Source organism: Denticeps clupeoides, chromosome 1 (genome assembly GCF_900700375.1).
Source record: "Denticeps clupeoides chromosome 1, fDenClu1.1, whole genome shotgun sequence".
NCBI classification, from domain to species: domain Eukaryota; kingdom Metazoa; phylum Chordata; class Actinopteri; order Clupeiformes; family Denticipitidae; genus Denticeps; species Denticeps clupeoides.
The window spans coordinates 4,305,402-4,540,090 of NC_041707.1; the positions used below are offsets into that span (position 1 = coordinate 4,305,402).

Below are 234,689 nucleotides of genomic sequence, written 5' to 3' on the forward strand. Positions count from 1 at the left end.
ACAATGACGATCACTTAACTTTACGTTCTACATTTGCAGCATTTATCATCCACTCTTACAATCAGTAGTGACAGGGACAGTCCCCCTGGAGACACTCTCGCTCAGGGACACAATGGCAACAAGTGGGGATTGAACCTGGGTCTTCTGGTTCACAGGCGGGTGTCTTAACCTCTAGGCTACTAGAGTTGTTGTCAAAACAACAGAACTGAATTGTGCTTGTGACCCTGTACATCAGGCCAGACTGTGGCTCTTTTGCTAGTGGCATTCACCATTTTTTTATTGTTGTTTATACATTTTGTTGTAAATAATAAATAATTGTCTTAATTAATAAAAGACCACCACACCCCAAAAAAGTCTCTATTGTGCAACGGTTATATTATTTTATTTCACTGCCTCTTTTACACACACACACACACACACACACACACATCTTACAGGAGGACTTCAAAAGGAGAAGAAATTACACCCTGTGTCCAAAACAGCTTCTGGCGCGCGTTCACACAGAACTACAGAGACACAGCAGTCCTCGGTCACCACCCCCCAGCCCACGCGTTTAATGTGCAGCTCGGACTGCGGCTCAGAGACCCACATGTGTCGATAAGGAGGCACACCTCGGCCCTATCACGCACATCGCATTTCTTTTCATGTCCTCCCGCGGATACCCCGGGACAAGATAACAGCCTGTGCTGCCGGGAGAAAAACGCCGCCTTCATACACCCCGGTCCACCGACTCAACGGGAATCTAATCTTAATTTATGATGGAGGGGAGGGGGGGCAAGATAAGACCCGAACATGGGCATCATATTTCCAACTATCGTCACAATATATTTCCCTCTGAAGGTTAAGTCAAACAAAGCCATTCCACGGATTCCTGAGGTGTGAGGCTTATCTTCTGTTTTGACCAACGCACTATGAAGCGAAAATCAGACAGCGAGAAGAGACATTGCAATTCACCCGAAAGGCTGCAACACACGCCATTTTCCCACAATATTCTTCAATGCGTACTGCATACAGCTCAAACGTTGTCGAAGGTTTTCACACATTCAACGAAACAGTTGTGTGAAGGCATTTTTACTGATTTCATGCAAAACAAGAGGTTCACAGATCAATCAATAATCTGCATTTATAATCTGACACCTTCGGAACGATTAAAAAACACTCAGACCTATATTACTGCAGGATCTTCACCTGAAATCTGGCCCACCATGTGTAGCCTAACACTGCTCCATGTCAGTATGCTCTATAGGTGGCTCGATTGTTGATATATAGCAGCCATTTAATAATGGGTCACAAATGATTCTGTATTATTTCTGAGTGAGAGTTACTATCATGTGATAGTAGGATTTTTGGTACAGAAGACCCAGGTTCAAACCCCACCTAGTACCATTGTGTCCCTGAATAAGACACTTAACCCCCGAGTGTCTTAAAGTATCTACTGATTGTAAGTCGTTCTGGATAAGGGTGTCTGATAAATGCCTTAAATGTAAATGTAAATTTGGGACAGTGGTGGCCTAGCGAGTAAGGAAGCAGACCCATAATTGGAAGGTTGCTGGTTCGAAGTAACGTCCCCACACGCTGCTCCCCGGGTGCCTGTCATGGCTGCCCACTGCTCACCAAGGGTGATGGTTAAATACAGAGGACACATTTCACTATGTGCACCGTGTGCTGCGAGGCAGTGTTTCACAATGACAATTGCTTCACTTTCACTTTCAAATTTAAGATTAAACCATGCGATAATATTTAGAAGTTTTACAGAGTGAGAAAAAGTTTGGATTTTAAGATGGGTCCATCACTTTCCGTTGCATGAGGTACTTGCAGCAGAAATATTTCCATTCATATTCAAATTTCCTGAACGTGGACATAGTGGGTTAATTGCAGGTTAAGCAGCTGTGACTGGCTGCTGCTCCTGTGCTCCCTGCACGCCCACCGTGGCTTAACTACATCCATTTGTTTTTAACACGTTAGATATTTAAAATAAATCACAGCTATTAATGTTAACTTATTATCTATTTGTGAGCTAGTTCAGTAGACCTGATCTTTCTTGGGGGTAAACCTGCATGTACCTGCAGGAGGTGACATTTACATTTACAGCATTTATCAGACGCGCTTATCCAGAGCGACTTACAATCAGTAGTTACAGGGACAGTCCCCCCCTTGCTCAGGGACACGATGGTAGTAAGTGGGATTTGAACCTGGGTCTTCTGGTTCATAGGCGAGTGTGTTACTACCACCCCGCAGTTTCAGGCCCTCCGCCTGTCCTGTCAGCTGGATATACACGGCCCGTAATTCCGCATGGAAATCCAGAATCAGTTCTTTAGGACTGAGCGCGGGGATTCGGGTACATCTGCTGTCGAACCCAAAATAAATCAGCGCCGGGGCCCGCAAAACGCAGGCAGGAGTCAGGACGTCCGTCCGTTTGGGCCGTTTCTGCCATTTTTTTATTTTCTGCACTTCAACCAGCACTTAAGACGACACACACACACACACACACACAGCTGGCAGGCGGAGGCCCACCCTGCAGCCTGATCTTGTTAGCAGTGCAGCTCTGAGCTCGACCACGCCTTAAAAAAAAGAGGCCGACCTCTCGCCGTTCGCACGTTATCCCGAGGCGCGGGGCTCTGGGTTCGCTTAAGCGGCCTGGCGGCGCGGCCGTCCGAGGGTCTCTCGCCGATCGTTGTCACGGCACACAGCTGCTCTGGGGTGTTCGCCTTCGCTTTGTCACGCCAACACGTTGTCCCCACGTCTGGTAGAAAAGGACAGGGCAGTTTGAGTTGTGAATTTGTCGCTTTGTGCTGCTGCTTTCGGGTCGTAATCGGGTGCGAACGTTCCGCTGGGACGACACCGGACGGAACATCTGTGTCCCCACGCGTGCACGCGCTCACACAGGTGTCGTGTTGCCGGGTCTGTCGCGGCGAGGCGCGCTTCTCAGTCATGTGGTGGGGCGGGAGGTGAGCTCACAGCTGGGAAACCAGCGTGTGTGTGTGTGTGTGTGTGTGTGTGTGTGTGTGTGTGTGAACCCTGCCAAATCCCCCCCGCTTGTCAAAATCACCATGTGTGCAACAACGTGATGGCGGCACGGTTACTATTATGATTTGAAACAACATCTCGGCGGCGCGGAGGAGCCGGAGGAGAGGAACAGGGGGTCGGCAGAGCCCCGCCCCGCCGCGCCCTTTGGGCCCTCAGGTGAGACGGGGTTTCTGGGCGACTGTCTGCGGTCTGTCGCGCGAGGAGTTGTCATCGCAGGTGCAGCCGAGGCCCGCCAGTATGAAGGAATGCGTCCAGCTTTTTTCCACTGCTTTCGTTCTTTCTTTCTTTCTTTCTTTCTGTTTTTCATTGCTCTCCCAGCTCCCCCCCTCTCCCTCTCTCTGAGCTGCTTCCAGACGGCCCGGGCCGAATCAGCAGCCTGCCCTCCGGCCCCCTCCAGCTCAAAAGACAGGAGGACTTCATAACACAAATGGCCGGTCCTTTTATAGCACTTATCGGTGCAGAATGCCGGGTCTCTGTTTTATAGCTGGAATCGCACAGGATATCCTGGTAGGACAAGGTAGGACACCAGTCCATCGCAGCCAACACACACGTCACCTAAAGTCCATACGACACAATTTTAATGCTCATGCAAGTCAGCAGTGGATCGGTGATCTGCAATTGCCACGCAAACCACGCAGGGTGGTAGTAGCGTAGTGGGTAAGACACTCCCCTGTGAACCAGAAGACCCAGGTTCAAATCCCACTTACTACCATCGTGTCCCTGAGCCAGACACTTAACCCTGAGTGTCTCCAGGGGGGACTGTCCCTGTAACTACTGATTGTAAGTCGCTCTGGATAAAGGCGTCTGGTAAATGATGTAAATGTAAATGTAATGTAAACGTGTGATCAGACGTTTATGGATATATCTGGTCAAGCCATAGGCTTAATTTGCAAGGTCAGATACAGCCAATCTTCCCCCTCGCCCAAATCTGATCATTCTGATTAATAAATATATAAATTATTTTGTATTAACAACATGTAGGCTTTCTTTATTCATTTAATTTGCCAGCAAGGTACAAAAGTACCCCTTTTGAATTTTGAATTCTTGGAATTCTTATTATTGGAATTTTTAGGTGATTAAACATCACATCATGGGCTTCCTACACGACCCATGCCACTTGTGGAATATTTACACACAAAAACGGCACTCTGGCATTTACATTGTTTTATTGAAAAAAAACTAAATTATGCCAATGGACCCTGCACAGTCCAATCTTTGCCATAATGCATTGATTTCGGGTTATTTTCAGTTCCTTTCATGTTTTGCTTTGTCCCTTTTGGCCCTCATGCTGGTTTATGTTCAATAAATCCCCTTTTTGTGCCACAATGTCCTTCGCCTGCACTTCCTTGCCCTGTTCAGCCCGCGGTCGTGACACTGTCCTCGAAACACCAGCCAACGAGCAAAATGTTACTGTAAAATGCAGTCACTTCTGTATAGGTCCGAAAGATCGATATTGAGACACTCCCATAGTTAGTACGTGGGAGTAGGACACGCTAATGCTTACAACATGTTGGTGGCTTGTATGTTAAAGTGTTTCCCTGAAAGAGCTTGTGCTTGTCAGCGACCGAGGGCAAGGTGGAGATGGTGGAATGGTGGCACAGTTAGAAAGGTGGAGCCTTTAGTAGTTATGCCGAGCTCCTCCGAGGGGTGCACAGCCTGAATTCGACTGGAATGCCACCCGTTTGGAAAATTACTAAGTGTTGTGGTTATGGAGAGGAGATATCCGGCTGTAGTCATCTAATACTGGCCCGGAATCCTGGAATCTGTGCCGGGATAGCCGGAGCTGTGCTAATCTGCTCCAGGGCCCAGTAATTCAGCTGGAAGTTCCACCTTTCCGCATTACAATCCGTCATCTTAGTAGCAGCCCTCCACTTTCCCCCTGCCCACGAAGAAAATAAAAGTGGAATTTTGTCCTCAGGTCTGAAGGGTGGTAGTAGCCTAGTGGGTAACACACTCGCCTATGAACCAGAAGACCCAGGTTCAAATCCCACTTACTACCATTGTGTCCCTGAGCAAGACACTTAACCCTGAGTGTCTCCAGGGGGGGACTGTCCCTGTAACTACTGATTGTCAGTTGCTCTGGATAACGGCGTCTGGTAAATGCAGAGATCATGTAAACGAGTATAAAAAAGCCGAAATGTGACTGCTCCTTCCATGATCTTGAAGTGAGAACAAGTGGGGTTTAGGTGGGACACTTGGCACTGGTGCTCACTGATGGTGGTGTGAGATGGGAGGTTCACCGGGTTGGGATGGTGTCTTGGTGTATTCAGTGCATGTCACATTTTTCAAGACAGTGTTTAGACAGTGTTTACAAAAAAATATGCCTGCCATATAAAATGCAAATATCGAATAAAAAATAAGATTTTGTTTTGATGCTGCTATGCCAACTGTAGCATATTAGCTGGGATGTTGCCTTAATTATTCATGTGTTAGGAGGTAATGTGAAAGCTTATGAGTACATGTTTATGCCTCACACATGTGGACGTGACAGAGGATGACAATCAATATGAAAGTATTGCAAAGGACAAATAAACAGTTTATACTAATTTACACATGCATTCAATCTGTATTCTAAAAGTATTCAGAATACATAACGTTTTAGGTACTGTAACGGAATACAATTAAATTAAATAATTAAAGTGAAGTGATCGTCACTTGTGACACACAGCAGCGCAGCACACGGTGCACACAGTGAAATTTTTCCTCTGTATTTAATCATCACCCTTGGTGAGCAGTGGGCACCATGACAGGCACCCGGGGAGCAGCATGTGGGGACGGCGCTTTGCTCAGTGGCACCTTGGCGGATCGTACATTTATTTATGATTTCATCTGGTCTTGGAGGTTTGTGGGGTGGAGGTCACCAGTGGTCACCTCAAACTGGAGCTGCGTTGGGACTGCAAATGTTACGAATCCAGACGTACCGCGTCACCGGACCAAGTCTGGACAGCGGACTCTTTATTGCCTCTCGGTGGAGCAGCTGTGCTGAGTGACACTCCGGCGTGATGTGACCCCCCCCACTCCAGCGGCGTGATGTGACCCCCCCCACTCCAGCGGCGCACGGACGTCGGCGCAAGCCAGGGTCACGGCGCGCCGCGGCCTAATGGGGTTTTAATCGTCTGTCTCAGCGTGATGAATAGCGAGCACCTGTGCTACTCACGAGAGGCGAGTGGCGGGCCAGGGGGCGATTGCTCGTATTCGGCACGGAATACGCGACACGAGATCTCGCCTCCCTTAGCAGACGGCTGTAAAATCACCTTCCAAACGCCGCTAACTCTGCCGCAGGGAGCATCTGCCTCAGTCCAAGAAGACCAGCCGATCCGACAAACCTTAACAACAGACGGAAGACAGTCGGGAAGAAAGGGAGGAGGACGGAGAAAGGGGGGGCCTGGGATTGTTTTACCAACAGAATTCCATTAATTAATCACCCTGTTTGAACAGCTGGCCCGCCCGAGACAAGTCGTAATGGGATCCCGCCGTGGAAGTGCGGATTACGGACGCGGATTTAGCAGAAAAAATATTGTCTGTCAAGAGCCATAGTAGTGCGGGCGCTTCCCGGAGCCGATGGAGCCGAGGGTCTTTTCAGCTCCCCCAGGCCTGTCAGTGCTGGTGCTGGGGGGGAGACCCCGGGGGCTGGCAGTTTATCTGTGCATGAGTCTCAAATGGAAATACAAGAATAGAATTAGCCTGTACAACAAAACAGTTATAAATGAGGCATCATGACATTCCATCCTACAGATCGAACCTACCGACTTGTCTGTTATGATATTTTACTTTCTATACTATTGGATATAGACCACAATGGTCCTGAAATTATTGCACTGAGCCATGTCCATTCATTCAAATCCTATTAAACTATTCTGATAAAATTACATGAATTTTTTTTTTATTCGTGAAACTGCTTCAAAGGCAGTAAAATTTATGGACATAGGGCTGTAAAATCTCACTGTTGAATTGCTGTGAAAATTGCATAAATGGATTTGATTGGCTGGCTTTTGCACTTTGCTTGAACACACAAAGACCCACAATTCAGTTTCAAAGTGAATTGGAAGCGCCAGTGGAATAGAGCCTACGATCCCAGCCTAAGCCTCTTTCCTACTCTTATAGCATGCTTTAATTATAAATATTACATTTACATTTACGGCATTTATGAGACATTTACATTTACATTTACGGCATTTGGCAGACGCCCTTATCCAGAGCGACTTACAACGTGCTTTCAAGTTACCATCGATGATGCCCTTATCCAGAGCGACTTACAATCAGTAGTTACAGGGACAGTCTCCCTGTAACTTAGGGTTAAGTGTCTTGCTCAGGGACACAATGGTAGTAAGTGGGATTTGAACCTGGGTCTTCTGGTTCATAGGCAAGTGTGTTACCCACTAGGCTACTACCACATTAATCATGAATGATCAGGATTAATCACAATTACTTCTTTGTTGAATGTCAGGTTAATTCTTTTTTTTTCTTTAATGACATCCAAACTATTTTGAATCCACACATAATTTCAAGTCTACAATATAAGTCTTCAATAACCAACTGACATTTTAAAAAATGTATATGTCATCCATGGTGTCAATAATGGATTAAAGGGGATGCACAAAAGCATCAACTGGCGCAATAACAACCGTGTGTATATTTTGTCCAATATACATTACAGGCCAAAAGTTTGGACACGCCTTCTCATTCAATGTGTTTTCTTTATTTTCATGACCATTTACATTGGTAGATTCTCACTGAAGGCATCAAATGACAAACTATCACAAACTATAACACATGTGGACTTATGTAAAAAGGTGAAATAACTGAAAACTTTTAACGTTTTATATTCTAGTTTCTTTGCTCTGATTACTGCTTTGCACACTCTTGGCATTCTCTCGATGAGCTTCAAGAGGCCGTCACCTGAAATGCTTCTCCAACAGTCTTGAAGGAGTTCCCAGAGGTGCTGAGCACTTGTTGGTCCAGCTCACCCCAAACCATCTCGACTGGGTTCAGGTCCGCTAACTGTGGAGTCCAGGTCTCCACTTTTTGTTAAGTACATAACTCCACATGTGTTCATTAATAGTTTTGATGCCTTCAGTGGGTTGGTAGTAGCCTAGTGGGTAACACACTCGCCTATAAACCAGAAGACCCAGGTTCAAGTCCCGCTTACTACCATTGTGTCCCTGAACAAGACACTTAACCCTAAGTTGCTCCAGGGGCGGACTGTGCCTGTAACTACTGATTTTAAGTCGCTCTGGATAAGGGCGTCTGGTAAATGCTGTAAATGTAAATGTAAATTTCAGTGAGAATCTACCAATGTAAATGGTCATGAAAATAAAGAAACACATTGAATGAGAAGGTGTGTCCAAACCTTTGGCCTGTACTGTATATCGAAGGAAGTAAGATGTGGGACATTTCTGTATTCTGTATTAATAATTTTTTGATTGATTGAAAGGAATTTTCCAGTAATTTGAGATACTGGATTTGTTGATAAAAAAAATATTTCACTATGATGCACTATGTCTGTTAGTCAGTAATTCATTATTGTGAAATCATATAATGTATAAGAAAAAGGAAAGTTCTGGTACGATAAAATGAAAAGTGCAGAGGTCTACACCCAAGATGCTGTTGTTCTACTTTACGTTATATTTTCTTTCCGATAAGTGGAGAAAGTCTTACTTTAAAAGTCTGGAATGTTCTTTTGCCCGAGGGGATCTTCCCCTCGCTTAAACAATCCGCCCTCCTTCCTCACACCTCATGCATCCTCTGCACCACACGCACGATGGCCCTGCCCCGGAGCTGCAGCGGTTTTTCGGGGCTCAGCTTGAGGAGGATGTCTCTAAGCTCCATTAGAGCTGTGATCAGAAGGGCCTTGTGTTTAGACTGTTGGCCCTGCCGCGGTGCAGGCCAGGGGGCCGTGTTTATATATACTTTTCCCTTCTCTGGCTTCCCTGCACACCCAGCTTGTCACTGTTAATGAGTTTTGGGCAAAAGGAGAGGAATCAGATCCGCCCTGGGGCTCTGCGGCTTGTCGATTTGCTCTGCCACTCAATTAACCCTAGGAAAAAAGAGAGTGTGTGTGTGTGTGTGTGTATTTCTGGGTTCGCCGTACCAGAGCCTCCCATTGGCTGGCGCAGGCCACCAAGGAGGGGCACTGGTGCGCGCACGATGATTTAGTGATCTGATATTGTGCAGTAAAAAGTGGAGCCTGAAATATACTACTTCACAGAGTGAAAACCCACAAAGCATCTTATGGGGGGGGACACAAAAAGAAAAAAAAGAAAAAAGGAAAAGCGCGCCCTTTAACATCTGCTGAGTTTTCCACTGAGGGCTCCATAAAAGTTCACCGCATAGTTCCTGGCCATATTCAGGGTTTCTGAATATATCCCTACAGGGCTGCAGTAGTTTCTTCACTGAACTGTGTTCGCTTCAAAGCCGGGTGTGTGGTGATCACAGCGCTGAGCATTATGATATATGGCCGTTTAGCTCTTAACAGACCTCTGGGGTCACAGAACATGGCTTTGGTGTGTCTCGCGTCTGTCAGTGATGGAGCTGAGTAAGATCGCTCTTATCAGCTCTTTGCCTCAACATGTTCACACACACACACACACACACACACAAAATTTAAAAAAAATAAAAAAACACTTTCCATGCCTCTACGCAGGGTAATTACAAATGGCTTTGTCTTTGTGCTGAGCGAAGCCCCTTTAACGCAGGCGGGAATTTTCTCTCATTTTCTTCTTCTCAAACAAAATGTTTATTTGCATTTGTAAATGTTTAAGAGTGATTTCAGTGCACTGACTCGCCATCTTCAAAGCAATGAATGCGTTTCCTTAGAATATTATATTTTAATGGACCTATTTGTGCATTAACGCTTTAAAAATCTGACATTTTGAACCATTTGCTCCATACCCACCGGACAGAGCTGCACCGCGTAATCATTCTGGCCTGAGAAAATGCCTGAAGGGTAAGTACCATCAAGCTCATAATTCTAATCGGAATGGGTGGGGGGTCAAACGCTTTGTCATCAGATTGTTGAATGGCGATTTTCTTGCCACAGTCAGTTCTCATTGACTTATCTTTGGGCAAACTTCTGCACAGTGACAAGAGAATAAGTATGCGGGAGTACACCCCTTTGACTGTTTTTAAAATGAACAAATAAATAGTCCATTTAATAACACTTTACTGAGACAAAAAGGCTCAGCCTGTTAGTTGTTGAGCATGCACGCTTGAAAAGGAGCATGATGGGTTTGTAAGCATTAATAAAGACAAAGGGGCGGCCATTTTGATGAAACATTTGCATGTACCAGTGAGTGTGAATGTGGCATTTGTACTGTATTTATGTGTGTGTGTGTGTGTGTGTGTGTGTATATATATATATACACACACACACATACACACACACACACACACACACACACATAAATACAGTACACATATATATATATATATATATGTGTACTGTATGTATATATATATATATATATATATATGTGTGTGTGTGTGTGTGTGTGTGTGTGTGTGTACTGTATGTGTGTGTGTGTGTGTGTGTGTGTGTGTGTGTATGTGTATATATATATATATATATATGCGCTTGGAGAGCGGCCGGTCCTGCACAGGTCGCTCCCCTGGGTCGCGCCGGGCTCCGTCGGTGGTGGGAGAGAGGAAGCGGACGGCGGACGGCGGATTTATTGTTGGGTCCTGACTTGTACACATTCCTGGTGTTGTTTTTCTCCCTCTGCCCCCTGGCCATTCCAAAGGCCTCTAAAACAACAGCCTGTCAGGTTGTGACAGCTGACTTCAAACAGCTCCTGCTGCAGCCATACAGTGTGGTTCCCAGCCACACGGGGGACTTACGAGTGTGTGTGTGTGTGTATGTGAGAGACCAAGGGTGGTTTGTTATCATTTGATAAAGGTGTATCCAGAAATAGGTCTACTATTTATTATAATGAAAAAAACAATATAGACAGTATTTTCATACCTATTTATACATATGTATATACATATATATATCTATATATTTCAGACAAATCTAACACTTACACACGCACATGTGTACACACTGCACAAAATAATACAAAAAATATATATTATAATTTTTTCTTCATCTAGCACTTAACAATCTCTGAGCATGCTCTCTGCTGACAAGTTAGGCCTTATCAAAAAAAAAAAAAAAAAAGTGAAGTGATTGTCACATGTGATACACAGCAGCACAGCGCACACAGTGAATTTTTTTCCTCTGCATTTAACCCATCACCCTGAGTGAGCAGTGGGCAGCCATGACAGGCACCCGGGGAGCAGTGTGTGGGGACGGTGCTTTGCTCAGTGGCACCTCATTGGTACCTTGGCGGATCGGGATTCGAACCGGCAACCTTCTGATTACGGACCCTCTTCCTTAACCACTAGGCCCACTAGGCCACCACTGCCACCATCGGGGCTCTTAGATTTTGTAAACTCAAAATGTATAGAAATTGAATGAGAATTGCTGGTGTCCTGTAAGTCGCTTTGGATAAAAGCGTCTGCAAAATAAAATAAAGTAAAGTAAAAGTAAAGTATGTTTGTTGATCCCATGTTGAAATGGAAACTGTTACTGACTGGTGGGCGGAGCCACCATTTCTGTGGCATCCAACTCTTGTTGTCTTCAGTCTGTATTGAGTCACAATTCAGAGCTTCTAATTGAACGATACCATGTGATATGAAGTGTTTTACCAGCATTTTGCAAGTTACTGTTAAGTTACTTTAAGCTATTAGCACACTCACACACTAATATAAAAGAATGGTTGTCCTGAGATAAAACCAAGTTTATTTAACCCATTTGCTGTGTAATGGTGAGCATTGACACTATAACATAAACTGTAACAAGGTTTAAGGTTCAAGTGAAGTGATTGTCACACAAACCCAGTACAGCACGCAGTGACACAACGAAACGTGTCCTCTGCTTTTAACCATCACCCTTGTTGAGCAGTGGGCAGCCTGTGTGTGTGTGTGTGTGTGTCTGTGTGCTGGGAGTGCAGGTGGTTTGGCCGCTTTGAAGCGCTGAACGCCCCCTGTGATTCTCCGCGCTGGCCAGGTGTGTGAAGGGCCGTTTTTGTCTGGGCCCCGTCAACCGAGCTCCATTGATCTCGGCCGATCGGCCCGCTACCGCTGGCTGCGAGCTTCAGATGTGGGACTCGTGGGGAGGGGGAGGGACTGCGGAGGTGTGGCGCGGTTGAATTGGATTGGGTTAACCTGGGGGAAGGCGGGGGTTTGCCTCCCCGCGCTTAATGGGAAAATTGTTTGCCCTCCACAGGTGCTCACCTCACAAATGAGGTCACAGCTCAAGTGTGACTCTCCAGGGGCGGGACAGGATTGGAATTCCTGGCGCTTCGTGGTAAAGGCTCACCTGCCGGTGGGTCAGGAGTGAGCGTGCATCCGTGTCCGAGCTCAGGTGTGTGGATTAAAGCCGAAGCTCTTTATACGGCCTACATCTGGCACGCCCTCCTTCACCGGCTGAGGACGTTTCAGGTGTGGAATCCGTATGCTTTCACTTGCTGGTGAACAAAGTCATTTTACAGTGTAGTCTGAGCCAACCAAACGTGTAGCGCTCTCCGGAAACCGGAGGACACGGAGGAAACCCATGCCAACACTGGGATAGCCCTACGATTTCCGCGACGTGGAAAACGTAGACGGAATTGCTTTTTGCAACAATTAAAATGGAATCCGTTGTAAAACACAAAATTATTCAAATTAATTTTCAAATGTGAAGCATTTTTATTTTACAAAAGAAAGAATGTGTAATATTGTGAAATACCTCTTTACATGTAAATGGTTTACAAATGCAAACAGTAAATGCCCAAGCGCTTTGTTGAACAGTGATTAAATATGATTTGTCTTATTGCCATTATTTCACATCCACTTCATAATCTGACAGTTTTTAGGCAAATAAATATATTTATTACGAAAAACGTGCAATTCAAAAGTATTACAACCAGTATTAAAAGTGTCCCACCCTGCAAAGATTTCAAAGATTTCTATATGGCCATATTGACGTATTACCAGACATTATGGGGAAAAGGGAAGTGAGCCAGGCAGAGGGAGTGGAACTGGGGCAGTGGTGGCTTGGCAAGTAAGGAAGTGGACCCATACTCAGAAAGAGTCCAGTTCGAATCCTGAGCTGCCAAGGTGCCACTGAGAAGAGCACCATCCCCACACACTGCTCCCGGGCTCCTTTCATGGCTTCTTACTGCTCACCAAGGGTGATGGTTAAAAGCAGGGGACACATTTCATTGTGCCACCGTGTGCTGTGCTTTCACTAAAATCACTTTCACTAAAATAAAGGCACAGATGATACTTATGTACAGGACCCAGAGTTTTGGGCTTCACCCATGTCAGCAGCTTTACATGAAAAACATCAAACTTGTAGGGCAGGGAAGGGAGGACACAATCGCTCGACTCATGAACCAGAGGATTTTAATAACAACATGGCACATGGACATCTACAGACAGCACGCGATAAAATACAACGGCCGGACTAGACACAATGAGGATACATTTATACACATGACAACAGGTGAACGCAATCAAGAAAACAAGGAACACGCACACTGAAAATGAAACTCCGGCCCTGGACCGCGGAACCGGATCGTAACACAAACATGAAATATTAGATATGAATTGTAAATATCTGAACAGTTAAATGTTTTCTATTTCAGCTTTTGCCATTGGTCTGTTGCCAATGACAACTGCTAAAAGCTGATCAAATTTGATCTGTCAAACTCTAACCATGAGATTTAATGGTTCGTAACCATTAATAAATCAGCTCCCCTGAGCAGCGAACCCTTACAGCATCCACAACATTAGCATTGTTAATCTGTCTATTGCAAAAAGCAGGTCACTTTGAAATTAGGAGGACGTTTGTTCCTCGCCCCTGTATAAATACGAGAACACACACACAGGCCACCTGCATGACTCCCATGTGCTTTTATGGACGATTCATGCAGGTATTTACAGTGACATTTCCTCCATTTCTCTGAGCTTCATTGTACTCGACCAGAAGAACTCAAAGGAAACCGCTCACACACAGGTACGCTGTTTATGTTCGAAATTCAATGAGCAGGAGGTCGTCAAGACAAAAATGCCATTGGATCACCAGAATGCACCTGTGGGTGGGGTAAACAGGGGGGTTTTCCGGTACTGCTTTGAAGTGCCTATCTCCTGTGTGGTAATCAGGTGACGTGTTGAGGAAACGCGCTCTTATGGGGTCCGGTGCGTTATAGCCGCTGGAGGGGCGAACAGCCTCCTGTTTTCATGACTTCCATCGCCAATAAGCAGCTGTGTGAATGAGCGCCATCGAGCGATGGGAATGTTGGACTTGAGGAGGTCCTTTCCATCTGCATGTTCCTTAAGAAAATTATACGATTCATGCTTAATGTTTTAAAGATCCCCATATTATGGGTTTTTTTTTTTGCTTTTACGTTGCCCTCAGTGGTCCTGTAATACTGTATCTGAAGTCTCTTTCCGAAATCCAGCCATGGTTAAGAATTACAGCCGCTTTGATCCAGTCCCATGATGGCATGCCATCATGGAGGGGTGGGAAATTTTGGGGGCGGACAAAACATGACGACATAAGGGGACAAAAAAAACGGTCATTTACAATTTTACTACTTTTACAATTAGCTTTGAGTTCATTGTCCCAAATAGGTTTGAGCCACAGATTTGAATCTATGGATTATGAAATAACACAAGTGAGGTCAATAAACAAAAAGTTGGACATTTGCATGTCTCCAAAGCAGTATTTTACACTCTTGTCTTCTCTCCACCGCCTTAAGTTGGACTACAAGGACGGATTCCAGTAGTCCTGAAGGTTTATGCCGAGCACTTGCTCCTCATTCACTCATGTTAATGAGCATAGTGAACAAAGCAGCCATGAAGGTAAAAAGAGGCGACTCTGAAAAAACAGATTCATCAAACATGCTTCACTTTCTCCTGCTACAACAAATAATATAAATATGTGTCTTGTGTTGGATTCTTCAAAAAGGCTCCACAAAATGTGGAAGAAAGGATCCTGTGTTCATCACAACTCGGAATAAACCACTTGGGCACAATTTCACTCTCAAATATGGGAAATTCCGTACTTGAAGGGCTGTGTGGCAACCCTAGATGCAGAAAATGCATTATCTAGCATGCTATACTGATGTGAACCATGTTTGTACTGGGACAGGAGAAGTGCATCCGGTCATAACTGTTTGCTTTAGTTCATTTTAAGTCAACAGTTTACTCGTTACTAATTGGAACATGTTTCAGGGAAGAAAAAGAGGGGGGAAATGGAAGGAGAAGAACAACATCTGGAGGAATCCTTGAAATGCGAGAGACAAACGTTTCCTGGAGTGTGTCAGAGGGGCCGGCGAAGGGCTTTCAGGACGCCTCGGGAACGGCCGAGGCCGAGTGCTGCTAAAGGTCAACTCCCCAGTGCTGACCCCTCCCCCTTCCCTTCAACCCGGGCCCAGTCGGGTTCAGCGAGCTGGGGTCAGCCGTCTGAAGGAGGGTCCAAGCTGCACGAATCAAATGATCACAGAAAAAGGCTAGGACAATTCAGCGTGTTCTCTGCAGTAACTGCAGGAGCCAATGGAAGCCGCTGGCGGAGCTTCTGAAACCAAATAGCCACCTTTGCCGCCACCTGAGACCAGCTCTCTGCCTTCTCTCATTCCCCATATCCTCCTCGCCCCGTCACCTCTGTCACCCCCCCACCCCCCCCACCCCTGCCAGTGACCATCCCTTCTCACATTCCTCCAGAGCTGGGTGCCCCCTGCTCCTCAAGAGGAGAGCCATTTCCCCCAGCACCGCCCCAAAGAGCCAAAAAAGCTTTTACTCATTAGTGGATGAACTTTGACCCCTGGGCCACTTTTTAAGAGGTTCTACTTGACTCCTGACATGCACGTCAGCAATCAAAACATGTGCATTGGGTGCCGGCATGTGGTGGATGCTGATGGGGTTGGATGTGTGTGTGACAGCGCCTGACGTGAGACGGACAGGTTCATTGCTCCATGGCAGCAGGCCTGCTCTCCCCCCTCCTCTCTCTCTCTCTCTCTCTCTCTCTCTCTTAGACACACACACATTCTGAGTTACCCCTCTTTGTATTTGTTGAGGCAGCAACATTATTATTTTTTTTTACCGTACTGAAATGTTAACCCCAATCACCCATTATAATGACTACATGACTACATTTTTCATTTCTTTCATGCTCCTCATACCCGGCATGATCCATATGCCATAAACATCCCGAACATGAGCGTATGTTCAGTCTCCAGCCTCACTGTTGCCAGATTGGGCAGTTTTGAACGCGACAGGCTTGCCATGAATAGGTTTTGAGGAATCTAACCCTCATTTTTACGACAGTTAAGGTATCTGGCCACACTGTAGAGTTGACCAGCGTCGATTCAGTCCTTCCTGTTGCATCTGTTACATTTAACACACAAAATTACTTAGCAGGGAATGTTATTTGACTGGCAAAACAACCACCACATCACATACCTCAAGTAAAAAAGGACAAATGGTGATTTATCAGCAGGGTTGGTAGTAGCCTAGCTCGTAACAAACTTGTCTATGAACCGGAAGACCATAAAGTCACAGGTTCAAACCTTATTGTGTCCCTGAGCAAGACACTAAACCCTGTCCATGTCACTACTGATTATGAGTCACTTTTGGGGCAGTGGTGGCCTAGCGGTTAAGGAAGGGGCCCCGTGATCAGAAGGTTGCCGGTTCGAATCCTGATCCACTGAGGTGCCACTGAGTGAAGCACCCTCCCCACACACTGCTCCCCGGGTGCCTGTCATGGCTGCCCACTGCTCACCAAGGGTGATGGTTAAAAGCAGAGGACACATTTCACCGTCTGCACCGCGCGCTGTGCTGCTGTGTATCGTTTTCAGGATGAATGTGGATCCTCGACAAGTTCATTACAACATATGAAATTTTGAAGCCCACACACTACATTTACATTTATGGCATTTATCAGACGCTGTCACGGGTGGGCTGGACATGGCGATGAAGGAGGACGCATTCGCACGATCACAGGACAGGGGTTTAATACATACTTCACGAGACAAGGGAACATCAACACGCACAATGACTCGACGGTGAACAGACACGAACAGGATAGCTTTATACAATTATATAAATATACACCAGGTGAACACGATCAGGGAACATTACACGAGACGAACATGAAACTCCGGTCCGAACTCCGGATCCGGAGTCACCCCTGCCGGTCCGGATCATGACAGACGCCCTTATCCAGAGCGACTTACAATCAGTAGTTACAGGGACAGTCCCCCCCTGGAGCAACTTAGGGTTAAGTGTCTTGCTCAGGGACACAATGGTAGTGAGTGGGATTTGAACCTGGGTCTTCTGGTCCATAGGCGAGTGTGTTACCCACACACACTACACATTAGATTCCATTCCATCCACAGGCTGGTTCGGCGTGTGCTTAGTTCCCTTGTGTGAGTCTGAACTGAATCTGTCCGCTTGTGACGACGGCGTCGTAATTGTGAACAGCGGTCCGCTGCGCCGTAATGCACTCCCCACGCACACACACACACACACACACACACACGCAACACACCAGTCGGGTGCAGCAGAGCGTCTGTGTTTCTGTGTAAAAAGGTGGGAAGGCGGTTGGAGATCTTCCTGTGCATGAAAGAGGTTTTTTTTTTATGAGAAAAACTGACAGAATCCCCTCAGGCCCAGTGCTGCTACTGCAGTAATAGCTGCTCTCCGCTGACAGATTAATACGCGGGCCGCTTGATGCGGTTCCCTCCGTCGGCTTCGCCGATCGGTCGCGTCTCGGGCTGGCGAGAAAAAGCAATCGAAAGTCCAGAAGCATCCGAGACATACATGGAATGCGCGTGCCAGTAGGTACCGAGAGTGACTGTTTAATGATTTATTTGCTTTGTCCGTCCCGTTCCAGCATTTGTGGATGCTGTTTCCATCCTGTGCCAGAATGGACAGGGGGGTGGAGTGGAGTGGAGAAGAGCTGGGGCTCCAGCCCTTTCCCCCATGTTTGGAAAGGGTTTATTTTCAGCCCCTCAGTGGATGTTTAGTATGAAACCTTACCCGGCAATAACCACGCACAAAGCAAAAAAACAGGGACATGTGGTCGCCAGACTTGGCCCCCTCGTCCCCCTGTCGGCCTCCGCCGTCCCTGCTCAGCCCTCCGAAAGCACAGCTTCCCACTGCACGGACAAACATTTCTCCGTGTCCGTCTCCGGCCCCGTCTCCCGGCATGGTCGCTCGGAGACGCCGCTCGCTCTGACATTCCTGCGGCTTTCGCCTCGGGGTCACACCTCAGCACGGGACGATGGCACGCGCTTGTGAACTCGGACCTTCTGCGATCTCAAATGAGCGTGTTGCCCTCTAGTGGAACGGGGCGCCCACTCGGGGCTCCGGCAGGATTAGGCCTGGACCCTCCGCAGAGAGGGATCCTCCTAATTGGCCGAACAGGACGTCGCTCTCGCAAGACAAACAGAGCGGCTCAACATGCCGAGAAGCTGAAATGCCTCCCAGGCAGGCGGCTCAGAACCCGCCCCGGCAAAGGCCTTTTGAAAGTCTGTGTGGGAAAGGCAGCAGGGCCCCGGTAATATGGCCATTAACTCTGGGGGTCAGGGGTCAAGCGGATCATCAGCTTCTAACGCAAGGTTCTCATAACTAAGTGGCTCATGCATCCTCTGTGGCCTGCGGTTAGCGACAAAAAGAAAAAAAAAAGAATATAAAAGGAACGGTGAAAGACAAAGAAAAGGTGCAACAATGAGCATGGGAGGGAGTGGCGGATAACGTTCCGGTGGCTTCTCTAATTATAAAAGCACACGGACGGCGGGATCCCTGGCGGGAGGAAGACGGAGCCGCGGGATCGGCAAACACCTGCTTGTTTTGGCCCCGGCGGAGAGCGTAAGTTGAGCGAGAACTTGCACAACCTCCCAGCACGCGGCCGCGAAGGGGCCCGGGCCCGGTGCAGCAGGGCGGCTGTTGGGGGGGGGGGGGGCTTCAGACGGACCTTAACCGTGTCAGCGCTGGAGCCCCTTCATCATCTGGGGGTGTGGGGGGGGTCACTCAACAAGACTGACACGGGAAAACACTCCTCGGTCCTACAGCAACAGCGCGGGTGTTTGCCCAGAGAAGTCTCCCATGAAAGGGGAATTATTTTGTCGTGTAGCATCCTGCTCAGCGCTTTAGATACGGGGACGGCAGCGGGGCCTTGACCTTGGAGGGTCATTCGCAGGGCGCAGTACAATTTTTTCTTTTTTCTATGGCGGTTTTATTGACAAAAATGAAAAAAAAAAAATGTATGTGTATGTTATTTAATATTTTTAAAATGAGCTAGTACTCTACGTAAAGTGAGTGCATCTACACGTATGATAAAATGTAAAGACTTTAGGAGTGAATCTTCACTTTATCAACATTAAACGTTACTAACATCATATCAACTTAAAAACACACGAAAATAAGAAATTGCCCATAGCTAGGGTGGCAGTAGCCAAGTGGTAACACACTCGGCTATGAACCAGAAGACCCAGGTTCAAATCCCACTTACTACAATTTTGTCCCTGAGCAAGACACCTAAATTGCTCCAGGGGGGACTGTCCCTGTCACTACTGATTGTAAGTCGCTCTGATAAATGCTCTAAATGTAATGTAAGCTACATGGCTGTAGCAACCACTAGCTGCACTTGACACGACATTAGCCGGCATGCTAATAACACACCAATTTGCATTATTCGCTGCGGTATTAGTGCCCTTGGAATCGAAATAAAGGCCTTGTGTGGTTTTTCTGGCTGATAACCAACTGCCGCCCGCCCATGCCGTTATCCCTTCAATCTCCAACATGGAGCAGTTACATCGAGCACTGAGGGGAGGGATGAAAAGACGCTCGGTTAAACCGGGAGTTGCAACAGAAATTGACATGTGCAATTAGGGAGATGTACACAGTCCCCCTGGTCTGTTTGAGGCCTGGAATAGTTCCCTAACGGCTTCAAGATGCCCTGTGCAGCGTGGGGTTCCGTCTCCAGGCCGAAACGGGCCTGGACTGCGTTGGATAATGGTGCCGCTTCTTGTAGTTCTCGCCCAGGACGCCTGCCAGTTCAGCGCATGTTGAAATCAGCAAAGGATCGAGCTTGTTGCACTCGAGACGTATATCAGCCGGATACAAGAGACGTGCCAGATGTGGATACGCATTAGGAACAGGGTGCGTGTTTCAATTGTGTCATAAACTTGTTTGGCTTATTCCGCTTCCTGTTTATATGGCAATGCAGACTCTCCAATAAGAGTGCTTAGGATTTATTTTAAAGAATAATTCTGCCTTGATTTTCCCTGTTTGACAAGTAATGTTCAATTAGCCCAGCTTGAACTTGCACTTGCATCTAAATATACCACGACCGCAAATCCTGCTCTAGAAGCATCATTTCCTTTAAAGCAAGCAATGACGAGGTTGTGCCACTGGACTGAAGAAGTTAAAAGCGGTCATCGAAGTGAGCGGTTGCCTGTAATTGCGAGTGGCCCGTCTGGGCGCTGGCAGGCGGCATATTTTAGCCAAGGTGCTTTCCGTCCTGCCATGTGGACTCAATGATGACATCCAGGGCGCGCGGGGCTCCTATGAAATATTAAATCTGCAGCCGGCCCCTGAGCGTGGACGGACCACCTGCATGCGAGGGTGGCATGCTGCGAGCGAGAGATCAGATGTCCCGGCACACACGCACACGAGCTGTCACGGAAACGCACACACACACACACACACACACACACACACACACATGCGCACAGTTTACATGCGTATGCTCTAAGGGACTTATATGGTCTCTGCCCCTTGTTTCAATTCATGCACGAGACGAATTCTTTTGCGTTTGAACAAGCAACATCTTACACACTGATGCGGAAACACAGGCATAAAAACGCTCATAAAGATTGTACCAACAATCCCCCATAAGTATTGTATCAAAAAAAAAAACTGTCTCTACAAACATTCGTGGACAGAACTCTGGCCTCGTTGGAAATGCGTCCAAGAGGACAACGGCTGCTTGACGATGGCCTTCTGGGGCCTGGTTCGTTTACGCGTCGAGCGCCGCCCCGCTGCTCCCTTCCCAGATGTGAAGCTGTTTATGTAGGAGCCGCGCTCATGACAGGCTGCCTGTTGGGGCTTCGCTCTTCTGGCCCACAGAGGGGCTGCCTCGCCATCTGTCCCCCCAGAACCCATCATTATTTTATTTTGATGTATTTCCATGGTAATAGTTTTTTTTCTGGGGGGTTACACTTGCCGGGTGAAACTTGGGCCTGCTTTATACACATAGCAAGGCTAAGAGCGCCACCATGTGGTCCAGTTTTCTCCAGTTGGTGACCAATTACAGTTGCATCTATTACACACTCAGTAATAGGTATCAGTATACTAATAACAATCACATTTGAATAACCAGAGAATGAGGGAAATTAGAAAAGAAACAAAAACATGCCTCTTAATAAGAGAAACAATAAAGGCTTGTTTGCAGGATTTGTATAGTGTTCATTTGCAAACCTGATTCCAAAAAAGTTGGGACACTGTTGAAATTGGGAAAAAAAACTGAGGAAATTGAAAAAGTTTTCAAAATTCATGCCATCAACACATCTTGTAGGGACAAGTCCATGCTTACCACTGTGTGGCATCCCCTCATCTTTTTATAACAGTCTGGGGACTGAGGAGACAAGTTGCTCAAGTTTAGGAATAGGAATGTTGGCCCATTCTTGTCTAGACCTAACTGTCTTGAGTCTTCTTTGTCGCATCTTCCTCATTATGATGCACCAATTTTTTTCTATGGGTGAAACATCTGTCCTGCAGGCTGGCCTTTTCAGTACCCGGATCCTTCTTCTATGCAGCCATGATGATGCTGCGTAATTGATGCAGTATGTGGTCTGGCATTGTCATGTTCGAACATGCAAGGTCTTCCCTGATCTAGACGGGAGCATATGTTGTTCTAAAACTTGGATGTACCTTTCAGCATTGATGCTCCACCTGCCACATGCACTCATGCAACCTCATACCATCAGGGCTAACCTTGGGTTGTCCTTGTCCTCTTTAGTCCGGATGACATAGCATCCCAGTTTTCCAAAAAGAACGTCAAATTGGGATTCGTCTGCCCACAGAACAGTTTTCCACTTTGCCACAGTCCATTTTAAATGAGCCTTGGCCCATCTGGAACATGTTTAGATATGGCTTCTTTTTGACCTATAGAGTTTTGGCCGGCAACAGCTAACAGCACTATGGATTGTGCTTACCGACAGTGTTTTCGGGAAGTAGTCTAAGGCCGGGAAACCACTGTATGGTTTTCCTTGTGTGCGAGGCCGGAACTGCTCTGCACCGCACCTCGCATAAAGTGCATGACATTCATCACACAACTACCTCACTGGATTGCAAATAAAATAAAACTTCCACTTCACCTTGTGGGTGAGAGTGGCTGACAAAACCATATGCTCACATATAATAATAAGCATCCCTTGGCATTCGCATGAACATAATAAATGAAAATACCAAACAGGAAAACATATAACTCAGGTGAAATACAGAACAAGAAACTTTAAAGCCCACTACACAGAATTTTAACATTCACTCGCAATTTACACAAGTCGCATTAAAATCACCAGGGTTACATTAACGCTCATGGTTTATGAAGGCAACGCGCCGTTTAAGTGTGTTAAGTAGTTTGTAGACGCCCCCTGCCTGGTCCCAAGGACTATTCCTGGCCTGTAGTTTTTCGACTCTCCCTCAAAAGTCACGTGACTTCCGCGGCCAGAAGCAGCATGGCGGCCGTGCGTGTGGGGCTTCAAAACAAACTCCCGGAATCTTCTTGCTAGCTGTCGCTTCGAACGGCATCGGGCGGTCGCGACGTCGTCTCGGGGGGGGGGGGCTCCAGCGTCTGCCCGCCGCACCACAGCGCGACATGGACGAGGAGAACAAGCTGCAGTTCCCGTCGCTGCCCGCGTCCAGAGAGGAGCAGCTGGTCAGTGTGCAGTTAGCGGGCAGCTAGCCCGCTTCTTTCCACGCCAGTCCGGATGGGGCGTTCTCGTGTGAAACGGAGATCAGATGCGAGACGATGGTGCTAATTTACACGCGGAATACGGGGGTCGTGTGAACCTCTCTCGCCCCCACGGGGCTTGCGTCCAGACCTCCGTCCGAACGGCTTGTCATTTACGCGCAGATTGGTGCGAACGTTTCTCGTTTCACCAAAACCATATTTATTTATAAAGCACTTTTAACACGTTAAATGAAACGACCCGGGACAGGGCCGACGTGGGCCCTAAAAATATAGAATAATATAAGAGAAACGTTCAGCAACTTGAATTAAACAAGGGGTCGAATACAATAGAAAAGATTTAAGACAACACGGTAAAAGAGTCATGAAAGGACCGTACAAGAAACACGTCACACTGGGTTAAAAGCCAGGGTGTAAAAGTGAGTTTTTAAACGAGATTTAAAGACACTGATTGAGCTTGTAATGTACCATCCGGCCTCTATAACTAATACAGAGTGCAGCAGCATGACTGATCTTCAACCTTCCCGTATTCTCCACACCGCCCCTCTGCTACGTTCCCTCCACCGGCTCCCAGTAGCTGCACGCATCAGGTTCAAAATACTGATGCTGGCCTACAAAGCCAAACATGGAGTAGCACCATCCTACCTCACAGCCCTTATTACACCTCACACTGCACCTCGTATACTCCGAGCCTCCAGTACTGCTCGCCTGGTCCCTCCAACTTCCCCTTGAGGTCATCACTTTCAAACGGCACCTCAAGACCTTCCTCTTTAGAGAATATTTAGATGAACTTGTAACCTTCTTATTGTCTTACTTATGTATAGAAACTACAACAAAGTGAATAAAAAGATTGTATTTATAGTTGGGGGTCCTAGTGAACCAGAACTGATAATTTCATCGATGGTAACATGGAAGCACGTTGTAAGTCGCTCTGGATAAGGACGTCTCCCAAATGCCTTAAATGTGAATGTGACCCAGGGACAGACAACAGGCCCTGGTCTGAAGACCTGCGAGAACGGGGTGGAGTGTAGGAACCGAGTGGGTCTGACAAATAGGATGGAGCTGAGCAGTCCAGCGATTTAAAGCCAAATGAAAGGATTTTAAAACAAACAGGGAGCCAGTGTAGTGACTGTAGCTGTGTATTGATATTTTTCTAATATGACTATCTGTTTTGTGTATGTGTGATTTAATGCTCTAGGACTGGGCGTATCCAATGAGACGAGAAATGCAGGTACTATGTTTTTTTTTTTTTTTAATGTACGAAATATTACACTTTTCAACTAAATTTTAATCTTTCCCCAGTACACAAAGTACAATAAACAACTTAAACAACATATGTTTAATAAAGTTTTTTTTGTAATTGGCATACTTTGTTATCTTGGAATCCTTCACAGGAAATTCTTCCTGGACTGTTTTTAGGTCCCTATTCAGCTGCCATGAAGAGCAAGGTACATTCGGTTTTGTTCACGTTTAATATGCGTTCCTCTGGTTATTAATGGATCTTTTTTTTTTTTTTCCTCTCTCAGCTGCCCATGCTTGAAAAGCAGGGGATAACACACATTGTGTGTGTGAGACAAGATATAGAGGCCAACTTCATAAAGCCAAACTTCCCACTGAAATTTAGGTAACGTATAAGAACGTCTAAGTAATGCTTATCGATTACTTCCATTTTGTAATGCATGTTTGGTTCCCCTGCTTTAACAGTATTATGACCAGCTTTATAGAGTTTATCTAAAAGTGTAAAACACATAAATAATGATAAATGGTCCCCTATTATGAAAATGTCATGCTGTGAGATTATTTAACATCAATACGAGTTCCCCGAGCCTGTCTATGGTCCTGCAGTGACTAGAAATGGCAATAGGTGCAAAGAGGGCTTTGGTCATTCTGCTTCACCGCTCAGAGAGTGACAGCTGGATGTGGAATTTGTCCCCTTATGACATCATAAGGGGAAAGTTTGCCTCCCATTTCTCATGCTTTTTCCGTCCAAAGAATTTCCCGCCCCTCTCCTAAAACATTATCTCCACCGACCTTCATGGCTTCCAAGCATGCAAAGCATTGCGGTTGCTTGGTAATTGGATGTAAAAATGAGCACAGATGTATTTTTTTATTGTTCCGTCAGGTGAGACTCTGAAGAACTGTGGGTTAATATATTTTTTTCCTGGAAAAAACGTCGACATGACTTCCTGTCTTCCAACAAGACCGATATAAAAGTAAAAAAAAAAATCATAATAGGGGATCTTTTTAAAAAGTGAACGTGATAATAATGTTAATGTTAATATGTCAAGATGTCCTAGAAGAACTGGGGGTGGGTCTCTTCAACTCTGTAAACTAATGACTGGTCTACAGACGGAGAACAATATTGTATTGCTGTTCTCATTCTCACGCACACACATAATTAGTCATTTTGTTCATTTGTGATCCCCCCCCCCCCCCAGATACCTCGTTTTAGATATTGCCGATAATCCTGTGGAAAATATAATCAAGTATTTCCCAGTGGTAAGTTTGCATGTTTGCACTTACAAGAGAAGGACAACTTGTGCAGGTGTACGAGTTTTCGTTGAGCCGCTTTGTCTTCTCCACAGACTAAAGATTTTATTGACGGATGTTTAGAGAATGGAGGTGAGTTGTCTAAGGGAACTGATATTATTAATTGTCACATGATTTCCTTTTGAACGCTCAGTAGTGTAGCCTTTTTTATCAGAACAGCTTTGTTTCCTGCAGGAAAGGTACTTGTCCATGGAAACGCAGGGATTTCAAGAAGGTTTGTTTTACTGATCTGAATTTTTATTCCTGATACACTGTAAGAACAGAAAAAAAACAGTTTGAAAAATGACAGCTCATTAGTTTGTCTCTTTTCAGTGCTGCCTTAGTTATTGCTTACCTTATGGAAACATTTGGTGTAAAATACAGGTAAGGGTAGTAGTGGCAAAGATATATGTGTGTGATGTCACCTGATAGAAATTGAGTTTTTCCAAATGCTATTTAAAAAAAAAAAAAAGAAAAACGTTCTCTGTTCTTGCAGAGATGCATTCAGCCACGTACAAGAGAGGAGATTCTGCATCAATCCCAATGTCGGCTTCGTGCATCAACTACAGGTATGTCTTAGCCATGAAATGGTCAGAGAGGGTGGGCTAATTCCAACCGCTTGATGGCGGGTCAAAAGGTTACAGGCTCAAATCCTGTACCACCGAGGTGCCTCTGAGGTCAGTACAACAGTACCCACACTATACAGTTTATATAAATACTGTTTCACACAGACCTCCCATAGTGCAATCGTAAAAAGAAAGAAAGAATATATATACACACACACACAAGTATTGTAACATTACACATTAAAAAAAAAAAAAAAAACTGACTAAAAAGAAAATTGTAAAACCTTCTGTACACTGAACAAGGACAAGCAGGACATCATGTAAGATGCTTGATCAAGTTACAAAACTATGAGCCCTGATAAGGCCTAACTTGTCAGGAAAGGAACATTCTAGGGAACATCACTTTCACTTTTGATTCGGAATACGTTTTGCTGCTCAGGGATGCCCAACCACTACTAGGGTGCCTTAGAGAGAAGAAAAATAAGATTTTGCTTTATTTCCTTTACACTGACTGTCCAAATCTGTAGGGCTTGTCATCTGAGCCTTTATCCTACACCAGTCTCTGTCAAAGTTTTAATAGCCATTAAATTAAACCTTCTTGCTAACCCGAGATGGAATAAGTTAAAAAAAGAGAGAGAAGGCTCTGTGTAGCTTCTATTGGTTAGAGCCACCACGGAGTCTGTGTTATGGCGAGCTGAATTTAATTTGTGCCGTTCTATTGGGAAAAAGTTTGGTATGTGAAGCCAGTACATGGTATAAAAGGAAAACCCTCCAATCCTTAGTGAGGCACTACCGGCCCTGGGGTTAGTCCGTGTCGCCCCAGTATCATCCACCCGTCCTGGTGTGGTCATTGTGGGTGTGGTTATGCACGGGGTGGGACCTCCACGTCCATTCTTGTCAAATTGAGTCACGAACCTTTTGGTTTTTATTTCAGGAATATGAAGCAATCTACCTTGCCAAGCTCACCATCAAGATGATGTCGCCTGTTCCTCTGGGGCGGTCTTTTCACATTCAGGCTGGTATGCCAGGTCGGTGGCTCTTTCAATAAAGGTCACTCTTTTTAGTTTAGAGCGTCCAGCCCGCCTCACCACCTCTTCCCCGGTTTCTTTTAAGGGAGCAGAAAAAGGACGCTCGAGGAAGACGAAGATTTTGGGAGTATGCAAGTTACAGCAGCCCAGAATGGATAAGCTTTTCTTAGTGTGCTTTTTTTACTTTTTTCTTTCTGGGAAATGGAAATGTAAATATTTAAACTTTTGTAAGGGACTGGGATCGAGCGAGACTGCTCCGGGTTTTTTGAGACTCACGGAGCTAGGGATAATTTTGAAATTATTATTATTGTTTGTTTTTGGGTTTTTTTTTTTCCTCAAGCCGTATGCACTGAGGCATAGGAAGTTGTATTTAAAGCATATTGCATTTGCAGCGGGACAGTATTGCAATGATGCACTTTTGATACTTGAACTACAGTTACGTTGGGGAAAACGGAGGGACGGATGTAGTAACTCACTGCCACGAGGGGTTAACTGACAAAAACGGCTTTGAGAACAAGAGCGATAAGTGATATACGTGGGAAAGACCTTAACAAAAGAAAAGTGAAACGCTTGCCTGTAATTAACCCTCTGCTCAATAAAAGATGGCTAACGTCCACGTGGTCTGCCGTGCTGCTTTTTCCTCCTCTGATTACTTTATTGTTAAACCAGTGTCCGTGGTTCCAGCCTAGCAAGGTTTGTTCAATAACTGTCTCATGCGTGGCTTTTTATTCGAGGTTTTTTTTTTTCCTTCTTGAGGCCGCCTTTATTCAGTGATTGGGTTCACGTGAGGTTTTGAAAATGCAAAACATTTCATGTACCTTTTTATTATGTCAAATATAAGAATATGAAAGACACTGATGGAATTTACAGTAGGTGGCATAATCACCTCTGACTAGAGCCAACCAATCCCAGCTGACTGGGTGAAACACCTAAACCAGGTTTATACTTTGGTAGGACAGGTTTTTCAGGTACTGTGCAAGCATTTGGAACAGATTCCTTCTTTACAATATCAGACAGACGCGCCCTTATCTGTCATCCCCACTGCTACGCTCCCTCCGCTGGTTCCCAGTAGCTGCCCCGCATCAGGTTCAAAACACTGATGCTGGCCTACAAGGCCAAACATGGGGTAAAACCATCTTACCTCACTTACCTCTGTCCTAGAAGGACTGTATTCGTAGTTGGGGTGAACCAGAGCTGATTGCTTTCACTGTTGTAGTACGTTCCTATGTACCATAAGTTTATTCTGGTTGAACATATTGAGCCCGGTGTAAAGATCTGTCTAGTAATACTTCATTCACTGATGGGAGCCTGAAAGCACGTCGTAAGTCACTCTGGACAAGGGCATCTGCCTAATGCCATAAATGTAAATGAGAACGCACAACAGGTTGGGCTTGATTTGCTCATGTGGAATCCTTGAAAATGAAACTTGACAAGCACTTAATTGTCAAGTTAGCGACCGTGTGTACTGGAGGGTGCATTCAAATACAACAAACCACTCAATATTACAATTACAATTTATTCAATCTTCCTGATCGTACCCCGCATATGAAAATAGATCAACTTAGAATATACTCCATAAGACCATTATAACTTTGTATTTCACATCTGCGTCTTCAAGATGGCCAACTAATCACAGCTCCAACTACACAACTGGAAGGAAAAAACTAGAAAAGAAAGAAGATTATACTTTTTAATTGCCAAATAATAATAGTAATAAACTCAGTGTTCGAGCAAAATACAAAACGAATATTTTAGAAGTACACTTAATATCTCCCAAATGTGACCCTTGATCAACATTACAATGCAGAATGGAAACAAGCCACCAACTTGCATTTGTTTGTTAAAATAAAATATATATATATAAAACTTTGCCCTCAAGTCTTTGGATCAACAATAGTTAGTTTCTTTTTTCAAACATAATTTACATTCAACATAATGTACAGTAGGGTGATGCCAGTTCTTCATTCAAGTACTTCAGGGTTTCTGAACAGTCCTGAACTGCTCTAAGAATGTTTTAATGTATCGCATCATCAGACTCACCAGCCTTCATCGCCACCGCGGTATATTACTGCTTTAAGGTACCGTCACATGTGCAAAGGATCAGTCGTACATATAAATACGACAGACTTGGCTACACTAACATGATATTAAATGTTGCCAGGTTTCTTCAATGAGTTTTCATTATTGTCAAATGCAGCATTTAACCAGAAAAGAAAATATATCACATATCATTCATGGCAACTGCAAACCCACGTAAAATAAAGATAAAGAAAACATACAGTGTACCGTTTTTAAAAAGATTTGATTCAGGTTGTGTTGCTTTAAGTTCCAATGCGAAACTAGTGTGCATAACAATAATTTAAGAATTGCTGGTAAATAAATACTCTAGAAATTGAGTGTATTGTGGGCACAAGTCTTGTCCTCGGGCGTTGAGGACTGTAAATGCTCTAGAAAAGGGACAGAATTGCAAAAGTCCGTTACAACAAGATGCCTCCTGTGTCCTGAAGGCATTTGGCCCGGGTGTCTGAGGACCTGGATGTCCAGATGACAGCTCCACACGTCCTCGGACAAGAACGTCTCAGTCCATCAGTCAAAAAAGCGGCACTGCATATACTTCTCCTCTGACGTGGAGTAGCCAAATTTCTTATAGAAGTCCACGTTGCTGGGTGAGCATTCGAGGGTTATCTTGTAGCACTGCAGCTTTTTGCTGAGGAGAGTCAGAGTGGACACCAACCTACAGACATAAGAGGCCCGTTACAAAGAATCCATACAGAACATTCCAGACTGAAAGCATTAAGAGCGTTCGAGATATGATATCAGGCGTCCATGGTAGAAATTCACAACGTCATCGTGACCGCACACTGAAACTCACAGTTTCCCCAGCTGTTTTCCTCGGCACGTGTTACTCACGACCACTTCTTCTACTCTGCCTCTCTGCGGGAGCACAGCGGGTCTCGTGATTAGATAGGACGCTTCATACACACACACACACAAAGGGTACAGAACAAACGTCGAAACGTAGAACAAATCGCCACCTTTGCGCACGCATGGATGAATTTATGCTCGATAATCAGCGTTGCTGTCGCCACAATCTGCCCGAGTTGCGTGTCCTCCACCACGATGACGTAATAGTCCCCGGACTCCTTCATGTGCTCAAAGTTCTCTGAGGGGCAGAAAGACAGAAGCTTAAAACGCGTGGCCAGTTCTCCAAGTACACACTTTTCGAATACGAGTATTTACACCAATGTGAACTTACTGATGAACTGTTCAGGTGTAACGTCCCCTGCCAAAGTCAGCTGCGATAAAACTTTATAAAATCCTGTGTTTGAAGAGGATGCAAGATGGGCACCTTAATGCAATGTAGAAAAAGTACACAATCCAACAGATAAGGGGACAGAAGAGTGGAAAGCCGACCTCTGTTCAGGTCGGCCGTGCAGAGGGGTCGCAGGACGAGACCCTCGCCCGGCTGCGAGGGCGAGATGGGGGGAGAGAAGGGCACGGCGTTGCTGGCCCAGTCCAGCTGCTGGAGCAGGGACGGTTCGAACAGCGGCGTGTCGTCAAGCAACATTACGGAAGCTCTGCAAACGACACACAAAAACACAATTTAATTCATACCACTGCGCCAACTGCATTTTGATCAGGTAAATATTTGCAGCGTCTCAGCTCTCTTTTTCCTCGCAAAGTTAATTATTAACTAAATAAGGGGTTCTTCTTTTTTCTTAATTTGTGGACTTTTCAGGCCATAAATGATGAAGAACCCCCAGGAGGTTCCTTTAGAAAGGCGTCTAGGGGTGACCAGAATGTGGAACTGGCCAATCCTCCATATGAAACACATAACTCATTCAGAAATGGACATGGTTCGTTCTAAAAGTGTGTTGAAACCATTTCTTAACTAAAATTAAGACATTTACATTTAATGAATTTATCAGGTGCCCTTATCCAGAGCGACTTAAAATCAGTAGTGACAGGGACAGTCCCCGCCACTCAGGGTTACGTGTCTTGCTCTGGGACACGATGGGAGTAAGTGGGGCTCGAACCTGGGACTTTGTGCTCTTCTGCTTCATAGGCAGATGCTTTACCAGCTAGGTAAGACCACTAAAAGCGCTTTAATATCTGAATGATAACAAACATAAAATTGAAATGTATCACAATACAGACAAACGATTTTTTATGAAAATATGCGTTTTCTTTGCAATTCAGTAGACAGCTCAGGATTTAACAAGAGCATGTGTACTAAAAAAGCTCAGTAGTTACAGGGACTGTCTCCCAAGACACACTCAGGGTTACATGTCTTGCTCGGGGACATGATGGGAGTAAGTGGGGTTCGAACCTGGGACCACCTAAGTAAAAAAGCGCTTTAATATCTGAACGATAACAAACATAAAATTTAAATGAATTTCAATACAGACAAACGGTAATCGACATCGGCCTGTGAACCAGAAGACCCACTTACTACCATCGTGTCCCTGAACAAGACACTTAACCCTGAGTGTCTCCAGGGGGACACTGTCCCTGTCAATTCTGATTGTAAGTCGCTCGGGATAAGGGCGTCTGGTAAATGTTGTAAATGTTACACAACTTTACAGGCCAATCTCCAAGGCAACCCGTTTATTTATCTATCAACACGTCCAGCCCTTTAGCCCCCTGCCCGGCTAGTCGAGCAAAAATCGTTTCTTTTAATGTAATAAACGAAGTACAAGCGAATGCAAACATACTCACGGCGATACCAGGATGGACGCGCCCTCGAAAACGCCCGGTTTGACGAACAAGTGCGTTAGTCGAAGTGGGAAAAACGAACCCGAGCGGCCAGTATTACGTCGGGCACTTTTCCTACTCCGCCTCCCACGCTGACAGCGCGCTGATGACGTGGCACACGTGGCAGAGGCGCGGCGCAGTGACGTCACACCAGGACCCCGGGGGTCACGTGGTCTCGTTCAAAGCCATTCACAATAAGAAAATGAACGCAGACTTGTACACTGCGGACGTGGCCAAAAGTTTTGAGAATGACACAAATACCGCGTTTCACAAAGTTCGCTGCTTCCGTTTTTTATAATTTTTTCATATTTTGCTTGATTTGCATATACTCCAGAATGTTATGAAGTGATCACATGAATCGGAAAGTGAAGTTATTGTCATCGTGAAACACTGCAGCGCAGCACAGGTGACACAACGAAATGTGTCCTCTGCTTTTGACCATCACCCTTGGTGAGCAGTGGGCAGCCATGAAAAGGCGCCCGGGGAGCAGTGTGTGGGGACGGTACTTTGCTCAGTGGCACCTCAGTGGCACATTGGCTGACTGGTCCCTCTTTGCCTTGAAAATGAACTTAATACCCCCCAAAAACCCTGCCACAAAAGCACCTGCTGAGATAATTTCAGTGATCCTCTTGTTAACACATGAGAGAGTGTTGATGAGCACAAGGCTGGAGATCATTGTCATGCTCACACAGCAGGTAGGTGTGAGAGCATCTACACCCACAGTGAGGCAAAGAAGACACCACGGCCTGTTGTCAAGAAGCCACTTCTACTCCAAGAAAAACATCAAGGACAGACTGATATTCTGTAAAAAAAAAAAAAAGTACAGGGGTTGGACTGCTGAGGACTGGGGTAAAGTCATTTTCTCTGATGAAGCCCCTTTCTGATTGTTTGGGGCATCTGGAAAATCGATTGTCTGGAGAAGATAAGGTGAGCGCCACCATCAGTCCTGTCTCATGCCAACAGTAAAGCATCCTGAGACATTTACATTACATTTATATTTAAGGCATTTGGCAGACGGCCTTATCCAGAGCGACTTACAACATGCTTTCATGTTACCATCGATGACGTGATCCAGTTCTGGTCCACTGGGACCCCCAACTATGAATACAATCTTTTTATTCACTCTGTTGTAGTTTCTATTAATAAGTTAGACAATGAGGTTATAAGTTTATCTACATATTCTCTAAAGAGGAAGGTTTTGAGCTGCTGTTTGAAAGTGCTCAGTGACTGAGCTGTTCTGACCTCGAGGGGAAGTTCATTCCACCACCGAGGGGGCAAGACGGAGAAGAGTCTAAACAGCCATGAATAAAGAATGGTACCAAAACATCCTCCAACCTCAAGAACAGTTTGGTGAAGAACGATGCATGATGGAGCACCGTGCCATTGAGTACGGCTGTAACTAGGAAGGATCAAGACTTAACATTTCATTTAGTTTAATTCAATTTTACTTTGTCATCTTGTATGTTACGAAATTTTGTGTTCGACAAATAACGTTATTCATGTTACAGACCAGAGCATCTGTCTTCCCACCCCGACCCACAGGAAAGGCACAGCTTCTGTTCTGACACCTCTATATATTGACAAATCTATAAAAATTGCCTCTGTGTATGGACCTGCCCTGACTATAGTTTTTTTTCTCCAAATAAGCAGATAAATGGATGTTTTCCTTTGATATTAAATATTTAGTAAAGTATCGTCTTGTCTGAAAAAAAATATTGTTTACAGTTCATTGTGTATAGTTCTATACGGATCCATACAAATGCCTGTTGCTTTGGATAAACGTGTAAATGTAAATGTATGAGTGGCAACGTTACAGGGCTTATCGCCACGGCTGCCTGGGTCTTTTCAGCTAACATTGCTGGCCTTTTTGTGTGGTGTTTGTATTTGCATTGTTCTTTGCATTGTTCTGCACGTAGTATGAGTTTAGTTTACGTTTATCAATTAGGTTAAAAAAGTCTGTTATGTGTTCAAAAAAACGCTCCCCTATCAATGTATTTGCGGCTCACTCGTGAATACGAACCAAGACAATTAAAAAAAATCACTTTTATCAAATTTTCCGGTGTATGGTCCTTTAATTCTGTGTAAGAATGGACATCGCGGGAGCCTGCTTTGTCTTGCATAACAGATGTCTGCAGGGGGAAGTGTAACATTCCTGTGTCGACGGTTGTGGGTGAAGATTCGACACCCCGGTTTTTACATGTCTTTTGTCCGACGTCAACGTGCGAAGTATCAGCCGTCAGGACCGCCCACCCTCTTTGTCTTCACCAAATGGGAGGCACTGGGGGCGTGACATCAGAAACAACAGGTTCTGATTGGTCAGTGACAACTTCCTGTAGGCCAGTGACAACTTCCTGTAGGCCAGTGACAACTTCCTGTAGGCCAGTGACAACTTCCTGTAGGCCAGGGGTATAAATGTCTGCACACATGTGGAAAAGGGACCTCTGAGCTATCTTGCTCAGGGGGGTTTCCCTCTCTTTCCCTTCTCTTTCTCTTCTCCCTCTTTACTCTTTCTTCTCATGTTTACTTTCTCTGTAACCTTGGTACCTTTTTACATTCAATATTCACATGTAACTACAATAATTATTTACCGGTGTTAATAAATTAGAAACTGTTCATTTCTAACCTCTGTTGTGCCATGCCTCTTTCTGCCAGGTAACATCAAATTGGAGTGGTTGAATACAGTGCTTTGTGTGGAGGGAGAAAGAGTTTTTTCTACACACTCTATTCTCTTCTCCCACGCCACATGGTCTTCATGTGTGCTGTTTTACAAATGGTGATCCCGACGTGATTGAATGTCTGCCAGCCATCGTGCCATCCTCTGTGAGGATACGCCTTTAATTCGACCTTGTAGCAGCATCTGTACAGGTGTGTGCAATGTGTGAAAGACAATCGGTTGGAATCCTACAATAGGTTCTGTGATTGCTAGCATCCAATGCATTGCCAAAACATGCTGTGTACACGAATCAAATCCTTGTTCGACTGGGGACTTTTTCCTACTGTAGTATGCTACTGGCAGTAATGAACCTCCGTGCTCCTGAGCTAAAACACCACAAACAACATTGTCATGTATATCGGCCTGTATGTGGAATGACTTTGACGGGTCGGGCAGCTTTAACGCTGGGGCTGAGCATAAACGTTGTTTTAAATCGGTAAAGGCTTGTTCGTGTTCCTCTGTCCAGTTTAAAACATCATTTGGTTTTTTGTTTCCTTTGAGTAAGGTGTATAGAGACCTGGCTGTTCCTGCAAAATTAGGGATGAATTCTCGTAAATAGTTGGCGGTGCCCAGAACTTTCTGAAGTGCATTCAATGTGTGTGGACGAGGCAGTTCAGCAATGCATTTTCGCCTATTCTCAGTTAATGAGCGGTGATTTTGTGTTAAAGTGTATCCGAGATATTGAACCTTTTTTTGTGCGATTTGTGCCTTATCTTTGTTTAGTTTAAATCCAGCATATCCTAATGTCTGAATTACGCAGTCGAGTTGTTGCAGATGCTCATCAATGGACCCCCCTGTGGCAATTAAAATGTCATCCACGTAGTGGATCACATTGCCTGTATCCAAGAAGGGTTTGAGGACATCGGCCACAGCTCGGTGAAAGATCGCAGGGCTGTTGTGGAGACCCTGGGGCATGCGCGTCCAAGTGTATTGGATATGTTTTACCGTGAAGGCCAATTTCCACTGGTCCTCCGGTTTAACCCGGAGTGACCAAAATCCATTTTTAATGTCTAGTACCGTGAACCAACATGCTTCAGCAGGTATTTGGGAAAGGAGTGTGGATGGGTTCGCTACGATTGGTGTCACCTTGGGTAATACTTTATTTAGCCGTTGGTAGTCAATGCATAGTCGCCACTTCCCATTTGGTTTCGGTACGGGTAGACACGGAGAATTAGTGGTAGAACTGCATCGACGAATGATTCCTCTCACCTCAAGTTCTTGTACAATTTCGTGCACTGCAGCTTCCGCTTCTGGTTTAATGCGGTACTGTTTCTGGGGTGGAGGTGGGTTGCCCTTAATGGCTACCTCAAAATTCACATTTCCGCAATCATGTTCATGAGTGGCCCATATGTTGTTGTGTTTCTCATATATACCTTGGCAAGGATCTGTGATGGACATGGACATGACGCACCCAATGGTTTGTGCTAGCCGAGGTTTCGTAGTTTTATTCAACTTTATTTCAATCTGTTTTTCTAAACATCGAATCACAAAACCATGTTTTTGCATAATGTCCATACCCAACACAGTTCCCTCACTGTTGTCTGGTAAATACCAAAACCGTGTGTTTACCACAGCTATGCCAAGGTCGAGTGTTACCAGCTCTGTTTGGGTTGCAGTCATGAGTGTGTCTCCTATTCCCTTAATTTGGATTGTTTGATCAGTGAGGGGTAACTTAATGTTAGTGCAGGAGCATGCAGCACCAGTATCAACGAGTACATCGACTAGTCGGCCTCCAAGACTTGCTCGTATTTTGATACGGTTTCCGCTGGATATAATGTTCCCGATCACATGGCAACAAGCGGGACTTTTTTATTTATTTATTTGTGTTTATTTTTCCGGCCACTGTTGTTGATTGAACTTCGTTAGCCGGTGCAAATCCGCAGAGTTATGAATTCCCTAATAAAGGTGTAATTCTCCAATCACATGGCAACAAGCGGGACTTTTTTATTTATTTATTTGTATTTATTTTTCCGGCCACTGTTGTTGATTAGACTTGATAAGCCAGTGCAAATCTGCGGAGTTATGAATTCCCTGATATCATTTTAAGCCTCCCACTATATTTACATGTTTTTTGCATTACAGTATCTGATCATTGTTGTCATTTGTTTTTCTGGTTTGGTTTTAATGTACGATGAACACTGTTTTTCTACATGCACAATCTGTATGCAAACCTCATCACACTCCAGACAAAGAACCCAACCAAGTGTGAAAAGCCCTGGATCCAGTTGAATATTCTATGTATGCTGCTGTGTTTGATCTATGCCAAGAAGACAGGTTTCCCTACAAGGGTGACCTCAGACGCCTGAGGATCACAAAGGACACAGAACCACAACTATCGGCTACATTTGAATTCCCGACTGACCAGGAAGCAAGCAGATACACAATCATGACCCAATTGTGATCCCCATGGACCCTGAATGCTCGAGTGCCCCAGGGGATCAACCGGCCGTCTGTAAGAATGGACATCACGGGAGCCTGCTTTGTCTTGCATAACAGATGTCTGCAGGGGGAAGTGTAACATTCCTGTGTCGACGGTTGTGGGTGAAGATTCGACACCCCGGTTTTTACATGTCTTTTGTCCGACGTCAACGTGCGAAGTATCAGCCGTCAGGACCGCCCACCCTCTTTGTCTTCACCAAATGGGAGGCACTGGGGGCGTGACATCAGAAACAACAGGTTCTGATTGGTCAGTGACAACTTCCTGTAGGCCAGTGACAACTTCCTGTAGGCCAGTGACAACTTCCTGTAGGCCAGTGACAACTTCCTGTAGGCCAGGGGTATAAATGTCTGCACACATGTGGAAAAGGGACCTCTGAGCTATCTTGCTCAGGGGGGTTTCCCTCTCTTTCCCTTCTCTTTCTCTTCTCCCTCTTTACTCTTTCTTCTCATGTTTACTTTCTCTGTAACCTTGGTACCTTTTTACATTCAATATTCACATGTAACTACAATAATTATTTACCGGTGTTAATAAATTAGAAACTGTTCATTTCTAACCTCTGTTGTGCCATGCCTCTTTCTGCCAGGTAACATCAAATTGGAGTGGTTGAATACAGTGCTTTGTGTGGAGGGAGAAAGAGTTTTTTCTACACACTCTATTCTCTTCTCCCACGCCACATGGTCTTCATGTGTGCTGTTTTACATCTGTAATTCTGAATTACACCTTGGCCCTGATTGGCTGCTCATTCATTTTAAAGGAGCTCTACCCTGTCTCAAGATGGCGACACAATTGATTAATTTGCTCCCATAGGTGAAACACTGCATCTGCTTTTAACCATCAACCTTGGTGAGCAGTGGGCAGCCATGACAGGATTCCTTACTCGCTAAGCCACCACCGGGGCAGTGGTGGCCTAGCGGTTAAGGAAGCGGCCCCGTAATCAGACGGTTGCCGGTTCGAATCCCGAGCCTCCAAGGTGCCACTGAGGTGCCACTGAGCAAAGCACCGTCCCCACACACTGCTCCCCGGGCGCCTGTCATGGCTGCCCACTGCTCACTCAGGGTGATGGGTTAAATGCAGAGGACAAATTTCACTGTGTGCACCGTGTGCTGTGCTGCTGTGTATCACATGTGACAATCACTTCACTTTATTTATATTTATTACTTTACCGTGTATGTATGTGTCTATATCTATGTTGAATGAATTGTGCCATTTAATGGAGACTATATATTTTTAAAAATATTTACAGTACAGGCCAAAAGCTTGGACACCTTCTCATTCAACGTGTTTTCTTTATTTTCATGACCATTTACGTTGGTAGATTCTCACTGAAGGCATCAAAACTATGAATGAACACATGTGGAGTTATGTACTGGCCTCCACAGTCACCGGACCTGAACCCAATCCAGATGGTTTGTGGTGAGCTGGACTTAGAGTGAAGGCAAAGGGGCTAAACACCTCTGGGAACTCCAAAACCATTTTAGGTGACAACCTCTTGAAGCTCATCGAGAGAATGCCAAGAGTGTGCAAAGCAGTAATCAGAGCAAAGAAACTAGAATATAAAACATGTTTTCAGTTATTTCACCTTTTTTTGTTGAGTACATAACTCCACATGTGTTCATTCATAGTTTTGATGCCTTCAGTGAGAATCTACCAACGTAAATGGTCATTGAATGAGAAGGTGTGTCCAAATTTTGACCTGTACTGTATATTACTAACAATTCTATTATTATCGCTAACTTTATATTACTATCTGTAGACTGTGATGTATTTATTTTTGCACATAATTTTTGACACACACGTGGCTTGAAGGGGGCAGCATTACCGATTTCCCAATTCTGGATAAAATAGTGTCTGAATAATCCATCTCCTCTCCTACAGCTGTCTGCTCATCATTCCATTCAGTCCATCCTTCTGCTGCTGCGAATGCCCTTTATGGAAAACCCCACCATGTTGGCTGGACACAATCAGTTACTGGAATTTTCCTCTGATATTGATCTCTTTTGTACATCCCAGCACTATGTTAAATACATGAGACACATCAGGTCTTTCTGATGATTTCTGGGTGCGGGAGAAAGCATCAGCAGGCCAGCAACTCAGAAAAAACTTCCCCTTCTGGAATTATTCTATTTGGTTTCATGCTCACATAAATTGTCACAATAAAGGTAATAAAGGTTTGTATCTGGCTTTTTGTTTTAATCTCACATGCAAGACGCTTCGGTAACACTGCTGTGGATGCAGAGCATGCAATATTGATGGCAAAAGTCAAATGTGTAATGAGTTAGACACCGACACAGACGAGCCGCGGCAGGTATTGAATGAACCTTTCGGGAAACGGGGTGGCTCTGTGCGTTAAAAAAAAGAGGAAGGAATGGCCGGCAGAAAGCTGATCCGCCCGTTCCCATGACTCCTGCATGGATCATTGTATTGAGTGTAAGACACTGTACTCATGTACAGTAAGCAGCACAGTATAAATAAATCAGCCGAAGTAAAAATGCTCATGTGACCATGAAAGCGGCTGATGCCTGACATATGCATAGTACTTGTGTGCAAGATATGTTTTGCACGTGTGTGCATGCAGACATGCAAATTTGGGTAATGAGGCAGAAGAATACTGGTTCGATTTATCGGTAGCCTGTGCACATCAGGACCTTTTTTTTTTAACTCCGATATCAACTATTGCTGTTCTTCATACTGTGAACTATTATACAATTAAGGTTATACTATGATTTCTCTTTTCTTTGGAGGATAATTGCATTGGCCATTGAACATGCAGCGATTTCAGTGCCTTGCCCTGCGTCATAGTACGTCCTGTTGGTTTGAATGAGCTAACTTTACCATGAACGCACTTGAGATCAATTTCCATATATCAAATGGAGTAACAGTAGACAGAGCGCTGGTTTCCACAGCTGTTGCCTCTCCATAGAAAAAAGGAAGGGGCGAGGAGACATGGAGCCAGAGACGTCCCACTGATCTAATCAGCCGTTCCCAATGGGTCCGAGGGCTACCTTATTCTTCCCAGCAGCTCTGCTGCAACGCTGCATTAATGACATCGGCGTGGTGGTCAGACACGGGCCCGTCTCAGACGCACAGACGAACTTCTGCGGACCTCAGGCTCGTTGGGTCTGATTAACAAGTCCGCGGGGATGCGTTAAAAACTCCAGCAATGACATCCTGCAGAGAGGGCCCGGCCGAGTCCGAGAAATTTATGGGGCCATTCGCCTCCCAAATTGCCCAGGCGGCCAAATGAAATATTCATAACGCTGCTTTTGTGCTGGTGTTCATCCGATCGATGTTACAGTAATATCTGGCGTATCCGAGACCTCCTTCACCGGTCCCTGCGCTGCCTTGATGAACTGTGCCATGTTAATGGACAGGCTGAGTTTCACTTCGTTTCCTGTGTCTTGTTGGGCTGTTACACAGAGGCGCACCCCACATATGCCTCCAAAAAAGCCATAAATGTAACAAAAACAGTTAACATTGCTGGAGAAATAGAAATATTAAAAAAGAAACATAATAGAACAGATACTGGGATGCATTTGTCTATGGATGTGTCTTCATTTATGTAGTTAAGGAATAGGAATTGAATTATGACGAGTTATATGAACAGCAAAGAAATATAACTTTATGGCAGAAAACCTTGCATTGCCACAAAATGAAGCCATGTGCTCCCATGAAATCATAATTGAACTCACCTGTTAATGTCATGGTGATCAAATATTGATTTATCGGAAGGTTTCATTGCAGAATTTCCTTTATTTTCATGAAACAGTGACATGACGTGTGTAGAGATAGAGACTCTCTGAGCATCTGTAGACTTTTGCTTGTAGGAGATCAGTCGGTAGTTTGCAGAGAACCCAGTTCTTCTAGGTACATATCTTCTACATATCGATATGAACATTATTAGCACTTTTTAAGTATTATTTGTGCGTCCCTTCCTGAACAGCTTCAGAGTTTCTGCTGGAAAGGTGGAAAAGTTTCACTGCTGCCTTGCAGGAGGCGGGATAATGCAGTCGGCTGGCCTGCGGTGGAGGGTGCTTCTGTGCTCGACCACAGTCCCGAGCATGAAGTGCTGGTCGTAACGCTGAGTCACTGCCACCATATTCATACGCATTCATAAACCATATGCAGTCCCTCAGAATCCTGGGTGCTGGTCCTCTGCCGGAACACAAGTTCGCAGCAACAAGAGGGCACTCATCAATTATTTAATACGTCTTTCATATAATTTCATTTCGTGTCATCTGTGCAGGTCTCTCTCTCTCTCTCATCCCCTCCATTTATTCTTCAGCAGTAAAGTTCATGTCCTCTAAATAAATAATGCGTTACAACTCGGTTGTTTGACAAGGAAGAGCGCCAGAGGGCTTATAAAAAAAATCGATGACGTCACTAATGAGCCGCCGGACATCCGAGCCCCAGTTTTAGGCGAAGCCCCCCTTCTTTCTGGCCGGATGCAGACGAGCTGGAGGAGAGGAGGAGGAGATCGATCAAGGAATCGATCGATCGGGCGCTCGATGCGACCTAAAAGCCCGGGCCGCTTCCTCCCTAGCGGGGGCTCTGTCATTATCGACTAATTACGACGGATCGCAATTAAACGAAGACGAAGTTTTTTTTTTTTTATTCCTTTTTGCTGGTCCCGATCCCGCTCCTGGTGGGCTGGACGAGGCGGGAGCGACGCGGGGGGATCCGGCTTCTATAAAAGGGCGGGGACGCGCGCGCGCGCGACGGGAGCATCATCATCATCACCATCATCACCATCACCAGCATCACCAGCAGAAGAGGCAGCTGCGTCCGTCACAGGAGGTGAGTTGCGCGTTACGGATATTAATAAGGATCGGACACTCGGGCTTTGCGTTCAGCAATTTAATAAAAAGCCGACCAATAAAAAATAAGTATTAAAAAAAAAAGCAGAGGGATTTCTACGGTGGATATTTTAATGCAGAATAATTTACACGCGACGATCTCTGGTTCCCACGACTGTACTTTTCACTAATTCAATATATATTTAGTAATGAGAAAATGCCCATTTACAAAAATCAAACTGGACTTACAGACATTAGCGACAAGTTCATGTGACATTGCATTTGATTACAATTTGGGCAATGAGTTCAAATTTATATTTTGTAATATTTGCACACGTGTGTATTTTTTATAATATTTTTATTATCAAAAAAGCTGGAAAAATACATTTTAAAACGAAAAATACACACATGTGCAAACACTACCAAGTATACATTTACAAAACGGTGTGTATTAGTACCCACTGCACTCATTTACATTTACGGCATTTACCAGACGCCCTTATCCAGAGCGACTTACAGTCAGTAGTTACAGGGACAGTACCTGTAATGTTTCTACACGATGGTAGTAGGTGGGGTCTGGTTCGTACCCACTAGGCCACTACCACCCTACTCATGTGTGCATCTTGATTTTTCTTTAAATGCCTCTTTTCTCATTTGCCAGGGCACCATGTCTGAAAAGAAGTACCGGAACTCTGACACTCGGCCAAAAAACCTGCGGAGCTGGAGCGCCGACAGCTACATCTGGAGCGGGAAAAAGCGGTGTCGTGGGTCGCGGGGCGAGGCCGGGTTCCAGGGCGAGGAGGGCGAGGGCCTGGAGGACCAGGGGGCGCGTTCCGCATCCTGCTCCCGCAGGCGGAGGGAGAGGAAGTGCAGCTGCTCCGTCCTCGGCGAGGTCGAGCCAGACGTCCCCTGCCGAAAGGGCCTGTCGAGGCGCTCGCTCAGACAGAAATTCCAGGATGCGGTCGGCCAGTGTCTTCCCCTTCGTACGCACCATCATCACCATCACCAGACCGGCCCCACGCGGGGGTTCTCTGTCCTCCTGTGGTCTAAACGGAAGGTCCATGTGTCTGAGCTCATGCAGGATAAATGTCCCTTCTCGCCGAAATCCGAACTTGCCCAGTGCTGGCACCTCATAAAGAGCCACGGCTCTCATGGCAACGCTGCCCTGCGCCTAGAGCCGGACTGCAAAGGGCCCCTCACCTCCACGTCACCCCCAACGTTGATATCCTGGGAGGGGATCACTTCCCAGGAGAAGCAGAGTCTGGATGACTGGGATCCTTCCCGCCGCCGCGAATCAGAGGACTGTTGCTCGCACACCAACTATATTTTGGTGCCCGATCTTCTGCAGATCAACAACAGTCCCTGTTACTGGGGCGTCCTTGACCGTTTCCAGGCCGAGGATCTGTTGGACGGTCAACCCGAGGGCACTTTTCTGCTCCGGGACTCTGCCCAGGACGAGTTCCTGTTCTCCGTCAGCTTCCGGCGCTACAGCCGCTCCCTGCACGCGAGGATCGAGCAGAACGGGAAGCGCTTCAGCTTCGACGGCCGCGACCCCTGCATGTACGGGGACTCCAGTGTCACGGGGCTGCTGAAGCACTACAGCGACCCCGCCACGTGCCTTTTCTTCGAGCCGCTGCTGTCCCGGCCGCTGCCGAGGAACTTTCCCTTCTCGCTGCAGCACCTCTGCAGGGCGGTCGTCTGCAGCTGCACGACCTACCAGGGGATCGAGGCCTTGCCGCTGCCACATGCGCTCAGAGATTATCTCAGACGCTACCACTACAAATGCAACGGGGCCTGTGCTGTTTGAAATCGCACGGACCTCCATCAATCTGACAATGAGAACAATCTAACAACCTCTTTTGACGAACATTGGCAATAATTTCGTTTACGTTGAGTGCTGAAAGCGTAATTAAGACGGAAACTCGGACTTTAATATTTCCAAGCATGGTGCTTGTCAAAAATAATGCAAAGTCCAGCGTGTCATTAGACTTTTTTTTAAATATATATATATATATAAAAATGTGGCCTAAAATGCAAAACGGATGCCTTGAAAACAGGGTGGAACCCCTGTCCAGCTGTAATGTCGCTCTAATATCCGCCAGATGGCGCTGTTAACCAGTTCAGCCACATAGGAGGCCGAACACAGCGGTAAATAATCCAATATTCTGTATAGAGATGAAAAGCCTTCGCGTTCTTTAGATCCTGTACCTTTTACGTGTTAATTACAGTGATCACGGTGAACAGAAGGTCGTACATGTACTTACACACATATTCACACATATTCATCATGTACAACGTGTTTTTTTTATGACTGGTTTCAGTCGTGTATTTGAGTCTAAACCCAGCAATATTGCAATTAATTTCCAATAACCCGTGTATATGTAATTATTTTCCCGTCATCGTGAATGTTTATTGGTTATTGTGCTCACTAAAACCACCAATAAACTTTTATCTGCATAACCATGAATGGTTCGGTTAACCCACTGTGTAATGTTCATTCTTTTTCCACCTATGGCTTGTTGTAATGAAATAGCAATCGGGAAAGCTGTAAATAAATATGATTTTTCGATTTTTTAAAATCATGTTGTTGTCTATTCAGTACATGCACGTGTGCACAATGATTTCAGTCCAGCGGGCGTGCGCGATGACGTCGCTTGTTGGGCGGGGCTAGCTGCGGCGCTTCGGCCAATCGGCTCCCGCGCTCACGCCATCCGGGCACGTCATCGCCTCAGCGCGGGAGATTTACCGGAGCGTGGAAAGGCACAGCGCGGCCGCCGACGTCGTAAGTAAAGTCGTTCACGGAACGACGGAAATTGCGGGTCAACGCCGAGCCACGTTTCGTTCGGCGTCACGTTGCATTGCGGCTTGGCCGTTATCTGACTAAGCCCCCGTAGCCGCCTGTTGCTCGACCGAACCGCACCGTGCTAATGCTAGCTGTACAAATAAAACGTCACTTGGCGTTTATGCGATAATGTATAATCTTTTTACTCGGATGCATGCCAGATGACTGGTTATTCGTCAGCCGAGTATGTTTAGCCCGTGCTGGTTTTGTCGTGTGCAGGTTTCGCCTCGCCGTCCCACCGTCACCGAGCCAAAATGCCCTGCGAGAGAAGGCCGATGCGCTACGGACACTCGGAGGGCCACACCGACGTCTGTTTCGACGAGGAGGGAAAGTGAGTGTCAGAAGTGCAGCTAAACTATTTTAAGATTGTCCACAGTGAAGTTGAGACTATCCGAAACGTGGATTCCAGATATCTTTTAACTAGGTTGTGACTAGTCAAAAGTCTTGATTGTTTGTATCTATAATGGAATTTGGACTAATCATAATTCCAGTTAAAGATATCTCTAATTAAATGCATGTGAACATCTCATTTAGCTTTTTGGATGTCTCAAAGTAAGATGTAAAGTAAGATCAAATATTTTATTATCTCTTCTGATAGCCAGAAAACATAGCTGGCGACAGTGGTGGCCTAGCGGTTAATGAAGCGGCCCCGTAATCAGAAGGTTGCCAGTTCGCATCCCGATCCGCCGAGGAGCCACTGAGCAAAGCACAGTCCCCACACGCTGCTCCCCGGGCAGCCTGTCATGGCTGCCCACTGCTCACCAATTGAGATGGTTAAATGCAGAGGACAAATTTCACTGTGTGCACTGCTGTGTATCACAAGTGACATTCACTTCACTTCATAATGGAAGGCTATTTATGGGTGCATTTTTAACCTAAATTGCTGAAATCCATTATCCGTTTCAATTATCTTAATAAATCCTAAAACAGCGCTATGAAATCGGAGAAGTCATTTCGGATCTCCGGAATGGAACTGTCATTCTTACTGGTCAAAATTCAGATATCTTGAATTGTGTTTTGAATAGTCACATTGTAATTTCTGGATATCTCTTAATACAGCTGTGGATATTCAAGCTTGCCATAGGAGTCCACGTTATTTGCCATGTCGATGGGCGTATTTGTCTTTGGCTTGTAGGTGGATTGTCACCTGTGGAAGCGACGGAGACGTGCGTATATGGGACGGGCTGGACGACGATGACCCCAAATCGATCAACGTCGGGGAGAAGGCCTATGCCTTGGCTCTGCACGTAAGCGTGCCGTCCTGTTGCTTCGCACGTGTGTGCAAATGGTATTTAAAATACAGAATATATATATATATTTTATTTTGCAGCGCGGCCGACTGGTGACTGCGGCGTCCAACAACACTGTGCAAATCCACACCTTTCCAGACGGCGACCCAGATGGAATACTTACACGTTTTACCACCAACGCAACTCATGTCGCTATTAACTCCAGTGGTTCTAGGGTTGCAGCCGGATCAGGGTACATTTTTAAAAAAAATAATTCAACAATCTATATGCTCACATACACCAGTGTAGAGGTGCATGAAAGATGTGCCACTTTTGTAATTTTCCAATGTGAAGCCCCTGTATGGCCGCTTTAGTCTGACCACGGCGGGTAAATGAACCCTTGCTGTAGCCATGGATTTTTTGTTTGAACAGCAGCATTACTGTAATGAAGGTTCTGGCCATGTCACTGCTCTGATCACGTACAAAGTCTGTTTGAATATTGATTTGAAAAACACTGGCAGCTGAGGCCTCCAAACAGGTTATTTGATTTCCTTGCCAAAGATTTAGGAAATGAGTTTTCTCGCCGAGATCCGCATCTTCAATATGAATTTTGCCCGGTATGAAATGAAAGGAATCTGAAATCAATGACTTGCTTTCTTGCTTTTTCCGTTGTCTGCAGTGACTTCCTGGTAAAGGTCGTGGAGGTGTCCGATAGCAGCAAGCAGAAGACCCTCAGAGGCCATGAGGCCCCTGTCTTAAGTGTGGCCTTAGACCCCAAGGACGAGTTTCTGGTTTGAATTTTTTTTTAAAGACTTATCTGTGTATATCCCTGTTATATCTATGTTATAAACCCTGGATAAAAGGTTTTTGTAATGCACATCACTGGCACTGAATAAGCATTTATAGAACATAATGAAAATAGACCGTTCTTTATTAAACGTTTATTTTTATTTTATTTAAGGCAATAATACAATAATGTGATGACTAATTAAGAAAAAAAAATACAGATGTAATACAGATGTTCAAATTCGGATAAGTACTTTCATTTATCATGTATAATATTCTAATCATTTAACATTGGATTTATAATTTTCAACCGCTGACCACCATAATCACCTATGTAAAATATAAAATTGCACTTTACAAGTAAAGAAAGTGGCATATGTTAAATTAAATAAAATATATATATATTTTTTTATCTAGTAGTAGTTTAAATTGAAGGAGTGGTATATGAAAATACATTTTAGATATATACACCTGTCCTATGTATCTATATATAATACATGCGCACACACACACACACACACTCACACATATATAACAGCGTGAGTGTTATAATATTAACCGGAGATAGGATATAGCACTTCTATATAATTATTTTCTGTACTTTTTAACATCGTTTTAAATAGTAGGAGTTTAGGAATGTCTTTGAGGGTAAGAAAATATCTTTATTTATTAGGCCTCCTCCAGTTGTGATGGATCTGTAGCTGTGTGGAGAATTGATGAGCAGGTAACGTGACTGATCAGATTAATCTCTATTGACATCTGTTGCTCATTTGCCCTGTTTTATTTATTTATCTGTCTATCTATCCTGTGTAATTTCTGACCGTTAAAGGCTCGGGTGACTAGCTGGAATGTGCTCCAGAAGTCCAGCGACGTAATCAACTCCAAGTCCCTCTGTCGTCTTGCCTGGCAGCCATCTGGAAAGGTATTACACCTTGTTCTGAGATTAAAAAATACCAGTAATCGCCTTAGGTTGTGTGTAGTAAAAAAAAATATATATATATTTTTTTTTACATTTTGTTTATGCTTTAGGGCAGACTACCTGCAAATATGAGACATGACCACCTCCTTATCCTCTAGTTTGACCACAGTATGATTATTCACAACCTTGAGATTTTTGGGTTGTAGAGGAGAGGAGGCAGTGAGATGTCGGCGTAGATCAGTGTCAGGCTGATGCCTGTCGGATGCTCTTCTTCCCAGCTCCTGGCCGTGCCGGTGGGTTTGGCCGTACAGCTTTATGAGAGAGACTCCTGGAGCCATGTCAGTTCCCTGTCTGATGACTTTATCACAAAGGTGGGTGGGAAAGAGACGCGTACGCCAGCGTGTGCGGTTTTGTGCTTTAAGTAGATGGAAAGTCCACGGTTCTCAACTCGCTAAATGGGAATTGTTCTTTCTCTGGGTCAGGCAGTAAATGTGGTGATCTGGTCTCCCTGTGGGAAGTTGTTGGCTGCTGGAAGTGTTGGTGGAAACCTGGCAGTTTGGGATGTGGAGGCCAAACTCTGCGTTGAGAGGTGTGTAAAGCTTCCTGCAGTCCACTGTAATACCTGAGTGTGAAAGCGAGGAGAAAGAACCCAGTCAATTTGGAAATGTAGTAATTAGTGTTTAGTAAAGAGGAAATGTGTGGAGCATGACCTTCCAGATAAAACACGGGTTTGTTTATTTATTTATTAAAACCTTCCAGGCAGAAACACGAGAAGGGTTATACGGTGTGTGGAATGGCTTGGCATCCCTCTGGAGTGCAGATCGCTTACACGGACACCGAGGGCTGCCTCGGCCTCCTGGACGGAGTGTGTGTCTCCTCTGCGTCTGCACAGAAAAGCCTCAAGGTTTGTTGGTTTGTGTTCAACTAATTCAGTACGGGTCTAATTTTGTCTGATTTTCTCCCTCCCAGCCAAATGAACATTTGCTTTTATAAATAATAAAAGGCAAGAGTAGGGCTGGGAGAAATAATATTGTATTATTCAGAATTACTGTATAAATGCTAAATTCGGCCCTTTATTGCAGAAGGTGACATTAATATAAAAATGTAATCCAAGTTAAACATTGTAAATTCTTTTATTTTAAAGCAAAATATATACACTTATATTGTTATTTACATGAGGGCTATTCTTATTTGCTCTGAATTTTAATGAAATAAGTAAAAGTTCCCTTTGATATTACTAATAATGTATGAGGGGAAAAAAATCATTAGTTTAATATTAATTACCCCCAAAATTTGGACTGTAACAGGGATAGCCCCAAATAACAAAAATTGACAATGTCAGCAGCATGTTTTTCCTCAATGACCACTTGACTGCGACGTCTCATGCTCCTCACTAGCCTCGTGATGTTATTTTGAGACAAAGCCTTCCACTATTTCAGAAGTTCTACACACAGTTCTGCCGGTTCACGTGGGGGTGGGGTACTACGATCATTCAGCTTCAGCTGCAACTGGTCCCAGATGTGCTCTATGGGGTTCAAGTACCATATGAGGCACTCCAACTTCCTGAATTTGAGCTGTGACAATTCTGCCACTATGTGGTGGAGCATTCTCATCCATGAACAGGACGTTATGGGCTGTGAATGATATGAGAATAATTGACCTTTTAATTTTACTAAATACTATGGGAATGTTCAGCACATAGATATGGGTAATATTTATTCGCATTAATGCCACTGTTTCAATGAAAAGTAGTTGTGGTGGTCTAACTATAGTGTGTGTGTGTTGAAGTATGTGCTAGAAATCAGTTCTTCTGTATGCATGGCACAGTTCACCATGCTAATTGTTGGAGGTTTCGAAAGAAAAGATACAGGATTCTTGGGAGATTTTTAAAAATGTTTTTTTTAATGTGTTTATTCTGAATAGGCCCCAGACACCAAAGCAGCAAAGGACTACGATGCCCTCTTTGACGAGGAAGATGACGGACTCCTCGATGAAGAAGCAAGCGAGTCTCATTCACCTGTGAAGAAGAATGCTGATGCAGAGGGAGATGACGAGGATTATGACATGATACCCACGACGGCGAGACCTCGAAACAGAGGGTCGTTCCTGGATGATGACGAGAACTCTCTAGGTGAGGGGAGCTAATCAGGGGCTAAAGACGCAACTGGTGAAGACTGGTACTGCTTTTTTCCTCAGAGAAAGTCGGTCATTGTCGTGTTTTTTTTTTTTTTTTTTTTAACACTTTCAAATCCCCTCCGCTTCCAGACACAGGCTCTGTGAACGTGGACCGGTTCAGTGAAAATAATTTTGGCGGCAGCGCGGAGCCGGCCACTGCTCCGGTCAAATCCCGACCCGCGTATGATGGGCCGGTGCCCACCCCACGTCAGAAGGCCTTTCAGCCCAGCTCCACCCCGGCACATCTCATGCATCGCTTTATGGTGAGGGGCGAATTTTACATTTGCGTTAATAATTTCTTGCGTTATTCGTGGTTCACGTTGCCAATATAATTTCTGTAAACGAATCTCAGGTATGGAACTCCGTTGGGATTGTGCGCGGCTACAACGACGAGCACGACAACGCAATCGACGTCGAGTTCCACGACACGGCCATCCACCACGCCATGCACCTCAGCAACTCTCTCAACCACACTATGGTGGATCTCTCCCAGGAGGCCTTGCTGCTGGCCTGCGAAGGAACAGAGGAGCTCTCCAGGTGAGCAACTACCCCTGCTGCGTTGTTGGGTGTGCGGTCTTAATTAAAGCTCTGGGGATCAAATGTCACCCGTTCCCCTCCTCAGTAAGCTCCAGTGTTCGCATTTCTCCACCTGGGACACCTGTAAGGAGTGGACGGTGGACCTGCCGAAGGGGGAGGATGTGTGTGCCGTGTGTTTGGGCCAGGGCTGGGCTGCAGCGGCCACCAGCGCGCTGCTGGTTCGTCTCTTCTCAATAGGTGGCGTTCAGAGGGAGATGTTCAGCCTCCCTGGGCCTGTGGTCTGCATGGTGGGACACGGAGAGCAGCTACTCATCGCCTACCACAGAGGTACCATAGCTTGACATAAATTGCACATTCCACCACGGGTTTTGAAATTAACCTCTTAATCGATGGAGCATGATGCAGCACAGAGCATAATTGATTAAATCAGAATGATTTTGCAAATGTTATTTTAAAACTAGTGCCGGTAGTGACCGTGGCTTCTTGATCTGACTACAGCACCACTCCGGGTAGTAGTTTGGCCTTGTCCACACGGACTCATTTTTACTGCGCTTTGTAGCAGTGTTCCACTGGCGTTTGCTTAAAATCGTTTAGCATTCATTGGGATTTTTGGCAGAAATTTATGCTAAGAAAACGAGGCCTTAACTCTAATCTCACATATTTGAAAACGTAACGTAGGAACATTTTCGGAATTCACTGATTATTTAATTTGAATCGAATCGTGAGACCAGTCAAAGTTCACCTCTACATTTCACTCGGCGTTAGAACAGCTGAGTCACAAAATATTTTTAAACGAAAGCTATAAAACCTTTTTCTCCAGGAAATACTTAGATTAAACATTATGTATATTTATTTTTAAAAATTATATTAATGAAGTTTGGTTCAGAGTTATTAAACATAGGATATTTGCAGATCAAGTCCTAATGAACCAAATGAGAAATTAAAAAATATATATTTTAAAGTACTTAAAAATTATTTGAGAATTTAAAGTTTGTAGGAGGAAAAATTACAAAAAGTATACAGTGTGTACGAAATGTATTCAGACCCCTTTTCCACTGTTATATTGCAGCTATTTGCCAAAATGTTTTTTTTAATGTACACACAGCACCCCATATTGACAGAAAAACACAATTGTTGACATTTTTGCAGATTTATTAACGAAGAACTGAAACTGAAAAAGTATTCTGACTTTTTGCTTTGACACTCATATATTTAACTCGGGTGGTGTCCATTTCTTCTGATAGATGTTTCTACACCTTCGCTTGAGTCCAGCTGTGTTTTGATTAAACTGATTGGACTTGATTAGAAAGCCACACCCCTGTCTATATAAGACCTTACAGCTCACTATGAATGTCAGAGCAAATGAGGATCATGAGGTCAAAGGAACTGCCTGAAGAGCTCAGAGACAGAATTGTGGCAAGGCACAGATCTGGCAACGGTTGCCAAAAAAGATTCTGCTGCACTTCAGGTTCCTAAGAGCACAGTGACCTCCAGAACCCTTCCTACAGCTGGCCGTCCGGCCAAACTTAGCTGTCGAGGGGGAAGAGTGGTGAGAGAGGTAAAGAACAACCCAAAGATCACTGTGGCTGAGCTCCAGATATGCAATGGGTAGACTTGCTACAACTTTCTACCATCCCTGCAGTCCTCCACCAGTTGGGGCTTTATGCCAGAGTTGCACGAAGGAAGCAAGACAAGATGGTGAGAAATAAGATTCTCTGGTCTGATGATACCAAGATAGAACTTAGTTGGCCTTAATTATAAGTGGTATGTATGGGGGGGACAGGCACTGCTAATTACCTGTCCAATACAGTCCCAACAGTGAAGCATGGCGGTGGCAACATCATGCTGTGGGGGTTTTGCAGCTGGGGAAGATGAATGCGGCAAAGTACAGGGACATCCTGGACAAAAACCTTGTCCAGAGTGTCAGGACCTCCGACTGGGTCCTGGGTTTTACCTTCCAGCAAGACAACGACCCTAAGCACACATCTAAAATAACGAAGTCGCGGCTTCACAACAACTCTGACTGTTCTTGATTGGCCCGGCCAGAGCCCTGAATTAAATCCAATTGAGCATCTCTGGAGAGACCCTAAAAATGGCTGTCCATCAATGGTTACCATCCAACCTGCCAGAACTGGAGAGGATATATTGAGCAAATTGGTCTGATACTTGGGACCATGTGATATTTCAGTTTTTCTTTATTAATAAATCTGCAGAAATGACAAGAGTCCTGTGCTGTGTGTACATTAATGAGGAAAAAATGTAACTTTATTTTAGCAAATGGCTGCAATATAACAGTGAACAATTTAAGGGGGTCTGCCGTGAAAAGTTTAGCAGACTTCTGCCTTTTGCTTTTCTGTGTTGCACCCTTGTCAGGTGTAAGTGAGGTGTTTCTGCTCCCAGGTACAGGGTTCGATGGAGAACAGTGTTTAGGAGTGCAGCTGCTGCAGTTTGGCCGCCGCAGACGGCAGGTCATCCACGGGGAGCCCCTCCCACTCTCAGTCAAGTCTTATTTGGCCTGGATGGGTTTCACGGCTGAGGGTAGGCCATGCTTTCTTTTTTTTTTTTTTTTTATTATTATTATTTTTTACTTGTGTGTTTTGAGCCGTGATTAATTCAGAGAGGAATGTCACTTTTTTTTTTTTTTTTTTTTGTAGGCACCCCTTGCTTTGTTGATTCTGAAGGGGTGGTACGACTCCTCAACCGGTCCCTAGGAAATGCATGGACCCCAGTGTGCCACACCAGAGAGAACTGCAAGAGCAAATCGGACCATTACTGGGTAGTTGGTGTTCATGAGAGTCCACAGCAGCTTAGGTGTATCCCATGTAAAGGGTCTCGGTTTCCTCCGACGCTGCCCCGCCCCGCCGTGGCCATCCTGCCTTTCAAGCTGCCGTATTGTCACACCGCAACAGAGAAAGGCCAGCTGGAGGTAGGAGTCTCTCCAGATCCCTTCGGGCAGGTCTGGGCGTGTGCCCATGCCGTAACTGTTGTTGAAATGCCTGCTCTGTCTGTCTGTCTGGTTTCCAGGAACAGTACTGGCGCTCGGTGCTCTTCCACAATCACTACAGCTTCCTGTCCTCCAGTGGCTATGAGATTGATGAGGAGGCCCAAAACCAGGCTTCCAAGGAGCAGCAGGAGCTCCTAATGAAGATGTTTGCTGTAGGTTGTGCATGGGAAATAGGGGCTTATTTGGTTAAGGAAATTGATTTTGTAACATGACTGATTTAGATTTTTATGAGTTCCCTTATCTTATGTGGACACTGAAACCTTCTGCAATATTTACACACATGGCCTGGTTACTTTACATGAAATGTGTTAATTCTGAGGGAATTTCAAGCCACAACAGCACTATTACAGCATCTTTTTTTTTTTTTTTTTTTTTTTTTTTTTTTTAAGCTCAATTTATAAATGCAATGTGTAGGGCCTCCTAGAGTAAAGTCAAGTACATCCTCTGGATTTACACACACAGGTTACAAAACCAGAAACACACTTCATTTCTCCCCTTGTCTATTCATAACTAAACCACCCTTTTTCTTTTTTTGTGTAATTATTTCAGTAACCCAGAACACACATCGTGTTTTAATGCTATAAACAGTCCCTTCTATACTTTGCATGCACAAAATAGAGCAAGAAGTGTTGCCAGGTATCAAATTATTTTAGCAACAATTCGTCTAAACATAAACTGCTGGAATTGAGCACTTAACTGCCATGACTTAACAGTCTGGCACCGTTGAGCACGCGGCCCCTTCCGTTTTAATGTAAAGTTGTCCGCAACAAAAATTTGAAGATCAAGGGTAGGACAAATGTAGTCCTTTTTTTTTTTTTAGCTAATATAAGTTTGACTTCATTTTTCTATTATCTCCCAGTGACGTGGTGGGGTTTGTCCATGATCGTTTTAAAAAAAATCACTTTACGCAGCTGGCCTGTAAGATGGAGCGGGAGTTTCGCTGCATGGAGCTGGCGGAGATGATGACGCAGAGCGTGGTGACGCTGGCTATCCGCTACGCCACCAGCTCCAGGCGCATGGCGCTGGCACAGCGCCTTGGTCAGCTCGCACTGGAGAAGGCCAATCAGTTGCAGGGGGAGGTGCAAGAGCAGGAGGACGACGACGACGAGGAGAACTATGGCAGTGCAAAGCAAAATTCTCGGTAAACATCACCATGATCTACTCTGGTTTTGTATGGCAGGATATGGATGTCACCTGGGTTTCATTGCGTTAAGCTTTGGTGTGACATGACAGGTTCAGAGAGAGCTGTGGGGGGAGTAGAAGTCGACCGAGCAATGCCAGAGCAGAGGAAGAGTATGAGGAGGAGGTCGAGCATGAGGAGCAGATGGAAACCGAGGAACCAGCTGAGAACAGGAGATCTCGTAAGTTCTTGTAATGTCCAGGTCACCACCAGAAATTTGACATATTAACAATGTCCTATCATGGTGCTGCATTTGGTATTGTCATATTAGCACTCGTACAGTTGATATACTGTGTCTGCCCCTGCCACATAATTATTACCCATAAAATTTGAATTGTCACAATTCCATGGCAACTTACCGATTTCACCAGAAGAGGTAGACTGTAACGATGTAAATACGCTACTGTACTTTAGAATTTTGTAGTGACATAACTATCTTTTAACCTCTGGTCTGCTTAACGTGTTATTTTTGTTGGGAATCTGCAACTTTTTAAGTAAAACCCGGATTTATTTACCAAAAAGAGCTCATTTTAAACAAGTGTGCAGCGTCCATTTTCGCACGATGAAACGGCCGCGTTTTCTTTCTACAACTTCGAAGCACACGCATGAAGCGGGAATGGAGGAAAAGCTGACCTTTCTCTGAGTGTCTGAGATCTACAACATGACATTTTCTAAACTCCCAGTAAGACTATAAAACGCGTATTTTCTTTCACTCCCATCACCGCGGCGAGCACAGCGCATTCCGTCTGAAACGGCCTGTGTTCAGTCCGCACTCACCTGATGCCACGGACGTCTGAACCAGGCGTCTTTCTGCCATTTGCATTCTTTACCTTCTGTTACTGCAGTGAAATTAGACATTTTGTTTTGAAAAGTTAGTACTGGTTACAGGCCACCATCTTGGAAGAGAACAATTCATTGTAGCAGATCAAAGCGTCCACACTGGTGTTCGAGTGTGGGCTGTTGTATTTGAAAACATCATGTGACGATGTAGAGAATTTATGGGCTGCATCAATATCGAGGCACTGATAATCATAATCGAATCTAATCGTGAGGCCAGTGGAGGTTCACACCTGCCGTGTACAGATCAGTCTGAGAAGATTCTCAGTCGTCCAGGTGAAGTTGTCTGAAAGTTGACAACTGGCAACTGGACTTTTTCTTTAAGGTAGATACGTTTCGTTCTGCGTTCACAGAACTTCATCCAATTTCTTTTAGCTTGATGGTGACCAGAAATTTACTCTCCAGTTTGGTTTCACCGCACTCCTGCCTTGAATAGGCTCGTTGAGTGAAACAAAGGCAGATGTAACAGCCCCACCCCTGGCAGCGACTCCTGCCCCCATTAAGATGGTCATAACGTGTGGCCAGCCTGTGTACGGATAAGCATATATAGCTCACAGCAAGTATATTTTTGGCTTTACAAGTCATATGAGTGAGGTCACAACGACAGCTTGCTTGGAAATGATATGGAGTCAGGCGACGGAGAACTCGCCAACACAACTAATTTGTGACTAGTTTCAGCTACATAAATGCTACAGTACGTTACATCCTAGATTTTGCTTCCTTAAACATGCTTCCTTAAACATCTTCTCCAAGATAATCGTTTTTCCAGATGCCCCAAACAGTCAGAAAGGGGCTTCATCAGAGAAAATGACTACCCCAGTCCTCAGCAGTCCAACCCCTGTACTTTTTACGGAATATAATTTACATTTACAGCATTCATCAGACGCCCTTAACCAGAGCGACTTGCAATCAGTAGTTATAGGGACAGTCCCCCCCCCCTGGAGCTCAATGCTCAGGGACACAATGGTAGTAAGTGGGATTTGAACCTGGGTCTTCTGGTTCATAGGCGAGTGTGTTACCCACTAGGCTACTACCACCCCTATCAGAATATCAGTCCGTTCTTTATTTTATTATTTTTTTGCATTGCCTAATTTATAATTTTTTTTTTCTATATTAATGGCCTTTTTCTACAGTTTAGCGCACATTTGTCAATCAAGTCTGTTTGAAATTGATTCCACAAGCTTGGTACATCTATCCTTGGCCAGTTTTGCCCATTCCTCTTTGCAGCACCTCTCAACCTCCATCAGGTTTGATTCGAAGCGTCGTGTGCACAGACATTTTAACATCGCTCTCCGTGTTCAATTGGATTTAAATCTGGAATCTGGCCGGGCCACTCAAGGACATTCACAGAGTTGTCCTGAAGCCACTCCTTTATGTTTGCCGTGTGCTTAGGGTCGTTGTCCTGCTGAAAGATGAACCCGTTGCCCCAGTTCAAGAGTGCTCTGGAGCAGGATGTCTGTGTACGTTGCTGCAGTCATCTTTTTCTCCATCCTGACTGGTCTCCCAGTTCCTGCAGCTGAAAACCATCCCCACAGCATGATGCTGCCACCACCATGCTTCACTGTAGGGATCTACTGTATTGGCCTGGTGATGAGTGGTGCCTGGTTTCCTCCAAACGTGGCACCTGGCATTCACACCAAAGAGTTCAGTCTCATCACACCAGAGAATTAAGTTTCTCCTGGTCTGAGAGTCCTTCAGGTGGCTTTTGGCAAACACGGCGGGTGGCTCAGGAGTGGCTTCCATCTGGCCATTCTACCATACAGGCCTGATTGGTGGATTGGTTTCTTGGTCACCCCCCTGACTGAGGCCCTTCTCCCTCGGTCACTCAGTTTAGGTGACTGGACTGCTCTAGGAAGAGTCCGGGTGCCTTTGAACTTCTCCCACTTGATTGAGGCCACTGTGCTAATTGGGACCTTCAAAGCAGCAGATATTGAGTTGAAGTTGAGCTTTGTCATTTCAGATATATACGTGTTAGACAGTACATAGTGAAATGAACATTTAAATAAAGTTCCCAAACCAGACAGTGATGCGGCTGATCAGAATGCTTTCAATAGTGCCTCTACAAAAGGTGGTGAGGATGGGTGGTGGGAGATGGACTTTCCTCAGCCTCCGCAGGAAGTCAAGACGAGTACAGATGGCTCATATAGATTCTAACAGAGGTTCTCTATTGTGAAGTGAACACAGAGCTATTTTTGTGTAACCAGATTCTGGTTTATTTTTTTATTTTTTTTTGTATATGTATTTAAAAGTTCCTGTATTTTTGTTCTTTTCTCCCATTGTAGCATCAAAAATAGCATTGCATACCATCTTTAGTATCAGAGTAGAGTTTGAAGTTTCAGAAGTCTGTGCTGATGTCATCCCTACATATAAACCATATTAACAGTGTATTTTTTTTATTAATTTACTTATTTTGTCGTAGAAATGAATCTGTGGTTTCACACCCTTGCTGAAATCCCCTAATGTGCATACGCTACTCCATGCATGCATTGTTTTCAAGATGTTCCCGGAATTCATCTTCCTCTTCCTGTCTTCCTGAACTGATTTAAAAATCTCTGGAATGTTGACAGTGCTGTATGCCTTTCTTAGCGACTTGCATAATAAGATGCTTTTGTTTTGACCTTCTCTTTATTTCTATTTTTGTAACTTTTTTTCTTTCGTAAACTCTGAACGTGTTTCAGTGCGTTGTCAGACATTTTGACCTTTAACGAGGTGTGGAAAACCGTAATATTCAAGGGAAAGGTCAAGTTCTGCTGTAATTAATGCAGTTATGGACGTGTAGTAAATTTGGTGATTATGGTCTGAGTCAGGCTCCCCCCCATGTGTTGCCCGGCTGTAAATTAATCGTCCAAGTCCGTTATTCCAGAATCACACGCTTTTCCAACATCTTCTATACCAATGCGGTGTAATTTTATTTATTTTTCTTGTTCAGTATTGAATCCTTTTAATAAAGGCTCAAGATCTCCTGAGAGACCGTCGCCCAAACCTGGTAAGTTTAGCTTATTATGCTGCTTTTAAGGCCCAGTCTCTGCATTGTGCTTAACTTTTTTTTTTTTTTTTTACAGTAAATAAAGAGGACAGAGTGAACCCCTTCAAGGTAAAAAAAAAAAAAAAAAGTCAGGACATATAATTTATGAATGTTTCCAAATGAAAAGCGATGGGTCCTGAACAGTTTTCTCACTGTGAACCAGGTGTCTGGACCCGGGAAGTCCTCAGCCGCCCCGTCAGGTCAGCCCAGAGTGGCCAACGTACTCGACACCATGACTCCGAGCAGCCGAAAGCCCGGGGCGTTACCCAACCCGCTGTCAAAGCAAAACAAATCACCCGTCCTGAAGCCCCTGGTGCCCAGGCCTAAGTCCAAGGTAGGAAATGGTTATACAACCCTTACTCTTTACATTTTAGTTTGGATATTTGGGTCTAAGGTTGTGGCAATAAAGGAATTGTGTTATTGACAAATGGGCATTAAGCCCAGAGCAGGTCTTGCTGAGAAATATGTACGTTTTCAAGATAAAGCTGTAAGGTAATAAAATTGATGGTGATCGGCACAGCTGAACGTGCCAATTTATTTTTGCAAGTGGTTATGCTACAGTTTTTAACATGCTCTTTTACCAATCACCAAAACAAATTTACAAGCAGGGAATCATACAGAAAGTATAGGCTGAAAAAAATGATACCGGACCCGACCCAGGCCAAGATTTACGGGATTTATACAGCGTTTGGGTGTGTTATTGGGATTTTATAAAGTTAATGTTTAATAATAGAATTTTGCGAACCTCAGCGTAGAGCGTAGATGCCCAGAGTCCTGAGCTCTGAGCTCTCTTTACAGGTTTACATAAAGTAAAAGTCCAAATGCCGTAAGGCAGCAGTAGAGTCCACATATGAGCTGCTTTGAAGATCCTTCATTAGTGGCCCCTTTGCTCCAGGGTAGACTTAAAATTGCTCAATAAACGTATCAGACGTGATCATCTAGACCTGTGGTTCCCGACCTAGGGTCCACGTCGCCTCTTAGAAACATGTCTAAAGGTGCCGTCTTATCCAGACACAGGCAACGCTGCTGCAGATGAACGCCCCTAAACTATCCAGCAAGAAATCCGAGAAGGAGGCCACCGTGGAGAAGCTGAGGCCGGTAGAGGTGCCTCCGATGCCCCCTGCACAGGACAACTGTGAGAACAGGAAGTAAGAGACCTGTAGTGCTTCCTGGAGATGCAGGATAAACATGCGAGATAATTTTTTCCCCATTCATAATTAAGGGCATTATTACATGAAAATTAAACCATTAGCAGTTTTTCAGCATTGTTTTGTATTTATTGAGAATATATATTAGTTTTGGTCTCAAAAATACAAAACACACTAATCCAATTTTTATTTATTTATTTATTTATGCTTCAGGCCAAAGACTGGATTCCAGTTGTGGCTGGAGGAAAATCGGAAGAACATTCTCGCCAACAGTCCGGACCTGGAAGAGACTGATGTCATTAAAGAAGCGATGGGGTGCTTTCGCCAACTGTCTGCTGAGGATAGACTGGTGAGGAGCTCTGTCTGTGTTGGGTTTACGTCCCCTGTGACCCTCTTTATTCCACCACCACAGCACATAGTCATATTCACCAAATATATATATATATACTGTATAAACATTCATTTATTCTACCAGACTGAAACCGGTTACAGTGGAACAGAAGCAAGGCCCTTTATGGTTGTGTTGTCATCAGTGAGGCGGTGCTACATCCGTACTGGGCACCATTGAGATCTTTTTACTGGTCTGAGGACCAAACGAAAATACTGTAGCGAATGGGATTCGTTTTTGTCATTGTGATTCGTTGCAGCACAGCTCACGGTGACACAACGAAACGTGTCCTCTGCCTTTAACCATCACTCTTGGTGAGCAGTGTGTGGCCTTTTGGGATTTGAGCCCGCATCCCTTTGGTTAAAGAGTTTTGTTTGTAGATTCAGTTGAGGTGGCACCAGTTGAAGACCTCCAATCTGTGTATAAATCACCATGAGGGGGCGTCTTTCTCCCCACAGATTCATTCCCGTTGTGTTTCGGTTGCGTTAAGGACGTGTTCGGGACCCGGCACTGGCAGGTCCACTCAGCACGTCCCTGGGGAGGAAGGGTCTGGGTTGCTTGGGAACCTTTCTCTATGGCTTTGGGCACTTTCCATTGATCTTATGTTAATGATCGGGGGTGGCATCAGGCGGCGGATGTGCTCGAGGCGGGCGAGGAGCGTGGAAAGTGGGCTCCTGCGCTCGCGTGGCCCCGAGCGCCGATGATTCATCTGCAGCTCTGCTGTGGCAAGTGCCTCCGTTCTCGGGCGGGAGGGGGGAAATGGGCGGGGCAAATGCGTTCCTTTTCGTTTGTTGTTTGGATGATGGAAGTACAGTCATACGTGTGTAACCAGGCTTGTTTTATTGAACAGCGCTGGACTGAGAGAGCGAAGGGAGATGCTGCCGAGCCGAAAAAGAGAAAACGCGAAGAGGAGGAGGAGACTAAGGAGGAAGACAAAAGTGAAGAGCATGAAAATGAGGAGGCGAGTGCCAAAAAAAAGAAGCCTTTAGACACGTCTGCCAAGCTCTCAGCGTTTGCATTCAACAAAAGTTAAAGCACCTCCCTGAATTGTAATAAACTTATTTGTAAACATTTTTTTTTTTTTTTTTAACCGAATTTTAATAACTGTTATTGTCATTAAAGACATGCTCAGTATGTTTGTACTTGTCTTGCTGTTTGTGGAAATAAAAAATAAAAAAACTGCTGCATGCTGAAATGTTAAGCCGTGCGTTTTACTTTTATTTGTCCTGAACCCCTGTCGCCAAATGCCTGTCCTATAATTTTTTTTTTTTTTTTTTAACCGTGAAAAGTAAATGATCTGCCCTCTCTGATAAGAAATCGGTCGCCACCGGGTCAGTGTCCTGTGTGGTCTGTATTTTTATTTCTCTAAATCTCTAACCGGGTCGTTATGTCGAGCTTGCTTTTGACTTTTTGGATTTTAGTTAATTTTTTTTTTTTTTTTTTTTGAGTGTTTGTGCCAGCGGTCTTTGTTTTTGGCACCTGTCCGGACTGGATTGCTATTACTATTTAATTTTTTTTTTTTTTTTTTTTTTAGGCTGTAAATGTCAAAACGTATCTCCGTGCATCTCTGTGAACATCAATCACGGGCTAATTGGTGGTTCCGCCCACCCCTCCGTCCCTTCTCGCCCCGCCCCCCGCCGCTGACGTCACGCGCGGATTAAAGCCCGCCTCTATAAGACACGCGCCGCCGCCGGTCGGACGCGAACGCGGCGGGCGGCTGCGCGCGACACGAGGTCCGACGTGAACGGCGCGCGCGCGCGTCCACGCACGCACGCACGCACCATGGAGCGACCCACGCAGCAGCAGGCGAGTCCCGCCGGCGACGCGCCGAGTCCCGCCGGCGACGCGACCCGGGCCCTCAACGGCCACCGCGACGGCGCGGCGAGGAAGCCCGAGGTCGGCGCCCCGTCCTCCGCCGTGGTGGACGGCTGGCGGGAGGAGCGCACCCGGAGCGTGGAGGACAACGAGATGAGCCTCCCCAGCATCGCGGCCGCCTACACCACCATCCTCAGGGGCCTGGGCGAGGACCCCCAGAGGCAGGGGCTCCTGAAGACCCCGTGGAGAGCCGCCACCGCCATGCAGTTCTTCACCAAGGGCTACCAGGAGAAGATCATTGGTGAGTCGCGTTTTGCAGGTGAACCACCACCACCACCAAAAAAAAAAAAAAAAAAAGTTCTCCCCTCCAGAACGGGTTTTAGTGTCAATTAGAACATCATATCCACACGAACAAGTGACACCCCCAGTGACACTCACCTCCACTCCCTCTTACTGTCAACTTGATTTCTTTCGGTTCTAAACGGTTCTTCCCTTTTACGACTTTTGCCAGATTAGACGCGTCACCGCTTCTGAAGTTTGCCGAGGTCGAGTTTATCGGTCACATAGACGGTCCTCCGTGCGTAACACGAGCTGTGAGTTTTCCGTTCGCTGTGCACCGTGTGCTGCGCTGCGGTGCATCGCAATGACGGTCACGTCCCTCTAAAGAGCGCGGGACCTGCGGGGAAGAAGAAGAAGTGCGCCAGGTCATCAGCTCAGCGGGCCCTTGGCTCCGTGGGATTACGCCCTCGGCGCGTACAGCCTGTTCTGAGCTGCTTTGCGAGTGGTTGACGCGGGGAGCCGCCCCCTCTTCGCCCCCACATCTGGACCTGGTTGCCGAGGCGTCGCACGGCCGTTAAAACCCGGAGCCGGGATCTTTTAGGGTCCCCCCCCCCCTGCCCCCCCAAAGAATTATATTGACGGTAAGCCAGTGAGCAAGCATGCTTTTGAACCCGTATACGCCTTTCTGGACCCCGTGCCCTTTGACCCCGCTCAGGTCACCACTCGCCGAACAGCATCAAATCACACACGCTAAGCGTTCCGATTGCAACAAAAATTCCGGGATATGTGGGGTGTGTGAACGCAGTCCTTCTGTCCGGTGACTCATGGAACCCCGATGGGGGGGAAATGGGTGCCGGGGGCGAACAGGAAGTGAGCGTCTGGTGCCGCATCCCGCATCAGAGAGCGAGCGGCGGGTGGTTCTTTTTTTTATTTTATTAGGGCCCCGGGGCTCAGGCCCCTTCACTGTATTAAAAAATAAATGTCCATTAGTAGTACAAAGTCCAGGTCTCCAGTGAAGGGACGCGGGGTCGTTGGGGTCAGCTGGCGGGACTCGTCCCCGGCATCGCTCTTTTTGTCCGTTAGAACCCGTCTGGTCGCCATTCCAGACCCTCCTGTTTTGTGACGCCTCCTGGGGATGTTGTTTACCCCCCCCATTGTTTATCTGGTAAGGAACCGCCCGACCTCGCCCGCGCACGCACGGTCCCACTCGTTGACATCAGGACCGTTTCCATGGTGACTCGTTGTCTTTCGTGCGTGTGTGTGTGTGTAATTGAGGCTGAAAGACGATTTGGGGAGATGCTGATTTGATTTCCTGTTCTTTTTGTTGGTGGCCTTGCCGTGTGACTGGTGAGGTGTGTGTGTGTGTGTGTGTGTGTGTGTGTGTGTGGTGTGTGTGTGTGTGTGTGTGTGTGTGTGACTACTGTTGAGCAGCTGTTGCCCCCAGGTTGAGTTCTGCTGGCTGCTTCTCAGTTGAACTGCGGCATTTCAGCATCTTTACCTACAGAGTAGAGGTCGTGTGTGCAGAATAAATATCTAAAACAATAAAACTACATTCAAGTGCAATAAAATACCTTATTATTAATAGTAGTAGTATCATCATTACATACCATTTGTCGTCATGTTTCTTTTATTTAATAATATGGTACGGACATGTAATGCATTATTTAAGTAGTCGCTTGTTGGTAAATGAATATTATCAGCCATGATCGTCACCGCCGTACGGCAGAAGACCCCCCCCGGCGCGCCATGTTTCCACGGAAACTTTCTTTCAGCGGCGAGATAGACAGCCAGGAAATTAAAAAGCCGGAGACGGAAGGCGGCGCGCATTTCCACAACTAGATAAAAAACAGGATTCATTTGAAGAGCGATATGAGCGTCTAGAGCAGGGACAACAGGGCGGCTGGGAGGTACGAAGTAATGACTTTTCGGAATGATTCCCGCGCTCGGGGCGGGAAGGTGCGGGTAAGAACGATGCCGGTGTGATTAGGCCGGTCTGGTGCCCGTGTCGCTGCTGTCTAATCTCCGCCACCCTCCCGCGCAGATGTCCTGAACGATGCCATTTTTGACGAAGACCATGACGAGATGGTGATTGTGAAGGACATCGATATGTTCTCGATGTGCGAGCACCACCTGGTACCCATCTTCGGCCGGGTAAGACTGCACCTGCACCCACCACACCATTTTATCTCATTTCAACTTCAGATAAATCCCTTAAACGTTTTACATTTACGCCGTTTACCCGACGCCCTTTTCCAGAGCGACTTACAATCAGTAGTTACAGGGACAGTCCCCCCCCTGGTGTCTTGCTCAGGGACACAATGGTAGTAAGTGGGATTTGAACCTGGGACTTCCACTACCCACTACTACCACCCTTTTTACATTATGTGGCAATCGGTGCCTAATGATGTGGCGGCGCCGGGTCTCAGCAGCTCTCAGATGGTTGAAGTCCACATGTTCACCACCGAGTGCAGGCGGGTCCAGGCCTGCATAGCTACTGCGCGAATAACGCGGAGATTCCGACTAAATAAATAGAAGAAGTCCCGAACGAGGAAGTAGGGTGTGTCTACAAGCACCCGCCCCTCGACGCTCGGTTCATAAAAAACATCACTTCAGTTCGTCTTCTGGGCGTCCAGTTCTTCTGTAAATTCAGAAAACGTGTTAGGGGGTCGTTGGCCTCAGATGGTGTAAGTTTTTTTTTTTTTTTTTTTTTTTTTTTTTACTCGTTCCTGTGCTGTGATTGGCCGGATTTTTGGGAGTGTCTTTAATTAAACGACAATTAGACAGAAGGTGGCTGTTCCCGAAATCTTGTTGCGGTGAGTCATGCTTAAAAAAAAAAAAAAAAAAAAACATCCTGGTCCTAATTCTCAGGTTTGACATTTAGTCCCCTCCCCCTCCCAGCATCCCCCGCAGGTGTTTGGCATTTGAGACAAAAGACGCCGTCGACTCCTTTCATGGGCGCAAACGGCTCGTGATGAGAGAACGAGCCATTGATCACAATTTCGCTTGTCATCCGCCGTCACGGGGCCGCCGCTTCCCCCGCTGATGGCTCCCTGTCGTCACAGACGCGTCCCTTATCCCCGCTCATCTATTTACCTCGCCAATTTCATTCAAAAGGCCCGAGCATTTCTCTTTTTACCATCACAATCCAGTCTGTGGCTACATGAATAATATAATATATGAATAAATAAATAAATAAATAAGTGTGTGTGTGTGTGTGTGTGTGTATATATATATATATATATATTATTATTATTTTATTTTTTTTCTCGTACGCTTGGGTCAGAAGACCAGCCTCTCCCCTCCGTTATTGGGGAGCATTTTTCTGAAGGTCGTGGGAGTTCGGCGGCGGCCCCCTTTGTGTGGCATTATCGCAGGGGAGCAGCGCTCTTGCTCGCGTGCCGTCCCTGATGCCCTTTCTCTCGGTTCGTTGTTTGACATTTCAGCGGAGCGGCGGCGTGGAGGTAAAGGGCCTGGTTGTGCCAGGAGGCAGGCGGGGTTCTCGAAAAGAACGCTCGCTGGTTCCTGACGTCCATCTTACGCCAATCTACGCCAGTCTTACCCGGCAGGACATTTTTGGCTCCAACCCTCTAGTGATCTTGCCTGAATTTTGGTGGTAGTAGCCTAGTGGGTAACACACTCGCCTATGAACCAGAAGACCCAGGTTCAAACCCCACTTACTACCATCGTGTCCCTGAGCGAGACACTTAACCCTGAGTGTCTCCAGGGGGGGACTGTCCCTGTAACTACTGATTGTAAGTCGCTCTGGGTAAGGGCGTCTGGTAAATGCTGTAAATGTAAAATGTAAATTTTGCAACTCTGAAACCCTATTAACTCTTTATGACAGTTCGGTTTTAAGTGAACGCGTGAGAATCAGAGGGATCCAACTTTATAGCACAATGTATGGATTAGAATTGCTCGACTGACACTAGAAGACACTAAACCTCCATATCACAATGCCTCCCTCTGCTTTTGACCTAAAAAGGTTCTGTATGTTGGTCTGCTGTGTTCTGGCTTGATGCATGAAAAAGGAAAGCCGATCCCTTCTCGTTCCCATGATCGCTTCTTTTAAACATTATTCATGAGTGAAATATCAACACAACTGGTCATCGTGAACCGGAAGAACTCTGATCTTGGTCTTGATGCTTCTTCTTGAACCTGTCTTGAGCTTGAATGGTTTTGCTCAGGACTGACTTCCTCCTGTCATTCACTGGAATTCATTGGACGAGTAAGTGTTATTAAACCTTGGACAATCAATCCTTGGATCTCTACTGTTTTTTGCACATCAAGGTCTCGAATTGAACTCTATGTGGGTGACTGCATACAGTCATGAATCTGCAGTGCACATCAAACAGCCAAACAAACCCCAACCCGTCTCAGCATGGGCAATAACGCATGGTACACTCTGAGGGTGGTAGTAGCCTAGCGGGTAACACACTCACCTATGAACCAGAAGACCCGGGTTCAAATCCCACTTCCTACCATCGTGTCCCTGAGCAAGACACTTAACCCTGAGTTTCTCCAGGGGGGGACTGTCCCAGTAACTACTGATTGTAATGGATATGGGCGTCTGGTAAATGCGGTAAATGTAAACGTAAACATGACAAAAAGTTTGTTATTATATAATAATCACATAAAATTCAGACTGATATTGGATGAATAGAAAACATTCAGAATGTATTAATGCACCATTAACTTATCATTGCAGGTCCATATAGGCTACCTCCCCAATAAGAGGGTCCTTGGACTTAGCAAATTGGCCAGGTAAGTCGGGGGGGGGGGGTTCTCAGTCACAAGTTCTGTTTTTAACCCCTTTAATTCCTTCATTAGTGCTTTCAGTGCTTTTTACTATGCTGTTATTACACATGACAACATAAACCAGAGCTAATACGAGAGCTCTAATCCTCAGAAAGCCTCATGATATGATTAAAGCCTCTGTAATCAGAACAAGCCCCGGGCTGCGGAGCGGCCGGAGTGCCGCGGACGCCGCGCCGAGTGGCTCCGCTGCCCCAGACCCCCGACTCCGACGCAAGCCGCTCGTTTTTTTCCCGCCCAGACTTGTTTCATTACTTAAGTGTGTCTTCGATGGAGCTGCATCGTTGAGTACATGAGTAATATAAGCAGATTACTCGCAGTGTCCAAGTGACTGAAATGTGCCTGATCCCTGCTGACCCCAATACCTGCAGATTACCCCAATACCTGCTTTCACTTACACTACGAGCCAGACTAATAATAACATTAACACACGCACGAGCCATCGATAAAGATGAAACGAAGAAGTCGCGGCAGTTCACCATCACAAAGAAAGCCGAACCGAGTTCTAACAGCGCCGCGGTGAGCAGAGTCTCCGGTGAAGGAGGAGATGGAACCGAGTCGTTCAGACCGTAGCAGTTCACCATCACAAAGAAAGCCGAACCGAGTTCTAACAGCGCCGCGGTGAGCAGAGTCTCCGGTGAAGGAGATGGAACCGAGTTCTAACAGCGCCGCGGTGAGCAGAGTCTCTGGTGAAGGAGGAGATGGAACCGAGTCGTTCAGACCGTGGCAGTTCACCATCACAAAGAAAGCCGAACCGAGTTCTAACAGCGCCCCGGTGAGCAGAGTCTCCGGTGAAGGAGATGGAACCGAGTTCTAACAGCGCCGCGGTGAGCAGAGTCTCCAGTGAAGGAGATGGAACCGAGTTCTAACAGCGCCGCGGTGAGCAGAGTCTCCGGTGAAGGAGATGGAACCGAGTTCTAACAGCGCCCCGGTGAGCAGAGTCTCCGGTGAAGGAGATGGAACCGAGTTCTAACAGCGCCCCGGTGAGCAGAGTCTCTGGTGAAGGAGGAGATGGAACCGAGTCGTTCAGACCGTGGCAGTTCACCATCACAAAGAAAGCCGAACCGAGTTCTAACAGCGCCCCGGTGAGCAGAGTCTCCGGTGAAGGAGGAGATGGAACCAAGTTCTAACAGCGCCCCGGTGAGCAGAGTCTCCGGTGAAGGAGATGGAACCGAGTTCTAACAGCGCCCCGGTGAGCAGAGTCTCCGGTGAAGGAGATGGAACCGAGTTCTAACAGCGCCCCGGTGAGCAGAGTCTCCGGTGAAGGAGATGGAACCGAGTTCTAACAGCGCCCCGGTGAGCAGAGTCTCTGGTGAAGGAGGAGATGGAACCGAGTCGTTCAGACCGTGGCAGTTCACCATCACAAAGAAAGCCGAACCGAGTTCTAACAGCGCCCCGGTGAGCAGAGTCTCCGGTGAAGGAGATGGAACCGAGTTCTAACAGCGCCCCGGTGAGCAGAGTCTCCGGTGAAGGAGGAGATGGAACCAAGTTCTAACAGCGCCCCGGTGAGCAGAGTCTCCGGTGAAGGAGATGGAACCGAGTTCTAACAGCGCCCCGGTGAGCAGAGTCTCCGGTGAAGGAGATGGAACCGAGTTCTAACCGTGAGCCTGCAGTTGGTGACCAGTGCAGGGTTGGTGATGATTTGTCCAAGAAAAGAAAAAGTCCTACAGTTGTAGAGGTGGAGAAGTCCACAGTGTAGTAAAGAGCATCTGTCCATGTTTGGAGGTCCTGGACAGTGCCGAGTAGGTTTTAATCCAGAGTCATGGTGTACATTACGTGTCCATTATGATGCTACTGGTCCATTTGAAGATCCCTGAAGCTGTAGTTGGTATGGTGGTGGCTGTGGTGACCCTCTGGTTCGTTTCATGCTTAGTCCTCATTTAGCAGCGGCCAGGAACCAGGATTTATCTCCTGGTCTCTTCACTGGTCTCCCGGTGGTGCGCTTGATTCAGCTGTTGTAAGACTGGTACTGAAATTTGTGGTTATAGTGGTATATTGGTGCTACAGTGGCCCGGTACCCTAACCAGGACAGCCTAACTAAGGTGACTGTGTAATAAAGTGGACTTAATGGGGTCCAGCGTCTCTGGTGAAGAAGATGGAACCGAGTTCCAACAGTATTCTGGTGAACAGAGTCTCTGGTGAAGAAGATGGAACCGAGTTCTAACAGTATTTTGGAGTCCAGCGTCTCTGGTGAAGAAGATGGAACTGAGTTCCAACAGTATTCTGGTGAACAGAGTCTCTGGTGAAGAAGATGGAACCGAGTTCTAACAGTATTCTGGAGTCCAGCGTCTCTGGTGAAGAAGATGGAACTGAGTTCCAACAGTATTCTGGTGAACAGAGTCTCTGGTGAAGAAGATGGAACCGAGTTCTAACAGTATTCTGGAGTCCAGCGTCTCTGGTGAAGAAGATGGAACCGAGTTCCAACAGTATTCTGGTGAACAGAGTCTCTGGTGAAGAAGATGGAACCGAGTTCTAACTGTATTCTGGTGAACAGAGTCTCTGGTGAAGAAGATGGAACCGAGTTCTAACAGTATTCTGGTGTCCAGCATCTCTGGTGAAGAAGATGGAACCGAGTTCTAACAGTATTCTGGTGTCCAGCGTCTCTGGTGAAGAAGATGGAACCGAGTTCTAACAGTATTCTGGAGTCCAGCGTCTCTGGTGAAGAAGATGGAACCGAGTTCTAACAGTATTCTGGTGAACAGAGTCTCTGGTGAAGAAGATGGAACCGAGTTCTAACAGTATTCTGGTGAACAGAGTCTCTGGTGAAGAAGATGGAACCGAGTTCTAACAGTATTCTGGTGAACAGAGTCTCTGGTGAAGAAGATGGAACCGAGTTCTAACAGTATTCTGGAGTCCAGCGTCTCTGGTGAAGAAGATGGAACCGAGTTCTAACAGTATTCTGGAGTCCAGCGTCTCTGGTGAAGAAGATGGAACCGAGTTCTAACAGTATTCTGGTGAACAGAGTCTCTGGTGAAGAAGATGGAACCGAGTTCTAACAGTATTCTGGAGTCCAGCGTCTCTGGTGAAGAAGATGGAACCGAGTTCTAACAGTATTCTGGAGTCCAGCGTCTCTGGTGAAGAAGATGGAACCGAGTTCTAACAGTATTCTGGTGAACAGAGTCTCTGGTGAAGAAGATGGAACCGAGTTCCAACAGTATTCTGGTGAACAGAGTCTCTGGTGAAGAAGATGGAACCGAGTTCTAACTGTATTCTGGTGAACAGAGTCTCTGGTGAAGAAGATGGAACCGAGTTCTAACAGTATTCTGGTGTCCAGCATCTCTGGTGAAGAAGATGGAACCGAGTTCTAACAGTATTCTGGTGTCCAGCATCTCTGGTGAAGAAGATGGAACCGAGTTCTAACAGTATTCTGGAGTCCAGCGTCTCTGGTGAAGAAGATGGAACCGAGTTCTAACAGTATTCTGGTGAACAGAGTCTCTGGTGAAGAAGATGGAACCGAGTTCTAACAGTATTCTGGTGAACAGAGTCTCTGGTGAAGAAGATGGAACCGAGTTCTAACAGTATTCTGGTGAACAGAGTCTCTGGTGAAGAAGATGGAACCGAGTTCTAACAGTATTCTGGAGTCCAGCGTCTCTGGTGAAGAAGATGGAACCGAGTTCTAACAGTATTCTGGTGAACAGAGTCTCTGGTGAAGAAGATGGAACCGAGTTCTAACAGTATTCTGGTGAACAGAGTCTCTGGTGAAGAAGATGGAACCGAGTTCTAACAGTATTCTGGTGAACAGAGTCTCTGGTGAAGAAGATGGAACCGAGTTCTAACAGTATTCTGGTGAACAGAGTCTCTGGTGAAGAAGATGGAACCGAGTTCTAACAGTATTCTGGAGTCCAGCGTCTCTGGTGAAGAAGATGGAACCGAGTTCTAACAGTATTCTGGAGTCCAGCGTCTCTGGTGAAGAAGATGGAACTGAGTTCCAACAGTATTCTGGTGAACAGAGTCTCTGGTGAAGAAGATGGAACCGAGTTCTAACAGTATTCTGGTGTCCAGCATCTCTGGTGAAGAAGATGGAACCGAGTTCTAACAGTATTCTGGAGTCCAGCGTCTCTGGTGAAGAAGATGGAACCGAGTTCTAACAGTATTCTGGTGAACAGAGTCTCTGGTGAAGAACACAAAATACTTTAGTCAAGAACACTAAACCACTAAACACTAAATGGACAAGGAACCACGGCAATGAGGGGGTGTTGGAAACTCGCAGATGACCCGGTTGACCCCCGCAGTGACGTTTGACGTAAATGGGAATTAGACTAAGATGCTAAAAGTACGTAACTACAACGTTACCGTACGGTTCCATAATCGGCTGCGAATTTGCAAGATGGCGTCGGAATCAGTAAAAGGGCGCAGACCATCAGCCCAAAGTTGGTGCCGGAGACTGATTTTCACAAAACAGAACTTTGTTAGTGCGCGGCATGGCTCCCGCGCCCACCGCCCGCGGTTCTCTCTGGCATTTGCTGCTGCAGGTCGTCGTGCACGAGATCTGATTTCCTCTGAAAAGAGTAGAGAGGGGGTCACATGCGGCGGGTGACACTTCGTGAGAGGCTTTACAGCAGAGGGTCGACTGTACTGATTATATATATATATATATATGAATTTTAATGCAAGAAATGTAAAGATTTAAACATCAATTAATAAAGAGAGTAATGAAACTCCCAGAGAATGCGTCTAATCCCTGTTTAGGTTAAAGCCCCTCATTAGAGGGATTACATGCCGCCACTTGAATTCTTTGAAAACTCAGTGCTCTCTTTATTATCCTTCCTACAGGATCGTGGAGATTTACAGCAGGAGATTACAAGGTATTTTCTGTGCACATCTTATATATACATATATATATATGTATATGTGTGTGTGTCTGTCTACTTTACTTTGTTGTTGGCAAATATTTGATATCTGTCTGGTTCCTGCTCCTTGCATGATTGTAATTGGGGCAGCCTAGCGGTCAAGGAAACGGACACGTCATCAGAAGGTTGCCGGTTCGAATCCCGACCCGCCAAGGTGCCACTGAGTAAAGCACCGTCCCCACACGCTGCTCCCCGGGCGCCTGTCATGGCTGCCCGCTGCTCACCAAGGGTGACGGTTAAAAGCCACCGTGTGCACTAGGTGCTGCGCTGTGGTGTAACGTGACAACTAATCACTTTCACTATAATTACCAGCATTTTTTTTGCAAAAGCTAAAAATATCGAGTTGCAAGACGGCAGGAATTTCAAATTGATGATTAAAGAGTGTTTGGCAGCAATATAAAGCAAATTTTAGTGGCTGTCCATGTTTCTGAACAATAATGTTGTGGCAGCGTTGGCCACCACCAACCTCAGGCTGTACGAGTCCTTCATCAGTCTGCCAGGTTTACCGGTCAGCTTAGTTTGAGCTATAAAACTGTGTCGCGTGACTTGGGAACGTTAGAAATGAGGGAATTGCAGATGTCTGGAAAAGATCCGGCGGTCGCGGTAACGTGCGTTGGTCTGTTTTCAGTCCAGGAACGACTGACCAAGCAAATCGCTGTGGCCATCACCGAAGCCTTGCAGCCAGCTGGAGTGGGCGTGGTCATTGAGGCAACGTATGGAGGCTTATGCACATCAATAAAATATTATAATATAATATACAATACAGTTTATTAGGAAACCCTGATAAGTTTTTAAATCGAATCAAACAAAATCAATATTTAAATCAATGCTCGTTCTCTGCCCCCCAGTCACATGTGCATGGTCATGAGGGGCGTGCAGAAGATGAACAGTAAGACAGTGACCAGCACCATGCTGGGCGTGTTTCGGGAGGACCCCAAAACCCGCGACGAGTTCCTGACCCTGATCCGGAGCTGAGGGGCCGGCGCACCGACGCACCCCGGCATAAAAAAAAAAAAAATTAAAAAAGAAAGAAAAGAAGAAGAAGAAACGCCCACGTCAGACCAGCCCATCCACCCACCACTGCCTGCAGTTCCTGCGCCCCACGAGTCGACCCCTCCGCCCAGCGGGCTCCATACTCCACCCGAAATCTACCTCCACCTGATTCACCACTGTCTGTCTGTGTGTGTCTGTCTGTGTGTGTGTGTGTTGACTGGAGAGCTCGACTCATCCATTTACCCGTCTGTCACATGACTCTCAGAAACACTTGATCCTCACGTACTGTACTTAGGTTCTGACTTGAGATCATTTAAAAAAAAAAATCTATATATTCATTTAATTTTTGTATGTGTTTAACAAACTACAAGTATATATAAATATATATATATATATATATATATATATATATATATATATGATTCATATTGTCACCGTCTGTAACGGCGTAGATGTAGTTTTTATTGTTATGAAGCGTAATTGTATAATCCCTCAACAGAGAATATTTTTAAGTCCCCGGTAGCTTTGGTGACACCACCCCCACCCGCAGTGTGTGTTTGTCCATGGTCAAACCAGTTCAGTGTCTAAGTGTGTGTGTGTGTTTGCACAGCAGTGTTTTCTCCTGGAACTAAAGGCCAAAGGTCAGCGGTGCGATCGATCCCGGTCTAGTCTCCTCTGTGCCGTAGGCCCGTGTTTGCGATGCTCGTCCGGCGTCCCTTCTGGAGCCGCCCTGAGGTGCAGCCGCAACGCGCGTCCCCCTCCGCCCTGCACACCGTACTGAGGCGCGCCACTGTGTTATTTTTTAAAAAATAGATATTTTCATATCATTTCTAAACGGCCTTATCGTTTTTGTAATTCGAGAGCCTGGGCATCTGTGCAGGAGGACGGTCAGGTGCCCTTTCAAGATGGAGTGTTCACGTCTGTTGATTAATGTATGAAACATGTCGTCCTTTCAAAATCCGAGCGTTAAAATGATGACGACGACGACGATGATGATGATGATGATGCAGGACCAACGTTGGATGACTGAGTGTGAGCACTTCTGCTCAGGAGCTCCACGTGGCCTTGTGACTTCTCAGCCCGCTTTTGGGGAGTGTTTGTTCAAAAAAAAAAAAAAGGGTTTGTTTTGGAACCATAACTTCTACGTTTCAAGCGAATAAATCTATGTGTGTAAAACGCAGACGTGCTTTTGTCATTTTTTGGATCGGGTGGTGCACAGAATCATGGCCCCGTTCTGCTGGTTCCGTCTGTGGGAGTCCGGATAAAGTTAATCAGTCCTCAATGGAACGTTCAACGAAGCCTCTCCACCCCTTGATCTAACGATGAGTCAATAATGAGGTAAAATTGGGCCAGAACCGGTCCTGGTCTGTAACATGCAGCACAGTGTGGGGGTGGAGACATCGCAGAACCTCCGAGCGGACCAGTGAGCGCGCCGTATGTCGGGTGGGTGAAGTGCTCTGGCTCTAAGAATGACTCGGCGTTTCTCTCGCTGCCTTCTGATTGGCTGGAACAGAGAGGAGGTGGTGGACAGGAAAGAAAAAAAAAAAAAAACATTTTTCAAAAGTTATTCTTTAATACTTTTTTTTTTTTTTTTTTTGTCTGTGGTTATTACAAAGACATCAAGCATTTTAACACAGACTCCGTAAAACGAAAAACACATTCAGGATCTCACTGGCGCTCCCCTACCAGCACACGTTGCTCTCCCACTATCTGTGCATATGGAACGCCGCATTCGCAGTCTCTCGTCGACACACGCGCGCGTACAAAGAGTCTCCAGCAAAATGCAGGAAGCTTTAAGTGAGTGCATACCATTTCCTCCCACCATGCGGACTTAATCAAGTAGGCGAGTGACAACAAAGACGTCAAATCTCCTCCCACAAGCCCCCACGTTAGAGGTTTGTTTGCAATATTCATGACTTTGTGTCTTGACTTGAGCACTTCTTTCCCAAGACAGCGATGGTTGATGGTTTAAGTTCATAGGTCATGCCAGGTTGCAGCATTAACTTACTGGTAATCTTTGAGGACATATGTACAAAAATGACAAAAAAAAAAAAAAAAAAAAAAAAAAACACATTCATTCTCCAAAAAACAAACATACAGAAATATATATCTGTTTTGTGGTACAGACAGGTATAATTATTACTTCATATCAGCATTGAAAGTACCGACAGAGAACAGAAACGCGAGAGGAAGTTGACGACGCCAAAGGGAGAGCAGACCCGCCCTTCTCACCAGTCCAGCAAACATGCTTGAAGATGCTCGGCTCTGTGATATCATACTTTAAAAAAAAATCCATTTACATTTCGGGTAAATGTCTGAGTACAAAATAAAGGCACTGCCATTTGTTATTCTAAATATGCTGTCCCAGTCTCTTGCATGCATTTTCTAAAATATAAATTACATTTGAATATTTTTTTTTTTGTTTTGTTTTTTGGTATTTTTAAGGATGTACAATATTCTTTTTTTAATATATATATATATATATTTATATGTAGCCTGCAGTCAATACAGGACATCGGCTCTTAATAATTAACAAAATAAAAAAAAGCACAGTAAAGATCGTAGTTTCAGTATGTGTTCATGAGTTTACAAGGGGGGGAAAAAAACAAAAAAAACAACCTCAGAAGATAAAGATGTAATAGAACTAATATGCAGAGTCTGGGTATTTGTGGAATATCGAATGTTAAAAATTAATACTGTGGTTGTACAGCTTCTACAGTCGTATGCACCTGGGAGGAAAAAAAAAACAAAAAACGCTTTATAGCCCATTGGTTTTGCAGACAATGTTATCAAGATTTTTTTTTTAAATGTGAAAACCAGACACATCACATAATCTGTTTCCAGAAAGTCCAAATCACAGCATTTGGAAAATGACCAAAAAATTTGCCTCTTCCCAGACATTTCATTATTTTAAAAAAGATCTGATATGTCTCTTTAACTAGGCAAACTGGATATAAATGAAAATGAGAAGGAAAAAAAAAAATGATGATATTTGAGATGTACTTATGGTTACCAGCCATAGCAAATTAATACATTTGGTATCTTAAATAATACATCTAATGAATACAATAATCACCTCTGCAAAAATAATAGAAAACATGAATAAATATCTTTTAAAATCCGCTAATAATTGCTATTCAAATGGCAGTGATGAGCGGCTTTCAATTCAGTAAATTTTACTTAAAAGTCACAGTAAAATTACAGAAAAGGCCAGTTTACGATTTCACTCATATGCCAAAACGTCTGCTAACATGCTTAATGCCATTTTCTTCCAGCTCCATCATCCTCATCCTCCTGTTTCAGGCCGTGCATGAACGAGAAAGCAGTAGCCAGGGTCACACTACACGACAACCTGCATGCCAAAACCTGCGCCACCGTGATGCGCTTTCACTCAACACGGCAAAAAACAAAAAGAATTAGCTCATGCGCGAGAGAAAGACTCCACCCACCCACACCTGCCCCGCCCAGGGACACGGGCACCGTCTCCAGCAACAGCCCCACCCCACCCGGCACCCCGGCTCACACCAAGCCGCTGCCGATGAGACTCCATTGAGCGCGTTAGCATTGCTTTGACATTTTCAGTTTCAACAAGTGCAGGAAAACGATACGCCCATAACATCAAAATCAAGAACGAACCCCCACAAAAGAAGAAAAAAAATTAAATCCAATAACAGTGAAAACAAAACAGTGGCAGATCGCAATCTTACGTTGCTAGAAAACTAAATGCACTAAATTAACAAATTCAAATTAAGACTAAATGAGCAACTACAAAGTAGAGCAGCACAATGTGTGTGTGTGTGTGTGTGTGTGTGTGTGTGTGTTTTGTGTGTGAGTCAGTGTGAACATGTGCTGGACAGCATTTGGCCACCAGGTGGAGATAACAGCCAACAGATGCAATTTCCTGAACTGGAATAGTCCAAAGACACCCTGTGACTGGGCTGCACCAGCAAAGACCCAGGCCGGATATATCTACTTAGGCTTTAATGCATTTCGCGGCACACACTTAATCCTGGTTTTTAAACTCATACACTGACTGAGCCACAATAAACCAACCCGGTCGTCCTTCCCTCTAAAATGACTTCTGACATGCAACCGTCTCCCACTTCAGTTAACGGCGAAACGCTGATCATCTGGAAACTTGGACCCAACTCGACGTGCAAGCAAACTATAGAGAGTGGAGTGGACCATCTTACAGCGACCGACAAAGATGAAGCATAAAGGAACCAGAAACGTTTCAGCTGAAGAATAAAAATGTGCTTGCAAGCTTGAGGTCACATTTCACCCCTTTCCTAATATTCCTCAAAACCAGTCACTTCCCTCAACTCTCCGCCAAAAACACAGAACCTTCCAAACAGCCTTCCTGCCGATTCAGAAATCGGTCCACAACGTCCTCGTCCCATTCCGCTTCCACCTGGCACGGACCATCTACTCTGCCCCCGTCCTCGTTCATTAGAAAAAACCTGCCAAAACACTTCACGCTAAACAGCAATTGTGGGAAACAAGCGATCACATTCATACCTGATTTAAAATAATAATAATAATAATAATAATTCCGGTACCCTTTATAGTAGCATTATATGTAAACAATACATATTTTAGAATTCAGAATTCTCCCCCAAAAATCCACTTCGGGCCCTTTGTTGGGTTGGGTGGGTTTGGCTTTGCCCCCTCTCCTGCAGGGGGACTGGCACAGTGCTGCGATGTGGGCGGGGCGGGGTGGAGATGACTTCCTGCCCCCCTTGATCCAGCGGCGGCCTTTAAAAGGCTCTCTTCACAGCAGGCGAGTGTTTTTCCCAATTCTAGGGTAATACATTTATATAAAAAAAAAAAAAAAAAAAAGAAGAAACTTCTCCCAATAACCCCAGAGATGTAAACATGCTGAAGGTGTGGAGGCGATTGAACCAGCCAGCGTGGAGCCTTTTAGAAACGGGTGTGGCACCTGACCCCACGTTCTGCCACTTTCCAGACGGGGTGCTGGATGAACAGGTGGGTGTGGAGGGTTGGAGGTGTGGGGGAGGTGGGGTTGGCCAGGGGGTCTCGTGACCTCAAGGTGACCTCTCCCTCAGCCTCTGGGCAAGCCCTGCCTCCCTGGGTCTGTTTTCGATCAGATTGTTGACGTCCGGTCAACTCCATCTATTTAAAAGAAGAGGGAAAAAAAATTAACTTTTGCTGCGTTTTGATTGGCTGAGAGAGAGAGACCACATCTGTCTAAATATCTTTCCACCAACTGGCTAATAATGCTGTCCAACCAGCCCGGGTTTAGAGTTAAGAGGTGGTAGTAGCCTAGTGGCTAACACTTTGAACCAGAAGACCCGGGTTCAAACCCCACTTACTACCAATGTGTCCCTGAGCAAGACACTTAACCCTGAGTGTCTCCAGGGGGGGACTGTCCCTGTAACTACTGACTGTAAGTCGCTCTGGATAAGGGCGTCTGGTACATGCTGTAAATGCAAATGTAGATGTTATTAGTAAGGTTCTTCTTTTTGGGGACACCAGGCAGGTTGGGTACTGACAGTCGCCTTGTACTCCTCATTCTTGATAGCTGGTGGAGCTTTGTGCACCAGTTGAAATGCGAGGTTCGGTTTGGTTACCATGGCGAATGGTTTATCGGGACCGTGCAGACCTCTACAATAGAGGCGAGCAGCTTTCTGGTGGTGCACAGCATGTCAATTTTGTTTGTCCTTGTAATCACCTCGAAGCGCCGCCCTGAGTGAAATGACCTACAAAAACAAACCGGCTTCGCCTAACTTCGCTACGGTTTCTCCCAACCATTAAAGTTAAAGTGAAGTGATTGTCTCTTGTGATACACAGCAGCACAGCACACGGTGCACACAGTGAAATGTGTCCTCTGCATTTAACCCATCACCCTGAGTGAGCAGTGGGCAGCCATGACAGGCGCCCGGGGAGCAGTGTGTGGGGACGGTGCTTTGCTCAGTGGCACCTCAGTGGCACCTTGCCGGATCGGGATTCGAACCGGCAACCTTCTGATTACGGGGCCGCTTCCTTAAGCGCTAGGCCACCACTGCCCATTATTGCTAAGCCGCGGTGTAACGGGAAATCACGGCCATACTGAGTGCCGCCATTTCCCCGCCGCAGCATGCGGAGCGGGCAGCCGGACCTGCTCCCTCCTGCCCTCGTTTCCTCCCGTCCCGGTACAGGTGATGCCAGAGGGGCGGCGTGGCACAGGAACACTGCCGGCTCTGTTGGGCGCGGGGCAGTGGCGTCTGGCATTCATGAGTTCGCCGCAGACCTGCGCACTCAACGCCCCGCTCGCTGCTCTCTCCGCCGGGCCCCCGAGCGCCGCTCGCACAAAGCCGCGCTTGTCCGGCGCTCGGCGCGCCGCACTGAGGGCCACTGTCTCTACCACCCGCTCCCAGTGAAATGGAGGAAAGAAAAACTGCACTTCACATGGCAATGGTTACTGGGTAGATCCTTCTTGCCCCTCCGACCAGTCCTCTCTTCCTTCACACCTAGCGGGTGACACACGCCTATGAACCAGAAGACCCAGGTTCAAATCCCACTTACTACCATTGTGTCCCTGAGCAAGACACTTAACCCTGAGTGTCTCCAGGGGGGGACTGTCCCTGTAACTACTGATTGTAAGGCGCTCTGGATAAGGGCGTCTGGTAAATGCTGTAAATGTTCACAAAACAAGATGAGGGTAGCCTTTCCCACTGTAAAACGTTACCAGAACCTTCAGTTTAATAAACAGATGCAAGCATAATCATTGAAGAGATGATTTAACATTAATACGAGTTCCCCAGCCTGTCTATGGTCCTGCAGTGGCTAAAAATGGTGATAGGTGTAAAGAGTGTTTTGGTCGTTCTGCTTCGCCAGCTCAGTCTGATCTGGAATTTGTCCCCCTTATGACATCATAAGGGGAAAAGTTACCTCCCCTTTCTCATGCTTTTTCCGCCCAATGAATTTCTCTCCACCAACCGTCATGGCTTCCATTGCCAAAGCATTGCACGGTGATGGGATGTAAAAATGAGCACAACTGTATTTTGTTTTTCTGTCACACAAGACATTGAAGAACCAGTGGGGTAATTTTATTTTTTCTGGAAAAACGTTGACATGACTTCCTGTCTGCACCAAACATTTTCTCAAATGCCTGGTCACTTCTACAGGTCGCTCTCCTGCTCGTCCCACCTCTCTCCTCCTCATTAGCATTTAAAGCTACAGACACAGAAACTACTGTGTCCTGGGGCAGTGGTGGCCTAGCGGGTGAGGCAATACAGCCGCTCTTTCTTGTTTGTTCAGTTTGGCTGGTGTTTAATGCCTGGAACAATAGCTTTTGGAGTCCACAAGGTGGCAACGTGAAATCATCAGACCTGCTCTGTTGGCCTGGTATGCAAATGTACCTTAATGCCTCATTTGCACATTTCCAGAAATTACACCAAATATTTATCAGCTTTGGCAACTTAATGGTCCAAATAGGTTGATTTATTTATGCCTATAATTTACTTAGGCCTTTAAAAAGAAAAAAACAAAGGTCTGATTGACACATAAATCTACGGCGCTAATATCGCTTTGCATTTTAATTTTGTCCTTTTTTATGGTGACGTGAGTGGCAGGGCGGGGCCAACGTACCTTCGAGCGCATGCTCAGTCATGCTCAGGCATAGGGACTCCAGGCGATTGTTGATGTCTGGCTCGGTCGCTGGGATCGGCAAGTCTGGACAAACGAAAAGAGGGGAAAGCTCACAAAACTAATGGGGATCGGCTTCCGGGGTCTGTGAGGAACGCGCAACGGTGACCCCCGTTTACACACGCGTTGTTCTTAATGAAATTACGCCACAGTAGTGATTAACCAACAGAGGACGTTCCAGAGCCTCTTCCGAGGGACCACGCAGACGTTATTATTCTTTCTTGTTTTTTTTTTGTTTTTTTAAAGTTCCTTGCGGAGAGGTGCAGTCGCCGGCTCTGTCCTCTGCCTGCTATTTATAGGCACCCAGGAGCGAGTGCCATGACTTCCTGTTTCATATTCCGCCTGTGTGTACAGTGCATGTGTGCGTGTGGCCCTGCGCTCTCGTCAGAAATGGGACGGGAGGAAGGGAGAGTGTGCCAGGGCGCCCCAGTCACCAAGCACAAGGAGGGTCGTTGTACACAGCGGCCCTTCTTCCCACCCCTCCCTGCTATCTCACGCGGTGCCGAACTCTGAACTCTACGCTCTACACTCCAGAGAGAGAGAATAGTCATCTGTCAAGAGTCTCCAGGGTCATCGTCAGGCCTGAAACCCAAACATACCGAAAGGAAGAATTGACCGATTAAGATCCGTGAGCAAAACGAACCCACAATGCAGTGGTTTTGCAGGTCATGAAAGGTGGGGCGCAAGTGACCTCAGGGACAATCTTCCATATTATTAGTCATTATCGTGTCGAAAACCAAAAATTCTGAGCAACCTGCTTGTTCCCTGCTGTCAGAGCCTGATACTTGGAAACAGAGGAGCTTCCCATCGTCGCGCTGCATTAAAGCCCAAAAGTGGGTGTGTCTCCTGCGCAGGTCACACAAGCAGGGTACCCCAGGATGTTTAATCTTAAATTTAAGACTTAAGACCTTTTTAAGAGCACTTTAAATGAAATTTAAGACCAAAGTTGCACCTTAACTGGCATATGAAGGGCCCGAGCCCTACAAAATGGCCAATAAAAATATTGGCAGCTTTGTATAGCGCCACCAACTGGCCGCAGAAGCGAAACCTTCAAAATATGACCAAATATGGCCAGCGAGACCCGGCGCTTTCAGCCCCACACCTGACATGGCAGTTTAATGTAGTCTTTATTAACATGGTTTAATGAGTGAGATTTAAGACCTGTGTACAAATTCCAATAACTTTTCAAGGCCTCAATTTACAGATTCAAAATGTATGACTTTTTCAAGGTTTTAGGACCCTGACAGGAGTGACAACCAATCTTTGCATCTCAATCATGACGACGCGGCAGGATAATCCCAACGAATAGGCTTCAGCTCAGTCCGATGGCACATTATGTCACCCCATTCAAAGTGAATGGAAAGAGTCAAGAGGGTGGGTGCGTAACACACTTGCCTCTGAACCACAAAACCCAGGTTCAACCCACACTTACAAACATTGCGTCCCTGAGCAAGACCGTGTCTCTAGGGGGACTGTCCCTGTAATAACTGGTTGTAAGTAATAATAGAAAAATGTCTGAGAGCCACTGGCAGAACTGTGCGGTTAAGGACCATACGAGTGACATGTCAGTCCGCACAGGTGAGGGGTCCTTACCGGACTGCTGGAACATGACCATGGTGTGGGGGTTGGTGTGGACGGGCAGGGAACGTGTTCGCTGCACGGAGCTGTGGCTGCGGCTGGGCATGCTGTTGCTGCCTCCTGGGTTGGCAAACCAGAGACCCTGTGAATGGGAAATTGGGGATGATGAACACATTCATGGAACACATTCATGGACATTCGGAATGTTCTTTTTCAGTAATAATTACATCTTTTGCAAATACAAATACAATTACCTTCACACAAAATGCTTTGTGAATTGCTGTGTTATGGTGCCTGTCTTTGCTCTTTTCATAATAGTACTAACAATAGTGCTATTATGTGGGGTGATGGAGTAAAGTTAGAGGAAGGGGAAAAAATTATACATTTTATTCAGCCACATTTTTTTCTGGTACAAATAAAATAAATAAATAAAATGAAATAAAATAAAATCAATAATGAGGGTAAACAAGGGTGGTAGTAGCCTAGAGGGTAACACACTCACCTATGAACCAGAAGACCCAGGTTCAAATCCCACTCACTACCATTGTGTCCCTAAGCAGGACACTTAACCCTGAGTGTCTCCAGGAGGGGACTGTCCCTGTAACTACTGATTGTAAGTCGCTCTGGATAAGGACGTCTGATGAATGCCGTAAATGTAAATGTAAACAAGGTTTCACGAGAGCAGCACCACTACAATCATCAAAAATATATACATCATTCCATCATGTTTTGTAGTTCTTTCATCTTTCTTGTAGCCATTTAGCAGCCAATGGTAAAACTTCTCCGAACTCCTCACCTCCCCAACCCTGCACACTCTTCCTTTTTCTCTCTCCTTCCCCCCTTCATCCGTCTCGCTCTCCCCCTTTCCCGGCCCTCCCGTACAGCAGGCCGAGGAAAAACAGGAAATGCCTGTGCACTGTTCTCACTGGTTCTGACTAGCTCTATCACTCACTCTCTCTCTCTCTCTCTCCTTTCCACTCCCCCCTCTCTCTTGCCCATATCTATCCACCTCTCCATGCCGCGCCACTTTTATTTGTGTACCTATCCCCACAGTCCATAGCTACGTTGCCAAGGAAGCGGTTGGGACTTCCTCAAATAGAACGACTGCTTAAAAAAAAATGACGTCAGGTTAGCGCCACATCCCCAGTGAAATCTTCAATTGTTCCTTTTGTGCCGTGACGCAGGACCACTGGAATGCTGTAACGTGCGGCCTGGTTGGTCCAAGAACTCGGGGACACACTGAGCTACCTAGTCAGCCAAAAAGCATCTGGCCTGTGCGCCGACAGGCCAGACTGTGGTCACATGACCGGGATGACGGGAGACACCGACCTGTCTGCCCTGCTTTAGGCCGGTGGGGGTGCTGTTGGTGCTGCGCGGCGTTGGTCCCAGGATGCCAGTGGTGCCCAGCAGGCCGAACCGGGTGCTGGGCAAACTCCGCGACGGCATCTGGAACTGGCGAAGGTTCCGGCGGGCCGACACGCTGCCCATCACGCAGCCGGCCGTGGCCGCAGTCGGAAGGGAGCTGGACTGGCCAAAATTACGGCTGAGGACAGAGAGCGCAGGGATGACATTCGTCACATACTCGGCACGGTCACCCCCGCAGCAAAGGCAATTTCGGGGCAAAATTACAGCTTAGCGATTAGCACGTTAGCACTGTTTACCTTCTCTGTTGCCGATATCCCGCCATGTCCAGAAGGGTCTTCCGCGGCAAGAACGAACGGTACAGCTTCTGTACCTGCTGTTTCCACGACAACAACCGCTTCTTCTGTGTCTCCGTAAAGGCCTGGGGAAGGAGGGAGGGGGAACGTGACTCGACGAGCAACGCGACCATGAAACCGCCCGGGCACAGTAGCACGGCACATTTACCTCGTGCATCAGGCACTTGTCGATAAGCTGCAGGTAGGAATTGATGTTGTCTTCATCTGGCCTTGAGACGAGGAGTTGTGTGCAAACTGGGAAAAGGGACAGAAACACGAACGACCCTGAAGTAGCATGCCACGCAAAGACAGCATTACGACCCAAGGGGGAGTACGCCCTCCTTTTACTGACCCATACAAACATGGGCTCCCGCTAGACCTCTGAAGGTTTACTGTAAAATGGGGGGAATTCCACTTTCCCTCCGAGCATTACACGGGCTCCACCTTCCCATAACGCATCCTGCTGCCATGTATTCTCGAGGAGGGGGCACGCATGCATAATTTAAAAGAAATCCGGATTTATCAGATGGCCAAACCTCCTTTTCTGACACTCATTTCCATTACAGGTGCTAGTCAGCATGGGTGCCACACAACACCTTTTTATCAGGACCATTTTAAAGTGAAAGTGAAGCGATTGTCATTGTGAAATGCTGCAGCACAGCACACGGTGACATGGTGAAATGTGTCCTCTGTATTTAACCATCACCCTTAGTGAGCAGTGGGCAGCCATGACAGCCATGGCTGTCCCAGGGAGCAGTTTGTGTGGACGGTGCTTTGCTCAGAGGCCCCTCAGTTAATATTCAGAATTAATATTCAGTGACATCAATGACTTTCACAATACTGATGCTTAAAATGATAAAAAAAAAACATCTTCAATACTATAAAATTACAATATTATGAAATATAAAAGTACTATGAAACTACAGGTGATACGAAATATTAATATAGCTGTGAATATATATAGCGTGGCGCACCTTTGCCCATAACGCGTGTGAACTGGGCGGGGATGTCTCCTTCTGCAATAACCATGGAGCCGGACTCGGCCTCTCCGCCTCCTATGGGGGAGCCAGGCATGCCCCCCTTCCCATCGGGGCTGTGCAGGGGTCTCTGCAAGCATTCCTCTGAACTGCAGGTCTTCATGGGCGTCTGGACCATCTGGTGAAGCTCTTGTAGAGGCGCCCGCAGGTTGCCCCCTTCCAGAACATCCTGAGATAAAGGGGGAAAGGTAAAGGGTCAAGTGTTATTTAAAGGCCGGGCAAATAAGAGCCCTATTCAGGACTGACGGTTGTGTTGTGTCCATAAATTGCGCGATGAGTGTGGATATTTGAGACATGGAGGAGGAAGGAAACACGTGACATAATCGGACAAGGTAACGCCAGGAACACATGCACGTTTGTTTTTGTCTCCTGATGCCAAACCATAACCGTATCCTTACATGAAGACATTATATTTAAAATGGACCCTCATATCAAGCAACAGGTGTCCCGCTGCTAATATTACAAAATGCACCGGTAACAAATTTAAGCATCAAGACACAGCAGAAAGGTTAGTCTGAAATTAGCAGGACGACTCCGCTCTGTCTGCACTAAAATTGTTGAAAGTGACAGAGCCAGAAATATAAATCACTTATAATCATCTAATTTATCATCTAGTTACCAACTAGACAACGAATAAAAAATATATATATATATATAATTCAGTACATGCAATGTGTGTAAACTCTTCAGAGAGCGGGAATGGTCACGCTTATTAGGGCTGCACGATTTGGGGAAAAAGACATGTTGCGATTATTGAGATCAATGTTTGCGATATGATAAAGGATAAAGATATATTTTGGATAATATATCAATGAAAAGTCACACGCTAATAGTGAAATGTTTAATTTCAAAGTGAAACATACAAACTACTTATAACAACCTGAAATGCCCAGTGCTTTCAAAATACAATATTCTACAAAATTAAATAAATCACAAAAAACTCTTTTACATTACTGTCGAACGACAAACCCTGGTAAGGCTAAACAACTGTTTTGATTATATTTGGCCATTATAAAATCCCGTATTATAGTTCTTACGTTTAACAAAACGTTGTTTGGAGGCTGACTTGAACAGGGATGCATAGCTTTGCTAGCTTAGCTAAGGCTAAGATTTGTAAACTGAGGTGAATTTCTTTAGGAAACCTTCAAAGTTTGAGAAAAGTTAACTAAACAGCTAAGAACAGTCTAAATAGTTAATGCCTACGTTTAGCCAAAACGTTGTTTGGAGGCTGACTTGAACACAGGAATGCGTAGCTTCGCTAGCTTAGCCTAGCTTAGTTAAGGTTAAGACTAATAAAACGGGATTTTATAATGGCCAAATATATTCAAAACAATTGTCCAGCCTTACCTATGAAATGTAATCCCCCGGGATCTGGTTTGGAGCGTACAGCGGTTTGTACAGCCCCAAGCAGCACAAGAGGGAGGCCTTTTTTGCACTTCTCTCCATAGATGTATATGCTTCACGCCACTGCAGCGCCTCGTAATATGGCGGCGACGTTGACGTACGATGCAGCTCGTCATGCGGCGTCTACCCATATGTCTCCGAATCGAAAGTCATGTGAACAAACACGTCACATCCGACTGAAGACTTCAGTCAGCTCGCAAACTTTGAGAGAATGGATCGGATATGTTGGCGATCCAATCCACGTACTAATCATTTAAATCGCAGCTTTTTGCGTTCATGTAATCGCGATAACGATTGCGATTAGATTAATCGTGCAGCACTAACGCTTATGTATGCATTTTATTTTGCCCACTCTTATCGGTTATTAGCAAGTGAGAAATGAACTCGAACATAATAATGAACAACGTGGGGACGATTGGGCGCGCCCACCTTCTCCAGGCAGCGCAGCATGTTCTGCCGTTCCTTCAGCTTCTGGATACTGATGATGATTTTGTGCCGCGCCCCTTTGGTTACATTCTGTTAGAGGGAGAGAGAAATCTTTGGATCGAGACAACATGGCAACGTGCACACATCACACGACGCATTCGCTTTCGTGCGCTCTGGCGTACACACGATTCCATGCGGCACCAACACGCGTGACGGGTGGTAGCAGCCCAGTGGGTAACACACTCGCCTATGAACCAGAAGACCCAGGTTCAAATCCCACTTACTACCATCGTGTCTCTGAGCAAGACACTTAACCCTGAGTGTCTCCAGGGGGGGACTGTCCCTGTCACTACTGATAAGGGCGTCTGGTAAATGCTGAAAACGTATTTGTGCCCGCGCCCAGGAACGAGGTGCTGCCACAAACCTGAGACTCCAGCTGATGCTCCGTCAGCGACATCATCTCGTCGTACGTCATGGTGGAGAACAGGGCTGCGTATTTGTGGAGGCGCAGGCTCTTGAGCCAAGAGGGAACATCTGTAGGAACGTATAAAAAAAATAAATAAATTTTTTCAAAACCCCCAACTATACGTAATTGGCACAAGGCTAGCTCGCCGTGTGCTTGATCTGCTAACCTTAACGGTTAAGGCCCGGACAAAACCCGCGCCCGAAGCTTTTTAAAAGCCCGAACCCGATTACAGCCCCACATTCTTCAGATGTACGCGTACACACAGCTAAACGTCATTTATTCAAAACTTTTCCACAACGCTTGCGTTTTTTTACGCTTTGGACTCTACATTCTCTTTTTTGGTGGCCAAATGCAGATAATAACTGAATAAAAGAATAAAAATGAAACGCTGCACTAGAAGGATAGTTATTAAACCTACAGCAGCAGGCGGCAGCCATGCATCATGGGAGTTGTATTACATCACCTCCCATCATCCCTCGGACTCACCCCTCATCCCACTGCCCTCTTCGTGGAATGTGCTACGGAGCGCCGCCCCACCCAGCCCGGGCCCCTCCTCCAGGTGCTCGCTGCCCCCGCTGCCCGACGACGCTATGCTGCTCTGCGGGGACAGGGGGGCGTGGTCAGCGGCCGGGCCGCGACCCCGCAGGTCCTCCTGAGACAGCCAGCCGTGCCCCAGGGGCTGGCTGGAGCTTCCGCTCATCGGAGGGGTCAGGGAGACGGAGCGCTTCAGGGGACCGTGCTGACCACCGGACAGGACTGCAGGAGACAGAAAGACGGGTCAGAAAGTCAACACGCACATACCCTCCTGCAGACAGACAAAACCACACGTACTGGTTTGTGTCGTATGTTCTCTGCTCTCGATGTGAGACAGACTTGGTGATTGGTGACTCCGCCCACAGGATGTACATAAGGGCGCCTCCTACACACAGATAAGGCCTGGTGCTCGCGGAGGAACGAGGAGAACATTGCAGGGGCTTTTGGGGGAGATTTGGAGTTGTGGTCTGTGTGGTAGAAGTTCTTGTTGTTCACATGTCTTGTATGTGTAGTGCCCCTGTTGGGGCAGAGGTGGCCTAGCGGGTAAGGAAGCGGACCCGTAATCGGAAGGTCGCCGGTTCAAGTCCTGAACCTCCGAGGTGCCACTGAGCAAAGCACCGTCCCCACACACTGCTCCCCGGGCACCTGTCATGGCTGCCCACTGCTCACCAAGGGTGATGGTTAAATACAGAGGACACATTTCGTGGTGTCACCATGTGCTGACAATCATTGATGGTCGTGTTTGTGTGTTTTCCAGCCACCTTTTCCACTCCCTTCGTTGTTCTCTCCCCCTAAACGGGAATGTAACACGAAAGTGTACATCTTTATTATTTCTTTCCAAATAATGTGAGATTTTCTGGTATTTAAAATGTAGTGGGAAAAGATTTGAATAAAATATTGTTCACTGAGTCTCACAGTCATCCAAAAATAACAATGAAAATAATAATAAAAAAACTAGAAAATTTAGATCAAAACATGGCCATTTCTTTTGAAGGTGGCAAAATGTCACTTTCGCCCACGCAATTCTCAGCCCTCAATGCCTTAACGAAAGGCCGCTTCAAGCACACGGCCCCTGCTGCACAGGGTTAATAATGGCCATTCTGTGACCTAATCATGGGCGGTAGTAGCCTAGTGGGTGACACACTCGCCTGACCCAGGTTCAAATCCCACTTACTTCCATTGGACTCTACATTCTCTTTTTTGGTGGCCAAATGAGCAGGACACTTAACCCTGAGAGTCTCCAGGGGGACACTGTCCCCTGTCCCTGTAACTACTGATTATATGTCGCTCTGGGGCAGTGGTGGCCTAGCGGTTAAGGAAGCGGCCACACACTGCTCCCCGGGCGCCTGTCATGGCTGCCCACTGCTCACTCAGGGTGATGGGTTAAATGCAGAGGACAAATTTCACTGTGTGCATCGTGTGCTGTGCATCACATGTGACAATCACTTCACTTTGACTTTGGATAAGAGTGTCTGGTAAATGCTCTAAATGTAAATCATGGGTCACCCTGGGAGAACTTGCAGAACGTTGTCCTCCACCCTGGAACAGAGGGAACCCAGCAGGGCAGGCAGACAGAATAAGATGCCCGAGAGAATGCTTTATGCGCCCACGCCCCACCGGCCGCCGCCTCCTCCTCCTATAAGCAGCAGGAGCTGTTTGGGCTATCTATAGGCCTTCATGGCTGGTTTAAAATAGGTGCCCAGCTAACATTACAAGTTCCAGTCCCTAAATATTAGCCATTTTCCCTAAATACAAACGCCACAAAGGATACCTTACAAGGGAAGATATGGGATGGTATGTGGTGCTCATTTAGGGACCGATTTGTATGGAGGGGAGAGGCCGGATGCTCGGCGGAAGACACAAATTCAAAGGCGCTGCACCGCGCTTTCGTTAAAAAAAGACGCCGAAAAGTATTTCCCAGGCTGTATTCATTTTATTACCTCTAATTAATAAGGGAAAAGGTTTTTCCATGCGCACAAAAGAACACGACAGTGACTAGTGTAAGCTTTGACCTGTGGCCTCGTTGAGGAGAATTCAGTGTCAGCCCGCGACTGTCGTCTGCTGAACGGGCCACGGGCTGCCTGAGAGATTGTGAAACCGGGCCTTTGTGCTGCCCGAAAGTCACGGCTGTCAAAAATAAAAGAGGATCTTGAGCCGCGGAGCTTTAAATGCGCCCGTATTTTTATCCTCAGCTGTCACCTTCATCAGGAAAGGAGAGAAAAAAAAAAATAAAGAAATTCTTCGCTGGAAATATCCCGCTCTGACCGCAGATATGTTCAATTCGAGAGTCTCCAAGCGGACCGCCCCGTCCTGTCCTGTCCTGCCATGCAGCGTGCATCTACCATGCGTCTGCATACCACAGAGTTTGCGTTAGGATCCTGGGATGTGCTTCAACGCACGCTGACAATTACACGAAAAATTCGGATTTCGCAATACGCATGCACTCAGAACAAGAGGCTGGGAAATCTGGCCACGCCCCCATGAACTTTTGACCCTGACCGGGTTGACCTGTATTTGTCGGTATGCATTTGCCCACTTTCTAGAAACACCTGAATGTGAGAAAACGCAGCCACTCACTGGCATTGGTCCCGCCGCCTGTGCCCACAGTGTTGATGGTGGCGGGCACCGAGGACGACGGGTAGAGGCTGAGGTGGCCGTTCTCGCAGCCCTGCTGCTGCCAGCCGCCCAGGCCGGAGTCGCGGGAGCTCTGCCAGCCGTTGAGCCGGTCGTCGGAGCCGTAGCGCTGGTGGTGGGGGTACAGGTGGCCGGCCTGCTGCTGGTGGTGGGCGGACGGGCGCTCCAGGGAGTCGCCGGCGCCCCGCGCCGCCGCCCTCTCCTCCAGGTGGTTGAGCCAGAGGGCCAGGGCGGAGCGGTCCTCCAGGGAGGTGGCAGGGTGGATGAGGGCGTAGGACAGCAGCTGTCGGCTCTCCTCCAGATGCCGGCCGTGCTCGATCGTGTGGGCCAGGATCTTGGGGATCAGGCACATGTACTCCCCTTTGGCCTCCACATTGCCGGGCTTGAGCAGAGGCAGGTGGGTGAGGACCAGCGAGATGACGCGCTCTTTAGGCTCCGCCAGCCAGTGACTGATGACCTCTGTAGAGCAGGAAAGAGGAAGGAAGGTTAACCTCAAACAACAAACAGTCCAAACAATGGCCAAAAAAAGATCCAGCGGAGCCTGTAATCACTTTAAATGTTGCTAGGGAGCTCTGGCTGGAGCTATGGTCAGGGCTGGCCAGCAAATATTACATAATGATGCGTTATAATGCACTACGAGGAGCTCTGCACAGAGAAAAACATCACGACTCCCAAACTGGAGTCGGAATTCACTTCATTTCATCATCGGAGTCCTTATGATGAGACGGAAGAGTGAAAGATGTTTAAGATGTCAGGTTGGGAGATCTGGCCAATTGTGCCTACAGGGTCGTCCCATTTTAAAGTCCCGAAACTCAGTACATGACCAGTACATGAGGAGCATAGTTCATCATGAAGGGGTTTCGTTATAACCTCTAGTTCAAATATAAAGGTGACGACGGCTATACATAAACCCGGGTCACATTGGCTACTGTTCACGTCTCAGAAATGCTCATTCCGAGTCACCTTCAACAAAGGCTATAGATACTACAGGTCACAGAAGAGGCTCCGGACGGCACCGCAAATAGCGGAACTATTACGGTCGTAACGCGCCCCTCCGCACATCTGTCTATGGCTGATCAACACGGCCCGAGGAAGATGGAAACTGCTCTTGGTGACACGGGATAGCCATAACTTTCATTACCACCACTTTTGTCCAGACACTGAGGATGGTATCAGTTTCAACTTGCATGAATGGGAAAAGGACCCATAACGTATGGATCTCTGCATTGAACTTGCTCTTCGATCAGTCTTCAGAAGATTTTGGGAAAACCATCTGCGAGAAAACACCCACAAAGATCTAGATCTTTAGGGGGACAGTATTGAATATCTGAGTGGTGTTGTACAGTTGGAAGCAGTGTGATTGGACCACAGCATCTTTAATATTACACGCTGCAGAAAGTGAGAACTTAATAAATCCAACCATTTCGCATGAAATCTGCAAAGAGTGGGATCTTCATGGCACACCGCGAACGAGACAGCGCTGAGGCTGCTGTCAACGCTGAGGGCGGGGGGTCACCGAATGTGGGTCGTCCAGAACCGAGGCCTGTGCTCCGCGATTAAGTGTCCCTCTGGGAAACCTTTTTCTGGCACTTCCATTTTTACAAGGTGGCCCGGAGGGGCTCCGGCGTGGCTGGTCGGGAGGGACGGAAGCTGGCTTCACACCCTCTAGCGGTGATGTGATCCTTTATTTGTGAAAAGTGAACTGTTCATGGCGGAGCGAAGCTATTTTGTACTTCTGAACCCCCCCCCCGGCCACTTCCTATTTAAAAACGCCGCTTGCGTTTCCCAAGGCGGACCGTGAAAGTGAACGTATCTGTAAAAACTATTGAATATTTCTCTTCTAAAAGGGTTCATTACCACGGCTGACATCGGACCCAGAGCCCCCAACAACCCTTCGCCAGCCGGGCCGAAACAAAATCCTTGAGGGAAATGAAGATGTGAGCAGGCTGTTGACTGTACGTGTAACTTGAAACGCTCAGATACCACAAGGAAGTGACAACAAGTGGCATGTCTGCGTCCGTAATCACATGTCCTGCCCGATCGGGCCGCCACCCCGTGGCCTCTGCAGGGGCGCTGCTCGGCCCCGGGGAGTCAGGTCCTTGTGACCTCCAGTAACACTCCTCCATTAAATTTAGAGCTTCGACTTGGCCAGGGTCCTGCCCCTACGCCCGGGTTTGGCAGCGGCACGCGCCTCAGCCCTCAAGAGTCTCCGCATCTCTCCCGACCAGTCACAGCCACTCGTCACCCCATGTCCTCCTGACACGGTAATTGTGGACAATGTTCAATGTGCAACATGGAGGTACCGATACCACAGACCGATGATCTATGGCCATTGATTTATCACAAATTTCAGTTTCCATGAGTGTCTGGAAATACCGTGTGGTTATTTGCCAAATTTGTGGAACATAATCATTTATGGCATTTACCAGACGCCCTTATTCAGAGGGCCTTACAATCAGTAGTGACAGGGACAGCGTCTTGCTCAGGGACACCATGGAAGTAAGTGGGGTTTGAAGCCAGTACCACCCTGAGACCCAGTTTCTTTTTTTGCAGTTATTGTTTTATGGAGACCAATCAGCCCAAGACCTGAATTTGTCTTGTGCACATGACTCTGGTGAAAGCTCCGTCCCGCAAGTACAAAACACAACACCAAATGTATTCAGCAGCCATTTATTTCATAAACAAATAATTAAACTGGGCGTGTAAAGCCCTGATCAGCACGTTCACATCAGTGCCGCTCCAGGGCGAAGGCGATTACGAATAATAAAATTCAGGACATAAATAATACACACATATTAACATAGGAGTGTTAGTGGCCCCGTGGGTAACACACTCAACTCTGAGTGTCCCCAGGGGGACTGTCCCTCGTCTGGGTAACATTTTCACAGCATTCCTTCACTTTAAGATGACAAGAACAATAGTGAAACTTTTTTTTTTTTTTTGTGAAATTCTTATATGTGTACGAGGGTTAAAACGTGGTCTGTTGTTGAAGTACAGAGAGTAAGGTGGGTTTCAGGACGGCTTTCAGCTGCGCGTGGAAGGTGAAGCGAGGCAAAACGCTCCAGCAGCAGGAGGACCGAAGTTCAGGTCCGTCATATTCCGTCTCCACCCAGCACTATTCTTACACAAAAATTGAAAAGAGGGGACCAGACAACAGAGGGGAATGGAAAGAGTGAGCAGAATTTCCCCCATTACGCCCCCTTCCTTGACTCTCTCGCTCTCTCTCTCTCTCTCTGTAATTCGGTGCTATGAGTCACGGCGATGACCGCACAGTGTGCAGACCCGCCCCCCCTTTTAGTGCCGAAGCGAGAGAACGCGAGGAACCTGCGAGATCACGGAGAAGGAAAGCCCTCGCTTGCACCGGGACTGAACAGCGCTGAACTCTACGTGGCACCCGAACCGCCGACGAGAGGCGTGGCTTTCTAAAGATTCCAGCGTTCTGCCGTAATTTGCTCTCCGCTCGGCCTTCCTATCTGCCTAAAATAGAAGCGTTTTCTTTCTTCTCGCTCCTCCTGGACACGGCACCACCTCGCGTCTGACGCTCCGGGGGTCCTTTCCCACAATCCATCAGTGCCCTCAAGGCCCAGCGCCTGACCAAGATCGTCACACGGCGTGACGTGTCGGCATCTAATTACGCCGGTTCTGCTACAACGATGTGTGTTCAACCTTCGCTGAAGTGTTTCTGCATTTCCTGCGAAATTTTTTAAAAATAAAGTAAAAAGAAAAAGCATCGCTTTAGCCCCACACCTCCGCCGCCCTGCGGGCGTGGCCCTAAGAGTTGCAGTTGATTATACCAGACGACCCATTTAATTACATCAGCTCGGAGACGCATGAAATGAGGGGTCGTACATCAACATGCCAGACAAGCCGCAGACAAGCTTGTCTGAAGCTTGCTTGGTGAGACGCAATCACACAAGGGTGACCCTCCTGGTCCCTGTTCCATAAAAGCCACAGGAATCGAAACCTTTTCCACCCCTTTTCCCCCCTGGGAGGGTCAGTTTATCCAGGATTTGAAAGCATCTGTACCACCTGCTAAACAGAGCACCTTCGCCCTTTGGCAACCCATTGAGGGACTGACTCCACTAGACCTCTGAAGGTACGCTGTGGCACCAAGACATCAGAAGTGGTAGTAGTGGTAGTGTGGGTTGGTAACACACTCGCCTATGAACCAGAAGACCCAGGTTCAAAGCCCACTTACTACCATTGTGTCCCTGAGCAAGACACTTAACCTTGAGTGTCTCCAGGGGGACTGTCCCTGTAACTACTGATTGGAAGTCGCTCTGGATTTGGGTGTCTAATAAATGCTGTAAATGTAAAAGGAAGTGGATACTTTAAGTCCAGTAAGTTGATGGTGACTCCATGGGTCAGACACACAACAAATGCTTGATTGGACTTCCAAACCAACATTCCTGCTGCGTTAGGCCGCTGCCATCAGGTAATGCGGTTTGCATGAAGGGGTGTAATCCACGCAAATGCAGGACCCAAGGTTTCCCAGCAGAACACCACCCACACCTTCAAACCACCAGCTTGCCGTCTTCCCTAGGAGAGCAACGATGAAATCTGAATTATTTTTTTTTAATTATCTTTCCTTTCCCACTAGCTGCTGCAGTGAAAGTGATTAGTTGTCACATGTGGTGCACACAAGTGAAATGTGACCCCTGCATTTAACCCATCCCAGAGGGAGCAACAGTCCGATTACAGGTCCACTTCTTTACCGCTAGGTCACCGCTGCCCCCAAATGAGTGTTGCAGCACAACCACATGCCTGTTATCAGCCATTGTTGTATGTAGGGTGCGTTTGGGGTTATAGGTCAGACACACACTGCCCTTCTATCACAGAGTCCTACATGCAAAGCAATCTTTCCTCGGACAGTCAGTCAGATTCTAGTGGGCTGACCAGTCCAGCTCAGCCAGAGGAGGTTTCAGAATGACTGGGTTGTAGTAGCCTAGTGTGTAACACACTCGCCTCTGAACCAGAAGACCCAGGTTCAAACCCCACTTACTACCATTGTGTCCCTGAGCAAGACACTTGACCCTAAGTTGCTCCAGGGGGGGGGACTGTCCCTGTAACTACTAATTGTAAGTCGCTCTGGATAAGATGATCCACTCCAGATGATCCAAAATATGGCAGCTCGTCTCAATCAGCCAAAATACACCCATGTTACACCTCTTCTTACCTCCCTCCACTGGCTCCCGGTAGCTGCTCGCATTGAGTTTAAATCCTTGATGCTTGCCTACAGGGCTGTAAATGGAACTGCGCCCTCCTACATCAACACACTACTACCTAGCTACACTCCTGCACACTCTCTCAGATCTGCAAATGAAAGGAGACTAAAAATTCCTTCTTCACGGGGTCTCCGATTCCAATCATCTCTGTTCTCCGTTGTTGTCCCTGGCTGGTGGAACAACCTGCCTTCCTCCACACGACTAGCCGAGACTACCACCACTTTTAATAAGCAGGTGAAAACCCTCTTGTTCAAAAAATATTACAGACAAATCTAACTCTTACACAAGCACATTGAATAAACAAATACAAAATGTATAAATACATTATAATTTTTATTCGTCTAGCACCTAACAATCTCCGAGCATGCTTCACTGACAAGTCTGAGCCTTATCAGGGCTCTTAGTTTGTAAACTCAATATTCTATAGAAATCGAACGAGAATTGCTGGTGTCTTCCTCTTGTAAGTCGCTTTGGATAAAAGCGTCTGCTAAATAAAGTAAAGTAAATAAGACTGTCTGGTAAATGCTGTAAATGTAAAAGGTCAGGTTGGAGGTTGCATTTTCACGCAAAACAAAAAAAAAAGGCCACACGGAAAAACGGGGCCACGTCGGAGGCGGGCCTGGTCACGACGGCCACACCGCGCTCCTGCATTTATCCTGTTAGCAAAACAAACACAAGGAGCCGTGCTACAGCATGCAACCAGGGTTTTTTTTTTTTTTTTTTTATAGTTGTCGAGTCAACAGTGCTTGTTCCTGACGGAACAGAGTCCCCCTGCCCCCGGCAAAAACACGACAGCCACAACATGGGTCTGGACCGAGACGCTCATTAAACGTTCCCCGGCACCACCCAAGAGAGGACAGGGAATCCTGGTCGAGACGTCAGCGTTTCGGGGAAGACGTAAAACGTCTGAACAGTCTGTCTGTACTTTTACCCTCCCGAAATGGAGAAGTTTTTCCAGGAGGAAAAAAAAAAAAAAAAATGCCGAAGCAGGGGAAGGAAAGGAGGGAGGAAAAGGGAGAGTGTGGCAGAGGGAAAGGGAGAAGAAAGGTCCACCCATCCCTCCGACCCGGCGCTCCAGCTCAGCTGTATGGAATGTGCTGGCATACCTCAGGCCCGGCAGAAGAATGTGCAGTTTCCGACTCGGGCGGGCTGCATCCGAAACGACGGCGCTGGTTAGACATTTTTTCTCTTTGAGATCAGCCGCCCCCCTGGCCAGAACGATAACACTTCCTTAAACGGACTCCCCGAATTTAACACGCACAGCGGAATCAGGGTTGGAGTAGCTCATCGCGGGCGTGGTAGTAGCCTAGTGGGTAACACACTCGCCTATAAACCAGAAGACCCGGGTTCGAATCCCACGTACTACCATTGTGTCCCTGAGCAAGACACTTAACCCTAAATTGCTCCAGGGGGGGACTGTCCCTGTAACTACTCTCTGGATAAGGGCGTCTGATAAATGCTGTAAATGTAAATAAACATGATATAGAAAAAAAATCTCATAATTCTTCCTAAGGCAAAGCATTATGGATAGACGACTACCCAGTACTGATGAACACTTAAAACTCTCTATTGAACACTATATTTTAATTTCTGCCAGGCGGCATTGATGTTAAAAGCCCATCAAATGAGAAATTTGCAGGACATTTGAGGACAGCACTGCATCCCCGTTATTGTCTACAACATGTCCATCTCTGAGAAAGCCCACTGATACCGTGGAAGAAGTCACAGCTGGTGGGCATCGTACCCTCTTACCACCCGGATCTGCACTTCGCCACCATTGGTGGGCAGTAATGGCCTAGCGGATAAGGAAGCGCCCTCGTAATCAGAAGGTTGCCGGTTCAAATCCCGAGCCGTCCCAGGCCACTGAGCAAAGCCCCCCCCCCCCACTCCTCCCCCTAGGTGAGCGTTAAAAGCAGAGGACACATTTCGCTGTGTGCTGTGCTGCAGTGCATCACAATGACAATCACTTCACGTTCACATATTTATGTGAGCATATTTCATTAAAACATCCAAATCCACCTTCAGCCATTTTCACACATCATACTGAACTAGATGCCACACCGAGGAGCTGTACGGTGCAGCGTGAAATGTGCGAAAGCTGCAAGTAACCTCGCCACCCGCCACCTTCTGCCGTGAACTTCCAGCATCGTGTCCTGCCTCCAGCGCCATAGAGAATACCAACATTCATCTGCCAGTAAAACTCGGTTTACTTTTAGATGCACCCGTGTCCGCTTCTCGCGTTGAAGCAGGAAACTCTCTCCTAATTTCGAACGCTTTGGAGATCTTACTCGAGGGGGCATTGCACGTACACGCGTATAAACTACAAAACACGCGTGCGTGTCCGTGTGTGCGCCTGCTCTTCCTTGAGTTCCATTTATATATTCGTGACCTCTAATCCCGCCCCGGGTCGGAAATAGTGGCGTAGGCTGACTGTCTATTCAGCTCGGCTGGTGGGACAACAGGCTGGGAAACACCTGCCTCTGTCAGTAGCGGCCGCCGTCAGGCCGGCACCATTGTTCGCCGCAGATGATGGCCTGGCGCGTTTCTCTCTCTCTCTCGGCTCTCGGGATCTTCCGCAGGAAGTGCATCGCAGGGGCGCATCTGTTCGCTTAAACAAAAAAAAAAAAAAAAAAAAACGTAGCAGAACCGAGACACGCAGGGGCGTCGCTGTCTCAGAGATTCATCGGAAACGAACAACGGCGGTCGGTATAAGGCTGTAGGCCACGACACAAGGCATTCGCTTACTAAGTGTGTTCAGAGGTTGGCGCTTTCGGGCCACCGTCCATACGAGAAGGCTACTAGCTTACTACCATTGTGTCCCTGAGCAAGACACTTAACCCTAAGTCGCCCCAGGGGGGACTGTCCCTGTAAATATTGATTGTAAGTCGCTCTGGATAAGGGCGTCTGATAAATGCTGTAAATGTAAATGTAGAAAAAAATAAGTGTGTTTTGGCCGAACGCTGTTTTAACCCCCTCCACGCCTGTAGGTGGCGCTGTAACTGCCCGCTCTCCTTGTTTGGCGTCTAGTTCGTTGTTCTCCAGCCTTGCCTTCTCATTTGAAATGTTCACCGTAGAAAGAGGATTTCACGTAGTTGATGCAGCTGTTGCATGCTAGACCCTCTCCTACGAACCAGAAGTCCCAGGTTCAAACCCTACTTACTACCATCGTGTCCCTGAGCAAGACGCTTAACCCTGAGCGACCCTGTACCTACTGGTTGAAAAATCGCTCTGGACAAGGGTGTCTGATAAATGCCGTAAATGTAAATATGTATGATGCATGTGGGGTTATAGGTCAGGTTGGAGGAAAATAGCCACTTCGCAGTCCACACGGAAAAGAGAAATTCACTCTAAAACAAGTTTTAGAAAATAACCGTTCTGGGTCGCATGAAACACCGCTTTGGACGTTGATGCAATCCCAGATTGGAAATAAATTTCCCCATCGTACGTAAAACCGTTCTCATGTGGACAGGCTCTTGAATACTAAAAAGCAGACTCCAACCCACTGCAAGCTTCTCTCAACAAGTGTGTAATAGAACCATTGGTGGGAATCAAGTATGTTGCACCGGTTTCACCATGATCTTAATCTTTCATATAAAATAAAAAAAATGTTAAAAGTATTTTTATTATAAGAGATGACCGAAGGCAGGTTAAACCAGAAAATGTTGACAGGCTGGTTTTCATTGTCAAAAATCTGATAGCCTTGCGTGCTTAACGTTTGTAGAAAGTGCAATAAAAATGTGTTTTTACCTAAAACAACAAATAATCGTGATTAGAATACTGATAACAATAACCGTGATTAGCATTTTGGCCATTATCGTTCAGCCCTACTAAAATATATTATTTCTGAATAAACAAATAATTTACAATGATTTAAAAAACCTTTGCTCTCTGTTAACATGTAAGAAACTTCCACAATGAAAACTATCTGACAGTCACCAGGCCAAAATGCTCCTATGCTGTTATTGCAACATGCGCATTCATAGTTGGATCATTTCCGCCAGTCATCTGCATCATAATTAAAATGTATTTTACGCACATCTTCCATTATTTGCTCATATGTTGAAATAAAGGTCTGTCTGTTTTCCAACGGTCTACGGATCGACATATTTGGAGATAATCACCAGGTCCTAATCCAGCCCAGCGAGCAATAAAATCTAATCGATGGTAATTGCAATATTAACTCAAAATAAACCATGTGCATCTACTCCTGGCAAGGCCTGCTGTCCTGCACCGGGGCTTTTTTAGTTCTTTTGTTCAGTCCCATCCATGTGTCAGTTTAAGGGTGGTAGTAGCCTAGTGGGTAACACACTTGCATATGAACCAGAAGACCCGGGTTCGAATCCCACTAACCACCACTGTGTCCCTGAGCAAGACACTTAACCCTAAATTGCTCCAGGGAGACTGTCCCTGTAAAATACTGATTGTAAGTCGCTCTGGATAAGGGCGTCTGATAAATGCTGTAAATGTAAGGGGAGACAAATGGCCCCGGCGCTGGCAGGAAGTGGCGCGGTGACTGGGCGAGCGGCGTCCGGGTTTGGAGGCTACCTGCGGAGGCTCCAGGGGTCGTGTGTGAGCGCGGCTCAGAATGTCGCAGTCGGAACCATCCTCGGAATGCGAGCTCCGGGTCGGAGGATTTCAGAGTCTGCAGGTCTATTTAAGGAAGTGGCCAGGGCCCGGCATTGCTGCGGCCCCTCTCCTCGTCTGCAGGAGAATGAGAATCGTGTTCCTCTGTGGAAGAAGTCTTCATTTCTCTACCTGCTGCGGTTCTTCCACGAAAAACATATGTTTTTTTTTTTTTTTTTTTATAAAAAGGTCAAGAAGAAATAAACCAAAAAAAAAAAAAAAATGGTACATTGCATGAATCTGTGACAAACGTTCAAAATGCTTCATGCACTCGTCTCCTGAATGAAAAAAGGAACGTGTAAGGTAAAGAATCGTGACCGTCTGCAGCAGCCAAGGTGCGTGCGACTGTAACCGAACCGGTCGGACTGAAAAAAACGAGAAGGCGAACAGAAGGCGAAGCGCATCTGCGCCTGCATTTCCCCTTCGTTCCGAGGTGTCCGTTTATGTAAACCACAGAACAATGGGACCGCGGGGTGGCCGTTGCTATTTGCAGAGGGGAGGAGGAGAAGGAGCTGGTTTGGGCAGGAAGTTCTCCCAGAAAGAAACCATCCCCCATTCCCAGATGTGGCGAGCAGGTCGAGACGTGACGGTACAGGAAATATCCGGCTGGAAGCTCATTACGCCGTGTAAAAGAAAAGTAAAGTAAAGCTGCTGCTAAGTCACTCGAGGTCTACACCAGGTCCATGCAAGATCAATCCATGGTCCAGCTGAAGGCATGTGCCACATATAACCGCAGCTGGGCCGACGACTGCATTCACAAGATGGGAATTCATATAAAACATTTTCATTCCAGCGTCCCACTTCTCAGGGATCAGACAGAGGAAGAGACCACGGTGTGATAAAGAAACCCGTCAACGTGCACTTCAGGCAAAGAAAGCGGCGGTCGCCAGACCTTCTAACACCATGCAAATGAAGGGACTAACCTGATCAAGTGCATTTTTAACCATAAAACGTATGAAACAGTCTTTACATAAGGCTAAACTAATTCATATGGATCCATTATTATTTACATTTACTGCACAAACAATATTTTTCCGTCTTTTTTCCCCCCAAAGAGGCGATTATTTGTCCATTTTCCAGTCTGACCTGTTCTACGGACTGTTGTGAAAGTGCTCGGGTGGGCGTGTGATTTGCTACATCTACACACGATAGGTCATCTTCCTGTTTCATCCCAGTGCAAACCAGGCTTAATCCATGATTGGCCCTACTGCAACTAAACTTTTTTTTTTTTAAATTTATACAGTCCAGGCCAAAGGTTTGGACACACCTTCTCATTCAATGTGTTTTCTTTATTTTCATGACCATTTACGTTGGTAGATTCTCACTGAAGGCATCAGAACTATGAATGAACACATGTGGAGTTATGTACTCAACAAAAAGTGGAGACCTGGCCTCCACAGTCACCGGACCTGAACCCAGTCGAGATGGTTTGGGGTGAGCTGGACCAAGTGCTAAACGCCTCTGGGAACTCCTTCAAGACTGTTGGAAAAGCATTTCAGGTGACGACCTCTTGAAGCTCATCGAGAGAATGCCAAGAGTGTGCAAAGCAGTAATCAGAGCAAAGAAACTAGAATATAAAACATGTTTTCACTTATTTCACCTTTTTTTGTTAAGTACAGAACTCCACACGTGTTCATTCATAGTTTTGATGCCTTCAGTGAGAATCTACCAACGTAAATGGTCATGAAAAGAAAGAAAACACATTGAATGAGGTGTCCAAACTTCTGGCCTGTGCTGTGTATATATATATGGAAGGCACCAGGACAGACGCCCAGGGAATAGCGGGCAAGGGATGTCACCTTGCTCAAGGGATCTGAGTGACACTTTTGAAACTGCTTCCTTGCCCGCCAGGCCACTGCTGGCCCGACTCCGAGTGTCCGCGACAGACAAACCGGGCTACGTAAAGTGTATGTGAAGGGAAATGTGAAAACAAGGGACACAGACAGCGTAAGAATTAAGGACTCACAGCGGACATTCACACCAGCCTTCTCGACATTATTATCTCACCACAATCCAGATAAATCGGTGTTTCAGAGCCAGGGAAGCACACAAAAAAAATAAATCTAATTTGATCTACCATTTAGAGGGAACCCCTAGGGCAAAACAGAAGTTCATGAGGTCAAACCTTCTGACCTTCTAGAAACCAGAAGGTCAAAGTATCAAAGCAGCCGAGTCAAAGCCACCTCTTCACCTGCTCGGTCACTGTAAAAGCAAGCCCTACATCTCAGAATCATTAAATGGACAAAATGTCCAACGCGTCCAACCCGAATCACCGAGCAGCAGAGCCGGGCGCGCCCCTCATCTCTGTCTTTAGCCGTGAAAGCTGCGGAATCGCGCTGGACCGCGTTCGGCGTGCCGGCCCCATAATTCCCGAGCTACAGGTTTCCGCTGTTGTCCTCGGGACACGCCTGATGGAACGAGTCCCGCATCTCGCTGACGGGCCTTGACTCATCTGCTGATGTCAGGCCAGATCAGCACAAAAGCATTCAGGATGAAGATGCACACGCTGTGTGTGAGTGTGTGTGTGTGTGTGGTGACACAAAACACCTTCATTTACAGAAAGTGCACGAGTGAAACTGTCCAACAATGTGTGTGTTTATTTTAATGAGCGCGGTCCCAGCCCCACCCATCCCGGGTTTTACGGCACCTGCAAATTTGCATCTGGATTCGTCCCAAATTTGCCCGCGACTCCCGACTGCGTGCAGCGTGAGACTCGGCGTCTCACGACCGTCCGCGCCCTGCCGCCCCGGGGAACTGTGGTCCAAACGATTCATAATTAAAGAGCCATTATTCACTCCTCCGTACGAATGGCCGGAATACGGCGGCGTTTTGCGGGTCCACGCGTCGAGAAGCCGTACTTAACGTGGCCGAGCAAGCGGCTGGAACCGCGGTCCGAGACCCACACGTCACCGAACGTTTCTTAACGCCTGGAACCGGTCCGCAGCGTCCGGCTACGACGCCCTTCCCCGCCAATCCAGAGCACCCTTCGTAGCTTCCAGTCTCGTAGGCGCACGGCGGTACCAAACTGGGACCAAACAAAGCGACACGTTCAAACGGCAAAGCAAGAATAGTTAGTGCTCGATTCAAAACTTTGTCAGATTCCCTTTCCCGAGGCTCCAGGCGATGTCCCGGGAACACGGGAGCCGAGGGCCAGCTTCCCGGCTTTCTTTCCGGCCGAAGCCAGAACGTGGGGGGGGGGGCGTGTCCGCGGAATTCTCCAACCGATCAGGATAAACCGAGCTTCCATTTCCTGAGAACCTGACTGAAATGAAAATAAGCGCAGCGTGCCCAATGATATCTGTACGTCGGGCATTTTTATCAGGATTGGACAATTTAACGGCCAAAAATGACTCTACTGTGGTATAATATGGTGGCCTATCCCGGTTCGAATCCCGATCCGCCAAGGTGCCACTGAGGTGCCACTGAGCAAAGCACCGTCCCCACACACTGCTCCCCGGGCGCCTGTCATGGCTGCCCACTGCTCACTCAGGGTGATGGGTTAAATACAAGGACACATTTCACTGTGTGCACCGTGTGCTGTGCATCGCAATGACAATCACTTCACTTCTCTATTTCCTTAGTCCGAATTAGAAATTCCTACTAATTGGGTAAAAATCAAGTTCCAGATGCATTTTTTTTTTTTTTTTTTTTTTTTAAATGTGCGGGTTCATAATTTACGGTGATTTATTTAAGAAGAAGAAGAAGAAGAAGAAGAAGGAGGAGGAGGAGGAGGAGGAGGAGGGGGGGGGAAGCAGCAGAATGAAGTCAGTCATTCATAACAACAGTGGCCCTCCTGTCTGTGCCCGGCCCCGCCCCGCCCCACCCCTCACACTCTGCCTATGGAGTCGGGGTGGGGGTGGAGGGCCGGCGTTCCGACAGGACGATCCGTCTCCTTCACAATGCTCAGAGGGAAACTTTTTTTTTTTTATGATGCCGAGAAGAGCAACAAAACAAGTTGCATGACTTGGGGCCGCGGAACAAGGCGGCTTCTTTCCAGAAGGAAATAAGTGGGTCATCGTGAATTCCTTTCATTTGTACGGTTCTTTTCCAAACAGTCGCGTCTTCGGCGACGGCCGCTTCGCTTTCACAAACGTGCGGGGTACGTCTAGATCACGAAACAGAGGTCACGTGAAGCAGAGGTCGTGGCCTAGCGGGTAACACACTCGCCTACGAACCAGGAGGCCCAGGTCCGAACCCCACTTACTACCATCGTGTCCCTGAGCAGGACACTTAACCCTGACTGTCCCCTGTCACTACTGGTTGTAAGACGCTCTGGACAAGGGCGTCTGATTGATGCAATAATTATTCGGCAAGTACTGAAAAGTTCTCTCGAGGAGATGAACGCTGCCAGGGAAAAGCTTGACCGCCTGCTGCCCTCCGGTTCGGGACCCGTCGCCGCGGGGCCCAAGTTCCGGTGTCATCGGGCGTGGTCCGCTTAACAAACTTTGTAGTAAAAAGTTTGTCCGTCTAGCACAAAACGTGGTGCTCTGGCACCATCACCATCACCGTCTAGAGCACCTGTGGTGATGATGATGATGATGATGATGCAGCATGTACAGAGAGGCACAGCGGCAAAACGAGCATCTAATTAACGACACGAAAACACGGATCGATGAAACGCACCGGACCACAGGTCCGTCTCGAAGGGGCCGGTGCCAGAAACCCCGACCCGACCGGGCTCATCACCAGCGACAGGATCCAGTACACGGCGCGTGGTACTAACGGGCGGGACCGACCTGGGTTGTTGGCTTCCCGCTCCAGAACGTGCAGCTCGGCGCAGTCCGCCAGCGAGTGCTCCAGGCAGAGCTGCAGGAACCGGGCCTGGGTCCGGCTGACCCGCTTCAGCAGCGACAGCAGCGCCACGGTCTGCTCGCACTCGTTCCAGCCCTTGAACCAGCTCGCCAGGACGCCCACCTGGTCGCGAAACATCATGGTCCGGGGGGACGGGACGGTGGGATCGGGATCAGAACGTCCTGGTCGCGGTTTCCCGAACGTTCCCCTCGTTACGCCGCGCCGAGGGGTCGCGTCACTCCACCATCGCCGGCGTGGGGGCGAGGCCCCGGGCGTCGGGCTGAGCGAGGCGTGGTCGGAGTGGGGTGGCTCTGCAGGGTGTCACACCAGGGTTCCGCCGGGTGGCATTTTCCACAGGGGAGTCCTTGGACCTGCAGGACACAAACACGATTAGGAACGAGCATCAACACACACACACACACACACACACAACACACACACACACACACATAGCTCCTCACAATATCCTCCCGAAATTTAATGCGACATTGGCCTGTTGATCCCCCCCCCCCCCCCCCCCCCCCCACCGATCCGCAGTGGCGCATCAACGCTCCGGACCAAAAATAAAACTGGAATTCCGGGAATCTGCCGCATTGGCCGCCTTTCCAGAGCCGCCGCCGCCGCCGCCAACTTACCGGGAAGGCGCGGGCGCAGCGCGGTCGTCGCCGAGCGGGATCGAGGGGAGCGGAGCGCCGTTGCCGAATAAAAGCCCACCCCGCTCCGCACGTTCCCAAAGCGGCGGAGAGACGCGAAGAAAAAAAGAGAGGGGGGAGAAAACGCCGCGCGAAGGAGGAGGAGGAGGAGAAGAAGAAGAAGAAGAAGAAGAAGAAACCGCCGCCGCTTACGTTACACGTACACGCGTCTCCAGTCGTCGACGAGCTGAGAGAAAAAAAAAATTTAAATAAAATAAAATAATAAGAATAAAAACCGGGTGCGGCGCGTCGCTGTCGCCCTTCTGCTCGTTTGAGAAGAAGAAAAAAAAAAAAAAAAAAAAAAAGTGTGGGTTCCGGCGGGATCGGGAGCCCCGTTACTCCGGGTCAGCCCGCTCTGCCATCTTGGCCGAGTTCTCTCCGCCCCGCGGCCGCCCGCCGCGCCGCTTCCCACATGCTAGTGATTAACGCGGGGGCCATTACGTCAGGGGGGCACGGAAATAGGAGGGACGGGCCCGAGGGTTGGGGGGGTCCGGGGCCGGATCACGTTGACCCCCCCCCCCCGGGCCCCAGTCCGTGGACGGGAGGGGCGGCCAAGTTCGGGAGAAAGTTCCACGGGCGGCCGCGTAAAAATAAATAAATAAATAAATAAATAAATAAAAAAAACTCCGCGTTTCCCCGCGACGGTAACCGCGTCCCGCACGTTTTTTTTTTTTTTTTTTTTTGGGGGGGGGGGTCGGTCCACTCACGCCGCATTCCGTCCTGTCGCGGGCGAACCACCCCGGGCCGCCTCGTCGTCCGCGGCTTTTTTTTTTTTTTTTTTTTTTTTTTTTTTGTGAAGGAAATTCCTGACGTCGCGTTGGACGGGAGGAAAGTCGGCGACGGAAAGACGGTTGATTTTTTTTTTTTTAAGAAAGTAAGTTCATTAAGAGCCACTCGATGCGACCGGCTCGTGCCGATATGGCGACCGTTTCATACATTTTTTTTTTTTTTTTTTTTTTTAACACAACCGCACGGTCACGGCGGGCGAATTTGCACGCCGTCGAGCCGCTGGCGACACCTCGCGGGCGGGGACGCGGCGACATGGACGTTTAGACCCGAGCGTGTGGCAGGTCATGTGCGCCAAATGCGCTGAATACGGACGCTTCTACCTCGGCACGCTGCTGAACCAGCTGATTAGGGCACTAAAGCCATTAGTTTTGGCCTGTTAACATTTTATGACAATTCAGTAGATTAGATTCAACTTTATTGTCATTACACATGTACAAGTACACGGCAACGAAATGTAGTTTAGGTCTAACCAGAAGTGCAATAAGCAGCAAGTGCAGGTTACAGTTCAAATAAGTTATGTATATACATAAAGTGATGTGCAGGAGATGGAAAATAAGTATGAACATATTTACAAAAGTAAAAGTCAGTGCAATGATTATGTGCAAAAATGGGTACAGTGAACAAAGGGGTACAATGGAGTTATGTACTTAACAAAAAAGCTGAAATAACATGTTTTATGTTCTAGTTTCTTTGCTCTGATTACTGCTTTGCACACTCTTGGCATTTTCTCGATGAGCTTCAAGAGGTCGTCACCTGAAATGCTTCTCCAACAGTCTTGGAAGGTCTTGTTGGTCCAGCTCACCCCAAACCATCTGGATTGGGTTCAGGTCCGGTGACTGTGGAGGCCAGGTCTCCACTTTTTGTTAAGTACATAACTCCACATGTGTTCATTCATAGTTTTGATGCCTTCAGTGAGAATCTACCAAAGTAAATGGTCATGAAAATAAAGAAAACACATTGAATGGGAAGGTGTGTCCAAACTTTTGGCCTGTACTGTATATGCAATGTTCAGTATAAACATAACAAGGCAGGGTATCAGAGACAACAGCTCCGAGCCTGAGTATTCGTTCAATCAACGCGTATACCAGGATACATAAGGCCCTGAGTAGTGGGGCACAGATTACGCAAGAAATCATGGAGACAGACAGAAAGAAGCTGCGTCCAGTGTATTTCATAACGTCTATAATAAAAATGATAATGGCAGCAAATATCGATTACAAAACATTTTGCACAAAAATAGCTGACAGTCAATGCGTGAATGTCAATTTAAGAATTGATCTAGAGTTTTCCACCAATATAACACGTTAATACATAATATAATATAATCATGCGTTGTCCTGATCCTGATGCAGATGTGGAATTCCTCTTTGATGAATCTTGTGGGTCTATGACCTGGGAACAGCACAAATGAGTACAGTAGACTGTAACATTCCTGATTGCCTGACAGATGGCAGCCTTGGACGTGTGTTCAGTATCACCAATATTATATAGAAAGCACCCATTTGCAAAAAAAAACAAAGTGTAACGCAAATAATGTGTACCGTACTGAGAGCCTGTTCGCAACTTGTCTTTCCTACTGTCAGGCTTCCGACAAAGATCTGTAGAAAGTCAGGGTTAGCTAAAGCAAATCTGCTGGGGGGGCCGGTTAGCTTCATGTCATACACCACGATCTGAGCAGTGGTGGCCTAGCAGGTATGGAAACGGACCAGGAGTTGAGAGGTTGCCGGTTCGAATCCCGATCCGCCAAGGTGCCACTGAGCAAAGCACCGTCCCCACACACTGCTCCCCGGGCGCCTGTCATGGTGCCCACTGCTCACTCAGGGTGATGGGTTAAATGCAGACGACAAATTTCACTTTGTGCACCGTGTGCTGTGCTGCTGTGTATCACAAGTGACAATCACTTCACTTATTACTTATGTGTTTCGACACCTTGGTGTAGCCGCACGGGTCAGATGAACCAATAGCCACGCTTCATACTGATGTTTTGTAGAGATTTATTTCTTTATTTTTATAAACAATGAAAACTAAATACAAGAAAACATTGTCCATACTAAACTATTAACATTTTTCACACGGAAGTGTACATCAGTTTTGAAAAGTCTCTGCAATCACACTTTGTTCATATAAGCATGTAAACAACATTACATCAGACAAAATAAACATTGATACAGTGTGCGTCCTTTGGACCACATGTTGGGGCTGATTTTCCCCTCTTCCTCTCTCTGAAGACCCACAATGCAGCACACGCTCTCGACCAAACGCTGAGCATGTGACCAATTACAATTCTGTACAATAAACGCTGCTGTAGAGCGCCGCGGTTTTTGTCCCACCCGGCCCTCCATATAATAAACGCGTACAGCGCCGCTGTTTTTGACACAACCGACCTTCCATATATTAAACATGCTTAGTGACGCGGTTTTTGACACACCCGGCCCTCCATATAATATACATGTACAGCGCCGCGGTTTTTGACGCACCCGGCCCTCCATATAATAAACATGTATATAGCCGTGGATTGTTAACACACCCGGCCCTCCATATAATAAACATGTACAGAGCCGCTGTTTTTGACACACTCGGCCCTCCATATAATAAACGCGTACAGCGCCGCTGTTTTTGACACACTCGGCCCTCCATATAATAAACGCGTACAGCGCCGCTGTTTTTGACACACTCGGCCCTCCATATAATAAACACGTGCAGCGGCTCGTCGGAATGAAACGGCCCGATCGGTCACGTAATTCACGTCGCGCTTCAGCCGCTGGATGATGAATCATGCGGCGATCCCGATATTAGTCCCTTTAGTCGGCGGATGCAGGCGCACCGAAAAGCACAACTGGTCTGTGAGCCCTTCTTGATAATAATAATGGTAATAATGGTAATTAGAGTTATTAGTGAAAGGCGCTTGAGGAACTACGGAATGGCTGGCGGGACAGTCCCCGGTTTGCTGATCCTCTTGCTGATTAACGCGCGAAGGACCCTCGGCAGCTCCGCCGCGAACAGGTGCTTCTGCCAGGTTGGTCACGGCGACGTTCGTGTCGTGCGGCGCCACCCCCGCTCGCGTTCCTCACGCGTTCTGTCCCCGAAGGTCGCCGGGAGCCTGGACGACTGTGCGTGCGACGTGGAGACCATCGACGCGTTCAACAGCGACAAGCTGTTCCCGGGACTCCAGGAGCTGCTGTCGTCAGACTACTTCAGGTTCTACAAGGTGGGTGGGTGGCTGGGTGCCTGGCTTTAAAAGTCCAGCGTCCTTTTTTAACCGGTCCTGTCCCGACGTGGACACCTCACAGCACCTTCTCCCGGCCCGCAGGCGAACCTCAACAAGCCATGTCCCTTCTGGAGGGGGGGACAGCCACTGCGGCCTGCGAGACTGCGCGGTGAAGCCGTGCCCGCCGGTGAGCCCACGTCTCCTTCCGAGCTACCTTTCCTTCTGAATGACGGGTTTTGACGCTGGCCGTCACTTGTGTCCACATGTGTCGTTTGGACCGCTTTGAAGAACGAGGTTCCGGATGGGATCAAGGCCAACAGCCATAAGGTAGTTATAGGACTCCGATCAACCTGTCCCCTGCGGTATTACTGTCTGGACAAACACTCGTGTGTCACATGTCCCTGTCGTGCGAAATTCCAGTAAGAGTACCCACGTTCAAGACTTCGAGACTTTTATTGTCATTGTACAGTTACCTGGACAATGAAACTAGCTGCAAGAAAACAAGATAACATTATAAAAACACTACATACAATATACAATGTATGGGTACAAGAGACATGGGGGGGGGGGGTATATGCAAGGGCATCAAAAATATAATAAATAGGGTGGAAGGGCTTTGGTCAGTAAAAATAAAAAAACATCCATTTGATCACTTGTATTGCTTTGTATATCTTTTCATTACGCTTTATAGGACAGTCTTACACTTTAATCCAGTGACCCTGCTGACGCTTGATGTAGGACAACGATACACGGCTAGCCGATCTATATCGACGTCGGCATGGAAATGCCCACTTTATTTGCTGAAGGTTGCATTTTTGCCTGTGAACGGTGTACTGTGTGTGTGTGTGTGTGTGTGTGTGTGTGTGTGTGTGTGTGTGTGTGTAATTCAGTACTCGTCAGTGGCCAACGAGGACGCGGAGGAATGTGAAAAGGCCGAGAAGCTTGGAGCTGTGAACAGTACTCTCAGGTGATTAAAAAAAAAATTATTAAATATTGGGAGCGGTTCGTTTCAAGTTGTCCGTTGTGCTCTGTTAGTTACATCTCCTCTGGTGAATAAACCTGGGTGGGAGCGTGTAGTGTATGTGCAAACAAGACTGTGTGATTAAGCATTAGTCTCGGGTAAGCCCCGCCCTGATTGACTCTTTTGATTCTGACTCTTTTGATTCTGATCTCACCGTGTTGTGCAGTAAGGAGACCCAGCAGGCCTTGCTCGAGTGGAACCGGCACGACGACGAGGCCGACCGTTTCTGCACGGCTGACGGTAATTCAGCAGAAAGACTTGATTTTCACGTCAGACAAACCGTCGTGTGCGACAAAACGGCCGCGTGTTTTTGTCAGACGAGGATTCTCCCGATTCGGAGTACGTCGACCTGCTGCTGAATCCCGAACGCTTCACCGGATACAAAGGTCCAGAAGCCTGGCAGATTTGGAACAGTATCTATGAAGAAAACTGTTTTAAGTACGACCTGTTCCCCCCTGGTGTTCTAATTAATTTAATTGAATAAATGAATAACAATTAAATGTATTAAATTAGTACTGCTGCCTGCCCACGTTGTCCTTTGCTTTGCCGTTAGACCGCACGCCGTTAAGCGGCCGCTGAATCCCGCGGCAGCGTACAGCGGTGAGTGTGCCTCGGTAATCATAGCTAATAACAGTTACTTCTTTGTAAAATGTGCTTACTGCTTTATTTAACCACTTAAATTCAGGTGCACAGCACTGTATAAAAAAAAAAAAAAAAAATCTCTTTAGGATTAAATTGACGGAGCCTCTTTCATTTCTCCCCCACCTTTGTCAGAAAACGAAGGTAGGTGCTCTTTCAAAGCCATGGCTTGCCTGCTCTGAGAAGGAGATGCTGACGGAAGCTGTGGTTTCAGGGCGAGGCTTCCACAGCTGGCTGCAGGGTGAGTACAGGGACGGGAGGGACACGTCGCCGGCCTTCTCCTCTCCATCAAATTCAAACTTTATTTGTCACATGCACAGTCGTACACGGTATGATATGCGGTGAAATGCTTTTTGCGACTGCTACAGACCACAGTATTGCAAATGTTGCAAGTAAACAATGAACCAATATGCAAATATTGCAAACATAACCAAGTATTACACTTTTACGTCTTTAACATAAAATATGTGTAACTGGTAGGGTGAAGGTGTGCAAATCGATACATTTTTTTTTAAAAAAAGCAGAGATTGTGCAAAGAGAAAAAAGCGCAAAGATTTTGTGCAACGAGTCCAGAGTGATAGAAAGTGAAGCTCCTCCTCATTCTCTCTGTGTTGGACTTCAGGGAGCGAAAGCGCTTCCCTGATCGCAGCAGGGAGAAGAGTCCATTGTTGGGGTGGGTGAGGTCCTTCACTATCTTCCTGGCCCTGGTCCTGCACCGTTTGCTGTAGATGGATTGAAGTTCAGGGAGCTTGGTACGGCTGATGGAACCACCCTCTGTAGGGCTCGCCTGTCCTGCATGGTGCTTTTCCCGAACCAGGTTGAGATGTTTCCCGTCAGGATGCTCTCCATGGTGCAGGAGTAGAAGTTCCTGAGCACCTTGGAGGGCAGTCTGAAGTCTCTCAGGCGTCTGAGGTGGTAGAGAAATGCCGCCGGGCCCTTTTCACCACGGTGCTGATGTGTTGATGTCTCCTCTCTCAGGCCTGTGTGTGGAGAAGCGGGCCTTCTACCGCCTCGTCTCTGGCCTTCACACCAGCATCAACGTGCATCTGAGTGCCAGGTACCTCCTCAGCGGTACGTTTTCTGGATTTCTACAGAAATATGACCCAGAAGAGAAAAGTAGAAAACGCAAGAATAATTTTATCTCCTCGGTTTAACCAGCTTCTCTTCATCTGCTTTGCGTGTCGTATTTTTCAGTCACTTATACATTTATTATTATTATAATTTTTTTTTTTTTTTTTACAGATAGCTGGTATGAGAGGAAGTGGGGCCACAACATTACCGAGTTCCAGCAGCGCTTTGATGAAGAGTTGACCGAAGGCGAGGGCCCGAAGCGGCTGCGCAACCTCTACTTCCTGTACCTGATCGAGCTGCGGGCCCTCGCCAAGGCCCTTCCCTTCTTCCAGCGTCCCTCCTTCCAGCTGTTCACCGGCCGGCCGGAAGAGGACGGCAAAAACAGGCGGCTGCTCGTCGAGCTCCTCCGTGTGGCCAAGTTCGTGAATGACAGTATTTAGCACACATCCGATATGTCTTTCTTTTTTTTAAATTATTATTATTATTATTAAGTAGTGACGTCAGTCACATGTTTTTTGTTGTGGTTATTGCTTCAGATCTTTCCCTCTGCATTTCGATGAAACGTCCCTGTTTGCTGGCAACAGGAAAGAGGCGATGAAACTGAAGGTAAAAAAAAAAACATCGAAGCCATTTCCAGGGCACCGAAGGAGTCGCGTCAGCGTGCTCATAAATGTTCCCTCGTCAACCAACAGGAGGATTTTAAGCTGATGTTCAAGAACATTTCCAGAATCATGGATTGTGTTGGATGCTTCAAGTGCAGACTTTGGGGCAAGCTGCAGGTACTGGGACATTTAGAGCTATTTCCAGCATTTTCTCAAACATTAGCACACAACTGATGTTTTTTTTTTTCCCCCCAATTTATTATTATTGTGTATCACAAGTGACCATCACTTCACTTTCATTTTCATTCAGCAGTGAAATTATATTCATTTACATTTACAGCATTTATCAGACACCCTTATCCAGAGCGACTTACAGTCAGTATTTACAGGGACAGTCCCCCCCTGGAGACACTTAAGGTTAAGTGTCTTGCTCAGGGACACAATGGTAGTAAGTGGGATTTGAACCTGGGTCTTCTGGTTCACAGGCGAGTGTCTTACCCACTAGGCTACTACCACCCTCTATATTCATAATTGGGGTGGTAATAGCCTAGTGGGACAGGGGGGATAAGGCCGTCTGGTAAATTCTGTAAATGTAATCTAAATAATTTCTCTGTTCATTGGGGTGTGCACGTTTCCAGTTGTTCAAATTTGATCATTTTACATATCGTCGTCTGAATCAGCAGCTCTTGCTTCGTTTCAGACGCAGGGTCTTGGCACGGCCCTGAAGATCCTGTTCTCGGAGCAGCAGATCGAGAACCTTCCCCGGTCACAGGGAACCCGCGGAACGTTCCAGCTGAGCCGCCAAGAGATCGTGGCTCTTTTCAATGCCTTTGGGAGGTGAGAGCAGACCCATCGACCTCTGATAATTAGAATAAAAAAAATAAAAAATTGTCTTTGTTTTACGCCCTTTCAGAATCTCGACGAGCGTGAGGGAGCTGCAGAACTTCCGGAGGCTGCTAGCAGAGGTCCATTAATTACAGAGAAGACCAAGATTTTCCTGGAAAATGTGGCTGTAAATGGCACCGTAACCAGTGTCACCTATTTGTCTTGGTGAGTTGTGGAAAGGCAAACGTTTTACCCGGGATTAGAGAGTGCAGATTGTAATACATATTTTTTATGCAGATGAATAAATAAAGTTTGTCACAACTATGATGTCTGTTACTCAGAACGTCCTAAAGGTAAAAACAACAATCGTGTGAGTTCAACACAGCTCTGGATCAGTCTCCGCTGCTTGCGGGCATCAGATTCCACCACAGCAAATTCACTTAAAGCTCAGGGTTCAGCCAAGGAACAGAAAACAGAAGTGGGTCACGTCAAACAGAACCTTTTTTGTGAAGAGGGAGCCGTGGCATTTGAAACGTTAAATGCTTTAACAGTGACTACTCCGCCTGGAAGAGTCTGCTGTGTTAACTTTTTCCTTTCCCCCCTAGTGATTATCCTAATAGTATTATGATTTAATGCACTTTTGGTCATTAGTACTACATACAATTGAAACAATAGAAAACTTTTGGTGAACATTTTCAAAAATTGCCACCCAAAACATTTACAAAATCCACTTGGGGAATATTTCATACATATATATATGTATATTATTTGTACTTTATGCAGTTGCTTACATGATGCATCTAATGAGAAAGTAGTCGTTGTTGAAAGTAGTGCAGTAAAACTTTATTTTCCATGGTAGTGCTTGCGTACAGCTGTAATGAACTTTGAAAATGGGTAAACATTTTACATTCATTGGCCATTAAACAGAACATAAAAAATTATGAAGGCTTTACTCGCTCTTTGTAAAAAGCAGACAAAACAGGCTTCACAGGAAAAAAAAAAAAAATATATATATATATATATTTATTTATTTAAAAAAAAAAAAAAAAAAAAAAAGAAAGACATTTACAAACTTCCATTCAGGAAACACATTCAAGCAGAATAAAATGTAGAACAGAAACAGCTGCGCACCAAACTCACAAGCTTCTGGCTAGTAACAGCTGCCTAGGTGCATTTGGAGATATTAAAGTTTTTGTGCATGTCATCGTAAATATGCTACACATTAGCCGACAGTGACAGCAGAGGACAGTCTAGGCCAAAAACTGTCAACTCATTTCCTCATAACTCCACAGTCCTCCTCGTCAAATAAAATAAAATTAAAATTAAAAGCAAGCAACTACCAGGCTGCCTATAATAGGTCTTTGGATGTAATGTTTCAGATGCCCGGCCCCCAGGTCAGAGGTGAGCAAATGAAACTGCCCACCCAATCCCAGCCATCCCCTTAACCATGGGACAGCAAGCAAAATGGAAGAGGGGAGGAAGAAAAAAAAAAAAAAAAAGAAACGATTGCACATGAACTACAGTCAAAGATTTTAACGGGGCAGGAAAAATTATTAGTAAAATATTTTAAAAATACATGATTTTTTTCAGGGACACAAAGTCCAATATTAAAAGTAATTTTCTTAAAAAAAAAAAAAAAAACACTGCTCACATGTAACAGAAAAAATGGAAATAGTCCATCTTTCACTTCTTCTCATCTTCCCAATCACAGTTTAAATCCTCACAGCCTTAAAAGCTGACGCATAATTTAGATGGAAAACAAATCATTAAAACAAAGCTTACTGACATTTTGATATATACATTATTTCTGTGCAACTTTTTTTTTTTTCCATTAATGGCACGCTTGTAGATGTTCCCACAAAATAATGTGCTCAATGCCAAAAACTACAACATTTGATTGCTACCATACAGATTTGGAAAGATATATATATATATAGAGAGAGAGATATTTAGAATGTGCCAATTGTGTGTGTATGTACAAGTTTATATTTGCACACACACAGTGTGAAACGGGACCACCAGCAATCTCCTTCAAAGCAAAAAATCTGCTAAAAAAAAAAAAAAAAAAGGAATAAAAATTACCAGGCAATCCTTGGTCCACACACACACATTCATACCAGGCACAACTTCTCTCCTGGTGTTTCCGAAGCCACCAGGCCGGTCCCAGATGCTGAACTCTGCCTTGGCACGGTCACTGGGTCCAGAGTCCAGGATGCAAAACCTGAGCCTCAAACATCGAGGGCTGTTCTTGAAGTGCAAATACTGCTCCCCATCGTTACGGGGACGAGTCTGGGTTCCTGTTACACTGGGAAATGGGGGTCGGGGAGGATACAAGTTCCCTTTCCTGGGAGCTAAGGGGAACAGTTTGGTCCATAACAATTTTGCTCTACAAAAAAAAAAAAAAAAAAAAAAAAGTCAACTTGAATCCCGAGGTACACGTGGAAATCTAAATCTGCTGAAAACGGAGTACCTACACCCAACCATGGCCGACCCACGTCTGGTCCACCTCTTGAGCCTCTTTCTGATGCTTCCATGGTTACAGCCAGCCAACTGAGTATGTGAATGTGACAGTTCATCTGGAATGAGGGTGTTAGGAAAAGAAGAAGGGGGGGAGGAAAAAAAAAAAAAAAAACCCACCCAGACAAAAGTTTGGTGATAAATGGAACATGAGCAGCCCCCCCCTCAGTTTTGGGGGGTGGAATAGTACGTCTGAGAGGTAGAATAATAGTTTTGGGGGGTGGAATAGTAGTTGTGATGCTGGTTGGTCTGGACGTTGCCGTAGGCCAGGAGCAGGGGGGGCGTGGCGGCCGGGGGTCCGCTGACCAGATGGGGAACTCCGGTCAGGCTGTCATTCCGCTGTATAGAACCGTACCAGCTGGGGCCCGGCTGAGGCGTGGAGGACAGGATGCTGCTGAAGACACACAGATTTTTACATTTTTTTGGGGGGGGATTACAGTCACGCTTCCGCACCCCCTGTGTAATTACCGCCAATTAAATGCGGAGTAGAACACCAGCTGTTCACACTGCACTCACTACAAAGAGGCGCACAGCAGACACAAATATTAGCAGCAGATGTAATGAAAAAAAATGAAATAAAAGTGAAATCCAAACCGTAGAAAATGTGAGGTGATCATATTGATCGATATGGTGGATCTAGATATTAGGTGATGCAATTTTACCCCCCCCAGCACATTGATAGTTATGTGGTAGTAGAGTAACACACTCGCATACGAACCAGACAATCACAAAGTCACAGATTCGAACCCCACTGTCAACCACTGTGTCCCGGAGGAAGTGATTTAACCCTGAGTGTCTCCAGGGGGACTGTCCCAGTCACTACTGGATAAGGCCGTCTGATAAATGCAGTTATTGTAAATGCATTAATACTAACAACATATGAACTTAGAATCACTGAATTTTAACATTAACAACACCTACACTGGAAGTCCAGACTTCATCAAAAAATAAAGTTAATGAAGTGCACTCAAGCCATGAATTAACATTTTTTAAATGACTAATTTGTACATTTGTATTGTAGACATCAGCCAAAATCAGTTATATCACTGACTGGTCCAATTAACCAATTAACCGACCAACCACTGGTATTTACCGTGTTCCGGGTGCAAACAACGGTCATGTTATTATCTTTAATAATAACTTTATGACCACCCGCCTGATACTAAGCTGGTCCTCCCTGACCTGTCGCAGCCTGGGTTCCACTGGACCTCTGAAAGTCGACTTCAGGAGAACTCACCCCACCCACACCCCACTCAGCATCCACGGTTGAGACTGTAAAAGACACCAAGTTCCTGGGAGTCCACATCTCAGACGATCTCACTTGGACCACCAACATCACCTCCATTACCAAAAAGGCCCAGCAGTGTCTTCACTTTCTGAGACGGCTGAAGCGAGCCAACCTGCCCCCTCCCACCCTCATCGCATTTTACAGGGGCACCATAGAGAGTGTCCTGACCAGCTGCAGCTCCGCCTGGTTCGGTTACAGTGCTGTTGCCGCCATCAGGCAGCTACAAAGGATCATCAAAGCAGCTGGTAACATCATCGGAGCGTCTCTTCCGCCGCTGCAGGACATCTTCTATAAACGCTGCATCAGAATATCAGAATAAAGTTTATTTTGACTTTGACTTTGTATGATGCGGTACACCAAGCAAAGCAGATCCTGAATGCAGAAGTTTTAGAAGTTTTGAACTGGTGTGTCCATTGATTAGATTAGATTCCCAGCACATCCTATGGACACTTGGTCAGCAGATGAGATCTGGAAGTCAACATCTCACACACTGAGTTGCTTATGCCTGGACCATAAGGGTGGTAGTAGCCTAGTGGGTAACACACTCGCCTATGAACCAGAAGACCAAGTTTGAAATCCCACTTACTACCATCGTGTCCCTGAGCAAGACACTTAACCCCAAGTTGCTCCAGGGGGGGGACTGTCCCTGTAAGTCGCTCTGTAAATGAACCAGTGTACACCATGAAGGGGTGTACTTGGTCAACAACAAATGCCAAGGAGCTGCAGTTATGGAGTCGTCAAGCCACCACAATTTGACCAAATTTGATTCAAATCCTTATGCTTTCCCATTTTTTTTCCTGCCTCAATCACATCTACGGCCAAGATAATCAATGTTATATCAGTAATCTGTAATCTTTGTATGTTTTTGTGCATATAAGACTTGATAATAGTGTATATTTGTACTGTCGTGCTTGAGCGTCACCATCGACCGGAATCAAATTCCTTGTGTGTGATCACTCACATACTTGGTCAATAAATGCGATTCCGAATCTTCACTTCACCTCTCAGGGGTCATAATGACATGGCTTGTCCATTTGATATGGAACTGCCGGTGCTGGAAGGTGAGGACGTGAAATTTCACCCACCTGCCCCTTTCTCCTCTTGAACTGATGCTTCTGGTCAGGTCGTCATCGCTGTCATAGCGCCGCGGGTTGTCAAAGAAATACGCCCGCGAACTAAAGCTGTGACTGTTGAGCATCCCACCCGGGACCTGCAGGAAACAAACACACACACACACACACACACACACACACACACACACACACACACACACAGCGGCTCATTAAAAGCCCCCAGAGGGCCGTTTGTCAGCTTCCCGCCTGAAAAGCAGGAGCGTGTAGCGCTACGGAAGAACCGGAACCGGAAAAAGGGAAGGCGAGCTTCTCACCAGATTCTGGTTGGGCCGCTGCACCCTGAAGAAGGCCACCACAAGGCTGGTGGGCAGCAGCTCCCAGAAGAACAAGATCACCCCGAAAATGATGTACGCCTCGTCGCTGACCTTGCCCTCGTCGGCCTGTTTGGACGGCACACACACGCGTGGAGAGACGATGACGATCGAGGCCAAGAAGCCACACAGAGGACAGCAGAGAATCCCTGCCGATGAATGCCAACTACGGGTGTGTTTGGCAGCCAGTCTTCATTTTAGTTTTAGTTTAGCCTTAGTGTCAAGGGGTCATAAGCCTTAGTCACGTTAATTTTAGTCATTTTAGTCAAGTTTCAGTCGACTAAAAGTATGAGCATCTAGTCTTATTTTGGTCAGAATTGTCCATGACTATATTTTAGTCTAGTAATGCAATTCTATTTAACCCAGTCAATACCTAGTAGAACAGACAAAAACAAAATTCTTTTAGTCAAAACCATTTCAGGTTCCCTTATTGTTATATTGTTGTTACCTCTCAGGCTCAAGAACACTCTACATCCATTGTAGTTGCCGCATTTCTACCCATATTTTTGACCGCACATTCGGTTTTCTCGTCCACTTCGTTGCAAAGAAAGGGCGTCTTTTTCACTCCCAGCCATCTGATAACCCGCCACCGTATATCTATGCGACAAGCATTCTGAATAATGTGCGAATGGGAATTGATGAAGTGGCGACACAAGAAAGGAATTTTGCATAATAATGTCGCATTTAAACTGAAGGAAATAACGTCTCGTCTTCATTAGCAATCAATACTACATGATACATCTCGTTGTTGTCACATCGTAAAAGTTGGTTCACAAAGATATTTAGTCAAAAATGTCATTGAAGAAAACAACGCTAACGGCAAACAGTCGAGAGGGCAGAACACAAGCGCGCAGACGCTTCAGACGGACAAAAGCGTGCACTGTGATGAACAGAGTGCTCCGACAAGGCGCCCAAACAGGGCGCGAGGCGGCCGATGAGTCAGAGGCAGGCCGGGGGACCTCCGCGGCAGGCGGCCCGGCGCAGACACCGACCCAATCTAGGTCACCAAGCGCCGGCGTATTTTTAGCCAAACAAAGACCTTTCCCCCCCACAGAGACCACATCCTCCCAAATCCCCTGAAATGGATTGTCTCTGTCGGACAGTCGCTCACCGGGTACCCGTCCTTATTTGGTGACCCGTAATCAGGTGACGCCGGACTTCGCTTCCCCCTCGATCTAACTGACTCGGCATTATTTTATACGTGTGTGTGTGTGTGTGTGTGTGTGTGTGTGTGTGTGTATATATATATATATATATATATATATATAAAAATGTGTGTGTGTGTATGTATGTGTGTGTGTGTGTGTGTGTGTGTATATATATATATATATATAAAATGTGTATGTATGTGTGTGTGTGTGTGTGTGTGTGTGTGTGTGTATATATATATATATAAAAATGTGTGTGTGTATGTATGTATGTATGTATGTGTGCGTGTGTTTTTTTTTTTTTTTTTAAAAAGGAACCAGGCACGGATTACGCCCTGGAATATACATCTCGGATGGAAGGAAAAAGTGTGGCCGCGGAGCAGAGAGATCTGCAGCACTGGATTATTCATGCTCGACAGGCGGCCTTTTCTCTCCCCGCCTTGTGTATGTGGGGCAGGGAGGTTTCACCGGGGCTTTAGCAGCTCAAGGCGCGGAGATGCGTCAACACCTCCACCGCCCATTATCAGCCTCGGCTCACACGCCGCAAATATCTTCCTTAAACCTCGTCGGGTCCATTGTCATCGATTAGTCACCATCAGGGGAGGAAGATATGTGTGCGCTCGGATTTATTTATGGCTCGGTTCCTGGAACTACCTCGGTGTGTTGTGGACAAACCATCGACGGTTCTGCAGAAAGGAAGCCAAATGACCTACAGATTCAGCAAAATCATTCAATCAGCCAATACAATAAAATAACCGGCCAAACAAAGTCCGCCTCCATCAAGACACCATAAATAAACCGCTGAGAATCGTGGGTGAAAAAGCGTTTCATTTTTGTAGGTGTCACCACACCATCATCCGTGGGTTTGGACCAGATGCTCCCGCATTTGCTCCCCATCCACATCAGTGGGCTTCGGGTGCCCATAACCCAGTTGGTCACTCGTTTGCTGCATCATGGGAATGTCCCACTGGAGATGCTCATGACTCAGTTGTTCCCATAGAAACCAAATTATCAAATTATCATTGGCTTTTGGACCGAGGTGTACCTGATCAGAGACGTTGTACCAGCTGTAGTTGAAGGGGCTTGGCCGGGTCTCTGGGGAAAGCACCACCACCACCAAATTGTAGCAGGCCCTGGATGTGTAGAGCAGGATGACAGCAGAACCCAGGCCTGTGGCTTGGCACACGGAGGTCCCCTACAGGAAGTGCAAATTATTTTTAACCCCTGATCTTCATGACCTTGTCCCCTTAAGGGAAATAAATAAATAAATAAATAAATAAAAAGCGAATGGTTACCCTCTAGGTAGTACCATTGTGTCCCTGAGCAAAACACCTAACCCTGAGTGTCTCCAGGGGGGGACTGTCCCTGTAAATACTGATTGTAAGTCGCTCTGGATAAGGGCGTCTGATAAATGCTGTAAATGTAATTCCTTGGCTTTAGGGAACTTGAAAGGTCGTCCATGCCTACATCTCCTCTCGACTGGACTATTAGAACAGTAGTGGGTGGATCTTTGATTTAACAGGCTGCAGTATGGTATAGAACGCCGCAGCCCGACGTAAACAGGACCACATATCACCCCACACTGCAGTCTTTGCACTGGTTCCCTGTACGTTTTAGAATAGATTTTAAGATTTAACTGCTTGTCTGTAAATGGCTAAGTCACCTTTTTTTTTTTTTAACCCTTTATTTTTGCATTTATTTAATGCATTTAATAATTATATGTGTAATAACATTACACATAACAAATAATAATAATAATAATAATAAAAATCTGCCATAAAATCGTTTTAAAAAAGAAAAACAGGGGGCTACCAGACAGCTTAGTGATGCAGTCTCGAGATCACTGAACAATTGCTCATCACTGTCCCTCGGTCCAAGTTAAAACGTGACCGTGGAAAAAAAATGGCTTTGCACATCAGGTCTTCACCCTCTTATTTTATACATTGGCTTTTAACTCTGATCATGCATATGAGTGTATGCATATGTTCTCAACTTTGACTGACTGAGCAGAGCACTTAACAACCTTTGACTCCAAGTAGACGCTAGCAGAGGACATCTTGGCGACCTTGAAGATGATGACGGCGAGCGAGATGGCACAGAGCACGAAGAGGCTGTCGTTGACGAGGACGCGGGCCAGCACGGTGCGCCTCAGCTCCACGCTCCCAACGCCCTGCTGCTGGCCCAGCACGGCACACGTCACGTTCACCACCAGGAAGGCCAGGCCGGCCAAAAGGAAGGCCAGCCGCAGCGGAACCCTGTGCAGGAGAAAAGGAGGAATCGCCCATCACTGACCTTCTTTGGCCTAAATCTCCAGCTGTGCGCGCATCGCACGAACTTTGGGAATGGAGTCCCAAAGACATGATTACAGATGCGGGCCGACACTAAGCGCCGAACCAGACATGCATTAGCCGCCCCCGTTCTTAACTCCATCTGACCAAGGCCGCACCCCTCCCTCGGCTCCATCCGTCGCTTCTCATCTTCCCGCAGGCGGTGGGGATTTCAGACGCCCGGGGGGATTTGTGCATCAGACGGTAATCACTTGATCAAAGCCCTCGTTTGTACAGATTGCTGCAAGCTCCCGCCGATGCATGGAGCCTAACAAGTTCAGGTGGTCCCTTCAAAAGCGGACCGTGGTCCAGAAGCATGGCACATAGTCTAATTAAAAAATGAAAATGTAATAGCTCCTGGCCACCCTCGGTGTCAAACATTTTGCTAAAAAGCTCCTTGCAGTGGATAATAAGGTTGTGCTGAATTTCTAATAAGGATAATAATACAAACTGGAATTGTAACATATGAAAACGCTTACAAAAGGGTGCCAATAAAACAATATAAGAATAAGAAAAACCTTATTTAATTCTTTTGTTCTAACAGCAAGCTCAAATGAACAACAGAGAATAAGAACAGAACAGTAGAAATAGTGCAGAAAAAATAAATCAATAATAAATAACTGTGCCAGGCATTATAAAGTCACATTAATTAGATAAGTGGTTTGAAAAAGAGACATAGTGTTGTGCCATAGAGAGAGAGAGAGAGAGAGAGAGAGAGAGAGCAGCATGTTGTGATGGATGAAAAACAGAGATCTGAAAATACAGATGCTTGGAAGAAAGTCCACTTATAAAAAGTGTGATAAAGTGAAGTGATTGTCACATGTGATATACAGCAGCAAAGCACACGGTGCACACAGTAAAATTTGTCCTCTGCATTTAACCATCATCCTGAGTGAGCAGTAGGCAGCCATGACAGGCGCCTGGGGAGCAGTGTGTGGGGACGGTGCTTTGCGCAGTGGCACCTCTCCTCAGCGGCACCTTGGCGGATCGGGATTTGAACCTGATTACGGGGCCGCTTCCTTACCCGCTAGGCCACCACTGCCCACCACTGTCCATGCTTCTCTCTAGGACACTATCATCCAGCACAACAATCTCTGACATTCACCCAGGACAACAATACAACTGGAAATGGGAAATTCATTAAAAAAAAACGAAACTTACTGGTATTTGTTGAGCTCGGGGGAATATTTGGCTTTGGCTTTGAACATGACCTAGGAAGGTAAGAGGAGGAGGTTTAGTACATGGGGTGGAGTGGAGCAGACACATGAGCCAGATGATCTTTACAACCTTTATCGGTGCGGTCAAGCACCCAGGTGCCCTGGGTCTGACCCTCTCAGGCCTGATTTACCGTCGAAGGTGCGGCGGCTCAGAGCACAAATTAATAATAAATAAAAAAACAAAAAAACAATAGAAATCATACTGAGGACACCGGGAGAGTAAAGACGTTCCCACGCGGCTCAGCGGAGGGAGAGCGCACTATTCCCCGGCCTTTGATCCACGGCAACATACGCGTGGGCAGCCTGGAGGGGCAGAATTCTGCCGTTGCAGGGTGACCTGGGCTAATTGCAGGCTTTCCAGTGGCCTCGCTGTGATCACCGAGACGTGACGCGAACGAGGCGGACGTCTGTGGGGCTCCGACACGCCCGAGACCGTCTAAACAAAAACAGTCCCGCTCCCTTTTATTACCAGCGTACGCGGCGACCACTTCAAGAAAAAGGAAAACGGCGGACATTTGCATCCGGCTGACAGGGAGAGCAACGGATCGCTGCAGTGAGTGCTGCCGACCTCCACACGCCGGCAAAAAGACAAAGGGAATACGTTTCATCCGCAGGGCCTCTCATCTCGCATTCCGCGCGCAGGACCAGAAGCTCACGCGCTCTTCCTGTGTGTGTGTGTGTGTGTGTGTGTGAGAGAGAGAGAGTGTGGGACGGCTGCAGCGCACCACTGGCCATTCGCGGACTGTGGTGCCCTATTTAAGACGCAACTGTGAAATTCACACAGTGAGTGGCGAGGTTCCGAAATGCTTCGTCCGTGCCGGAAAACAAGGAAAGCGGCTAGGATGAGTTTTACGGCACGGCCTACGAGAAGGGAAAGGAACCTTTGCCCTGATATATGGCAGCAAAAAATAAATAAATCCTAATCCCTTACAAACACTGAGCGTACGGAGCTGCCTGATTATGAAGATGCAAATGAGTTGTCGGGTGATCAATGAAACTCATTATACAAGGCCTATAGATTTTATATCACCTCTCTGTGGTCTCAAAAAGCAATAATTCCAAAATACACTAAACCAAGCGTACTTAAAACGGTTTAAATATTCGCTATTACTAATAGTGCACTGAACAATACCACGCGTGAATAATTCCAGTTACCCAGGATCGGTAACGTGGGTTATTATGCAATAATTAGTTATGCAGATGTATAATCAATCAGATGAGTGACAAATCATCAAGCCCACACAGCCAATTACAGCATTTAGAGTATCAGAGGACAGAAGCATCTCTGCCGTAGCCTTTATGACCTTTATTTCTCGTATTTATTTCCTTAGAATTTAGTGCAGTATTATATTCCCACTGTTTTTTTTATTAACTATAGTTCAGTTAGCTAGCTACATACATACCACTTTTTTAATTTCAGCCATGCAAAAATATACGCCATCAGCGTTTGAGCATAAACGAGTGGGCTGTTTACAGCATGTCCATATCACGTATCCTATTTCCTCTGACAGCCTGCCCACAGCTACCTCCCCATGGGCATGAAGTATTAATGCGTGGCAAAATAGAGGAACGACGCCCCAAATAAACACTTACACAGCGCCTGGGTGTCGGTCATTCCAAGAGAGGGCAGTAGGGCAGAGTCTGTGTGTGAGTGTGTGTGAGTGTGTGTGAGTGTGTGTGTGAGTGTGTGTGTGGTTCTAACGTGCAGAATATTACACTGAAAGCCTCCCTCTCTCTCTCTCTCACACACACACACACACACACACACACACACACACACACTGCCCTTCTATCACCGAGTCCCACATGCAAAACAACCTTTCCTCGGACAGTCAGTCAGATTCTAGTGGGCTGACCCGTCCATCTCAGCCATTTGGCTTCAGATGAAGTGTGCTTTGGGAGCAGAATGACAGGGTGGAAGTAGCCTAGTGGGTAACGCACTCGCCTATGAACCAGAAGACCCAGGTTCAAACCCCACTTACTACCATTGTGTCCCTGAGCAAGACACTTAACCCTGAGTGTCTCCAGGGGGGGACTGTCCCTGTAACTACTGGTTGTAAGTCGCCCTGGATAAGGGCTTCTGGTAAATGCTGTAAATGTAAAATGTTTGAAACATCTTTTTGAGTCCTGCAAGTTCCTATATCATCTGAAAACCAAAGCATTCAAGGTCCCCTGACATGAAAATTTCCCTTTGTGAGATGATTTAACATTAATGCAAGGTCCCCTAGTCTGTCTATGGTCCAGAAATGGCTAGAAATAACTATAGAGTGATTTGGCCGTTATTCACCGTTCAGAGAGCTCAGCTCAGATGGTCGGATCTGGAATTTGTCCCCTTATGACGTCATAGGGGGAAAAACTTACCTCCCATTTCTCATACTTTTTTCTCCCATGGCTTCCAAACATGCGAACCATTGCAGTTGCTCAGCGATTGAATAAAAAAAAAAAAAAAAAAATGTTTACTTCTGTCACAATAGACTCTGTGGGTTCATTATATTTTTTTGAAAAAATTCCGACACGACTTCCTGTCTGCCCCAAACATTGTGGTTGGTGAATGGTGTTGATGACGCTCAACTTCTATAGGCCGCTCTCCTCCTCGTCCCGCCTCTCTCCTCCTCATTAGCATTTAAAGCTACAGACACCGAAAACGGCGCGTCCTGGGAAATCTCACTGTGGCGCAGGATCAAAGGGTATGAATTTCGGAACGAGACGTCAGATACAGTATTACAGGACCACTAAGACTGAAGGGGTAAAAAAAAAAAAATGACAAATTCGTGTCAGGGGATAAGCGCGTGACTGCAAGCGCTGTGAACTGGCCAGAGAGCCACAGAAGAAGTGAAACGGGAGTCAGATCCTCCATGAAAATGGCCAAGTAGAACTTGCACTGCTTCTTACTTCCACAAATTCAAATTTATCACAAGGCCGACACATCGCGAGTCACCCGAACGCCCAGATTCCAGTTTCTTATTGCGCCTGCCGCTTGACCTTTTGCCCACTTCACCCTGCAACATTTTGGACGAAACAGACGTCAGAACCCACAGAAATCCCTTCTGCTAATGCGACTGAACAAGGGGCGACGGGTCCTGCTCCAACGCAACCAGCGGCCTGATGACCCCCGTGGACCTGAAGACTCCCGATTAGACCGGGCGAGAGAGAGGGGAGGGAACCGGAGGCGGCAGACAGGCCTCCTCGCTCCCAGTCACATGACGCCCGTCCCGCTCGGCACGAGGACTGCAGCGCTCCCGCTCGCTCTGGGGTGCCCGTAAGGGCGGCACGCCGGGCTATAATGAAGCAGAGCGGCGCGTGCTTATTAAAAACAACAACAACAACAACAACTCCGGTCAATGCAGATTCACGGGCCTTCACTCAGGTCCCCACCCGTGACTCAACGCATGTGACAAACGCTGCGGACCGCCAAAATACAACTTCTACATTCAAACACGGATTTAAACACTGAAATCTTCTGTCATCTATACCGTTGCCCCCGTTATCTAGCCGAAGTACGCACAGACGCGAGAGAACACATGGCGATGATGCAGCGCATTTAAAAACACTCGCCTACATTTACATTTACAGCTTTTACCAGACGCCCTTATCCAGAGCGACTTACAGTCAGTAGTTACAGGGACAGTCCCCCCCTGGAGACACTCAGGGTTAAGTGTCTTGCTCAGGGACACAATGGTAGTAAGTGGGGTTTGAACCTGGGTCTTCTGGTTCATGGGCGAGTGTGTTACCCACTTAACCCTGAGTGTCTCCAGTGGGGGACTGTCCCTGTCACTACTGACTGTAAGTCGCTCTGGATAAGGGCGTCTGGTAAATGCCGTAAATGTAAATGTATTTTTATTGATATGTTTCTGTTCTCGTGGTGGGTCTGTAGCCGCTCAGGTCCAAACCGCGGCGTTTGTTATGCGAGCGGCCTTTCCTGAAACCAATCAAGAGGCTCCCGAAGCCAGGCTCCTGGTATTACGGTGGATCGACATCTTGCTCGATTGCTCCGTGCGGCCCGGTTACACATTAACGCCCGGCGGGCCTGCATCACGACAAGAGTGGCACACTGGGTGAAAGGTCGGCGCTAACAGAGCGGCGAGCCGTCTCGGCATTCCGCCCGCTCGGATCTGCTTCGCGGCCCCGCCGGGATAAAGGCCCCCGGCCTCTTTGGGTTCGTGGGCGCAGCACGATGAGTCACAAAGCAACGGATGCACCCGTTCACCTCCTCGCGTTCCTTGAAGCTCCCAGCAGGTATTATAAGCGCTCCAAAAAAACCCCACAGGCGACAGAGGAGACCCGTTCCTGGGCGGGGGAGCGATCGCCTCGACGTACCATCGGCTCGTGCTCGGGCGAATAGTGCGAACCCCTTTTCTGAGACATGGTACGATCCGTGTTGTTGACATGAAAGCCTGCGAAACCGATGAATTTGGGCCGTCCCGGGGGGGGGGCAACACCGTGCCAGAAAGTAAAACCAGATAACGGTCAGGTTAATAAAGGAGGTCTTGGCAAGGCCAGCAGAGTAAATATTGTCACGGAAAAGGGGATACAGCGCAAAGATTTAAAAAAAAAAAAAAAAAATGTATTTCCTATGATGAACAATTTCATTGTTCATTGTGAAAGCACCCCTGCTAATATAAGACAGTGACAATTTTACTTACACGGCAAAGAGGGATCCCGGGAGTGACAACATCTCCAGACCCAAAGTGTAAAGTAAAGTGAAGTGACTGTCACTTGTGACACTCAGCAGCACAGCACACGGTGCACACAGTGAAATTTGTCCTCTGCATTTAACCATCACCCTTGGCGAGCAGTGCGTGGGTACGGTGGCACCTTGGCGGATCAGGATTCGAACCGGAAACCTTCTGATTACGGGGCCGCCTCCTTAACCGCTAGGCCACAGCTGCCCCACATAAATGACCCCGATGCCGCATGGTCACAAACATTATTTAAGACACGCGAGGTCACGCGATGCTTAGAGATGAACTATGCGTTTTAATGTGTAGATAAAAGCTTTACGTTGTGACGTTTGTACTGGCGCAGGCTTACCGCCCGGTCCAGCCTCCACGCCAGCTCCCATTAAAAGCTCCTGCTGGACTCGAGCAACTGAAGCTGCATTTCCTTTGGGATTTAGTGCATGGGATTAAGAAATAAACAACGTATTTTTTTTTGGGGTGGGGGTGGGGGGGGGGTGGGGGGGGGGGGGGTGCTTAATCACATTTCCCTGGAAATTCGATTTAAAGAATTAGACGAATCAAGGGAGAAGTTTTGGCCACACTGCTCCATTCTCTGTTGCTTTTCTGAGCCGTGCGACGCAGCTCTGGCGCAGTTAATGCATGCATTATCCCCCGCAGGCTGCACAAATCTCCGCGATGAAGTTACTTCGCACAAATCGCTCCCATTCAAGGCACGTAAATCCTTCGCGGAAATTAAATGGGAAATTTTTAACCGGTCACTTGACCCGTCCCCTGGGACGCGCAGGACTAAGAGAGGCCGAGGCTGGATGCATCATTAGTGCCTCTCGACCCTCATTGGCACCCTTGTATTGACCCATCACTGAACCACGCCACATATTATAATTCAATCATTACGACTAAGACACGGGAAAGGACCGCTGACGTACGGCGTGTTTACGACGAGCCCTGTGAATAACTGGGGCACGTTCGGTGCCGCATCAGGAAATTTTTTTATGCAGCTGGTCAATATTTAACTGCATTACGGCTGCAGCGGCATTAAAAGCCCCCCCTCAGAGGTCATTGCTGACCGGAGATCTGGTCTCTGCGTGTATGAAATAACCTTTGCTTGAAGCCGAGGCCGGCACGCGCCTCGCTTCAGGTGCAGGTGTGCCCCCCCCCCCAGAAAAAGAAAGAAACCGGATGAAAGTGATGCCCGCCTTTGTGCTCGGCGTGGCTGCGGAATGCCGCACACCCCCCCTTCGCCGTGCTCGGAATAGTGCCGGGCCGGGCAGGGTGATGTAATGCTCCTGCAGGTGCCTGTGATTGGCCTGCTCCCGTAGACGCCGGCATCCCCCCCACCAACCGGCCGGATTAAAATCCGGGGTGAAACGCCGAACCCGGGGTACCGGCCAGCCGACGCCCCCTTCCAGGGGCATTGTACCACAGATGGAACAAAAAAAATCGGCTTAGTCCTCACCAGAGCGCCATATAACGACTTATGCAAAGCAGGGTCGAGATGTATAGAGTTGTGCATGGATAATAAGTCATATTTACACACCCAGACGTGGTTCAAGGGGCAAGTAAACATCCGGACCGACAGAGGAAGGGGTCAGGGGTCAACTGCAGGCTCCTTTAAACCCAGAACTCGGTAAATAAGACGTCCTGCTATTTAATAAGGGGAATGACCTGTCCCAGCCCGGCGCCGGCTTACCTGGCCGAGGTGCAGGTTGAGCAGACACAGCGTGAAGAACTGCAGGCAGACCGGGCAGCAGTACAGCAGCCAGAAGGGCAGCGGCCGCAGCCGCTCCGCCGGCGGCGCGCCGCCGAAGTAGAAGGAGAGGAGCGTGGTGCGCAGCGCCGACCACAGCAGGCACAGGAAGAGCGCGGCGCTGCGGTGGCTCAGGCGCCGGTGGCCGTAGCGCAGGGCGAGCCAGAGCTGCAGGTAGACGAGCGCGAAGAGCAGCGCGTACAGCGCGGCGTAGACCGCGGCGAGCCAGAGCTCCGCGGAGGACGCCGCAGCCCGGATCGGCTCGTCGTCGTCGGCGGCGGCGCCGGGGCTGCCCCGGTCCTCCTGCAACAGCATAGCGGGACCGCTAATGTACAGACCTCTGTTGTAAAGGCTCAGAGAAAAAGAAAGCCCAAACTTTTAATGCATAGCCGAAAGATTCAACGTCAAACTTGATGATAACAGGGAGGATTTGATATTTTAACAAAAAAAAAAAAAAACCTAAAAACGCATAATGTGTGTAGTGGGCTGCTGGTGTGTGAAGCTAAATGCTCTAAAAACAGACTAACAATTTGAACAAAAAAAAAAAAGCTGTACAGAGAAACCCCCCATTTCTCTGCAAAGCAGCCCCTTCAGTGCAAAAAAACAACTCAAGGAAAAAAATAAAAAAACGAGATGCGAGGAGCGATCAACTGCGTCTAACGTCCCGCCCACTGACCAATCACAAGCGGCTGTAAACTGGCGCTCGCCGGCCGCCATGTTGGCTCCAGTCCCGAGAGCGACCCTCGCCGCCGCGTTCCCCTTCGCCGGAGCCAAAATGTCGGACAACTCTGTCGATCGACATCGCCCAATGCGCGCGTCTCCGCCCACCATTCGACGATGGTTTTTAATTGGTCTTCGGGGTGCCTTACCTCCAATTGTTTCTTCTCTGATAGGTTGAGGCCGACGTCAGCTCCACGCGTCTCCCGTATCCTACGCATGCGATTGGTAGGTGGCGTGACGTCACGTTTCTTTGAAAGTTCCACGAAGGCGATTGGATTGAAAAATACATATAGCCGATGTTAAACAGGAAGAGGGTCGAGCTATCATTATTTACCACTTGTTTATCCTGAGTAATTAATTTAGTTGCACTGCTTTCGTCTTAAACAAATTATTTACTTGCCCGACATGGCGGAACGTGCGACTTGGCAGAAACAAGGCAGTTTAAGGCAAAATGACAACATGGTTTAATGTATGTGTTTAATTCCCCGAGTGTAAGGCTGGTCACGGTCGGAACGATCATTTAAATCGCGATAAAGACGAACGATGTTCGGCTTTATACTTGGCATCGTGCTGTATCTTCTGCCCCAGCGGTTCACTGCTGCAAACGTCCCGAAACTGCAAGAGTGCACGCAAGAAAGTTTCAGTGCAAAACTGCAGGCTGGAAGGATGTCCTTTATATACTTTGGCCGCCAAGGTAAGATAAAAGTCTGCATCGGTAATCGGACGGAACGAGTTGGTTGCATGCATGCATGCATGCAGCGGTGCAAATTTGTTCATTTTCAGTTTCCCAAGTGCAGTCAGCCCCGCCATTGCACTGTTCCTGGAAGAGCTGGAGAGGTCTGCGGAAGCCCTGGAAGATTACGGCATCTCGGTGGCAAAGGTATGCAGAGACGGGGCCCATGTCTGATCGTGCAGCCTGCTTTATTAGCCCATAAATGCATTTGTCTTGCCTCTTCGCTCCGTCCTTCCTCGCAACATCCAGGCCAATGGATATTTCCCCCAATACACTGCGCAATATATGCAGGGCTGGTTTATACAGACCGTAATGCCAGTACAATGTGCATGATGCATAGTGATCTACTGGGTAGTAGAGCACAATGGAGAGAGAGGTGAGTGGAGGCATTGGTGGAACTGCTGAAAATTAGGGATGTGCCAAACGTAATTATTGACACTATCAATATCGGATCAATATTAGCACAGCGAAGTGATTGTCATTGTGATACACAGCAGTACAGCACAAGTGCAGACAGTGAAATGTGTACTCTGGCACCTCAGTGCACCTTGGTGGTTCAGGATTTGAACCAGCAACCTTCTGATTACGGGGCCGCTTCCTTAACCACAAGGCCTCCACCATAACCAATGGTATCGATATTTTCAATTTCTGAACCAAGTTCCAACTGTGGTGTCCTAGTGGGTAAGGAAGTGGACCCGTAATCAGAAGGTTGTGGGTTCGAGTATCAAACCACCCCCAAACACTGCTCTCCAGGCCATTTATGTCTGCCCTCTGCTCACTAAGGTGAGGGGCTAAATGTGCTGTGCTGCACCCATCTGATTATGGGTCCGTTTCCTTACCCCGCTAGGCCACCACTGCCCCTAACCTTAATGAATTTTCCTGAAAATCTGTTCCATCCTAGTAGTTTTGCAACATCCACTTATCAAAGCTCGGGCCACGTAATGTTTTTATATCATGATAATTATTTTATATTGAACAAATGCTTGCTATTGCGCAGGCCTGAAATTCATGAAAACGTCTTTTCACCTTAACTCTCTAAGGTGAACTGCAGCAAAGCAGATGTTGAAAAGTACTGTGCCAGCGAGAAGGTCCTGAAGAAGTCATATTTGTTTCGGTGTGTATATTTTCCAGAATGACTACGATTTCAGTTTAACTGACGAACAGTGTTCTCTGTTTATTATTATTAATATTGTCATTCTGTTAATGAATCCTCCAGCGGTTCTGAGGTGCTAAGGAGTTTCGACATCGATACGGTGTTTGATGTCAACGCCATTGTGTCGCACGTCCTTTTGTAAGTTGACTACTGGCCATTCAAATGTAAAGATTCTGTTTGTTGAAGGCCAGTTGTTCGTTATTGTTGAAATATTGGGTGTGTTTCTCCCACGCAGTACTGTCCTTTTCAACGAGGTGCGCTCCGTTCAGATTCCCGCCGAGCTTTTGAGCATAGAGAGGTTGGCTAAAGGCAAGGTGGATGTTGTGTTTGGTCACGTCCAGGCTCTTGGCCTTCCAGGTAAAGTTTTCACCAAAGATTTTCAAACTTACGTATATTTAATGATAAAAAAAGCATTTAATAAACATAGCGAACAAAATGAGGGATTAGAATGATAGACATTTTAAAGCACTTAAGTGAGGTGTGGTTCAATAAAAACAGATGAATCTATAAAACCACTTGCAGCATCTGCACGCTCTTATTTCTTATTCCCTCTCCATTCATTGCCAGAGCACCGGGCCTTAATGGAGGCTGCTTTTGTATATGGAACCAAATACCAGTTTGTCCTGACCACGGGTGGTCCTGTACTCAAGCATTTGGGGTGAGTTTTTTTTTTTTCCCCTGATAACCTTTTGACCTTTTTGACCTTTTGACCCCCCCCCCACATGTAGTGTTGAGGACCCGTCCTCCCTTCAGGCTGGTCTGTGGTTCCTACACTGTAAAGATGTGTCCCGTGTGTCCGACCGCTGCACACACACAGTTATGAGGAAGCCCCTCACTACCCTCAACCTTCACACGTTCCTTCAGATGATGGACGTTCCTCTGCTGGTAAGAGAGCGCTGTGACAAACTTATCCATCTAAGAAGCTCACGGCATTTCTGTGTAGAGGGTTTATGGCACCGATGGTGACGTTTTCGTGTTGTGTTGATGCCAGACGGAGGATGCAGCCGACCCCGCTGAGGTGGACGTGGTCTACAGCCATCTCCACGTTCCTGTTCTCTTCCTGTTCGCCCAGCCCCACACTCTGGCATTGGACAGAACCACTGCTGAAAGCCTGGCCTGGAGGCTGAGGGGGGAGGTTGGCGTAGTGCTTATCCACAGGTTGGCATTAGCTGGACGTTAGCTGTAAAATCTGCAGAAAAGTCATGAGTTTTTTTTGGGGGGGGGTACTCTTCTTTGATTAAGTTCGGCAGTAATGCACAGTAAATGGCGAGTCTCGTCTCACAGGGGCGGCACTGACGCCACGGCTACACAAAAATACAACGCTGCTTATAAACTGCCGGAAGAGGTCAGACCGTCTCCACCCATTTCATTTTCATATGGATTCATGTTTTTGTGTGGATAACGTTTAATAACACTTGTACTTTACAGGGTGCAACATTAAAATACATCACATTCAATAGCGTAGAGGACGCTGTTAAGCTTTTCAGGGAAAAGACTCTTCCTGAAGGGAACAGGGATGATGACGAAGACGAAGATGAGTGGGCAGTTCTAGGTAAAATGGAGTCGCGGCGAAAATGTTTGAGAATCGTACATGTGTACATGTGAAAATGAATCTTCACTGTCGCCAGACGTACTGGATGATGAGGTGGCGGAGTCGGTTTACAGGGACAGGGGCCTGACGCTCGACCTGGAGCCAGTCGCAGAGTTAACGGGCGACACCTTTAACGGCGCGGTGGCGCGGCGTGGCCTCACAGCGGTGCTGTTTTACGTGAAGTGTAAGCAAGAGAATAACTTGGCTTCATAGATTTATTTCTAAATTTCCTGATAAAGTAAAGTACCGTTATTTTTCTGCATTTGCTTTACTTCTATATATTCATCCATATACCCCTCAGGTCATATAAAGCTGAGATTTTGGCTATTTAGATCATGATAATGAAGTTTGGTTGTTTTCCACTAGGGGATGCTGTATCCATGGCAGTTTTGCAGTCTTTCATAGAAGTTGCTGAAGCTCTGAAAGGTGATTCTAAATGCTGAACTCTGACCCTTCTCATACATGGCACACATGCTGGCATGGCAGCTCTATTGTATTGTATTATCACACAATATATAGATCTCTGTAGGGTCAGGCTTTTTTTAACAGTTGTTAACCTGTGTGCATTGCCTGTCCGCATGCCCTGTCCAGACGTCCTGGACGTGGTGCTGGCCTCTGTCGACTGTGGAGAATGGACAGATGTATGCAGCTCGCAGCAAATCTCCTCCTACCCCAAAGTGCTGATGTATCGGCCGGGCGAGCTCGCCCAACCCTACAGGGGCATGCTGGGAACTGACAGCCTGCATAGGTTTATCCTGCTGTGAGTGACACTTCCCTTGTCCTCTTCCCAAGGTCTTTAATCCACCGGATAAGCGTCCTTGAGCTCAAGGGTTTATGCGAAACAGTTGTGGTAAACATCTAGTTTAGCCGTGAAGGAAATCCATGCTATGTAAACATTTTTTAACGTGGGAATGTGGAAGGAAAGACCATGACTCTACACATCGCAATCAGGGCTATAGCTCAATGTCATTACAAAAAACTCAATCCATCCATTTCATGGGCTCCTTTTAGTGTGTATATTATACCATCAGATTAATATTAATAGACGTCCTTCTGGAACATCCTGAAATTCAGTACCTTCCACAGGGAGTGTTATAGATGAGAACGGGACGATGACGCTAATCCGATCGCACGACTGATTGCAATGTTGAGAAAGGGGCCATTTGCACCAAACATTGTTTAGAAAGCCATTACATCAACCTTTGGCCTTATGAAGGTGGACATGCCAGATGCTGGTGGCTTTGGCTGCCTGCCGTGCTGTCCGATGTGGGGTCTGCCGTCTGCACCGGGGTGGAGGTCGTGACCCCGCTTCCTGTGTTTGTGCAGGAGTCACACTGGCAACCCCGTCCTGCTGTCATGCCCCTCCGAGGCCCACACTTTCCTGCAGGGGGGCGTCGGCGAGAGATGCCCAGAGCTCCGCCCAGTCCGTGTCCTGGGGCTCTTCGGCGCCGGGCAGGACCCAGGTGAGGGTCAGACTCAAAATGTATACCATGTGCTGGCACAGCATCCATTCATTCTTTTTCATTCATCTTCCTCTTTGACAATCACTGCAGGAAAATATTTGGTTGTGAATTTGGTTTTTGATGTCTACAAATGGATTCAAAATGTGAGATGAGACAATATTATTAGCTTTAATTTTTAGTTAGTTTATTTTAGTGTGTATATATATATTTTTTATTTTATGATTGCACTATGTGTGAAACATTATTTCAATACACGGTATACTGTGTATACTGTTGTACTGACAATAAACCAATCTTGAATCTCGAAATAAAATGCACACACATTTTTTCTTAATACTGAAGCAGAAACCTGTAAGAATATTAATGGAACAAACTATTATTAATTCAATCATTAAGAAACAATACATTAAAAGATTAATTATAAAATTATCTGACTATGCCATAATATAGGATTAGTGTTTCGCTAATATTTTTGGCCCCCTTGTTGAGTTAATTTCTTTCTGTTTGTTCTTTCTTTCTTTTTCTTTGTTCTTCTCTACAGGGATAAGTGTGTTTAAAGATGCAGTGAGAGCCCTGCGGGGGGAGGCACATTTTGGCCTCTTTGCTGGCGGCCAGGCAGAGAAATGGTAAGAACTTTTCTCTCTTTACCCCCAAAACAACTCAGCAGCCCTCCGGTCAATGAAAGCCGGCGGTGCACTAAAGCCTGAAGTGTCCTTCCCGACAGTACCGAGATCTGTTATGACTGTGCGGCAGGACCTGTTCACTGTTCGGAGCCGATGGCTGTCAGGGGGACCGACAGCAGTAATCATTCTGAGTGTGTGTGTGTGTGTGTGTTGTCGCCAGGGCCGAGGAGCTCTCCGTGCAGCTGCCTGCTCTGCTCGTGTCCCGGTGGCCCGGGGTCCGCAGTCAAGCCCACGCCATACGCCTCTCCTCTGTCCAAGAGCTACTTACACTGATACGCCGCTTATTGCTGGAGCCATTTGTGAGTAAAAGCATTGTGAAGGCGCCCAAATGCATTTTCAGGTGATTAATGAGGGTCCTTTGCCTGGGTGGTTATTTTGGACCAGGCCGGGCTAAATCAACATTCCAGAAACCAGGATAAAGGAGGAATGCTAACCTGCCTCTCCTCTCCCTGGGAGGCGTAGCTCAGATTGGGAGTTTATTTCCACGGGTCTGCGTTCACAAACCATGGGCTGTCAAGTTCTTCCTTTTTAGATTCACTTTTGTGCCTTCTCCTGGGCCTCCTCAGCCCGAGCTGACCGTGGACAACCTGCCCTGGTACCTGGAGCAGAAGAAGCCACTCTTGCTGCTATTCGCCCATGACGGTGGAGCAGAGAAGGCAGACGCTCTGCTAGAGATCAGAGGCCTGCTAGAAAAAGGCCAGTTGGACGCCTACCTGCCCTGCTGGATACACATGTACGTTTTCACCGTTAACTATGGACTAAAGGAGGAAAAACAAGATTCCCAACAAGATGTAGTTTCTAAAAATGTGATCATAAGGGGCGGGGCCAAAATATCAATACACGTGTGGTGATACAAGCTGGTGATATGCGTGTGCCTTGATCATCTAAAGTTCCTAAATACTTAAGATCATCTAAAGACTTAAGTCAGGATTTGTTTTAGTGATTTTAGTGAAATGTTCCTCTCGCCTTTTAAAATTCTTCTTGTCTCTATTATGTGCAACTTTATCTGCATAAAGTAGTTTAGCTGCAGCCGACCATTTGCATATTTTTCACACTCCACAAAAAGTAGCCATTTAGATCGTATCATAATAAATTGCAAAATGATTGCAACGTATTTATGTCTCCTCCTTAAGAGAATTTTACAAAGCATCTCTAATAACAAAGGAATTTATTGGGTTCTAAACCAAATTGATCTCCGGTTTTGTCCCTTCCATAAACTTTCTCCTGACTAGATGATAAAAGTTGTTTCCTCTTTGAGGGGCTATAATGTCACCATGTCCTCTTTAAAGCAGATTTACGGATTAAGTTACAACCAAGTCTGGTTTGGTTTATAGGGGTCGGACGCCTGCTGGGCGGTCTGTGCTGGAGACGTACCTCGGGTTCCTCCCCCAGCTGCCCGCCCTGGTGCTGTCTCAGCTGTCCACCGGGGGAGAGGTCTTCCACTTTCCCACAGAGCGTCCTCTGCTGGAAGGGACAGTTCTTCAGTGGCTTCACAGCGTGGAGAGTGGGATGGAAAAGTCCACTGGTGAGTTGATTTGATACGGTTTACTCCATGAAGGACATCTACATTCTGTAAACTCCATTAAGATCTAATGTGTCAGGCCAGAAAAAAAAACGACAAAAACTATACTATACTCTGGCTGCAAAATAATGAATGGTATACCATTTTATCCAGTATGATTTATTAGGAGTTGCAAAATGAGTGCGGAACAGCCATAAAAGAACAATTGTAATTAAACAACATAAATTCCCCTCCATTGAGCAGCCATTTCAGTTCCACTGTTAACTTCTGTATGTAGGTGCTGGAGGTTTCAGAACAAGATAATTTTTTTTTTTTAAAGTAGCTATAAAACTCTCTTTTCTTTTTGCACCTCTTAAAAGCAGAATTGTCGTAAAATTTGGATAGTTTCATCTGCAATGGAGTGAAAATATGTCATGTAGTCATATGCCAACATGTGACAGGAAAGGTGTCTGGCGTGAAACGTTTGCCATGTCAATTGTGTGGACATCGCTAACGGGAGAAGTGAAGTGATTGTCATTGTGATACACTGCAGCACAGCACACGGTGACACAGTGAAAGGTGTCCTCTGTGTTTGAGCATTGGGCAGCCATGACAGGCGCCCGGGGAGCAGTGTGTGGGGACTTTGCTCAGTGGCACCTTGACTGCTCGGGATTCGAACCGGCAACCTTCTGATTATGGAGGCAGGCCACCACTGCCAAAGAAGTCAAAGGAAGAAGAAGAGACACCTCCCTTTTAGCTGGTCTACCACTATGTACCATCCGACCTCTACAACTAATACAAAATGCAGCAGCACGACTAATCTTCAACCTTCCCGTATTCTCCACACCGCCCCTCTGCTACGTTCGTTCCACTGGCTCCCAGTAGCTGCACGCATCAGGTTCAAAATACTGATGCTGGCCTACAAAGCCAAACATGGAGTAGCACCATCCTACCTCACAGCCCTTATTACACCTCGCACTGCACCTCGTATACTCCGAGCCTCCAGTACTGCTCGCCTGGTCCCTCCATCTCTGAAGGTAAAAGGAAAACATTCATCTAGACTAGTGCTGCACGATTAATCTAATCGCAATCGTAATCTCGATGTCAGTCTGTGCGATTACGTGAACGCAAAAAGATGTGATTTAAATGATTAGTACATGGATTAGATTGGATATGTTGCCGATCCATTCTCATTCTCTCAAAGTTGGCGAGCTGACTGAAGTCTCACATCTCACGTCTCACATCTCAGTCGAATGTGACGTGTTTGGTCACATGACTTTCGATTCGGAGACATATGGGTAGACGCCGCATGACGAGCTGCATCGTACGTCAACGTCGCCGCCATATTACGAGAGGCGCTGCAGTGGCGTGAAGCATATACATCTATGGAGAGAAGTGCATAAAAATGCCTCACTCTTGTGCTGCTTGTGGCTGTACAAACCGCTGTATGCTCCAAACAGATCCCGGGGGATTACATTTCATAGGTAACGCTGGACAATAGTTCTGAATATATTTGGCCATTATAAAATCCCGTTTTATAAGTCTTAACCTTAGCTAAGCTAGGCTAAGCTAGCGAAGCTATGCATTCCTGTGTTCAAGTCAGCCTCCAAACAACGTTTTGGCTAAACGTAGGCATTAACTATTTAGACTGTTCTTAGCTAGTTAGTTAACTTTTTTCAAACTTTGAAGGTTTCCTAAAGAAATTCACCTCAGTTTACAAATCTTAGCCTTAGCTAAGCTAGCAAAGCTATGCATCCCTGAGTTCAAGTCAGCCTCCAAACAACGTTTTGGTTAAACGTAAGAACTATAATATGGGATTTTATAATGGCCAAATATAATCAAAACAGTTGTTTAGCCTTACCAGGGTTTGTCGTTCGACAGTAATGTAAAAGAGTTTTTTGTGATTTATTTTCACTTTTCATTGATATACAAGCAAGTGGCCTTTATCATATCGCAATCGCATATCGCAATATTGATCTCAATAATCGCAATATGTCTTTTTCCCCAAATCGTGCAGCCCTAATCTAGACTCTTCTCCGTCTTGGCCCCTCGGTGGTGGAATGAACTTCCCCTCGAGGTCAGAACAGCTCAGTCACTGAGCACCTTCAAACGGCAGCTCAAGACCTTCCTCTTTAAAGAATATTTAGATTAAATAGAATTTTCTTATTGTCGAACTTGTGTACAGAATCTACAACAGAGTGAATAAAAAGATTGCATTCATAGTTGGGGGTCCTAGTGAACCGGAATTGATCTCTTCATCGATGGTAACTTGAAAGCACGTTGTAAGTCGCTCTGGATAAGGGCGTCTGCCAAATGCCGTAAATGTAAATACGCCAACAAACTTGCTTTTGAATTTTACTCTCAGTTTATTTGGCCACAGTTTTTCTGTCTGTCTCTAAAATATTGTAAGAGTGACAGCAATGCAGACAAACATTCTGAACACTTTTTCTGGCATCACGCATTAAATCTTCATTAAAAACCACTTCGTTGTTTTACGCCGAGACACATGAGGTTCCACTGAGGAGGTTGGTCATATGCTGTCGTTCTGTCTACATCTAATACAGCCACTAATGTGCCCAGATGCGGAGATGATGCTCTGCTGGTTTCCCGCCAGGTTCTCCCAAGGCAGCTCTTCCATTCTCCACATGTTCATGGAGATTTCGTTTTGTACGTGGGCTCGATTCCGTGCCCACTTCTCAGCGGCGGCAACAGCAGCGTCATTCACAGTTTTTTTTTTTTCCCCTGTGAAGTGCAGGGGTAACCGTACCCCTTAATTGTGTCTGTCTGTGGCCACTTGTTTTTCCTCAGCAGTTCAGAGAAACTCTAGGGACCTTCTTCTTCTGCACAGGTCTGTCCAGCTCTGTGTTTCATTAGAGATGCCCAGTCATCCATTCCCTTTATGAATTTGCGTTATCTGTTATGGCTTGCAAAGATCAGATATAAATCTTTCTTGTTAAAGCTGCTTTTGGCTGAACTTGACAGTTGCTTACGGACGCTTCCTGGCTTCCTTTGTGGAATTGTTTCCCAGCCACGTTTCCCCTTCTAACCCTTAACGTCTTTGGCACCTGGGGCCCTCTGATGTGCTTTAGATTATTTTTGGAGAGGATCTTTTTTTGGGCCAGTTGAGGTTTTGCAACCGGACTATTCTGAGAACGTCCAAATGACCTTTTCCCTGCTCACTTGGCATTTTTTTCCCCTGATTTATATCAACAACAGAGTTTAGATGTCCAGTCTTCTTCATCAAAATAATGTATCTCACACAGGCGCTAGGTTCGTAAAAGGGTCGTGATGCTGCTCATTATTGAGTTTGAGATTCTTGTATCGCAACAACCCCAACAGGAGGAGCAGGAGTAAAGTCTCCTCCTTTATAATGTACTGGTCCATACACATACACAAAAGCACCCGAAGACCTCTGAAGGTGTTGAATCCAAGATCGGTTCAACGCCCGGGTTGAACAGGAATGTCTTCAGTTTGTGCAGTGGACCTGGCCAGAACTAAGAGACCCACAGCCTGAATAGCAGTCCGGGAGGCTTGACCGTGCAGAGCTCTTTAGGTCGGCACCGGAATTCAAAAACAAAGTCTTAGTAGTGGGGCAGCCATGACAGGCGCTTGCTCAGTGGCACCTCAGTGGTACCTTGGCGGATCGGGATTCGAACCGGCAACGTTCTGATTAAGGGGCCGCTTCCTTAACCCCTTGCTTCAAGTTAACCATATTTAACAGTTGTCAATAAAACTGCTCTACAATAATCACTTTCATTTCATTGGATAAATTGCACGGTTTAACTGACAGCTGGTGGCAGTGGTGGCCTAGTGGGTAAGGACAAGAGAACATTGCAATACTTTTTAGTGTTTTTAAACCGGTTTATTCAGTTCTATAAAACCAATTCCATACCAGAACCATTTTAATTTGAATTTTCTCGTGCAAATTCAGGTACGGTGTACTCAGTTAACTGACAAATCCTGGTTTGTGGAACCCCCCCCTTCCCCACGACATGATCACCTCACTGCTCAATGATGTCACTTGTTTAGTTTTTGGCCAGTGATTGATGCATCTGTTGGTTCCTGTTTTTCTGTTTTTCTCTCTTCCGCCCAGGTGTGGTCACAGATGGAACATGGACTCCCGCTGTGCCCTTTTATGACTTCCTGTCAATCATGGACGAGGAGATGCCAGGCTACGCAAGCCAGAGGGACCCCAAAACGAAGACCACCAGCACGAAAGGACCAGAGGAACAGGATCCAGGTTCTCCGGTGAACTCGCCTTCACCCCATCGGCACTCCGAGCTCTGAGAACCCAGATCAGATGAGCTGTGGGAACATGGAGAGAACCTACCAGCCTTACTGTTCAAGTTTTACCAAACCATATCACAACCAAAATGTTTCTTTTCTCTGACAACATACATAACAATTTCAAGTAAATCTATTTATTTTTTATGATTAAGGCGGTCCTTCCTCCTGGATATGGCTTCTTATTGATTATGGTTTTGAATTTGTAAGTGCCTGACGAGTGCTGAAATCCCGTAAACCGGAGTGCTGCTGCCTTCTGCGGCTGGAGCTCTTCAGCGTGTGTTTTCATGGCCCTGTACCTCAGGGAGAGTCTTAATGAGTGCTGCAGTTTCCCTGATAGATCCCAACTGTTTTCCCACAATCCCACCATTCCATAGGGCCTTTGGCTGTGGAAAAGCTACATCACAATGCTCACAATTACAAGATATAGCAATGAAGCGTGTTTGAGTTCTTGTCTATGGTAACTAAACTGTGTCTTTTCACACATTTAAATTTCACCGCAATCATTCTTAATGGCCTCGTTTCGTCCGTGTTTGAAAAGAGCCCACATACAGAAGAACAATTCTCACGCATGTGCCGAGCCCCTTGATCTAGACCGGGTCAGGTCACACTCTTGATTGCTGTGTCGATCGCAACGGGGCGGGAGTTCCTTCCACACGCTGGAGAGATGTTTACCTAGTCTTACCCTCGGTCAAGATTCAAGAGGCAGACTTGGAGCATATCTGAGGGCCTGATATGCAAATTTACATTTACATTTACATTTGCAGCATTTATCAGACGCCCTTATCCAGAGCGACTTACAATCAGTAGTTACAGGGACAGTCCCCCCCTGGAGCAACTCGGGGTTAAGTGTCTTGCTGGTACTACAATGGTAGTAAGTGGGATTTGAACCCGGGTCTTCTGGTTCATAGGCAAGTGTGTTACTCACTAGGCTACTACCACCCTCTAGGACCCTGCAACGGGTCCTGAAAGTTTCAGGATTTTCTTTTGACTAATTGCTGAAAACTCATCATAATTGAAGTCATCGGCTGAAAATCACTTTGTTCTCTGGAAGATTTGTTTTTTAAGTAAGCGAGTCTGCATTTGATTTTATTCCAATAAATGTTCAGGCCCAAGACCTAGAGTGTGGGGCCAAGGACACATCCATGTGGCCAGTATTCATCAAAGATTGCGGCCTGTTTATAAATCAAAGTCTGAACATTGTCTTTGTTTAAGGTGTGACTGCAGTTGCATTTGGCTGGAATCTATTTTGTGGACACTTTTTATATACCTGGCAACTTTACATCATTGCCATGTTGCCAGATGTTATTCCACTTTATTCTGTGGTCTTTTGGTGGTCTCCAGCCCCTCTAGGCACTGATTTTTTTTTCATCTGGCATAGAACAAGGTCCTTAAGCAAAGTGGGTTTTTTTGTGATTCTTTAGAGTCTGGAAATCATTCATGTGATTATTTTAAGTTGTTCTCCATCACTGAACTGCAGCAATGCTAATCAGGTCTGGGGTTGGTCGTTGATTTTCCACTTCGTACCATGGCTCTAATGCAAACCTTCTGAAGAAGGAGGAGTCGTTTCATTTATGAGATGACGAGGCGTGCATGTTAAAGTTATACAGTAAATGTGAGGCATCTGATGTGAATATGTGTCCTATATAAGCAAAACTGACGAGCTGAACATGAGATAATGCCAGCAGCAGTGACTAAGCAGGATGGAGGCAAATTGCAAATGGTTTTGTTGCATTAGTTAATGACTAACTTTTCCAATGACTCTTTGCGGACAGGGTGAGGTTTAGGGGCGGTTGACGTTAGAAGAAAAGTCCAATCATCTGTCAAACGTGTAGCATCATGCATATTGCTCCACTCGGAACGGCCAAGATTGTTACATAACAGCCATGGTCATATCTAGCAGGGAATTAAATTACATAATGAAATCAGGAAACTTCTCTAATGAGCGTAACAATGAACACGCATATCAGAAATTGATTATCTATTGATTTATATGGCGCTGCCTCGTCCATGAACAGCCGCATGAGTTAGTTAGGGTTACTCATTAGGCTGCTGGGAAAAGGAAACGTAATGCCCCAGAACATCTAGGTAAGTGTTTGGAAATGAGATCTGTAAAGTGATGCGTCTTTTCTTTTTAATTCTCTGCTTGTAAGCCAGAGCTTTATTTTCTTATTTTAACCCTCTTCTTCTTCCATGGAGAGGCCGGATGTTCTGATGGTCGGCCTGTTGAGTAAATCTGAAATGGACCTAATGAACCACATCGGAACGCGTGTTCCCTGTTCGGTTCTTTGGTTGCTATGCAGCAAACGCATTGGGCACACCAGAAAAAAGACTCCAAAGTTCAGGGGCCGAACCAAAACACATGTGCACAGCGAGTGCAAGCACACACGCTGACAGGGGAGATGTTTATTCACGCCTCTTTTCAGTCTTTCAATTCACAGAAGCGTTTATTTTTGTTCTCCATCAAGAGTCGTCTTGCCAGGGAAAGCGGCGTTCCCAGCAGCTGTCTTGAATGAGATCTTATCTGATGCCCTCGGGCATACGTGCAGAATTGGGATGGAGGGATAATGGATCAAGGGGAACATGCTACATCCCTACCTTTCCATGTATCCTCCTGTGCTGAAATATATGTAATGAAGCCTGTGTGAGTCAACTCCAAGGAAACAAGGTCTCTAAGAAGACAGATTCCCTTTATATGCCATGAGTGAAAGTGAAGTGATTGTCATTGTGAAACACTGGAGAACAGCACACGGTGACACAAAAAAATGTGTCCTCTGTATTTAACCATCACCCTTGGTGAGCAGTGGGCAGCCATGACAGGCGCCCGGGGAGCAGTGTGTGGAGACGGTGCTTTGCTCAGTGGCACCTTGGCGACCTTGGCGACCTTCTGATTATGGGACCGCTTCTTTAACCGCTAGGCCCCCACTGCCCCATTGAGGATAAATCGAAATAAAATTTCCACAAGTTTGACAGAAAGAGTGACAACGCAATGTACGAGTAATGCTGTTTTATCAGGAAAGTTGGTGCTAAGTGCAGCACTAGATCTTGCTCGCGTCCTCGTGATTTACAAGAATATTATAGATAAAATTAGAAATCTTTTATAATATGTGAGCATGCGTTTTAAAATATGGGCGCAGTGCTTGGTGTCATCTTGAAAATAGTGCCCTAGGGCACAAATAAATAAAACACTGGACAATCTAACCTACAATGACCAAACAACAGAATTCTCTGAATAGCGTTTCTTTTGTATAGACAATTTCTATACATGAACACTGAGGCTTTTGAAGCAATGCAAAGAAGCAATGTGAAGAAATAAAGTTTCGCCTTTATGCCACTGTTTGCATTTGTTTCAGGCAGCATGGCTGGCTCACCTACTGGCCATATTCCTAATCCTGTTTCTGGAGAGTTTTCATTCCAACCATTGTATAATAATAAAAGATCTCTGGGACCCGTGTCTGGGCAGCATTTCCTAGGGAACCCGTGCATTTCCACATGAGAACAAGAGAGCCATTACAGCAACGTAATCCTAATGATCCTCAAACTGTTTCTCATCCGAGGCCAAACAATATTAAATACTCAAAGTCGCATATCCCCTACAGCCTAATTTCCGCATTTCACAAAATTGATTTTTGAAACATAATCACGTGGTTCTAAAAAAAATACTTTAAGCAACTAGTCATATGCTCTGGTGAAAAGCCTGAATGTGTTACACAAGTCAGCAAACGTGGGCCCGGTTTCGGTCCATCAATAGTGTTTCTGCAATAAATGCCCGGAAGAACGTGCATCTGTAGCACAACCAGTAGAATTTGGTCCATTTCATGCTGAGACTTGTTTTTCGTGCAAAGATCCTTGTTACGATATTATTGTGAAATTTGTGCTAAAGTTGCCTGATGTGAAACCATCCGTGAAGATCAGGGAAGATCCTACTCTCCCGAGACCATATTCCCCCGTGAATAAGTTATTTTCTTGTTTGTTCTCGGCTGTGTAAATGAACCTTTTCCTGAAAAAAGAAAAGGCTTGTTAACGGGGAAAAATAGCCAAAATGCTGTTTCAGGCCTCTGTACTCGGATTAGTGAACTCTGTTTTGAGCATATTTAAATACTGAATAGTTTTATAGGGAAAAGCTATCCGGCTGCATGCTGCAAGTGGGACGAGACACCCAGGCAACGTAAGAGACCCAGGCCCCATGCTGGGTGATTTTTTTTTCTATAGAGGGTCAGGCTTCTTTCTACGGGCCAAAGGGTGTCTGCAGTGGACACCACAACAAAGTGACATCCCAGTCCAGGAATTGTTTGTGCCCGAAGGTTGGTGGGATAGGGTCCAGCTCCGATGTGACCCTGACCTGAGCAGACAGGCTTACAAAATGGACTCTCTGGACTGCTTGTGCAAACAGCGTTCTGTACCCGTGTTCAGCCCAGGACGCCTAAACACCTGCAGTGGTGAGAGGGCACGCGTCTTACCCCCTGGGGGAATTGCACACACACCTCTTCTTTTCGTACGTTCTTCAGAAGTAGTGCAACGTTCGTTTACTTTACCGAGCAATCAAGTGCATTTGTTCTCCACGTTCGTCCTGGTGAAAGAATGAAGCGCGAATGCAGCGTTTATTAATGCTTTAACCAGCTTTCCCCCCCAGGGAAAGGCAGTGTCTCCCAGACTGAGGGTGAAAGGGCTTTAACGTGGCCCAGACAGGCCGTGTTGGGGCACTGGGCGAGAGGCTGCGGTCACAAAAGCAGGCTGGTTTGGTAACGGGCAAAACTTCCGCCTTCAGGATGCGGTTCCCAGGACCCCAGGGACCTCTCGAACATTGAGAACGTTCTATATTTGTGAGGAACTCTGAACTCTCCGGTGACTTTGAGGTCTGCACTTTTCATCGATAGATAGGAACACAAGCGGTAGTCTACGACAGGGGCGAACCAGAATGTGGTCATCGGTGTCAAGTCCCAGTGCCAATGATAAACGCATCCTGAACTTGGAAAACTCTAGGTCTTCCTGTTGTTGACCTCTGTTTTATTTTTTCCGAGTGAAACGTGCCATGTTCCAAAGGCAACATGCTCCAGAGCACGCTTTTGAAGTTATGAACAACAAACAAAAAATCCGATTACCAGTGTACGATGAATTATAGTAGCATGATGATGTCAGCAGACTGTGCTGAACTATGAACAGGAAATGGCAGGCTGGATGCACAAGCAGGGTTGGTGAGCATGGAGATGACGGTGTAACAGTGTTACATAATTCTATTACAACTTTTAAAAAGTTGTAACCCGTTACAGAAACCGGAGGAAATCGTGTAATCAAAGTACAGTTACTTTTTGCAAGATTCATTACTACATCTTTTTAGTTACATTTTAAAAATGCATACCAATCCTTGCCGATATGTTCGGATGTTGCAGTTGAACGGTCCATGCGGCAACAAATATTTTCTGAAAAAAAAAAATAGATAAGATTTAAAAAAAAAAAAAAACCTAAACAAATAAAAAAATGTATTTCATTTAGCCACATTCACATTCAGCGCTTCAAGGATTCTTCTAATGCTGACGTTTGGTTTGGCAGAGACATTGCAGGATTACCAGACCTCATCTCGACACTTTCTGGTCAATATCTTGAATGATGGCGTCAGGGAATGGTAGTTCCATGTTGGAAACATAATGTGTGCATTATGGTGGGTTGGCGCCCCGCCCCCTTGCCCAGTGTCCTGGGATGGGCTCTGGCCGGATTGACCCTGAGTATCTGGACTAAGCAGTTAGGAATAGTGAGTGGTTTGAACCATCGAGTACCGTTGAAGGAATCTTTCTTATGCTCAAACGTCACACCCCATATAACAGAATTATGCATGTCCCAGCTAACACACTAAAGCTGGCAGCTGGCATTTAATCATGATATTATTCATTTATTTCTTCAGTTGAACTGTACAGATAATAGGTCACATTAAAGGAGTGCAAATGATTTATTGTGGTATGTTTTTTTGCATAAAAAAAATGCTATTTTAACGGGGATGTCTTCATATATTCTGTTCTCCCCCAGCCCTGTATGGTATGCAGTGCTCGGATAACAATGTCTGTCTTCGAGCACCTTTCACTGCTTTCCCCTATTCTGGCGTCCCTTTGACTAAGCCTGGCCAAGGACCAAGTCGGTGTGGGAGAGACATGGCCTGATATTTATCCCTCTTCCTCTCGGGTGAAAGGCATGGTCCCTCTCTCCCCACTTTCACGTCGCAGACAGTATTGCCTAAGCCAGAGCGCCTCCATTGTCTAGTGTTTGTCACCCTCTGTCCAGGCTAAAGGCTCCTTCAAGAGCTGCATCAGTTCACATCCGCTGTCTGTTTTCTTTGGAAAGCTGATATGAGCCAAGAGCTAATCTCTCTGCTTTGTTGGACATGTCCCATTTTTGGTCGTTCTTTCCCATTTTATTTATTTAAAATTATTTTTAGAACCTCTGATAATGTTGCAGATCGTACCCCAGGCTAACTGGCCCGTGACATTAGATAAAATACTCTCCAGCGTATTCCGTGACCCTCTAGTTAATGAGTAGCTGATCACATGATGCTTTTGCATGAGCAGCTCCTCTCGCTTGTAAAAAAAAAAAAAAAAAAAAAAAAAACGGTGCCGTTCACATTGTGGGCATGGCTTTTGGTAAATTATTCTTCACCGGAACCTTTTCTGTCTCGTAATCCGTGTTTCGCCGGCTGCTGTTTACTTCACGGTAGCCTTGGTGGCCACCAGGTCAGCCTGCCTTGGTTTATTTTTTTTGAGTCCTCACTCGTACGTATCGTCTCTGCTGCCAGCGGCTGCCCACGCCGGACTCGGAGCCAATGGTTGGATGAGCAGAGCAGCCAGCATCCAGGCATCCTGGCAATGATTGAATGTTCTGAGCTGCACTTACCCATAATCCCCCTTGAGTCAGCACATTGGTTCTGATGTTCCTTCAGAGTTGACCGACGTGTATCTTACTTTCAGAGTCGGCATAGAAATCCATTACCTTATTTCTGCTGCTACTTACCTTGCAATAGTTACGTTAAAGTGTGTGTCAAATGAAGGAATTTTTCCACTGTGGTTTACGGTTTCATTCTCCCTGTGGTCGCACCTTTCTTTAAGTGTCCCATTACACAGGCACTGAATTATGTATCACACAAGGTGAAAATGAGCTAAATTATTCATCTGATCATGCAAGCTTACTTTACAGACTGTATTGTATACTGTAAGTGTTTTTTAGTTATATATTTAAACAAAGTATTACTAAAATAAGAGAAATAAGTTTCACAACGGTATACAAAGCAAAAGTGAGCAGTGGGCAGCCACGACAGGTGCCCGGGGAGCAGCGTGTGGGGACGGTGTCAGTGGCACTCGGCGGTTCGGGATTCGACCTTCTGATTACGGGTCCGCTTCCTTAACCGCTAGGCCTCCGCTGCCCCACTTCTGAAACAGTCGAATTGATCATTATTAAATACCAAATAAATAATGGCTGTTGACCACACAGTTGACCACACACACACACTTCAAATAAATCACAGCAATTTCCAACTGTACAGGTGTACCCTTTGCATTTTACCCATTACTTTCCCCATTGCACATGTGTAGATCTCAATTGTACATTTGTAGAAATATACATATACATATTTTTTTTTTTTTGCTGCTATTTACCTCTGTTTTTGATGCTATTACTTCTGTTTCTATCCACTTTCTGCCGTAACAAATGCAATTTCCCACTTGTGGGACTAATAAAGTCACTAATAAACACAGCAGCACAGCGCAGTGAAATTTGTCCTCTGCATTTAACCATCACCCTGAGTGAGCAGTGGGCAGCCATCACAGGCGCCCAGGTAGCAGTGTGTGGGGACGGTGCTTTGCTCAGTGGCACCTCAGTGGCACCTTGGCGGATCAGGATTTGAACCGGCAACCTTCTGATTACGGGGCCACTTCCTTAGCCGCTGCGCCACCACTGCCCCTTATCTTCCCTTTCCTGAAATTCATATTTATTTTTTATCTATGCCTTATTTTGCATGCAGAATCCATCTTGATTAATAATAGCAGTTTGGAATGTTTGAGATGGGATGATGACTACAGAGCCAGCACAGGCGACCGGTTCTCAGACATTTTTTGAGGCTTCGCTACTGTCCTCCGTCACCCTCGCCTCTCCTGAGACTCGCATGGTCGGTCTAACTAGTCCTTCCAGAAGGTCACGGTTGTAATATTGGCCATTCCTGAACTGCGTAGAGCCTATTTTTGGGTTGGGAACACACGATCCGTATAGATATGACACACATGGAGCAGAGGAGAATACAAATCTTTTGTTATCTTTCCTATGATAAACCAGAAAATTAAACCATGCTTTGTCTTTCAAAATAAGATACAGCAAAATAAAAAAACAGGCAGCCCCTTTTCTAAGAATAATTTCTATGAACCCAAAGATAAAAGAATATGTTCCTGAATGCTTCAGATCGGATATTCTAGCTGTTGTTTAGAAGAAAAAAATATGTTTCAACACATTATTGATATCTTGTAATTGTCAATGTGGAGTAATAAAAGTAATAATTAGATATCCTTCATAAACGCCCTGTATATTGAGCGAACACGTGAGTCTCCTACGCAGGTGAAGGACTTGCCATGATGCTGCAGAACGCCTGGCCACAGTGGGCTGACGGTAATGATGGTAATTCTGCCGGTGTGCAGTCAGGGTGCATTTGTCTCTGGGCGGCACGATGCAGCCCCAATGCTCTCTGCTATCTCCCCCCCGGCACATGGCAGCTGCTTCCTGCGCCGCGGAGGCTGCCATCCGCCCGGGCCCAGGCCTGGGCGTGAAGATAATTCGCAGGTCAACGGAATAAATGCATGGGCAACAGAGACATGCTTCCTCCCGTTGGTGCAAATTAGCCATGCAAATACCGAGCTAACTGCATTATTTTAAAAGAGGCAGCTCTAATGAACCACGGTAAATTGGATTTCTGCGTAATGCGCGCAGCCACATACGTATTCGATTAGTCGCGATTATTAGCTCAGGAAATCATTTGTTCATGAAAAAAGGACCAGCTTCCATGTAAAAAAAAAAATAATGTACCAGTTTTTATTTCAACATGATGCATAACAGGACATATGTTTTGACCAAACAGCTGGGGCTTGATGAAGGCACAGGAGGAAAGAAAGTACAAAAGTACAAAAACGCACTTATATATTGCAGAATATGCTGCACTGAATCAAACGGACAACAGCGATCAGTTTATGACAGCCACTGCTGTCCAAATAACATCATGTCAAGGTTAATGGAGCCGCAGGGCACTATGTGTATTGCATAAAAAAAAAAAAAACTTGTTGCAGCATTTGAAATATGAACATATGAATGGATCTTTTACTTCCTTAAAAAAAAACACACACACCAGACCCTCCACCTGTGACTCTTATGAAATCTGAATCTGGGAAGGGATGCTTACTTATTTAAAAAATAATTTATGTCCGTTGTTGGACCACGACTGACCCCGTTGCCATGGCGTTATTCTCTGAGGAGATATAAGGGCAGGACTCGGGGCAGACTGTGCTTCTGCATCCCATACTCCCCACTGGGGTGCGGTTTATGTGTAACTGAAGCTCCTCCCCTGCAACACTGGGGGTCTTATCACAGCAGTGGTGGCAATCTGAGTCGAGGCCGTTTCAGATGGCCGCAGCACATCTCTGAGACGCCTGTAATAACACACTTTTGCTTTAATGACATCACCGGAGTTGCAGGGGCATTCGGGGCAAAATGCCACAATCCATGTGACCCCTGTCTGATGATGTGATGACATCTTGGATGCTGACCTTTGAATGAATGATCATGGTTAGTGTCACGTGTGGCTGTTGACCTGACCTAGAAATAGTACTTTTCAGAACAATCGTCATTCTCTGGTCCCTGTTTTATAACACTCGCGTAGAGAGCGGCTAGATGCGGCAAGGCACTCAGCCACGTGTCGTGACCCAGGCCCAGGGTAATAAAACAAACTCGAGACGTAGTTCACAGCCACGGCATGCAGCTCACCGTGACCATTCTTCATGCTGCAACAAGCCCGGTACAGTCGCCGATTACCGTAAATTCCGGCATACAGGCCGCTACTTTATTTTTTTCACACGCTCTGAGAACTGCTTTTTACAACGATTGTTTTTACTTTTACAACGATTACATTTTTACAACGATTTACAACGATTGATTTTACTTTTACAACAATTGTTTTTTACTTTATGAAATTACCAGACAGGTCGCAATGGACCAAACTCCCTCACACTTCAATTCTTCAGATTAGACCCTCATCGTGGAAAAAAACCACACGTGCAGATGCACATCATGTTAAAAGCAATCAGTCTGGCTGTCGAAGAAGGAAACAGAGCTGCCGCACGTCAGATGGTGGCGGTGGCGATGAATAACTTTTGCTCTCCTGTATTTTCGCCAAGAAAGCGTGTGACAAAGTGATTGCATACCTTCAGTCTGTTCAATCCCGATACTGAAGAAGACAACTAATAGCACTCTTTGGGGAAAAAAATGATTGTATGTATGTAGTTGTCTAAAAAAATCTTGCCCCGTTCGCATCTCACGTTTCGACACCTGCGGCTTAATGCGTAGACAAGGGCGGCTTATTTATGTACAATCAGTAGGTGCGGCCTATAGTCTGGAGTTTACGGTAATTGCACTGCAGCAAATGCGGCTTCTAGTTTAAATAATGATTCTTTTTTTTTTTCGTTCTGCATGAGAGTTAAAGTCAGTTTTCAAGTGACATTCCACAAATTCAACTTCTGGACCACAGGATGTGGCCTACCGACACATTTAATAGTCAGTCGGGAAGTGGGAACCAGAAGACCCGGGTTCAAATCCCACTTACTACCATTGTGTCCCTGAGCAAGACACTTAACCTTAAGTTGCTCCAGGGAGACTGTCCCTGTAAATACTGATTGTAAGTCGCTCTGGATAAGGGCGTCTGGTAAATGCTGTAAATGTAAAGGTAAATGTAAGTGGGTGACTAAGTGATAGACGTGAGTGTCAGTTTACTGGTGGGGCTTTGATGGTCCCAGACCGCTAACTCTGCCTTTTTCATAGACCCTCATAAGAAGATTAACTCTGTTCTTTCCGTGCAAGGGTCACCATTTTTATTATATTTTTTTTACCATACCGCGCCGTGCTGTAAGCTGCGTGCGGAATATCATGCAGCTTACAGCCACTCAAGCGTCTGGCGCATTTTCAAGTAAAACAGTTCATAAGGCGTCCCTCTGCGCCGGGAAACCGTCACGTCATCGAGGACCGCGCAGCCGCATGCTGCACATGATCTGCCAGTTCGTGGCCCGAGGTCACAGCAGGTCATGAGCAGCCATCTCATGAGAGTTTCCACCCGTTCCCTTTCCCAAACCGGGCAGACGTGAGACGCTGCGAGCTTTCCGTGGGCGGACCCGGCAGCCATGGCAACGGCAGTGCCTCCCCTGCTCCGGATCTTCCTTCCTTTCACAGGAGGTCACACGATGGAGTCACACCATCTGCGGGGACACCTTGGAGCTGGTGCACTGTGACAGCTCCAGCTGAGTAGGGACGCCGTTCCTCAGGGACAACTTCTGGAGGGAGTCCCGGGAGCGCAGGCTGGGGACCTTACAGATGGCCCCCCAGAGCAGGCGCAGCACCGACGGGCTGAGGATGATGAAGATCCAGGGGTCGATGATGGAGTTGACGGACAGGTAGCGCAGGGCGTCCAGGTCGGCCTCGTGGCTCTCCAGCTTCTGGCTGAACGAGTTGATGTACACACGGATCTGCGGGGACAGGAGGAGCACACAGATGATGGCACTTTTAATTGCACCGCGCCTCAAACATCCTGGTCGCTCCGCCCTGCCGGCTTGCGCCGTGCAAACACGGCCCTGAATTACTTCGGTTCAAACATCCATGCATCCACGCTGCAGTTCCGCGCTAAAAAAAAAAAAAAAAAAACACGCAACAAAATACAATTCCACGTCATTCTCATTCTCGCTCTATCACTATAAGTACACAGAGAGACGAGATTGCGAAGCGTTGGAGGTTCACGGTGTGCAAAAAGACACAGGGCAAGTGGCCAGAGGAAAAGTGGCTTCGATGGTTTATGGCTTTCCGCGAGAGTGACACATTTCACGGACGGCGGAACGTCACCTCCTGTTGCACTTCTGGAGTTCCCACTCTGACTCAAGCTTTGTCCCACGCCAAAGCGGCCGTCGCACCCCCGCACACGTGACATCATCATAAAGCCACAGCTGTCCTCCCTGAGACAGGTGGCATGGACAGCATGAGACATTTGGGCAAAGACCAAACCAAAAAAAAAAAAAAAATGAACTGCTGGGTCTCGGGAGGACAGGTCCGACAGCGCATATTCATGGGTTGAATTTCGCAGGAGCCGCTCACCACCTCCTCGTTAGTATAGTGGTAAGTATCCCCGCCTGTCACGCGGGAGACCGGGGTTCGATTCCCCGACGGGGAGATTCTTTTTTTTTTTTTTTGTTCTCCTCTCACACTATTACGTTTCTGGAAGTGTAAAATTGCCACGATGCAATGTTTTTACGCATTTCTTCCTTTACAGGTTTGTGCATTTCGTCACTGCATTCTCATTTTCACATTTAAAACTGCAAAAGGACGCGGATAGTCTCAACAAACAACCATCCAATAGGATGCAAAAGACAAAGGACAGCTTTTTGCTTGAGTAGTTTCTCAGAGGGCAAGGATGACCGTGACCGTAACCTTGGCCGTCTCACCTCCTGAGTCTCCTGGAGGCTCTCCTCACTTGTGTTCAGACAAGAGATGGTGTTCTTCTTCTTAGCCAGGTGCTTAATATACCTTGCTGAGCTGTCCATTCCATTCGATCAGAGCAGAGTTGATACCTCCTAAATTGACTGTTAGTCCTGACAAAGGTAAATTCTTTGTACTGAAGACAGTAGCGAAAGAAAAAAAAAGTCGAAACAGCGCCAACCCCGGCAGTGGCCGGAAATATATTACATTCGTACTGTTAAGCACTACCGTTGAAAATGAATGGGAAGAGTTAAGAACACGGGGAGATTTTTTATTTTTTTTCTTCACTATAAACTTTCTAGAAATGTAAATTGCCACGATGCAAAGTTTTTATGCATTTCTTCCATTACATTTTCGTGCTTTTTAATGTTACCATCAATTAGTTTTCAGTTGTAATTTATATAATTATACTAATATACAAAGTAAATATTTATCTGAAATAAAAGAATGAATTGTGCACATAGTATTTATTTATTTTATTATAGTTTCTAAATGTTTGAATCATATTTTGCTCTGTTTATGACAAGTACAGAAATATATTAGATATTTTTACATATAAATAAAGAGTTATTATTATTTTGTTTGTAGCAAATTTTAGTTACATTTTATAACATTTGCACAACAGTACACACGAATAAATTAGTGAACATAATAAATCGAAGTTCCGAAAACTTTCTTATTAGACGTTCATTTAGGGAAATTAATCCATATATATATATATATATAAACACTTTGAATATAATTATCGTACTTACCTTTCTTTTTCCATGAAACGTGCTTATGCTGATTTTCAAAAGACAGATTTTCATCATAAAGACAACATTTCGCAACAGCTGCTCACCACCTCCTCGTTAGTATAGTGGTAAGTATCCCCGCCTGTCACGCGGGAGACCGGGGTTCGATTCCCCGACGGGGAGATTCCGTTTTTTTCCCCTCCACTATTAAGCTTATGTAAATTGTCACGATGCAAAGTTTTTATGTGTTTTTTGAACAGATTCTCTTTTTCACATTTAAAACTGCAAAAGGACTTTGCCCTAGAGTCTAGGCCAAAAGTTTGGACACACCTTCTCATGACCATTACATTGGAAGATTCTCACTGCAGGCATCAAAACTATGAATTAACACATGTGGCGTTATGTACTTAAAAAAAAGATGAAATAACTGAAAACATGTTTTATATTCTAGTTTCTTTGCTCTGATTACTGCTTTACACACTCTTGGCATTCTCTCGATGAGCTTCAAGAGGTCGTCACCTGAAATGGTTCTCCAACAGTCTTGAAGGAGTTCCCAGAGGTGTTTAGCACTTGTTGGTCCAGCTCACCCCAAACCATCTGGATTGGGTTCAGGTCCGGTGACTGTGGAGGTCAGGTCTCCATTTTTTGTTAAGTACATAACTCCACGTGTGTTCAGGTGTGTCCAAACTTTTGGCCTGAACTTTATATATATCAAGCTGAGCTGATCCTGATCTGTTTTCACTGACTGAGACCAACAGGAGGAAGATCACATCTGAACAAGTTAATTCCCTGGCCTAGTATACATATCTATCTATTTATACACGTACAGGACTGTGCAAAAGTCTTAGGCGCCAAAAACAGACCAATGAAAACAAAACCACTGATTATCTGAGCTACAAGAAAAATTCCCCCGTATGTCAAATATCGATTTACCTACAGCGCTCATTGCAGAATTGACCAATTTTTATGAAAAAGGGACATGATGGTTCTTCCAGAAAAAGGGACACCCAGTTCTTCCAGCACCATATCCACATATGCACTTTTTAATCATGTGACGTGTCTTCCGTCCTCCCAAATTCCCCCTCACCACTCCACGTCTACGTTCAAAATACCGACGGTTGCCTACAAAGCCTCGGATCCCTCACCACCCCTCCAGCACTGCTCCACTTGTACCAGAAAAGCATGCATCTAGACTCTCCTCCGTCTTGGAGACTAGGTGTCCAAAAACCTTCCTCTTTTAATCTAATGCTCGGATTCAAAAAGGCTCTTATCTATGAGGTAGCCTGGTGGGTGACACACTCGCCTATGAACCAGAAGACCCAGGTTCAAATCCCGCTTACTACCATTGTGTCCCTGAGCAAGACACTTGACAGGGGGGGGGGGACTGTCCCTGTCCCTACTGACTGTAAGTCTGGTAAATGCTGTAAATGCGACAATGAGAATAAGACGCGTACCGTCAGCGGCACGGAGCAGACGACGAAGATGACGGTCATGACGACGAGGATGATGAGGTGCTCGAACTCCTCCGCCATGGAGAAGTGGCCGCGCTCCCTGCGTCCCCGCACGCCGGCGCGCCGCCGGTACATCAGCAGCAGCTGGTAGGCGACGAAGGCGTTGCAGGCGACCACGGACGCGACGATCAGCAGCATGACGGTGGCGTACACGTTGGCGTACACGCGGTCGCGCGTCCTCGCCGGGTTCATGTCCACGAAGCACCAGGTGCCCGGGCAGTGCTGCTCGAACTTGCCGAAGCCGGCGAAGGGCATGAGGCAGAAGGCGAGGCAGGCGCCGTAGACGACGGGCACGGTGACGTAGCCGCAGCGCGGCGTGATGTGGCGCCCGTACAGGTACGGGCAGCCGATGGACAGGCTCTTCTCCAGCGCCATGGCGAAGAGCACGGACAGCGTGGCCAGGCTGAAGAACGTCATGCTGAAGCCGAAGTAGTCGCACACCTCGCGTCGCCGGCTCATGCCCACCATCGTGGCGTTGCGGGAGTAGCTGGCCAGCACCACCGGGCTGACGAGGCAGGTGCCCGCCAGGTCGGTGAGCACCAGCGTGGTGACCAGAAAGCGGAAGAGCGAGCGGCGGCCGCGGTCGCGCCGCCGCCGGACCTCCAGGAGGACCAGGGCGAGCACGTTGCCCACCACGCCGATGGAGAACATCAGGGCGCTGATCAGCGGCGTCCCGTACGCCACCGTCGCGCTGTCGTCGCACGAGTGGTTCCGCCTGTCGCCCGGCGCGTCCATCGGGTCCCCGCGTCTGGAGAGCCGGGGCCGCCGCCGGCAGCCTGTGCGTCCTCGGGCGCCGGTGACGTCACGCCGGGCCACGCCCCCAACTCCCGACGCGCCGCGATTATCCCAATTATCACTGTAATTACTGTACATGTAATGTAAAAAGCGTTTATTCAACTTTATTGTCCTCTGAAAATATACAAGTACGCAGAGCGACGAGATTCGCAAAAAGACAAACGACCCCATGATATGGTGAAATAGCAGAATTTCCCCATTTTCAGTAAAAAACAGGAACAAACAAAAACATGGACTCCTGTTCTCCTGTTGTTCTCCGAGCAGCGGTACAATATTCAGACTATTGCTTGTAGGAGCCCGATCATCAGTTTACAGGGTTGGGAGAGACCGACACCGACGTCATCGACGCATTATCAGTATTGAAAAGTGAATTTATTTCAGTCCCTCTTGGGAGGATGGCACGAAAAAGAAAAAACTTTTAGGGGCAGTTGGTGGCCCCAGCGGTTAAAGAGCAAAGCACCGTCCCCACACGCTGGTCACCAAGGGTGATGGTTAAATGCAGAGGACACATTTCGCCGTGTGCACCGTCTCACGATGACGATCACTTCACTTGTTTCAGCAGTATACTCTATTATAATGGATTATTTACTGAAGATGCGACTGCCACACGGTTTCCTCTGGGTGTAGGAGCCAGACTGCAACAGATTCTATCTACAACATGGCAAACGTGGCAAATACTGGCACCACTAAGTGTAGGCTTACGTGTATGTGTCTTGCACTTTGAAAATTATGCTTAACAAATGCAAAAAAAACCCCATCTCTCTAAACTCTTGATGTCTTTATGTGAGACGCCATTACTCTAGTCCCCAGACTTCTTGTGCCAAGAAAGGCATGATTCATGATCTTGGCTGCTTGTTGCCGTTTGGGGGTCACATCCAGGTGTTGGATGGGAATATGGGGGGGATGCCATCGCTGCTGGTGTTTGGAGGGTTGGTGCATGCTTGTAAATATTGATTTCTTTGCTTAAGAAGGTCGGAGGTTCAGTTTGTATGTTGTGGTAGTAGCCTAGTGGGTAACACACTCGCCTATGAACCAGAAGACCCGGGTTCGAATCCCACTAACCACCACTGTGTCCCTGAGCAAGACACTTAACCCTAAATTGCTCCAGGGAGACTGTCCCTGTAAATACTAATTGTAAGTCACTCTGGATAAGGGCGTCTGATAAATGCTGTAAATGTAAATGTTTTGAGGGTTGTTTTGAGGGGGGAGGGGCTACAGGTGAGGTAGCCCTGTATTAGATGGATCACTGAGCCTGAGGGAGACAGAGCTGCCCTGGAGAGAGAGAGAGAGAGAGAAACTTTTGATACTTAGTTTTTGGTGCAGGTCTTGTGTTTTCTGTGATTTTCATTATTTTCGAGTTTGATTTATTTTTGTAGCACACTTCTGTTTTTTTACCTGCATATATTTGCATGTTTTTTTTTTTTCACTTTTGGGGAAAATAGGGGAAAATAATAAAAAAAAAGGAAGAGCACTTTTTGATAAATTTTGAGCCTCTCTTTTTGACTCCGCCGCCGGACATCCTGCCACACACTGCTCCCCGGGCGCCTGTCATGGCTGCCCACTGCTCACCTAGGGTGATAGGTTAAATGCAGAGGACAAATTTCACTGTGTGCACCGTGTGCTGTGCTGCTGTGTATCACATGTGACAATCACTTTATTTTCTTCTTTCTTAGGTTTTCCCAGTACCGTCCCTCAGTCCGTTCTGGGAAAACTAACGTTTGTTCAGGGCGTCACGTTGGACCCTCCATTCGTGACTGGTGGGTCCCACAACTGACCACAACCACCCTTATCCAGAGCAACTTACAATCAATAGCGACAGGGACAGTCCCCCGCTGGACACACTCAGGCTACCCACTAGGTACTACCAACCATAATCATGTTCTTACGTTTAGGACTATTCAGGCCTTTCTTACAAAGTCATATGCCACATAGCAGTGACTTGAACATTCTGATATCCTTAACGCTAACGTGACCATTTCAGGTGGAAAGACCACGCCGCTGCCACGTCCTCATGAGCATCTGCTGTAGGATGTTTCATTTCACTAATGTCCTCCACTTCCGCCCCATTAATTCAGGTGAGTGGAACAGCGAAACGGGCAGCGGAAACTAATGAGATGTTCTGTGGAAAAGAGGACACTGTCTGGAAAACATGACCACGTTGCATTTCTACAAACAATCAAAGTGTCACCATACCGGTATCAATAACATTAAAGCTCCACAGCTCAGAAGCAGGAGAGCCACACTTCTGCACAGTGCATAATAATTAGAATGACATAATTATGTAATTAAATACCACTTTCTTAAGCAATTTGCTAAATTACTGTTCATTCTGCGCCATCTTCTGACCGAACCTGTGTACTGCAGAGTATTAATATTTGTTTCATCACTTTGACAATTATGTTATTATTATTGAAATCCAATACTGTGCATCTTTTTCACTATATTTTAAATTTGTCAAACATATTATATGATATCGAAGCGTTTGATTAGTACAAAGACGTGCTTGAAAAAGCCACGAGGTGGCGGTAAAAAGGAGGCGATGAAATAAACTAAATGCAGAAATTACACACGTGTTATGTCAATTACGTACATTTCGTATGTTCTGGATGACAAAAACTTCAGCAAAAATAAGAGACCGCGGCAACATTTTCCAAATACTTTTATAAGCGGTAAAATTGGTCAAACATGAGACGTGAAACATGAAAACGTGAAAACGTTCACAACAACGTAACAACAACGTCACAGTAACAAATAACCTGTTTGGTGAGACCGGGTCGATCTGATCATCTAATCAGCATCTCAGCACGATTCGAAGTCCAGCGAATAATGGCACGCGAACGATGCAGAACTCACAGCTTGTTTATAGATTAAGGACATTAACTGTTATTCGGTTATAACAGAGCAGCAGAGCAGGGGTGGTAGTAGCCTAGTGGGGTAACACACTCGCCTATGAACCAGAAGACCCAGGTTCAAATCCCGCTTACTACCATTGTGTCCCTGAGCAGGACACTTAACCCTGAGTGTCCCCAGGGGGGGGACTGTCCCTGTAACTACTGATTGTAAGTCGCTCTGGATAAGGGCGTCTGGTAAATGCTGTAAATGTTAATGTAATGTAACCCCAAAAAAACGCGACATAACCCATCAGCTAATCGCCAGTGTTCGTAATTCAAACCAGATGTCCGTCGGGGGGGGGGGGGGGCGGCCGCAGCCAATCGGCGGCGCGCGTCGGGCGGCGGGGCCCCGCCCACCGGCGCGAGCCTCGCGGGACGCGGCGGACGCGCCGCGCGCAGACTCGAGCGGACGCGCCGCGGCGACGGACATGGGCAGCGCGCGCGCACTCGCCTGGCTGCTGCTGCTGCTGCGACTCTGCTCGGTGGCGGCCGTCCGCAGGGGCGACGTCTTCCCGTACGGGACGCTCCACGGCGACGCCGCGCTGCAGGAGGGCGACGACGAGACGTCGAAGGTCCTGGTCCTGACGAAGCCCATGTACTTCTACGAAGCCTCTTTCAGGAATCTATACGTAGGTCACGTTTTTTTTTTTTGTATTAAATAGCAGTGGGGCAGCTTTTATAATTTACATTTATGGCATTTATCAGACACCCTTATCCAGAGCGACTTACAATCAGTAGTTATAGGGGACAGTCCCCCTGGAGACACTCATTTACATTTACATTTACCGCATTTACCAGACGCCCCCTTATCCAGAGCAACTTACAATCAGTAGTTACAGGGACAGTCCCCCCCTGGAGCAACTTAAGGTTAAGTGTCTTGCTCAGGGACACAATGGTAGTAAGTGGGATTTGAACCTGGGTCTTCTGGTTCATAGGCGAGTGTGTTACCCACTAGGCTACTACCACCCAGATAATAAGTTTATAATAATACATTCAAATGAATTCAAATATGACTGGAATGTTTTAAGAATATTTGGCTTTGTTGTCCTCCTCCGCTTTCATCGCACAGGTTGCCACCAACGGAATCATCTCCACCCAAGACCTGCCGATGGAGAAGCAGTACGTGGACGACGGCTTCCCGACGGACTTCCCCGTCATCGCGCCGTTCCTCGCTGACCTGGACACCAGCGGGGGCCAGGGCGAGATCTACTACCGGCAGACGGAGTCGCCCGGCATTCTCAACCGCGTGGCCTCGGAGGTGAACCAGGGCTTCCCAGACGCCCGCTTCAACCCCACCCACGCGTTCATAGCTACGTGGGACAACGTGGGCGCGTACGAGGAAGCGTCCCGCCACGCCGGGCCGTCCGGCAAGGTAGGACTCTAAAGCCTCTCCCTGGGTCTCACTCCGACTCCCTCTTGACCTCTGCCCCCGGGCGGCGATTATCAGGGGGGTCATGCCCCCCCCCCCTCCCCTAATGTCTACCCCTGGAGGGCGAATGTCCAACCTGGGCTAATCCTCAGAAATGCCATGTTGTTCCAAAACTTCTCCAGAGAGTCGTTCCCTGCAGGCGGGAATATTGTCGCGGCGCACATGCTGGCGATAAAGAAAATTAACGCCGGGGCTTTCCGGCAACCGCTCTTTGTGACGGACTGGCTCTCGCCAGACCACTAAATATAAGTACGTGGTATTTATGTTTCTCGCACGAAATGGGATGCAAGTGTCGGTAAAAAAAAAAAAAAAAACGAATATCCGGTGGGACTGAAAAAACGGCGGCAGGGTTTCAGGACTGATTTCCAGATTTCTGGTTAGATGAAGAAGAAGAAGAATGCTGGCCGTTGCCAGCTTGTTCAGTCGAGCCGGACGTTAGAAGAATGCGGTGTGCGTTTCCGTTTTGGTTCCAAAAAAAAATGTGAATAACGAAAAGTTATCGCGTAATTCAAATAGACGGGCTTAATTAATGCCTTAATTGGCATTAATTAATGAGCCGTTGTTCCCCCAAAACGAAAGTTCCTTGATCACGTGAACGCCACACGGTCTGGCCCCCCTTGTTTTCCTCCGGGATCTCATCAGCTTTATCTCTAGTCCGAGGTGAGCGGGGGGGGGGGGGGGGGACGCATTGTGGCTTTGAAGCCCAAACCGCTAATCTACGTCCACCTTCCCCGGCCCACGTCCAAACCCGCACACAACCGGGAGACTGATTATTCGCAACGACATGGGTGTCAGGGCGGTAGTGGCCTAGCGGGTGACACACTCGCCTGTGATCCAGAAGACCCAGGTTCAAATCCCACTTACTACCATCGTGTCCCTGAGCAAGACATTTAACCCTGAGTGTCTCCAGGGGGGGACTGTCCCTGTAACTACTGATTGTAAGTCGCTCTGGATAAGGGCGTCTGGTAAATGTAACATCTTCGAGCAGTCTTGTCCGAGTCTCGCATGGAGAGGTCTTGTAATTAAGACATTGAGACTGGTGGCGAGGGGGGGCGCTTTGGAACCAGGAGGCCTGGGGGTCTCTCAACACCCGGCGCGGTGCTGTTGTCCCGGGTGCCGGCTGCTTTGTGGCGCCGTTGATGGAGGTGATAGCTCTGCGCCGCGGAGGAATTTCACGCGACGGTGGGGGGGTGGTTCCTGTCTACACGTTTGCGGGCGGGTAGTCCCGAGGCCGCGGCAGCTCGGTTCTTTGTTAAATTGCCGGGGGACGGCCTTAGAAGAAGGTGTGAAAATAGCAGGACCGTTAGAAAGAGACCCGAGGTGAGGACGTTGGCTGTCCAGCTGTCCATTCAGCCTTCCGAGGTCAGAAATGTCCGTCATTACGAGAAGTCAGTGAGGCGCAGATGAGCGAGGAAGCTGGGAGGAAGAACTCATTCGTTCGTAATTTGTTGGAACGTTGGACCTGTGTCCCCTCTGCAGCGGAACACATTTCAAGCGGTGCTGGCCTATGACGAGACCGACACCTACGCCCTCTTCCTCTACCCCGAGGACGGCCTGAACTTTTTCGGCACGCGCCCCAAGGAGTCCTACAACGTGGAAATCGAGCTGCCGGCCCGCGTGGGCTTCAGCCGAGGGGAGGTCTCCTTCTTCATCTTCTCCCGGCAGGAGGGCCCTCACTACAGCGTCACCAGCAACGAGCAGTCCGTCAAAAACCTGTACCAGTAAGTGGCCGGCAACCATCCGCGATCCTTTCCGCAAACTCCACACGGGGTTAGGAACAAAGCGCTCATAACAGAGCTGGTCTTGTATCGTTGTATACTCACAATACCGTGGTCTGTAGCAGTCGCCAAAGCATTTCACCGCATATCATACCGTGTGTGACTGTGTATGTGACAAATAAAATTTGAATTTGAATTGTTAATAGGGCCAAAAAACTGGTTGGTAGTAGCCTAGTGGGTAACACACTCGCCTATGAACCAGAAGACCCGGGTTCAAATCCCACTTACTACCATTGTGTCCCTGAGCAAGACACTGTCCCTGTAAATACTGATTGTAAGTCGCTCTGGATAAGGGCGTCTGATAAATGCCATAAATGTAAAAATGTAAATGGACTCTCCCTGTAACTACTGATTGTAATGCGGTCTGATAAATGCTGTATATGTAAATGAGCGGGTTTACATTTACATTTACAGCATTTAAATGTAAGCGACTTAAATGTCCAGAGCGACTTGCAATCAGTAGTTACAGGGACAGTCCCCCCCCTGGTTAAGTGTCTTGGTCAGGGACACAATGGTAGTAAGCGGGATTTGAACCTGGGTCTTCTGGTTCATAGGCGAGTGTGTTACCCACTAGGCTTCTACCACCCTTTTAAACGTTTTAAAGTTTAAAACGTAATCGCCAGAATCTACCCTCCGTTTCACCTCAGCATCCATTTTCACGATAATTAAAAACGCACAGCCTGACGACAGTGGCCGAGAACTGCGAATCAAACGAGCAATTCATTAAAAGTCACCAATCATTGAATCAAGCAGCAAATCATACGGAAAGGATGGGTGGTGCACGCGGAGGTTCGTGTTTTCTGACCTCTCCGTGACCCGACCCGCCCCAAACTTAAACGGTAGAAGTTGAGGCCAAGATTTACGGCTTTAACTCGTAATCCCACGTTGCACTGCAGATGTTAACCAGGGCGTGTAACCGTTTCTTCACTCCTCCTTAAGGAAAGGCAACGCGGGCGTTCCAGGAGTCTGGCTCTTCCACATTGGCAACAGCTTCTCTTTCGATAACGTGATCCCGGCAGCCGCAGGAAGCCTTCTGCCCACGGTCCACCTGTTCGGCCACGAAGCACCGAACACCACGACCCCCGACTACCCCGACTACCCGGACCCAGACTACCCTGAATTTCCCACCGCCGCTTCGCCGGAGACTCATGGCCAACATCCTGGCCTGCCACAGGTCCAGTCCTACGAAGACGTCCCTCGCACTCCCGGACCCCCTCACCATCCTCCGGAGGGCGTGGCGGGTCCAGGCGAGCACTCGCTTTCCGAGACCAGGAGGCTCCGGCCGGACGGCGATGTGCGCGGGCAGAGCCCCGAACCAGAGCCTGCGATCCTGGAAGCGTACCCCCACAGGGTGGAGAGCAGCCCACCGCACGCTCCAGATGGCCATGTGGTCAGTGTGGAGGAGGAGGTGGACTTCGACTCGGGAGGTAAGGAGGACATCAGCTGGCCCAAGTTCCTCGGCTCTCCGGTTCTCCCTCGGGCTCGGTTAGTTGGAGGAACGTCGGGGGAGAAGCCTTCAGCTGTTCATCTGCAGGGTCACAGCAGTGAATAATTGGAACAAGGCTTCCCCCTTCCTGCATCTGCGAGTGGCCGGCTGTGCTGGCCCAGGAGCTTTTCCAGATCAGATTAGGACACACAAACGTCCAGATGTTCGACGTTGGACATACTCTGTGTCTCTGCTCGACTCTGTTTACTCTACTTTACTCTATTTGCCCAAGTTTACAAAAAAGGGAACACCCCTGTACCCCTACTTCTCAGAGATGCACTAAATGAAAGTATACTTGCATTATACTGACGAGTATGCAGAAAAGTCAAGGCAATCGTGGTTCAATTGTTCTATATTGTCTTAATATAATTAACAAGCAAGGAAAGTGTAATTAAATATTCTTTGCTTATACATAAGGTATAATGATATTGAAAGTGAAGTGATTGTGAAACACTGCAGCACAGCACACGGCGACACAACGAAACGTGTCCTCTGCATTTAACCCATCACCCTTGGTGAGCAGTGGGCAGCCATGACAGGAGCAGTGTGTGGGGACGGCGCTTTTGCTCAGTGGCACCACGGGATTCGAACCGGCAACCTTCTGGCAGGGCCGCTTCCTGAACCGCTAGGTCCCGCCCACCACTGCCCCAACTGAGCTTTGAGGAAGTGTTTTGCTCCTATTCTTAAAGAAAATTTCGAGATGACTAAATTTCTGAATAGTACACATGTAAGTTTACATTAAATTAAGGGACAGCTCATAGATTCTGCATAGAATAAATTTATATATTTATTTATATGTGCCTTTGAAATATTTTTCTCCACTCTGTAGTCATCCAGTACAGCACAGACAACAGGGAGACGTGCCAACGCTTCCGGCAGCAGTGCTCACACAACGCCGACTGCGCCGACTACTCCACCGGATTCTGCTGCCACTGCCGCGCCGGCTTCTTTGGCAACGGACGCCACTGCCTGCCAAACGGTGGGTGGAGAGCAGCCACATGTTAACGACCTCGCTGCGAATCCAGTTGCTCTTGTCTGTTTGCTCTGAGGAAAAAGATTTGTATTTTCTTCATGTACTTTAGCCGCATCTCAAGCTTATGAGAAAAAATAAACGTACCACTTAATCCGGACCTTGGCCGGGCCCTCCGGAGCCCGTCTTGGGTCATTGAACCCACGCGCCCCACAATAACGATGCTAACTTGATTTGTTCGAAATGAAAGCGAAGTGATTGTCGTTGTGAAACACCGCAGCACAGCACGCGGTGACACAACGAAATGTGTCCTCTGCTTTTAACCCTTAGCGAGCAGTGGGCAGCCATGACAGGCGCCCGGGGAGCAGTGTGTGGGGACGGTGCCTTGATCAGTGGCACTTTGGGTCCATTTCCTGACCTGCTAGGCCAACCACTGCCCCACTTTGCAACATTTTGTGTCTGTTTCGATATATTTAATTTAGCAGAATGGCATAAAACCACTAGTTAGAGGGATAGTTATACTAGTTATAAGCTGTAATTCAAGCTGAATTCCTTTACTTTTGAAAAAGTAGCTATTTTTGTTGCCATTTCAGTGTTAGCAGACCGATTTTGGTGGTTGGTAACAATACCTGTTTTAATACTGGTCTGGCTTCTTTGGACTGGGGCTGCGGAACATTCTGGCCGTGCTTCGCGCATCACTGTCAAAAATCCACAGTCAGGGCCTCAGTTCTCAGACAACATCGTCTGCTCATTTCCTGTCAGATCGGAGGATCTGACAGAGGTCTGCCTTTCTTTATATCCACGGCGGCGAGATTTGGTTTTGTGGTTTATTAGGATTAGTTCTGTAAACACAGTGAGTTCCCAGCTGTGGTACAGCATACGGCGTAAGAAGTGTTTGATGTAGGCGCAAGGAAAGCCCGCCTATCAAGCTGGGTCGTAACAGTTTCCTGAGAGGCTCGAGCCAGGGGTCTTTAAAAGAGCGACTTAACTCAACCTCTTCATTGAAATGGCCACTTCTCAGAGGTTAATCCTGAGTGGCAGAGAGGAATCTGGCTGGGTGCACAGTGGGGCCTTTGTTAAACGGTGCATAGACCAGGTAGAGTGTGTCCGACTTCTGTAATATCTGCATTTTTTTTTTTACCATCCAGGTGCCCCTCAACGCGTCAATGGGAAAGTGAGTGGGACCATGATGGTGGGCGGGACCCCCGTGGAGCTCAACGCCGTGGATCTGCACGCCTACATCGTGGTCGGAGATGGTAGGGCCTACACGGCGATCAGCGAGGTCCCGGAGCCGGTGGGCTGGGCCCTCATGCCCGTGGCGCCCATCGGTGGCCTGTTCGGCTGGCTCTTTGCCCTCCAGCTCCCCAACAGCCACAACGGCTTCGCCGTCGCCGGTAAGACTTACAGGACGCCGCCTGCCGCTTTTATTATGGCGTCTGTTTGCCTAACATCAGCCCACCCTCCGGGCGACTTACGGTACAGACATATTTTTGGCCGGTGTGAGCGCATAGATGCAGCTGTGTTCATCACTCGGTGCACGGAACAACCGGCACTCCACCTCCAAGCTTAATTCAAGTCAGGCGCTCTGAAATTACTCTGCCCGTAGCCCTCAACCGTGTTCGATCTGTGGCGAGTTTTAAAATTTGCAGGAAAAGAGCTCCAGCGCTTCAGCGCCAGCCTCCTTTCACGACTCGCAGTTGTGCCGATGAGTTGCCGAAGCGTGAACGCGGCAATTTTTTATTTTTTATTTTTTCCCCTCTCAGGTGCGGACTTCACCCGACACGCTGACATCATCTTCCACCCCGGCAACCAGCGCCTGAGCATCGTCCAGACGGCCAAGGGCATGAGTCCTGAGAACTACCTCAGCGTGGACACTCACATCCAGGGCAGCGTTCCCTTCGTGCCCCCGGACGCCACGGTGGAGATGGAGCCTTTCAAAGAGGTCTACCAGTACTACCCTTCAGGTACCGTATACATATATACGCCGTCCTTTTTCACGCGGTGTTCTTCTGTGAGTTTAACGCCGGAGTTTAACCCCGGTTGGCTGTGCAATAATCTAATGATCCCCTGATTTCTGATCTTTCATTTCTGCAAGATAGAGATCTTTCGGGGGGGGGTCAGTTAGCGGCTACGCTATAAAAAGCCCAGCGTTGCTCTTTCTGCTTCCTTTTAAAGGAAGCAGACTTTGATTCTTCTGGAGTCCTGTGTCCAGACTTAAAAAATAACAACATAAGACCAAAGAGATCACATCCTGTCTGTGTTAACCCCCAAAGGTCTGGATTTGCTCGATTTGGGGTATTTTGGCCATCTAAACAGTGTAAATTCCGAGTGAAATACAATACCAGTCAGAAGCTGGCCGCGGTTACTCTGTAAAGGTGACGAGGCTGGTTGTGAAAGAGGCTGGTTTCTAATAGAGTTAACAGAAGAGAAGAAAGTACGTTTGACTGAGCACATGATCGTCAACATGAGTGAAGGGAAAGCAGGCAACAAGTGGTCAGCATAGGAACCCCATCCCCACTGTCCACCTGAGAGAAGCCGGGGGTGTGAAAGCTTCGAAGAGCTTCAGATGTTTCAGAAGCTATTATGCTTTGTTTACAACACAGTGTTTTACTTTATTTAAGTCGGCAAAGTAAAAATGAGCCGTGAGCAGGCGTGGCAAATGACGCAGAACGGCACGATCCTCTTTTGTCCGCAGTGGTCACCTCCACCTCGGTGCACGAGTTCAGGGTGGTCTCTGCCGAGAGCGGAGCGCAGTCCATCTCCTACCAGCTCCGGCAGAACATCACGTACCGCGACTGCAGACACGCGCCCAGGGCGGCGCCGGAGACGCAGCAGCTGACCGTGGAGCGGGTGCTGGCCATGTACGTGAGAGAGGAGCGCATTCTCAGATACGCCATCACCAACAGGATCGGGCCCGTTGGAGGTAGGCTACCGCGAACCCCGCCGATGTTGGGCGCGCCCTCGACTCTCATTTACATTTACAGCATTTACCAGACGCCCTTATCCAGAGCGACTTACAGTCAGTTGTTGCAGGGACAGTCCCCCCTGGGGACACTAAGGGTTAAGTGTCCTGCTCAGGGACATGATGGTAGTAAGTGGGATTTGAACCTGGGTCTTCTGGTTCATAGCGAGTGTGTTACCCACTAGGCTACTACCACCTTCTCGTTTTCCTATTTGGCTCTGTGGGGTTTTTTGTACGCATGGAGCCCTGGCCCCTTCCCCGCAGCTGTATCCCCAGCAGTCACGGCTTCCTGCCTCCTGTCCTTCGGCCCAGTCCTCATTTTTGGGATGTTTTCGTTATTAACGCGCTGAGAGACGGAGCGCCAAGGAATTTGTCTCAATCTCATGCATGTCAAGAGCGCTGACGTGCCTCCCGCCGGGCCCTCCCGCAGTCGGCAGCTAAAAAGGGCGGGGGGGATCATGGCCCCAGACCACCTGTTACTCCCTATATGCTTCTGCGGAGCAGTAAAGCAGATGTAGGATCTGCCCTCGGCCTCACCGAGGATGACAGATGACAATGCGCCGCTGTATTTCTGCTGCATTCTGAGCTAACGGCAGACATCTCAGGCTCTTTATTGGGGGCCTTTGTAGCAAATCGCTGGCTCCCGCTGCCATAAATCATGGAGCACGGGAGACAATCTAAGAGAGTGTTTCTGCGGCTACGACCGCACCACAGTGGTTCTCCATGATGTTTGGTTCTGGCGAAACAGGATGAAAAGCCTGACGTTTACAGGGTTCTTGTTTAAATTAAACTTATCAACCCTGAAATATACACTTTTTGGCCTGACCAGAAGCACACAGGAAGAGTCTATGAGCAACGTATTTACCCATGAGGACCATACCTCCAATCCAACAAGATGTTCCTCTGTTGTTTCCCTAGGCAAGAGTTAGTGACATAATGAACAACTTTGTACGTGGATATTTATCTACCATGCCGGAATGTTGCAAGAGAAGGAACCGTGACTGTACGGCAGATGCTGGTCGGGCATTTTCTCTACCCACAGCCCACACGATTGAAACAGCGAATACCGGTTTGAAGGTTTGTGAGTTCCAGCCAGGAATAATTGATGTGGAAGGGTGGTGTGAAGATTCCTCACAGATCAGAGCCACCGCGGCGGTTCCCTGGACCGAGCGCTCCTCACAGCCCATCGTCAGAGCGAGAGATGGCGTCCGAGCGGCAGGGCGGCTACGTTGTTGCTCAATTTGAAACAAAATACGTCCATGACAGAATTACGGGGGGATGGGGGGGAGAATAGCTGCGGCCTGAGGTCATGAGAGAGCTGGGATACCAGGGAGCTGCGTTTTTGCTCGCTTTGCGCAGGAGATGCTCTGATCCAGGTTTAGACCTCAGCTTGCTTCATGGTCCAGTACTGGGAGATACTAGAGAACCTAGATGAATGAATTGTCTCATCAACTCACAGACAGATGATTTACAATGAAAGATAATGAACGTTGGGACAGCATGTCCATGTGACGTCACTTGTTAATTTGTTGTAGCAACAGCAAATATTGCATTATGTGGCATAGGGTAGTAGCCTGGTGGGTAATACACTCAACAAATGAACAAGAAGACCACAAAGTCATATGTTCAAACACCAGGTACTACCATGCTGTCCCTGAGCAAGACACTGAACCCTGAGTGTCTCCAGGGGGGGACTGTCCCTGTAACTACTGATTGTAAGTCGCTCTGGATAAGGGGGGTCTGATAAACACTAGAAATGAAATAAATGAAATGGAAACACAGCTATATGACACTCCAGAGTAACCAGTTAAAAGGCATGACTCCTGGAACATCTCAAACACAAGTGTCTTCTTCAGAGATACAATGGATCCAAGTCACATCTGTTACCCTCCATGCTACCCACAGACTGTCCCTGATTTAAAGCTTCTGAAAGTATTTTTTGACCAACGGCCACCACAATTTTGGAATTCAAAGTGATTGACATCCCTTGTCTAGTCTAGAGCTACATTTTCTGGACCACACTCAATATGTTTACACATAGGACACTGGATAGTATACTATAATATATTATTTTTAAATCAAAAATATTTAAAAAATGTTTTTGAATGGTGTCATACTAATTTTACAGTGATTTTTTTTTAACACAATAAGCCACTCAAGACACATGGTCTCTGGTGGCTTATTGCTTTATCAAGCCCCCTTGGAGTGTTTCACAATTTTCTGTCTTGCAACATTCTTACAGCTGGAGTCGGATTAGGAAATGTTGTAGTGTGTGTGATACACACACACACACACACACACACAGTACAGGCCAAAAGTTTGTCATTCAATGTGTTTTTTTTTCTTCATCACCATTTACATAGATTCTCACTGAAGGCATCAAAACTACGAATGAACACATGTGGAGTTGGCCTGTACTGTGTGTGTATGTGTGTGTGTGTATACATATGTATTTATATATTCTTAACATTAGCTAACCATAAGGTGAAGTATGAGTTCAGGATGAATTCTGTTACACTGAAGGGAACTTTGCGTGAAATTAATTGCTAACATTGGACTCCTTATGTGTTTCATCCCTGGGGATAAAATGAGGTTAATATTTGGCAGGAACTGTTTTGGCAACAATTACTAGTGGACAAGTCAGTGGTATAATCTTAAATTGGTCAAAGGCAGCTTTCAGAAATGACCAGAAAAGTCCAAAACTGACCATACTGCCTTATGAGTCAATCTGAGACCCGTGAGTCAGTCCTAGTCTGCCAGGCCAGTTATCGTCTGGATGCACTTCCTGCCAGAGAAGACGCCGCAAACTATAACACCCAGATGTTGGAGAGTCTGGAGCACGAGTGGTGCCACTGAGCGCCCTCTTCCTTGTTAAGAGGCCCATTTCCTCATCCATCTTCGTCCTTCACACCTTTAATGTTCCAGCATTTCTTGGAAGACTCTTCGCTCTTTAAAGAAAAAACGGCCGCTCACTTGCTGTGCAAACCGAGGGCTGAACCATTTCCCCCCCAGAACATTAACCCCCCCCTCCATCCTTACCAGGTGTCCACCCCACGGGCTGTCCCTCTGTCCCTTTAATTATAGTTAAAAAGAACCAGTCCCACCCCCTTCTGCATGGTAACGCTCGTCCCGTAGGTTTTCCACCTCTCCCCCACCCCTACCGAGTGTCTTTAACAGGGACCGTCTTTCTCTCCCTCGCTCACTTCAAACAAAAGGCTTCCTGTCTGCCTTTGATAATTGGCCAAATTGGTTGGTGGCCTGGGGTGAGGAAATCAAGCTGTTTTTAAATGCGTGGCGTGGAGGCGTTTGGCGGAGAGGGGACAGCGAGACAGGGGAACAAAAGCAGCCACTTCCCGGGGAGGCTGCATCTCTGGAGTTCGTCCCAAGCGTCTCTGGTACACAAGGTTTACCCTACGGCAAACAGAAAGACAAAACTCTTTTGCAAAGTGTGTGTGTGTGTGTGGTGTCTCGTTTTATAGCACCTTAAACATGACTTACATGTCAGGTCAAGTCATTTGACCCCCAAGGTCACACGGTGATGGACACTTTGAGCCCAACTGTCACATCCTGTAGTACTGTAGTACGCTGTTTCTACATTTTGCCAGGGTTGTAACTCATCACTGTCAGCAAGAGTCCGATGTGACTGGTTTTCGTTACGCTTATAAACCCATTCTCCACGCATCAGGGAAGAACCCGGGACCTGGTGTTTTTACATATAAACGTCAAATAGGTTTAAATAAACATTTTGGAACTCTCGGCCCAAAAATCTTTAGAAAGGACGGCCGTAAAGGTCTAGTTAATCTCATCTGCCGAGAATTACGCTGAAAGAAGACAGATGGAAACGCCCATCCCTCCCCCTAAACCCGCTGGTTCGAGTCGGGCTCACAGGGAAGCCGGAGCCGATCCCAGCCGCCTCACCAGCCCGAACACCGAGCGCTAATGAACCTACCCTGCAGGAGACCATACTGCCCATGTGGACACAGCAAGAACCTGCAAACTCCACGACCGCCATGCCACCGTAGTGACAAATATACATATTCATGCCCTGAATTCTGCTTGGCTGACAGCTGTATTGTAATCTCAGATGGATGCATCATATGAACAGTGCGTATGGTTGCTACTCCTACTTGTTGCAATTATTTTGCAGCCAAATTATTGGAAACACCTACTAGCCAGCCAATCAGAATGTGTGTGTGTGTGTTTTCTTTATTTTCATGACCATTTTACATTTACATTACATTCTCACTGAAGGCATCAAAACTATGAATGAACACATGTGGAGTTCTGTACTTAACATAAAAAAGGTGAAATAACTGAAAACATGTTTTATATTCTAGTTTCTAGCTTTGCACACTCTTGGCATTCTCTCGATGAGCTTCAAGAGGTCGTCACCTGAAATGGTTCTCCAACAGTCTTGAAGGAGAGGTGTTTAGCACTTGTTGACCCCTTTGCCTTCACTCTGCGGTCCAGCTCACCCCAAACCATCTCGATTAGGTTCAGGTCCGGTGACTGTGGAGGCCAGGTCTCCACTTTTTGTTAAGTACAGAACTCCACATGTGTTGATTCATAGTTTTGATGCCTTCAGTGAGAATCTACCAACGCAAATGGTCATGAAAATAAAGAAAACACATTGAATGAGAAGGTGTCTTAACTTTTGGCCTGTACTGTATATATATTATTAATATATCCGAATTATATTTGCCCATGTAATTGTATGAATAACCATAAATGATGTTTGAAACATTTAACAATATTTGTTAAGTCTGTGGCCTCTGCCAGCAGGATTAGATCGTTTTCAATTCTTTGAGACCTCGCTACGGCACCCGAAACGCTGTATTATTTCCTGTGCCAACAGCGGAGCTCCCAGGCCCCGAGCTGGTGAACCCCTGCTACTCTGGCAGCCATGAGTGTGACACCACGGCACAGTGTCTTCCAGGAGAGGGCCAGGCCTACCAGTGCCAGTGCGCCACCGGCTATGGCGGAGACGGGCGTAACTGCTATGGTAAGAGAAGATGTCAGTTTCATATCCGCGTATCCCAACGCTGACTTGTGAGCTCCGCCGAGCGCTCGGACGTTTGTTTAAACTCCGGGGTGGTTTCGGATGCACACCCCCGCCTGCCCCCTAGACCACAACCGCCACAAGTGTGCGCGCTTGCTCGGCCTTTATTTATGGAACACAGATCACTCACTCTGTGCTAAGTGCACTTCGGAGTCAGACGGGGAGATCTTCCATGTACGAACTCTAAACAGAGAGAGTGGCGACTGGGACAGACATAACCACAGGCGTGCTCTGTGGGAACGGGATATGGACGGATGAGGTGGGGGGGGCGGAGTCAGTCCCCGACATGCATCTGTTAGCCTGGAGGCCGGCCCACCTGGACCACCTCGTTTTAACAGGCATGAGAGCCTAGATTTAACACCTTTGCTTCAAGGTGCCCCCTGTCCCCCCGCAGCTGTTTCACACACAGCTCTCGCCGTCACTCTCTCACTGCCACTCTAATGGAACTGATATCCGGCCGATATGTGGGGTGGGGGGGGGCTGAGGAATGTGGCTTTTCATTAACAGCTACAGCAGGTAGGGGGGAGAGGACCACCCTCCCCTTCATTATCCCTGATTAAACCTCTCAGACCTCCCTGGCCTCAGGCCCGTTCCCACGGACTCAGAGTTGGGCGTCGCCCCCACCCAACAGCCAGCCTCTGTCGTCGAGTCGTGATTGCGCAGCGCGGCTAATGTCTCCATCAGCACCATCCAGAACCTCCCGTGGCACAGCGGGCCACCCTGGATTAATGATTACACGCTTTGCTGGCTTTGCTGCTTTAAGACGTTCCCTCTCCCCTTACAGACGTGGACGAGTGTGCCGAGGGCCTCAGCTCCTGTGGCTCTCATTCGGAGTGTGAGAACCTGCAGGGCAGCTATCGCTGCCGGTGCGAGGCGGGCTACGAGCTCGGCTCCGATGGACACTCTTGCGTGGGTGAGTCGACTTGACATACGACATATTTTCAAATGGTTCTGCAACACAGAATTAGGGAACCATTGCAATTTAGCCAATAGTAGAACACCCATGATGCCAGTGGGTATGCAACCAGTCAAAAGTTCAACACGCTGGTGGATCGAGGATTTATAAGCTATAAAGGGGCCACAATATTCATAGTGGGGCCAAGTATTTGTCCAACATCTTTGCACTCAATCCCTGGTTTTGGGAAGGTTTATGCATTTCACCCATCAATCCATTTAGAAACACATTTTCAATTTATTAAAAAAAGGCGTACACCTCCATAGCTAATTTCTCTCGGACAATGGACATATGAGTGACAGGACAGGGACACTACAGAGTGCCTTATTATTGTAGAAGAAGAGTTACGACTCAATGACATGTGAGATTATGTAGTTGCTCAAAGGAATCATAATTTATGAATGTCAAATGGGCTCCCCCCATGTTGGCGTGGGTTTTCTCCGCTGGTCTCTAAGTCAGATGCACCAAATTTCAGACAGCATCGCATTTAACAACGCAGTTTTACAGGTTCACTTTTTCCTTCTTTTTAAATCGCTGTCTATATAGGCAAATTTGACATGTAAACGATTAACCCTCAATCTGGTTAAAATTCTACGAGAAAGCTAACTTACTGAAAATGTGTTGGTGCTTAAAGTGCTTCACTGAGCTGAAACGGAAGATTCTAATGAAATATAGAGAAAATCGAAATTAAAAGTGCAAGTGCTTGAACATGATTATCATCTCGGCCTGAAGATCTGTTTGCTGCTGTCTGTTGGCACCGGGCCAGTACATTTATGTTAAGGATCATCTCATGAAGCTGCTTTTGACTGTCAGTGAATCCCACAATATTTCCAAAGAGCTGCGGTGGCCCGCTCTTGGCCCCGGGTTTTGTAAAAGTGAGTCAGAACTCCTCGTAGGTGACCAGGCCGGAGGGAAACTACGGGGGCGACGGGCTTGAAACAATGGCTCAATTTTCAGGCAAGGCCTTGTGTGCGTAGGAGACGCACAGCTGAAGATCACACAGAGGTCAAATAACGGGTAACTCTTCCCATGTCCTGTTGACATCCCGAAGGCTCAAAGAAACGGCCTCCCGATTGACCACCCCTCCCCCACTACACACACACACACACACACAAGTCTCATCCCTGCAGGCCATTAGTGGACGCGCATCTCTGCGTCTGCTGTGGGTTCAAGAGTAGCAGAATGAGCTCACGCGTGCCCGATGTGTCTCTTTACTCTCGAACCAGATGTGGACGAGTGCCTCTCCCATCCTTGCCACGGCCATGCAACCTGCGCCAACACAAGGGGATCATTTGAGTGCCACTGCCAGCCAGGTTACTATGGCAACGGCTTCCAGTGCCACCCTCGCAATGGTAAGCTGTTTGTACCTGTTTGAAAAACTCAGGGACAGATTACATTTTTTTTTAACCAAATGTTGTTTAAGTGTAATATAATAGCATACACTGTAAATGCAATTTAATGGATTCAAATGCTTATGTAGAGTCACCCAGTGGCATGGCGGTTAAGATAAGATATAAGATAAGATAAACCTTTATTAGTACCACAAGTGAGAAATTGGCATTGTCACAGCAGAGAGTGGAGAGAACAAAGGTAAGATCATCAAAAATTAAAAAACAATAGAACATAATAAAAAACTTTACAACAATAAATTATAAAATGTACAGTATACAATCTAGAAACACAAAATATGGATGTATGGATTGGAAAATATATATGTATATGTAAACTTAAATAGGTATATGTATTTATCTACACATGTACAATGGGTATATGTATGATTATATGTACAGAGTGGAGCTACCGTGGTCTCAAGAGAGGCTTAGAAATCATACATAATAAAAAGTACTTTTTATCGAGATACATACAAATAATCTGAATAAAAAATAAACTATTTCAGAAAGTTGGTAGTGATATTAGCAAAACGTGCGTTACTGAAGCTGCTTCTGATTGGCTCGCATGCCTTACCCCAGTCATCAGCACCTTAGGCCCCAACAATTCAATCCATCTGCATTTTCATTTTTGTGAAAAACAAAATGCATGGCAAACTGCATGAGTTCTGAATCCACGTTGTGGCTTTGGTGTTGTGCGTACTTTCCTGTGTTGGCACGGGTTTCCTCTGGGTTCTCCAGTTTCCTCCCGCCGTCCAAAGACATTAAACCTTCTGTGCTTGGATTGACTCTGTATTTCTTGCGCTCAGGAAACCATGAGCGACCCAAGACCCAATGCGAGCATCACAGGGACAACCTCCAGGGCTCTCATGGTGGCCACACCCCTGTCGGAGCCTTCATTCCCCAGTGTGATGAAGAGGGTCAGTACAGGCCTCTACAATGTCATGGCTCCAGCGGACACTGCTGGTGCGTTGACAGCCGGGGCCAGGAGAGGCCGGGGACCAGAACGCCACCTGGAACGCCACCTAAAAATTGCGACGAGCCAGGTAAATCTTATTTTATGTTGTCTCATTTTGTTCGGGGTTAAAACCATGCGATATATGAAATGTTGAGACTCAGAGAACGGCCCCTGTACACCTGTAAGTGGCGTTGTAACTCGCCGCTCTCCTTGTTTGCCGTCTGGTTCTTCTCCGCGGGGAGTTAAACACGTCATTGTTCTCCAGCCTTGTCTTTTCATTAGAAATGTGCACTGTTGATAGCATTTCTTGTAGTTGGATTTATGAGATTCTGCAGCTGCTGCCGCACAACCATGACCATGTGTTATCCGCCATTCAAGAGTCAAGATTGGTTTATTGTCAGTACAACAGTATACACAGTATACTGTGTATTGAAATAATGTTTCACACAGACCCCCCCCATAGTGCAATCATAAATATATATACACACACACACACACACACACACACACACATACAGTACAGGCCAAAAGTTTGGACACACCTTCTCATTCAATTTGTTTTCTTTATCTTCATGGCCATTTACGTTGCTAGATTCTCACTGAAGGCATCAAAACTATGAATGAACACATGTGGAGTTATGTACTTAGCAAAAAAAAGGTGAAATAAGTGAAAACATGTTTTATATTCTAGTTTCTTTGCTCTGATTACTGCTTTGCACACTCTTGGCATTCTCTCGATGAGCTTCAAGAGGTCGTCACCTGAAATGCTTTTCCAACAGTCTTGAAGGAGTTCCCAGAGGTGTTTAGCACTTGTTGGCCCCTTTGCCTTTACTCTGCGGTCCAGCTCCACCTAAACCATCTCAGTTGGGTTCAGGTCCAGTGACTGTGGAGGTCAGGTCTCCACTTTTTGTTAAGTACATAACTCCACATGTGTTCATTCATAGTTTTGATGCCTTCAGTGAGAATCTAGCAACCTAAATGGTCATGAAAATGAAGAAAACACATTGAATGAGAAGGTGTGTCCAAACTTTTGGCCTGTACTGTATATATATATGTATATACACTCTAAACTAAACTATACTAAATAAAACTTAATAACTGTACAGATCTCTATAAGAGAAAGGTAAAACCTTTCTGTACAATGAACAGGACATAACTGAACAACATCATGTAGGATGCTTGTAAGTGGATATGTTGGATTGTTTTACGTATGGTGCGTTTGGGGTTATAGGTCAGGTTGGAGATACAGGTTGGCTACACAGAGATCCACACGGATTTGCAGAAAAGAGAAATTCTCTCTGGAACCCATTTTAGAAAATACACGTTCTGGGTCGCCTGTTTCCGTGTGGATGCAAGGCCAGATCAGAGAGAAAGTTTCCTGCTATGTGGACAAGGCCTAAGTCTGGCAAAGGGCAGACATGTATCTTTATCATCATAGACTGACATAACCCATTGTCTGGAAATGTTTACCTGTCTGCGAGAGGCCCTGATTGGCCCATTAAACAAACTTTTCAGTTTGTAGAACTTCCAGATGCCACCAGGGCATCTACCTGACCAAATGCTTTCAAGAAAAGCCAAAGTGAAAGAAACGAAGAGAAAAACACATTTTGACCTCAAGAGTGAACTGTGAGTGGGAACGCTCCTCGAGCCCAACATCACGCATAAAGCCGTCAAACAGACACGAGGCTGGCCTCAAAGTCAAGGAGACGCCGGCACCGCAGCCCGTCCTCCCCCAGAAACAGCCTGGTCTGTCTGACTGATGAGAACCTGATGTCTTTTCTTCTTACTCCCCACCCAGACCGCCATAAGACCCTCTGCCTCTCTGTGTTCACTGATTGTTTCCCACCTTTTTTCCCACCTTCTCTTTCGTCCACAGATCACCCGGTGAGGCCCAAGACCCAGTGTGAGCACCATAGAGACAGCCTCCAGGGCTCTCATGGCGGTCCCCACCCTGTCGGAGCCTTCGTCCCCCAGTGTGATGAGGAGGGTCAATACAGACCCCTGCAGTGCCATGGCTCCACGGGACACTGCTGGTGTGTGGACAGCCGGGGCCAGGAGAGGGCGGGCACAAGGACGCCACCTGGAACTCCGCCCAGGAACTGCAATGAGCCAGGTGAGTGTACCTTTCCATTTCAGACACGGGCCTTGTGATGTTATGATATTTATTCCACAAGGTCTGTCATTTCAAATGATTTTTGGATCATTTTGGTATACTAAAATGGGCATAAAACATAATAAAACTACATGGGTGAAATGTGTTTTTACACGTCAGGGCAGTACATGCTGCTTGTATTCCATTCGAACGCATTTTCATTTGCACTACAGTTGTTTTTAAAAATGCACACAAGTGCATTTTTACATTCTTCACCAAACAATTGCACAGATGCGCTCCGTCTTGGCCCCTCGGTGGTGGAATGAACTTCCCCTCGAGGTCAGAACAGCTCAGTCACTGAACACCTTCAAACCACAGCTCAAGACCTTCCTCTTTAAACAATATTTAGATTAAATTGTAATTTTCTTGTTGTCGCACTTTGTATACAGAATCTACAACAGAGTGAATAAAATTGATGTATTCATAGTTGGGGTCCTAGTGAACCGGAATTGATCTCTTCATCGATGGTAACTTGAAAGCACGTTGTAAGTCGCTCTGGATAAGGGCGTCTGCCAAATGCCGTAAATGTAAATGTAAGTAAGAAAAAACAATCACGTGTGAATGAGTGCCATTCATTTTTTGGGTATATAATAGATAGAAAAAAAACAGCCCTTTCCATGTGGTCACTATATCATGATAGGCGCTGTTCCATCTGGATGCAAAGTTACTAATGGTTCACTAATAGAGTGTTTAAAATGGCTGCTAGGATTTTATTTAACCCATGGGCAGATGCTGCGGCTCAGCCACCATGTTGCAATTTGCTCATTGGTTTCTTGTACGGCATCATTTTAACGCTTTAATTTGCACCAGACAAGCTGCACAGAGAGACAGCTCTGTAGTTTACAAGATTATACAGCAGGAAGGGGCAGAGCAGTAATGTGGTGAACCTCAACGCGTCCACGGTTTGGGGAGGGTGCAGGTTTCTCACCAGCGTTAGAGATGCCTTCTTTTCATCTGGCCGGAAAGTCCAGGGAGTGAGGGGGTTGGAAGGCGTGGCTCTGGCTGCAGCATTTCCGAAATGGAAATATCTGAGATGCTCTGAGAATGAAAAAGTGGTGAAGTTTCAAATCACCCCCCTCCTGTTGCATTTAGCTGTAGTCACACCCACCAGACGCCCTGAATCGGTGTGTGAGCGCTGGAGAGCCAGTCTGATAGAGCACTACGGAGGCCAGCCTGACCCACGCCAGTACCTGCCCCAGTGTGACACCACGGGCCATTTCAATCCAGTCCAGTGCTACGGGGACAGCAGCTACTGCTGGTGCGTGGACAAGGATGGACGGGAGATCCCCGGGACGCGGTCACACGATGCTGTCAAACCAGCCTGTGAGTGGTTATTAATGAACAGTTTCCACAAAATTACCATTTAGTTGTAATGTCGTGTCCATTGACAACTGGACATTTGACTTTTATGCAGGTCTCCCAACAGCAGCTCCACACACAGTGCGTCCACTTCCCCGGCCAGATGTGACTCCGCCCCCATCCGGAACCGTCCTGCTGTATGCCCAGGGTCAGCAAATTGGGGCACTGCCACTCAATGGCACTCGAATGGACAAGGAAAGATCGTCAGTGCTGCTGGCGCTGCATGTAAGAACAGAAACCAGGACCCTGTTTTATCACGTCCTTTTCGGGGGTTGAAATGAATCGGACACAGATTGCATTGGTGCAATGGAGAAAATAATTGATTATATCATAATGACGTGGGTGATTGGTGATTTTCAGGCGGCGGTGTAAAAAGTCTTGTTGAAAAGTAACGGCCTCTGAAAGCCACTCGCGTTTTTGTTCTGTGCTTGATTGGCATTTCACTGTTTAAACCTCGTCAGGATTTCGACAGAAACTGCCGCCAAGAAAAAACGTGGTATGCAGCGTTTATTTGACACCATCCGAACGCTGGTCCGCGCTCACCTGACCCGACAAACGCCTGGTTCACACGTTAACTCTCATCTCACTGACATATTTTTAAACGTAATGTGAAGTAATGTAGAAAAAATGATGGGACGCATCGTGATTGTCGAGGTTACCCTTGTGTAATGCAGATATTGTTTTTGTAATCTTGCAACAGGGCTCAGTAGTGGTCGGGATTGACTACGACTGCAGAGAAAACAGAGTTTACTGGACCGACCTGTCGGGAAGAACCATCAGCAGAGCCAGTCTGGAGAAAGGCGCAGAGGCCGAGGTTCTCATTAATACTGGTTAGGACCCCACTCATCGACACACAGCGGCCTCTCAGCACGCTTACATGATCTTCACATGTAGTGGGACAACTTGCAGAGCTGGCTGTACATTTCGCACTTGCCCTTAAAGCTCCATTCTTGTACATTCTTGTTGTCTAACAGACCTGAACAGTGTGGAAGGCATTGCCGTGGACGAGGCACGCAGGAGAATGTTCTGGGTGGACAGCACTCTGGATAAGATTGAAACGGCCAACCTGGATGGAAGCAACCGGCAGGTTTTATTTAACACAGATCTGGTGAACCCTCGACCCATTGTTGTAGATTCATCATCGGGGTAAGTCCAACATTTATAATTATCATTTTTTTATATGTGTAGTAGGATGTATTCCCAATGTGTTAAACGTGTTAAATTGAACAAAAATATGAAATACCACCATGTTTGTACTCTCCAAAAACTATTACTTCTCACATTTTACATTTATCAGACATCCTTATCCAGAGCGTCTTACGACTTAGGGACAACAATGGTAGCAAGTGGGGTTTGAGCGAGTGTGTCACCCAGTAGGCTACCACCACCCTCTTCCTGTGATCCCTAGCTGGCCCATGTACTAATTTCTAAAAAGCATGTGAATTTGTCTGTCTTAGAGCTCCTAAAATAAAGCTCACGGTCTCTTAATTACAACCAGAAGGCTAGGGGCTCCATAAATCACGTCGTCTGGGATGAATTTGACATAACCGTATGCTTTCCTCCTTTAATTTATCCCTTAATTATCCACGTTCATCACCCCAGATTTCTTCCTATGAACCAGCTTCCTGGTCCTGATTACACTGTCTGTAGATAGGGCTTCATCAATAAGGATCTGCTTTCTCAGAGAGATGATGAAGATGGGGACAAAATGCAAAAGGGGAGCGAGTAAATCCTCAGATTGGCACAGATGCTGGTGTTGCCTCACAAGCAGGCGGGGCCTGGCCCCGAGCTCCCCGGGGACGTGCAGGCAGCATGTGGGCCAGGAACCACACATGCAGGCAGCCCTGCACATCTGGAGGGACTGCAGGGCGGGGGCGGGACAGGAGATGTAATACAAACCTCACGGGGGAAGCCGAAGAGTTGTGTCTGTGTCTGAGAGTTGTTGTGATGTGCTTTAGATTAAACGGCCATCTGGACTCGAGCCTTGTTCACAAACGTCTCCTCGGCCGCAAGAGTCGCGGAACAAATGCTTAGTCATGCCTGCATTCGCGTAATTACTCAGTTCCTTTTTCTGTTCTTTCTTTAAACAGTTCAAACGCAGGGTTTGTACATGCACTAAAGTCTCAACAAGCATGTCGTCTGGGGTTTTGGAGATTTTGGAATTCAAACACAAACGGCAATTTGTTCACATTGTTCAGCTGCGGCATTCTCAAGACGTGGCTAAATGAACGGACAAAGCCTAACTAAGTTGCCAAGGCTTATCGATATGAGGAATCACCACTAGATGCCTGATTGAGAACGTGCTAAGCAGTTGTCGGGCAATCAAGATGACTTAGTTTACAAAACCCAATACATTTTATATTTCCCCCCATATGGTCTCCTATTGTCCCTGTGGCAACCTGATTTAAACAGTCTTTTCGTGTTTACCAAAATGGTTCAGTTCTGAAATGAGTTGGAATGGCCAGACTATTCAAAATCTGTGCATAACATAACTCTGTTGTGATATTGTGAATAATAGAGCCAATTTAGCTTTGGTGGGTCGGATCATGCTGGTTCTTTTACACGGTTACTGAGAAAATGTTGCAAATAAAATATGATTTTTGCTCTGCACACCGAAGAATGTTGTTCTGGACTGACTGGAACCGCGAGTCCCCGAAAATTGAGAGGTCCACTGTGGAGGGCCACAACAGGAGAGTGCTGGTCCGTGAAGGAATAGGGCTGCCCAATGCCTTGACCTATGACCCCACTACACACCAGCTGTGCTGGGCCGATGCAGGTGTGTGGCCTTTCTTCCCCAAGCTTCAGGTTATGCATCTTATTGAATACACGTGGTTGACAAAACCCATGGTCCAGGGAAGCTCCAGTGCTGTTCTCGACTGTGTCCTACAGGTACAAAACGTCTGGAATGTATATCACCGGACGGGACGGGCAGACGCGTAATCCACAGCAACCTGAACTACCCCTTCAGCATGGTGTTCTACGCCAACCACTTTTACTACACTGACTGGAGAAGGTGAGGCACTTCTCCACGAGCACCTTCGTAATATTAAAGACGGCTTTAATGCGAAGCTTCCCGCGTTGTTTGCCGCAGGGACGGCATAATCAGCCTGAGCCGGAGCACCAGCCAGTTCACAGATGAATACCTTCCTGACCAGAGGTCCCACTTATACGGCATCACTGTTGCCTCACCGGTCTGTTGATAAGGTGAGCGTCACTTCTTACCGGCTTCTCCCAAACGTCCGGCCCTCGCTCAGTTTCTCTTTACCGCTTTAGCATTGGGCTCGATCGCCTGAGGCACTTTACGAAGCAATATTCATTGATTTATTGGTAGGGCGGTAATTTGCAGAAGTGAGGCACGCTGATTTGAGACCAGCGACTACCACATGCATTACCTTCAGTCACCTGAAGTAGTCAAAAAATGCTTTTCCCCAGTAAATCACGTTAAGAAAAACAAGAACGAAGGGAAACTGCAGAACGTTCAAAGACGTCAGAGCAGATGTCAGCAGAAAATGACAGGCTCAGACGCCTCACGCACATGCTGTCAACTACAAGGACCACGGGGAAAAGTAGAAGGCACCCGCTGCCAAAATCACTGTACTTCAGAGCGAGGTGACGAAACGCCACTCGTCCTTCAGACTCTTCAAAGGCAGACCCAGCAGAGCAGTGGAGAGGTGGATCCGGAAAGATCACAGAAGATCAGTGTCGTGTATAAACAAAACTCCTTCTTAAAGGCCTTAAAGGCACAGACCTGATTTTTCAAATGTATTTTCTTGTCAGCTTTAAAAGGATTTCCCGCAACGGCGCCATTATCTGTTACAGGGAGACGCTAATGACAGAGCCATTGCTGCACGGTGCTATTTTGGGCGAGCTCCGAAGGGCTCGCTCGCGCTCTCTCTCTCTCTTTCCGGGAACCATGGGAAACCTCCGAGGAACAGCCGGGAGACGGACTGTTGCTGAGCTCAGCACCGGCAGAGATCTTGGTCCACGTTCCACAAATACGTTGTGTAAATTTTTATACCTCATTTCTACCTACTGTATTGTGTATGTTTTTTTTGTTTTTAATTACTATTTTTTTGATTCAAGCCAAAGAAGCCAAAGAGTTAATCTGTGCATAAAGTCATGCCATTTAAAGTGTATTACCACAACCCTGCAGTATTTAAATACTCTGTGCACTAATAAGAATTTGTACTCCACTCATGAAAGTTTTTTTTTTTTTTTGTGGTTTAGTTTTTAACCCCCTTTTTTTTTTTTAAATCCCTTTTATCTATTGTAAAATGTGATATTTATAACAATAAAAAGTGATTGGGGACTTGTGTGCAGATACTTGGCGTTCGCGCTCTTTCTCCGAGGCTGTTGGTTTAGTGCAGCTGCTGATGTTTAAGCGCTGTTTATTCTCAGCCTATTAAAACGCTCCACCCTCGACGGCCCAGCGGGGCTGGCTTGGCGCTAGCTGCTGATAAGCAGCCAGAGTAAAATCATCTAAAAACATTACAATCTTCACTGTGCAGATCAAGAAACACGAATGCCTAGCTCATGTCAACAAATCAAGGATTTTTGTATTTTTTTTTTTTTAAACACATGACTTCATATTTTAAGAAAGTAAGAGGAGAAAAAACATTTTTAATGGAAAATAAATCCCCTTCAGCCAGTTTGTCATTAATAAAGGAAACAAAAGAAAGTGCATGGCCTTATTAATGGTTCCCAATTTGGGGAGGGACATTTTTTTTCATGCAGACAGATGAGGAGGCAGGTTGGTCATCTGCCCACCTTCCCCAGACGGTGGTCAGTCTTCGGGTCAGCAATAATGGCCTGGACTGCTACGATGGCTTCGTTGATCCTGGTCTGCAGCTCACGGAGTTCCTCAATGTGCAGCAAACGCAAGATCTTTGCAGCTTCGTTGAGCGTCGCATCTGCAAGGAAAAACACGGCACACCGAAGGGGACTATAGATTTTACTTTTTTAACAAGGAGCAGCAGGCATGTTAAATGTTAATTCAATAGAAGTTATTAATGATTTATGAAAAAAGAAAACAAAATTGACTAAACAATATTGCATGTATATCTGGACAGACGTAAGGCTTCAGTGAGAGAAGGTCACAACTCCGTATGGTGCTCTGTAATCTGTAGTGTGTACTCCTTACCACCAGGAGTCAGTATCGAGGCCACAAACCAAATGAACGATCTTAAACCCCCGAAAAGGACGTGATCTGTTGAATGCAGATCTCGTAACACTGCCCCTATACAATTACGCAGGTATTATATCCATTCTGTTCCATTTTTGAGCACGTGCACAAAAATCTACGGCTGGAACGGAGGATACGGACCGCGGCTGTACGTACGTAGTTAACAGCAAGTGTATTTCTGCCTCAAAAAACCAAGAGTGGCTTCCCTCATCACGTCCCATTCTATATTATATTCTATATTAACGTCCTGTTTGTGGCACATTAGTATATGTGAGGGGGCAAACTTTTCAAGATGGGTGGTGACCATAGTGGCCATTTTGAAGTCGGCCGTCTTGGATCCAACTTTTGTTTTTTCAATAGGAAGAGGGTCATATGACATCAAGTTTATTGGTAATTTAAATATATATATACATACACACACACACATACACACACACACAATTATTGTATTGCAATTCATTTTTATCACAAACTCTTAATCCTCACAGCATGTTTTATACGATGTTTCATTGTTACAATACATATTCACAAAAGTCCTGTGATCCTACTCACCTCCGGTGTCAAAGCCTAAAACATGCTTGTCCAAGGACACTGGTAAACCCTACAAAACATCAAACACAAAATGGACGGTGTTAAAATTCTAAACGCACATGCAGATGAGCTGAACTATGAATCCCATGACTGGAAACGTGTAGTAGCTGGACAGACCTCTTTAGATTGATGCGCTTTTGCTATCGCCTCCGGTGTTAAGCGCTCCTGAATGAGAATTCGTATAGCCTGCAGGCAACGTAGCAGTAAGAATCCGGCCACAATAAACTGGTTTTCCATTAACAGTCAGACGCCGACTTCTCACCTTAAGCATCACCAGGTAGTCATCATGTCGCTGGATTTTAAGCAGATTGGCCAGCGCCATGACACCGGCCTTAAAGTCTGGATTATTGCCTGGGGAAAAGGGACAAAAAGAAATATATCAAGGTTCAAACTTTTGATAATGATCTTGTTTTCATACGTCCTATGGGACACAGGACGCTCTCACGAGCAGAAAGGTCAAGGCCCAAGCAGTGGGTCAGTAAACTAATTTCCCCACTGTCCCCCGCGTCCGCCGGCCGAGTTCCTCTTCCAGCGGAAAAGCCCAGGAACCAGGGAGGGGAGGAAGGTGGGAAGCCGGAGGGGGAGGACAGGAGAGTAAACACTCACTGTCCAAATTAACCAGCGGGTCGGCGGCCTTCTGAGGGTCGCTGGTGGCCACGGATGGAGAGCAGTTCCTGTATTTCTCCACTGCATCAGGGGAGGGAGAAGAACAAGAAAAGGTGTCAGCACCACATCGTATGTAAATTTCTCACTAAAATGCAACAAATAAACACGAATCATACAAATGTAGTGTTTTAATTTAAGAGAAAAGTTAAAACGGAAATTGAGCTTTACTGCCATTTCAGCTACATACGCGTTAAGACAGTACGTAGTGAAACGAAACGTTTCGCTGGAACCTGGTGCTACAAAGTTATGTACTGATAAAGTGCACGTGTGTGACAAACCATACCACATTTAATTATGAAGCACTTTAACACAACAAAGGAGCTGACCACAGTGATGTACATTCAAATAAAAAAGTGGAAACATGGGAGACGGCAAGACAAGCAGTGCAAGAATAACAAGAGTGACGATACAGTACCGACACAGACAGCGCTGAAACGAGTCATGAAGGTCATGAACGATGTGCGAACGCTGCTGTAGTAGAAATGTAACAGAGACGTGTTCTCAGCGCAACGGTGTGCGTAAAAGGCAAAAATGTCTAAAGTGTGGGACCATTTTACGCTGCGTAAGGTGGACAACGTAGTGCGGTGTATACACTGTGAAACGGACCTGTCCTACCATAAAAGTACGCGGTCAATGCTACAGCACCTGAACCGAAAACATCCCTCACGTGAACTGCAGTTCTCCAAGCGGACTCGGCGCTTATACAAGGTATCGGATTTTTATGATTAACTGATATGAACATTAGCGCTTCTAATTATTACATTACATTATTTGTAATTATTGTAGCCTGTGTTATGAGTCGATAGTGACGAGGCATGATAAGTAGCAAGAGAGCAAATACAAAGATCCGCGAGCACACACACACACACACACACACATTGATAAGTTACATCTCAAAACATGCCTTCCCTATACATAAGGTAGTTATAAAGCAACAGATGGACAAATCTAGATTAATTAGCATGTAGATTTATCCAAGATGGCGCCAGTGAGGTCTATTGCCGTCGTGACTGCTCCGCCCTGTTTACTTTGTTTTTGTCCGATTAATCGATGAGGGAAAAAAGAGAAAAGAAAATGACAGAATAATCGACTACAAAAATATTCGATAGTTGCAGCCCTAGTCCAAACGCTTTGGTACATTTTTCCGGATGGCAGGAGGGTGAAGAGTGCACGCGAGGGCTGTGTAGAGTCCTTCACGATGCCGATGGTTTCCCGGATGCAGCGCGTGTTGTAAATATCCGTTATGGAGGGAAGAGAGACGGCGACGATCTTCTCAGCTGCCCCATCTGCTGTAGGGTCTTCATACGGCGCAGTTCCCAAAACCAGACGGTGATGCAGCTGGTTCGAATGCTCTCAACTGTCCCTCTATAGAAGGTGGGTGGTCTTGGTGGTTGCCGGTTTCAAACCCGATCCGCCAAGGTGCCACCGAGCAAAGCACCGTCCCAACACGCTGCTCCCCGGGCACCTGTCATGGCTGCCCACTGCTCACCAAGGGTGATGGTTAAAAGCAGAGCACACATTTCCTCGTGCGTACTGTGCTGCAGTGTTTCACAATGACAATCGCTTCGCTTTCAGCAGGAAGTAGAGATGCTGCTGGGCAGAGCCCGGGACCAGGAGAGGTTCCTCTCTAGATGAACACGGAGGAACTCTTGACAACCTCTCGCAGAGCGATCAGCATTTGACATCTGCAGGGCCGTCTCTGCACATACACCAAAGTCCAAGGCAACAAACACAACCCGTCGAAACCAAAATTTATATTGATTCACTCAAAGCGTTTATCATAATTATTACATTTCCATGTGACACAATGACACGTTTTTTTCAGTGCTGTCTGTCTTCCTCGTTGTACACATGGTTTATTTGATCCTGCACGTGTTATTCTTGCACCGCCTGTGTTTGCACTTTATGTAGTCGGTTTTTCATTCTTCACATGAAACACCCTCTTAAATCAATATTACTTGTTCCCTTCCTGAACTGTTTCAGAGTTATTGTTGGGAAGATTTAATTAGCTTCACTGCTTTTGCTTGTAACTTTTCTCAGTCTGACTTATGCAAGAAAAAAATTAAACGAATAAAATGATTGTATTTCATGGTTTGAGTCCTAGTGAACTAGAACCGATTACTTCGCTGATGGTAACGTGAAAGCGACTGTTGTAAGTCGCTCTGGACGAGGGCGTCTGACAAATACCACAAACTTCCTGCGGAGGCCGAGGAAAGCCCATCTCCCACCCCCTTCTACAGAGGGACCATTGAGAGCTTTCTGACCAGCTGCATCAGCGTCTGGTTTGGGAACTGCGCCATATCAGGCCGCAGGACCCTACAGCGGATAGTGAGGGCAGCTGAAAAGATCATCGGAGTCCCTCTTCCTTCCATAAGGAAATCCACCAGTATCGTGAAGGATTCTACACGTCCCTCACGTGCACTCCTCACCCTCTTATCATCCGGAAAAAGGTACCGAAGCATCAGGACCCTCGCTGCCAGACTGTGCAACAGCTTCTTTCCACAGGTCATCAGAAACCTGAACTTTCCACTCTGGTCTGACACACACACAACCTCTGTTATATTGAGTAATATTATCCAGCTGTAATATCTATTAATGCACCGTTCCATTCTGAACAGCAATATTTGCACAAGTTTACTTTGCACATTTATCATTAATTTCACCTGTTCAGCGATCTCGGTCTCATTGTTGTCTACGTGTTTTTGTTAAATGTAACCCTTGTACTGCCTGTGTCCGCTGTTTGCACTTTATGTAGCCCAGTTTGTCTGGGTCGCACACGTGCACTTTATGTCAGTGTGTAACCTCGTTTAACTGTTTAAATGTTACGTGCAGCACCAGGTTCGGGTGAAACGTTATTTCATTTCACGATGCACACGTACAGTCCAGGCCAAAAGTCTGGACACACCTTCTCAGTCAATGTGTTTTCTTCATTTTCATGACCATTTCCATTGGTAGATTCTCACTGAAGGCATCAAAACTATGAATGAACACATGTGGAGTTATGTACTTAACAAAAAGTGGAGACCTGACCTCCACAGTCACCGGACCTGAACCCAATCCAGATGGTTTGGGGTGAGCTGGACCAACAAGACCTTCCAAGACTGTTGGAGAAGCATTTCAGGTGACGACCTCTTGAAGCTCATTGAGAGAATGCCAAGAGTGTGCAAAGCAGTAATCAGAGCAAAGAAACTAGAATATAAAACATGTTTTCACTTATTTCACTTTTTTTTGTTAAGTACATAACCCAGTAAGAATCTACCAATGTAAACGTCCAAACAAATGTCCAAACATTTGGCCTGTGCTGTGCAGTGGTGGAAGCGGCCCCGTAATCAGAAGGTTGCCGTGACGAAGGTTGCCGGTTCGAATCCCGATCCGCCAAGGTGCCACTGAGGTGCCATTGAGCAAAGCGCCTGTCATGGCTTCCCACTGCTCACTCAGGGTGATGGGTTAAATTCAGAGGACACATTTCACTGTGTGCACCGTGTGCTGTGCTGCTGTGTATCACATGTGACAATCACTTCACTTTGACTTTGTATATAGCTGAAATGACAAGTCAACTTTACAAGTCAACGAGCGGCCCCTAGTGGTTCCGGCTGAGACTGCAGGTTTTTAAAAGCCAAATCTCACCATTATCCCCGTACTCGAAACGCACCGCGAGTCCGAGCAGCCAGTCGACAGCTTCCGGCCTCTCCTGGGCGCCGAAGGGGCAGCCGACGTCCCGCAGGTACTGGAAACGGAGAGAGGACGGCCAGCGTTCGGCCCCGACAGGCGCAGGGCTATTAGAATGCGCGGCCAACGCCGGCCGCTCACGTAACACTTACGTTCTCGAAACACCGCGGCCAGTCGGAGCTCGGGATGTTCCTGAGGTCGCCCCGATCTTCGATTTTGTAGTGTCTGATCTTCTGGTCCTCGAGCCACACGATGAAGTTCCTGAATTCCGTCTCGTCTGCCGAGAGACAGAACGCCACGTTTATAAAGCTACGCGGCAGGTGTTTTTTTTTTTTTAACGTCAACACCGAACGGGAAGGTTTTGTCACGGAGAACCTCGCACCTTTGCAGTCGAAGCTCGACGCGTTGTGGTATTCCAGCGCCGTCAGCTTCCTCTTGAACATCGTCGCGGAACAGTTCGACTGGATATAAGCCGGCCGACTCCGACCTGCCCGCTCGGAAATGAGAGCGTCGCGCCGACGTGACGTCATCAGACGGCGCCACACGCCGGGAGTCGTCGTCCATGGCTGGATTAAAAGGTCATTTTCTTCAGTCTTACTAGACAAATTAATACATTTTTTTTTATTTTGAATTCCAAGAACCTTAATAAAGTGAATTAAATAGAACCCAGGACACGAGATGACTTTTTTTTGTTTAAACTTCATAATTTATACTTAATTTATACATAATATACAAACAAGGGGCATCATTTTTAGAGGGATCTGAAAACTAGTCAGACTTTGCTGTGGGCTTTCATTCAGGACTCTGCTGTCCGTCCAGGCTCTCCTTCGAGTGAACTTCACCGTTAAACATCAGGTAGTTGAGCCCTTCTGCACTGAGCATGTGTGTCAGGCCGAGCCCTGGGCCCTCATCCTCGTCCACGGCACAACACGTCACGTCGTCTGGAAGACACAGAAAGGCACGTGGAAGCTCATTTTAATGCATATGACCCTACAAGCCCACTAGAGCCGCTTGGCACACACCATCTGCTTGAAAGCCGTAATTGACTTGGCCTTTTGCTCCATCATCTTCTCCTTGGAGCCGGCTGACAGACTCTCTCAGCTCTGTTAGTTTCTCCTGGAGGCAGCGGAAACTTGGCCTTTCATATGGAACCCTTGCCCAGCAATCCAACATCAACTTGTATCTGTTGGATCAGACATCGGCAATAATTACAACAAGCCAAGCCATCATCAGGACGTAGAACTAAAGTAATAAAAGCAGACTAAAGAGCTTACACGCTTTGAGGACAGTCTGCTGGCGGAAGAAGTCGTCTCCCAGAGTTTAAAACGTGTAGAATTTCCAGGTTGGAGTAGGCAGGATATGGCTGTTTTCCCAGAGTGAACACTTCCCACAGGAAAACTCCAAATGCCCTGTTGCCATATTTCCCTCCGCTCAGTGCTGCCGGTTTTGGTGAAACACGCTAAATAGCCGTGAGCAGAAGTGACAGACTCACCAGACATCAGACTGTTTGTTGAAAACCCCGTCGGTGAGGCTCTCGGGCGACATCCAGCGGACGGGAAGCAGGCCCTCGCCCCTTTTTCTGTAGTAGTCATTCTTGTAGATGTCCCGAGCCAGGCCAAAGTCTCCAATTTTGACGGCACGGTCCGGGTCAGCGTAGCCGCGGACAGAAACTAAACAGTTTCTGGCTGCAAGATCCCTGGGTATCAAAACACTCAAATGACACGCAAATCCTTAAGGCAGCTCCATATTTTTTGGGGGGGGAGTGGTGGCCACTGAGCAAAGCACCGTCCCCACATGCTGCTCCCCGGGTGCCTGTCATGGCTGCCCACTGGCCACCAAGGGTGATGTTTAAAAGCAGAGGACACTTTTCGCTATGTCACCGTCTGCTGTGCTACACTTTCACTCTACTCGGTTTCACGTACGCCTGTGTACTTCGGTCTGTCTACAGCGACAGCCTACTTTACTCTGCTAAAGGCAAGTTTTTAATATCTAGACACATTTTGGGTTTATGCAATGGTGCATGTCCAAAAGTTAATATTATTTAATTCTATTTTATTATATTTATTTGACACTCTTAAGCATCAGCAATTAATCTCTGGGTACAGGTTCTGTCACCCTGCAGTCTCTCAGAATTAGGTCTCTTCATCAGGGACAGAGTAGTAGTGGGGTTCAAACCTGTGACAAAAGAAAGTGAAATGGAAGTGATTGTCATTGTGAAACACTGCAACACAACCGTCACCCTTGGTGAGCAGTGGGCATGACAGGCGCCCAGCGTGTGGGGACGGTGCTTTGCTTAATGGAGCCTCAGTGGCACCTTTGCGGATCGCCCCAGTTATTGTAGTTATTTGGTTCAGAGGGTTTTTTTTTTTATTCCCTGGGATACATTACCGTACGTTTCTGTTCATTTTGTGGATGCCTTTATTTTAGACTTTTATAATTACACTTTTAAAGAGAAATATTTCCTCTTCTGTTTTTCTTACCTGTGTACAAAATGCATCTTTTCTAAGCAGGCACAACCTCTTGCAACGTCCAAACTAATGTTGAGGAGGTCAGCCAGATCAAGTAGAGCGCCATGGGTCTAAGAATGATTATGCCAATGAGAAAATTTGCAAAAGAAGCCTCGTGTGAACATGACGTGTAGCATTTTTTTTAAAAAGGACACTCAACTGCAGATGGGCGGGCTCCCCTGAGGTAGGAGCGAAGGTCTCCTCCCTCCATCAGTTCCAGGATGAGATACTGAGGTTCGTTCTCCAAGCACACGCCGAGCAGGCGAAGAATGTTGGGGTGATCGAACTGACTGAACATGCACACACCTGAGCACACACTGCATTCTGAACACCAACACGAGGTCCACGTGAGACGTACCTCATCAGGTGAGCTTCTTTCAGAAAGTCCATCTTCTCGTTATCTGTTGCGCCCTTCTTCAGGGTCTGACAATATACACATGAATATAACAGATCTACTTGTTTTAGCACAGATTTGTATTTATTACAAATTTTTTTGCCTTTTTTAAATACCTTTTTTATTGTTGTACTACCTTTTACTTTTCTATTCTTGATTACGACATTTACATTTCATTACATTTACATTTACGGCATTTGGCAGACGCCCTTATCCAGAGCGACTTACAACGTGCTTTCATGTTACCATCGATGAAGAGATCAATTCCGGTTCACTAGGACCCCAACTATGAATACATCTATTTTATTCACTCTGTTGTAGATTCTGTACACAAGTTTGACAATAAGAACGTTAATCTAAATATTCTCTAAAGAGGAAGGTCTTGAGCTGTCGTTTGAAGGTGCTCAGTGACTGAGTTGTTCTGACCTCGAGGGGGAGTTCATTCCACCACCAAGGGGCCAAGACGGAGAAGAGTCGCAAAAAAAAAAAAAAAGTCGCAAAAAATTTTCTTTTGCGACATTTTCCACTGAGGGGTAGTGGGCAGGACCACAACATTGATGTATGATCATTGCAATGACATTAAAGTCTTCAAACATAAAATTCAAATTGCTTCATGTTTTGCCTTTCTTTGCGTAAAAAAGACGTACCTTGACAGCAACCCTTTTCTCCGTCATCACTTCCACAGACGTTACTCCAACAGCGATGCCCTCATAGACCTCCCCGAAGGCACCACTGCCCAGCAGTTTGTGCAGTTTTAGACAATGTCGTGGGAAAACTGGGAGTTTCTCACTTCGGACAGGGAAAGTACTGAAGAACACAAAATAACTGATCATTAATATGTCATTTCATTTGATAACAGTATTCGCACTGTGATTACTTGTACCTGATGGCGTAGCAAGCATTGGCCAGTCCCACCAGTCCCCGTATCTCCTCCAGCTCTTCATCCGGGCCGGGCAGGCACGTCTGGGAACCGCCGTGGGACTCGGCTTCTTTCTTTTTCTGTCTGTACCAAACTTTGAACACAGAATCAAATTGGCTCGATCGGCCGTGCACCACGTTATGTGCTGTAGACGTTCAGACTTACCAAATATAGCGAGCATGACAGTGAAAAACGCAACACTCAGCACACCAGCGACAATCCCTATAATAGTGCTGGTACCTCAAGGATAGAAGAAGCGAAGGAAATCGTTTCTTTCTTTGCACAGAATCGCTCCATTCCATTCTTAGGCTGTGCAAACTTGCTGTTTTAGCTGTGGAGGCCTTACTTGTATCAGGTGACTGGAGAACTTTAACAGTTGTGGCACCTTTTCCCCAGTAGGTGTATGGAGTGATGGAGAAAGTGAACTTGGTATTTGGAGGAAATCCCCTCACCTCCAGAAATGGCTCGTTTAACGTATGAAGCGGTGGACAGGGACTGGCGGAATGCCCCTGTAGATTAAACCAGAGCGTAATTTTCCCACAATGCAGTTCACAAGATACTGTAGGAAGGCAGAGATCTTACCTTTTTTTTTGGCTCTCCTTTTCGAAAGTCCAGAACTTTGGACACTACGCAGTAGAACACAGAGCCAAAATCAACGTTGGTGACGGGCTTCCATGTCACTTGGAAAATAGCAACATCCCCCTCCAGATGGATGGACGTCATTGCCACTGCCTCAGGGATCACAGCAGGTGGAGAATCGAACCCCTCTAGGTCCATAAAAACCAAACACCATTACTAAGACACAAACTAATACATACATTTAATTTACTTTACACTACCCCTGTGTAAGCTCTGACTGAGGAAAAACATAAAAAATTTAATGAAACGTGAATACTATAGATATATATAGATAAAATATCAATGAGAACCTTTGTGATGCTCTTTAGTATATACAGTATTTATGATGGGCAACAAGTGCAAATCAAATTAACATTTCATAAACAATTTTTAAAAATTTTGATACTAATCCTTAACTAATCACCAAAATAAATTTAGAAGCAGCACATCAAAGTCGTCCGTGTCACTGTATTACTGTTTGATTGACACAACATGCACTTCCGGTCAATTCTCTTTGGATTCGCTGCTTGTTAATGGGTTTTGGTGATTGGAAAAATTGGTGTTTCGCAATTTGTAAATTTGTTATATGAAATATTAATATGCTTTACACTTCTTGGCCACCGTAATATATACTGATGGGTGAAAACCATATAAATGGGGGGGGTGAGACTGAGATATACAGTACATATTAAATGATAGTTCTAGATCAGCTCCTGCTGCTGGACATAGAACACACTGAATACTGAAACATGCTCCTGACTATTTATGAAACTTAAATGTCATTCTACAAGATATGGTTTAAAACACACAAAGTTAGATCAAAATGTGATGATTTTCTCACTTCTGTAAAGCTGGCAAAATGTCACTTACGCTTATGATTTATAGATTTGAAAGATCTGACCTGGCAGCGGTTTTATTGCACCCTGCAGAAGAGCGAAGGCTCTCAGTGTTCTGTCATGAGACACGAGAACGCTCTTAGTCTGGCTCAGTTCTTGGACTCTGAGCTTCTGTCCACCATCCAGCCAGACGAGGCGTCCACCGTAGTACGCCGTCTGGTGATATGATACTTCTGAAGAACTCCATCTGGTCGTCTTATTGATCTGCCAACTAAAAAAAAAGACCCACTTTAAGTGTTTTAAATTACAAATGGGTGGCAGCGACAGTCAGGACTGACCTCTTATTGAGAACATTTGCCCTGTATAAATGTAAAGCGGAGCCATCTTGTACGAGCCAGTAGAGGAAATGTTTGTTAAGGTCAATGGCCATTCCAGCCACCTGAAAAGTGAGAAATACATCACAATGAAAGGCGCAGAATGTTTTAACATGTGTACCACATTTGTAGGTGGTCGTGTTGGTACCTTTTTCCCAGAAAAGATGCTTAATTCTTGCAAGGCAACGTGATTCTCTCCATTGAGCCTGGAACTTTCCACGGAGTGCTTTGTGCTCCAGTAGATAACGGCACGTAAGGAGTCAATGACCAGACTCGTGATGACCTTCTCACTCTGGATGACCACTTCCAACTCCGTGGAAGATGGGAATCCTCTGCACACCTGTGGAGATTTTCTTTAGAAGCTTTGCTCACAGATGTTCTAAATGACTCCTAAAATGTGAGTTTCCTCTATTTTCTACACACCAGAAATGTCTATATTCCTTGATTTTAAATAAATTCACATTACCTGAGTGTAATTACATGTCCAGTACAACTGTCCTCCCAGCCAGTCGAAGGCCACAGATTCAGCATTTGTAGCTACTGGTACTGAAATTGGATCCAGGTTTTCCAGTTTCATCAGGTTAACATGTCCAGTATGGTTGGTCCAGTACAATGTGCTGTCATACCAGTCCATATCTGCCAGACAAAACGTTTAAAGGAATTATAATGCATCTGCTATTGCAGTTACATAACTAAATATATTCAGATTAAAGCACCTAAATTACCTCGGACTGCTGTGACGTTGTGAAATAACAGCTGAAAATCAAAACTATCCAGTTCTTGTTTCCAGAGGTTATTGTTGCTGGCACCAACTATATATGGAGTGTCACTGACTGGAATGATCAGGATAATTGTACAATTAAGACTAAACAAAATGTTCAACAACACAATTATGAAGAAAACATTTTTTAAATTATATAAAACAATATATACACACACACACACGGAGTACAGTAAAAGTTTGGACACACTTTTTCATTCAATGTGTTTTCTTTATTGTCATGACCATTTACGTTGGTAGATTCTCACTAAATGTATCAAAACTATGAAGGAACACATGTGCAGTTATGTACTTAACAAAAAGTGGAGACCTGGCCTCCACAGTCACCGGACCTGAACCCAGTCAAGATGGTTTGGGGTGAGCTGGAGCGCAGAGTGAAGGCAAAGGGGTCAACAAGTGCTAAACACCTCTGGGAACTCCTTCAAGACTGTTGGAAATGCATTTCAGGTGACGACCTCTTGAAGCTCATCGAGGGAATGGCAAGAGTGTGCAAAGCAGTAATCAGAGCAAAGAAACTAGAATATAAAACATGTTTTCACTTATTTCACCTTTTTTTGGGTTAAGTACATAACTCCACATGTGTTCATTCATAGTTTTGATGCCTTCAGTGAGAATCTGAAGGCATGGAAATTTCTATGGAAATGGTCATGAAAATAAAGAAAACACATTGAATGTCCAAACTTTTGGCCTGTACTGTATGTGTGTGTGTGTGTGTATATATATAATTTTTTGCCACTGACCAGTCGGGAGTGTTGATCCTTTTAAAACAACGGCAGCAGATCGCCCCCCAGGTGACTCCGCCCACACAGTCAGTGTGTAGAAACTTGAACTCTGTAGACCAGTCACCATGGCCTCTGTGGCTGGAATTTTACTCTTGGTCTGAGCCACAGTGCTGTGCGCAAACACTACCACTGTGTAAGTCCAGTTCTGCCATGCAGACGGACCTGACATACAGAAAGTCAAACTGTTCATACACTGGCACAGAAATAAGCATTTGAGCAAATGTTTAATAGTGCTATCAATACTTTTAATCCAAAATTTCAGTTAATCAATTTTACTTCAGTTATAGCTAGTTTGCAGTGTGGCCCTGTTAATTTCAGTAAAATCTTACGTGCAAATGCATTTTATTTTTCTCTTCAGGGCACACTATTAAATTACTTTAGGGTCTAGTAAGTATTAGTTTTAGTTCTCTTAACAACAAAAAGGCTGAATTTAAAACTCCTGCCAGAATTTACATGGTAAACATGTAGGGAAACACAGGCACAGTCAAATTATTAGAAACTGGTTGCTTCATTCTTTTTTCCTGCTTTCCGGTGAAATACTGTCCCTATGGAGTCCCCTGACTTATAAATTCCACTTTGTGAGATTATTTAAAAGTAATACTTCTAGTGGCTAGAAATGAAGTGAAGTGAAGTGATTGTCATTGTGAAACACTGCAGCACAGCACATGGTGACACAACGAAAAGTGTCCTCTGTATTTGACCATCACCCTTGGTGAACAGTGGGCAGCCATGACAGGCGCCTGGGGAGCAGTGTGTGGGGACGGCGCTTTGCTCAGTCGAACCACTGCAGTTCAGAGATTCAAACCAGCAACCTTCTGACTATGGGGCCGCTTCCTTACCTGCTAGGCCACCACTGCCCCTAACGATAGGTGTAAAGAGTGCTTTGGCGGGTTCTGCTTCATCGTTCAGAGAGCGTTGAATCTGGAATTTGTCCCCTTATGACGTCATAAAGGAAAAGTTACCTCCCGTTTTTCATGCTTTTTCTTCCCGGAATTTCCCACCCCTTCCCTAAGACATGATCTCCACCGACAGTCATTGCTTCTAAACGTGTGAAGCATTGCAGTTGCTCGGTGATTGGATGTAAAAATGACTTTTTTTTTTTTTTTCATGGAAAAATGCTGACGTCATTTCCCTCACTGCTCTCCTCCTCATCCTGCCTCTCTCCTCCTGAGTAGAATTTAAAGCTACAGACGGTGAAACGGCGTGTCCTGAGGAAATCTCACTGTGGGACTGGATCAAAGTGGCTGTAATTCTGCACCACGGCTGAATTTTGGAAAGAGACTCCAGATACAGTATCAGGGGACTAAGGCAGATCAAAAATGTCCTGGTACCTTTAAATTCTCCAGGTGGCCTTTGAAGAATCATTGGTACTCACTCATTGCTGTCCTCAGATCAGGCTCCTTCCACCTGAGACGTGCACTTTCTGAACCAAAGAGCACCGAGAGCTCTCTGGGTATCCGGGGCACTGGGTATGTCTGAGATGAACGGCTGGAGAAGTGCAGGTTGTCAAAACCCCACTGTGTGTGAGTGGACAAGTCACATTCCACCGGGTACTCGTTGAAGCTGACGATGTCACCCTGTCGGACCTGGTGGAAGACCGCTTTCCCATTGGTCAGCACGACGTCCCCATCCTCGTATGCCAAACCCCGGACCGGCTTCACAGTTACGTCCGAGCGCAGACTGTCGACAGATGAACCGTCCAGAGAAACGGCCGCAAGAGTCCCGCTCTCCTCCAGGAAGAGGACCAGCTTCTTGTTGGGAAAGCTGACCTCAAAGTCACGCACCGAGTTGCTCCTCAACACAAGGCTCACATTGCGAGGTTGTTCCGAGCGCTCTGGCAGAATGGTGCGGTATACTCCATCAGGCAAACACAAGAAAAGCCACCTGATATAAAAAAAAAAAAAAAAGGCAGATAAATTTTGCATACACAAACAGTCACTGTCTACGCAAGTTCTTACCCGTTGTACGGATCTGCTAAAATCCTTAAAGGGCTGCTGGTGAGGGAGACCCCAATATCCACTGGATCTGAACAGTTGTCCCACATGCAGTTGTACACCTGCACCCATGTGATTTAAAGACACATTCAACAACCGAAATTTATGATCATGTCATGAATGTAATTGATTGCGTCACCATGCTAAGCTACGCTACATATTTGCTGTCCAGCAGCACTGAAAGCACGTACATTCTGACTATCAGTCCAATTGTGGCTTTTGAAATAGGGGTGTGTGTGTGTGTGTGTGGTGGGGGAGGGGCATGAACCTGTGATCTTCCGGTTTAAAGGTGAGTGTGTCACCCACTCTAGTCTACCACCTCCATACCTACCACACACATCTTCAACACGCTGACACGCACCGCATGGCATATTCTTAACCCTTAGACATCGATAGTACCTTCCCAGCGGAGACAAAGTACAACTTCCTGTACAGCCAGTCCACAGACAGTGCTGAGACCTCCTCTGCTGAGGAGCGAAAAAGCCTGAGGTCCGACTGGTCAGACAGATTCCCTGCCCCTTTTATCCAGACATTCTTCCCCTCGGAAAAGTACACCTGGTTGGCGCTTTGGAATAGAGCAACGCCTGCAGCAACACACAAACAGTCACGTTAGCGTAGAAACAGAATGCAGAACGCAGTGCTGTGTTAGAAGGTTCCGGGTGAATGGGTAAGGGACAGACCGGTGATGTTCGAGTCGATGAGGCCACCGGGGAGGCAGTCAGCTTCCGAGAGAAATTCGGCTTCATCAACCTTCTTCCTTCTCAGCGAATTCATCGTGGATAAAAAGAGCCACCGGGCGCCACCATGGTCTATGACAGAACGTTGTGGCCTTGTGTTGGTTAGCGCTTGGTCAGAGGTGGTTTGTGAAGTGTCAATTATTAATCTCTACGGACCATGCCTTCCTGCTGTTGTGATGGTGGTCAGTGCAGCTGGACCCTGGCCCACCTTGTTCACGGCCGCTATGGACAGGCTTTAAAAATAGACACGCAAGAGTGACAGAGTTGTAAGAAAGTGCTTTTTATTATGTCTTTTAAGGTGCTTCATGTTCCCTATGGGTGTCCTTCCACAATAGGAAGCAATGCGGGTTTGTATATACAGTGCACTTTTTTACTAAATGGATTCATTTAATTTTTTTCCTAAGAATTCTACAACACCCCATAATGACAAAGCGAAACTAGTTTACTTGAGGTTTTAGCAAATTTAGTAAAAAAAAAAAAAAAAAATGAGAGGAAAACACATGTACATTTGCCACGAAGCTCAAAATTGAGCTCTGATCATCCTTAAATTGTGGAGTCCAACTGTGGAAAAAAACAGCTGGTTGGACGTGATTTGGAAGGACACACACCTGTCTATATACGGTAAGGTCAGTTCATGTCAGAGCACAAACCAAGCATGAAGTCAAAGGAATTGTCTGTAGACCCCCGAGACAGGATTGTCTCCAGACACAAATCTGGGGAACGCTACAGAATAGTTTCTGCTGCTTTGAAGGTCCCAATGAGTGCGCTGGCCTCCATCATCCGGAAGTATACAAAGTTCAAAACCACCAGGACTCTTCCTTGAGCTGGCCAGGGGGCCGGTTCTAGACAGGCATATATGAGAGGGCAGACATAAATGTGAAGGGGCCCCATGGTGGCAACGGAGGTGGGAAATGAGATTTACTTAGTGATTTACTCTATGGGACATGGGAACATGTACAATTAGCACATTTTAAAATGTTTTTGTGTTTTGCTTGTGTCTTGTCCCCTTTCATCAGTGCCACAGCGAAACGCAATTGCAACCCTCCTGCGTCCTTCAACCCGCTGACAATCCATGGAGGCAGTGGTGGCCTAGCAGGTAAGGAAGTGGACTCTTAACTGAAGGGTTGTGGGTTCAAATTCCGAACCGCCAAGGTTCCACTGAGGTCCCCTCGATCAAGGTAATGTCTACACACACTGCACAGCACACTAAGGCTAATGGGTTAAATGCTGAGGACACATTTTGTCACCGTGTATCACAATGACAAAAAAAAAAAAAAAAACACTTTCACATAGAAACGTTGCCATTTCGGCTGTGTCGCGTGTAGCCTGGTCGGTACCTGTACGTTGTGTTCGGGATGGTGGGGAAAAAGGTGGCGGAGACATCGCTCTGCCCCACTGTCATGCTCATGCTGTGACTCTGGCTGGTAAGATTGAGGTTGTAGCCCACAACGGGTCCTCCTGGGCGTTCTGGAGGTGACCAGGTAACCTCCACGCTCTCACTAGACATGCTGCCGACACTTTGTATTACAGGAGGGCTGGACGGAACTAGGACAGAGGTGAACAGGGGGGGTTCCATTGGATGAGAAACGAAGGCAAATAAGGACAACTGTTGTTGTAGGGGAAAGAAAATACCTCCAAATGGCTCTGTTTGATACATGGGGCTCTCAGGAGAGAGAACATACTGTTGTGACACCACAGCCCAGACTCGGAACTTGTACCAAGAATATGGATACAGGTTCCTCACTGTAACTGGAGGTCCTGAGACATTCTAAACATGAGATGAAACAAAGAAGAAGACAAAAAAAAAATCTGAAAATATGATGTACACATGATTACAACAGATACCCGATGATTTAAGATCTGCGTTCATTAATGGGCGTGGTTTCATCCAGGATGACAATGACCTCATGCATAGAACAAACACCAATACTGTATCAAATGAAGGAATATCTACCCGAGACTGGAGATGTTCGGGTGCTCACGGAGTCTAAGGCCTTTTCATAATCTTTCATAATCGCATGTCTGCACGTATAAAACACTTAAAACGTGACATTTCAGTACCTCACCATAAGTCCAGTCTTCTGAGAGACTGGGACCGGTCCATTGAGGGATATAGGTGGCATCAGACTGGTTTAAGGGCCCCCATGAGAGGATGATACTGTGACTGCCAATTTCTGTAGCATAAGGAGCTGTTAACTGAAGTTCTGCAATCAAATCGAATTACCGATGAGGAAGGATGGATGTTATGAAGTTAGTCTGGCTGTCTTGCACAATGTCCACTAACCTGAGTATTTTGTCCCACTGCCATTACTGTTGCTATTTCCATTCATCTAAAAATGGTAGAATTAATATGTTGTGTCTTAAAACTGTACAGAGAAAACGTAGAGAAAATCACTGTTTATATCATAAAGTTATATGAGACTGTTCTACTCACCGAATAGATTTTATCAAGCTGATGTGCCTGATAAACCAATGAAAGAGATGCACTTTGGGAGAAAAACAGTATAGCCAGAGACATGACATTAATCCAAGCCACCCGGAACCTTCTTTTCCAAGCTCCATCCATTTCCCGCCCCGTATTTAGATCCTCCACAGCCAGAAAAGCAAGCTTTCACATGACAATGACACTGCTCACTGTCTCTCGATAGCACCGGTCGGCTGCTCTGTTACTGGAGAGAAATAAATAAAATACGGAGCAAACATGAATCAATTAATCTCTCAGGCTTACTTGGAAATGTGTATTGTCATAACTGTGGACAAAATGAACTGTGGACTCTGTAACTGAGACACCAAGGAAGTTCTTATCTTTACGGTGGTGTGTGTGTGAATGAGCATGAATGTGCCTGTGTTTGTCTACAGGTTAAATTTTAATTTTTAAAAAATTATTTTTTTTAAAATAAGATGTAATTTATACCAACAAATTTTGGTCCAATACAAATAGTCTAAACTGCACAACTCTTTAATTCCTTTCTTCAAGTCACTGACTGTAAAAAACAAAACAAAACATGGATGCCATGGTTCCATTGTCTATCTGTAGAAATGAGGTACAACTACCATACTATACCATACCATATTTATTTATAAAGCACTTTAACACAAAAAGGAGCTGACCAAAGAGCTATACATCAAAATAGTTAAAAGTTAAATTACCAGGAAGTGGACAGACATGGACAAAAAGTTATTAAGAATAAAATAAAATAAGAGAAACGTGCAGCAATTTGAATTAAACAAGGGGTTTAATAAAACAGAAAATATTTAAGACAACATATTAAAAGAGTTAAGAAAGGACTGCATAAGAAGCCACATAAAACACTGCATAAGAAGACAGTACAAGAACCACGTCACACTGGGTTAAAAGCCAGGGTGTAAAAGTTAGTTTTTAAAAGAGATTTATACACAGTGATTGACGGCGCCTGTCTGACCCTGATTGGCAGGTCGTTCCATAGATGTGGGGCGGCCACTGCAAAGGCCCTGTCGCTTTGGTGCTTGGAATGTGACTGAGGAACAGACAGCAAGCCCTGGTCTGAAGACCTGAGAGAACGTGGTGGAGTGTAAGAACGGAGAAGGTCTGACAAATAGGCTGGAGCCGTGACGTTCAGCGATTTAAAACCAAATAAAAGAACTTTAAAATGGACTCTAAAACAGACAGGGAGCCAGTGAGCTCAGGGAGAAAACGTGCAGTTGCATTCTGTGCTAACTTTAGGCAAACTAGAGATGTCTGGCTGACATCTAGCTGACTATCAGCATGATATCCGGCACTCTTCCTTCGTTTGCATATCTGGCCTGCAATGCCCAATCACTTAATTCCCAAGTGTGACCACACCTTCTCTATTATAAAATAGTAGAAAAAAATAATTTTATATTAGACAACGGAAAGACAATTCAGACATTTAACCGACACTGAAATATGCTACGTTTTCGCTGAAACACAATTGGGTGGGCGGAGCTAAAAGTGTACTGAAGTCAGCCAGCAGGGGCACTACACCAGTGGTGGCTTCTTTTGGACCATGGACACTATGACAGACCATTTTTACCTAATACAGAAATTTCGGAAACACTTTTGCTTCCTTAATTACAGTCACCATCTCCAAGGTGGCTGAGAGAAGCCAAAATTATAACATTTGGCTTGTTTTTTCCAGCAGTCCTTTCATTAAACATCTGTTTCTGCTTTCTGTTGCCATTTCTTCTAGGTTCTGAAACCTTCGACTGGTAACTGGTACTTTGCATGGCCACAAGGTGGAGACAAACCATGTCATCGACATTTGCAGGATGTAAAAACAGGAGCATTGTGGGAGTGGGCAGGTGTAAAATGCATTTATATGTAATTGGTGTACAGTAAATGCAGCTGCCCTGCGGTGCTGGTATTAACACGCCGCACTGTTCACTGCACCTGACCATGTTCTCTGACCACGATAAATGCCTCACATCATCCGTCCACTTGTTTATGGGGGCAGTGGTGGCCTAGTGGATAAGGAAGCGGCCCCGTAATCAGAAGGTTGCTGGTTCGAATCCCGATCTGCCAAGGTACCACTGAGGTGCCACACACTGCTCCCTGGGCGCTTGTCATGGCTGCCCACTGCTCGCTCAGGGTGATGGGTTAAATGCAGAGGACAAATTTCACTGTGTGCACTGTGTGTTGTGCTGCTGTGAATCACGTGTGACAAACACTTCACTTTCTTTCTTCTTTCTTATGAATTAATGTTGTGTGGGCCCGTCACTTGAAATGAATGCAACACCCTCCACAAATTTTAATCAGCGACCATACATATCTTCAACCACACCTTCAGTTCAGTTACAGACCTACTTCACAATGGAGGCGCTACAGCTGGTTTGCTTCTTCTGTAGGTTGTGACCGCTCCTTCTTTCTAGTAAGATAACATGTTTAAAAAGTGTTTTTAAAAAATGTAGGATTTCACAGTGGGCTGACAGCAGAAAATGTGTGATATGGGCAACACAAGAGCATCTCTTATAACACAGAAACAGATTTTGGCCGAATGGAAAGGTGAAAAATGGAAGAGCGAGGAGAAACGTGACACAGGTGAGGAACATGAAAGTCATTGTGAAACAACGGTGATACGGCGACCCAACGAAATGTGTCGTATGATTTTAACCATCACCCAGTGTGTGGGGACGGTGCTTTGCTCATTGGAACATTGGTGGATCGGGATGCGGTTAAGGCCTTCCTTAACCGCTAGGCCACCACTGCCTCTAGGGGTGGTAGCAGTGAGTAACAGGAGGAGCACAAACTCGCAGGTTCAAACGCCACTTACTACCATTGTGTCCCTGAGCAAGACACTTAACCAGTGTCTCCAGGGGGACTGTCCCTGTCACTACTGATTGTAAGGCGCTCTGGATAAGGGTGTGTGCTAAATGCCATGCATAAATAAAAATAAAGAAAATATAATCATATTCTTCTTTGTCCTCTCGTGAGGGACAGAGGGTACAGTGTCTCACCACCGCCTCTTCAGGTACACAGCAGTAGTACACTCTGGTTATCTTGCTCATTTCACTGAATAGCTCAGTGAAACGCAAGAAAACAATAAAATCTGTTATATCTTGACATTCTGATGCTTTAATTATGTATATAAGAACATTTAATGCACACTGTTGGCAGCTATCACATGACCGCTTCGTGTCAAACCGAACCATGCTTTCTGTGAACTGCCACGACTTTGTGCCTCAATTACCGGCCTATTATGAAAGAATAGACTTTCCATATTAGAGCTCAGCCAGGGGCAAATGAAACTGAGAGTCAAGCAAGGACTAGTCCATACCATAACCCACCGAGGCCCTTCCCTACGGAGTGGCGTTTCCCATTCGGGACGGAACAATGAGCTGTGTGCACTTGTTTGTGAATTTATCATACGTGAAGTGAACGACCGACCTTTTAATAGCACTTTATAAATAGCACACACTGTATAATTTCCACTGACTTTGGCCAAGTTGCTTTTCGGCCAAGCCTCAAATACCACACGACCTCAACCCAACTTGCACGATGAGGACTGAACCGAGGGCCACCTTGAAAGACTCACAACAGCCGATGGCGTGAATATATTAGACAACGCAGGGTCCTATTTCGGTGGTGGTCTGTGGTCATGGAAGTCCGCAGCGTACAGCTGATAATGTGCCCATCCTATCAACAATGCGGCAGAAGAGCGCCATCCAGTCTGGGGTCCTGTGGACAGTGAAGGGATTTACTTAACCCCCTAACACATCCGAAACATAGCAGTCATTCCATACTGGGGGGGGAGGATTTAGCAATGGATTTTCAAGAGCCTCTGAGGTCATGGATGCAATGGGAAGGTCGTGTCATAGTGTGTCGGGGAATCTTCTGAACTGTGCAAACTTCACCGTAACAGGCGTTCATGAAAAATCAAACCTGGAACCGAAAGCCACGCAGTACTAAAGAACATTACGCTGCCGGCTCAAAAACAAACTGTGGAAAATGAATCCAGGTCCCATTAACGATTCCACTTCGGAGCTTTAGCTATACCTGCGCCGCACAAACCCAGAGGGGACGTCGGGGAAAAACTTTGGGGAGTAAAGAGGCCGAGAAAGCTGGTGAACCCTGACAACCAGGGCCGTCCTGCCTCCCGCAACAATGCGAAGATTGCTGAGCGGGTTTATTTCGAGTGCAGAGGATTTGAGGGGCTCGGGACGAATTATTTTTGGGACATGATAAAACGGAATCTCTTTGCCCGTCTCTGGCATTTGGACACCAAAAACACCTTCAATCAGACGTGTGATTTATGTCTCGAGTAAATGAAAACCGAACCTAAAGTTTTTATTATTACGTGACAATAACAAAATTGTTTAAAATGTTTAGGTACACATACATAATACGTAAATACTCCTTAAACCATCTTCTCCAGACTCCGAGGTCATTCTGAGAGTAAGAGCCAACGTAAATAATACACATTTATAAAGCTATGCATCAAATAAGACCATCAGATAAGCCCTCCAGATGGCAGCATGATTAAATTCTGTCATTTTAATGTTAGATTTATTAGACGCTCTCATACAGAGAGACTTACAATCAGTAGTGACAATAATAAATAAAGTGAAATGATTGTCACATGTGATACACAGCAGCACAGCACACGATGCACACAGTGAAATGTGTCCTCTGCATTTAACCCATCACCCTGAGTGAGCAGTGGGCAGCCATGACAGGCGCCCGGGGAGCAGTGTGTGGGGACGGTGCTTTGCTCAGTGGCACCTCAGTGGCACCTTGGCGGATCGGGAATCGAACCGGCAACCTTCTGATTACGGGGCCACTTCCTTAACTGCTAGGCCACCACTGCCCCAAGGGACAGTGGTGACAGGGACAGTCCCCCTGGAGACACTCAGGGTTAAGCGTCTTGGAAGTAAGAGGGGTTTGAACCTGGGACTTGTGTTTACCACCACGCAGCGGTGAGGACCCACCTGGCACGTACCTGACAGTTCCCCGATGGAGAAGAGACGACCTGTCATGTGACACCCCCCGAGACACCCTGCTTTCAGGCCTTACCCAGTGGAAAAGCCACACCTCGCCATGACCCATCATATCTGCTTAATCTCACCAGTCAATTTTAGCCCACAAACGCTGACTGTTCATGGACCATTTTTATATGATTGTTTTTTTTTTGTTTTTTTTTTTATAAATGTTATAATTTAATTACATAATTTGAAGTGTCGCTTAACAGCATAAAATTTTTTGAAACCTTTACGATCCACACACCAAATAGTGATGGCGCTGAAAAAAGCATAAATAATTCAGCTATTATATAAGAGCTGACGTTCCTAATCCCAGCCTTTCATGTCGTGAGGGATAAAAATGGCGAGGACATGATCCAAAAGAAATTCTAAATGAAGTCAGGTGAGCGTGAATGGATGCCTGATCGCTTCGCGCGTTCTGAATTTGATAGTCGGGAGGAAAAAGCAGGAGATTATCCCGGGCTTAATGTGCCCATCTCTGCTGACGCACGTCACTGTGCTGTCACCTTCTCTAGTTATGGACGTGTCCCACCGATACCGGGGCCCGGCTCCTGGAATTCCACACTGGCGCTGCTGCACGGCAGCGGTAACCTGGCCAAAACAAACACAGCCCCCATCGTCTCTCTGTTTTACCCATGCAGCCTGTTCAGCATTCAAAGGCAGAAGCGCACAGGCCGTGTCTGTACCTTGTCAACCTGGGCGGTAGTAGCCTAGAGGGTAACACACTCGCCTATGAACCAGAAGACCCAGGTTCAAACCCCACTTACTACCATTGTGTCCCTGAGCAAGACACTTAACCCTGAGTGTCTCCAGGGGGGGACTGTCCCTGTCACTACTGATTGTAAGTCGCTCTTGGATAAGGGCGTCTGGTAGATGCTGTAAATGTAAATGTTGTAGGGTCTTTAGAGTGTTCATTCTTCATAAGAATAAAAAAAGTGGGGACCTTGTCCTCACTAGGCTCAAGGGTTATTTAAAAAAAATAATAAGGTGTCCATTTAAAGAGAAGGGTTAGAAAATATTGCACATATGGCCCTCACAAAGACATGAAAATTCTGGCACGAAAACATATTCAGACGTCCATAAGAGCATTTTGCCACAAAAACAGACCAGTCCAGCCTCATCTTGCATTCTTCCTAATTAGTTTCCCCAGACGAGAAATTAAAATCCTCAGAGGACGACCCCGACTCATTAATTCGTCACGCTGTCCGTTACCCGTTGGCCTGTAATTAAGAGTTGCAAACCGAATCAAAGTGACAATGGGGGCTCAGCCTCCCTTTGCCTCCTCTGATCAGGGCTCGGCTCTCAAAAAAAAAAAAAAAAATGTAAAAACAATTCCACACGAAAATAACACGAACGCAGGAATTCTAGTGAAGTGCAGGGAAAAAGTTGTGCGCGGCGTGAACGGGGAGGGAAGATTACCATCAGCTACTGAAGTGACATGTCATCACAACAAACATGCCACAGATGAGGGCAGGCTGGTGGCTCAGGGGTGTTACGGCCTGTGTCAGGTGCCTTTGGGACAGCCGTGTCCCTTCTGATCATACGACAGCGGGAACACAAGCAGACACACACACACACACACACACACACACACTCACTCACACACCCCTCCTCCATTTGCTTTGGTTTGTTTCCCCACCCACTCGTATTCTTCCTATAAACTTTGTAGCGTGATCTGAGAGGCCGTCTGGCAACCTTCAGTTCCCAACTCACGTTCACCTTGGAACAACTTCTCCCCCCTTCCCGCCGTTCCACTTTCTTTTATCTTCTGAAGGTAAGAAAATTTACTCTGCACCCATGGACATGAAACTGAGTGTTTGATATCGGAACATCGGTTATTCGATGATACACGTAGGAAGTAAGCCGGTGGTTGGTATCGTACCAAAAAATACATATATATATATTTGACTTTTTTGGGACGGATGCCATTTTCCAGCTTTAACTTCTCTAAAAGTCCAGAGTTGAATCGAAGGACTGGACGGATGAGAATGCCACAGCCGGGGGCAGTTTATGCAAAAGCTTTTGCTTTTTGCCATGGACCGGCTCACCGTACAGAGAGAGTTGCATCTGAATTCCGCACCACGGTGTGCACCTGATTTGTTTATATTCAAATGAAATGATCATAAAAGTACAGACCCGACAAACAGTGCACATATTTCATTATATTTAAAAGTTTATGTTAGTTACACTGAAGTTGATTGCGGCGAGCTCTTGTGTGTGCACATGGAATATAAAATTGGCCAAGAAGAAATTGCCCTAATTGCTCTAGAAAAAGATTTAACACAAACCACTTGTACGGGGAAATAAGAAAATGACTGAAACTAAACACTGGTTCGAACAAGGTAAAAAAAAAAATAAAATAAAATAAACATGTTCCATTGTCCCCCAATCCACCAGTGTAAGGCTTTATGGGGGCCGCACACTGACAAAGTGGGGGGAAAAAAGGCTCCCTATTGTTGGGTTACGTTGGGGGAATTCATTAGTAGACATTCCGGGATGGGCACTGGCATCCTCACTATTGCTGGCGTCCCCACCCTGCTGGAGGGAACGGCAGAGAGGTGGGATCAGGCATTTGCATTTTGGTGAAGGTGCGGAGACTCATCCAAACGTGTGCTAAAGAAGAGGTAGAAGTGTTGAGAACAAAACATCTTCTTACTTCACCCACTGAAGTGCATTTTATGGCAAAGTGTGTGGTTAAAGCAATTTTAAGATCATCTAATGAAACAGGACCCTCCTGTTTCATCTTTCCTAAGTGTTCTTATTATATTATGATGTTCTGGCTGGAAATGTTTAGTTGTTTAACATTATTGTCTTCCTTTATTTAATTTTTCGTACCAATTTCAGCAAATAAAACTTAATTGATAACAATTGGAATTTTTATTCAAATGTGATTGGTACTTTATTAAATATGTACTACTGAAACACATGTGTTATATTTCACATAGACAAATGCCCATCCACTGACTGATCAGTTGGGAAAATAACATTTTTCTGAGGTCTCTTCATTTTCTTCCAGAGCTAGATTTGATAATCATAATTAGTAGTGAGTCTCAAATCCGTCAGAATCTTAAATGAATATACTTAGTTCTGAATTAATTAATTAAAAATAAGATTTGATCTTTTATATTTATGGCATTTATCAGACGCCCTTAACCAGAGCGATTTAATTCAGTAGTTACAGGGACAGTCCTCCTCTAGACACTCAGGGTTAAGCGTCTTGCTCAGTGTGTTACCCAATAGGCTTGAAATAAAAGGACAATTATTATATCATTATAAATAAATTATTTGCACTGGTGATATAGTGTACAGATTGAAGTTGTGATATGTGGCGAGTGGCTTGGACTACAAGAGTTTTAAAAAAAAAATGGTTCTGTAGTCAGATTTTTAAAAAATATAGTCTCCTGACAGAACAGGTATATGGACAAAACTAATGACATCGCAGTAAGCCATTCCTGTTCAGCACGTTTTCGCTGGGATCTTTAGCAGCTGCCAGACTCTACTTCACCATCACACTCGCAGGCCTATTAAGTGGATCACAAGCGATATCAGCGGCGGCAGAACACAAAAGTGGAGAGGGACATGCTGTTGGACAAGACCAGATAAGAGAATCTCAGAATAGCGACAGATTGCATAAACACATAGCACTTTTAAACAATCCATATGATTTATTGTAACTATTTTGAAAGGTAACCAATTGTTATTAATGTAATCATATAATGTATAATACTCAGTACTCATAAGTTGCACCAATAGGACCAAAAGTAGATACTTTTTTTATTTTTTTTTTAATTGTTTACTGTAGGTAATATTCTAATAATTTGAGATACTGAACATGTGACCTCAATATTCCCACAATTTTTTTTTTATCTTCAATAGATTAAAACCTGCACATCTAAGCAGCAAGGGAGCATCTTCCTCCAGAGCTCTCCAGCAGCTTCTGCACCGTCCCTCTTCCTCCGCCGCACAGCACACTCTTGCCTCCTGCTCGGAGAATGGAGAGAGTTCAGCACATGACGCGCTCCGCCATCCGCAGGGCGTCCAACATCGAGGTGAACCCGCAGACCAAGAGGAACCTGCAGGAGCTCTTCATCAACTTCTCCCTCATCCTCATCTGCCTGCTGCTCATCTACATCATCGTTTTGCTCATGTGACCCAGAGATGGCCAATCAGCCAACTCTGGGCCGAACTGAACTGGGCCAAGGGGTGGGGAATCTGAAAGGAAACTGGGTTGGGGTGGATGGAGGCGTACCATGAAAGCCTGATATTAAAAAAAAAAACAGCAGGAAATATGCTGAAATATGCACTATAAGAGTTATGTTTCTCACAACCATGTGATTATCACACTGAAATGAAACGATATACAACACAGTGCACTAAGAGGCATTACACATCATGTCTGAATTAATTTGTTTATTGTTTGTAACAGACAGAGGATTATTATAAATATATAAGAAGTGCATTTTTTCCATAATTGGCAAGACAGTTTATTTGAAACAGCAACGAATGGTCCATCAGATCTGTAAACGCAGCTACATACATAACAGCACCCACCCATTAGATGCCGAGAAATGCGCATGATTTCAGATACATTATGTAACAAAGAATGTGCATTACTGTCGAGATATTGCATAAAATAAATAAATAAACAAACAATACCCCCCCAATAAATAAATAAATAAATAAATAAAAATAAATAAAATCACAGTGAACCTCACAAAGAGTAATGGTGTCAATAGTTTTTTTTTTTTTTTGTTATCTGGACATGCGCTAGGGGTGCTCGCCTCGACCGTCAGAAAGAGAAGTACTGAGAGAGAAGCTCCTGCGGTTGCGTCTCTTTCGCCGCTACGATGCTTCCTTCGGTCTCATGAGGGCTGTGCGGGGGGGTCAAAACAACAGCTGTTACTCCAATGTCCCATCAACCTCTACACGTCTAAAGGCCTCACCCTCCTAAAACAATGGCACGCTACCATACTTCATCTCACAGATAAGCATCTCTTTATGCTTTCATTTTTCATGCACGCTAATCAAAATCAAACAAACAAGGTTTTCGCCCCAACCACACCTCAGTTTTAAATCATACAGTAGAGGCCAAAAGTTTGGACACACCTTCTCATTCAATGTGTTTTCTTTATTTTCATGACCATTTATGTTGGTAGATTCTCACTGAAGGCATCAAAACTATGAATGAACACGTGGAGTTATGTACTTAACAAAAAAAGGTGAAATAAGTGGTGGGCCGTTATTGGCGTTAACGTGCTGCGTTAACGTGAGACTCTTATTGGGCGATAAAAAAAATATCGCCGTTAATCTATTCACAAAGTTGGGTTGGGAGCTGGGTCTATACTACGCAAGCTATGATAACTTTCACCTTGATATTTTAGCATGGAGGTATACATAGCCGAATTGCACTGTAGGGGGCGAGAACGAGTCTTCGAACTGTGAAATTAACACATCAAAGGTGACGTGGTAACATGGATGCAGCTATGAAGCCGCCGGGTTTGCTTCAGGGAAAATGTATTTTTAAGAAGCTTCCCAATGGAAGCTTCCCAATAACTCCACACGTGTTCATTCATAGTTTTGATGCCTTCAGTGAGAATCTACCAACGTAAATGGTCATGAAAATAAAGAAAACACATTGAATGAGAAGGCGTGTCCAAACTTTTGGCCTGTACTGTACATAAACACAGCCAGGCCAATATTGGTTCAAGGTGCATAATGCTGGTCTTAAAATATAACGAATGGGAGAAACTAATTGGCTGACGTCGGTAATCACGTCTCGCACGTTGGACACGCCACTGACCGCTCTACAGCGGTTATCAACCACATGCTGCCAGACAGCTACAGCCTGAGCTCCAGTAAAGTAAAAAAAATTATAATAAGAGATGTGCTGTCTTGTTGTTTTATAGATATAAAAGTCTTATCATTCTGCCTTTATGACGGGCAAATATAAATGCAGTATGAAATATATATATATATATACACACACACACACACACACACACACACACACAGACACACACAGCATATATATTTGCCCGTCTTGAAGGCAGAATGATAAGACTGCGGGCTCGGATGACGTGGCACAGTAGAGTGAAAGAAGCCTTTTCAGCCTCCACACCCTGCGCAAGTAAGCAGCTTAGACATATTCCAAGCAGCATGCCGCAGTAAAGAATGCCTGCAGAGTTAATGCCGTTTACCACTTTCACACTCGCCAGCAGGGAAAATTCAGCACTGGTCTCACTAGCTTAAACTGCATTCTGCATACGGAGGAAAACATCACTACAGAACATATCACTATACATAAATGCATCACAAGTAACTGTTCTACCTACATATCCATTTTTGAAATGGGGGGAATACCACTTAAAAAAATTGTGGGTCACTTAAATAAAATACACAAGCTGAGCGCAAATGCATGAAGCAGGAAAGAGCTTTATAATGCAATGTCTAAGAAGTGGGAACACACAGTAAAAATGAAACCCACATATAAAGAGCTCGAAATCTGAAGACACTGACACCAGTATGGGAGTTAGGTGGGGGCTGGAAGGGGGGGCTCCATGCAGTACCTTCACACAAACATGCATTTTGCCAAAGCAATCATAACGTGACATGTTGCATGCTTTTTTTTGCATTCCAATGCCATTATAAATATACTGATGTGTCCTTACAGGACACAGAATATACACAGTATAAATTTGCTACTGTATTGTATGGAAATAAAGAAAATGTAGCCATAGTGTTTTGTGGAGTTTACATACTGGTTATGCATGATATGAACCAGTAAAATATGCCAGTTTCCCATGCATATCAACAACTATTATGGGACACAAACATACGTTGTGCTTCACTGTTTGGCAACACGATGCATAGAAAAGTGAGACAAGCACTGTGGACAATAGCTTATCCAGAAACAAACCAGACCAAACAAGCGGGCATCTCTGTCACGGTCAACTCAAATACAGAAAAATGTGACTACGACAGTGAAACCAATGGCAGACAGCCGCTCTGTGGGATAGTCATGTCTGTTACCATGGTTACCGTGTGTCGATGGCGAGGTGGAGCTCACCTCCGCAGCGTGTCGGCCTCAGCTGGAGGGGCCGGTGGCGGCAGAGCTTTGTTTGTGTGGAGCTCACAGTGGTGAACGGGGGAGCTGGGGACAGACTCTAGCCTAGCCCCCCGCCCCGCCCCTTCCACAACACTTAGGTTCGGAGAGCTGACGAACCTGTCTGCAGTTTTTCTACCCTTTTGCTACATCAAGAGGACACACACAGAAAAGCGTTGGGAGGACTAGTGCAGGTCAACGTCTTCCTGCTCATTTTTTCACCCGGAGCTCATTAGTCATGAAAGCAATTCCATATATCTACGGAGCTACGGAAACTCAAACACTGGCAAAACAAATAATGGCTTGGAAAGCAAAGAAGAATTCAATGTCCGAACATGAATAAATAATAAACACGGACAATGATGCACACTTCAGGTTAAAAAGAAAAAAAAAAAAGCTTCCATCGCAGAGTTGAAAAAAGGGGCAAAACTAAAATATGACGTCATGCAGAAAGATCCATTCTGTTACATTTAAGAAGATCTAGATGCATAAATGCATCATATTAAAAGCAGTCTGTATAAAGCAAATAAATTCATGATGGGCCTTTGTGTTTATTTCATTTTTACAGAATATTAAGTAATATTAAGGAGCAACACATTTCACACACACTTACCTTTATCAGCGGATTGATAACGCCAACGTTTGGGCCGGCGTTAAACACTTTACTGAAACCGGTCTCTCTGTTCACCAGCTCCAGCTGATAAATTTTTTTATCATCCTGAGCACATGAAAGGATTAAATATAAAAAAAAAAAAAAAAAAAACACACAATGATGAGTGCGAGGATCCAGCACCGTGTCCTGATTTAAGACTATAAATAGACACTTGGGTCTGTGCTGCTGCACCGACACGACTGCTGAAGTACAGGCCGGTGACGAATTAAGAGGAAAAACCGGAATAATGGCGTGCAGGAGGTCATTCGTTTGTCAATACCTTTAGAGGGAGGAGCCACTGAGCGACCCTGATGAGACTAATGTTGATGGGACATCAACAGGACACGTGTCACCGATTGGTTGATAAATGTGAAATTTTGCAAATCATACATTGATCAGCCATAAAATTAGCACCACTGACAGGCACCTGGCAACGGTCATCATTTTGTCCTTGGAGGTGATGTTTCGGAAGTAAACACAATACTGAGTCCAAATTCTCCAGATCTCGCTCCAAACAAGGTCCAGTCCGAGGAGGCTTGAGGAGTCAGGGCCATTTTGGCAGCAATAGGGCTTCCTGCTCAATATAGGGACATAATGTCTGATCTGTGTATAAGACCTTCAGTGGGAGATTTTTGGGCTAAATTCACACCACCAAATGTCAGGTTAGCTTTTGTTAGAATGATATCCATCCCCCTGGTAGAGGGACGGAGACTGAAGAAAATGAAGAATTCCCATGAATTTGAATGTAAAGTTAAAAACATTTGGTATCTGTGGAACTTGCCGGAATACCCACCACCAGTTTCTTGACCAGAGCCTCCCTTTCGGACACAATTTCCTTCAGCTCTGCAATGGTCTGGAGATCTTCATGTCTGCTCTCTCTGTTCCTTAGCTTCTCCTCTGTACCGTCCAATCTGAACAAAACCAAAAATTTAGCAACACGCAGTTGATGCTCTAACCTGGTGCAAATGACACTTAATACAATGATCACCTGCTTCAGCCAATGAGATTTGGAACACGAATATGTCAGCGTTTAAAGAAAAGTTCTGTTCTGGCTCAACATTTTCTTTTAGTCAAATCTATTTCATATTTAAAACAAGGTTATTTTATTATGATATCATTGTTAACTTTTAGACTCACGAATACTCTACATCCATTCCAGACACAGAAGACGCTCTGATTTTATCCACGTATTTCGACCACACATTTTTTTTTCCTTTTCCAAATAATGAGTCTCAGCCATCTGCTAAACAATCACAACCACTGAGCAAAAGCACCGTCCCCACACACTGCTCCCCGGGCACCTGTCATGGTGCCCCCTGCTCACCAAGGGTGACGGTTAAATACAGAGGACACATTTTGTTGAGTCACCGTGTGCTGTGCTGCAGTGCTTCACAATCACAATCACTTCACTTTCTACAAGTATCCTCAAATCTAATTAATGCCGCAAATTTGAATTGAAGAAGTGACATCATCCGTGCGACCAGAAGGGAAATACTGCATAAAAATTATAACGTGATTAATTGAGGGGAAATAACATCTCATTTAGTTCATAAGGCCCACATTGTGCATTGCCCTGTTGTGGTCTGGAATATTTCTATTAAGCATATAGCTTTATTCAAAGACAAACCCCCACCCAGCGAAGTGATGCAGGAAGTGCTGAAGGTCCCTGCTTTCCATCATGAAGAGGCACTCACATGATCTGCAGAGCCGAGATCTTGTCCTTCAGCAGCTCCTGGGCTTTGTTGAAGTCTGACAGCATGATCTGTGCCTCCCTGTTGTGCATCGCGTTCATCTCAGCCATTTCTCTCTCGTGTCTCTTCGACAGGTCCTGCTCGTGGGCTCTAAAACGAAAGAGCAGCGCAAAAAGTGTGAAATGCATGAATTACCGTGCGCGTATATTTACCGCACTGAATCGGTGCCTGGGTCCTCATCAGCGTAAAAAACGGAGACGCCTATCCGTCTGGTCCGTCTCCCGCAAAGGAAATTACGTTAATCCGAAGAGAAGAGCGCGTTCTTGGCGTCCCATGAGATGTGTTATTTCTGCCCATCCCTCGGCCTGAGTCATGCGGGCCCGGGGGCATTAGGGGCGCCGCGCCGGCAGTATTGGCCGCTTCCGACTCCTCTCTGCATCTGTGTTACCGAAGCGCTCGGCGGAATTAGGCCCCTTGGCGTTCCCAATTTGGCTTTTCATGCGAGGTCTCCCCCACTGAGATGCTCGGCGCCAACATCAGCATCTGCCGCTGAGCTCACGGGCCAGGGCGCCCCGCTGCTGTAGCTTTACCGCTCTCCATTTACCGAACCCGTGGAAAGTGGAATGTTACAGACAAGGTTGTGTTCAACACTCGTTCAAAATGTTGCTTTGCTGTCGGGGTGTGACAAAGAGGTACAACAGTCACGGTAAATGGAAAAAGTCATCTGGCATTTAATATAACGGACTTCAATATCAATACCAGTCAAGCTGACCCCATCGGCAGACTAATATCGATCTGAAAGCGTTAGAATCCCTTACCGGATCTGCAGGTTGGCTTCGCTGCGAATGCGTAGCACCTCCTTCCCTTTGAGCTCCAGCTCTTTAGTAAGCGTGCCGATTGTTTCGTTCAAGTTGTGGACCTCATGGTCCAGGTCCACGACGCGCTTCTTTCTGCAGGTCACTTCCTGCTGCAGGTCAGAGATCTGGCTCCGAAGCTCCTGCTCCTGTGGAAGGGCCAGATGTAGAGTGTGAACAGGGCCCTGTGGCACCGCTGGCCGATTGCACACTCGGACGGCGAAATGTCCTTTCTAGACGAAGCCACGCTCGGGCAGCCGGCGATATCAACCTACTTTCATTTAATTAGGATTTTTCCTGAATCTTCTTACCGAAAGCAGCGAGAGACTTCAATGCCAGGCCTTCCGGGCTTATGAAAAATGTAACTAGGTCACATTAAAAGACACACCAATGTACTGTATTGTCAAGCAAAGCCAGATGTATGTGTGCGTGGAGAAAAGCAAGAGAACGTTTTTCACTATCTGTAATCATATCTGTAACATCAGATCTTAAGGGTTCCTGTGGTTGTGGGTTTTACGATAATGAAGTCAGGACAAGACCTCAGTCAATCTGATCATTTACACACGACGCCCCTGCTTAATCCGTACACGAGCCCCATCCCATCATTAATAAACGGGGAGCGGCAGGATGGGTGAGACTTTCTGTACGACAAATCAACTGTGCCCGGGGAAGAGGGGGAGAAAACCAAAATTAAAATGAAAACATGGAAACATCTCCAATGTGCAAATGGAAGAATTCCCATCCCTGATAAACAGAACATGCTCCCACCAGGGGCCCGCGACTAAATACTCTTACGTGATTCTGCTGGCGCTCGAGAGCGTGCTCCTGCTCGCGCTTGGCGGCCGCGTTCTCCTTGATGTGGATCTGCCGCATGTGCTCGATGGCGGTGGCGTGCAGGTGGTTGAGCTCGGATCGGAGGGACGCTGCGGTGGAGGGGACACGGGGACAACATCAACGTTTGACTCCAATGGTCAACAAAGCAAAGCCTTTCTTAAAACTTTTTTTTTACTGCTTCATAAAATCCATATCAAGTTGGCGAGGGACTAAAGCTGGGCAAAAAATGTTTACATCTGGACTGAGACCTGAAGATCTTCAACATTATATTAACACATAAAGCAAAACATGATAAATAGAGTGCAGGCCAAAAGTTTGGACACACCTTCTCATTCAATGTGTTTTCTTTATTTTCATGACCATTTACGTTGGTAGATTCTCACTGAAGGCATCAAAACTATGAATGAACACATGTGGAGTTCTGTACTTAACAAAAAGTGGAGACCTGGTCTCCACAGTCACCGGACCTGAACCCAATCCAGATGGTGTGGGGTGAGCTGGGCCAACAAGTGCTAAACAACTCCTTCAAGACTGTTGGAGAAGCATTTCAGGTGACGACCTCTTGAAGCTGATCGAGAGAATGCCAAGAGTGTGCAAAGCACACAATGAACCAGAAGACCCAGGTTCAAACCCCAATTACTACCATTGTGTCCCTGAGCAAGACACTTAACCCTAAGTTGCTCCAGGGAGACTGTCCCTGTAACTACTGATTGTAAGTCGCTCTGGATAAGGGCGTCTGATAAATGCTGTAAATGTAAATGTAAACTGTACCCCGGAAAGTTGTCCCTCTCTGACTCCTTCCTCATTTTGTTTTGTGCAGGAAGGGTCAAAGTGTGGGGGGTGTCAACAGTGGGGCCTGTCCAAGCCCATTGAGGCATTCTGTATGCGATTTTGGGCTAAATAAGAAATAAGTGTTGTTGTTGTTGTTGTATAACCGCCCAGCCCTGCGAGGGAGCGTGCTTTACACGGTGGAGTTGGAGGAGAGGATCGCGGCGGGGGCTCCGATTCTATTCCCTGCCCTGCTCTAATGGAATTCATGGTTACTGTTTTCAGCAGTGCAGTTCTTCAAAGTGATAAGAGCGATATGACCGGAGAGAATGTTCTCCCACCCAGCATGGCTTTCCCCTCGTCCTCCAGTTCAAAGCGGAGTGTCTGCAGCTCCTGCTCAGACTGCTGCCTCAGGATGTCCAGAGTCTGCCGATGGGCGTCCCGCAGGGCACGTAGCTCCTCTCGCTGCTCGTGCTTCATACGTTTCTCCAGCTCCTGCACAAAAACAAATCACGTTCAACCCGGACATTCGCCCCAAGGACAGAGTCAAGAAAAGACACATTCTCACACACACACGAGATGAAAAGAGCCTGGGACACCATTCAGGTTACCCATGGACAATCGAGAGCATTTTGATGTTGGACCCAGGGTCCACCAAGCATTCCGAAGGCCAGTTAACCAGATAATGGAAGGGACGTCCAACCTGCTGGCATGTGCTGAATTAAAAATGAAACGCGGATGCTTTCTGGGAGATCAGACACTTTCCGAGCTCCGTGTTCGCCGAAAGAGAATGAAAGCGGCCCTTTTTTGTTCATTTATTTATAGGTAGTCCCGAGTGTGGTGAAAGAAGCTCGAGCGCCGCCTTTTTTTTCCCCCCGCAACAGGCCCGACGCTCCTGTTCGGAGTACAGTGAGAATAACGCGAAGAGCTGCTTTCTCCCGAAAGGGCTGGTGCTGATGCAGGATCCAGAGCTGTGGCTTGAAGAGCATGAAACAACAAAATTGAAAGCCAGTGACTTGAAAACCCACTTGTTCAAAAAGTATTTCAGACGAATCTGACACTTACACGTGCACATACACTGCACAAAATAATTAAATAAATAAGTAAATTAAAAAAAAAAAAACTTTTCTTCATCTAGCACGTAACAATTTCCGAGCATGTTCTTTTTCGGACAAGTTAGGCCTTATCAGGGCTCTTAGTTTTGTAAACTCAAAATCTGTAGAATTGCTGGTGTCTTCCTCTTGTAAGTCGCTTTGGATAAAAGCGTCTGCTAAGTAAAGTAAAGTAGTACTTTTTATCACTGACCTGAAAACCCATTTTCACCTGGACACTGAGGAAAAAAAACAGCACCAAACTAAGGACCGGAAGGAAAATACCGATGGGGCGTTGGAGAGCGGCGTCCACATGTTCTGCCGTTTGATTAACCCACATAGACAAGCACCTCTCCAAGACTTGAAATAGCTACTCTCTGCAGGCCCGTTCTGAATGGTCAGGTCTGAGCGTGGACGCCGGGCGCCCCACCTACCCTGAGGTTGTGCTGGCGCGCCTCCTCCATGGCCTGCATCGCGACGCAGTGCGCCTCCTGCAGCCGGTGCTCCTGGTGCTGGTGGTCGCGGGCCAGGTCCCGCATCTGCTGGGCCAGGCGCTCGCGCTCCTGGCTGAACTGGGCCTGCAGCTGCTGCAGTGTGTGCTTGGACTGGGAGAGCTGCAGCTCCAGGCTCTGCTTCAGCAGGGAAATCTGAGAGAAGGGGAACGAATGAGCCGTAAATCATTTTAGTCGGGCCGGGTCCAGCTTGCCTGTAGTACCTTACCTTTCCATCTGATTCGCTGCTAGTAAATTTGTTTCAGTGATTGTTAAAAGTGAAAGTGAAGTGATTGTGAAACACTGCAGCGCGAAATGTGGCACCTCGGCGGATCGGGATTCGAACCGGCAACCTTCTGACTACGGGGTCGCTTCCTTAACCACTAGGCCACCACTGCCCCAGGAAAACGTTTCACTTTTTTTTTCAAATGCAAAGCCTTTTAGGCTCGATTACAGTTCTAATAAAGTCCTCAACGGCAACGGTTCTTGGCCCCAACGCTCCACTGTTGCACATACATCGAAACACCAGTGGCTTGTTTTCCCCCGTGCTGAATAGGACGCGGCACATTCATTAGGCTCTGATAATCTGCATGATCCCCCTCGGTAGCGGTCGTCCCTAGATGTCTACAGCAGATATCACAACTGACGTACTCTGTGTACGAAAAAAAAACAAAAAAAAACTGAAAAGGCAACAGCAGTGGCATTAAAACGCTTATACGGAACATTTTTTCTAAAAGAATTGAAATTGTTCTTTTGTTGAAACGGTTCTCTTGAACACACCATAGAGCACTGCATTTCAATGTACTGTGATATCATTACATAATGATATTTTATGCTATTATGAAATTCTGTGAGATTCCCAGCTTTAGAGTCCAGAATGGAGAAAGTAATGAACCTTTGTTCATTAAAACATAGACACCTCATGGCACCAATTCACCGTTACGCTCAGGTGTTTTCCGGAAATAGAAGTTGCCTTTTTGTAGTCACTCCCCTGTCTTGCTTTGACTTGTGTGATATGCTACGTGATCCCGGTTCGTATAAAACGATCACATTTCATCGCGCCGTGCGCCTGTGCCCGACTCACAGGGGCGTGGTTGGTTCTTTCTTAAATCTGTGCATTTCTCCAAATCTATGATACATTCGATCATACATTCCTTACAAAAGAATTGACATTATTCTAAGGCAAATTATGACCACATGATGAAGAAATGAAATAACCATCTGTAATTTACTTGTAAAAGGAGACACGCGGCTGCGAAGGTGCTGGAAGATGGAAGCAAAGTACGTGGTTCACTACGTAAAGTCGGCAGAGTTACTGCAGACCTGCGCTAGTTTTAAGACGTTGTAAATCTAGTCTCTAGCGCGGTCTTACGGGAGCTACATCCGTCGTTATACGGTGATGTATTAATATTCCCAAACTTTTCAAGACCTGGACAATTCCAAGCCAGGTTTTTAATGACCGTTAGAGCACCGGTTGCACTATCACAACATTACAGCCCCTAGATCTTGAGCCCTGCGTGAAGGAGCGCTCCTACTGCTTGACTCATAATTACCCTGTGGGCTTTATTAAAGAGGAACTGAACCGGCTCCTGCCCTTGGCCCGAGAAGGAAAAAAAAACCATTTGGATGCCCTGGACGTGACCCCACAGACTCTGGTCCAGATTCTCACATGCACACGGGCTCTAGAGGTAATACTGAGGCTGGATTCCAACCCGGCAGAGTCCCGTGGGTTTCGCCCTTCCGACATCATTCGAACTAGTCACTGGAATAGTCTGAGAAATGGAGGAATGAATTGCCTTTTTTATGTTGGACAGTCAGAGCTCGTTCTGGAGTGGAGAGGAAACGCCAGTCAAGATGTGACAAATAATTTTTTTTTTTGGTCACGTACACACGGTCTACGCGGAGGCGTTATTTTATTAAAACATTAATGAGAAACGCGTCGCCTCAGGCCTCCTAAATACAGCCGGGGGAATGAATCTCGGCGCTCCACGAAGAGAGAAAAGGACAGAGCGGACAGTCTGAAGGGACGAGGCCACGTTCGCCACGTGAGTCGCAGGCTTTCTGGGACATTCTGCCGCATCAGGTTAGAGCAGCACTTTCAACCCACATGATGTGCAGGACAGAAGTTCAACTAAAAAAAGATTGCATCCTTCGCTTTCATAACGACAACATTTAGATTAAGGGAAACTAAACCCATCATCGCAATTATGAAACTCATTATTCTTTATTTCAGCACATTAAGTGATTCATCTAAATAATGGGGAAGCGTGAATTAGGAAACAGCTCCTTTGAAGAAAATTGAAAATTGCAGCACTGCTACAAAAATCTCCCTGTAAGTCCTTAAACTAATTAATTAATTAATTACATTCTATTTGGGTCACATGACCATTAATAGCCTCAATAGAGCTAATTAGCAGGGGAGGGAGCAGCAGCATCGAGTTTTTGCGATCATTGAGAACAATCGAGCATCCGTCAGTCAGGGGAGCGTCTTTACATCATCCTCCCATCCATTCCATACCTTCGGGTCACCGGACAGTGAAAGTGAAGTGATTGTCATTGTGAAACACTGCAGCACAGCACACGGTGACACAACGAAATGTGTCCTGTATTTATCAATCACCCTTTGTGAGCGGTGGGCAGCCATGACAAGCTGCCAAGGGAGCAGTGTGTGGGGACGGTGCTTTGCTCAGTGGCAGCTTGGCGGTGCGGGGGATTCGAACAGGCAACCTTCTGATTACGGGTCCGTTTCTTTACCCACTAGGCCAACCACTGCTCCAAATTATGATATTATGTGACCGGAGGTATTGTTAAGAACATTCTTTGTGTCTTGAATAGGCAGCCAGCTGACTGAGCAAGTCACAAGTGTCAAGTCCACACTTTTGTGCGACAGTGACTTATATCAAAAAAAAAATATTTTACCCACAAATATTTTACCCACAATGAGAAAAGTGTGCAGGTAAAGGGAGAGGATTCATGAAGATTCATAGATTATCTCTGGCCAATAATAAGAATAATAATATAAGAATAGATCCAGACAAATGGCTTGCCAAACAAACCTGCTCCAGCAGATCTTCCACCTTCCTCTGCCAGGCTTCTCTGGCTGCCATCATTTCCAGGTCCTTCTGATGGGACAGCTGGTTCAATGCAGCCTGCCTGTCAGTCTCATGCTCTTCCCTCAGCTCCGCCCTCAGGGACTCAAGCTCCGCCCTGACGAGAGACGCAGCAGTGAGAGCGCCGGTCATTAGCAAACGCTAATCCTCAGAGCTCAGGGATTTGTCATGGCCGTCGACGCGACTGCGGCCCGAGACGGGGACGCCATGGAAACAGTGATGGGGCGAGATCTACCTCAGAGCATCCGTCCATTTCTGGTCCAAGTCTTCAGCCATTTTCTCCATCTTCTGTTTCTCCTCGGTTTTGATGGAGATGATCTTGGCCTCGTGGTGTTGCTTCCGGCTCTCAATCTCCTCCTGTGCGTAAAAAGATAAATGGCAGGGATAATGCCACTGAGATTGGAACCCTGTCTCATTTTTAGACCGCAAAGCCACAAAGAACGGAACAAAGGCAACAGCCTCTGCTAAATGGGGATTGGTTTCTGCTTGAATTACTCTGTCACGGCCGTTAATCCCTCTCTCTCTCTCGTTCCACACATGAGATCCTGCAGTGCCCGTCACGTCCTTACCTGCAGGTCAGTGAGGATGCTGCTGGTCTCCCTCACCCTGGCTCTGGTGGCGTCCAGCTCGATGAGAAGCTTCTCCTGGGTCTCCTTCAGGCAGGTGATGTGGCCCTCGGCGGACTGCAGATTGAGCTCCTTGTCCCTCACTAACTCCCGCAGATGTGACACCTACGCACAGCCAACGCACACACAATCAAGTCTGGTCCCATTCAAAAACAATCTGATTAATTACTTTCAGGAGAAATTTTGGCAAATTTATTAAAAATAAAAAAAAAACAGATGAAATCACAGCTACATAAGTATTCACAGCTTTTGCTCAAATACTTTGGAGAGGCACGTTTGGCAGCAATTACAGCCTCAAGACAATATGATGCTACAAGCTTGGCACATCTATCCTTGGCCAGGTTCGCCCATTCCTCTTTGCAGCACCTCTCAAGCTCCATCGTGTTGGATGGGAAGCGTCGGTGCACAGACCTTTTAAGATCTTCCCAGAAATGTTCAATCACATTCAAGTCTGGGCTCTGGCTGGGCCACTCAAGGACATTTACAGAGTTGTCCTGAAGCCCCTTCTTTGATATCTCGGCTTTGTGTTTGGGGTCCTGCTGAAAGATGGACCGTTGCCCCAGTCGGAGTTCAAGAGCGCTCTGGAGCAGGTTTTCATTCAGGATGTCTCTTTACGTTGCTGCAGTCATCTTTCCCTCTATGCTGACTATAGAGTTCCTGCAGCTGAAAAACATCCCCACAGCATGATGCTGCCTACACCATGCTTCACTGTAGGGATCGTGGAGCCTGGCATTCACACCAAATGAATCAGACCTGAGAATTTTGTTTCTCACGGTCTGGGAGTCCTTCAGGTGGCTTTTGTGCCTTTAACTAAGGAGCAGCTTCCATCTGGCAACCAAACAGGCCGGATTGGTGGATTGTTTCAGAGATTGTTGTCCTTCCAGAAGGTTCCCCCTCAGTCCACAGAGGGCCTCTGGAGCTCTGACAGAGTGCCCAGTGGGATCTTGTTCTCCTCCCCGACTAAGGACCCCGATCATTTAGAGCATTTATCAGATCGCTCAGTTTAGATGGTTTGGCAACTCTAGGAAGAGTCCTGGTGGTTTTGAACTTCTTCCACTCAAGACAATCCTGTCCGGACAATTGCTTTGACTTCATGCTTGGTTTGTGCTCTGACATGAACTGTCCACTGTGGGACCTTATATAAACAGGCGTGTGCCTTTCCAAATCAGGTCCAATCAACTGTTCATGGCAAAGGCAATAAATTTGCCAAAACCCCAAGTTAAAATTTTTTTCACATTGTTATTATGGGGTGTCGTGTGTAGAAAGGAAATTTTATTTAGTCATTTTGGAATAAAGCTGTAACATAGCAAAAAAGTGGAAAAAGTGATGCGCTGTGAATACTTTTTCAGATGTGCTGTAGGTCTGGGGTAAAAAATATTTATAGACTAACACAGGCTCACATACGTACAGGGCCATGAGTTCAGAGTGGGAGTGGCTTTGAATTTAATAGGATTTCAGAGTAATTACTAACTAAATGAAGTACCAGACAGGTTTCCACAATCCACATGAAATATAGATTCATTTTCATTCTGCAGCCCTACAATGTCACGTCAGAAATGTTCAATCGTGTTCAAAAGGTATTAATTCCCTGAGATGTGCACAAAACGAGGTTCTAGAGCCCGTGTTCTAAATATAGTCCTGCGTCAACGATGCATATCATTTTCATATTTAGCTGAGATAAGCAATTAACTAATAGCAGATTATTTCGGAGCAGCTACCCCAACTTGCCTCCTGATTAGCTATGCTGAGTTTGGCACTGAGCTCCTCCTTGAGGTTCTCCAGCTGCTGCTGTAGGTGGTTCCTCTGCTCTTCTAAAGCAAGGCGACGAATTTCAAACTGCTGCCCCATCTCCTGCAAGATGAAGACAGGGACAGGAGACGCGGTCTGACATCGAATGCATTTCGAACAAAGAGGGACAGGGAGTCCTTCATTCTCCCTGAATTACAAAAATACAGCTGACATCTGAGACAGACCCTCCAGCTTTTCGCCATGTTGCATTCATGTCAAAACCATGAATTTAGCCCATTTTTTTATAACCCATTACAGAATTTACAACAAAAATTACTGCAAAATCCTTCATGTGATGTTACAAGTGTTGTTCAACACCTGCTGGTGGCAGTATTTCCCATGCACGGCAACACTGCTGTCACCTTCGTGCCATTTTTAAGTGAGCCCTCATTTTATGTTTTACTACGCCTATGAAGACCTTGGATGGTGCTTACATGGTGCTGAAATCTGTTCAGGATTTGGAGCAAACATGGCACGAAATCTGTGAAACGTGAAATCCCGGGGGACTGATAAAAGAGAAACGACCTCAGGGGGTCACGCGCTCACCGTGACCAGCTGGTTCTTCTCCCGCTCTGCAGCGTTCCGCGCGCTCTCCTGCAAGGCCCTGTGTTTCTCGGTCAGCTCCTCTAAAGCCTGCGCCTGGCCTTCCTTCAGGTGGGCCAGTTCCTCTTCGTACCTCGCCCTCACCTGCAACAGCTCCAACTCGCAGTTCTGCTTCTCCTCTCCGAGGGTCTGATGAGGAAATAAGCGACAGGTTCCACGATGTTTGGCTTGCTTCTCTGACAATTTTGAGTCTAGTATAGCCTTGTAGAAAAAAAAAATACAATCTTATTTCTCTATTTATATAGTGAGCCTAAATCTGAAATTTTTGTATTATTTGTTGTGTGTGTCATTTGCAATTTTGGTGGTGTTTTACAAGCATAAAAAATATATTACATTTAAAATAAAGAAATAAATGAATAAATACAGTATATTACAGTGACTAATGGAATAAATAATCTCTATTGGTTCTCAAAAATGTCTCAAAATTTTTATGTGTTTGAAATGAAAACAGAATACAGCAGCCAAATCTAATTATTTTTATCATTTGACAAACATCTAGCAAGAAATGTTTCTCATTGAAACTTGCATTCGGAAACTACCACAGCAGCCATATAACAATAATTCACGACTGCACAAATACAGGAAGTGAAAGTGAAGCCACGATGGGTCTAGCGCCCCTGCTGGCTGATTGCAGTACGGTCCGAACCCCATGTGGTTTCCATGTCAACAGCTTACTTTTTCAATCTAAAGTTCTTCATTCCAAAAGTGCTGGACTGAACTGGACTGGACCGTGTTAGTCGTGCATTGAATGAATATTCTGCAATATCTTTTCTTCCCTACTTGAACCCCCAACTTCCCTGGCTCCACCCTCAATAATTGCATTTAGCATCACTGATCTAGATGTAATGCACACGAAGGACTATCCTTGCTCCTCGCTGGAACTGAGACCACAGACCTTCAAAACAATCATTTCCAAAATACCGATAGTCGCCTACAAAGCCAAGGAAGGGTCAGCAGCGTCCTACCTCAGATGCCCCCATCACTCCTCGTCATGCACCTCGACCTCTCCGATCCTCCAGCACTGCTCCACTGGTACCAGGAAAGCATTCATCTAGACTCTTCTCTGTCTTGGAGACTAGGTGAACTTCATTCAACTAGATGTTCCTACAGCTGACTCACTAAAGATCTTCAAATGCAAACTAAATACTTTTCAGATCAGGTCCTAGTGAACTAAATGATGGATTTCAATGATGGACAGAAGGCTACCTTCTCCAAAGCGAGGATCTGCTGCCGCTGCTGCTCGTCGAGGGTCTTGCTCTTGGCTTGAAGCTCCTCGCCTTCCTCCTCCAGCTTCAAAATCTTCTCCTTCAGGCGGCTCTGCTCCAGGTCCAGGTCCCTGATGGTGGCCTCATGGCTCATCTGAGTGGCCTGCAGCGAGCCGATCTGGCCTGGGGGGGGGGGGACATTAAAAAGAAGACTGGATCAGACGAGGCCTCCGTACGGTGCGGAACTCCCGACTGGAGGCGTGGCTCCTGGCTCTCACTGGCTTTGAGGAGAATTTCGTTGGCCTGCTGTTGCACTCGGTCGCGGCTGCCCTCCAGCTCGTACTCCGTGTCTTTCAGCTGCATCACCCAGATCTCCCCGTCTTGTACGGCCTCCTCCAGCTGCCTGTGCAGCTCCTGCAACGCGGGGAGAGGCGGAGCTCAGCGTGATTGGTCCGGACATCTTGCGGCCTTTGTGGCCGAGGCGGGCGGGGGGGGGTCGGCGTACCTTTATGTTGCACTCCGCGCCGTTGAGCGACGCCTGCAGCCTGTTGTTCTTGTCCCGGTTCTCGCGCGCCTCCTCCTGCGCCCGCTGGAGCTCGGCCCGCAGCTTGGCGAGGGCCCGCTGGAGCGCCGCCTCCTGCGCATGGAACTCCTTCCGCAGCTCCACCTCCGTCCGCTTCCACGCCAGCAGGTTCTCGGTGGTGAGCTGCTGCGTCCGCCTCATGGCCTCCAGCTCGCGCTCGTAGAAGGCCTGGGCCTTGCTCAGCTTGGCCTCGTACTCCTCCGCCGTGCGGACCTTCTCGCGCGCCAGCTCCTCCGCCCACTCCATCAGCGCCTCCAGCTCCGCGCGGTGAAGCCCGGCCAGCTTCTCCTGGTCCACGGTGGAGCTCGTGCTCTGGCTCTGCTGGCTCTGCCGCAGCTCCTGGACCTCCTGGCGGTGCGCGGACTTGAGCTCGTCCAGCGCCCGCCACTTCTCCTGCTCGAACTGGGCCTGCACCTGGCTGAAGGAGCGCAGCTTCTCCTCAAAGTCGTGGCGCATCTCCTCCACCTCCCGGGACATGGAGACCACGCGCTGCGTGTGCTGGGCCTCGGTGCACAGCTGCGTGTCCTCCATGCGCTGCCGGTACATCTCGAACTCGGCCAGCGCCTGCCTCTTCATGTGCTCGTGGAGCTCCACCGACTCCTCCAGGGACTGCAGTCGCCGCTTCAGGTCGGCCTCGTCGCCCATCTTGCTCTTGTACTGAAGGATCTTCTCGCGGGTCTCGGTCAAGATGTGCTGGACCTCGTCGTCATGCGCCTCCCTCAGCGACTGGATGGCGTCCTCATGCTCGTCGTTTTTGGTGTTTAGAGCATAAATGACCTACGGAAAGTAGGAAGCGGCTCGGTTTAACACGCTAGCCATGAAAAACCTGGAAAAGTCATGGAATTTGGAAAGACAATTTTCCAGGTTTTTTAAACATTTTAAGGAAAAGTAATTAAAATGTGATTGACAAATGAAGGTATAAAATGAAGCACATAGTTCCTGTAAGACTGCATGAGAAAAGTTTTTCTATGTTTACAACTACAATGTCTGTAGTATCTTGGCAGCGGTGTCCTAGCGGTTAAGGAAGCGGCCCCGTAATCAGAAGGTTGCCGGTTCAAATCCCGATACGCCAAGATGCCACCGAGGTGCCACTGAGCAAAGCACCGTCCCCCCACACTGCTCCCCGGGCGCCTGTCATGGCCGCCCACTGTTCACCAAGGGTGATGGGTTAAATGCAGACAGTGCACACAGTGAAATTTGTCCTCTGCATTTAACCCATCATCCTGAGTGAACAATGTGCAGCCATGACAGGCGCCCAGGGAGCAGTGTGCTTTGCTCAGTGGCACCTTAGTGGCATCTTGGCGGATCGGGATTCGAACCGGCAACCTTCTGATTACGGGGCCGCTTCCTTAACCGCTAGACCACCACTGCCCCCGCTAGGCCACTACTGCCCCAATAACCGCTGGAACATCATCCCAATAAAACCCGGAGTGGAAATGCGCTTCTGCGTGGACCATCTACACTCAGTATTGACAGGGACAGTCCCCCCCTGGAGACACTCAGGGTTGAGTGTTTTTCTCAGGGACACAATGGTAGTAAGTGGGGTTTGAACCTGGGTCTTCTGGTGCACAGCTGAGTGTCTCACCCACTAGGTGCTACCACCACAGCATGATCGCATTGCTGTGTATGTGAGTGATTCATTAATTATACACAACGTGCGTTAAATTACATGACGTCATGTAATTGTAGTATAAATATTATATATTATAAGGGTAAATTATTGCGCAGGTACGCACCTTGGTCAGCTGCGCGATTTTCTTGCTCATCTTCAGGTGCAGGTCTCGGGTGTACTCCATGGCCAAGCCGGCGTCGCGGAACGGCGCGGCCGACGGGGCCGGGCTGCACCCCGGGCCGGGGGCGGCGGAGAGGTTGCCCGCGGCGGCGGCGCCGTGCGGCTGCTGCCGGCTCGCCCCCGTCGCCATCTTCGCGGAGGGGCGGCGCTGCTCAAAGCCGCCCGCGGTCCGCCGCGCCCAGCGGCATCCCGTCACGCCGCCGCGGAGCTGCGCGGCTCCCGCTGGCCGCCCGGGCGCCCGGTTGGCATCTGCTGGGGGGGAGAGAGAGAAGGCTCCCGCGGAGCCCGGTCCGCAACGCGCTGTCCGCCTTCACCACACGCGTGGAATCGAGCCTGACCATAATATCGCGGACGGAGCGTCAGTTTGCGTGGACGACACAGACCTATGGCTTCTAGAGTGAACTACGCAGATCGGTGGCGGCGGCTGAGTCTATAAAATTCTAGTTCTATGACGTCCATGACGTCAGTGGTGCGGATTGGGAACTCGGGTGTCGTTCGAAGCGCACTCTGTTGACATGACTCGACCGCCGCTTCTGAACCGCAACGCATCACCTCGCGAGTCGTTGTTCTGCCGATTGTCTGTACGCGGCCCGCGGTGCATCGTCGAGGCTGGAGACGGAGACGGTGTCGCACGAAGGGCCGTGACGCTGTGCTGCCTGCCACCTGCCGGCGACGCGCCGATCTGCAGCTCGCAGCGCTTTACTCTTCACCGCCTTCTGCTTCGCTGCTCGATGGAGTTCGACAGACTTACATCTTTTCGTAAAGGACCTTGTCAATTAGATTAACATATAGTTCTCATTTAACTGCATAACACTATTAGTTACATAGGGTGGCAGTAGCCTATGAACCAGAAGACCCAGGTTCAAATCCCACTTACCTCCATCGTGTCCCTGAGCAAGACACTTAACCCTGAGTGTCTCCAGGGGGGTACATGTAGCAAGCGACTTACAACCTTACCATCAGCGAAGTGATCAGTTCTGGTTCACTAGGACTCCAACCATGAATACAATCATTTTATTCACTGCTAGTGTTGAAGTTTTTTTCTTGCACAAGTCAGACTGTAGGGAAGTTACAAGTTTGTCTAAGTAATCTCTAAAGAGGAAGGTCTTGAGTTGTCGTTTGAAGATACTCTGCGACTGTGCTGTTCTGACCTCGAGGGGAAGGCCATTCCACCACAAGACAGAGTAGAGTCTAGATGAGCGTCTTCCTCGAACCTTCAGCGGTGGAGGGACCAGGCGAGCAGTACTGGAGGGTCGGAGAGGGCTCTTATATTACATTTTGGGTAGCATGTAAAGTGAAGTGATTGTCATTGTGATACACTGCAGCACTGCACACAGTGACACAACGAAATGTGTCCTCTGCTTTTAACCATCACCCTTGGTGAGCAGTGGGCAGCCATGAAAGGCGCCCGGGGAGCAGCGTGTGGGGACGGCGCCTTGGCGGATCGGGATTCGACAACCTTCTTATGGGGTTGCTTCCTTAACCGCTAGGCCACCACTGCCCCGTACATTTACGGCCCCATGTGTAGAGAAACAGACTCTCTGATCAGCAATAGAATATTGTTCTCCATCTGAAGACTGTTCCCTGTAGAGCATTCATTAGTTCTACCACAGTCAACATTACTGACACTTTCAACCGTATTAAATTGTTATTTGTGTTTTACACATTTAAATCATGCCTAATTAGCTCACCTACTGACTTAAACTACTGCATAGTGCTGTATACAGTATCTCACAAAATCACATATTTTGAATTATATCTACACTAAATATGACACTTTCAGACAATATAAAAGTAGTTGAGTTTTGCCACTGGTGCTCAATGGGATTTAGGTCTGGTCTTTGAGTAGGTCATTCTAACATGAGTTGATCTAAACCATTCCGTTATGGCCTTGCTGTATGTTTAGAATCATTGTCTTGGTGAATCTCCTTCCCAGTCTCAAGTCCTCTGCAGCTTCAAGCAGATCTTCAGACTTGCACTGTATTTAGGTGGCCTAGCCAGTGGTGGTCTTGCGGGTAAGGAAGCGGACCCGTAAATCGGAAGGTTTACTGACACCAAGGTGCCACTGAGCAAAGTGCCGTCCCCACATGCTGCTCCCCGGGCGCCTGTCATGGCTGCCCACTGCTCACCAAGGGTGATGGTTAAAAGCAGAGGACACACTTCGTTGTGCTGCAGTGTTTCACAGTGACATTCACTTCCATATAGCTCCATCCATCCTCCTCATCAACTCTGACCAGCTTCCCTGTCCATGTGGAAGAAAAGCCTCCTCACAGCATGATCACAGTCAGAATCAGGTTTATTGTGAAAGTGATTGTGTTTCAATATAAAAAAAAACACAAAGATTACAGAAATACTTTCGCGTAAAATCTCAATAAATTCAGTTTGTGGTTGTAAGGTGACAAAAATGTGAAAAAGTTCACAGTGGTGGCCTAACGGTTAAGGAAGTGGCCCTGTAATCAGAAGGTTGCGGGTTCGAATCCTGAACCACCAAGGTGCCACCGAGGTGCCACTGAGCAAAGCACCGTCCCCACACACTGCTCCCCGGGCGCCTGTCATGGCTGCCCACTGATGATTTTTTAAAAAAAATTTGGCACCCTTGCAAAAAACCAATACCTGCATGCACACAGGGTTAAATGTCAGCGCCGATAAAGGCCCAATGGAAGCGATACTGAGATTTAAACACACCCTCTGAACAATGCAAGCTGAGGGGCGTGAACCTC

The 234,689-nt window shown here is 46.5% G+C and overlaps 15 protein-coding genes and 1 long non-coding RNA gene across 25 annotated transcripts; 8 read left to right on the forward strand and 8 right to left on the reverse strand.

The window, feature by feature from the left end:
• The first annotated feature begins 22,777 nt into the window (after positions 1–22,777).
• On the forward strand, positions 22,778–27,768 carry styx (serine/threonine/tyrosine interacting protein). Of its 3 annotated transcripts, none has more exons than XM_028978944.1 (11): positions 22,778–22,996; positions 24,228–24,260; positions 24,424–24,477; positions 24,556–24,653; positions 25,468–25,528; positions 25,615–25,651; positions 25,754–25,793; positions 25,877–25,942; positions 26,055–26,127; positions 27,059–27,152; positions 27,238–27,768. In XM_028978944.1, the coding sequence occupies exons 1-11, from the start codon at positions 22,937–22,939 to the stop codon at positions 27,309–27,311; spliced, it is 690 nt and encodes a 229-aa protein (XP_028834777.1). In that variant the 5' UTR covers positions 22,778–22,936; the 3' UTR covers positions 27,312–27,768. The 3 variants fall into 3 exon arrangements, with proteins under 3 accessions (XP_028834777.1, XP_028834782.1, XP_028834791.1); XM_028978949.1 differs by having other exon boundaries at positions 25,892–25,942; XM_028978958.1 differs by lacking the exon at positions 22,778–22,996 and having other exon boundaries at positions 23,880–24,260; positions 24,449–24,477.
• A 1,060-nt stretch (positions 27,769–28,828) lies between these two features.
• gnpnat1 (glucosamine-phosphate N-acetyltransferase 1) lies at positions 28,829–32,017 on the reverse strand. 2 transcript variants are annotated; one of them, XM_028988857.1, is made up of 6 exons: positions 31,872–32,017; positions 30,567–30,730; positions 30,409–30,471; positions 30,188–30,315; positions 30,025–30,086; positions 28,829–29,886 (listed from the first exon to the last, which is right to left on the reverse strand). In XM_028988857.1, the coding sequence occupies exons 2-6, from the start codon at positions 30,718–30,720 to the stop codon at positions 29,739–29,741; spliced, it is 555 nt and encodes a 184-aa protein (XP_028844690.1). In that variant the 5' UTR covers positions 30,721–30,730; positions 31,872–32,017; the 3' UTR covers positions 28,829–29,738. The 2 variants fall into 2 exon arrangements, with proteins under 2 accessions (XP_028844690.1, XP_028844681.1); XM_028988848.1 differs by having other exon boundaries at positions 31,868–32,004.
• Positions 32,018–42,520: 10,503 nt separating this feature from the next.
• Positions 42,521–43,660, forward strand: socs4 (suppressor of cytokine signaling 4). The gene has a single exon (XM_028996155.1). It carries the CDS (start codon positions 42,521–42,523, stop codon positions 43,658–43,660), a length of 1,140 nt encoding a protein of 379 aa, XP_028851988.1.
• A 904-nt stretch (positions 43,661–44,564) lies between these two features.
• Positions 44,565–60,962, forward strand: wdhd1 (WD repeat and HMG-box DNA binding protein 1). 2 transcript variants are annotated; one of them, XM_028982011.1, is made up of 25 exons: positions 44,565–44,635; positions 44,915–45,026; positions 45,831–45,942; positions 46,026–46,177; positions 46,604–46,715; positions 47,384–47,434; positions 47,540–47,632; positions 47,908–48,000; positions 48,112–48,218; positions 48,389–48,533; positions 49,553–49,760; positions 49,895–50,067; positions 50,157–50,341; positions 50,427–50,668; positions 52,742–52,879; positions 52,996–53,267; positions 53,366–53,497; positions 54,257–54,486; positions 54,579–54,706; positions 58,292–58,348; positions 58,425–58,456; positions 58,551–58,721; positions 59,399–59,535; positions 59,749–59,884; positions 60,774–60,962. In XM_028982011.1, exons 2-25 carry the CDS (start codon positions 44,950–44,952, stop codon positions 60,954–60,956), a joined length of 3,366 nt encoding a protein of 1,121 aa, XP_028837844.1. In that variant the 5' UTR covers positions 44,565–44,635; positions 44,915–44,949; the 3' UTR covers positions 60,957–60,962. The 2 variants fall into 2 exon arrangements, with proteins under 2 accessions (XP_028837844.1, XP_028837836.1); XM_028982003.1 differs by lacking the exon at positions 60,774–60,962 and having other exon boundaries at positions 59,749–60,588.
• A 666-nt stretch (positions 60,963–61,628) lies between these two features.
• On the forward strand, positions 61,629–73,053 carry gch1 (GTP cyclohydrolase 1). The gene is made up of 6 exons (XM_028993586.1): positions 61,629–62,039; positions 64,059–64,168; positions 66,723–66,778; positions 71,603–71,634; positions 72,308–72,392; positions 72,528–73,053. Exons 1-6 carry the CDS (start codon positions 61,706–61,708, stop codon positions 72,652–72,654), a joined length of 744 nt encoding a protein of 247 aa, XP_028849419.1. The 5' UTR covers positions 61,629–61,705; the 3' UTR covers positions 72,655–73,053.
• A 4,465-nt stretch (positions 73,054–77,518) lies between these two features.
• samd4a (sterile alpha motif domain containing 4A) lies at positions 77,519–105,728 on the reverse strand. Of its 4 annotated transcripts, none has more exons than XM_028994557.1 (13): positions 105,580–105,728; positions 104,680–105,105; positions 90,039–90,554; positions 87,414–87,683; positions 86,886–86,995; positions 86,465–86,551; positions 84,569–84,800; positions 83,764–83,849; positions 83,559–83,680; positions 83,227–83,440; positions 81,913–82,039; positions 80,263–80,346; positions 77,519–77,805 (listed from the first exon to the last, which is right to left on the reverse strand). In XM_028994557.1, exons 2-13 carry the CDS (start codon positions 104,873–104,875, stop codon positions 77,777–77,779), a joined length of 2,073 nt encoding a protein of 690 aa, XP_028850390.1. In that variant the 5' UTR covers positions 104,876–105,105; positions 105,580–105,728; the 3' UTR covers positions 77,519–77,776. The 4 variants fall into 4 exon arrangements, with proteins under 4 accessions (XP_028850390.1, XP_028850399.1, XP_028850406.1 ...); XM_028994566.1 differs by lacking the exon at positions 105,580–105,728 and adding an exon at positions 105,370–105,507; XM_028994573.1 differs by lacking the exon at positions 105,580–105,728 and adding an exon at positions 105,184–105,198.
• Positions 105,729–108,873: 3,145 nt separating this feature from the next.
• ero1a (endoplasmic reticulum oxidoreductase 1 alpha) lies at positions 108,874–113,905 on the forward strand. Its single transcript, XM_029002107.1, is given in 17 exon segments — positions 108,874–109,231; positions 109,304–109,423; positions 109,526–109,558; positions 109,560–109,610; positions 109,712–109,750; positions 110,314–110,390; positions 110,611–110,684; positions 110,762–110,882; positions 110,998–111,044; positions 111,219–111,227; positions 111,298–111,324; positions 112,062–112,154; positions 112,326–112,572; positions 112,691–112,760; positions 112,847–112,933; positions 113,457–113,593; positions 113,670–113,905. Coding segments are annotated over 17 exon segments (1,497 nt in total). The 5' UTR covers positions 108,874–109,027; the 3' UTR covers positions 113,731–113,905.
• A 2,274-nt stretch (positions 113,906–116,179) lies between these two features.
• On the reverse strand, positions 116,180–130,395 carry gpr137c (G protein-coupled receptor 137c). Of its 2 annotated transcripts, none has more exons than XM_029002315.1 (7): positions 129,892–130,395; positions 123,467–123,516; positions 122,002–122,233; positions 121,024–121,173; positions 118,774–118,899; positions 118,472–118,596; positions 116,180–116,489 (listed from the first exon to the last, which is right to left on the reverse strand). In XM_029002315.1, the coding sequence occupies exons 1-7, from the start codon at positions 130,261–130,263 to the stop codon at positions 116,264–116,266; spliced, it is 1,281 nt and encodes a 426-aa protein (XP_028858148.1). In that variant the 5' UTR covers positions 130,264–130,395; the 3' UTR covers positions 116,180–116,263. The 2 variants fall into 2 exon arrangements, with proteins under 2 accessions (XP_028858148.1, XP_028858062.1); XM_029002229.1 differs by having other exon boundaries at positions 116,180–116,492.
• Positions 130,396–130,814: 419 nt separating this feature from the next.
• txndc16 (thioredoxin domain containing 16) lies at positions 130,815–142,230 on the forward strand. Its single transcript, XM_029001996.1, has 19 exons — positions 130,815–131,362; positions 131,466–131,548; positions 132,442–132,515; positions 132,618–132,692; positions 132,790–132,911; positions 133,122–133,212; positions 133,283–133,439; positions 133,546–133,712; positions 133,839–133,899; positions 133,983–134,106; positions 134,183–134,329; positions 134,512–134,571; positions 134,737–134,905; positions 135,472–135,608; positions 136,150–136,234; positions 136,452–136,590; positions 136,858–137,024; positions 137,626–137,816; positions 141,886–142,230. Exons 1-19 carry the CDS (start codon positions 131,212–131,214, stop codon positions 142,077–142,079), a joined length of 2,394 nt encoding a protein of 797 aa, XP_028857829.1. The 5' UTR covers positions 130,815–131,211; the 3' UTR covers positions 142,080–142,230.
• Positions 142,231–152,745: 10,515 nt separating this feature from the next.
• ptger2a (prostaglandin E receptor 2a (subtype EP2)) lies at positions 152,746–157,806 on the reverse strand. Its single transcript, XM_028975045.1, has 2 exons — positions 157,015–157,806; positions 152,746–153,826 (listed from the first exon to the last, which is right to left on the reverse strand). Exons 1-2 carry the CDS (start codon positions 157,804–157,806, stop codon positions 153,551–153,553), a joined length of 1,068 nt encoding a protein of 355 aa, XP_028830878.1. The 3' UTR covers positions 152,746–153,550.
• A 3,355-nt stretch (positions 157,807–161,161) lies between these two features.
• nid2a (nidogen 2a (osteonidogen)) lies at positions 161,162–185,562 on the forward strand. The gene is made up of 21 exons (XM_028975044.1): positions 161,162–161,386; positions 161,827–162,129; positions 163,666–163,907; positions 164,904–165,391; positions 166,280–166,429; positions 167,569–167,814; positions 168,184–168,384; positions 169,116–169,343; positions 174,238–174,384; positions 175,226–175,354; positions 176,623–176,748; positions 177,594–177,830; positions 179,619–179,855; positions 180,987–181,217; positions 181,309–181,478; positions 181,954–182,083; positions 182,228–182,399; positions 183,872–184,029; positions 184,143–184,266; positions 184,345–184,457; positions 185,073–185,562. Exons 1-20 carry the CDS (start codon positions 161,186–161,188, stop codon positions 184,451–184,453), a joined length of 4,029 nt encoding a protein of 1,342 aa, XP_028830877.1. The 5' UTR covers positions 161,162–161,185; the 3' UTR covers positions 184,454–184,457; positions 185,073–185,562.
• A 291-nt stretch (positions 185,563–185,853) lies between these two features.
• On the reverse strand, positions 185,854–191,903 carry rtraf (RNA transcription, translation and transport factor). The gene is made up of 8 exons (XM_028998425.1): positions 191,744–191,903; positions 191,514–191,638; positions 191,320–191,419; positions 187,633–187,713; positions 187,289–187,377; positions 187,144–187,212; positions 186,988–187,036; positions 185,854–186,163 (listed from the first exon to the last, which is right to left on the reverse strand). Exons 1-8 carry the CDS (start codon positions 191,889–191,891, stop codon positions 186,009–186,011), a joined length of 816 nt encoding a protein of 271 aa, XP_028854258.1. The 5' UTR covers positions 191,892–191,903; the 3' UTR covers positions 185,854–186,008.
• Positions 191,904–192,284: 381 nt separating this feature from the next.
• ros1 (c-ros oncogene 1, receptor tyrosine kinase) lies at positions 192,285–203,032 on the reverse strand. The gene is made up of 23 exons (XM_028986750.1): positions 202,936–203,032; positions 202,641–202,848; positions 201,460–201,536; positions 201,247–201,375; positions 200,966–201,150; positions 200,531–200,628; positions 199,948–200,456; positions 198,531–198,734; positions 197,735–197,842; positions 197,476–197,645; positions 197,158–197,349; positions 196,974–197,074; positions 196,701–196,906; positions 195,764–195,948; positions 195,528–195,690; positions 195,178–195,421; positions 194,910–195,069; positions 194,227–194,291; positions 194,029–194,158; positions 193,842–193,939; positions 192,854–193,057; positions 192,636–192,770; positions 192,285–192,544 (listed from the first exon to the last, which is right to left on the reverse strand). Exons 1-23 carry the CDS (start codon positions 202,958–202,960, stop codon positions 192,352–192,354), a joined length of 3,789 nt encoding a protein of 1,262 aa, XP_028842583.1. The 5' UTR covers positions 202,961–203,032; the 3' UTR covers positions 192,285–192,351.
• Positions 203,033–203,400: 368 nt separating this feature from the next.
• LOC114800720 (uncharacterized) lies at positions 203,401–204,021 on the reverse strand. Its single transcript, XR_003751428.1, has 3 exons — positions 203,738–204,021; positions 203,588–203,633; positions 203,401–203,507 (listed from the first exon to the last, which is right to left on the reverse strand). It is a non-coding gene; the product is annotated as an uncharacterized LOC114800720 (long non-coding RNA).
• Positions 204,022–210,334: 6,313 nt separating this feature from the next.
• pln2 (phospholamban 2) lies at positions 210,335–213,497 on the forward strand. Its single transcript, XM_028971747.1, has 2 exons — positions 210,335–210,553; positions 212,656–213,497. Exon 2 carries the CDS (start codon positions 212,772–212,774, stop codon positions 212,928–212,930), a length of 159 nt encoding a protein of 52 aa, XP_028827580.1. The 5' UTR covers positions 210,335–210,553; positions 212,656–212,771; the 3' UTR covers positions 212,931–213,497.
• Positions 213,170–232,933, reverse strand: fam184aa (family with sequence similarity 184 member Aa). 2 transcript variants are annotated; one of them, XM_028971709.1, is made up of 18 exons: positions 231,914–232,933; positions 230,100–230,954; positions 229,873–230,008; positions 229,596–229,777; positions 228,333–228,518; positions 227,727–227,849; positions 225,942–226,103; positions 225,608–225,729; positions 225,319–225,469; positions 222,206–222,418; positions 221,022–221,175; positions 219,874–220,001; positions 219,043–219,227; positions 218,228–218,374; positions 217,327–217,444; positions 216,495–216,599; positions 215,846–216,027; positions 213,170–213,650 (listed from the first exon to the last, which is right to left on the reverse strand). In XM_028971709.1, the coding sequence occupies exons 1-18, from the start codon at positions 232,097–232,099 to the stop codon at positions 213,569–213,571; spliced, it is 3,417 nt and encodes a 1,138-aa protein (XP_028827542.1). In that variant the 5' UTR covers positions 232,100–232,933; the 3' UTR covers positions 213,170–213,568. The 2 variants fall into 2 exon arrangements, with proteins under 2 accessions (XP_028827542.1, XP_028827552.1); XM_028971719.1 differs by lacking the exon at positions 215,846–216,027 and having other exon boundaries at positions 213,175–213,650; positions 231,914–232,926.
• Positions 232,934–234,689: the final 1,756 nt, after the last annotated feature.

Excerpts from the sequence above, each read along its gene's own strand:
- styx (XM_028978944.1), top strand. The coding sequence starts at position 22,937 with ATGGACGAGGAGAACAAGCTGCAGTTCCCGTCGCTGCCCGCGTCCAGA. Across the intron at positions 25,652-25,753 it reads CGGATGTTTAGAGAATGGAG|GAAAGGTACTTGTCCATGGA; the intron begins GTGAGTTGTCTA and ends TGTTTCCTGCAG. Across the intron at positions 25,794-25,876 it reads AACGCAGGGATTTCAAGAAG|TTTGTCTCTTTTCAGTGCTG; the intron begins GTTTGTTTTACT and ends ACAGCTCATTAG.
- gnpnat1 (XM_028988857.1), bottom strand. The coding sequence starts at position 30,720 with ATGTTGCTTGACGACACGCCGCTGTTCGAACCGTCCCTGCTCCAGCAG. Across the intron at positions 30,472-30,566 it reads CACGGCCGACCTGAACAGAG|GATTTTATAAAGTTTTATCG; the intron begins GTCGGCTTTCCA and ends CTTCAAACACAG. Across the intron at positions 30,087-30,187 it reads TCATCCATGCGTGCGCAAAG|AGAGGCAGAGTAGAAGAAGT; the intron begins GTGGCGATTTGT and ends GTGCTCCCGCAG.
- socs4 (XM_028996155.1), top strand. The coding sequence starts at position 42,521 with ATGTCTGAAAAGAAGTACCGGAACTCTGACACTCGGCCAAAAAACCTG.
- wdhd1 (XM_028982003.1), top strand. The coding sequence starts at position 44,950 with ATGCCCTGCGAGAGAAGGCCGATGCGCTACGGACACTCGGAGGGCCAC. Across the intron at positions 45,943-46,025 it reads CCTATGCCTTGGCTCTGCAC|CGCGGCCGACTGGTGACTGC; the intron begins GTAAGCGTGCCG and ends TTTATTTTGCAG. Across the intron at positions 54,707-58,291 it reads AGCTGAGAACAGGAGATCTC|TATTGAATCCTTTTAATAAA; the intron begins GTAAGTTCTTGT and ends TTTCTTGTTCAG.
- gch1 (XM_028993586.1), top strand. The coding sequence starts at position 61,706 with ATGGAGCGACCCACGCAGCAGCAGGCGAGTCCCGCCGGCGACGCGCCG. Across the intron at positions 62,040-64,058 it reads CTACCAGGAGAAGATCATTG|ATGTCCTGAACGATGCCATT; the intron begins GTGAGTCGCGTT and ends CCTCCCGCGCAG. Across the intron at positions 72,393-72,527 it reads GGCGTGGTCATTGAGGCAAC|TCACATGTGCATGGTCATGA; the intron begins GTATGGAGGCTT and ends TCTGCCCCCCAG.
- samd4a (XM_028994557.1), bottom strand. The coding sequence starts at position 104,875 with ATGATGTTTCGCGACCAGGTGGGCGTCCTGGCGAGCTGGTTCAAGGGC. Across the intron at positions 86,552-86,885 it reads AGCATCAGCTGGAGTCTCAG|AATGTAACCAAAGGGGCGCG; the intron begins GTTTGTGGCAGC and ends TCCCTCTAACAG. Across the intron at positions 77,806-80,262 it reads GACTGAGCATGCGCTCGAAG|ATGGAGTTGACCGGACGTCA; the intron begins GTACGTTGGCCC and ends TCTTTTAAATAG.
- gpr137c (XM_029002229.1), bottom strand. The coding sequence starts at position 130,263 with ATGCTGTTGCAGGAGGACCGGGGCAGCCCCGGCGCCGCCGCCGACGAC. Across the intron at positions 123,517-129,891 it reads TCAACCTGCACCTCGGCCAG|GTCATGTTCAAAGCCAAAGC; the intron begins GTAAGCCGGCGC and ends TTACCTTCCTAG. Across the intron at positions 116,493-118,471 it reads TCAAGAGGAGAAAGGGGCAG|CAGCATCCTGTCCTCCACGC; the intron begins GTGGGTGAAATT and ends GTGTGTCTTCAG.
- txndc16 (XM_029001996.1), top strand. The coding sequence starts at position 131,212 with ATGTTCGGCTTTATACTTGGCATCGTGCTGTATCTTCTGCCCCAGCGG. Across the intron at positions 133,440-133,545 it reads TGATGGACGTTCCTCTGCTG|ACGGAGGATGCAGCCGACCC; the intron begins GTAAGAGAGCGC and ends TGTTGATGCCAG. Across the intron at positions 133,713-133,838 it reads GGCGTAGTGCTTATCCACAG|GGGCGGCACTGACGCCACGG; the intron begins GTTGGCATTAGC and ends CTCGTCTCACAG.
- ptger2a (XM_028975045.1), bottom strand. The coding sequence starts at position 157,806 with ATGGACGCGCCGGGCGACAGGCGGAACCACTCGTGCGACGACAGCGCG. Across the intron at positions 153,827-157,014 it reads TCTGCTCCGTGCCGCTGACG|ATCCGTGTGTACATCAACTC; the intron begins GTACGCGTCTTA and ends CTGTCCCCGCAG.
- nid2a (XM_028975044.1), top strand. The coding sequence starts at position 161,186 with ATGGGCAGCGCGCGCGCACTCGCCTGGCTGCTGCTGCTGCTGCGACTC. Across the intron at positions 162,130-163,665 it reads ACGCCGGGCCGTCCGGCAAG|CGGAACACATTTCAAGCGGT; the intron begins GTAGGACTCTAA and ends TCCCCTCTGCAG. Across the intron at positions 182,400-183,871 it reads GTTGTAGATTCATCATCGGG|AATGTTGTTCTGGACTGACT; the intron begins GTAAGTCCAACA and ends TGCACACCGAAG.
- rtraf (XM_028998425.1), bottom strand. The coding sequence starts at position 191,891 with ATGACGTCACGTCGGCGCGACGCTCTCATTTCCGAGCGGGCAGGTCGG. Across the intron at positions 191,420-191,513 it reads GGCCGCGGTGTTTCGAGAAC|TACCTGCGGGACGTCGGCTG; the intron begins GTAAGTGTTACG and ends CTCCGTTTCCAG. Across the intron at positions 187,378-187,632 it reads CCCGCTGGTTAATTTGGACA|GCAATAATCCAGACTTTAAG; the intron begins GTGAGTGTTTAC and ends CCTTTTCCCCAG.
- ros1 (XM_028986750.1), bottom strand. The coding sequence starts at position 202,960 with ATGTATCAAACAGAGCCATTTGGAG. Across the intron at positions 195,691-195,763 it reads AAGGAGAGCCAAAAAAAAAG|GGGCATTCCGCCAGTCCCTG; the intron begins GTAAGATCTCTG and ends TTTAATCTACAG. Across the intron at positions 195,422-195,527 it reads TCTCCAGTCACCTGATACAA|GTACCAGCACTATTATAGGG; the intron begins GTAAGGCCTCCA and ends TCTATCCTTGAG.
- pln2 (XM_028971747.1), top strand. The coding sequence starts at position 212,772 with ATGGAGAGAGTTCAGCACATGACGCGCTCCGCCATCCGCAGGGCGTCC.
- fam184aa (XM_028971709.1), bottom strand. The coding sequence starts at position 232,099 with ATGGCGACGGGGGCGAGCCGGCAGCAGCCGCACGGCGCCGCCGCCGCG. Across the intron at positions 216,028-216,494 it reads TTATCAATCCGCTGATAAAG|CAAAAGGGTAGAAAAACTGC; the intron begins GTAAGTGTGTGT and ends CTCTTGATGTAG. Across the intron at positions 213,651-215,845 it reads GAGGCCGACACGCTGCGGAG|CCCTCATGAGACCGAAGGAA; the intron begins GTGAGCTCCACC and ends CCCCCCGCACAG.